This window comes from Amblyomma maculatum, chromosome 6 (assembly GCF_055883805.1).
Source record: "Amblyomma maculatum isolate TAMU_Amacu chromosome 6, ASM5588380v1, whole genome shotgun sequence".
In the NCBI taxonomy this organism is placed as follows: domain Eukaryota; kingdom Metazoa; phylum Arthropoda; class Arachnida; order Ixodida; family Ixodidae; genus Amblyomma; species Amblyomma maculatum.
The window spans coordinates 84,754,097-84,990,582 of NC_139349.1; the positions used below are offsets into that span (position 1 = coordinate 84,754,097).

Consider the following 236,486-nt stretch of genomic DNA (forward strand, 5'->3'; position numbering starts at 1 on the left):
ATTACATTAATAATTTCTGTGATTATCCAAGTAAGCATTAAAAAAAAAAAAAGACATAAAAGTACCATCCCCAACGCTTTCCTCGGCCTCGCCGACTGTTGGCTTCTTTCCTTCATGTATTATAATGAGCACCCTCATTTCCCCTTAATTGATCTGCTTGTAGCGTACGGGGGTCTCGGTTCTGGCAGTCTTGAAGCCATAGGTAACGTAACAGGGTTCTAGCACAGCTTTCGCCCTTGCTCTTGATCACGTTCTATGTGACGCTGGCGGTAACAAAGGATGTTCCACGTCCACCGCTATGGTTGAGGTTGGCGCCGGTGAACACTCTCAAGGTTCGTATACAGAAAACATAAATACCCAAGAAAGTAGCAGGGGGGACAGCGGCCGATGTAGCTCAGTTGGAAGAGCACCGGACGCGATATTCGGAGGTCGTGGGTTCGGTTCCCACCATCGGCACGTTGTTTTTTCTTCTACTTTGTGTTTAATTATCTTTCCCCTAATCAGATTACATTAATAATTTCTGTGATTATCCAAGTAAACATAAAAAAAAAAGACATAAAAGTACCAGCCCCAACGCTTTCCTCGGCCTCGCCGACTGTTGGCTTCTTTCCTTCATATAATTTTGAAGGTCATTTTTCAATGTGTAATTTTTTATAATTATAATCATAAGCAAATCTCTTTCCAGCATAATAATTTTGGAGGCGTTACAAAGAACACACATACCAGCATAGAGCTCCAGATTCTGCCTTAAATTAACAATATAACCTGCGTAATAAACACAGAATGTTTTAGTGCAAATAACGTAACGCATTACGCCAGTATGTAAGGCCGAAAATTAACATTTTTGTAGCGCGTTAGTCCTGAAGCAAAGTTTGCAATTTTTTACTAAATCAACTGAATCAATGAAACAAGCTTTTAATACTTCTTATACAAATAAAAGTTATGTTGATTTGGTGAGTAAAAAAACAATGGATGACAAAATTTTAGTGTGCAAGCAGGAGGCCTCCAAATGTGCAACTTTTTGAGATGACAAAAAACGGTGTTTTCTTTAGTGATAGGCGTTTTTTTTTTCTTTTTTCAGGAAAACTACGCCGCATCTTGCAAACCTAAGGGCCTTTCCTTTATGTCGAGAGATTAGCCCACGACATAGGAAAACTTAATTAAAATAAAATGGTGATGGCACCACGATTACTGTTCGTGTCCGAAGACATGCATATTTGTTTTCATTTCGTCTCTTTAAACAGGCTCGTTTAGGCAATGCGGTGAATAAAAATATCATCGCATATATTAAAGATTTCTGCGCTACACGTTATACCTAAAGCCACCTATATTGTCACAACTGTTATTTGTTATTTGTAGCTGAAACAACATCATAAAAGGAATTCGATCGCAAATTGTTCGCGAGTTAAATAGATGTACAAGATGACACACGTATACTTTGTAGAATGCAATTTAAGAAAGAGCAGTTACAAACTATAGGCAAATAATGCTATGATATGGAGCATATGTATTACTCCGGTTAACAGTAAAAAAGGCGACTTTTAATATATTAATATATTCGACAAACTATTGCATGAACACAATTATGGGGTCATCCACGTATGTAATGTCTATGGGCATTAGATGTGCGGATGACTTCGTTTTAATCCAATTTGTGCGTCACTCAAAATAATTGAACAAGGAAAAATTTAGTGTCTACACAATTTTCAGCGAGTATACCACAAAATATACTAAGGTGCTTCATATACAGTCACATCACATAGCAAGTGAAGTGGGATACCAGAAGTAATCACTCACTCTGATCAGCATTTCGCTTTTGCGTCATCTTTGTAACTTTTTAGGCAGGCTTTTTCACTGATTAACCTCTTCTTTATTCCCCTTCCAACCCCAGGACACAGATCTTTTGGGGGTGCCAAACTGTCTGTTTTCGCGCCAGTCATACAACTCAATCGATTCATTTCTATGTAGAAAACACTCCCGATGCGCATCTAAAAAAAAAAAAAGCATCTATGTATAGGCTAAATCCTTCACATGTGATAAAACAATACGATTTGAACAATGAAATCACATGATCACACCCGGAGCAACAAGAAAGTGGTGGAGATAGAAATTGAAGCAATGAAAGACGATTGCTTACTGAACAAAGCAATAGCAAGAGGTCATGTGTCCATAAGAATAGGCAATAAAATTAAGGCACGTTTAAAGGTGCATGCAGCAGTTACAGTGATGCAGTGTTACCTTTTTTTTTTTCACTGCAGTAGTTGGTATAAATATTACAGCAATCGCTAGGTATCAGAGGTAACCCCATTGAAAACCTCATCCAAGGTACCAAGCAGCAGTGGCACGTTTGTACCTTAAATGAAAGCGACTGAACAGTGGGTGTTGTAAGAGGTGCAGCGTCCCTAGGAATAGGGACCAAAATTAAGTTTGCTTGTAATAACCAAGTACAAAAAGGAGCAAATATGCTTGCAATAATATCATGATGGCCTATGTTTTCATGAACAGCTGTAAGCAACCTGTCACTACCAGTCGGTTCTTTGGATAGAGTTGTCAATGCCAGAGCTTAAAGCTAAGAGCAATATGAGTAATATTTATTGCGGTCACGGCTGTAAAGAATTCTAGCACAACACTTTATTACTGTAACTATTCAACCGTCCATTTGTATACATATTGTTCATTTAAGAACCATGCACATCTTATTAAGTTGCTCTTTTCTACTCCCAAATGGTTTCCTACAGAATTAGAATACGTAGATCGCTGCTTCGGTTTCAAAATTTTTGTACGATGGCTATGATGTGCACTTCATGCATACAGTACGTTCATTATTTCCTATTCTTCTCCCATACTCATTCTATCCTTCTCGGCCGCTCAACTCTCCGCAGCTTTCTTTTTTTTTTTTTTCCCGCAACCACCCTAGCTAGGGACGTTCTAGGTTGGCCTTTGTGAAGCTGTGCCACACTTGAGAGGAAGGGTGTTCGCCACAAATGTTTTTTGTATTTATCTTCATTTTTACCATGTCTTTTACGGCTCGGCTGCCATCGTCTATCGACTTTCGCCAGAGCTAACAAAGGTTCCACACTTGGCTGCACTACAATAGACGCTATCTCCCTTGGTTCATTCGGGGACACGGTGCCCGATTCCCTGCCTTCTAAGTCCTCTCTGTCACTGACCTGAGCCACTCCACCAGAATCTGACACTACCTTGGTTTGCCACTGCCTGGCCCATCGCGAGAGAAAGCTCATTCTTCTTTCGGCTGAGTTCAGCTGCAATTTCGCGGGCTTTCAATCAAGTGAGCGCTTGGACGGCTCGGTCACCGAAGCTACGACCTTCCTCCTGCAGCATCTGCTCTGACCTGTTCGAAAAGAGGTACGGAAACTGCTCTGGCAGGTTCCGTGATACCGCTGCCTCTATTTCCAGAATGCCAAATGGGCCTATTCACGTGCGACCGGCACACATGGGCTATTCTTTACGGGAACCTGTTTAATACATGCACAATCCCCCGTTAAGTCAGCTGCCTTCACGTATGCTGGGTGGATTACGTCCATGATGGCCGCGGAATCTCTCAGAACCCGACAATGCTTCCCATTAACCTGCATCTTTTAGGTATGGCTCTAGCAGGCGCATACTTTTTTCATCTGCATCTGCCAAAGAGAACAAAACCAACTTCCTATGTGTTGGCAAAGTGAACGGGTTCGTTGCATCGGAAACAGACTGATTTTTCTCTCTGTTTCCTTCCCTTTGTCGGCTGTCACTTTAGGGTAGTTACTCGATACTGCCCTGTGGCTTTCGTCTCGCTCCAAGGTGCCGCTTGCTAGGTTTCCAGTCTGGGTTCGCGGAAACTTTTAGTTTGCTTTAGGGTTTCCCCGAGAACGCGATCACTCTGTTTCCCACCTAGCACGAAATTCTTCGGCCAGCTCTGCTGCACGTTCTAAGCTTTTATTTCCCAGCCTGTCTTGCACCCACACACACGTTTCTGCTCCTAGACAGCTATAGAATTGTTCCAGGAAGATCACTTCTATTAAGGAATTGAACGGCGGCACAACACGGAAACGGACACAGACAAGAAGGGGACACCACATGCGCACACTACCAACTATTTATTAAACGGAAAGGTGGCATATTTATACGTCTATCTCAAGCATCAGACTCATCGCCACAGTCCGCTCCAAACCCAACACGTGAATGCCGAGCACCACCAACAGGAAATCAGACAAGATATTTCTGACCTCAGTAGATAAACTATCAAAAACGGGGAAAAAAAAAAAACTTTTTTTTTTTTTTAAACGGAAGGCAGGCCATATCTCATAGCAAATGCAGTGTGGACCGAAAACAGCATAGTAAGACATAAGAAGCGACCAGCCCGAACCCTAACAAATAAAAAATAAAACGATAAAACAATCGTAGCAAAAGCAGAGTCAAAACAGTTAAGCAAAAGCAGTCAGAACCCTAAGCCAACAACAAAAGACGATCGTAGCAAAAGCAGAGTCAAAACAAAAGAAGCAAAAGCAGTAAAAAAAAAAAAAACTAGGCCAACAACAACAAAAGACGATCATAGCAAAAGCCGAGTCAAACAAAGGAAGCAAAAGCAGTCAAAAACCTCAACCAACACCAACATTCGTAGCTCAAGGAGAGTCAAAGAAATGAAGCAATTCTATACCAAAGGCATAGTCAAAAAAAGGGGGAGCAAGAACAGCCAGGAACCTAAAAGCAAATAAAACGATAGTAGCAAAAGCAGAGTCAAAACAAAAGAAACAACAGCGGTCAAACCTAAAACAACAGCCTAAAACAACAATTTCCTGACTGTTTTTGCTCCCCCTTTTTTTGACTTTGGTATACGATTGTGTTTGACTGCTTTTGCTTCATTTCTTTGACTCTGCTTGAGCTACGAATGTTGGTGTTGGTTGAGGATTTTGACCGCTTTTGCTTCCTTTGTTTGACTCGGCTTTTGCTATGATCGTCTTTTGTTGTTGTTGGCCTAGTTTTTTTTTTTGACTGCTTTTGCTTCTTTTGTTTTGACTCTGCTTTTGCTACGATCGTCTTTTGTTGTTGGCTTAGGGTTCTGACTGCTTTTGCTTAACTGCTTTGACTGCTTTTGCTACGATTGTTTTATTGTTTTATTTTTTATTTGTTAAGGTTCGGGCTGGTCGCTTCTCATGTCTTACTCTGCTGTTTTCGGTCCACACTGCATTTGCTATGAGATATGGCCTGCCTTCTGTTTAAAAAAAAAAAATGTTTTTTTTTTTTTTTTTTCCCCCGTTTTTGATAGTTTATCTACTGAGGTTAGAAATATCTTGTCTGATTTCCTGTTGGTGGTGCTCGGCGTTCACGTGTTGGGTTTGGAGCGGACTGTGGCGATGAGTCTGATGCTTGAGATGGACGTATAAATATGCCACCTTTCCGTTTAATAAATAGTTGGTAGTGTGCGCATGTGGTGTCCCCTTCTTGTCTGTGTCCGTTTCCGTGCTGCGCCGCCGTTCAATTCCATCATGCACCAACTCGCCCCCCAGGCCGTTATTCATTTCTATTACTTTGTCATGAGTTCCGAAAGCCTGTTCTCCTCTTTTACCATTCTGTCAGGTCTGCCTTTAGATTGTAAGCGAAATGCGGAAACAACTGATTACGTTGTTACCTGGTTTCCCTGAAACGGCGGCAAAACGCATCTGAGGGATAGGCGGTACTTTTTGAGAAGCGCTGCCTTTGCTTTATAATAGTCGGCTGCTCCTTCTTTTGTCAGCCGAGCAGGCACTTGGGCTGCCTCACATGGGATGGTCAGCAGTTTCTGGGGCCAAAACTCGGATGATAACTCAACATTTTCACACGCCCACTCGAACTTTCCGAGAAAAAGCCCTATGTCTTCTCCTAGTTTGTACGGTAGCAAGAGGTTTTTTGTTTTAACACTTGATGCTTCCTGACTCACAACGGAGTTTGGTGTGTATCTCCCAGTGTATTTTGCCTCTGCTAACTGCAGATCGAGCTGTAATTGCCCTAATCAGTTCTGGTTTTCTGCGGATGGGCCCACAGTCAATGCCCAATTCCCCAAAGATTAAAACCAGCTCCGGTTTGTGCAACTTTTTTCAGTCCATGACTACTGCAGCAATGGCAAGTCCCTGCACTATGTGGTTAGAGGAAACCAATCTGCCTCTAAAACCACCCTTCATTTGCCGAAGCTTACAAATATCTACAAGTTGTAAAACCTGGCAATGTTCCAAGAGAAGGACCGTGCACTTACTGTACCAGAGTCAGGACTGGAGGTGCAGACCATTACACCGCAGCCATCCACTTGATACGATCAGGTTCGGGGCCAAGGTTCTGGGTAGCGTGATCAGGCGGACAAGACATCGGACGGGGAGCAGCAGGTAGAGCTGGCAAAGAAGTTTTATATACATTATTTACATGTCAAAACAGGAAGAAAAACTCAGACGAGGAGAGCAGAGCCGAGCTGAACTCCTTAGCTACCGTGGATAGCTCCACACATTAATAAAGCGTCCGCAATCTCCAGTTCCCTAGCTGGGGAAATGAAGGTCAATTGGGCCAGTCAGGGGGAGTACAATTATGCTATATCCAGCTTTTAACACTAAACAGCATGACGTATGGTAAAACGGTGATGAATGTTTTTGTAACGCATCGCGTGTAAAAAAAAAAAAAAAAAAAAAAAGGTCACAGCTCAGCGGTGCGCTACTACACTGCGATGAAAGCAATGACTTCCTCTTGCTCCTTTAGAAAATTAATATGCTATTCTTTAGAAAATTAATATCTACCCACACTAGCATATTTATTTTCCTTTACTACCCTACCAAGCTTTTACTGAATTGTCTCGATGCGCTCATATATGCACGGATCAGACGAAGTGAGCGTCTGCAGGTTCTTCACTCAAATCGGACTAGGAAAACCAACTTCGCTCACAAAAAAGAAAAAAGAACTAGGACGGAAATTGAGTAGCCCAAAGCCTTCTGCAATTGGCTGCCTAGCGAGCTGCTTCTGGGTGATACGCGAAATTTTCTACAAACCCAGAACCTGAGCGCGACAGCGCGGAGCGGAATGCTTTGGCGGCCCTCGGCCTGTCACGCCTGTCAACGCTCCACTGCACTAAGGGAGCTTTTGTAATAAACGGAAAAGAACTCTCAGGAAAAACTTAACTTTATGATTTTTGAAGGAAGAACTGGGTAATGCTTGCCCGCTTCGCGTTGGCATTCTGCCCGACAAAAGCGTCCTCTAGCTGCTAAACGCATCGCATAAGCCGTTGGTTGCCGCCGCTGCATTCAACTTTGTTGCGGACACCACATATACAACAAAAATCAGTCAACGCTTCGTGAATATGGCGCAACAAAACAGAACCACACAATCACTAAATTGCTCTTGCCGGTATGCACATGCGGAGGGCAGCTGAACGAACCACGCCCAATAAGACCCATCAGCCCCCGTGTGCGATCGGTGCTTACGTGACTGCTCCCAAGGTGAAAAACGGCTGCGTCTGCGGGAATTTCGTATTCGCTCTTTAAACGTGACTGCGTTCAGCACTTAATATAAGAACAAAGCACTCGCTTGGAGCCCCTATCACTTTTCGGTAATGACCTCTGTCTTCGATCTTTGCGGTCGAAATTTCGACATATTCGCATTATGCCCGAAAAATGCTTCGATATAAACTTTTTACTCACATACCTCACAGGCTCCAACTGGAGTATTATGTGAGGGGGGTTACATAAAAACCTGGGGTGCGAAAAGAAGCAAATAGAACACAGTTACTAGAAGATTATTATACAAATAGTTAAAAGCCAACCAGAAAGTTGAATGCAGTTAGAAAAGCTTCAGATCAAGAAATGAGCACCCCAAAAATCAGCCACTCAAATAACACACTAAGCAATGCATCTTTAGCAAATAGTCACTAGCCGCTATTTACAACACTGAAATTAAGAAGTGAAGCTCTCATTTCCTATTTCTGTTGATTTATTTGGCCGTGCAATGCAAAAGAAAATACTCTTGGTAATGATATTTTTACTTCCATGACCACAAGCTATATAAACAGGTAATAAAAGGAAGTGAAGGAAAAGCCCTATGCTTATGTGTAGCAGACTGCACAAAATATCATGCAGTGGAATGTTTACTTCATGTGCCTACACTATGTACAAAGGTACTGTCCATGTCTACCTTCTGGCTTGTTAAGTGTTACGGACAGAAGTCTGCCATCAAGGACAAAATTTACTGGACCACTCCACAGCAGCATATCATGCACACACTCATGGTAACACACCAGGTGACGAGACTGGCTCTAGGACCATGCGTGTCCTTCGTTACCAACAAGCATGCTATTTTTCTGTCACTGAGTAGCTGCTTATTGATTGCCAGGGGCATGCTGCAAGGCACTGTTGCAGCAGTGGCATTCTGCTGACTCACCAGTGCGAGCAGGTGCCTATTGTTCCCTTGCTCGGCCACTTGCACACCATTGTGATAATGCACATCTTCGGTACTGTGCATTAGCATAAATACACTGTCCCATGCAACGCATTCATTACAAAAAGTTCCAGTCTGCACGTCGCTGCTTCTTTATATTTGCACAGGCAGACAAGATGTTGCAAACTTGAGCATGCACTGGGGAGCACCTATACACAATAGCAATGAATCAGTAATATTGTAGATGAAAACAAAATATAGAAAACTAGCTGTGTGGGTATTGCTCATACTTGCTAGAGATATCAATTGCATATGTCCATGAGTTATCACTTATGCAAACACCTGGTGCCGAATTCTCTAAGGTGCTGTATGTTTGGTGACGACCCCTTAACTGATGCAATAAATATACCAACCATTTTCCTTGTTGGTAGATCATTTAATATGTAGCTCTATTGCAAAACTACATTCATGAGAACTGTGGCAGTGTCCATTCATATTGATACGCATGGAGTGTGGTGGCTCATAAAGGCACAACTGCTTTTTGCGACATTTGAATCAAATTAGCAGATAAGGAAGCTTGGGCAAGTTGGTGACAGTATTCTTGGTACCAGTGGCCTAGCCAGAAATATTTTTCGGGGGTGTTATACAACAGAATACAACAGACAAAACAGACCAACCGGAAGGGGAGAGCGGGGAAAGGAATGTGGGTGCAATGTTCAGAGAATTTCTCTATTGTTCTCCTCAACGTTACACTAACTTATGGTTTCTGCTTGTATATAGATCCCAAGTACTAAATCGAGACCACAGTTCTCACCTGGCCCTTAAAATGTAAGGAGACAGTAAATTACCATTTTAGAAATGCGCTGTTTACAGCACTGCATTTGTTGTTTTATTTCCTAATATGGCCTTTTAATAAGATGCGGTTAAAAGTGCTAAAGGCAGCATAATCATAATTGCATAAAAGCTCCCGGGTAAGTGCATGAGACGCGCCTGACCATGCCAATTAGTCAGCGGGGTGCCAGTAGTGCAACAAGAACCTAGAAGCACATTCTTGACGACCAATAAGAAGCAACCCGAAGCATGAAAATTGGCATGCTTTAAGGGAAGGATTGGGCATGCTCCCAACATTGGCCTTGTCACAAGGCGTCTCACTGTTAGAGTATGTGCAGACATCTAATTAATGAGCAGCAAGTCAAGTTTAGGAAAGTAACCAACATCTTCAATTTCTTTTCGACACTGAATATTGCTAAGGACAATGAAGATGAAGCGAGCAGTGGCACAGGCATGAGCACTTGCTCCAGGCCTGCTCCCATTATTAAAAACCATCCCATCCCATCATCGGTCATGCTCTTTCTTCACTAGCTTTCCATCCTGTAACAATGTTTTTCTAATCTTTAGAGACAGGTAAAACTCAACACTGGGGCCCCAAAAGCCCTTCAAAAGAGGTATCCCAGCTGTACAACATCATGGCTTAGCCAGCTGCCAAGCAGCTCATCTTTGGGACTGCTGCAGGTACCACTTCTTACATAACAGCAAAAGCAGAAGGCAATATTCAGATAAACACAGGGGTTTCAATCCTCAGTGCCTTTACCTCTTGCTTCTCCCTGCCCTTCCGCCATGTGCAAGGTGGGTATCCAATTCCATTTCAATATTCTCTGCGAACACATGCAAACAGAAACAAGTCAAGTAGAGTTTGCAACCTCGTTATAGGTAATTAACAAGAAGCTGATGTTTGCCAGCTTACTTCATGCACTGCACTGCATCAATGCCAAACACTTTTTACAAGTGACCAACATTTGACAACTCCTTGCATGTAAGCTACAATGAAAAACATTGTTTACAGCAAAGAGAACGCCTTAAAAGAGCTTCGAAATGCTTGTTAAGCACATTGTTCTGCCTTTTGGTTACGTAGATAGTGACACAATAACTGCTGGTTGTTTTGTGTATTATCCAGCATTTAATGCTTTAAGTTGCTCGCGAAAAATGAGTTAGGGCCACTGAGGGTGCTGGCACACAATGGCCGTTTTTGGCAGCGGATGTGTTATCACTGGGTAGGGGTTTGATGATTGGACAAACAATAAATTCACAGCTAAAAGGGCTCATAAGTAGATATATGTTCTGTCATATTTTTGTATTTTCTACAGTATCTACAAAACCAGCATGTTTGCTTTCGTCAAAGTACTCCAAAGTATTACAAAAAAGTAATTATTGCTACAGGCTCTGGCTATTGTTCTGCCTCGGGGAACTCTGCGTCTCTCTACATAAATGGCTTTGGCAAGTATAGCTACGTTCTATGCACATGCAAACTCTTGCCTAAACAGCTGGTTTCTTGTAGGTGATATCTCGTTGAATTCTGCGCTGCCATGAGAACGAAAACTAGGCAGCACCATGCTACTCGAGCAGCGAAGGCAGTGGAAAAATGTCTTTTTATATATTTCCCTCTCAGAATGAGCGAAAAAAATATGGATGGAAGCTCTTGGCATTCACGAGCCTGACGCGGCGGGTGTGCTCGGCACATTTCACTCGAGCACGCATTCGAAACTCCTGTGAAGGTTCACCAATTCGGCATTCGCTGGCTACAAGCAACGGCAGCAACGATGCGACGCGGTGCTGGCGGTGGCAGGCACTCACACAAAACAATTGAAAAAAGTAACTATCGTGCCCATTAGTTGAGCAGTGAAGGCTCGTTCCGATCGGAGCCTATCCATGTTCATACATAATAGAGTTTGCAATGTTTTCACTGCTGTTCTTTTCTCAAAAACTCACCATCACGAGTAACGTCCCTGGCAGCAGCTCACTGTGCTCTCGCCTGTCGGCTTAGTTTTCAGTCAGATTAACGCGCGTGACCACACTTATTGAGAGCTTACATCCTTCTGAATTATTTATAATATTGCGTTACCATCGGATGCATGGATTGTCAGCGCCAGGTTACAGTGGAACACAGGAAGGTCAGCGAAATTTACCGCAAGTGCACCATTCCTTTTTTTTTTTTTTTTGCTTCATTGTCACTAGGAAAAAATACTGACGTATTTACATCTATGGGACATGCGTTTCCTTTTTTCTTGCCAAAGCGTCTGTTGACGCAACACAGATAAAATGTATTTTCAGCCAATCTTGCTGCTGTTTTTTTTCAATGACTTGAACTAATGCATACCAAATGGAATTGATCAAAAACTAAAATGGGAATTTATCACCTGCGTGCTGGGTGCTTTTTTTTTTTTTTTTGGAATGTGAACCTTTTGATTTTCCCTCGCAGGACGCAAATTCGGAACGCATTCACAGGAGTGAACCAGGCTGTATTCTATTTGAAGCAAGAAGTCTTTTGAATGCATCTTTGCAATAGTTTGATACCTTGCTTGAATTTGAGCAACTGATTTAAGCGTCATCCTCAGCATTACTGGAAATGTCTCACTGCCCTTTGAGGTGTGCAGGCAATTTAAATATTAAGGCCATGAAAGATGAATGTACACAGACAAAGCCTCTATTCACTGAAGATGGCCGCATCAAATGCAAAGCTGGTGGCACATCTGATGATGCCGTGGGCTGTAAATTGTTGGAGACTCCATCCTCCCTCCTTCCCTCCCCCCCCCCCCCCCCCTTTACTGCTGCCTTAGCACAAACCCCGATAGGACATACAGCTGGGCGCCGTGCGCACCGCTCTGAAAAAGTCGCCACAAGCCACCAGCTGACGGCCACTTACCCCCCAGTGCTACGTAACGTACGTCCCGATACATACAACTAGGCGCCGTAAACAGCGAGCCACCAGCTGACGGCTACTTGGCTCTTCCACTAGGGTACCCCGTAACTCAGCTTCCGACAATAAAGTTTTGTTTCTCTAGTGACGCGCAACTGCCGATACTGCTACTGCTAGCCCTACTGCCATTGCAATGAGAAACAGGAATAGGGAAAAGGTACGCCCGTGTAAACATAGTTACAGCACTTACCTGCCAATTCTTCACCATTTCCATGATAAAATTTCTTCTCTTGCGGTCATCTCCTGGCATGCCAACACCAGTAAGCCTGCCTTTCGCAACATTCTTTGTAGTCTGTGGCTTGTATGCTTTCACAAGCGATACGTTCACGAAAGCTTTCCCCCGTCGTCGTATACCGCATAGGCTATTGTGGAGCTTCCATGCCACGCGACAGACTGCTTGCAGGCAGCGACTGGCAGATATGAAACAATGAATACTTGCGTACAACAAGAGCACCGCACACCGTGACCGCGCACAAACACCGCCATTAACGCAGCCTCCCAGACTCCCTTGGCTAGAGGAATGCCTAAAGCTTTGGATGGCTCTGGCTTCGTTCGTTTTGCGACGTGATATCGTCTGCTAGTAAATTATCGTCTTCAGACAGGAAAACCGGTTAGGTCAGATATTTGTCACGTAGTTTTAACAGATAGGAAGCACTTGCTGCTATTTAAAGTAAAGAAAATTACCATTTTATTACTGATGTCCACCGTGGTCATATGGCTAAAGGAAACAAATATACACTCTCATAATCAAGGAGGTTAACATGACCGCGCGTTCACATTACCCCATTTTCTATGCGCTTTGGTGGAGCAGCATAGCAGCATACATACTACCGCGGTATTGTTATATCACGTGATGCAAGTTTTGGGCTATTGGAGATTTTTTTCTTTTTTTTTTTTGTGACCACCACATTACTGCGAAAGGCGCGGTCGCGATTCTACTGTACATTATACCATATATAGTGTATATATCTCTATTTTCTTATTTTTGCCTACCCTGTCCTTTCTCTCTGTCGCTCTTCTTTGATTTCCTCTACCGCTTCCTTACTATCCTTTTATTTTCGCCGCCTCAGCCAGGTGCTGCCGCGGGGATAACAAACATCTTTTCCTTCTTTTTTGAGATCTAATGATAAATAACCACATACTACTGTTTAATTTTTGTGGCACAGTACGTCGATCTAACGTCGTTACCAGCGTAATTTTGCAGTAAATCTAAGTGCCCCAGCATATGTTAAGTTCAGTATCCCTGCATTAAATATACAGTCCAATACCATCACAGCTAAAATCGAAGGGTTGGTCCCCAGCATGGTCTTCAGAATGGCGCAAACTGTAACGAGGCCCGGAGACGAAGTGTTGTCGCGTTTCATGCCTTTAATATATAGCTTTATTTGCATGCAATGCTGCTATGTTCAAGTCCGACTTGCAGACTGCCACTTGATATACGACTTGATTCATACAGCTGCACAAAAATGAAAGTTTGAAGCCATATCAAGCCCTGTATGCCCGATTATATTAGCACACATTTTTTACCATAGGTTTCCTCTGCAATTATAATGACCATCACATTAAATGCTCCTACTTCAATTTTGTCTCATTGCATTAACTCAGGAAAACAAAGTATGCAGTTACTATACGTCCTGTTACTATACTTAATCCCTCCCTCATAACATAACGAGAGAGGTGTCCCTCACAAGGATTAGGGCCCTTACCCCGTCGGTGACGTGCCGACGAGGCTCTGAAGAGGATGCAGTGCACAGCACATGCCCTAATAAGTGTACAAGGCCAACTGCCGAGGTGGATCTTCGCCAGCTTTTATGGACATGCCCAGGAATGCAGCCGTCAAGAATAAGACAACTACAAGAAGTTGGACTGTCGGCTACAAGGGAGGAACATTTACACGCGTGGCTAATGGACAATATTAAGAGCCGGAGCTTGCTCCGGTTTCTTGAAGAAAATAGACTGCATGACTTCCTTTAAAAAACAGCCTCATTCTATGCCACATGGCAAGTCTTTGAATAAAAAAAAAATGAGTGCACTTCTGGGTGACCATTTTCCTACTAGTGAAATGCAGGACATGATTGGGGGGGGGGGGGGGGGGGCATGGTCAAAAATTGTCAAATTTACAACAATTTCTCAACTTTTGGTGTGAAATTTTCTCTTGCAATATTTTCACATCTGTCTTAAACAAGGCAAGGGAGCAAATAATACAAGTTGAAGTTCATATACATATATGTAAACAACACTGTTTTATACAACTCTGTTATCATTATAGTATATACTCCGACACATTATTGACCTGAGATGTACATGCCACTGCCAACCGGTGGCGAGATGTGGCTCTTATTTTACACTGTGCTGTGCTATTCAGGCATCCTTCCCTAACCGAATTTAAAGCATTTCATGCTGTTTGTTGATGCAGTATTCATACTACTTTTAGGAGAGTTGAGTGAAGAACAGCTACAGCATACTGGTAAGTTGAAAAATTTTATTCAGCTATGTTGTTTCAATATTTTAATAGTTCATTCTTTTCTAACAATTATGCATGACATAACAGAGATTAATAAGAAAGATACATATGACATATTTCGAAATGTACAAGGATTGCAATCACTGGCTTCAATTAAACTAAGTGAGAGCTGTAAGTATTGCCATTTACACATTCCTCAGACAAAGCAGTTGCTGGATGTCACAACATAATATGTCAGAACATACGATGTCACAAAATAATAGTAGCTGTTCAAATACTATATAACAGTTGAGCTTGCACTCTTGGTGGATTTGCCCCTCTGCAAAGGATCAGTGGTTAGGGCACTTGATTGCTGTGCCCAAGGATGCAAGTTCAAACACAGGACATGACTGCTGCTTTTCATTGGAGATGAAAAGCAAGGCACCCGTGTACTGCATGACACCAGTGCGCTTTGAAGAACCCCAGGGGGTTGAAATGACCCGGAGCTGTTAACTGGTATATGTCTACCATTGTGGATATTGCGCATTAAATAATGCAGTGCATTTTACAAGGCGTGATTTCAGTTAACAAGGTATCACTTCATTTTAATAGGGATAAAAAATTTGTTAAGCCATGCAGCGTATCAAATTTGATATCTGTCGGACAATTGAACTAACCAGAATCCATGTGAGATTGTGCATGAAGATGCTGATGTATGCTTTATAGTCATATTTTAGCATATAGCTAAAATGAATAATATTTCCCAGGAAAATAAAATGGGCACCCAGTCAAATTCAGCAGATCCTATCACAACAGGCTGAACAAACCCAACTTTCCTGCCTTTGCAATTGTTTTGCTTATTGTACAGAATGTTTTGCCAGTGCTAATACATGCTTTATTTGTTCTTTTCTGTGGTGCAGGTCACTTCCTACAGGAGTTTGTTGGATGAAGACTCTATAACTGGCAAATGATGATATTCAATCTGCATCAATTGCTTCACCTTGTAACAGCTATTAGAAACTTTGGATATCTGTGGGGACATAGTGTTTTTGTTTTTGAGAATGGGAGTGGCAGGCTCGTTAAAATGATAACTGGTGCAAAATGGGTGCCAAATAAGGTGGTGGAGAAGCTAGTAATGCTGCAACAGCTGTAGCTCAACACTTCATTCCTTTGAGAGATAAGTGAAAGACCACATTAATGCCATGCTGGCTAATCCACTGACTGCTACAGCTACACACATATTGATGGAGCATGTCTTCTTGGTCATGCCAACTGCACACCTAGCCTGTCAGCAGAGGCCATCATTTTTATGGTACTAGTACTATATTTTTCTTTGTAAGAAACTGGTTTGCATTGATAGTAGACACAGGCTGCCAGGACACATTACTGAGTACTTTTTGTCTCTTGTGACGGCTCTGTCAATATTGAAATTGAATGATTTGCAGCATCATGCCTTCTCATTGAATTTCCAGCTGATGACACAGCATATATGTATGCGATTTTCCAAACCTTATTGAGCGGGATTAAGATATAATACTTTGCTTGTACTTTCAGTTTGGCTTATAGGGTTTAACATCCCAAAGTGACTTAGTCTATGAGAGATGCTGCCATGATGGGTTATGGCAATGTTCAAACATCGTTGCTCTTAAGAAAAACTGACATAAAGAATGACACGAAACACAAGAGCGCAAACTATCAACTGAAATTTTATTGCGATGAACACACATATATAGCATTACACATACTAACATCACAAAAATCGACAAGTCAGCAAAGTAGCTATCGTCTCAAGGGTGACCGTGATATCTCCATCTCAAAAAAAAAAAAAATATGCACGCTCTCATGCGGTCGTGCATTTGTGGGGCAAACAGGAAGATGCCTTTACGAAAGGCTCAGAGAGCATAGGTACAGCGGTAACCAAATTAGTGTATCTGGAAATCTGGTGCCACACTGCGCTAGATGCAAAGATTGTGCACCATTTTTCAATGAGACGGCGGTTCTTCTGAAATCTAAAGACAAGCTAACAAGGGAACTGTGGGAGGCCCACTGTATCGAATCCGGGAATGGGACATGTGTAAGCGACCCTTCGGTCCCCCTATCGAAAGAAGAAAGGGAATTCTTGGAAAATAAAGAAAAGGAGAGAAATGTTTTTTTTTTCCTTTTTTTTTGTGAAGGAGATATCACATTCACCCTTGAGACAATAGCTACTTTGCTGACTTGTCGATTTTTGTGATGTTGTTATGTGTAATGCTATATATGTATGTTCATCGCAATAAAATTTCAGTTGATAGTTTGCACTTTTGTGTTTCATGTCGTTCTTTACGTCAGTTGTTCTTAAGCGCAACGATGTTTGAACATGTCAGTCACCAACTAGCCCAACTAGAAACCCTCTCGATGGTTATGGCAATTTCAATCGCCTGTGTTTTTTATTTAAATGTGCAGTGGAATTGTACAGTAGACAGGCACCATGCTTTTCACCTCCATTGAAATGCAACCACCGTGGCTAAGATTGAATTCGTCTTTGGGTTTATATCAAGCCCCATAAGAACTGAGCAACCATAGTGAGCATGTGCTTTGTACAGTGCACTCTGACTAGATTATGGTGAAATGTCACTCAGTATGGCCCACAATTTTTAAGACGCAGCTACTGTTAATAAACGTGGGAGTGCAGTGATGGCAAAACTTTGCTGCTAGCGGCTAACAGAATATTTTCAGTGTCTTGCTGTTTTGTATTTAGGTGCATTCAACTACTCTACCGTTCAAGCTGGTTACTGTTTTCTTGAGCATGTTGTAAATCACATTATTGTCATTATACTCTACAGGGTACAGGGTGCTTCTAACTGTGGCTAAATACCAGCTGCTGCTTTCTCTTTAGTTGTACCCAGCAATAAATATGCCATAGATATTTTGAAGTGCCTGCAAAATGAAGCTTATACACTTAGCTAAACAAAACTACACTTAAGCAACTAAATTAGGTCTACTAGAAGAAATAGGGGGCGTGAGGGATTGGCAGGATGCTGGTACACAATGCTATTGCCTTGTGGGATTAGCAAAGATTCACATTGCTTTCCTATTTATGAAGTTATTGTCTGATATCAATGCTATAACTCAAAAAGCAGATGCCTCCAGGTCAATAATAAGCTTTCAAAGGAAGTCATGCAGCACCTTAGCATCAAGTTGTGCCACAGGTAGGATGTATACGTCTGTTTGAAGAACCCCTGGAGCAGGAATATGTGGACGGCTTTCGCAGGGCTTCACAACTAAATAGCAGCCAAGCCAGCTTTGCGATCAAAATATGCTTAAAGTTGCATTTCATCTATCATTAAAGTTGCTGTTTATTCATTGCTCTGTATGTGTTCAGAACCCCCTTCACTTAAGAAAGTTACATTCCTGTTTTATGTAGCCGGACTTGTGTTTTGTGATAACATGCAGAGCCATTCTGACTGTATCAGTGTGAGACAACCTGCCTTCAAACGAGCTTTTCAGAAACTTATGAGCGAGAGATGAAACTGTGAATTGACTTGCAAAAGCTAAAGAACCTGGGGGGCATCAGAGTATTGTTTAAAACAAGATTGACTTTGTTTTTGAAGAATTTTAGCACCTCCAAAATGCAAAATGCTCATCACTCACTTAATCCAGTAAGTTCAGTTCAGTCGTGTCCGACTCTTCGTGACCCTATGGACCATGTCACGCCACGCTTTCCGGTCTCTCACTATCTTCCTAACATCACGTAACTTCATCTGCAGTGCCTCGAGGATGCCATCTAACCATCGCGTTCGCTGCCTACCCCTTCTCCGGCGACCCTCAACATTTCCCAACATCAAATCTTTATCCAGCGACTCCTCTCTTCTCATCAGATGACCAAAGTAGCTGAGCTTTGACTTTAGAATTTTACCCTCCAATGAGCAGTCAGGGTTTATGGTCGACAATATTGACTGATTTGATCTTCTGGCAGTCCAAGGAACTCTCAAGAGTCTTCGCCAGCACCACAATTCAAACGCGTCAATTCTTCGGCGGTCAGCCTTTTTCACAGTCCAACTCTCGCATCCATACATCACAACTGGAAAGACCATAGCACGAGTTATACGGATCTTGGTTGGCAGACTAATGTCTCTGCTCTTTACTAGGCGGTCAAGGCTAACCATTGCTCTCTTCCCCAGAAGCAGGTGTCTCCTAATTTCATGGCTGCAGTCTCCTTCCGAAGTAATCTTGGAGCCCAAGAAGAGAAAATCTGTCAAAGCTTCAACTTCTTGTCCATTGATGCTCCAGGACTTGATAGGGCAAGTTGCCATGATCTTTGTCTTTTTAATGTTCAGTTTAAGCCCAAACTTCTCACTCTCTTCTTGTACGTGCATCAGAAGTCTTTTGAGTTCCACTTCACTTTCTGCCATTAAAGTGGTATCATCCGCATATCTAAGGTTGTTGATACGTTTTCAGCAGTCTTCACTCCAGCTGAAGACTCGTCCAGACCGGCCTTCCTCATGATGCACACTGCATATAGGTTAAATAGGCAGGGCGACAGTATGCAGCCTTGCCTCACTCCTTTCTCAATTGGAAACCAATCAGTAAGACCATGCCCAGTTCTGACTGTGGCCTCTTGTCCTTCATACAGGTTCCTGAGGAGACAGATGAGGTGAATTGGAACTCCCATCTCTTGGAGAGCTTTCCACAATCTGCTGTGATCTACGCAGTCAAACGCTTTCGCATAATCAATAAAGCAGAAGTAGATGGGTTTCTGGAACTCTCTTGCTTTTTCCATGATCCAGCGAAGGTTGGCAATTTGGTCTCTAGTTCCTCTGCCCTTGCAAAACCCAGCTTGCACGTCCGGAAGCTCCCGATCCACGTACTGCTGCAGCCTACCTTGGAGGATTTTCAACATCACTTTGCTAGCATGCGAAATAAGCGCGGTCGTGCGGTAGTTGGAACAATCTTTGGCACTGCCTTTCTTTGGAATGGGGACGTAAACTGACCTCCTCCAATCCTGTGGCCACTGCAGGGTTGCCCAAATCTTCTGACATAATGTATGCAGAATGTTAACAGCGTCATCATGGTTGAGGTTTTGGAGCAACTCAGCTGGAATGCCATCAGTTCCGCTAGTTTTGTTCTTAGCAAGGCTGGCTAAGGCCCATTCAACTTCACTCTTCAGGATGCCCGGCTCGAGATCAGTAATCACAACCGTCTTATGTTGGGTTTGCACATTCGGGTCCTTCTTGTATACAGTTCTTCTGTTATTCCTGCCACCTCTTCTTTATCTCTGAGGCTTCAGTGAGGTCCTTACCTCCAGTAAAGTTGCTACCAAATCATAGCATTGCACGTATTAACGGTTGTACCTTATTAGCACTAAATTCTTCATTTTTCCAGACGCAATATGTGGAACGCCCTGCCAAACACCATCGTATCATGTACTGATTGTAAATCATTCAGGGTAAAACTGAACGACCAACTTTTGTGAAGGCATCGATGGTGACGTCGGCGGAATTGTGGGCGCGGGGGGGGGGGGGGGGGACAAGGGACAGCGCTTACATTGTCTTGCCTTTTTTCGCGTGTTTAATACTTCATGCATATAACATAGATTTGTATAACAGTTTCGGCATCATTTACTTATGGTATGTTGTTATTTTTATTTTTCATATTGTTCCGTTTAACCCGGCCATGCACTATTTCTCTAGTTTCTGTTTTCTTGTTGTTCCAATGTTTTCCCCTTCTTATTCGCATTGCATATTGAGTTTGCTCCCCCTTATGTAATGCCCTCGGGGGAAAATAAATGAAATTAAATTGCAGAAGACGAACCCTTTCAGAAGGCTCATATGCATGCCGATATTCTTGTGAATCTCCTAATAAAACACATGTAGCACTGCTTTCAAATCGCTTCGGTCACTCAGCTTTTCAGGTACAAGCACTCATCACAATTGCGCAGTGTCACCAAAAAAAACGCTTCTAAGCGAAGATCGGCAATGACACAATCACCCGCGAGCGGATTGCGGAGAAGAATGAGTATATGAACATGCTATTTTTTTCTTCCGAAGTTCGCGGTAGTTTTCGGTACATATCTGTGCGTTCAATGAACGCTGATAACATGCAAAGTGATAGCGGCCAAGGCGTGGCGATCGTTCATGTTACCCTAGTAGCACAATATGTTTCTGTAACATTGCAGCAACATTGTCAATGTTGTACAATGTTGCGATAACATTGGACTACATTTATCCAACATAATGCGAAAACTTTCAACATTCGATAACGTTGCTGCAATGTTAACAAGTAACATACTGGCAATGTTGCTCTAAAGTGGTCTTTCCACATTGCAGCAATATTGTCAAATGATGTATAAATGTTGAACCACATACGATGACATTGCTATAACATTTACTTTATTGGCTAACTGTCGTTCTTTCAGACTATTTCTGCAGCCCAAACAGAAAAGCCGGTATTAGGTCACTCCAATGACCTTGTCACTTCCCCGCATGGCAATGTTTGTTTATTTTTTAGTTTGAGTGCAACCTTGCATGTCATGTGCATGCGATGAACAGTACAAGTGTACTGAACTTTGTTACACTTAGATAGAAATATATATATATATATATATATATATATATATATATATATATTTATATGCAATATATTTAGACTGCTGAAATTGCATTATCTTTTAATTAAACATGCGGACTAAAATTATAACTGCTGAAGAAATTTAGTTTTGTTTTCATTAATGCCCCGCAGTCTAATGGTCATGAAGATCGTCGCGAATCCAAGTCAAGTCGAAATCGCGGCCGCACCGAGAGCCATTCCTGCCAAACCGCGTGTAAGCGGCGATCGCGGCAAATTCTTCATGTGCATGGAGCATTTTCCTTCCTTCATGGCTCACGTGTGTTTCCCTTATTCTAGCATAGTTTTCTTGTGGTCGCCGTGTTCTTGCTGCTGTGTTGCATTGCGGCTTCATAAGAATTCAGCTGAAATGACGGAGGCCTGCACAGAGGATAACATCAGTGGTGAGTGGTTCCTAACCTACGTTGTTGAGCTGTGACACGTGTTGCCTGGCACAAAGCCAGTAGCGCATATATGCATGTGTTACCCATGCCCTTCGTGATAGTTTGGTAAAGTGCTACATTCATTGTATCATGAAGAGAGTGAAGTGTTCGCTAAGCGAAGTGTCGATCCGGCAATGACGCCGAAGAATAGCAGAGGCTGTTAACGACGACTAGAAAACTGTTCGGCAGATGTCAGTCCTGATAATGGTCGTGACAGCAGATCATGAAGAGAGTAAAGTGTTCGCTAAGCGAAGTGTCGATCCGGCAACGACGAAGAATAGCAGAGGCTGTTAACGACGAACTAGAAAACTGTTCGGCAGAAGTCAGTCCTGATAATGGTCGTGACAGCTGTCCATGTCTGTATTCATAGAGCAGCGTAAAAATTTTGTAATTAGAGATGTGCCCACCAAGATGCTTAGCTTAGCAATTCGATCTTTTTTTTTTTCAGGGAGGCAGCTTTACTTGTGACAACATCATGATTTGGAAGAGACCCTCATCGTGACCAGCTGGAGGCTACCAGGGCACAAGCATTTTTAGACCTGCTAAATTGTTCCGTCAAATGCTGACAATACTTGTTTGTAGTTTTCCAGTGCAATGGCGCATGTCCAAAGAAGGAAGGATTAAACTAGTCGTAATGACTCTACTGTTCATAATACGTCTGCTTGTTTCTAAATACCGAACTAGGTGGTACTCCTACTTTGTATATTTGTGTCAAGTTTCTGCACAAAATAGTGCTACACTGTGCTTGCGTAAATAGTGTTTGCGTAAATAGTTTACTGAAGTGTTTTATATTTGTAAGCGCAAGTTGGGGGTGAGGGGTGGTGGGTGCATTTTCATGCTATGCTATTGTGCCCAGTAACTGTTCAAAACATTATCTCTGGTTCTTGTTCCTGAGTAGCCTGTGTGTTGTTTTGTAGCTTTGTTGCAAGTTACTTTATAAAGTAATTAAATAAAATAAATCTTGTCTGTGAAATATAGGCCCATGTGGCACATTTTTCAATCTATGCCAATGTGCCTGTGTAAATGTTCAGTATGTTATATATCTGCTTCCTTTTTCTGAATAGGCAGTACTGCTGTTTTATATTTTGTTGCAAGTTTCTGCAATTAATAATTTACTAAAGTGTCATGTTTGTAAAACTCAAGTTGAGGGACATGCACATTTTAAAGCTATGCTGGTGTGCTTAGTAACTGTTGACATTATTTGTGCTTCCTGTTCTTGAGTAGCCAAATCGACTGTGTGCTATGTATGATTGTTGCAAGTTTCTGCATAAAACGATTGTCTTGAAGTAAATGTCTTACATTTGTGAGACTAGCTGCTGTATGTCAAGCTAATGAGTATACTGGAATCAAGCTTGCTGTTAGGTTAATTGAATAAATTCTTGACGTATAAAATACCGCTAAAAAACAAATGATGGTTATTTGTAATGCACATGCATATATATAAATCATTCTAATTGCCAGAATAACCACTTTCAGTGCCATTTTCAGGTCACAGCAGCTTATAGCATCTAAATGAGCACTGGTGCAGAGCTGATGAATATTACATTTAAGGTCTCATTCAGAGCAAGCGGCTTGAAAAGTGGGGAAAAGCTGTGTTGTCCCGTGCAGCCTTTTAGGTATTCATACTCCTCCGCACCGCACTGCCGTGCGGCAACGAGTAATGTTCAGTTGCTCAGTCTTGCGACCTTAAGCTACCATAACCATTGTGGTACGACGATACCATTGCACATGGTTTAGCCTTTCACAAGATAAATTTATTGAACAGCAAGCATCGATAGCTAGTGGCCATCAATGCGGCAGAATATTTCAGTAGCTTGGAATGCTGCCTGAAAGTTTCTGAAACATTACAGTAGCTTTGCAGCAATATTGTACTAACGTTGTCATGGGAATGTTGCATGTGTGCGAATAAAATGTTGTACCAATATTAAGAAAATGTTGCAGCCATGTTGCATTAATATTGTCTTCAGAAGTGGCTTAAACATTGACTAAAGGTTGTTGTAACATTGGTGCAATGTTGCTTCAATGTTGTCTTATGTATGTTGCATCAACATGGCAAAAAGAGGACACTAGCCACGTTAAGGCAATGTTGAAAGCAAACATTGCGGCCACATTGAGGCAACAAAGTGTGCTACTAGGGATACCGCCGCGCGAGCCATTTTTTGGTGCGTCTTAATTGTCACCGCGAGCCATAGTCTTTACATGGCATATACATACGTATGATTCTCTCAATAGATATATAAAAAGTGAGCGAAACACCCTCATTAATTATTTGCAACAACTGCGTTCGGGACGTACGTGGCTCAAGCGAGTAGCTGTGGTGAAGTCCGTTTCTTCCGAATTTGCCGGCCTGTACAGCGAGGTTTCCGCTTACGCGGAACGGAGTATCCGCATTAACCGTACGCACTCCGTAGTTACCGCATCATATCAGTGAGGAATCCGAATGCTCCGCACACATCCGTCCGCAATCGCCGTACAGGCTCCGTACACTCCAAATTAGGACATCCGTATCAATCGCATGACGTCTAAATGTTCTCCGCACACGACCATCCGCATCCGCAGCATGAAATCCGTAAGTTCCGCAAGGACTTCCGGAACGAACGTATGAAATCCGCTCGTTTTCTGTAAGTGTGATGCGGAAAACGTACGGAATCCGTACATTTTCTGTACTGCTGCATACGGAGTCATTTCAATAGGGGCGCTTGTCATGCTCGCAGTCTGCGCGAAAAACTGCCATTTTTTCTTTACGACCGTGTGAAACTAAAATGGCAAACTCGACAGTCTTCCGGCTTTTCATTTTTCAGGGATTGCGTCTAGAAAGTACACACATCGTATTTGGTCCTTTCCCCAGGTAAACATACGATGCTGCGCGTAGTTCCTGCGCGCAGAAAACGGTCATTTATTCGATCAACTTGCGGCAACGTTTTCTTTCTCGGCAATGAAAAAGCTGTCTTCTAATCACTAATTTAATGTCACATGCTCGTGCTATGACCTCGCGGTTTTGTTTTGTGTGCGCGTTCTCACTGACAACTGGATTTGTACAAGAGGTTAAGTAGATCCAGGGAGGTAATCGGCGTCTACTACAGGCATATTGGGTCGTGAGTGCTAGCCGGCTTTCTGGCCAACGTGGCACGCGGCCGACCGTGAGCAGCCAAATGCCCGAGCAACCGTTGCCAAACAGGTCGGCGTTAAGTCGGGGTTACAAGCTCGGGCCATGGATGCTGGCCGACTTCTGCCCTACCTAGTACATGGCCGACCATGGGCCGCCCATTGGCCGAGCTACCGTGGCCGAATCGGTCGGCGTTCAGTCGGGTGCCCGAGCTTGGGCCTTGGTTGATGGCCGACTTCCGTCCTACCTGGTACATGGCCAACCATGGGCCGTCATTCGACCGAGCACCGAATGCCGGCAGGTCGGCTGCCGACCAGCTGCCGCTGACCGGCCATAGGTCGGCAGTCGGCCAATGCTGCCTGGGTAGGTGGTAAAAATTTCCAGTCCTTCACTACGGCATCTCCCATAGTCTAGTCCCTTTAGGAGGCTAAACCGTATAATCTAAACGATGCATGGAGTAGGAAAAAGTGCAAACAAGTATAAAATATGGATACTTAGATAAGCACGGAATAAAACATACTAATTTTAACTTAAAGCCCAGCCCTCCGCCCGAAAGGGCGATCCGTAGGAGTTAAGAATACAATTTTGCGAGCACTTATAGGGTTAAAAAGATGGAATATAATGTAATGATTTTACCTTATAGCTGCGATCATTTTGTATTTTTGCTATACGAAAATGCTCTGTTACGCTGCGGATATTAAGGATGGAAAGAAACGATGAAATACATCATACCTGTCACTCTGCAGGCTCACACGCGTCCACTTAATCGAAGTCTTAAGAGCATCGGTTGAGTGTGTGAGCAAACGCAACTTTTTTTTACAAGCATCATTTTACCGGAGGCCTAAAAGACGTTTAATTGGTGGCAAATGTGTGTCTCAATTCAGCCAACAAACCAAATATAGGATACAGAAGACCAGCACATGTGCAACACTGGATTCGCACGATATCCGAAATATTCGATAAATTGAGGGCATACGCGATTTTTAAACATAATTTTAAGTTTCAACAATTTGATTGGTTTATAATTACCAGTAGGGTATTCGATTCGCAATCCGATATTTTCGTATATTCGTTAAAACTTTAAGTTGGGCTAGTTGGTAATTTCTTGTTGGAATCATTTTGTAGCGGTAAAAACAGGGACACAAAGAACACGAAACACAAAGGACACCCGCTAGTTCGTATATTCACACGCCCGTAATATATAGGCAGGCGTGTAGAGTTATTTATTTCTTTAAATTCGTACTTTACTATCGTCGTGTGTAATATTCGTTTAATTATGGGAGATCTGAAGCGTTAGCTCCAAGTTCGATTGCATTATTGAGGGTGAAAACAGAACATTTAGGAGCAGAATTAGAAACCGATTTAAGAGCTCGCATTATTTAATATGCTTTTATACCTCTCTCTAATTGCTCGTACTTCACTCTGTCGCACTAAGTTCCCACTTCGCTTGGATCAGGTTACGTGGTATACGCGAGACTCAGGTGCTCTGCCTGACCTTTATACAAATACGAGAGAACCCGCCCAGACAACTGTCGACTGAAGGTTCCTATACCCCTATCTATCCACCGTTTTCGCGTACATTTATTCTTGCGAGTTTAAAAAATATTGAACGCTTTCTGCTCATTAATCAGAGGAGAGGGTGTGGAAGCAAGGATATTTGTTACTGCAGTACCTCTTTTGTCTCCTTATGGGCGTCGCCGCTGCAGACACGCTGGAAAGCCCGCAAACTACCGTTCCCTCGCACGCGCCCACTCTTTGAGAGGCTGCCGAGAGGAAGGAGTTATAGACTTACCACTATATGTATAGCACCCCCCGCAGGCCTGTACTAAGCAGAAAGGTGGGCGGTGTCGAAGACAAGTGTTAAATAGGCGAACCTTACATCATTTATCAGAGAGGTCATACTATAGCTCATAGTCTTTCAACCCTATACTTTTACATGCGATGCTACTACACTTTCCTCTGCTTGCTTTCGGTGACATGCGGTAAAATTCTCTATATATTGAATTTCGTGTATGTGACACCTTAAAGGCCTCTACGTATACGGAGATAACCAATAGCAGTAGTTATCCCTGTTTCACTAATTTGTGCAGTACAGTGTAACCTCAAAACATAAGAGTTTGGCGAGCGAGTCTCTGCGAGGATTCGGTGCTTTAGGTAACCCATAGAAACTGTAATCTTCGATACAACTCTGGAGCAGCTTTGCGTCTACACATAATTAAAAGAGACTATGCCCTGGCACCGCGTCTGTTCTGCTGAAAATAAACACTATAATGAAATAGGAACAGGAACTATAACGAAGCTATGCATGAAGCAGAATAGATATACAGAAAACGAAAACGCGCTTGAAGAAAACCTGCAATGACGTAAAGCAGCTCACCAGCAAACTATTTCCATCAATAGGCTGGGGAGGGCTTTGGGTATTATTTCCATACTGATTTCACACGCCTGACTAAGGCTGAGAAAATGCAAGTCACATTGAGCAGCCATTCAACTGACATTTGGCAGGCAGTCAGTTGCAATCCTGAAACCAGCTTTTAATTGGAGCATGTACACATCAAATACTTCCAATTGTAGTCAAACGGAAACACGGAGAAGGGCATATATGCAAAGGTCAAATGCATGAATCGGGTGCTTTACTACGATAAATTTTGCTGTAGGGCGGCTTTTCCTTCTATTTTTTGAAAGGAGAAGAAAGCGCTCTTGTCGCAAAACAATGTTAAGGGACATTGCCTTTCCTACCACGCTTCAAGAAATACAAATGGCATTCAGGATGGTTGATAACGCGGACGTGGACACACAAAAGGAGCATGTATTTCTATACGAGGAAGCCTGTTTTTCGCCGTGGGCACGTGACCTAGTTTCACCACTAGAGGACACTGACACTAACCACTAGCTTAAATTTCTTACCATTTTTTTTTTCATTCGCAAGAACCTCGACTCAGATATGGAAGCACGTGACGCGTCTTTCGCCGTTAGCTCTAGCGACAACTAGTTTTTGTTTCTTGAGCTATTAGCAGCAAACCTCAGGAGGACGTTTCGTTCTGGGCCACTTTGGGACATCGCTGAAGCCTCTGTGCTAACTGAAAGGGTCTGAGCTTTTAGTGAATATGTACATACATTCTTCGCGTGTCTGCGTTAAGCGAAACTGAAAATGGGCCTTTTTAGAGACCTTTTAATTCTAAGTGGGTTAAGAGCGTCCTATACTGGACAAACACGTGTCGGCAAACACTGTGTAGCCCCAGTGTTGCATTAAGCTTCGTTCTTCTTCTCGTCATGGCTTCCTCCAACTGACAGTCACCGTGGACGTGTACACGTTCCGGTATATTCTGTTACGTGTAACTGATTGCTGCCTCGGCATGTTTATCTGTTGATGCCGTATTCACTGCTGTTGCCACCATGGCTCAAGGCGGAAATTTACAGGTAGAAAAATGACTCTGGTCAGCGGCACCGCAACAATAACATCAAATGAAAAAGGAAGATCACATGAGCTCTGATATATTAATAGCCTGGCATTCAAGCGAAATTCAAAAAGTGTTCGCCGGATACTCGATCACCCGACAGTAGACCTAAGCTCGGAGAGCCTGAAATAAAAACGCAAGGAGCAATTTTGGGGGGTGTTTGCCTACGCAGTCTTATGCAGGGATATAAATATAAATGGACGCATGCATGCATGACTGCCATGTGTGGTCTTGAACGCCGTAAACACACCAACCAGCAGTAGTTGCGAGAGGATATGCCATGATCTCGCAACAGTCTGTGTGACACTACCGCACAATTACGCACTCCAAATAAGTCCCATATTAATCCTCATGTGAACAGTCAGCGGATCTGCACACAAGTTCATTTGCTGGAACTGCAAGTCTAAACTATTTCTTAGACCATTGTCTCCAAAGTATAGCCACTATTGTCTATCTAATTCACAATCAGTCTTGTTGATTATATTCAAATATGAAAAATTTTCCCACTTAACATCCCTCAGTAATTTGTACTTTTATTTTTCCGCGTTCCATTGTCTGTTCGTATTGGTCGTCATATACTAAACAACGGCGGGAACTGTTTAGTAGAGCTGGTAAAACAGCACTGAAGAAAATGACGCGGAACAAAAGCAACCCGACCAGACAGAACAAAGGACAGGAGGACAGGACTGGTATCCATTTCTGGCGAACACGCTCACGGTCGCCGAAAACAAAGCGTAATGGCCGCACAGCTCAGGCTCAATGGGGCTCGGATTCCAGTGTCCCAGTATAGAAGTACGCCTAATCAGGCAACCTGCAGAGACGTGGCCACATTGGCATGATTTCTCAGTCGATACGCCAGTCTTGAATGCCGCCGAAGGCAAGCCAATTAGCCGAAAGCATCGCCGTCAAATATATGTACGGAGGACGAGACACAAAAGCCGCCGCTTTCTTTGAACCGCGTGCCACACTGCCTTTTTAAAACCTCGAGGACAGCGAAGCTGTGTGGTAAAGAAGTGTGGGTTTCGCTTCCCAGTCGCCTCACTGTTCGGACATTCGGAATGCGGGCTTAACGACTACCGAGGAGGAAAGCAACTCATTGTCCTCATTCACGGGGACCAAAGAAATAATCAAATAAGAGATAGAAACGCAAGGGCTCCTTCATGAGGTTTGTTTCCTTGGCCAGCCGTTTACCAAAGGCTTCACTGCGAGCAGCTTCCACCGCCGCGGAAAAAAACGAGCCACCGAAATGAGGTTTTCCTAAGAGAAAGAACTGAGTTTGGCGCCTCACTCCCAAGTATGTTTTGACCTCTATTTAGGAAATTTAATTATAAAATGGTCAGGTTGATTTGTTGGAAAACGCTTTTGTACGCCATTACGCTTTTTACGTGTCAAGCTGTTGCCTTCGCGGTAAATTGTTCTAATACATGTTTGAATTGAAACGTTTTTGTTACATGATAAAGAGCTTTAGCTGAAGGCGTCGGTTTATGTTATTCTGTCTGGAAAGTTTTTCATCGCCAAGTCCCGCTAGGGCGAAATGAATAACATTCATGTCCGATAGTATGAAACCAAGGAGCATGCTTTTAATGAATCAGAGAAAAAGGCGTCAAGGATTCCTCAGTAGGTGGACAGTTCTTTCCTGTCCTGCTTCAACAGGTGTATTTGCGGTGCACTTCAATCGTTCGTCCTCTTTGTAAGCAGGCCGGCAGTCTGGTAACGACAGGCCTTTATTGCAAGAAGAAATGAATATTTTTAAGCTATATGCATGCGACATAAACGACACACGTGAATTGTAGTTTGGAGGTATAAGATGATGTGGTTGTCAGGAAATTCTTTGTCTGCCTAGTATCAGGCCAGACTGCTTACCACAAGATGGCGCATAAAAAATTGGGGACGCTAGCAAGAGGACATATTCCTCCTGTCAGGAGCATGATTTCTGGGCATATGCAATTGAACGTGATAGTTTCTTGCATACGGCCAATGCATGACCTTCTTTCTATGACGGCACCCATAACACAACACATATATTACTGCGACAAATTGTCAGTAGGAATTGCCGCTACCTTGTTTATCTTTATGTTCCAACGGAATGATTGCTATGAAACTAAAGCGTCCACTACATCGCCCTCTGTTTCACCTACGGACTGGGCAAAGGACGGCGCCCATTTGTTCTCATCTTTCTCACGTGCTCATTCGTTGTCGATGCACAACTCACATCAAGGGGGCGGCGCAATCTGCATTACCCGCGTGTTACTTGGCTGCAATCATTACTCACCGAAACGGGCGGGGGGCAGAAGGAATCAACTAGACTCGGAGAAAGCGTGCGTGTACACAAGGCGCGCAAGCCGATGGCCGCAGAATCGCACAGAGACGTCGGAGAAGAGCGGGAAGTAATGGGACAACGAATTAGGCAAAAGAAAGGGACGGAACGTGCCTCCCGCACCACCGCCTTTCAGAAGCGAGCGAACCTCGTCGCGATTCTGGAACGTCGTGCGCTGTGCAGATGGTTTGTTGGGAAAGCTACATGCTTCGTGAGCCAGTCGTGACGTGGCATGTATACAGAACGTGGTGTTTTCTCGAGCATCGTGTACGAATGTGGACCAGAAACCGCCCTCCTCTCAATCAGAATCAGTGCACGCAAGACCATACCAGCACATGGCCGGATCGTTTTCTTTGAAGTACAAGGATTTGGAGTTCGCGAGACAATTATTTCCCTTTGTGAACTGAAGCTATCTGCAAGGCGAACGCAGTAATACATTGGTGATAGCGGCATTGACATTTATAGTGCTGGGAACTATGCTCATAGGAGATACACGTGACGTCATCCGGGTATATCGTATACAACGGAGGCCAATGTCGCTGACATCGAGAGGATTAGCAAACAGCGTCGGTTGCCAATGTAGCCTGCATGATACGTCCGTATCAGATGCATATCCAGTGCGACTTGTGAGGCAGAGCAAAGAATTGTCCATGTATTCTGCATGAGCTGATCTGCAATTCTTTGTACTGCCTCATCATTTGCACAACGAAACATTCGCACTGAACCATGAAGACACATAGCCCTGTTTTTGTCATCGGCCCTTGTGCATTATTCCCTCCCAGACCGCCCTGCTACTCGTGCTTCCGCGACAAGCCTGTACGGCCGTGGTGCTTTTTGTGGTACTTCAGCGTGGTCCCTCAGCGGCAGTTGCCGGTCATGTTGGTATGGTACGGTGCAGCTACCCAAAGCTATAACTATCTTGGGCGATGACCGCCTTTTTCGTACCCCTGCGAATTGGCGGGGATCAAACTTGCGGAGAGGTGAAGATAAGGCAACGTCTCTGCTTACACTTGATCTTTCCACAAGTTAGCCTTTTTTCAACGCGCAGAAGCAGAGAAAATGCCGCCGTCGTGCATGCTAGTTAAAGATTTGGGCTGCTGTACGTACGCTGGACAGCTTCCTTGTCAATAGGAGTAGGGAAACTGGCGACGGCTGGGGTCTTGTCGGGGTCGAGACGAACACCGTCAGAGCTTACAACGTAACCCAGAAACTTCAGCTCTTTGTAACCGAAGTGCCATTTCTGGGGCAAAGCGATATCTGCTATGACGGACACCGTAGTGAAGAGCTCTTGCAATTTGGACCACCTGAAATATGATTTTAGATACCACCTATCGATGAAAACTAAATGCAGTGCGTACATAGGCAGAAATTGTGGCTAAATTCTGATAAAGAGTATCTATTTAACATATATTTTTTATATTTAATAAAACTGCGCCGTAATGCATTCGTTCCTTCTTAATATGGACACTTAGCTTCCTGTGGAAAATTGTTCATGAAGCGAATCGTTCAGAGTAATGAACCGTGAAGAAGAGTGTCCAAAAATAAACACACTATATACGGCTAACTTCTGCTACTGTGCTGCTGACATGTTAAGATGGAGTCATTCATAATAGCCACCCTGGTCGCCGTCGGGCTTAAAATAATGTGGTGCAGCTTCACGCGCCTGACAGACAGCCTATGATGCGCTTGACACGTAAGGTGGCTAAGAGACCTGACTCCTAATACGGCAGTTCACATCCCGCAAATCACCACTACATATGAGCGCTCAGTCGGTGACTGAGTGCGGTGTTTTACGCGGCTGTAGAGCGAGTTCCCTTCACTGTCCGATTCATTCACGCAACAAAGAATACCGCAATAATTGGGGGGGGGGGGGGGGGGGGGGGCTTTGTATACTGCAACAGAAAAGGATCGTCGCTCAGACATTTGCACTGCATTCCAGTGGTACCCCGCACTCGGAATGCACAAAATTAATCCTTTCATAAGGACAGTAGAGATTTTGTTTTTATATGATCGTCTATAATAACGCCGCAGATATACATCGACCCCGATGTTCTCCGTGAATTTTCCCCTTCTCCAAAGTCCAGACAGCGAATTTTCATATTAGTGAGGCGTGAATGCACTGAAAAACTTTTGTGCCCACAAATACTGACCACAATTCGAGTCATCAATATTAAGCAGGGTCCTATTAAGAACGCTTGACTGCAATCAAAGTATACCCGCAGCTCGGCAAGCTGCGAATATCTTCTATTTCACCTCCATTGAAACGCTGCCGTCTCAGAAGAGAATGAAGCCACGTCCACGGCTTCCGCAGCTGAGAGCCCTTACCACTAAGCCACTGCGGTGGGAGCTTCAATAATGCGACAACATCACTGCTCCGTGCAACTTAGGAGGAGTGGCCATGCGTTTAACGGAGAAGCTGCGCGAATCGCTGCTATAGTGTATAGTGTACACTGCATAGTAATCAAACGAAGGTGATCAGAGATCAGACCATTTGGCAAGCCGGGCTGCCAATTGAAAACAATCCCGCTTCGAAGAGCGCGTAGCAGGGGCGCAGCGCCGATATCATTCGCATCAACACCAGCAGCAAAAGTATCAGAAGAAAAGGGAACAAAGTCAAGGTGAACGCGCGCCGCACACTATGGGAAATCGCGAGCATGAAAGCTACCGCGGCCTGTGTTATTGGCCTCGAAGCTGGGCGACGTGCTCACTTTCTTAATGCGTGATACATGCGGTAGCGGTGCTAGCTACGAATGAACGAATGAAACTATAGAGGGAAGTAGTCTGCGAAAACGCGACATTGAAGCACGAGATATACGTGAACTGCAAGACGCGAGCGTCGTGCCTCTGGCTAAGACGAATAGTAGCTATATACTGGTACAGCAACCATACAAGAATCTAGAGCACCGATTCGTTATCTTGTCGCTTTTTTAGAACTCGGGGACACCCGATCTTCTCTTGGAGATTCGTCTCCCGACTATGATACAAAAGTAATGCTTCATACAATATTACACGATAGCGCATCAGACTTGTTCCGCTGAAATGCAGTCGCCGTATATCCAGTAGAGTCGGGGACCAGGTACCCATAAACGTGTTAGAAAAAAATGCACAATTCAACAAAACAAATTAGTCGCCATTGCGGTTCCAACCCTGGTTCTCTGCATGAAAAGCGGACAGCAAAACATAGGTCAATGAAAGTTGCACGCGCAGAGGGAACATTTTCTTTGTTGTGACTGACCTGCATTCTTGTCCTCCATAGGCTGTGGATGCTCAGAATGATTATCATGCCTTATGGTACTTCACCTTCATTTTCTATCGGTAGATAGGGAATGCAATGAGGTTGACTGATAAATCTTTGTTCAAGATTATCTGAAGCACGTCTTAGTGGAAAATAGCATCTTAACATTCAATAAAAGCACGCTTTATTGTTACAGGTTTATTGCAGAGGATACATTTGGTTGACCAAGGCGCTTTATTGTTACAGGTTTATTGCAGAGGATGCATTTGGTTGACCAAGGGACAAAGACACCTTTCTCACGAAGCCATGTTTTTATTGAGATGGTGTTTGTGTGCAATTTAAACAAAAAAAAGTGAGAAGGGTTCAACGCTGCTGAAACAAATGTGGAGCGAAAGCATTAGCTGCGGGTGACGATTGTTTTTTTCTTCTTCTTCTTCTTCTTCTTCTTCTTCTTCTTCTTCTTCTTCTTCTTCTTCTTCTTCTTCTTCTTCTTCTTCTTCTTCTTCTTCTTCTTCTTCTTCTTCTTCTTCTTCTTCTTCTTCTTCTTCTTCTCTTCTTCTTCTTCTTCTTCTTCTTCTTCTTCTTCTTCTTCTTCTTCTTCTTCTTCTTCTTCTTCTTCTTCTTCTTCTTCTTCTTCTTCTTCTTCTTCTTCTTCTTCTTCTTCTTCTTCTTCTTCTTCTTTTTAAATAAGACCACGGACACGGCAAGCTGCGATGAGCGGTTAGGCCTGGCGTAGTGTTGCTTTCGCAATAAAAGACTTTAGGGGGTGTTTCACGGGCATTTTCTTCATCCTTTCAAGAACCGTCTTGTCCATGCGTCATCGCTGTAAGACGTCCGGTACAGAGGAACGTTACGGAATCAAGATATCAATTAGGCACTGTGTATTTTTTTCGTTTCATACTGCTTAAATATTCCAAAGTGAAACGTACATATCTTATGCACGCGCAATTACGTAACAATTTTCGACAAATACCCTTTAAAGGCTTCAAGTACAACTCTGCGGCAGGAAACAACGAACTCGGGCAAAGCTAAAATGTGGGTAACAAAGGGCCGCCGGTGCAAAGTTCCAGCGGCACCTTGTGAGCTCGTTTCGACGCGTGTGGCTTATTAACGTGTGTTTGGGATTGTTACCTATGCTACAATAACAAGAATAAAAAAAATAAAAAAACTAGAAATCGCTCAATTAAATGGGGGTGTTAAAGGTGATATCGAATATAGTCTTAATGCGAAGCTTAAGCGTCCGTCTAATTTTGTTTTGTTTTGTTGTTGTTTTTTTCGTTGCTTCGACGGGGATGGAGAGGGGAAGAACAGAATTTGTGTTGGGCATAAAGAGGAAATTTGGCTCTTAGTGTTTACTTCTACTAATGTGGCGGCCAAACGCGGATAATTGAAGGCTGCCGCTAGTATTTCTTGGAGTTCGCTCGCTACGGGTCCCCCTCGACGAAAGTCGGAACAAAAGCAGAGTGAAGATCGCTTTATGCTGAACGAACAGAAAACGTAGAGATGCGGCATAAGTGATATAGCCGCAAACACTTGGGACACTCTCACTGTTATTCGTACATTGTAGTATTACAATGCGAAGAAACAAAAGCCACAATGCAGTAAATATCGTCTAAAAGGTTTGGTTGGTTTGGTAAGATCTGCCTTGACGGATTAGTCGTTCAATATTATTTCAAACTGCGATTCTCAGCTGTCTAGGCAGAGAAAAACTCATAAGGGCGGCGTTTATTTGCAGTGTTTGAGCTGTTTAATCTCCTTTGAGTAATAAACAGGCTGAGTGTTTTTGATGTCAGTCGATTATAGATAAATATTTTACAATATACGTTAATATAACGCACACCCCGGCGCAAAAGGGGAGGGACCACGCGAACCGCTTCGAATGTTTTTTTTTTTTTCGTAGAAAAAGATGGTGCTTGGCAAATTGTTCCGGAATGATGAAAGTACATTTAGGAAAGTACCCTATGGATATCTCAGAAACATCCGCTGCACCGTCAGAGAAAGCTGGCGCACAGTGTTTCCAAAGCGCGTGGTCTCTCTACTTTGGAAAACTTATGAACACACGGGCTCTGCTTTGCGCACTATCAAGCAGACTACGTTAACACTAAATTGTTGCTAACTACTGCCTGGTTGCACTTATATTTATATTTCGTTATATTGTTATATTTTCCTTCCTTTTTGCCCTGTTCCGGGAACCGAAGTTTCAGGGCTCCGTACTCGAAAAATGATGTCAAAGGCGAAATTCCAATTACATCATGAGGAGAGCAACTCAGAGAAAAAAAAAAAAAAAAACACTAAGAAAGAAAAACTTCAAGCCCCCTTGCATTCCCGCATGGTGTCCCACTGATGGTCGCCCACTGATAACACAGCATTAATGACTAGCAGTACTCTATTCACATTAGTCCAAATGCTGTCACCTGTTAGCGGAGGAGCGAGCTGAGTTTTAAATTATTGCGGAAATACTACCGCATTTATAATATTCTGCAACCTCTATATAGCCGTTACACACCGATCATAAAAAAAGGAAATAAATATAAAGAGGACTCTGAAATGCCGCGATAGCTTTCCCGTCTCTCGTCTATTACCGCGCGCGCACCTACGTACTCGGGGCGGACAGCAAACAAGAGGAATGAGAGTGAACTTGTCTCGGCGATTGCCTCGTCGCTCACGGACAAGGCGTACGTTCAGCGAGGCGTGAAGACGGAGGCGCCGATGAGATTGAAGCAACAGCAGAAGCGGGGCGTCGGCGCTTTCTCTCAATGCACGGGACAGCGCACGGGCGCAGGCCAGGCGCTTTCTCCCTTTCTCTGCCCATCCAGCTGTAGAGCGCAAAACCTGGAATTGGTTGCACGGACCCCATAGCGGGAAAAAGATCGGACGGGAGACAAGTGGCACACTTGTGAAACGACGACGGTCAAGATTGGCGAAAGCAACTCGAACCAGCCGTCCAAGGCGGCGGCGGCGAGTTTAGCAAGACATGAATCAGCGCCGTTCCGACCTAACAGCGGCCGCGATGGGGTCCCCGATGAGCAGCGGCCGTGACCAGAGGGAGGCGAGCTGTCCAGCAATGCTGACCTTGGGGTCGTTTTGAGCATGTAGATGGGGTATGCAGCCTCCGCAATCATTTCAGCCGGGGAATTTCTCGGACTGCTTTAGCTCAAGACGATGCTTTACGAAGGAGCGTCCTCCAGGAGTCCGTGCGCACCCAAAACGCCATTATTATCCAATTCAGGCATTGTTCAACGCCAGTACTTCTACAGATTGCTAGTTAGTTATGACTTCTCTGTGAGTAGATTATTGGCTTTGGGATGGCTTTAATTTTTTTAAATTTGAACATATTTCCGCATAAAAATGATGACACCCTAAAGATGTTTCGTTTCTTAAGGGTTCATTTTCAACTTTCAGGATATTATGATCAGTCAGCAATGGCTGTCATGCAGGTTAATGAACTATGCGCGTTACCTTTCAGCGATCTCAATTCTATTTCCGGCCATGCTTCAAATTTGCTTTCCCAAGCATCCGCATACTCTCACTCTGTGGCAGCTGTTGCTGATAACAGTGCTTCAAGCGCAAATTTTAAAGACGTTAAACTGACGTAGTAGTACATAAATCAGAGGTGCCAGGCGCAAAGAAAGAGTATGTTTCATTCCATGGTATCGAAAGATGGCTTCACCACACCGAAAGGGCTAGGCGTCATCACAGAGCACTGGAGATGGTGTCTGCCTTGCATAAACGTGGCTATGCGGGCCTATCAGTGGCACAAAATTGAAAATCAATTTCATATTATCGCTGTCGTACCATTTAATGTAGAGAAAATGTTTTTGGGGCCCTCTTGAACCGTCCCGCGAGCTGCCTATATTTTGATGGCAACGGGAACCGAGTCCAGTCATTTTTTGTCTTTCCTTTTAGAGTCGATAGAATCCAAAATAATGAGAAGCGATGCGAGGCTGTTTTCTGCAATTATCACAGGGACAAGTGGAAGACACTATACCTCTACAAGCTGCGAATTGAAATCGGTCGCACTCTGCAGTATGCCTAACATGAATATGAGTGACGTCATGCTAGGCTATGCAAAAGCTGTACAGTCGGTGTAATATGCAAGCGATCGCTGCACCATCGTTTGTCGGAACAACGTTTCCGCTCAGCATTAAGGAACTTCATTCTTTCGAAACTTGGTTTCGCTGACTTTGAGGTCGTTCTAAAAGGAGTTCCTTCAAAGAGAACGGTAGTCTGGAAGAGCCACATAAATTCTCTTCGTAGGAACCAAATGCTTCGTAAAACAGCAGTCAGTGTGCTTCGAACGAACCATGGGTTTCTAAAACGAAAATGACTTGTTTTTTCCCCTGCAGTTTCACCTATTGCTGCTGCTGCTGCTTGATAGCTACGAGATATGGATGTTGTACAATTATCACTATGATTGAACACCTGGCTGCACTTCGTTAAACAACTTTCGTATTCCCTAAAAAGGCCGCTGTTGGAAACGCTTAGCTCGCACCACAAAATGTAACCGGCATGATTTTCATTCAATGTGACTGGAGTAGTTTGAGCGATTGGATGGTCAGTAACTTTTAATCTTTTGTGAAGTTCATATGATTCATGCTATGTTAACAAACGGGGTATGGCAGAATGTAGCATTCGTTAGCCATCACGTCACATCACCTCGTCTGATTTGCACCTGGCGTTGCACCCGCAACGTTTGCACGCGGCAAACGCACGCATGCGAGCCGTGCGACACAGTGTTCCTTCAGAGCGTACATAGGTGGGCTACGTGCAGTGCGCCCGTTCGGCGCAATCGGTGACCCTCTTTCGCAACCACTTTCCATCGCGGCGATGACGTCGGCCGCTCCGCTCAACAGTGAAACACAGCACGCGCACTCGCGTCCCACACGTGACCACAGACTCGCCCTCCCGTAGCGATCTTTGGTCGCGGCGACTCGGCGCAGAACCAACGACTCGCTGCCGCCCCACGCCGCTGCTTGCCCGCTGGGAACCTGCGCGCTGCGGCTACCGCGCGCATCTTATCGCGGTGCGGCAAATTTAGCCGACCGCAATGCGGGCATGCCCGGGAAGTGCACGTGTCTTACGTCAGCGACAGTTTTGTCGTTCCTTGTGTGCGGCGGCAGTAGCTCGTGACGGAGATTGCGCGCCTCTCCAAACATAGAAGCGTGCAGTGTACAGAACGTGCATCGGGTCACGAGGCGGAAGAAGGCGCGTGCCGCAGTACGCCGAGAGAGCTTCCTGAAGATGTATACGAGAGTGACGTCCACGTGGAAGCTGGCCAGTCAGTGTGTCAGTGGAGGACCACAGTGCGTGATTTCAGTCTTGCAACGCGTATAGGAAATTATTCCAAGTTGACTCAGGCTTATTTTGTCCTAATGGTCGCGGAAGACGAGGCTTCATTTCCCCTGAGAGTGGAAGACAGGCTGCACTAGGTCTCTGGGGTTCACAACACTCGGAAGTCACACAGCAAGAGACTTCGCGTTGCATGGCAGGAAAGATGACATCATTGCTGTTAAATTGCACAAGTCAACGTCATGGAGGACGGGGTGATGGTATCATCTTTAAGAAAGGACAGCAGTTAATTGTTGCCGCAGCATTGTCGAGACTCTCTAATCTGGTTGTTATTTGTGTAGCCACTTCCAAATTATTTAGCAAGCGTTCAGAGTCTACTACAAAGAAGTCTTTCTGTATAAGGCTGCACGAAGCGTCGCGGATTGACTAAGTTCTGGTGCTGTGACACCCGACCTCGCAATGTAGAAAAAAAAAATGCTGAGAATGCTTTACCAGACAAACACATGAAACATGATTGCAAATGTAACGAGTTTTCACATGAACCAACAAGTATGTTTTATTGTGTAGAAAATAGTTATATAGGAGGAGGAGGAAACAACTTTGTTCAACGCACTATTAAGCGCCGAGAATGTTCTGGGCCAGAGCCACCAAGGTCAAATGGTCTTTCAGCTGGTCAGAGGCTGAAGGTGTGGAAAGTGAGGTGACTGTATTGCAACATGGCAAGAAAACATGTAGTGTTCTAAGTTTGCATAGTGTCCCGAACAATTCGGGCATGCAGGGGAATGTGTGATTCGGTATAGAAATGATCGCGCAGGAGTAAGGAGTACATGTAGTTGTATACGTCTAAGTATGTGTATTTTGTACAACTGATCGATTACACAACACGTGAACATTCGCAACAGACATTCTCACGAAGATCCGCAGTGAGTATTTGAGGCGAGATAAGGAATTAAGCCCGTGAGCACTGAGGAATGAGTTATTTCCCGCGGCTCAGATGCGAGTCTAAGGGGATGACTCATTCCCTCGACTCAATGGGAGTCCACACTCACTCATCACTCAGATCCGAATGACATAATGTGAGATGAAGACTTTAACGTTGTATAAAAAGACTGCATCAGGAAGGCACGTCTGCTTCATTCTGGCCTAAACGCCAGGCTGACGGCTGTTGAGCACAGAAATAAACAGGCATTACCACTGTCGCAAGGACTGTTCTCCAAAGAAGAGGAGCTCTTAGAGCAACCACTCAGTTCGCGACGTGGCATATAGACATTCTAACAGAAATTCTGTTTTCCCGAGAATGCGCCATGAAGGCAAAAACTTTCATTTCTTTATGCATTTTCGTCCCGACTAAACCTTTTTGTTTGCTTATCTTGCTTTCTCGAAAACTCCTTCTGTATAGGAAGATCAACCGCAAGTTACTGATGCCCCTATCACAATGGCAGGGCTGAACTCTTCACCGAAGGTAGTCTTTATTTCGAAAAGATATCGAAAAGATCTCGAAAAGAGATGCGTGCCATGTCAGACGGCTGTCGTTTATTAAATTAAGTTCCTAGCGAAAGTAAATCAGTCATCTCCATTGAAGGGTGAAGGTTCCGATGGCCTTAACCTCCGAGTCGTTAAATAAACTTTTTATTCAATAATTTTATTTTTACTTTTATAAATATTAGCTTTTATCGCATAAAATTCCAGCATTCCAGCTCGGTTAGTATGGTTATCACTTGTTATACGACCAAAATGCACCAAAACATGAGTCCGCTGACCACCACTGTAAACAGAATGGCGGAAGATAGTGAACGCCGAGTCGCAAACGCCGCCCATGGTACCCAGAAGAGCGGACAAAACAAGTGCGTTGTTTTTATGAAATGTGTTTTATTTTATAATAATATGTCTAGATAATCGCAATTTGCGAAGAAAAGAGAAGTGTAAAAAGATATAACTCCTTTTTAAAGTTATTTTCATGTGTGTTTGGTCAAAATAAACAGCGCCAAATGGTCCCCTGGCGGCGTCTCAGGGAAGCCACCAGGGGCGTGTGAGACACGGCGACTAATCCTTTGAAGCTTAACTCCCTATGATTCCCTTGCGCTTCTTTAAGCCAAAGAAGTTCAAGGTAGTTCTGAGTCGGCCGTGCGACAGAGATATAATACATTACCCGTTTCCTACTTTCATAGAGTATGAGCCGGTGGCTTATAAATTTCCAACAACTTCCAGATTTGCTTTTTTTTCTATCTTCTGAGAAAACTGCAGTTTGCTGAATCATCAGTGTGTACAGTCTTTGTCAAAAGTTTAGACCCCGCGAGGTTTGCTTCCGAGCCTCACCGTGTGGATTGTAATGCATTCCCAGAGTTCCAGATATCTAGCAGGCAAGAACGTGTTTTGCTCTACCCCCTCCAACGGCAGCCCTTCCACGAATGCTAAAAGAGCGCCACTACACGGCTTAGAAACAGACTCACTGGACTTTTGAGCACTTGACTTGACAAATACTGTGTATACAACCAGTTGCCTCAAGAATCAACTCCGTTACACTACGCAATTGTTAGCTGCACTTTCGCGTTCCAGTGAGCGCAATGTGTGGTTACGAAATCATCTGATAAGAAAGAAAACACGTGCTCAATCACGGGCGCATCTAGAAAGGTGGCGCGAAGTAGATGGTGCCTGTGTGCTCAGAGTAATAAATGCTCTCGGCCTGAATCAGTCTCCGTATTATTTCTCCTTTCTTTGCGTCCGCAGTTGTAGCGTGATTCATAATGGTTCCTCTCCGTAAGCCGGTTTGTTTCTGGGCACGACGTACAGGATGTTGGACAAGTAATACATTATTCTAATTCTGCGGGGTTTGTCCGTGACGAAGTCCAACTTTGAATCGTTTTATTTTACACTTCGTCGTGCACCGCACATCGCGGTCATCTCGACATTGCCAGTAAATTTTAACGAGAGAAAGAAAGTGGAGTTTCCTGAGCAGAATGTTTGCGGTGTGTTGCTTAGCTTTAGGAAGGGGGAAATATGTACCACTGCTTGATTAAAGAAGCGAAGAAAAATGTGGCACAGTTAAACCTGGACGTAGATCATGGCGCCGCAAGGGTTTTCTTCTTTACCAACACGCCAGTTAGGACGACGTCATTTTTATCAGTTCTCCGCGGAACACAATAGCAAAATTTCGGCGTGAACGCTAAAGAGCCCTGGTTTGCTGGAACCAATCTTTCTTTCTTTCTTTCTTTCTTTCTTTCTTTCTTTCTTTCTTTCTTTCTTTCTTTCTTTCTTTCTTTCTTTCTTTCTTTCTTTCTTTCTTTCTTTCTTTCTTTCTTTCTTTCCTTCTTTCTTTCTTTCTTTCTTTCTTTCTTTCTTTCTTTCTTTCTTTCTTTACTTCTTCCCTTTCTTTCTTTCTTTCTTTCTTTCTTTCTTTCTTTCTTTCTTTCTTTCTTTCTTTCTTTCTTTCTTTCTTTCTTTCTTTCTTTCTAAGAAATCTCGAAACCTCCAAAAGGCAGTGGCTTATAACACGCGATATAACGCACATCAAAAACCATCAACAGAGCAGCCCAGAAACCGTAGAGAGATCCTTCTTCGAGAACCAAATAAAACATATCCGAACACAGATAACAACGGCGGACGAAAAAAAAAAAAAAAAAAAAAAAACAAACAGGGTTACTGCTGTTGCATTTTGTTGAAACAGTGCACTCGACATAACTTCAGCGAGGAAGGGAATAGCTTTGGATTTGTTGGTGGTGCTTGCAGATGAGCTTAAAGAGGTGGGTCTTCAACAAGTCACCAGTATATCGGCTAGTCGTGCGTGTCTCGGTTCGCCTATAGAGCATGCGCACACATCGTTTCTTTTGGCGAGTGAACTTGTCTTCTTTAATGCTGTTTTTCTGCATGCAAATTTGGAGGCAGTACCTTCAAAACGCAACAATGTTGAAAGCAGTCGTAACGCCACTGATGTTTTTCGGCGCCCTTTCAACTATTGCACGTGCTTTATTTCAAGAAGCAGAAAAATATTAATAAATCAGTTGTCCAAAATATACTTTCATTGGGTAAACATTGTGCTTTTGTTGTGCCTTAAAACTGTCCCCCCTCTTCATGCTCTCCTTGAGATCATGAGCTCGTTATATTTACAGCGCTCGCGAAAGGTACGCAAGGCGCTCCAGGTAGTTTATCATGTAAAATACTCTGCCTGATGTTCCACGCATTGCTGTTATACAGCGCTCACCATTTTTATATGCCTCAATGTTCCGAAATCATTAGATGAAATGTTCGCGGTATATTATAGCTCATCACCCTCCTTTATATTTCTGTCGGTGATGTGATGGTATACCGTGCACGTGTTGTTACTTGACGAATCTTAAGTGATGTAACACGGATTTTAGCGGTCTAAGCCTAAAATAACTGTTAAAAAAAAAGAAAAAAAAAACAGAGGAAGGGGCTGGGTACGTGAGCTCTTCCTTTAAGAGTATGGCGCGATAATTTTATAGGCTAAATCGAGAAGTAAGAGTTGATCAAACTATTGATCGTGCTTCACTGTGCAACCCTCGGTGCTTGCTGGGCCTTCACATCACAAGGGCCCCGGCATGCCAGGCCAAGTATACGTCAACCAAGCCAACTTCTCCTGAAGGCACTGCGGCTGACAGCTAAGGCCCCACTCGAGCTGCTGGGTGATTGTAACGCGCCGCACACAATGTGAGGTTACCGGAAGGATGAGCCCCGTGGAAGGCGTTTGGCCGAACACATGTCCCAGCTCCAATTTGCACTTCTGACAGACCCACACCTTCCTACTCGCACTGGATCCTCGGTAACTCGCGACACCTGCCCCGACCTCACTTTCACTAAGTCCGTGATGCAATAATCTTAATGATACTCTCGGTAGCGACCACTGCGTCCTCCGACTTACCATCCGCACGCACGCCTCCCGCGTGCGCTGGGGCCTAGCCAAGCTTACCCGCTGACCATAATTTCGGACAACTGCAATTCCTAACATCTTACTCTCTGAGAGATACGATGAATGAGGCAGACAACTCATCGCTCTGCAGCGAAAGCATACACATAAGCTTCCCCTGGCGGACTACCAGCCTGCGGTGGTGCGGTGGATAATTACTTCCTTCGTTTGTGGGATAGCCCGCCGTTGTCTGGTCCGGCAGTGGAAGCGTGCCCACAAGATGAACAAGCGGACCCGGTTGCGCATATGCCAACTTACGACACAGGCTGAGCGGTATGCGTCCCAGCTGATGGATTCCAATTGGATCGCATGATGCGTTAGGGCCGCGGGACAGATTAGCTCCAAGAACACCTGGCAGCTCTTCTCCACGCTTCTCGACCCGGCCAGCACACGCGGTGAAACGCAACGAAATCTAAAACGCGTACCCAAGCACTATCGATCAGCTTGATGACTTGTGCTCCCGCTGCCTCAGTCGCACAGAGGATCCAGGGGGTCTCAGTTCCAGAATGCTGGGCAACCAAACGCGGACATGGGAGCTCCTTTCACGCGTTATGACCTTAAAGCAGCTCTCTCTAAGATGAGGCTCAGTGCGGTTCTCGGCGGAGATTACAGGCGCGCTGTTGGCGAATCTGCTAGATCAGGAGTAAGCCCGACTTCTCGAATACGTTAATCACATCTATGATGGCGTAGGGCCCTTGACGGAGGAATGGAAGACTTCCCGCGTAACTTTCATTCCCAAGCCCGGGAAGGCGGTACACTTCGTTAATCTGCGCCCAATTTTCCTTGTTTTATACAATGGAAAGCTTATGGAGATGGTGGTACGCGACCGTCTCTCACCATAGTTTGAGTATTCTGGCTTTTTCGCCGACACAATGTACGGCTTTAGACCACAAACACATATGTCAGCTCAGGACATCTTGCTTCAACTTCGAGAAGACGTCATCCTCGCCAAGCGTAGGTACAGGGTCTTCGTTACGCTGGATTTGAGGGGAGCGTTCAACAACGTGAAACACGCCTTTATCCTCTCTACCCTCAGAAGAACCAACTGCGGGTCAAGGGCGTTTTCCTGCGTACGGAACTTCCTCTCCCGGTGGCGAATCCTTGTACGGATCGACGATCGGGAGTATGGTCCTTACCGTATAGGAACCAGAAGTACGCCCCAGGGTGCTGTGCGCTCGCCCTTGTTGTTTAGCATCATTCCGTACTCTGAACAGCTTCACCTGGCGGCAAACAGCAGAAATATTGTAAAAAAAAGAAGAGCGTAATTAAAACCCACCTTTCCTTGATCTGTTGAGCAATGGATTAACGCTGCATATTTAGGCATAAAAACATCTGTTCGAATCCACTTTGCGCTATCTTTTTTCTTGCGCGTAGTTTTGCAATTCACAACATTAAAATCAATGTCTAACATATTCCATGAACATGTGCTCCCTTTTACATTGTATTATTTGCTGTTTGTTATTATAAGTAGCCGTTAAACCAGCAATGAACGAGCCGGGAGGCGACAGCAAATGCTAGGGTATGGCAGTGCTCACACTATTTATTTCTGTAATTATTCCCCCCCTTCAGTGGGTGTGTGTCACCAGTAGCTTGCCTTAACAGATACCTCTGAGCCGCAATCACCGTTTAACTCACCGACATACAACCGCTGAGGAGAAAGAAGTTGCGGGACCCTACTGCTAAGAGATCGGAATTACGCAGCTGTTTAATATAGCCATGATGGACTTCCCCAGACTACTGTAGCAGGTGGAGGGAGGGGGGCACCATGCAGCTTATGCCGATGACATCGCCCTCTGGGCCAACACAGGAAGCATCGGCGCCATGGAGAAGAGCCTCCAGCAGGCAGCCACTAGTCGAGATATATGCTAAAGCCTGTGAGCTCATCTGCGTACCCGCAAATCAGAGCTGCGACACATTCGCGCTGTCAAGACCGATCCCACCTCGAAACACGTCTCCCTGCGCAAGGGACCTGCGCCTGAGGTAAATAAGGTCCGGGTCTTGTGCCTCCATATTCACCGTTGGCTGAAAGCAGACACTACAATTGCCAAACTCAAGCGCACCGGGGACATGGTGGGCCGCATGCTGCGGCGGGTATCGAATCGGCGCGGGGATCTGAGGGGATGCGATGGGAACCGTCTTGAGCAGGCCCACTGTACCAACCGCAACCTATATTCTATCCCGCGCCTACACCTCACCGCAGCCAATGTGCGACAACTCGATGTCGTCATTCAGAAAGTGATGCATTAGGAGTGGGACCTCCCGATCATGACTTTCACGTGCAGAATTCTCGGTCTGGTGGTGATTTGCACTTTCATAAAGTTGCTGCAGACCCATACCGTTAGTCAGTACACACGCTTGATGCAGACGCGGCCAGGAAGTCTTTTCAAGCGCCTCAAGATCGCATCGCCATATGCCCCGGAGTACAAAACTTTCCGTACCCCCCAGAGTTGGCGACACAAGCTGTGGGTGGATTCTGTCCCCCGCAGTATGAATCCGAACCTCTCCAAGTCCGTCGCTTAGCTGAAGCGCGGGCGCTGCCCTCCAAACCAGGGGTCTACTACTTCGACGTGGCTGGTCCGGTGCAAGTTATAAGTGAAAGTTATATGCACGGTGAGGTGGACATACTGGCTCACCGCTTGCTATATACAGTGCTGTCCGCGACGTCGAACCCCGGCCTAGAGGCATGTGTGAAAGCCGCTGCCCGCGCGCTTATCTTCAGGCCCCTACCTTCCGATCCCCGGACGACGAGCTAGGCCGACCGCTGCTACGGTTCCGAAAAATTATTGACCGCTGCAAAGCTCGGCACCCTCCAGCAAATGGGCTGTCGAAGGCCGACGAACGCTTTATGCGACAGGTGCAGACCACCACCGTTTGCTACCCGGCCCAGGCTGCTCGCTACGGCCCAAATGTGAAACCCGAATGTCCGCCTCTGAAGAAATCGGTTGGTCTTTATACCATACACTATTGGCAAGCCAATTCAGTCCCCACTTTCCTCCCCATCCTATGGCCCCTGGAGAGGCTTAGGAGGCCTTCTTCCTCGGGTACTCGTCGATCACGAGGCGGCACATGCGGTGGCCCGGACTATGGCTACTGACCAACAAGGACGTCGTTCACCATCGCCATCGACACGCATCCGCTTTGATTATAGGAAATAAAAAGTTTCACTTGCAAGGGCTCAGGTCTGTGGATCCTAATCCGTGTAGTGCACTTTGATATTCGCTTAATCACAGCCTCTTTATTTGTACCTCTGTCATCGCGCACATATTCATTAACACAGGTTGTAGGGTACCAAGTTATGTAAAGACCACCAATCCGGCATAGATAACAATAAAGACCAGCTTTATAGAACATATTTTTCTTCTTGTCCTTGGTGTTATTATTTAGGCTCCATAAAGTTTCGATTCCCCTCTCACCTGCCCGTCTGAAAGAAGCCAGAGTTGGCAGCTCCTGCTATGTCACGTGGTCTTGTGACGTCGCGCAACCCGCCGCCTAATAATTGCCCAACTGTGTCACCTGCTAAAACCATGCTAGTGATTATCCGCTCACAACAACGACAACGTCGGATATTTTGTAAAATGGGGCCTTTAACACTCTCTTTAAAATTAGAGGAATGCACCGCCTATTCACGGCAGGTCACTCTTGGCCTCCAATAGGGGAAGGGAACTTAAACGAACTTAAAACACGTACTTTTTTAAAGGTAACGCAATGCTTATTGATTATACATGGTGCTTGCTCGTCAGGAGGTGGTTGTGATCAAGTTCTCACTAAAACTGTCTACACGCGTACTTCCCTAAGCGCGCAAAGGCGTCGTCTATCGACCGTAACGCTCGCAAGAGGAACTGCCTGTGTGTGGGACGTGTCCGAGCTCGCTGCTCGGTCGCTGATCAGAGACATCCAAAACACTTGTACGTCGCTTCGAAGGGAGCGCAGTAATGCTGGACTCGGACCGTTTGATTTCGAAGGAATGTGTTTCAACGGCGGCGAAACCTCCAATTACTGAGCTAGCAGACCTGGACGACACGGTCAGGCGCGCGCCCAAAAATCAGGACTTCTAAGACGAGCTCAGCAGAGGGGCGAGAACACATTACCCTACAAGACGGGAGCAGCCCCATTTCCACGTTGTCCGCTTAGGCAATGCTGTCGACCGTGAAATAAGCCGTAGATGCGCAAGAGACGTCGTTTCGATGACCTAGGATAGCGCTTCGATTGCACGCTGCAACAAAAGCTGCGTGTCGGTCGATGCTCGATGACAACATGATAGAAGAGAGAGGTAGGGAAAAATAAATAGCTAAGACGGCAAATGAGATAGTTAACCCCTTTTTCGAACACTTTGGCGCGACAACGGTAAAGGTTTCGTTCACATAGAAAATTAGGCGGCAGCGTGGTCGGCATCGGTGTTCTGAGCGAAAAATGACGAGCATGAGCGGGTACTGATTCATAGATGGATTGTGTGACTTAACGAGACCACATGATAGTGAAAGGTGAGAGGAGCTGCCAATTCGGGTTGCCCTTATGAGGTGGCAAGGTGGATTAAGGATCACCTTTCCAGCACTCTTGGATGCCGAGTCAGGCACCCTGCACCTAGGCTACGTACGCGCGTTCATACGGCTTTGGTTTAAGCCGGGCCTTATATGTGGGCTGGTAGTCATACGCTTAAAGACGGAGTTTAAGTGTCCCCTATAATTTTTGTGCTTTGTTCATGTGCCATTAAAAAAAAAAAGCTATAATGTTTTTGAACCCATGTTCTTTTTAATGTTTCTTAAGTGCCTTGGTCAACGAAACATTGATGACGGTCGCAGGCAACATTCTGCCTGGGCAAGGATCTCATGTCCAATGGCAGTGCCATCCCGGCGCCCTTAGCGTTCATAGATGTAAGATGAAGTCGGCGGAATAGAAGACATTTTGTTCTCGGGCGGGGACATTTTATAGGTTTGAATTTTTATTCAAGTGTTATTCACAGGTAAGCATAAACTGACCGACAACAAATCTTTTCGCGCGTGACTGCCACCAGTCGTACTGCATGATCCGGTGTGACTTGCATGCTCACCATGTTTAAAATGTCAACAAATGTTTCGCACCTCGTCAGGCACTGTATACATATGCAGATGACAATTACAGATTATGTTTCCTGCCGTAACTCAGTTTGATAAAGGAAATTGCGAAGTTCTAGCAAGTCGGAGGTCAGATCTTGCTTCACTGGCCGAAAGATATACTTCAAATACATTGACTGTGGTACCTGTCTCGAGTTGTCAGTTATTTCGTCTTGGCTATGCCATCTGCGTAAGGTATGCGACGCAGTAACATGCACTGTATGATCACTGCAGTAGTGTAGTATGTCATGTAATGTAATTGATGTATGTGTGCTGCAGGAGTGTAGTAATTAGTGTATAAGCACTGCAGTGGCATCATATGTCGTGTAGTCTATAGTTTGTGTATCACAAGTGTAGTTGGTGTATGATTATTGTGTTGGAGTATTTTGTGCAGTACAATACTGCGTGTGCACTGCTGCGGAGGTTGCAGGATAAGCCGGTTGGTGTTCCTAGTTGAAAAATGGTTGATGTCAAAAAAGAAAAAAAAAAAGAAAAAGTACAAGGCACTATCGTGTTCCGCTCTTAAGATGGAGCTTAGGCAACCTTCAAGTTTTTTATATTTGCTCCTGCTTATCTCTAATCGAAATCACTGAAAAGCAAGCTCATTAAAGTTAACTATCACGTCGACGTCACCTAACTTGTTGCTCATGAAGGAAATTACACCATGTTAAGCCGGCATCAAGATGATCCTTGGTTCCTTCGGTGTGGCAGGTTACAGCTAGGCTCGCCTATGCCAGATCAGAAAAACAAGCTCTGTCAAAGATAAAGGGTCCGAGCTTCGAATGTCTTATCGCTCTGCTACATAACCCACAAAATAATAAATCAATAAACAAGAACGACTTGATTATGACGAAAGGAAGCGCCCAGCAACGGCCGCATGCTCAGGCTGGATCTCAAGTGTGTTGTGAGGGAAGAGGTTAAAACAGGGAGACGAAGTATTTAGTCTAGGCGCACAGCACACGAGCTCTTAAAACACACAGCACCAGAGGAAACTTTCAGTGGCAGCACAAATGCGATATGTATGTACATTTTTGTTTAGTTTCTCACACACTTGGCAATATTTTGCGAAACGAAAGCGAAAAAATTACAAGACTGTGCTTAAGCCTGCTTTAGAGCGCGAATGACGAAAGTCACTTTACAGGACTGTTTTCGCTATGTCGTTATTTTCATCCCTACTGTCATTATCATCATCGCCGCTACTATCATCATTATCAACTAAATGCATTGCCATTATCATTACCATGTATCTTATCATTATTACTCATTGAAGCGTAATTGTCATCACTAATATAGTCCTTATTATTATCACTAACTGCACCATTTTCATCGCTGCTATAATACTCATGCTAGATAAGGCAATTACGACTAGTTTCTCATTAGCCCGGCGTGGATAATAAAGAAAAAAGAAAGCCCGGCGTGGAGTAGTGGTTAACGTGGTCTGTTGGGTATCAGTTGTTCGATTCCCGATAGAGACAGATGTTCTTTCTTTAAATTTCAGGCGGGGGACGCTACTGGTGGACACTACTGGTATACACTTGCGGCGAACGGACACGACCGTCACCGTTAGCCTAGAGAGGATTTCGCCTTAAATTGTTGTGCCTTTAATGTGAAAAGAGAATGCCGCTGTCGTCCCCAGCTTCTGGATTCTAATGTATTCGTATGGGCCCAGCCAGAAGTGAAGTCTTTGTCATAAATGTACTGATCACTGATTTTTCTGCTGCGCTATTTAGCACGGCTCTTCTTGCATGATGTCCGTTCACGTTTCTTTTCTTGAGGTTGAGAACGACTTTCAGCCTCACTTTAGTCCTCACTCCCACGAAGAAGGCCTCAGTAGAGTGTTCAGAGCTTTATTACACAGCTTAGAATAAGCCCACATAACTGTGTCTATTTTCGACAAAGGCTGCAGTAGAAAGTGGGGCGACTCGCAACGTATATTTTTAAATTATCTTTTTATTTTATAGGCTCGGAAAGCTTGAAAATGCTGCGATCATTTTCTCTGCTTAGAAAAGTCCAATCCCACCGGTCCTGAATTGAGGTTCTGAGTGATAGAAGGAGGAGGGGGGGGGGGGGGTGCAAGTAAAATATTCAGTTAATTTTTTTGCACGTTTAAAGGTCCGAAGCAGGAATCAGGAGAAACCAATACTAAAGTGTTCTATTTTGCCCCTATTTTGGCTCCATACTTTTAAAAGTTCACTGAGGGTAATGCGGTTAAGAGGGGCACGTATTCAACTGACCGATGTGTGAACGCCGTTGGAGAATGGTGGAATGGGGGGGGAGGCAAGGCATATCAGACATTGCATTCATTCGAACACACCACCTACGTCTGAATTGCGGAAGCGTCTTGCGCTGTTTGTACCCTCAGCTAGCTTATGAAGCCTTCGGTAATTGGGACTCTCGATTACGCACTGTAGCTGAAGAGAAGCAAGAAACCAGGAGAACTTTTAACATGCATTTGACTTCCTTTCAAATTCCGCAACAGGGAACCGTAGTTGGTCATGAAAGTGGTGTAACACCCGTTCAGTGGAGTGCAGTCGCCGGCCGTATTACGCGATAGCGTAAGAGTCCCGTGTCGCCAGGAAGTCAGTGTAGGCTCCAGCATTGTTCTGACTGGTCGGTGTGGTCATGACGTCACAGCCACATAACGTCGTGCAAAAATGTCAAACTGGCCACCCCTCTCACGTTAAACGTGATGTCATGTTTCGAATTAAAGTCATTTAAACATCACAAGTAATGCAAATTAAAGGTCTCCCCTGTATCTCAGATAATTTAGGTATATAAAGTAATTGATTCTGCGTGAAGAAATTTTTCGCGGATATTAGGTTTTAGGCGGCATGTTAAACTAAGACCCCTTGTTCGTGTGCCAGACGTGCTGCCGACTACGTTCCGTAATGCACGCTTGTACCGCTTGAGAACAAGCTGATCTCTTCATGTACTACATCGTCTGGCCTTTCACCCAAAGTGATGTCCTACGACTTTTGTCTGACGAGTATGTATGTGATTAGAGATGACCACAGGCCGCTACCATGTCATGTCTCTAATGCGGAACTTAAGAGTCCCCCTATTTTTTCCCTAAAGTATAACACTGAGAACACAGCACACAGTAGATCAATAACACTGCTTTTTTCATCATAGCATGAAGGGGCATAAAAAGCAAACATCGGATGGTGAAAAGGCGGGAACGCCCGTGGGCTCGTGATATTTTCCAAGGTGAACTGCTGGGTGCACTGGCGTAGACGCTTCGTCCGTGAATAAACTGGCGATATACTGCAAATATAGCCTCCTCTGCTTTACGTTTTTGGAGTGAAGGTGTTCTGGATTTTGTAGTCTCTTGTTTTGCTGTATGACGTGGGGGTGGAGGTGGTGATGGAAGTGTTAATGTGCAGGTGGTATTAGCCTTATTAGTCCTGGTTGGTGACTAATCTCAAAGTGGCAGTACCAAGTTCTCAAACACTATAGTTCTTTGATGTCATTTAATCTTTCCACTGTGCCAGCGTTATCCATTTACCAAAGCGAATAGCGCATCGAAGTGAATCGCTGATCGATTCATGTGTGACCAGCCATCCTCAAAACATTGTTCTAGCAGGCATTCTGACGTTTGATTTGAGTGATCACTTGCCTATTTTTTGCTTTTTCCCACGCGTAAAAAAAAAAAAGAGGTAAACAAGCGCAGCCATGTTCTTCCTGTCTTCTATCGAAAAATTAATTCGAACACTATAGCTATTTTCCGGGTCTTGATAGAAGCAGTGCAATGTAACCATGTTTATAACGAGATAAATCCTAGCTTGTCTTAAAACACCTTTTTTCACACATTTAAAAAATGTTACGATAAAGCCATCCATTTGACCCTCTCAGAAAACAGAAATTCCAGAAAGCCATGGGTTAGTCATGAGTTATACGTAAGGTTTAAGGAAACACATTTATCTGCTCAAGAGGAGTTGCCACATTACTGGAGTACAAGAAAGCTCGCAACAAGTTGAACTCTGATCTCAAGGAAGCCAAGACTGAGTTTTATAAAAAAAATTAATTTCAATGTTTAGTAATCCTCGGAAAATCCGGAACGTAGTTAAGAGCCTTATCGGAAACCCTAATCATATGATTTCTAGCACACTAATATTTACCGGCTCTGAGTATTTCAATGCTCCTCTAGCAGAAAACTTCAATGACCATTTCTTGAATGCCGGTGCATCATCACAGTTCTGTGGTACTGGACAAGCATTAGACACGTACATAAGTGCCCAAAGCCATATTTCCATCTTTCTTGATTCTTGCTCGGAAGTTGAAATCTTTTCCTTCCTCACGTCGTTAAAAAAAGCACACCAGCTGGGGTTAACGACCTCAAAGCCGAACCCAATATAGATGTCGCCGATATATTATGTGCTCCCTTGCAACATGTTTGTAATGAGGCCTTAATTTACGGGCATTTTCCTGATGGCATGAAGACAGCAAAAATAGTGATTATGCATAAAGGAGGCCGGTGTGATGACATAGAAAACTACCGACCAATCTCATCTTGCCTCGGTTCTCAAATTTAGAGCATCTCCTGTAAACGCGATTACTCAAGCTCCTCGAAGAAAAGAAAGTATTCGCTCTCATGACAAAAAAAAAAAAAAAATCCACCCAAAAGGCATTACTTAATGTTAAAGGAAACATGCTGAATAATGTTGAGCACAAACGTTTTGCTGTCGAATTGTTTTTTGATTTCAAGAAAGCCTTTGATTCAATTAAGCATCATATTTTGTTCCGGAATCTCACGTTTTATGGCATTCGATGCATAGCGCTCCGGCTTATCTGCATTTATTTATCCTAAAGATTCTCGCATACATGCCTACGTGTTGTCGCTTTCAATGCCATGAGTATTTTCCGTCTTCTTACATGCCAAAAATGTATACATGTGAGAAAACTTATGTAATTGTGTGTTCACGTTTTTATTAGCACTTGTATAACAATTTAATCTATCACTTGCACATGCTGACCTGTGTACGAATGACAGGGCCCTCGTCAAGTAGAGAGCATCTGACTTTTGCTCGGTAGTCCAAGACCAACTGTGTCTGTAAGAATGCCCGAAAGAAAGAATAAATAAATATTGCTTTCTCTGCCTCTACCCTAAGTCAATATTACAAATCCGACAACGCATGAAATATTGTTACACATGTTTTAGTGATGCCGGTCCTAATAGGTAATTTTTTTTTTTTGTAAAAGGGAGGCATAGTGAAGTTAGCGCCAAAACGAACACCACGGGAAGGAGTAAGACATGACACGGTCCGGCTTCCTTTGACCCTCGTTTTTTCGTGGTAACTGTACCATGAATCAGATACAACTCGCCCAACTTCCCACCTTACTAATAGGTAGGTTTCTGCCATATACCGGTATCAGTGACAGTGAAACTCCGAAAAAAAAAGAAGAAAATGTTCGAACCCAGGATCTCGGCATTACAGAAGGGCAAGCAAAGCATAGACCCCGAAAGGCTGCTTTTTGTTTCCTGTTCACAATGAACAATGCAGAATACTAAATCTCAAAGTACAATACCACAAAGATCTCCAGTGAAAAGTAAGGCTGCACTATGTTTCAAGAACGTTGCAGGCTTGGCAGCTTGACCAAAGCGCCATCAATTAAGGTTTTTCACATGGAATATTGTTGTAGCCGCTAGAGACGAGGTAGAGCCAGAATGGTGAGCAACGTAGATTGTTTATTAGTACGCCAGTGCTGAGTCAAAAAGGACATGGAGCGCCTGGCACACAGCGCTTATATAATGATAAGCGACGCGTTCTCAGTGCGACTTCACACGCGCTTCACGTAACACTACAAGCATCACAGATCGTTTCCATGTAAGCCAAACGTGTAATGAAATGCTCCTTGGCTGAGCGAGCATCCAAGTCGGCGTGCCTCACAGCCATTCTCGTTTTCCATACACTGTGGAGGCAAAACTACGTGGATGAGTCGTATAGCACCTCCCTAGGTTATGGACACAGAGGGAACCGTATACTATACGGCGTAATTGTAGGTTCTTAAAGTATTCTACAAGATATCCCTGGGAAATACTGCGTCCCAGCCCTCAAGGAAATATGAAAATATGGTCTATGGTTTCCGGTTTATGTCAAATCAAGCAGTCCCATGGGACAAAGGGTCTTTTCTTTTCAACTATGGTTTAACAGGCAATGCACCACAGTTTAAAATAAAGAAGAGATATTTTGCTGATGATCACACTGGTATCTTTTAATCCTTTTTAATGCAATCATACTTTCCCCTCCACAGTGTAATGAAAAATACAAAGGCATTGGCAACATTACACCAAGCAAGTCCTTGTACAAGTGCCTTTGGGTTACAGCATTTAGGCATTCCAGTGAGAATCTCACTTTCAAAATGTTAAAAGAAGCACAACCCCGCGCAAAAAAAGAAAAAGAACTAGAAGAGAGAAGAACACTGAGTCTTCAGCGTTTGGTACTGCTAGATGACGACGAAATTTCGGATAAGTCATGACGCAGTCCAACTTGAAAAACCGTACGCAGGAAAAGATCGCTTTGATTACGTAAGAAATAACATAAACCTGAACACAATTTGTCGTAAGAATAAATAGACCGAACCAAGTCCTCCAATTTTCACTGAGCGAAACAAATTTGTGGGACTCGTTCTCTCCAAAACCGAACCAAGGACAAAAGCTGCTAGCAATCTGGGAATTTTCTGCACTCTAACCTTAGATATGGACAGCGCTTGCAATACGCATACTGGACTTTCGCAACAATTAACAAAACTGCGTACAGTTGATCGTGTAAACATCGATAAATCAAAGCCATCCCGCTTCGTTGTTTTTCGACTGCACACATTCCCGCTCATAACTCCGGCAATCTTTCATACCCCTTTGTCATGTAGTTTGAGCTCTTACCTAAGAGGGGAAGCTGGGGGTGCTGTTTAGCCACTATCGGCGCACTAAATGTTATGGGCCGGCGTGCTACTTGGTGCGGGACCGTCGATTTTTTTTTCGGGGACACAGAGTGGAGTTATTAGGGTGTCTCGTCACAATCATCATCGGCATCTCGAGGTTACGAGCGTAGAGCTCAAAAGCCATAGTAGTGGCGACGCAAAAGCACATGACGCCATTAAAAGGGCTCTATTTTCCGAAATTCTTCCATGTATGACTGGCCGTCATCTTGCAGTTTGAGGACAACACTGCGAACAGCGAAGCTTTGAAACCGGTGTTCCTCGGTTCCAGTCGGCGGTACGGGATTTCGCAATTGCAGAAACTCGTCGCAAATGCACGCACGAACTAGGAAGAGCCACGTTCGAAATCGGCGAGGGACGCGGATTGCGTGTGAATTGTGGTCGGCGAATGTTTCGGTGTTCATACGGTGTCACGAGCGCGTGCGGAGCTGTCAGACTTGAAGGATATAATAAATACTAGCGAGCTAAGTCTACGTAAGCTCCGCGGAAAGGCAGGATTTACACCGTGGCTTTATTCCTCACGCACGACGTTTACGGACTGATCTTGTGGGCTTTCTGTGCACCGCGCACGTCACAACGTCCTTTTACGATCGTCGTTGTACATTTTCGTCTACGCTACCCAAGATATAGAAAGAAAAATGCAAGTGGAAGAAAAAAAAAGCAAGAGAAGGCTGTCTTGCGCAACTTTCAATGGCCAGAGTGACAAAGGCGGTGGTGTTCTCGTTTGTTGAAAGTGTCAAAGTCCGCCCGTACGGAGAAATCTTGAAGCTCGTGACTATGCTTCTAGCAGCGGCGAGGGCACTCACAGAGCCGTGTGTAATGAATGATTTTCGTTTTTCAGTTGCAATAAAAACGAATTATTGTGCGCGTATTGCCCCCTACCTCTCCATTTGAGATAGAGGACGTCAATACAAAGTTATTAATTTTTCGAGCCATGTATATTCATATCATAACATAAGGAATTTAGAGTAATGAATTCCCAAAGACGCTCTACTTAGGACGTTGTCAATCAATGACAACTATTGGCAACTCAGTTGTGCTAGCGCGCTTCTATTTTTTTTTTTGCACCTGTTATAAATAACTGCGGTTTTTCATGCTTTTTTCAATGTCGCGCCTGCAAGAACCATAGTTTTGACCAAGGCGCTTTTCTCTCATATGAAACAGGCGCGCTCTGAGCTCAGCGATAATGTAGCCCAATTTATTGCGGCGCTTGTAACGTCATATACAAAGTAAAAATGGTTGCCAAGTGTTTTGCGCACGTGCGGAAAGAAAAAGGAAGGGAGAGTACGCTGAAAGCGCACCATGGTCACATTCCATTTGACGGAAATTTGTGGACACCTCGCAGTTGCAATGTAGGCGCAGAGCTCCTAGCTTTTAGAATGAGGGACAAGTGCGCAGTGAAAGGCACGGAGGCAAAGACTATACATTTTTCGAGCGGGATAACTCAGTTGTCATCAAAGAATTTGAGGCTAAATTAAACTCTGCTAGCAGCTGCCCTATCAATGCCCGATCACTAACAGCATTGCGAAAAGGTGAGCCAAGATTTGCGCAGCTCAGCTACGAAGGCAGCGAGCGAAACGTATTTTTCTCGTGACGTGCTTTGAGCTCGCACCTATCTGCAGGACGAAACAAAGCAGCATGGACTCCCTTCTGCATTGGATGAATGCGAAGCTACTGGCTCGCCAACTGGATCGCCAAGGACTGTAGCGTTATGAATCAAAACCACAGCTGCGATTCTGTCGGGGTTTGTTAAGATTCTCACAAAAGGATTATCATGCCCTTAAAACCTAGAGCAGTACGCCAAGCACCTAGCAGTGGTATCTTGAATAGTTGCTACAATCGATGAAAGGATAAGATTGGGAAATCCAGACGCCCAAGCCACAATGCCGCATTTACACATTTCAACAAGAGTTCTGTCGGTATTGAAAACAGTTTAACTGATCAGAAAGTCGTCCAGCTGAACAAAACTCCTTCTAGCTTTGTTTATATGGCATATTTTTCATTATCAAGCGAAAACCACACGGGCGACACCCTCGCTCACGATGGAGACCTCTTCTACGGACACGACTGTTTTCCAGACGCATGACATGACGTAGGGCCGAACATCTCCTTGCCCCGGGCTGCCGCGCGCTGCCGACAGACAGTGAGTGATTACTCCTCTTAAGCACGGCTCAACAAAATGACTTACATTTTCCTGTTCGTGCGTCCTGTAACAACTGGCGCTTTGACCTCTGAGGACACGAAAACACGAGGGTTTCTTGGGAGGTTTTTCAACCGACGCACCAGGCAGTTGTGCGAGCGAACGGGGTTAATCGCGGTGAGATGGTTTGAAAGTCTTTATTCAAACGGTGAACGAAATTGTCCGGCATACTCTCGGCAACGGAAAGAGAAGTTAAAGACAAGGCCTTGCATGGTAGCATCCACAAGGTATACGTCCGATGCGATGTAATGAGATTTTGACAGCTCTCACGCCGTACAAAGGAAGGAAAAGGAAAAGAGCATCTTGGGGTCGTGTTGAACGCGTGTGCTTGCTGTCAGATCTGAATCTTTGTCAGGTGTGTAAGGAAGAAGGCGCGCGGCCGTCTTGGTGAATGATGTAAGACTCGTGGCACACGTCGTTCAAAGGCACTGCAGGAAACGCGAAGCGCTGTATCTGTCTGACGTTGCGGGGGAAGTTGGCGCACGGGCTTAAAGCTTTAAAATGGATGATGACTGCGCGGAGGCGGCATGATGATAATTCGTTCAGGACAAGTTTGCGAGTACGAACTGGTGGCCGCGGACATCAAGGGAAAAGCTAAGGTCATGTCGGAAGTGGTCGGACGTGACCTCTTTTCGGTTGTTCTGGAGTGAGGTTTCATGCTCGTTACTCAATTTATCACTTGACATGTGCTGCGTGGGTGGAATAAAAGTTAGCAGTGAGTGGAGATCATAGTAGTGCCACTGATAACCAGACTGGTAAGGCTTCTGGTGACTCATGTTTGGCACGGATTGTTTCCACCGATGACGTCACTGTGAGCTCCGGTGGGTATGGGTGCCGTGGTTTCACGGTGGAGGCAGATGGGGAGGAGCGTGTTCACTATATCGAGCAGACGTTGTGCATTTACACCTTGTAAGTGTTTGTGGATTCTATGTCTTGGTGTATAAACATATTGCAGAGTCGATTAAAATGTCCTCATTCATTTTTGCTCACTTTTGGCTAAGTTAGTGAATACTAATTTTTTTTTTCCGTGTGTAAAATGGCAAACACTGTACGGCTTTTTGCTGCGTGACCTACTAGTCACGTGCCTTGATAGTTGGCCGCGGTTTGGCGGTTAACTAGGTAGGCAGTTTTCGACAATTAACCTTTCTAGAAAAACTGAAGACGAGGAAAATGAACTGCGTAAATACTTAACTTTAATACATGTTCTTTGAAAGCTTCCAACAGCTACGCGTACTTCGACCATAGCCTCTCTTATGAACACTAGAGCTCTTATGGAAAGCTTATTTGACCGCTCATTACTTCCTTGAAGAGGAACGGTGTACGTTACTTAACAAAGATTGTTCTGTTGCAGATGCGTGCCAAAGTATTCTATGGAATCATCCTGGTGACATTTATCGCCGTCACGGTATCCAACGGCTGCTTGCAGAACAGGAATTTCTACAACTTTTGTCACAAGAGAGAGATGCCGGTGCGAAACTAAGACCTTTATCTCCTTTCGTGACGTAAAACAACACGGCGAGCAACACGTAGAAAGTATTTTTGCTCTGTGTACCTCTTATTTACGTGGTGCAGTGCTGCACTCTCTGCACAACTAACTGCACTCTTTTCGTGCCTATAGCTCACACCTTACAGAAAGCTCCAAAGAAGGTTGTATTGAGATACTGATGCACCCTTTTCATAGGGGCTATGCTGCTTACTGCGTCAATTAATAGGGTTCATCAGACGTATTTAGTTTTATGTAATCAGGGATGCATAATATGAAACAGTCACAGCTTTGGGGTCGCGGCATCAGAATTGATGTCGAGTCTCGTGAAAATGTTTAGGGACACTTAAGCTGCGCCTTTATAAGGACTTGACGCGATAACGTCAACAGCTTAGTCTGCTGATCTCCTTGCGGATAACAGTAGTTCGGGTACATGCACTTTTCTACGGCCTTCATCAGTAGTCTCTCAATTTGCTCTTCTTTATCTCACACGTATTTATTAGCATCCTGTCTTAAGCTATCGCATTATGTGAAAGAGCACACGATGTAGATACAGAGCCCCGCTTGAGCTAAGCCTCAAGAACGTGCCAGCATTGCCTGGGGGTAGAGTATCGACTCAGGACAAAAGGGTTTCGACTCGATTCCGACCTCCCAGGTTATCTCCAGAATAGGAACTTTGAAGCTGTTGCGCTGATATACAGCTAAATGGCTCTTACCTCAGTGCCAGTGTTCTTGAAAGTTCTGTAAGGCGGTATGCTTTTTATTTTATATATTAAGTTAGCCATTTTTGTTCTCATCCATTACACACCATTTTCCCATATCAATTGAGGCCTAACAACCTTTGGATTTACTATTATAGCTGCAGCTGTTATGCTCCCTTTAACTGGGTTGTGCTGCCCAGTGTTGGAGTAACCGGAGTACAGTTATGTGCGTAACAACCGGATAGCAGCGGTTAGCACGAAGATTCGTTAGAGTGGAGCAAGGGTAATAACTTATTGGACAATGATACCTCGGAAGTAGGACAACCTCCATGAAAAGAGGTTATCTTGAAAGGACGAGGGCATGGCGAGAGCGGAGGAACAGGGCACACTCCGTCTGGTGCGGCATACTAGTGGTGCGGCCCTCGTACTTTTCAGTACTGTCTCCTGTACTGTTAGTTAAACTCTTTACTGTTTGGTCATATTGTTATTTTTACAATGAATTTAGGGGCAATACACAATCTATAACTGACCGGCGGTGCATACTAAGAAACTGCACGCAAGGTGAGGCGTGGTTTTCGATTACTTGAACAACATCGTCGTCCCCACAAACAGCACTCACAACAGCTGCATCCTCGTGCACGCCGCGTAAACGATCAGTGGAGAGGAAAGTCGTTAAAATGGTTACTGCTCGGTACAGTGATGCCATGAAACATCCCGTCAGTACCTGCATTTTCACCACGCGCTTCAAAGGCGTACTATCGGTGTCAAATGAAACGTGAACAGCGGAACGAGTGGCGATAGGCCAAACTGGGGCCGCTTGCCTGCCGTTATCAGAGAAAGGCGCGAATTTCCGGTTCGCGGTAGTTTGCTTCTAGTTTCTTTGGTGTTCGTTTTCTTGTTTTACCACTGGAGCGCCCACCGATCGCAACTGCCGCAGCGCGGGTTCTCTGACGACAGAGCCTTGTCAGAAAAAAATTAGCCATTAAAAACGTGACGTAGCGCACCGACCGTTCCCGATCGGCCGCCTGCGCTGTTCGCATCACAACCAGATGCTGATAACATGGGATCGGTGGAAGCACAATCAAAGCGCTGTGCAAAGTGTAATCATGTGCTAAGTATGATTGTGGCGCTCCAGTGGCAAAGCAGAAAACGAAAACAGAAGTAAACTATCGCGAACCAGAAATTCGCGCCTCTCTCTGATAACGACAAGCAAGCAGCCTCAGTTGGATTTATCGCCAGGCGTTCCGCTGTTCGCGTTTCATTCGACGCCGATAGTACGTTTTGAACTTCCCAATGATTAAAAGAAAAGGTTAAAATATGTTTAATACGAACAAAGGTTAAAGAAAATTTTCATTGCACAATAAATAGAGGACACCGCTATTGTTTCCGCGATATTTTCAGCTTTGTGGATTTAGTAACTCTTTCATCGCCAATGTGTGCTTGGATAAAAATCGTTTCAGCCTTTTTTGTGACATGTATTCATAATTAAAAATTGGGTGAAATGGTATTTCAGCCTACTAGGAATGGCTCTACGTAAATTCAGCGAGAGAACTGATAATAGATGAAGAAATAGATATTTAATATTTTAAGCAGATATTGAAAATGTACAAGATAATGGCATTGTAAATGATTTAACATGGGAAAGAAAAAGGGTAAGCTTTTATTCTTACTCATCAAGCATTAAAGATAATAGAATTAGCGGTCAGAACACTTGTCCATTTTGCGCTTACAATCATAATTGCGATTTAGTGTGCGGTAAATACAGCAATACAGTCGTCGTAGAATTCCTGTTGAACGCTGCTAAGTTCTCCAGATCGCCGCAGATCCTTTTGGCTCACATATATATATATATATATATATATATATATATATATATATATTTTTTTTTTTTTTTTTGGGGGGGGGGGGGGATAAACGTTCTTACTTGTCGAATCTTTCTCTGCTGATATTACTTGATCATAGATTTGAGCGTTCGTGAAGTCATTTTCTGGTTGTATGCCAGCGCATCTTCTGGTGCACTCTTGGGATTGAAGTCACAAAGGCTTCTTCTCAGGCGCAAAACGAGGCCGTCGCGGGAGCATTAAAAGCCAAAAGGCACTGAAATGCTGTAGAGATGGTTTCTTACTGTAATAAAAAATTTAAAGGCCCTTAGGATTTTAATGGTGCCATGAGGGCTCCGTTCTGCGGCTTAGACAAAAGTCCTTTGGATTCAAGAATTTTGACCAAGACTGTACCTTTCAGACCGATATACATTGTACAAAAATGCGCTCTTTCGGTCGGCCGCATCTTCAGAGCCCGTTTGCTTGCTTTCAGTGCGCGAACCACACTGACTGCTGCGAAGGCCGGTGCCGACCTTCGCCTATTCCACCGTACAAGCTGAAGTGTTTCTGATATGCCAGGAGACGTCCTCAACAACACCGAACCGAGAATCAGCGACGGTGTTTTTTTTTTTTTTTTCGGGAAATTGGGAATAAAGATTGTTATGAAGCAAACCGAAAAACAGATAAAGAAGGAAAAGCAAGTCTTCTAGGTAGTGCATTCCTGTTACAAAAGTCTCGGCCGCTGATCGCCGGTTAAAAAAAAAAAGAAAAAGACGTGTTCTTGACGGCCCATCCAGGAATCTGCAAGAAATTAAAACAAGGCATCAGAATTCGCCTCCTGCAATGCAGGCTAAAAAAAAAAAAAAAAAAAGAAAAGAAATGATGCCTACTAGGCACTTTGATACGACACAAGTCAATCGCTCCAGAGTACATTCATCTGCTCCGAAAGTTACAAAAGCATCTGATGAAGTTGTCCGTTGCTAGTCTACCGTTTGTTGTCGGCACTTTCTCTCTTCCCTTCCCTACCACACACGCGCGCTGGTGCGTCTAGTTGTAAAATTGACCTGAAAACACCAAAGGAAACGGAAAGTATATGCCGTCTCTATAGTTGTTATTGAAAGCGACTCGTATGGGCCATTGAACGCAAAGGTGGACAGGCCTATTAGAGACCGAATGCGAGTTCAGCGTAGGCCTAAATAGCTATCCGGCGGTGCTTGCCTACATATGGCAGGGTCATGCGACGTGATGGGACGCCGAAAGCATTTTTGCGATGGCTCGGGGGGGGGGGGGGGGGGGGGGGGTTAGCAGTCAGCTGTTTGCGGAAACAGCTTCCTTGATGGCCTCGCCAAACCTTGACAGCGTCATTTTGGCAGGCCGAGTAAGGGCCTTCGAAATGCACCCTCCTCGGTCGGCGAATTCGTTTTCATGATCCGTTAGTCCTTTAAGCACTCAGGAGGATGCGGGATTACCTGAATGCAAGGAAAGGTCAAGAGTCGATAACGCTGCACGTGAGGTTACAAAGATTGCACGTGTCATAGCTTAGGCCTCGGAGCACTGCGTCCACGAGCGATGGATTCGCGACTTCCCATTTTCTTCGTTTGCCCAGTAAACCTTACTCTTGCTCATTTCAAGAAACTACGCACTCCTGTCTTGTTATTAACAGTATGGACTGCATTGCGCCATATTCAGCTTTTCAGCCTTTCGTTACTTCCCGCTGCTATGAATTCGTTTTGTTTGCTTTTTTATATTCTGTATTCCCTATTTATTACGACGGCGGATATTTTCCTCGCGAATGATCCCAAAACTCCCTGCAGTAAGAAAGAAATATCTTTGCTGACAGCGGCTTTCGCGCTACCGGTGGCGGCATTTCAATGAGTCCTTGTAACAAGCGATTTTCTAAGAAAATGAGATACATACATTTGCGTGAACAGCGCGTAACATGACAAAAAACAAATGAAACACCCATCAAAATACAAAGTACTGGATCACGAGATGTTAGCCTACAGCACATATTTTTGCCACATTGCTGACCTTCAACACGCATATTGGGAGTATATATCCTTGCAAAAAAGAGTCACATTGGATTCGTGTTCGTATTTGTTTATTTTCAGAAACGGCAGCGTTGATGTGGCTATGAAAGAAATAGGGTTAGGGAAGAAAAAAAGCAAATATCACAATAGTAACAAAACACACGGGATATCCAAAAACTTACGCATGACGTAATGAACGAATGATTCCAGGAAGTTAATTTCAAAGATCAATGGCTTTAAGAAAAGGTGTATTTGTGCATGTCAATGTGACATAAAAAGGAATAAAGTTACGGTACTGAGACCTTCTAATGGCAGGAGCCTTGTAAAGACAGAGGCTGGGAATTCCCCAATGTGTGTAATTGGCTCTAGTCTATGCGGCTGTGAGGTGAGAGCATTGTGGTTTAGATGCAGTATACTCAGCAAGTTGATTTTACTTGAACTGATTCCTTCTGTTTAATATTAGAATTCACATAAGGGTTTAGGTTACCGCAGCTATGATCAAAAACGACCTGAACAAGCTTTTCGCGCACTAACAGTAAGAGCCGTAGACATGAGACGATTGGATAGTAAGCAGTGTTTGAAAGCTGCCTATAGCATCTGTCCCAAGTACACTTTTGTTAAACAATTGAACAATAAACAACTCATTGTAGGGGATAAGCAGAAGAAGGTGTACGTGAAAATGCAACCTGGATAAAATGCCAGCGATTGTTAGGCCAACTTCAACTGACACCGTTACGATATTGACAGTTGAACTGAAATGAGGGCTGTTTGCCACTCCTCTTTTACGTACTGTTGTTTCTGACACTTCGAAATTCTTATGCTATTAATGGGATGAGTTTTGCAGTGGGATTCCTGGGGCGTCTTTAATTATTCACCACACACAGTTTCCTTTGTCGTTCTGGTGAAGAAACGCTAAAGGGCAGAACCCCACTTAACGGTCGAACATTAGAATAATTAGAATCAGCAGATTACGAACGCGCGATGGCTTAAAAGAGCGCTTACAATAAAAAGAAACACAAAAATAAAAACAATCTGTTTCCGTCCGGGATCAAACCGGGGACCTTGCGCGTGTGAGGCGCACGTGATAACCACTACACTACGGAAACTTACTTTTTTTGGATGGTATTTGTTACACGTGGTTATGTACGGAAAGGGTTATGTACGCAGACAATTTGCAAAGCACTGAGCCGTTGCTGAGATGCACAACAGAAAACAAAACTAAAAGGCAGGCAAAGATAAACATCATGTCACCAGCGGAAACCAATGAAGCTGTAAGTCATTTTCATTATAAATGTCCTTCGGTTGCAGCATCATTTTGCTAAATGGACTCTAGGTGGAACAACAGGTTCAGCGTTGCGATCCAACATGCGTGTCTTTCACAAGCTATGTATTCCAATAAGGAAAAACATGTCATATGGTTCGTAATTAGATTGTGTACAGCAAGATACCGCACACTGTACGAACTTAGAACAAAGTCTTTCTTTAGAGTTCTTTCCAGCACGTCACAAAAGAGAATTGCGTTCTTGCAATTAATGAAACAGTGCTCAATGGTTTCAGGCACGTCACATAGATGGCAGTTTGCAGAAGATAGAAAAATATTTTTCCTACGGAGCCATGAGTTAACAGGTAGAGTTTCGGTGTGTAATTTAAAGAAAAATGTCTTCGTGCAATGAGAAATCTGCATTTTGCGTTCCCACTTGAACGCATCATGACCATTAAGACCAAAGTATAAAAAAAAAAAAAAAAACGATACAGTAGCGGCGGAAAAAGCATTGCTATCAATTCCTTGCATAGACTCTTGCGAGAAACGAAATATAAGTACTCATTCGAGAATCGTACTGTCAAAAACCTCATCGAAGCATAAACTTCCTGCTTTAATCCTACTAGCTGCGGGTGGTCAGTAAAATCTGAAGAAACCGCTAAGTCGGGAAGCAAATTCACGAAATTAACTTGCAGGAATGCTCTAATAATCGGATGTGAGCAATCGCGATAAAAAGAATAAACGGGCTACTAATTGCCTTACATACAGATGTACTAAGCCGAGCCCCCCTGCACAAACAGGTCTGAATAGGTTATCACGCCGAATCGGTTCAAAATTTATTGATCATGTAAAAGTTGCAAATATTCAGTGAAAACGCTATATGTAATGTCTAGCACAGTTGAGGACCTGAAGCACGTAATTAATATGAGGACCTGAAGTGGAGGACCTGAAGCCCTACCGAAGATTGAGAGCCGATAGGAGACACATGTATTAGAACGCTGGACGACTGGAACTCGCTCTTTCCGGTAATTTGCACTTGACTTAAATGCATGCAGTGGAACGCCGAGATATTTAGGGGGCACACATGACCATTCAACTCCTACATATAGGGGCGGGTGGTGAGCCCCACGAACCAAACCAAAGGTCGGAACCCTTGGAGGGATTCATTTGAGCACCAGAAACAATGCCAAATTATTCTATGCTGGATACAACTTTTCTATTCTTGGTTTGTAAGTGCAGAAAAACGCAAGGTCATCCGCATATGCAAGCACTTTAACCTCATTTCCAAGGAGAGAGTAGATATGGATACTACTGTTATGTAAATCACTCAGACGAAGTGGCTCCAAGTAAAGAGCAAAAAGCAGCGGAGACATCGGACAGCTTTGCTTCACAGAAGAGTTGATTGGTATGGGGTTTGATAGGTGGCCATTTACAATTAGGCGAGTCGAACAATTTCTATAGCAAAGTTGCACCCCCTTCAGTACTACAGAACCAACATTCGCTCGCTCCAGAAGAGAAAACAGGAATGAATGACGAACTCGATCAAATGTTTTAGCGGGGTCGACCTGAAGTAAATCAATCTGATCGTGAGAGCAGGAACACGATTCGAGGACTGTGAGCGCAATATGTACATTACTTTGAATGGCACGGCCCCTAAAGCCCCTAAAGCCGCACGTCTGGTGAGGGCCAATGAGAACCGACATTGCGAACTGTAGGCGATTTGATAAAATTTTGGCGAAAATCTTGTAATCCGCATTTGCCAGTGTGGTTGGTCTATAGCCCTCCACTGAGCGTAATTTTTCTTCATCAGCACTCTTTGGAATTAGGACTTTGTGGCATTTTGTAAAAGTCTCGGGAAGGGCTTCTAGATCAAAACTCACCACGTTAGGCATATAGCAGGATAGAAGCAAGAACAGTTTTAAAAGCTTTGTAAAATTCAGGGGAAATGGCATCAGGACCAGGCGTTTTTGAGAGAGGTAATTGATCAATTGCCGCTTCTACCTCTTGCTGCGTGAAAGAGCTACTAATTATAGAACAATCATTTTCTGATATAGGGGCAACAGGGATTTGAAACGCAAGATAATGTCAGAATTTCTCACAGGAGGAATGGCACTAAATAACATCCAGCAATAATCCACCTCATTCGTACTCGTAATTAATGTGCCATTACGCATTAATCCCGGAATCAGCTTTGCAGTCAAATGATGACATTCATCAAGCAAAGCTTGTCGCGTAGGGCGTTCGCAGTGCAAAGCACGCTTGACACGGGATCGAATTAAGGCATCCCTGTATCGTTCCATATCATGCCTTTGTAATTCCTTTTTGACACTAGCAATTTCGTTCTTATATGAGCCAGGGGATTCACATTCTAATTCGTACATGTTACACAAGTGCTCCTGATATTTCCTGTAGAAAGATTTAATTGAGCTAAGTTCAATTGCTATCGCACGTACTTCCTGCTTGAACGTTTCCCAAGCACGGAAACGCGCTTGTCCATATTTATTCATCACACGCAGTTTCCTGTGTCGTTTTGGTGAATAAACGCTAATGGACAGAACCCCTCTTAACGGTCGAACATTAGAATAATTAGAATGAGTAGAAGATTACAAATGAGCGATGGCTTAAAATAGCGCTTACAATAAAAAGAAAGACAAAAATGAAAGCAGTCTGTTTCCGCTCGGGATCGAACCGGGGACCTTGCGCGTGTGAGGCGCACGTGATAACCACTACACCACGGAAACGTGCTTGTTTACGTTTATTCACCACGAACAGTATCCTTTGTCGTTCTGGTAAAGAAACGCTAATGGAAGGAAACCCTCTTAAGGGTAGAACATTAGAATAGTAAGAATTAGTAGAAGATTACGAATGTGCGATGACTTAAAATAGCGCCTACAATAAAAATAAAGACAAAAATAAAAAGTCTGTTTCCGCCCGGGATCGAACCGGGGACCTTGCGCGTGTGAGGCGCACGTGATAACCACTACACCACGGAAACGTGCTTGTTTACGTTTATTCAGCACGAACAGTATCCTTTGTCGTTCTGGTAAAGAAATGCTAATGGAAGGAAACCCTCTTAAGGGTAGAACATTAGAATAGTAAGAATTAGTAGAAGATTACGAATGTGCGATGACTTAAAAGAGCGCTTGCAATAAAAAGAAAGACAAAAATAAAAACGGTCTGTTTCCGCCCGGGATCAAAGAGGGAACATTGCGCGTGTGAGGCGTACGTGATAACCACTACACCACGGAAACTTTTTTTATTTTTTTCTTGTTAACAATGAAATTTACTTTTCCACACCACTACACCACGGAAACGTGCTTCCTCTTTGCTCCCTCTTCACAATGAAATTTCAGGGTGGTAAATGTAAGGCTACGCTGTGTGTGTCTCGTCCTCCCCTTTTTGTCCGTGTTTAGCTTGCGCTGTTTCCCCCTTGCTACACTGTGCCCTAAACACGTTTTAGGTTAGCCAGCTCGAAGAAACTGGCATCCATTGAGGTTTCTCGCTCTGGGCGTTCTATCTAGCTTTGAGATGAGGAATTTCAGTGAAATGCTCCCTTGTTGAGGGAGCATTCACGTCAGCGTGTCGCACAATTATTCTCGTTTTTAATGCATTCTGGAGGCAAAGTAAAGTGATTATATGAAACTCCACCACGGAAAACAGGGTTGCCAGGTTTGGCTATATTGCGTCAAAATGGCTACGTTTGGGCAAGCTTGGCTATAGAAATTTGAACTTAGCAACTTGGTGCTTTTTTTTTTCTAGTTATGAAATCGAAGTCAGTGCTATATAATACAGGCCACATGTTTGGCCAAATATGTTCGACTGCACTTTTGCTTGAGCAAGACAGAATGCGATTTTGTGCACCATTCGTCTACTGCGCCAGCCCTACTTTCGTAAATTTAGGTGTAATGATATCCTGAACTAAAAAAAAAAAAAATTCTTAGTGCTTCTGTGTTCCCCTAATGTTCGCCGGACATGTTCTCTCAGGCGAGACATCGAAATACTCGCTTCGGCAACGCAATGCTGCTATTTGCCATTTTAGAGTCAGCTCTAGGGCATGTGCCATAAATGCAACATAAATGTAACAACCTTGAAAATGATAGAAAAACTTTGCACTCGTCATGGTTTGCAACTTGCACGCTTTGCAAACCATACAACACATCACAGCTCCATAATACAGTACATCACCTGCACAGTCAAGCTTTTATATCCATCGGCGAGTGGTGTGCCATGAGTGATAGTGGCGAAAGAATAATAATCAAAGCTTCCTAACAAAATAATAGTACTACGCATGCACTCTCTAGCACGCATCATCTCAAATATATTCTTGCAAAGAACAGTTACTTTAAAAACTTGTTTTGTGGGAGAAAACGTTCAAAGTGCCGGGACTCAATGCTTGAAATATATTTGCTATGTGGTGCTACAGTTATGAATGAAACATTACTTGAATGTTTAGAAGATCATATTGAAACTGCATTTCTTTGTAACATTACAATAATTCTTTAGTACAATATAAACATTATATAAAATTGTAACAACATTCAAAATTAACATTCGGGTAATGAGCGTTTTTAATGCTCTAATAATGTTATTTTATGTCACGAAATCTTAGACAACTTTGATATCAATTTTATAGCATTATTGTAATGTTCGGTGCTATATGGGTCCGGCAACAGGCGCAGAGACCTAACTTTGCAGACGGTGCGCGAGAATAGGTCGGATACGTTGCGAAAAAACAAAACTTGACCGACCACCTGGCGTAAAAAGGGGTGCCCGAGCTTTAATCCGCCGAAACGGGTTCTTTCTGCTGCAGCGTTCCCGTAATTTTGAAGCCGAAACGAAGAAGGCAAGCTCCCTATGGAACTTGCTAAGAGTGCAATACTTGCGTTACGTACCAAACCTTGCCGATGAAAAAAGGATCGCATACAGTAGCTCTGGTGAAACTCGATATGTTGGCGGTTTTCTAATTCTCTATTCTCTCCCACCGCTTTTTCCTTTGCCCTTTCTAATATTGCTCACTTTGGCGGTAACCGTCCATTTCGACACCTAAGTACTCGGTCCCAGTCTTCGCCCACGTCACATTGGCAAAGCGGCGAGGCTTCAGTGGCCCCCGTCCATGCCAGAGCTCAAGGCACTATGTTCACCCCGCTACTGGTAACTTGAGAGAAATCACGGACACAATGCACAGCCTCAGTTATGTTATCCCTGTCATCCGTAAAAATAGAAACATAGTCTGCTTAGGCCAGCAGCTTCACCTCGTCTGCCTGTAGCCTAAACCCATTACTATTGTCGCTTTTCGTTGTCTTCGTGCAAAACGTGTCGATGTAAATACAAAACAAAAGGTGGCTGAGAAGGCAGCCCTGTTACACTGATCGCTGCAGGCTTACGGGTGCGCCATACACCTGTTTGCAATGAATCCTGTACAGTTTCGATACGCCAGGGCCACGCTCTTATGGAGGACTGAACCGACATTCATATGATCCAAATGAAAAATAAAATTTCGTGGGCTACAAAATCAAATGCTTTTTTCAAAATCAACCTGGAGCATAACCACCCCAACATCCCAGTCATTGCAACACTCAAGACCACTTCGCATCTTATGAATGCAGGAAGCAATCAATTTTTTTTACCACACATCTGGGGGGTCCAACTGTGCTTTTAATCACGGTTTGCAACCTTCTAGCTAGTACCTTCATAAAAAAAAATTGTATTCAATGTTTGTAAGTGCTATGAGTCTGCATGCTATAACTACGTCGTAATTTATTTAAACGATCGGTGTCTCACGAGCCCGGCGTGACGGAATTAGATGATTTACGCCTCACCGAGCTCGTGAGAAACCGATCCTAATATCGGATTCTCCTTGTATAGCGTGAAAATGAGAGTAGCGATGGCAATGACGATGCCGTTAGTGATAATGATAGTGATGATACTAGCACTAGTGATGATGATGATTTTATTTAAGAAAATGGTGATACAGGTGGTGAAAACGGTCCTGCCAATTGGATTTCGCCATTCCCGCTCTTAAGCAGACTTAAGCGCAGTCTTGGAAGTCTTTAATATCAATAAATTGCACATCGTGAAAAGCCTGCTTTTAAACGAAAAAAAAAAATAGCAAAAAAAAAAATCAGGGGAAAATGACTAAAAATTGATCACCAAACCTTTTTTTTTTTTGTTATAGCGCAGTGCAGAATTGTTATGCAAGATAACTGTGCCATGAAGGCCACATTCTATATGGGAACTAGAATTTTATGGCTTTGCCTCAGGAACACAATTTTTCTCTTCCAGCGATGAAAACTGAACCCTTATCATTAAAGATATGCTTTTTACCTCCTTTTAAGAAATTTCTCTTGAGTTTCCGTGCTTTCGTTATACTTATACCCTCTTGTTAATCACAGCCGTGATTTTCCTGTACCTTGCAATAATTAATAATTTCTCGCGACAATGTTGCTTTTGACGGCGCCTTTGTGAAGTCTGTGTGTTTTTCTGACGCCTCGACAGGTCAGCTACTTCTTAGCTACTTTTGCTTTTTTTTTTTTTTTTTTTTTGTTTGTGGCTCCTTGTTTGAGCTTTGGACCTGGCAAGCCTTAGTCGGGAACTACTGGTGGCAGACTCGGAAAACACTTTGCATTGTCTTGGGCTTCTTCATAATCTTTTTTTCCCGGTTGGCTATTCCAATATTTGCCTGTCTTGCTCCAGCACCTACAAACCTATCCATATCATACGTGCCTGCATCTCGAGCACCCATCCCTCTTTTTCCCCACCCCCACCAACAAGGGACCTGGTTCCCTTCCCCTCTCGACACCAAGGGACATGGAAAGAGCAACATGGACACGAAGACGGTTTTGAGAAGTGAGTATCCGAACAGACATGTCGCCAAATAATGTCGTTTTGTATTCATAAAAAAACAGGAAAGTGGTATTTGCTTACTTTTTTCTTCTTCTTGCGAATAGCATGCTACCTGCAGCATTTTGAGCCTGCACTGCGTGGGCCATCGGAAATAAACTTGAATCCTTCAGCTACTCACCTAACTGATACCCGCCCAGAGCGTTTACATCCACCCTAGATGACATTCTGCTGTTGTTGCAACGCCTAAAAACCAGTATAATTGCAACCAATCTGGATTAACTATTGGCTGTGTCATTAGACTTTATAAGCATCCTCGTACTGGGTAGCAGAAAAAGTATAAAATATGACGAGATATAGACATGTAGGATCGGTAACGTTATAGTGTACGCTGAAACATCATTCTCATTTTAAAAATTAACAAATGTTAATATATGTCGAAAGTAAACATTGGGCCATGGGCGGATGACGTTAAGTTTGCAGGGGTCAAAGGGATGCAAGTAGAACATGACCAGATTTATTACAGAAGTATGGGAATAGCATTCTCCTTTCAGTGGATATAGCCCGGCTTATGATGATGATGATGATATATGGCGCCATGAATTTTAGTCTAACAACCAAAATAAACCCGTAATTTTCTGTTAAACGTTATCAATCAATCCTCATGATGTGATTATGTTCAAAATGTGTCTATGTCAACGGGTAACTCTTCCCAGTTCACCGCTATCACTTCTGGAACACCCTTCAATAGAGTCTACATATGCTTTTTTCTCTCCAGTGGTATACGTCCGGAAAAGAATGAGTATTGCTTGCACATTATCGTATACGTTAGGTGTCATCCCCGTTGTTTGTCTTTGCAAAATATTGATTGTGTTCTGTTCCTCCAAACGTTGCTGGTCAGCATGACCTGGCAGGGTTATCTTTACCATTTTTGACAATGTTGCATTTGTACTGTTTAGCGGTTTTATTCAGGTTCAGCCAAAGGTTCTCAACGTTTATATGTAACCTTTCAGAAACTTTTTATATTTGCGCGATGTGCAAACTTTGCCAAAAACAAAAAAGTAACACAGCAACGTTCATAGAGTGTGGGCTCTTTGTTTGAATAGTTTATTTCATAACTGCTGGATTACCCAGCCAGGGAGAAATATTTAATCAGCTTCCTGTACAGCGGGAACGGAGGGCGCATGTTCTAGCCTCACTGGTTTTGGTGCTATCTGTCAAAGCTTAAAGCGTTATTCACGAATGCTCTAGTTTATCCACTCTTGCGTCTCCTCTATTCGCTCATCACCCTTAACGAACTATATCGTTCGTCAGCTTGGAACGATGTTTGTGACTGGAAAGAAAACTCGCGCACTGATCGGACTCTCTGTTATGCAACAAAATAAAGACGACGTTTGTTACCTTCGTTGAATAGTGAAAAATGCTTCAACGTAATATGCCGAGGACCTAGTGCGTTGTCCGAATTGCATGAGCTTGCCTGTACTTTCTGGGGATTTTACAGAAGCAGTGAACAAATGGGGAGGTGCAGGATTTCCTGAGAAAGAAAACTGTGCTGACAGAGAGCCTTCTTAAATGCGCAGCGCATGCGAGCGTGGGTCAGACTGACCTAGTTTTGAAATTTTCGCGGTATATGGTACTTCTCGCGCTCGCGGAAAGACGGCGCCACGTTACCTAGAAAAACGTTGGTTTTCCTCAGGGACAACAAGGACCAACATTCGAAGGAGAAAGGGAACAAACACAAAGCACTGGTTGTAGATTACAAGCCTGTCGAGAGATGGCGGGACCTTTCCGTTGCGTCGTTGCGTCTAGGGTGCCCTAGTAGCATCTCGCAGCGCACGTGTTAGCGCATGGTTGCGCAAATATCAAGGACAAAACATTTCCCGCGTGTACAAAGCACACAGGCCGGTGTGGGCGTGAACTTGTTCAGAGCGGAGTTCCTGGCCAAACAATCGAACACAGTCGTTCAGAAAGGCTGTTTACGCAAGGGCGAACTGCTCCGAAGCTTGAATAGAGATGGCGGCTGTATTTGGGATTCCCGATTGGGTTATTTTGATATTCACGGCGATCTTCTTCATCTACCTGTGAGTACATAAGCGAAACCTTTTTTTGTTTTCTGAGGCAAGTCGCTTAGGATGAACAGGAAGCCTGTTTGTGACTTTTTTTTTTTTTTTGTAACACTCGTCAGTTCAGTTCAGTCGTTCAGTCGTGTTCTACTCTTCGTGACCCTATGGACCATATCACGCCACGCTTTCCGGTCTCTCACTATCTTGCTAACATCACATAACTTCATCTGCAGCGCCTCGAGGATTCCACCTACCCATCGCGTTCGCTGCCTACCCCTTCTCCGGTGACCCTCAACCTTTCCCAACATGAAATCTTTCTCCAGCGACTCCTCTCTTCTCATCAGATGACTAAAGTAGCTGAGCTTTAACTTTAGAATTTGACCCTCCAATGAGCAGTCAGGGTTTATGGTCGACAATATCGATTGATTCGATCTTCTGGCAGTCCAAGGAACTCTCAAGAGTCTCCGCCAACACCACAATTCAAACGCGTCAATTCTTCGGCGGTCAGCCTTCTTCACAGTCCAACTCTCGCATCCATACATCACAACTGGAAAGACCATAGCACGAGTTATACGGATACTCGATACTACGAGTTATACTCATAGAGAGAGAGAAAAAAAAAAGTGTCAGTGGCAAGACATTCGCCAATTCACATTTTCTTTGCAGTCTCTGAAATGTCAATGTAAAGGATAATTTACTTTTGTTTCTTGTGAAAATTCTTGTGCCTGCTCTATTACATAAGTGCTGTCCTATGCCTCTCCCATAGTGGCGAAGTGATCATCCACAAAAAGCGCCATTCCGCAAGCCGCAGCGGTACGGTTTCACTTCACGCCGACTTTGTCGTCGGGTGTAAAGGCGTCAGAAAAATGACTAGAATGACGTCGTTTTCTAGAAAATCCGGCGTCATTGTCGGGTGGAAAACATTTTAATGAAATGCCATTGACAGGTGGTAGTTGGCAGGACATGGCAGTGCACTGATTGGTCGTCGAGTTGTGTGACGTCATGGGACTAAACTACCTGGACGAGATGGCTGGAGCGGTCAATTCGGGTAGCTCCTTTGGGATGGGAGTATGTTAAAGAATCTCAGGATGTCGAAATTACCGGAGCCTTCCATTACGGCGGCTCTCATAGCCTCATCCCTTTCAGGTGCAGTTAGGGTTCAGGTTCAGATTTTTATTGTCATAAATGTATTGCACAAATAAGTCGTTTGGGCAGACAGGCAGGGCTCCTGCCGAAACGTCGAGTAAAGAATAAAAATAAATCCAAAAGTAGTAGTATTAAGCACTGTTTGACCTGTGCAGACATCTAGCAATCAAGTACATTAAACATATGAAAAGTTTTCAAGGCAACTGATTAAACATAATATATATTCAGAGGATTACATAGAAGTACTTAAAACATATTTATTCCGATATTTCGGTTTTTTGACGACCCTTTTCAATGGAATATATATATATATATATATATATATATATATATATATATATATATATATATATATATATATATATATATATATATATATATATATATATATATATATATATATATATATATATATATAAGTATTGCATCTTAAGATGACATTTGAAAGCAAATATAATCGTTTCCTTGGTAGTATTCTTCAAATTGCGAATGTGTGCATGGAAATGAAACGCTGCATGTGGAGTAGAACAAATAATTCGAAATATAAGGGCACCAATCAAGCTCTCAAACTCTGTGCAGGTTAAGGGGCCATCTACATCTTAATACGGATCATTACTGCGCGACCCAACTTCCAGCTAGAATAAATTGGAAGGTTGAATTAAACTAGCCTGAATTAGGGGTACTCACTCCATTGCGTGAGTGGAGTGTCCAATAAAACAAGTGCTTGCCGAGTGCGGTACTGGCAGGTTCCCATCTGTATTGACACATTAACTGCAGACTTTTGCGTCCAAGTTTCCGTGTACGAATAACATTTCTCATCGAAAACACCTCGCTGGACAGGAGCAGCTGGTGGCTGTGGCGAAAACCTACAGCAGCCTGCTAAAAAGATAAAATATAAAAGCTACAGAAAATTTTCTATTGTCCCAACATAATTTCTGTGCAGTTTTTGACCACGGACCTCTAGTAGCCACTGAAATGTCTTGTCTTGTTACCACAGAACATTACTGCAGGACTACTAACCGACGCAGATTACTACAAAAAAACTTCAGAACTGCAAAACTGCACTACACAACAACATTAAAAGTCTGACGCTCCAGCAGAACTGCAGAATATTAAGTCGTATGTTTGAGATTGTTCTGTCGTTTTCTTCGACTGGGAGAATCTCTGAAACAAGACAAGGCTACAGGCTTGTACGCCAAAAATTACGAAACCCCCCTTGTAGCTGCAGCAGATGTGGCCAAGGCTTTTCCACACTATGCCCTGGGATCTATATCATTTGTCATGATTTGTGGGCGCAGTGATGTTTGTTCACTTATTTAGCTTTTTTTTTTTTTTTAACTAAGCCGTGGTTGCGCAACCTTTTCGCTCATTCCACTCTTTTTCGCCTGACTCTACTGGTTCCACAGCACGAATGAAGAGCTGCCGCGTTCATTTGATCACACATTGCGAGCCGTACGCCCTTAGTAACCTTGGGACCAATTTCTCTGCTCTCTCTCTCTCTCTCTCCGACGGCCGTTTACGGCCCTGACCCTGAGCCATGATATCCCAGGCGGAACTGGCGTCTATTCGTTGCTCAATCCCGTAACTTACGCGTTCACCCTGCAAAAACCTATATAGAGACTTGAAATCTATATAGACCGTTGCGCCACACAGCGGTGTGGTCTAAGCAATTTTATTTCTTCCTCTTAATTTCCCAACCTAACAGTTCTCAAAATGCAATTTCTGCCAAAATGTTCGGCCACATTGCTGGCTATAAAGGAAAAATGCAGACAAGCAAAAGTTAAGATAATAGAAACGAGAGCTAATTACAAGTGACCGCTGCTTTTCAAGTTTCATTAAGCATCTACATTGTTGCCTTGATCAAGCAGTACTTGTATCATGTGCAAAGAAAAAAAAAAAAAGCCAGCCCCTCGGCACCTCACAAGCCCCCGTATGCGTAAATCGTCCACTGGCGCTCAATGTATTGTAAAGGCCCAAACGGCCAGCACCAATTTTTAGAGCAGGCGTGTCATCCTGGCTTCAGATGTAGACTGTCACTTAAGGCGCCTTGAATAAGTGGATGCCGCGGTGTTATTCTGCGCTCGTGCCAACAAAGGCAAGAGAAGTCTAAGCAGATTTTTGCATGTGTGTGTGAAGTTGATGTGGATGTCTCTTTGATGTATCTTTGTTCGTTTGATTCCTCAGTCGTGTGTCTCGACATAAAAATCACTGGAAGAATCAAAATGTTCCCCACGAAAGCTATGCCTTCCTATTTGGTCCAATGCTGAAGATAATGCGAAAGGTAAGAAAATGAACCTAGAATTTTTATCCTTTTCTGCACCTCTTTGTAATCAGCTTTGACGCGATATTAACGTGGAAATTTCGTACGAAATTGTTTTGGTAATTATCCATTGCATCGAACTTTCCGGCCGTATTATATTCCGTACTACGAAACCCATGAACCCGAGGGTCGAACCCTGCTGCGGCGGGTGCATTTCGATATAAGCGAGTTGTAAAAGTGCTCTTTCGGCGTGCAGTTTGAGTCCGCGTTAACGAAACTCAGGTGGTCTAAATTGAGTCGGAGTCCACCACTATACGCCGTTCTTCATTGCCCATGTGCAGCCCTGGAAGCGTAGGTTGAGCTCCAAATACAGTATGCCGCATGTTACACAACCGGCAGAACACATCACGCTCACTTGTAATACTTTTAATGCCTAATAAGACCTCGCCTGAACGATTGTTGTATGCACACCTTAAATCGAGAATTAAAAAGCTTGAAGGTGTCGGCGGGAGGAGAGCTTCTTTGACTGCTAGGTCACAAAACGGAACAGGAAAGGCAGAACAGAAAGATGCTGAGAGCGAAGATGGGACGTGATGATGCCATAATACAACGGTGTATTTTGGCCTCTGTGACACTAAAAATTACAGGACTGCGTTTAAGTCTGCTTAGGAGGGGAAATGGCGAAAACTACTTTGCAGATCTGCTGTCACTGTTTGCGTCGTCATTTTCATTCCTACGGGTTTGGTTTGGATTATGGGGTTTCACGTCACAGAGTGACATGGTCTATGAGAGACGACGTAGTGGAGGACTCCGCATATTTCGACCACCGAGAGGTTCTTTAACGTGCACTTTGCTTTCCGCCTCCATCGAAAAGCGGCCGCCGTGGCCGGGACTCGATATCTCATCCTTGGGCACAGCAGTCGAGCACCCTAACCACTGCACTACCACGGTGGGGTTGTCATCCCTACTATGATCATCATCGTTACTATCGTTACTATGATCATTATCAACCAAATGCACTGCCACTGTCATTGCTACTGCCATCATTATCACTATCCCGAGAGTCATTATCATAGCTACTATTATAATTATCATTATCTGTATCATCGTCATCGCTATTATCATCCTCACGAGAATTACGGCTGGTTTCTCACGAGCTCGGCATGGAGTAGTGGTTTGTGCATTCGGCTGGGGATCGCAGGGGCGGCTATTTGATTCCCGGTAGAGACAGATTTTTGCCAGCTTCTGCGGACATTTCCTGCGTATATTTACGCAGTCCATGAGCCAAGAAAGACTTTCGCCAGCCCAAGGCTTTCGCTGATGTTCACGCACTCACCGGCGAGGTTTCGGGGCTTATAAACTCCCGAAAAGAGAGAGAAGAAAAGAAAAAGGTTAAGAATGAAATAATTACTGTTTGGGTTGTGATCATTTGTTTCTTATGTAAAATAAAATGATTTGCCTTTTTCTGCCTTTTTTAACGTGCTTTAGTGTGTGCATATGCATGCGCGTGCAAGCGCGCCACCTGTAGTTGCGGTGACATGGCGACAGCGTATGAACACTATATATTCGGTTGCGTCAGCACTGCCATAAGCTAAAAAGGCTCAATATACACTATTCTATGGTGTACATTAATATATATATATATGTGTGTGTGCGTGCGTGCGTGCGTGCGTGCGTGCGTGCGTGTGTGTGTGTGTGTGTGTGTGTGTGTGTGTGTGTGTGTGTGTGTGTGTGTGTGTGTGTGTGTGTGTGTGTGTGTGTGTGTGTGTGTGTGTGTGTGTGTGTGTGTGTGTGTGTGTGTGTGTGTGTGTGTGTGTGTGTGTGTGTGTGTGTGTGTGTGTGTGTGTGTGTGTGTGTGTGTGTGTGTGTGTGTGTGTGTGTGTGTGTGTGTGTGTGTGTGTGTGTGTGTGTGTGTGTGTGTGTGTGTGTGTGTGTGTGTGTGTGTGTGTGTGTGTGTGTGTGTGTGTGTGTGTGTGTGTGTGTGTGTGTGTGTGTGTGTGTGTGTGTGTGTGTGTGTGTGTGTGTGTGTGTGTGTGTGTGTGTGTGTGTGTGTGTGTGTGTGTGTGTGTGTGTGTGTGTGTGTGTGTGTGTGTGTGTGTGTGTGTGTGTGTGTGTGTGTGTGTGTGTGTGTGTGTGTGTGTGTGTGTGTGTGTGTGTGTGTGTGTGTGTGTGTGTGTGTGTGTGTGTGTGTGTGTGTGTGTGTGTGTGTGTGTGTGTGTGTGTGTGTGTGTGTGTGTGTGTGTGTGTGTGTGTGTGTGTGGTACTTTTAACAAATTAGGACAGACGTAAAAGGAAGTATCCCTTTGCTTGCAGCTACTGCTGTCAAAGGAGCGAGATCGTGGTGTCCGTGTTATTGTACCTTAGTGGCTCGGTTGTGATAAAGCCAGGCCTAAGCCAATGTATGCAGCTCTAATTGTAGGTAAAGTAAAGGCGCTGATTTCTGGTCGCGGATAGCACATTAAGCAGGCGAGCGTGAGGGGCCGGGGCAAGGATATTATTTTGCGTTCACAGGCGGCGTCTAGACCAGCTCAGGAATCAGTAAGTCAGCGGAGCGGCAAACAGTGGGCAATATGGAGCTTCAAACTGTAATCTTTTTCAAAAGCCGCGGAGTAATTAATGAACAATGTTTATTTCTTCGCCCGCAGCCTTTTCATGAACTGGACCAAGAACGTTACAAAAAGTACGGAAGGATTTACGGGTGAGTCTAAGTGACGGATGTCATTGTTCACAGGTGAAAGTCGCTGTATACAGTGGTTCACCAGAGAGTGACAATGTTGCGTTTGCGCATGTAAAACATGCCTTTATTTGGCTGATGCAGTGCCATATTGTTCCAGTTATCGTATGTAGCGCACAAAATAAATGTAGCATAAAGCTATTCTGTGGTTGTGCAAGGAAAAGGAAAAACATGTATGTTACTCGTATGGAATGGATGTGACGGTAGTTGGAGAACTGGCATCGCCGCGCCCAGTGACCATGCCTGTTTGATAGTTTCACCTCCTGCGGCTATCGTTTTGATTGGCGCCGTGACTCAACGAAAGGAAAGATTGGCAAATTGCGGTTCAAGGTTTCTTGATTGTCTCGGAGGAAGTCCGTCCTGTTGTAAGCCTAGTAAACGTAAATTCCGTGGAAAAAAAATCTGGAGTGCCGTGAATTTTTTTTTCGATATTTCTATCTCAAAAAGTGTTAATCATGAAATCAATCCTTTTCTTGCTTTTTTTTTTTTAGAGCAAAGAAGTTAATAAATGCCAGATATTTGACATGGTGGCACTAACCGACTGTACGCGTACATTCCTTTGGTGCAGCATGTTTGAAAGCGGCAAGCCGTCACTATTTGTGGCAGAACCTGAACTGGTGAAGCAAGTGTTAGTAAAGGACTTCCTTATCCTCCCAAACAGACGAGTAAGTAAGGACGTTATGCCTACTGATGCTTATGTTTGCTTCTAAAAAATCAGTTACTTTGCTAAATTCAACTGATATATTTATACTATAAAAGAGCATAAGCAAAATTCTAAATATATGGTTTATAAATTTAAAGTGTTTCGCACTGTGCCCGAGATGGCGAAAATTATCTTTTTGAATTCGAATGTCAAGGCAGCAGACAAAAACCGCAGTGGTGATGCCTGCTGGCTTTCCTTCGAAACTACTGCAGTCTATATGGTTCCACGCCTGATGGAGGCTTTGCTTCTTTTTGCCCTTATTGTGTGAGAAGTTTCCGAGCACGTCTGCTTTTCTTCGTCGTGAGTAAAGCGTTTTCAGTAAAACCAGGTCGGGTTTCGTCTGTGAGCTCATCTCGCCGTCTGCTTCGAGATTTTTCTTTTTTAATGCTTGCAATTATATTTCATGTGCTACCAGCTTTGTCAGGTCACTGAGCAAAAACAAAATGAAAACGTTTCAGACGATACCAAACTGCCCAATTACGACAAAATACCCGACAGACCGCTGTTAAGCTGATGGTACTCGGCTGGCTGCTGTCAGCAATGTTTAGGCCAGCGCATCAAAGTGACTGCTTGTTTAGACATGTATGCAGAAGGCATGAGCAAGGAATGGCAGGATAAAATGCAGTATATATATATATATATATATATATATATATATATATATATATATATATATATATATATATATATCCTTGGTTGAAAAATACTTTCCAGGCGTTTTCAGCTTTCAATGCAGAATGTACCACAACATTTGTTGTCTTGTGCAGGCGCATGGTCCTGTTTTATATTTGACCTATCTGCCGGCCGCTAAGCAGCTTCGCTGTTTAGCATTAAATTGCACGCACTTTCTATTAAATCCGGCCGCGTTTCTTTGCAGCCTTGACATACGCAACTATCTACGTGAATGATACGATGAGCGTAGTTGCACATATACATTTGGCGTTTCGTAAGAAGTTTAAAAGATTTCTCATAATTAGCCGTAATTTAATCTCTCTAGAGTATGGGCTAGGTGAGCGTACTTAATCGCAAATATTTGTTGACATTTCCTACAATTGTCGTAGCACCGAGCTGTTTCTTTTCAACCACAGACGGCTAATTTCTTCGAACCACTGGTCGACAATATGCTGAGTGTGGTGGCGTACCCTCGATGGAAGACGATTCGAGGCTGCTTTTCGCCGGCGTTTACATCAGTAAAACTTCGTAAGGTGAGCACCATACACGTTTTGTCGTCGTATAATTTGTGTCACCATAAAAATTCGCTAATGATTACTTGGCACGCACGTTGGTAGGATTCCTCGTTTAATTGCGCTTAGAATGAATTGTGGATTGAAGGGCTTTAGAACTGGCGTCTTTTCCTCTCTATTCCATGCAGTTTTTGAAGATTGTAACGAGTTCTTAGCTGTTCTTTGATGTAAGTTGATTGATTGATTGATCGATTGATTTTAGGGTTTAACGTCCCAAAGCGACCTAGGCTATGAGAGACGCCGTAGTGGATGACTCCTGAAATTTCGATCACCTGGGGTTCTTTTACGTGTACTGACACCTCACAGCATACAGATGCCTTGCTTTTCGCCTCCATCGAAAAGCGGCTACCGAGGCCGGGATTCGATCCCGCATCTTTGGGCACAGTCTTCGAGCGCCCTAACCACTACGCCACCCCGGCAGGGGGCGCTGTGGTTAGGGTGCTTTAGATTTTAACGAGTTCTTAGCTATTCTCTGATGCAAATTTCAGATATATCTTTTTGGTGGCGAATGCTCCAATATCCAACTTAAGAATAAATCTCTGGAAAGAACGGTATATGCGAAACCCGTGCACGCCACTGGGATTTTTATTTTGCATGAAAGGAGTTTTTTTTTTTACTATTTCTTCTTTCTGCAAAAGCCTATTTCTAGGGTGTTCTAAAACTGGAAATACACCAATGGCGAGAAATGAACATTCGGTGGCAACGTTCATTGCCAACAGCCGGCACGATGAAGAGAGATAATTATACGGTCGTTTTTTTAACTGCAAAATTGCGGCCGGGGTATTAAAAGGGTTCTGTAACATTTTTGAACACCAGTAAACGAGAAAAAAAATACTCCCACTCATTCCTTGGCTCACGGATATCGGAGCCGAAAATGAGTCCTTGGCACACAGAGAAAAAGTAATATAAAGCATTCAAAAAATGTTGCATGTCTCAGTCGTGAAGATGTTTGTTTCATGTCCAATCTGCTTCGTAATTGATACTTTGATGTAAACGCGTAACGTTTCCTTCCCGACTCTGGGCTCCGCGGTTATGTTTGTGAGCAGCCTCTGAAGGGCGTTCCTCCCACTGAATTAATGCGCCCACATCGAGTGTCTCCAACGAATAGATTTTTTTTTTTGTTTTGCAACTCCTGTAGCTTGCCTCTTACACACGCTAAGATGTTTATATAAAATGCTTGGTTTAAGACATACGTACGCAGTGAATAAAAGCTGGTTGGCCACAGCATTTTGGGTCTCAGATGCATAGCAGCCGATAATGGGCAGGGGTTGACTCGCACTTGCTAGAACAGCCTAGCAGAAGGCGCTCACTAAAGCCCTTACCCACGCATGCTTTCTCCTCTCCTCCATCTTCCGGTGCAGCAGCGCCAGGAAGTCGATGCTCCCGCGATACGTTTAAGAAAGTGGTCGACCGTACAAAGCCGACTTCTCCTGCTATTGTTTTTTCCACTTCCTGCATGGACCTGTGTCTAGCCTGGAAAGCTAAGGGCCAGATGGTTCACGTGTAGTATCTTTTTTTTGCTGTTGCTGTGAAGAAATTATTTGATTTCGTTTGATGTAACCTTAACTTACCATTATTTGAAATTGTCAAAAATTCTTAGTGAACCTTCCATTTGCGGTAGCATACATTCTTGTGTGTTTGCCATGTATACTTACGGTACTTATAAAAATGTTTCGCCCTTTAACCAACATATAGGACTGACGACGTTGAAAATAACAAAACAAAACAAGCAGTCGCTTCTTACTTTGCTCTGCTGCCATTCTTGTGCAGATGGAAGACCAGATCGAAGCTTGCACAAAAAACACGGTGGAACATCTTCGCAAGGCAGCTGAGGATGAACGCGACGTCGAATTAGGACAGTATGTAGACGCAGACGTCTAATATGTCAGTTCTTTGTGTGTGTGTGTGTGTGTGCGTGTGTGTGTGTGTGTGTGTGTGTGTGTGTGTGTGCGTGCGTGCGTGCGCGCGCGCGCGCGTGTGTGTGTGTGTGTGTGTGTGTGTGTGTGTGTGTGTGTGTGTGTGTGTGTGTGTGTGTGTGTGTGTGTGTGTGTGTGTGTGTGTGTGTGTGTGTTACAGGATGTCGAAGCTGCAGTAATGAAATTCTTTCAGTGTTCGTGGTCTGGCTTATGGAGTTAAACGCCCCGAACTGACTCAGGCTATGAGGAACACCGTAGCAGGCGGCTGCGGATAATTTCGACCGGCTGAGATAATTTAATGTGCACATGATTCCGCACAGTACAGGGGAGCTCCTTGCATTCCCCCTCCGTCGAAAATCTGCTAGCTGCGGCCAGGATCGAACGCGCGTCCTCGGGATAAGCAGCTGATCGCCGTATAAGTATCCCAGCGGGACGTTTTTATCCCATTCATTTCAGAACGATCTTAGGTAAATTAGCAAAACAACCTTGCAGAATATGACTGCCAAAGGCGCGTTCACTGAAGCCAGCTTCACGTTTACGCCGCTTGCAGAGATAAAAATTTTATATATGTGTATATATATATATATATATATATATATATATATATATATATATATATATATATATATATATATATATATATATATATATATATATATATATATATATATATATATATTTAACTAAGCCGAAAAGTGGGGAGCAACGATAAATGTTTTATTCGACCGCTGACTTGAGTAACAAAAAAAAAATGAACGGCGGAAAAGGAATGCAAAAGCAGAACACACACGAACACCAGTCTCAGAACACACTAAAATCGACGAAAATTCTCAACAACGCACAAAAGCGCTGCTATCGCACACATGTCTAGCAGAAAATTTCCTTGCTCTTAACTATCGCCGGTGCATCCAGTTCCTACACCTTCTTGATTCTAATATCTTCATAGATTTCGCTCTTAAGATTAGTTCATGCGAACAACAATTCTGGCGTTACTAAAAATGAGATGCTGCCAGTGTTGCCAGATTGGATAGGGGCCACGATACCAGAACCACACTGAAATTGCCCTAGATTTTATCCTAAGAATGTCATAAATACATAAAACACTAATATTAATAAATAAAATCAACATCGCTTTGTGTATCTTAGATGTCTGACCGTAACCTGCTTTGTACGTCGTCGGTGTGTAAAGGCTTCTTCTTGGAGTAGTGTTGTGCGAATCCGTAAAATAGCATTTAAAATCTTCAGCAACACCTTTTTTCTGTACTTCGTCTTCAAACCCGTGATTTGAAAGATGACCCCCTACACCGGTGCGTTTGACACGTCATGAAGACAGGCTAGTGCATGCAATGCCCATTCTTTGATGGCTTTTCATATTGAAACCCTCGACTCAGAATGTTGCAAAATACTCCGGATGATTGTTGTCGGAGGCGGCCTCCTTACTACAAAGACGCATAGCAATTATCCATACTGCAGTGCAGTAACGTCCGTGTTTTCTTTAATCACATGATGGAGTGGAAGTTGCAAAGACAGACTTGCAGGCGAGATAAGACTCGGGAAGGGTAAAGCCCACTAATGTTTGGAAAATCTCTCGATGGCAGGAAGACTCTTTCCACTTCCTTTAACAAGTAACTGTAAACGTCTCGGCAGCATTGCCCTCGCTCGCACAGTAGCTTCATTTAGATTAGGTTCCTTGTGCTTTTAACGGAGTTGACTGATGAATTGAGCTCCAAAGGCTGTCATTCACAAGAAAAACCGATGACATTGCTTGGTAAAAATTTTCGATTTCAGCGTTTAACGAAAGTTTGAACATTTTGTCTTGATAAGTGTTCACTGACTAGAAGAGCTAAACTTTTGAATGAAAAGCGCTAGTATAGGCAATGATTTCGACATGCCTGGAGTCGTTTTTCCTTAAAGTCGCGATTTTTTTCTCGTCTAGTTGTTCGAATATTTGGAGACCAGGAGCTCTAAACTTTAACTAGATTTGCGTAATCTTGGGGCCAATTACACCAGATGGCAACGCTGAGTGCTGCGTTTGGATTTTCTGCCATACCGTGGCAAATGTTTCGTTTCATCAGGATTCAGTGATGTGCAGTAGTGTCATAGCCATTCATTGCTACATATTCCGTAAAAACGTTTAGATTGAGTTTTAGAAAGCATTTTATGCTCTTATGTGCGGCAATCCGGGCGCCCAGAGACGATTGCCTTAATGTAACCGTAAGGACGACTTTCACTTCTTATCTCATGGCTACTTCTTGACATTTAGCGAAGAATGACGGATGTAGGTACCACAGCTGGTCTCTTTCTCGACATAACTCATCACATCAACATCACAACAAGTTAATGTATTGACATGTGAACTTCACTGCAGCGCATTACCAAGGCAGAGGCTGGCTAAGTCCCTTTTTTATCATAATTTCTGATTGTATGATGTATAAGGCAACATACCCTTCTCTGCACGAAACTCGAATTTCCAGCAAATGTTGCCATCGTCAAAAAATGTCATAAGTGAATGTGAATAAAACCTGATGCCGCATTCCTGCGACCGTGTGTAAGTGTAGCTCAATTAAGTAGGCAGAAATGTAATTAAAATTGTATTAATAGTAACTGCTGACCGAGTAGGCAGTATATTTAAGCGATAAATTTAAGGTGCATAAAATGTTGTCGACATATTCAAAACCCTCACCAGCCCGAGCATAAGTAAGGTTTTCATCAAGAATCCCTTCACAACTACATAAATGTATGCGGTACAGCACGGGAGCAATACTAAGGCATATAGGAATATACCTTACTTCTGGATAAGGCTCATATTTCGCACTTCATTACAGTAGCTTATAGTAGCATGTCAAAGGTTTAAAAGTGAAAAATGTGTTGCACAGGTCCACTCTAAAGCAGATATCTTCCTGAAGGCCGCGTTAATTATCTGAGCTACTTTGTATTGTGCACGTTCGCTATTGGCCCATAAAGTTTGAATTTCAAACCACCAGATGAGCAAAAGAGCTTCGCATAGTCTCGCTATTTTAATGCAGTAAAGTATTTCCATTTATTACAGCATTAGCTCTACTTCATTAATTTGCGAGTTTCACATTATTTCGTAATTCCTTTACCTAGTACCGCATGCGTTGTATAGATGGCGCCGCGTACTCGTGCGCCGCATGCTATTTAACCTCACGCTGCTCAACAAACATCGCCGCCTTCACCTCGCGCCATGCAATAAACATCGTCGCCCTCATCAAGTTCCAATTGAAAAAAATTAGTTGTGGTTTAACTCTGGTTAACCCTAGTTGAATTGCGATAGCAATGGCGGAAGCTTCTTTTGCTTGCAACATTATTCCCCTATCACGCCCTATCGGTGTATGATGCTACATTATTGGCGATACTTAAGCTCATCCTTAAACAGTATGACGCGAGAGCGTAAGCTACCAGCCCACATATAAATGAGAAGGGTTCAATGCTGCTGAACCCGAGCGTTCTCGCGGCTGTTCAAGGTCAAACGTGGCCCTTCCCGGGACGACGCGATAGGCCGAAACCTGGCGCAGTATTGCTATCGCAATAAAACACTCTCGCGCTGTGCATTGAGCATCGCAGTCTTCATGAAGTTACATCTGCACCGCTCCTTCATTTATGCCATGCACATTAGCTATCTCACTGAAGACGAAGACCGCAGTCGTGCCAGACAGGCTGCCAAGACCATCGAACAACAAGAAGCCAGAATAGCTCGTTGCCGAGCAACTCACCGAACGCGAAAGCGAGCCAATATCTAAGCGACAGCAGCGATTGCGGCTGCGGCCGACGGCGAACTTTCGTGAAACTTGGTTCAAGGAAATTTAACCTCTTCCATTGTTTGCATTGTGCGCATGTATTTTGATGGGTTTTGTTTGCTGCTTCCGGGACATGCAAGTGCCATTTTATAGCGACGAGATGAATCTAGCTGTTTTCTCTTAACTTCACTTCCGTCAAATCTTTACTGAGAAGAAGAGCTGTGGATTCATCTGGCTCGCATATTGGAATATAGCCTGGTGATGAACAATGCTCGCTTACAGGTTCTTCGGAAACTTTTCGCTGGATTTGATCGCACGCTGCGCCTTCGGAACACGTATCGATTCCCACTCTGAGCAGAGCAACGATTTTGTCGCTTACGCTAAGAAAGCATTCGGCACGGACATCTCGATCGGCCTTGTCATACACTGTAAGTTCGGCAACTGCATCTAGTAGGGTTTCCCACGGCTCTAGTAAACTTAGGTACTCTCATTTTATTACCCCTCATTTCATCTTTAGTGGAATAGAAATAACCATGCCCTTTTCTATGCCTTCGCTTGCATAGTCTTGGAATACGCCTTGTTTAGTCTTGGAAGAAGTCTTAGAAAGTACTACGTGTTCGCGCAGATTTGCGGCCTTGCGTAGCCTGCAGTGCAGAAATTAGTTTGAAATTGTGTATGTAATTCATGCCATCATTTGAAGTGCTTCAGCGTTGGCCTGTTCTCGGATGTGTCAAGTAAGTGCATTGTCGGCTATTAGGCGTGCATAGATAAATGCAGCCCTGTAAATGAGAGTAAATGCGTGAAACAGTCCTTTTTATAACGCGTGCTTTGTTTGCATATTGAACCTGGTTCTTTTTATGTTTTCTAACTATGTGTTATACGATAACGCAACTTATTACTCACGTCGAGCGTATTGCATTCCAGTAGCACTGATGCTTACGGTACACCACAACTGAAACACTCAGTAGCAGAGCAAATGTTTGGCCAAGTCGATGAACATTCATTGTAAAAAAAGGCGCACAATTAGACACAATACAGAGCACAAGAAGGCAGACACCACTCGGCTCTAATGTTTTACCACTGACTTGATGTTACGGGCTGTCGGTTTTTTTGACATGTAAAAGAAAAAAGCTTTACCATTTCAGGTGCAAGGCATTAACTGTTGTCAAAATGTCGGCTTTCCCGATTAAGAAAAAGTCCAAAGTTAGCGACCTGTCTGAAATACAGATCATTTCGTTTTTCACTGCCACAGTCCTCCTTCCGGGAGTGGCAAAATTTTTTAGGCTGAAGTTTTTCAACGAAGGAACTGTTCGTTACTTCAAGAGCCTGAGCCAGAGTGCAATTAAGGGTCGCTTTGACTCCAAAACGGTAAGTATTCACTGCAGTTGAGCTTGTAGCAACATCAGCGCTTTACTACGAGTCTATAACTAGAATGTGCATTGGATAATGACTGTTGTCTTTCGGGCCCATATCCAGAAGAATGCATGGCTAACTGAAACTCATGACTATTGCTCACTGTGGGAAAGTTTTCACTGCTTCGTCTCCGGAGAGGAAAAAAATGTCGATTTTGTGGTAATGTATGCATGACAAATAAGATGTACTGATGTTCTTGAATGCATATCAATATAAAACTTTTCAGTGAGCTGCACTGCAGATGGCTATTTTAATTTTGCACTCTCATCCAGTTGCAGTCTAATTGAGAAAGCAAATCTGCAAGCTCAGTACCAATGCAGCCCATCATACACCAGAAGTATGTGGAGACACTTTTCTGTCGTTTGCGGCTATTCTTTCTTTTATGAATTGGGCTTATTACAATGATCACTACTCTTAATAATGTGAATTGTGCCAAGTGCCTTAGCAACCTCATAACTAAGATTCCCTTAACAATTCCTCTCTCTTCTCACCTGATCCTTATTTTACAGAGACAAGATGATTTTCTGCAGATTCTTATCGACTCTCAGAAAGGCACTGATGTGAGCGATACTTCAAAAGAAATTGTAGAGTCAAGCGAAAAGATCTTTGATGTGGACTCGAAATTCACGGATTCAGAGAGAATCTCATCAAAAGGTGAGCATTATTTAAGCTTTGCCGAGATAAACAAAATAAAACAGAAAGAAGCGATGTGGCCTGCCTGGCACTAAAACGCTGGCGTATGCCATACATCATTGCGTTAGCAATGTTCAGCACGATGTGTCGTACATAAAAATTAGTAGCGCATCACTGGGCGTCGCTCAGTACTAGATGAACACGAATAATAAAGACGAATAGTCGTTATAAAGACTCCGCCTCTCTTGCAGCATGGCGTATCTTAACAACGATTAATACAGCGAAGAGAATGCCTGTGCAACAGCCGTTGTGACGTTTAATAAACTAACATGGATCAGAGCTTTGCTTTGAATTGTGAAATACGCTTAACGGCATTTGCTAACAGATTACAGAGGTGAGCTCGCCTGTCTAGAGCAATCGAACCGGGCTTTGGACAAGAAAGAAACTGAATTTAAAAAGCAGGTACCGAGTTACAGAGCTGCAAGTTGTATTCAAGCGTAGCCGTGAAGATATAAAACCACATAGGAACAAGGACTTTGTCCCAAGCGAAACATTGGCGTTAACATTTCAGTTGAGGTCTCGTCAAACCTGGAAAAGGCGCTCGGTTACAGAAAAAAAGGCGATTCAATATGCATTTCTTCGATATTAAATTAACATTCCCTGTTGAGAAACCCCGTATCAATTTCATATCGGATTCAGTATACCGGTTTATTGACCAGGCGGAACCAACATGAAACCAGACGGAGCTGTGATTTCGAAATTTATTTTATGAGTCGGTGGTCCTCGTTTCTAAAACAATAAAAAGCGGCACCGAGGCGAGTACAGAGCTGTAAAATAATACGACCACATTTCAAAAGGAAAAAAAAAAAAAGGAAGACTAAGACATTCAGCGCACACACTAGGATTCGGACGACGATCCTTCCGTACAACTGCAGAGTAATTTACCCGCTACTCTAAGGCGATTTCCTTTTTCCAGCATGGTATTTATTACACGCGTTTAAATGAATCAAATAATTATATACATTGTTTACAATGTAATCAGCCTGTAGCCAAACAATTTCAATAAAAATGTACAACTCCACACTAATAAAACATGTCATAACACAACTCCACTAAAACGGTGGCAAAGAAAGATAACACATCAATAATAGGAGCCGGTCCGGTTGATAGTCACCGTCTTCGTGTCTCTCAGCTGGTGCACCATCTGGCTGAAATGAGTACTGGGGAAAACTAGAGGCTCAGCATTCCGGTCTAACATGCGCGTTTTCCAGAGGCTGTGCAGTCCAAGGAGGAAAATTATGTCAAAGGGTTCATAGTCATTGTTGGGTGACCATTAGATAACGCACACCGTGAGAATATAAAACAGTTTTTCTTATATGTTTTTTGCAGAACGTCCCAAGATAATATTAACAGAAGAAACAAGAATTTTTTTTTGTGTGAAGCCACATTTTAACTGGCAGAACATAGGCATGAAGTATAAAAATAAAGTTTTAGTACAAAGCGAAATCTGCATTTTACGTACTCTTTGTAACACAGCATGCTCCATACAATTAGAGTAGAGAGAATGATATAATGAAGGCGGGAACAGCATAGACATCATCAAATCTCTGTATAAAGTTTTACATTAAACAAAGAATAAGTACTCATAAGAAAAGATAACTGCCAGAAAACGCACTGAATCGTAAACTTTTTTCATAAAGCCAAATAATAAGGACAAATAAGTAAAATTGGAAGAGACCACTGAGTTGGGAAGAAGATTCATAAAGTTAATTTGCAGGGATGCTCTTATGATTGGATGGGAGCTATTACGTAAAAAGAAGAAACGAGCAACTGTTTGTCTCATATAACGAGAAGTGTCAAACCACGGCCAGTCTAGAGGGAGAGCGCGCGCTCTTCCTCGAGACCGGCCGTGGTCAAACCTAGTCCGGCAGCAGAAACAGGCCTGAATAGGTTATCGTGCCGCATCGTCTCGAAACTGGAGCACCATTTGACGTTGCAAACGTTTGGTGAAATCTTTGAATGTAGTGCCCCACGCAATGAAGTGCCTGCAAAACTTAACTTTTTTTTTTTTTTTTTTTTTGACAGAAACATGTTGCATGTCTGCACCGAATATTGATAGGTGATGCGGAACAAAAGTCTAAGCATAAATTTGAAGGGCCGTGACCCGCTCTCTCCAGTAACGCCCACTACACTCGAATGCATAATGGGAAACTTCAAGGTATTTTGGGGGTAATGAGACTATTCAACAGTATAATGAGCCGGCATTGATCCCCATAAACCGAACTACAGACCCGAACATTTAGAGCTATTCATTTTAGCGCCAGAGACAATGCCAAACTGCTGAATAATGGTTGTATTTTGGTCAATACTGGGTTTATCAATTCAGAAAAACGCCAAATCAACGGCTACCGCAAGCACTTTGGCTTCATTGCTGAAGACAACAAAACCGCGGGTATTCCTGTTTCGCAGCACACTGAAAGTGGCTCTAGGTAGAGTGCAAAGAGAAGCGGTCACATAGGACAGCCTTGCTTCACGGATGATCGAATTGGTATAGGCTCTTAGAGGTGACCGTTAAAATTCAAGCGAGTGGAACGGTTGTGGTAGCAACGCTGCACCCCTTTAAGTACGGTTTATTCAACATTGGTACGCTCTAGAAGAGAAAATAGAAACGAATGCCGGACATGATCAAATGCCTTCGCAAGGTCAATATTGAGTAGAGTAAGCTGCTCATAAGACCCGGAGCAAGATTCGGGAATTGTACGTCGAATATGTGTATTACTTTTGTATAGAGCGGCACCTCAAACCACACGTCTGATAAGGACATATGAGAACCGACATCGCATTTCATAGACGATTGCATATAACTTTCTCGAAAATTGTATGGTACACATTTGCCAACATTTGCTGATTTTTTATCATATTGCCTTCAAAGCGAGATAATACAATGTAACAGACACAATACAATAGAAAAACTATTGAACTCTTAACAATGCAGTTGAATATAATGCAATAAACATGCATTTCACAAAATTTCGGAAGCCTTAGATAGCAGTGACTACTCTAATTCCTTCATTTGATTTAGTTTTCCTAACAGGACGGCAGTTTCTTCACTGCAGTATCTGTGAATCATCACCTCGTGGACTTTCGCCACGTTCTTCACAAAATGGGCGACCCTAGATGGCGGCTACTTTAAGGCCAACCGTAGGTCACGTGACGCCACCAAAAATACTCCAGATGGTTCAGCTTCATCGAACGACCTAGTTGGAGTTGAAATACGGAATTAATAAGTCCGGTATGAGCCGGATACAAGACGCATTCGTCCCGTTTGTGTTCCGAACCGGACATGGCCTGGCGGTATATGAGCTCTATACTGGACCTGGCCGTCCGGTTTCAGATCCATACTGTACAGGCATGTCCGGTTTGAGATGTATACCTGACATGGTCTGTCCGGTTTGGGTGCCATACCAAAAATGTTACTTTTCTGTACAGTATACACTCCATTTTGGACCCGTCCATCCGGTTTAAGATCATACCGGACATGTTCTCTCCGCTATAAGCTCCATGTCGGATTGGTTTGTCCAGTTCGAGCGTTATACCGGTCCGGTAAAATCTGTTTAAACATTATACAGGACAGATCACACCGGTATGTGATGTATATTGGGCCGTACAGGTCCATAAAAACCGGTTTGACAATGTACGGAACTTTTCAATAGGCCTCTCTGCCTTATTTGGAACTAACAGAACTTAACGTCGTCGCGCTGAATTTAAAGTCCTTGCACACGTTACCTCTCCCCACATGTGGGTCACTTAGAAGATAATTAAAGCTTTTGAGCCACAATTATGAGTAGAATATTATGGTCTAAATACTTCATCTTTTAGTTCTCGAACTGACGTGCTGAAATGTAGTTTCATTTCGGCGCAGTATAGAAATTGGCGCTCCTTGCCTGGCCACATTTGTGATTTGCCTTTTAGAAGTTTTTCTATCCTAGTATGTGTAGCTGACGTGTTCCCATTATGCACTTCTTGCACTTTCATAATATGTCAAATCCTTGTTTGTTACTATTCTGCTCGTGGAGTGTTTTATCCCCTCCTGCCATAAACTCATCTTAGGCTGCAGTATGTGACAATGATATAAAATATCAAATGCTTCATTTTTCTGGAGTTCTGATCGCAATGTTTTTTATTACATTCCTTTTCACCAGCTCTCAGTGAAGATGAAGCAATGGCCCAGTGCTTTATGTTTCTCCTGGCGGGACAAGGGACGACATCGTCTCTAGTTGCCTTCACGTTGTACATGCTGGCCCTAAACCCTCAATACCAGGACAAGCTGAGGGAAGAGATTGACCTCTGCGTTAAAAAACATGTAAGTGCGCAGTTTTCACGTAGTGGTAGATCAATTTTACGTTTGTTTTGGCTGGTCTAAAACAACGTCACATCCGAAGGAGCGAGACTGATTGAAAACATCTTTATTCACAGAATCTTGTAGACCATGTGGGTGGGCCGCCTAGTCCGGCAGTCCACAAGATATTACTGCCGCGCTAGCCCTCCCCACCAGCCAATGCTGACGGTCAGGATCATCGCTGAGCAGAAAAGCCTCCTTCTGCTTTTCTGATGGATTTGGAATGGGGTTTATTATGGGATTGAATTAGCATGCCCACACCATGTTGTAGAGGTTAGCTACCTCTTCACAGTGTGGGCTTTTCGGAGAGTATAGTGTAGGGTACCAGTGGTGTCACCTAGAAGGAGTGAGAAACATCGACGATGTAGTGCAGTCGCTGGGGTGTTGGTCTAGGGAAGTAATGGGGAAGAAATGAGGAGACCGGCGTCGGAGAACATGTTTGAGGAAGACAGGTAGCTAACAGGCGAGACCACTCAAGGGCGAAGCGCTGTGGTGAAAGTGCTAGGAGATAGGATCAGTGGAGTTTTGTCATATTTTATGTGGTATTGAGGCAGTCGCGTTGCGGGTGCTGGCGCGCAGGGAAACTTAGGAGGCGATACTTGAGCTCGGCGCGTGGGAAACGGGTTTATAGACGTCGGATTGCACTGGTATGTTGAGACATAAGTCAAAGAGAGGCCAAAGTAATAGTGCGGCTGCTTGATTTCGGTTGTTTCTCGGGTACCCGGGCGGCTAATGAAATGTCAGTTGCTGCTGTAAAAGTATTGGCAATTAGCTGAGGAATCAAGACCAGGGGCTAACGAGAGTTTTAGGGACATATTTGAGCAGGAGCAAGCGGACAGCTAGGCCTTTCGGATGACTTGTTTGAAGCCGCGATTGCAACGAACGGTGTAACCGGATTTGTGAAACGGCATGTTAAAAGACGTGGCGTGGAGCAGTGCGCTCAGCCAATGGATTTCTGTGCAGCGGAAGTCAAGACTAGGTGGGCTGATCACCCTGTGAACATTGATCGGAGAGGTGAACCTCTTTTTGGGGTGGCTGACGACACATGGAGACTACTGTAACACGAGACAGAGGAGGACGGAACGATGAGAACGAGGCTTCGAAATGCCGTAAAAGCAGGCCCACAATATTTAAGCGGAACGTCACTAACGGCAGGGTCAGCTGCGTCAGCTCCACGTTCAGCGGCGTATACCGTCGCTTGCAAACACGTCTGTCGGGCTGTTGGCGATGTGAGAAAGGTCGGGCGAGCTAACGACAGTCATGGTAGACGTCGGCGAAACAGAGTGAACACGTGTTCGGAGTGGGGATTATATCGGGGCTGCGGCGAGGACAGAACCAGCGCCGGTGGTGCTGAATTTAGAAATAACATGCTTATTGTGCCACTCGCACTGCATGCAGTTCGCAGAGGTTCCGACGTAATCGTCTACGACAAGCGTTGTGCCCTATAGAAAAAACGTTGCAATGGCTTAGCTCAACTATGCTAGGATATACGTAGCGAAAGTTAAGGTTTGACTTGGTTATCCGATATGTTAGGTTGCACCGGTTAAGCAATTAAGACGCTGTTTCGGTTTTACACATTCATTCAGTGTTAGGCTTTACAGACACGACTGGTATCTGGCGCCGCATAGTGGCTAGCTTAAATGGCGTGTAAAAAAGCGCAGAAAGTACGCTCACTATGGGCAAGTATAGGCCGCGCGTCGCAGGTGTCTTCAGCGCTTGATCTCTGTAGCCAACACTTTCCTCTAACGTTTTCAGCTTTGTTTTTTTTTTCCTTTTACAATTTTGGGACATGTTCTGATTAAGTTAACTTTGATTTTTCTTTTGGAATGTAAAAAGGGAGTAACTGTATCCTTCACACCCCCCTATATATAATCCCATCGGCTGATATCAACTTGGCGTATACAACCTGTCAGATAACTTCGGTAAAAACGAAGAGATTTCGTGTTTTTTTTTTTTTTTTTGCTGACTGCGCCCGTCACTCAAGAATCAGCGAGTTTCGTAATTGGATAATAGAGGTCCGTGTTACGGGTTGTCTGCTGTAAATAGAAAAGAGAAAATATTTAATTAAGTAAAGCAGAAATAGGCGCGGCGCTGTAATTTGGAAACGAATTTTTCGTAATGAAATAACAGAGTCCGAAATACTGTTTCTACGTTATTTCGAAGATGTCCGTTAATAAATTGCAGAAACAGCTCGGAAATAAATTGCCTCCATGTTTCTTCGTAAACTAGGTAAATATCTGCTTACAGTGCAGGTGGTGACAGCCATACCTTGCAACCATTTCTAAGGGTAAAAGGGTGTGAGTTATAGACACAAAATGCACCCTTAAGGGGGCATTTTTGCAGTGTGTGGCGAGAGAGCACAACAACCACATTATAGAAACCTTTCTCCACCTCGTCCTCATAAGAAGAGAAGAGGAAAAAGGACAAAATGGGGGTCTGCATGTTTAGCGTTTTACTATGGTTAAAGCGTTTTGCGGACATGCCGGCGAGCCCTTTGTTGCCATGTCGGTTGCCTCGATTTACAAATGTGCATATTTCAGCTATCTATAAACCTTATAGTTCTGTGGAATGCGACTTGTGGAATGCAATATTCGCAACGCGGCATCATTTTGCGACGTACGGAGAAAAGTAACGGTGAAAAAAATTTCGGGAAGCCTTTAACTTCCACATCTGAGGGATCACGTGACGGCGTTAGTGACGTCGTTTGCCACAGCTCTTGCTGCTTTTCGTTCACGTGCGTGTACTCTGCCGCTTGATTAATCACTAATCCCCTAATTTATATCTCTATTATACTCACATAATAACCATAACATAGAGTATTAAACTACATTATATGAATGACCATGTTTACCTAGTTTAACCCTACTTGTGGCGCCATCTGAAAACCGCCGCTTCAAACGTCGGGTGCTTAGCCGTACTTAAACCTAGTTATAATGAGCGAAATCACTCAGCGCGGTGACTGATTGGTTAAGGCTCTCGGCTGCTGAACCCGATTCTTTAGTGTGAAAGAAACTTGATGGGGCCTTTAACGTTGTCGCGCCAGAAGGTCCAGCACCCCTTTAAGCATTTTCACCGCACAGTTACAAGCAGGTATATGTAATAGGCGATTTTCTGACTGTTCTCGTATGACCAAACTTGGCTTTGGTTTGCTTTGTGCAGGGTGAATATCCATCGATGGAGGTCGTGTCAAAGTTGGAATACCTCCACGGAGTAGTATCGGAGACGCTGAGGATGTTCCCGCCAGCCTCAAGGTGAGGAAGCTTCAGGACTAATGTAAAAACGAGATTGGAAAATAAGCGCTGAAATGGTCAGCAATGGCAGTTTCAAGTTAGGCCACAGGACACAGGACGATGGTAGATTAGCGGCTGTTCTCGGCCCTTCCGCCTTTCTCCTGAGCGGAAACGACGTTTCGCGTTTACCCCGGATCGCTGAAGAGCGTTGCATGACTTCTACGCAGCGACATTGTTGTGTGACAAATCTGCCTCGTGCCCTCACCGAGCATATTTTGAGAGCAGGCAGTAATATTTGCTACTACTGCTTTTTTTCTTATGCCATTTCAATCAAAAGTGTAATTCAAGAAATGTCGCTAAGTATGCATTTAAAGTTCGCAGTTTCTATAAAACAGAGAGTTATTGTCACGTAAGTTGTCAGATCGTTTATTAAATCGACATAATTAAAGGGCCCGCTCTAAAAAAAATCCCGTGTCGTTGCTCGGCATTCTCTACTTTGGGCGAAAAATCACAATGCCCCAGAGAGGTAGTAGCTGGCAGGTGACATGGCAGGAAACTTATTGGTTGGTGTTTGGTGTGACGTCATGGTAGCGCATGACATGGTCGAGTTTGCAGGAGCCATGACAACTCGGGTAGTTTCTTTGAAATGGGAGCTTGAGACAGCGGTAGAACCTATCTAAACACTTGAGTCCCGAGTCAGAAACGCTACCCATAGGCCACGCAGGCACGTCTGTAGCGCTAGGTTAAAACGCGCCTTTATTGTTTTAGTCAATATTACGACGAAAGCCTTTCTTAACTCATATGGGCTGCGGAAGAGTCCGCAGGAAGGGTCCGCAGAACATTTTCGCTGTATAGGTTCTCACAAACTGACATTTAAGAAAATCTGTCTCCACCGGGATATCCATCCGATCACCTCAGCCTAGCGCGCTAACTACTACTCTCGCCGGACTCGCGAGAAGCCGATCATAATTCTGCTTGTATAGCATGGGGATAATAGTAGCATTAACAATGACCATGCAGTTAAGTGCTAATAATGAGTACCGCTAGGTGCTGTATCTTAATACAAAGTGGCACGGATGTGTTCCTTTATCAAAACGTTTGCTGCAAATTTTCTCGACAGACTCGAGAGAGAAGCGAGTCAAGATTACGTCCTTGGCGACACTGGCATCAGAGTTCCGAAGGACTGCGTGGTTGCTGTGCCCGTGTATGCGATGCACCATGACCCCGAATACTTTCCCGACCCTTACGTTTTCCGTCCAGAGAGGTGAGCACCCTGTTTGTGCGTGCACTTTCTGGAAGCGCAAATATGATCTGAATTAACAATGGCTGAGGCGTGGGGGACTGCCAGTATATTTGCAGGGCAACAAGTACAATGACCTCAATGCATACTGTTTGCCCAGGTTCACAAGCGCGAACGCCATTAGCATCCAGCCTTACACGTACTTGCCATTTGGGGCCGGTCCTAGAAATTGCGTGGGCACGAGGCTTGGTCTACACGCTGCTAAGATGGCCGTCTTCCATTCGGTTCGAAACGCCCAATTTGTGCGCACAGACAAGACGAAGGTACAATTTTTCGCTGAAATTCGTTAGTGTACCAATGAATAATGTATTTTTCAAGAAAAAACAACAACTGTGTTTTACGAAGTACTATGCAGAAGATTAGAACAAGGTAGGATATGAGTCAAGTGGGTATATTTAGTCAAAATATTCTACTCCTGTCGGAGACCTTTTCTAGCAAGTGTGACAAGAAGTGTCAGCAAAACGAGCAAGACTTCTTATTTGGATTTTGAATATCGTTCCCATTACAGAACCAGTGCGTGTGTCGATGTAAAACTGATATCTATTTATGATCATTCACAGATTTCAGTAGAACACACTTGTCTTCAGTTTCCAGGCTGTTTATATCATTGAAAATTCTTCACTGCACTTTACACACTCCTGCTAGCTCTGTTCAGTATTCTCGTTTTCATATATATACATTTTCTATTTTCTTGACCTAGTACATAAAATAGATTTTATGTACTAAAACCATAGAACTGAAAGGAGATTTACAACATGTTTCTGGGGGCTTAGCAGAGCACCTTCGGGGCTGCAGAAATAAACAAAGGCTACTCTTTTTCAGGTACCTCTGGACTTTTTCAAAGGCTTTGGTGTGATGTCGTCGTCGGACATAACAGTCGGCGTGCGGAAACGTGCTTCTTCAGGCAACTGAAGCTCGTGTGCGCCACGTCCATGATGTTAATTCTTGCGTTACTCGGGCATACGCTCAGAGTGAAGTCTGAGTGACACGTGGAGGCCGACTGTTCCACCGACATTCTTTTTTTTTTTTTTTTTTCAACTTCTCGGAATACGGGTCTACTCACTGAGTGTAGATGTAGAACTGAAAATACCACGAAAAAAATGCGAAGGCATTCAAGATACATTTGCTGTGCGATTAAGCTAACCTTCGATGTTTCAGACTTCTGTTATTCATGCAGAAGATATGAGTAACGACTGCAGAACGCTTCGCAGCTGTGGTGACATGACTGAAAGGGTCAGACGGTACAGGTATCGGGTCAGTACAGAATAAAAGATGATAAATTGCGCTAAACAGGGGTGATAAATAACGAGTTCCCTTGGAATACGCTCGTAACGACGGTCGTACGCAGTGAGTGAGGTAGAGGTTATTAGACGCACACAGTAAATATGAGACTTGGATTTATAGCACAGCGACACCCAGGTGATTCGTGTCCTGAGGGATAGGCCTAAGTTCTGAGGAAAGTAAGTCTTCCGCTGTTTCCACCTGCCTTCTGCGCAAACACAGATCTTTGAGAAAAAAAACGTGCTTCTCGCACGATCTGTGTCCAAGGCTATGGAAGATGAGAATGGAGCCACATGTCCTGGTATTGCCTGTTCACCTCACGAGAACGGTGCGAGAGTAAACCTCGTAGTTCCCCCTTCACTGCTTGAAACCTCACCAGAGGCACTTTATGGCATGTACACTGTGGCGTTACTGCTCGAAATAATAAGATAATCGTCCGTTGTGCTGCGCCAGCATTGTTTCCTTACATTCGCACCTTAGTTCTGGAACGAGCTGAAAAGAAGCAAGAAGGTCTCGTCTCTTTGCTCACTGAGACGTTAGATACTTTGGAATTTTAGGTTTGCTTTTGTTAATCAAGTCCAAATATTTGCGCGCCAACTTGTGGGCACAGGGAAGTAAGTTCCGTAACTACATATATGTGCCCCAAAAGTACAGGTAAAACGGAACACGCTAAAGGACAATTTTTTTTTTCCGTGGCGTGCTGTATCAGCGGATGACCATGTACACAGCTTCGACGCCTTTGGGATATCCGAATGATCATGCCACCCTTTCGATGTTTGCCTCATCACGAGCCCGGGCGAAGCAATGCAGTTTGTTGACAGATCTGTGCTCAGTTTTACTTTTGGGGCCACCTGTACCGAGCACATGCGAGAGCATTTTGGTAATGGCGTTCCTCACAAATGCGTGATCAAAATAAATATACATGTGAAGCATGTTTTGAGTGCGAAGATACGCGTCATTGTCAAAAGCAAGCAGGCAACGGGATTTCCTCTTACCCGTGTGGGGCGGAGCCCTTACGGTACCCTCAAAAGATCAAACGGTATCGCGAGAAAAAGGGTCCTCTTTTGTTGTAGGCGTATATTTTAATGAGAGTCGCACGTGCTGCACTAGATGACTAGAAAATATGGAGGAAGGAAAAAACTGAGAGGCTCCATGTATCCCAGATGCATTGCGAAAAACGTGCCGGAAGTCACGTGCTTTTTTTTAGCCTAGATATGGGGCAAATAGCAACAGCGTTAGCGTTGCTATGGGGCAGCATGACTATCGGCATCGGCGTCGGCGTCGGATGGCACGGAGATGCGATCAGACGGGGAAGAGCCCACAGAGGAGTGCGAGGGGAAAAGCTGCCCCATGTGTAGGTGGCGCCACAGCATTTCCCGGTCGCGGGCCGGCGTCGCGAAAAGTGACGTCCCCGCCTCTTCTCAGTGTTTTCCTTCCTCCATGCCAGAAAACAAACCAAGTGGTGCTGTCGCTTATAGACATATTAATACGGCACATCGCTACATGTGCGCACTCTGAGAACTACACATTCAGACAGAACTTTGTGTATGGCTGCTAATAACTTTAGTAAGTTCTGAGAAAATTTCTCCAGTCAACGAAAATTTTTTTGCAGTGAAAATACACCTAAATTTGTTTCTACGTACACTCATGATGGTGGAACTCGATCTACAACGTTTCTCGATCTTCGTACCCAACTACTAGTTTCCCCTGACGTTGTGTCGTGTTACTGTAGCAAGTTTAGCCAACTGGAAACTAGGGACGAATGCGGAAAACGAAAGCGCGAGGGGGATTTGTGTTGACTATTGGTTTACCCGCTTGCCCAGAAATTCCGGACAAGCGTATTTTTCGATGAGGTCTTGCTAACGAACGGGGGAGGAGGGGGCATGTCGGATCTGCAGAATTGGAACTCCTCCTTGAATAGTATAGCCGAGGAAAATTTCATAAATAAATTTGTTGCGCGTGGTGCGAAGCGGACGTAGTCGGATTGACTTAGTAATGCGCCCTACATAGATCGTTCCTCCCAGCGCTTTGCTTTACAGTGTCGGCGTCACATGAGTCCCAGGCAGGCGCGCTGTGGTACATTGCGTTGGCCGTCGGTTTGCTCACCGCCTCGTCACTTTGATCCCGGATTTGAAGCGCCGTGGCTGCGCGCAATTGATACCGGCGCAGTGGAAATGAGCGAGGCAGGCGCAGAACTGTATGGGACCACTTCAGGCTTTTGTTTACTATCCATAGACTCCCAGCATTTTTGCGTATCAATAACCCATCCTAAAATAGCCTTCCGAATTGAGGACCCATACTTTGTTGCGTCTCATGGACACACGGCTTCAAAGTCCCGTTATGAAACTAACCACCAAACTGTGATAATTAAAAAGTTAATTATTTGATTTAACTTTATCATTAAAGGGGTGTTACTGCATATTGCGTCCACAGCGGCAGAAATTTTGTTGCTGGAAATATTTCTCTCTTTTTGAGCCCACTATATCTAAATCTGAAAATCTTCCTTGAAACTCCCTGCATATGCTGTGGTCATATCTCCACTAAATAAATTATGGATAGCTGCTCTCGTTTCTTCTTCTGTGTTCGTTTCTTTTGTCGCTCTAAATTAGAATATTATAATGGTGGCTCCTGCGGTTGTCGAGCCATTGTGTCGCAGTTATTGTGCATTTAATTACTTCTGGTTATTCACTATCGATGTTGTAGTTACTATGACACCTCTCCCACATATATAGCCCTGCCAAAGTAGCTCAGTAGTTAGTGAGCTTTACTAAATCATTAGTCGCGGGATATTCAAAACGATCTCACAAGACACAAGAACAGTTTTAAATGCTTAAATTTAAACGCATGCGTAGCAATAAATTGTCTTATTCATAAAGTTGTACTAAACAACTCAGCAAGGTTGCTTACACATATGAAATAATGGGCATCTCTTTTCTAGAAAGAATATATATTTTTGTAGGAAGCGGCACGTAAAAGCGAAATGTAAGCGGACATGATATAGTTCAGGTACTGTTTCAGCTTGATGCGAGTGGCAGGAACAAAGTGACACCGTTCTTGCGGCGTTTCGTTGCGGTGAAGCAGAAGAGTTATAACCCTCTCGAAGGTTTGACATAAATGTGTGCTCAGAGGCACGAATGCAGAAAGAGGTTTAATTGTCTGTGCTGTTCACGCCTAGTGTGATAATTAATGTTGTGTGAATGCGTGCTAATTTCCCGTCCACAATAAGAGCTGTATACGATAGATATCCGGCACTTAAATGCATAACATTAGTAAGCACAATGGTAGGCACCTATTAGGCAAGCCTTACGTTCGCTTCCTAAAGCGTTGTGAAGTCTATATACCTGCACTAATTACAGTAGACTAAAGCGTGACAGAATATTTTATTTCACAATATAGACATCTTTTATAATGTTGACTGTGTTTAGAACCATGAGAGGACATTAAGATAAATTTTGTTTGCTAAAAACGTTCGTGATGTTCCTTTATTCCTATGCTGTAACGTCCATTTTATCAATATTGATACGACCAGAGCACATACAAGCTATTGGTGTTTATCAGCTGCATCGCAGTGTATTGGACGACACGTGGAGACCTTCCTATCTGTCGATCAAAAGCGCGCGTGCCAACCTCGCCATGTGCGTGCTAAAGATGCCGCCATCAGCCACTAAACACTCTCAACACGAAAATTCTGACTCAGGACAAGCATCTAGACCGAGATAGACGGCTTGGAGCCGCTATTTTTCGTTACTTGTTTATGAGCTTAACCTTGACTTTTTTCTCAGCTATATAAGTGCGCGGTACACGTGTCGCCAAGCCAGACGCAACAGAAGAGACATTGTGGTTCACAGAGGGGGATGCGTTTGAGTAACGGCCCATATGCATGGGCGAGCACAAAAGTGGCATTTCCTTTTCCGAACACGTGCAGGAAAAAGCCTACAAGTTCCAGCTACAATTAAGCCTTATGCGCATCGACGAGCTATGGTACGTGTTGCTTCTTCCTTTACAGGAGAAATCAATTACTAAAAAAAAAAAAAAACCGAACCGAATGCAGGCAGCAGCTCAGAATAACAGATTCTGGGGCTATAGTCGGTGCGTACCTAGGAACGGCGACTCAGTAAAGTCGCAGGACAGAACATATTTTCTAAAATTTTACTAATGCCCTCTCTGTTTCCTACTCATAACTCCAAACAATCCAATCAAGCCAATAATCTGTTAAAAGGACCCTTGAGACGTCAAGTGATCAAATGTGAAATAAAGTTTGCATGTCGTAAAGGCGGTGGTACGCAGGCACTTTGCAGCAATGTTGCCAGAATGTTGTATACGCTGCAAATTTCATATGCTAAATGAGCTATAAGAGTGAATAAACAGGGAAGTATGACGAGCTGGAAGGTAGTCCATAATCCTCCCAGAAGAAACAACCGAGTAAGCTACATGCACGCAATTGACTGCGTGCATATAGCTCACAATTATTGACTGCGAAACGGCCATCACGCTCTCCTTTTCGGCCTACAGAAGTCATAGTTTGAGTCTAAGGGAGAGAAAGATTTTTCGCAATTTTCTTAGCAGCAAATGTGCCTTTTATCGCCGAACAACGTCTATAAAGACACCCAGAAAGATCCACATTCTACAACGGTGTTCCCAGGGGCCTGTGACCTTTCGGCACAAAGCACGTGCCACATGTTATAAATTAAATGGATATTTTGCATCGTAACATTGGAAAACAAATGACAGCTAAGAAATGTCAGCGGTATACTTATGGAATTTCTTATATAATATTCGTTTTCCGTGGAAGTGGTATAGGCAACTTTCACTGCCTAGGTGTCGCTGCAATTGTTTTACAGCGTGCCTTAAAAATGCTGCTATTGGCCGCTTGGCTCGCGTTAAACGACCGAGCATATTCAGCACCATCATAGATACACGTGTGACAGTTAACGTCCTTGCCCAGGCGCTTCAGATGTAGTCCAGTTATCTGACACACGCCGTGCAATCTGATTCCTGTAAATTCATGCAGGCGGCGCGAAAACGCCTCAAAAGTATTTGCTCTTTTCGCTAGGATATGTGTTACGGCGCGGCGATCGACAAAGTTATCAGAATCTGCGTGTCATGACAACTGCGTTCAAGTTACCACTAGGCTCAATAAAACGGAGAGTTGAGCTAGTTGGTACATTTAAAGGAATAACAGCGCGGAGACGAAGGACAAGGACGAAGACAACACCTGCATGTGTTGTCTTCTTCCTTGTCCTTCGTCTCCGCGCTGTTATTCCTTACCCCTAGGCCACGCAGGGACATTCATACGGCTTGGTTAGAGCAGGTCTTTACAAGTGGGCTGGTAACCTACGCTATGACTCCATATCATTAAAGACGGAGCCTAAATGTGCCCAATAACATTTTGTCGACGGCGTCAGTAACCAAGGCAACACACGTTGGCGGGTCCGCGCTGCAGGACGCATGGTTCAAGCCGCGGGGAGAAAAGAAAGATTTGGTGGAGCAATTCACTGTCAACAGCGCAGTTCTGCCTTTGGCGATAGGCACCACAGCACGAGGAACGAAGACATTTTTCTTGCTGCAGGTAAGGTGCATCAAATCTGAAGTCATCTCAAGCATTTTGAAAGTGCTGTTGCGGCTGGAGACCTGAACACACACAGCCGAAAAAAGAAGCGAAGCGGTATCTTCGGAAACACAAACCACAGTCACCTCAATACACGAGCCGTCCTTCAGGCCACGTGTAACGCACTTGCCACCAGCTGACGTTGACGCTATACATCTTCAAAAACTGGATCCTAAGGATGACGTTATGCGTTGATCGGGCGAGCACCTCTATTTCCGCAAGAAACCTTGAACCACCCAAGGAAACTTGAACACATGGACACCCCGATTACAGGCTATGATTCACCAGCCACACCACAAAATCGACCCCTCTTATCCCCCCTGAAATACAACTTTCCTTCCCAGCCGAGACCTAAAAGCAGCACTCATTACGGCTATGGCGGCGCCGGTATCAACCAAAGCCATGACAGGTACACCAACAACTAACACGTGCACTTTGTTCCGTAACACTAACATGCACTGGGGTATGTCTTCAAGCAGCGGACGTCCATCGGTCGCGCAGAGTAGTTTTCCGAAAGAGGTGAACGGTGCTGGACCGATGGAGGGCGGCGTGGTGGGAAGCTGGGGGTGATGTCACGCTCCTGGTCGATGTCGGTGTAAGATCTCGGAAAGGCGTAAGCCACGGTTCCTCAGAATCAGGGGTGTACGTAGCGCGAATGGCAAGGAGAGCCAATGCTATAATCTTGCGCGGAGGATAGTTTGTAGAGCCGCAAGTGATGTTTGACGGCGGGGGCATGATTGCGAGATGTGGCCGAAGTGGTCGCAGCGAGCACAGAAGCAGGTCGAAGAACAGGAGGCGCGGGCAAGTAGTCGCCACAAAAAACATCGCATCGATCGGTGTCATACGTGATTGGCTCAGGCTGGTAGTAGCGAATCCTTTACCTCTTGGTGCTCTCGTCAAATTGCTTTGCCGCAGCTGCTGCTATCCCTCCTGTATTTCTAAATGTCCACCGCATTAACGACGGCTGCAGGAGGCGGACGCGGCGAATACAAGGAAGGGATCACTGAAGAGCCCTAAGCTAATTCCAGTGACCAGGTCACTTCTTCACAAAAGATCTCACAGGTCGCGGAGGACAGATCGCCAAACGATGTTATGTCAGCATAATGAAAAACAGTCATTGACGCCACGCTAGCCGGACGTCCGAACTTGGGCTTGATTCGGCGCATTTTCATCGTCTCGAATGTGCAGTAGTGCTTAATTATGTCAGCCACGCAGACGTAAGGCTTAATGTCCTGATATAGAATACGTAAACGTCTTCGGCAAACCCTTTGAGAAGATGGCCATACGCCATGCGAGGGCAGACAAGCTTTCACAGATTCAAGACTTCCTCGACACACTTCGTGCATGCTTCACCAGGAAGCTGACAGCGTGTTAAGCTCACTTCTCGCATCAGAGTCTCAACAGCACTTCTTTATCTTTACTATATGAAGCGATCTCATGTCATGAAAGTGTCGTCCTGTTCGTCGTACCTCGTTAGGGCCTTGTCAATAAGCGGGAAGACCACAGCGGTCAACAGGGCGGAAGAGTCCCACTTATTTTAACTACTCACCCGATGATAAGACCACACGTTCACATATGATACACTGTTGTGCGAGAAATTAATCTCGCTATCTCGCTGCATTCGAGAGCTCACTTCATGGCGCTTCGGTCGCGCCCACATCACTTGTAGTAAGCGCTGTCAGTGATTCAAACTGCACGGGCTGACGATATGTGGGTTATTGTTCCTTTAATTGCCTCCTAGCTAATGAAACTTCAATGTTGATGAGATAAATCTACAGTCGATCAAATTGTTTTCATGAACTGCTCGCTAGCACTGAGGTAAAGAGCCCTAAGCCTTTCTTATCACACCCTTGCATTTCGCTTTGTTTTCAATATACGCACAGTCATGAGAAATATGAAACGAAACAAATTTGGCACAAAATTGCGACTATTTCCATATTTCTCTTTATTGTGAAGACGCCCTATGGGTATTATTTATTCAGAGAAAAGGTTCAAGAACTGAAAAAGAAAGCGTGCTTGTCACACATAAATATGGAGCAATCAGTATATGTATGCTCAAACTTTGTTCAATCACTTTTGATCATGACTGCACTATCTCTCTCGGAAGCCCCAAGAACAAGAACAAAATGAAATATCTAGAATAGCAATGACATTAGTTGCTAAACATCGCACATGAGCGAGGAGCTCGAGTCCTGCCCGCAAGAATGAAAATTTATTGCAGCTGGCAGCGTGGCAGAGTAGTGTGCCGACGACAGCGAGATAAGGTTCCGCATAAAGAAGAACGGGCATCAATTGTGATAAAACCAGCTTTTATTACAGGATGCTTCTGCGAGCATTGGTTGCTGCCTTACTGTCTGTTCTTAGCTTCACGAGTGTATACGAACCTCTCTCATTTAGCCAATTATGTCAATTAATTTCTGCATGAACGAAATAGAAGTCGAAAATTCGCTACCAATCGCAAAGCACATTTGCTGACAGACAGAACAAACGAATGTGCTAACCTGAACATAATTTCAACGTAATATATTTAGGACTAACATTTTTTTTATAAATGACTCCAAAATTATTAAAAAAGGGTAGAAATGCATGATTATAGTCAGCGACTTTGCACCTATGTCCTACAGCGTCATTGTCAGGAGGACAGAGGGTAAACAGCTTGTGACTTTTCACAGTGCCTCACGTGCGAAAGGGTGAGATTGATTTCTTGGTCAAAAATCAGCCGCAAACTATGGCACATTCACCGTACACGTAAGCAAGTTGCTCATGTGAGTTACCGTTTTAATAGTGTGCCTAACTTCGTGACAACACAAAAGAACCTACTGGCATGTATTCTCTCTAAGAAGCAATAAAATCACTCTTTATTAATCAGATTCAGCAGATATTAGAATTTAACGAAGCCAAAAAGTTCCGACAGGACATAGAACCAGCGGTCTGGCTTCACGCTGACGAAAACACAGGAGAGTGTGCTGTGTTAAGTGGAGCGGCTGGAAACAGTTTCTGATTTTAGTGAATTAAAGAACTGGTGGAATTCCAAGGCCTGCAACTTGTACAAAAGAAGGAAAGAAAGTAGAGCGGTAAGCTGGGCTAGTTGGTTAACGTTGATCTTTCCCACGAAGGGGTTACTGCGCTAAAATATACACGGAGAAAACTATGACACACTATGGCAAGCCGCTCAAACTTGGTTTTTTCGCCCTAGATCCATAAAAACGCCCTTGAGCTTTTCTTCGGGGCATTCATAAACAGTAAAGCATGACATTGTTTTTTCCAGCTTTGGTGCTGCCCTACAGAAATCTTGCGACCATGCAGTGGTGGAGAGCGTTGGACATCAAATAACTAGATTCAATAGTGCTGGTTATCAGAGCTCTGTGATTGCGGCAGCATACGAGAAATTGATTAGAAAGGTTAAATGTAGTTTTAATCCCTGTCCTGAAAACTTTGACAGGAAGAAATTGGCGGTGATACCGTACCAGCACAAGGCGGCCCACAATTTAAAGTGTGTGGCGCAGCGTTATGGGGTCAATGCTGTGTTTTCTGCGCCCTTGAAAATGAGTCGTTTATGTGCACGTGTGATGCGAAGAATTGAAAGCAAGCCGATTCTTAGTCCATTTGTCTGCCATGTAAACCACAAGTCATGTTTGTGCCCTGCGTGTGCGCTGTGGTGCACGAAATTCCTTTTTACAGTGGGCGTGTGTATATGTTGGGCAGACGGGAAGTTGTAATAATATGCGTTTACAGGAACATTCTAACAACCGGTCATCTGATGTGCATTCCAACGTGGCAAAACATTTTGGGGCCTGCAAAGAAGAGACAAAGAAGGTATGCCTCCCGCTTCTAGAGAAGACGAGGGTTTTGTACCGTCATAGGGACCGCCGCACACGAGAGCTTTTCGAGGCGTAGACTATCAAGAAGAGAGCACGTGGGTGTATTAATGATCATCGGTCGCACTTTCATATTGTGAAATGAAGTATTTGGACGTAAACATGTGACGACAGCGCTATATTTGCGGTTTGATGGGCGAACAGCATGATGTTGTCCTTTTGTACCGTGTATATAAGCCATCTTTCATCCATAAAAATTCAGTTTTGAGTCTACGCACGTCTTGCCCACTTCTTCTTTTGTCCGCGTATTTTTGAGGGCAGTAACCCCTTCGTGGAAAAGATGAAGGAAAGAAAGTTTCCTCTCGGAGCGGTAATTTAAAGCCTGGAGAAACGCTTTAGGCTTTGTACGTTCAAATGAAAAATGCGGCTGAAGTCTTGCGGAAGCTTCCAGAAGTACACGTATTTGGTATTTTGTCTCACTAAGTTTACCTGAAACAAATTCATAAGAAGCTTGCGACTCGGTGAACTAAGCGTGAATGCCAGCTTCGGGCGCAAGCAAATTCAGTCATAAATGACATTTGAGCAACATTTTCAGTGTAGACAATGTGGTTCGCGCAAGCATTATGGGTTATTATATTGCCGCGAGCCGTTACCATATTTATTTGTTGTTTTTCAACAGTCGCCGGTATGCGGACGAAATCATGCGGCATATGATTGTAGCTGACTAAACGATTTTGTGTTCTTGGTTTGTTCATGCTCGCTGACACGAGACGGGGCTTTATTATTTCCTACGTCGCGCAATATGCGCCGATGTCTATCAAGAATGATTCCAGGCACTCGCGTCCGTTTCCAAGATGTTTCAGGTTGCTGTGCTGATATGTTGCGTCTTCATCTACATGCGTGTTTGCAGACTTTAAATTGAGCAATGACGAGTGGACGACCATTCGTAGATTACTGCTTTCGACGTCGCCGGGTTTATTTTTTTGCAAGCGCAATACAGCCTATATAAGAGTTAAGTTTAGTGCAACACCGGTCTCTTCGGTTGCTGCTTTCCACCTTTTCACCATCACGTGACAATACGCATGTTAAAAAGTGTCGATCAAATTAACAAGCAAGAGAGGGGCAAATAATTGAATTTGGGACCGGTATCAATGCAAGTTGCTGAATTTGTAACAAAAAGCAGAAGCTGTACTTTCATTCCGCATGAACGAAATTTATTTTCAATTTACCGTTAAGCGTCTTTACGCACTGAACGCATTTATTTGTGGGAGTGTCTTGTTTGGTGTACGGAGCTTTTTTGTGTGTATTCGATAAGCCACTTGGTCAAAATTTTATTAGAACATTTGTTTTTTCAGTCAGCATTCTTAGCCAAACACTAGCCAAGCCAAGTGCGCAGTTCGCGCCGCCCGGATTATTAGTGGTGCCTGAACGGTACGCCAACTGCCCCTTCAATTACCGTTACATATATATATATATATATATATATATATATATATATATATATATATATATATATATATATATATATATATATATATATATATATATATATGTATATATATATATATATATATATATATATATATATATATATATATATATATATATATATATATATATATGCAAACACATTAGGAGGACCTGAACAGTACACGTGGAATATATATCCGGATTTTTGTTTTATTCAGCAACGTTTCTTTATTTCGACAGAATAACTTTTCACTGGTTCACAACTGAATATTTTATTTGCTCATTCATATTGCTCACTGCAGCCCAGCAGGGGGAAACTTGCAGTGACCGGAATGAAAGCTGGCTGCAATTTCAATCCCAGGGTAATCAAGGCTTACAGCAGTTATGAACTAAGCGCAAGCAGCAATGTAATCAAAGTCAATAGCAATTAGTAACACACCAGTAAGATTAAGCACAGTATGTTGTCAGAACTCATTCGCAGTTAAGTACTGTTCCTGTATGTCGGAAAAATATGAAGTATGTTATAATTGTTTTGTTCTGACAACGCCCTTGCCAAAGGCAAGCACTCTTTGAGGTAGTAAAAACCATAAGTTCTGTATATAAAAATTTCAAAAAAATTATGTAGCTAGTTATTAAAGCTGAAGATTAATTTTCGTGAATTTTCGTTTTCTGCATAAAAAGTTAGTCTGCTCCACTCGTGATGCAAATGCCTATATAAAGCTTGGGTTTGAGAAAAACGGTGCAGTTGCAGTTATTTTGCGAAATATTGTCGTGTATCGTATATGATACACCATGCAGTTAAGGGTATTTTTGCGAAAATAGAAAATATCTCTGAAGCAGCTCTAGCTCAATGCGATTTACATAACTGATCAACAAACGGCAATTTTATGGCAAAAAAAACTTTTTTTTAGAGTTCCAAAGAGACCGGATCTAAAAAGTTATGACTATAGCACATGGCGCCCATCTACAACTGTGGTATTTCTTACAAAGCTTTCTCAACGAAAGACCTTCGCGACGTTTTCCTTCCTCCTACTAACTAGAGAATGTTGTCTTTTTCCTTGGCAGTCAGCGCGCTGTATAGAGATCTCTAGCGCACTTTCACTGTGACTATCACAGGATGTCCGATGAGCACAGGACCCAGCTTTCAGGTCTGTTATACGCTGTAATACTCCTACTTTGACTGCAATCAGTGTCTAGTAAGGAAGGGGAAGTAATCTGAACTCGAAAAAGTATGTAAAATCATTCGAGTGCAGTGAATTTATTTCTTACTTATGAAATTATAAAACACCATAAAGTGACAAAAATTACCCCTAACTGCATGGTGTATTATATCTGATACAATAGTAAATAGCCTTGTCACAATGTAGTCTAAATAATTATTGCGCAGATGATGCTGTTACCAGACAAAGTAAATCCCAGTGATATCCAAATAAATTTCTGGGAGCGCTGCTTCTATTCAGAATGAAAAAAGAAATGTTCCCTCAACCTATTGAATTTCTGCAAGAAATAAAAAATGCCACCTTGTTGCACATTTGGAAATAAAATAAAAAATAATTAAGTCTGGAGATTCAGTTCCTGTACACAGGAATTCCAGACAGTACACACTGTGGTACTAAATAATCAAAATTTCTTTTCTTGCTGTTCAAAACAATTTAGCACACAGGTAATTAACCGTATCATATATGACACACTATGCGGTAAGGGGTTAAAAGAGGTAGTTGGAAAGGAGGTCAGAGCTTTCTGTCAAAACTGTGACATGAAACAACTTTTTCTTCAGTAACTCTATGCTCCTCATATCAGTCGTAATATTCTGTAGATTCCATCAATGCACTCAACTATCTGTCAGAATCGAGTTTTAAATCTTAGAAATTTAGTGTCATGCTATACTGAACGTGGGGGCCCGCTGAAAATAGGCAAGACTAGTTAATAATTTCGAACGAAAGGTGAATGCTCCACAGGGCTTTTCGGAGGAAGCTAATGGGAGTGGTTATGGACCTCCGGGGCGTAAAAGACAGGTATGTGGACCAAGCAACAGTAGTAGCAAATGGTGGACTAGCTGCTCCTCGGCCTCACGCCAACGATGAAATCCTTCGGAAGCAGCATACCATATCCAGGCCAATATTCGAGAGGAACCTGTGGAATAAGAATGCAGAGTTCATTAAAGTAGCTGAATTTGCTAGTACTCGTAACAAAATGGACCGTATCTTTTAAAATTAGAAAAAATTCAAACACACAGAAACGAAAGACACAGGGACAATGGATGTTAGATCAACTAGCCCGGCAACATGCTTTATTCAAAATGGACACTTAGGCATGACACGATCATTATCATTACCGTTAATTTCAGCGCTTTTAATGCTTCCCTGATGGCGTTGCATAACGATAGGAGGGAGGAGAATATTTCTTCAGCCATCATAGATAGAAAAATGAATTGATTACTGTAACAGAAATACAATTAAAAAGGCTAAAGTATGTATAGAATATCTAGCTTTCCAAGAAGGAAGCATCATAGATTAAAAAATCAGCGGGTCAGCAATAGAAATTGTATTGTAATAAAATAGTATTGTAAGGTATGCAAGGAATGCGCGCAAAGTAAAATTTGCTTTGATTACTACCAGATAAAAAAATTATTAGTTGCTTAAGTTCGCAAGGATTACTCCGATAGGCAGCATGTTTTGGGCGATGTCGTTCATTTTTGCTATACTGGAAAACAAAGTTCTATTAAATACATCTGGGTCAGGCAAGGTATGCTTTCGCATAGAGCTATATACCAAGAAAGTCTGACCAAACTGCGGAGAGCTGTTTATGAAGTAAATTTTTTCACACATCAGAAAACTTCACCATATAACGATCAGTATATCCGCAGGCTATAAAAATATATCAGGAGGCACGTAGCCATATGTATAATCGTTGCAGGCATCGCGCTGAAGTTGTTTTCTCTAGTAGCCTTGGCTACCCACAGGAAGCACAGGACAAACTTTAAAAGGAAGATTTCCTTTAGGAGCATTAAGCCATTCTCAGCAACATATTTATAACAGTATTTAAAATATCCCCCAGTTGTTTCACAAATATAAGTGGCGTCCAGAACGTGAGACCTGAATAATAGGCTGCAAGGTGGTTGTAAACGGACGTCGAAATGAAACCCTTTCTCATGGACTGACGTACGAACACATTTTGCGCATAATACGAAGAACTGAAGTGTACATTTGTTGAGTGCATAAATATGTGTCCGAATCAGGTACTTCTGTTTAGAAGAGCGCATCTCTGCTCACCTTCAAACGAGACACTCGTTGTTTAATACATTAAATATTGAGACTGCACCCTATAGAAAAACACCGTGTTTACAAACAAAGAGGGCGCTCGCGGCGCCGCAGCCGACTGGGGGTGAAAAATAGGGTTAGCGTCCATAGGAATACATGGAATCGAAATATTCCAAAACAGTTTTCTTATTTCACGGGGCACCTGCGATGCTGTTATTCGGTACAAAGCAACTATGAACATCCTAGAACAGATCTTAAAAATATGAAATCTCATTACCGCGGCGAAGTATATTTAAAATACCGCGAAACACGTTGGGGTGCGAGTTGGAAGGGCGACTCGTAGAAATACATGCAAACACAATTTACCGGAACATTTTTCCTCATTTCGCAGAGCATCAGAAGTGGTGGCCGGTCGTTAAACGTTGACCAGTGCTTTGAAGAAGTGTGTGATAAAGTATGCATGGTGCGTCATTATGGATGCAGTCTACTTTTAAAACTCCCCAAATAACCTGTGTTATGAATCCAGACACCGCCAAAAGGCAAGCTGGGTGTAGCGAATCGCGCAGTTTTGCTTACAGTCTGATATGCTGCCGCATAGGGTAAATAAGCTTGATAATACTGTCGCTCCAGTGATGCGTCCTAGACAGAATTACATTTAAACAGCAATTGTCAAACGCCATACGACAATATGGACCGAACGAGATTCGCGCATTGCAGCAGACGACAGCGTAGCTGGCGATACCCACCGCGGCCGCCTCCAGCTCCGGAGCGTCTGCTAGCGACAGCGGGTGGTGCATGGTCGTCTGCAACTGTGCGCGGTAAGTTTATCGTGCTTTGAGCAGTCCCACAAGTCGTCAGACTTGCATTACTTACAAGAGAATCTAGTGTGTCATGAAACATGACGTCGGGGCGTCGTAAAAGACGCTCACCAAAACATGAGAATGGTTCGACGCTGCTGCACCGAGCAAAACGTTGCGGTAAGTTGTGTTTACATATAGGTATTTCTATGGGCCGCCCTCTCAACTCGCACCCCGATACGTTTCGCGGCGTTTTAAAAATACTTCGCCTCGGTAATGAGATTTCACACTTCCACGATCTATTCCAGGGCGTTCATGGTAGCTCTGTACCGAATAACGACATCACAGATGACTAGTGAAATTAGAAAACTGCTTTGGAATATTTCGCTTCCATGTATTCCTATGGGCGCTAAGTCTATTTTTCACCCCAGTCGGCCCATGCTGGCGACAGGAGCGCCACCGCATGGTGCTTACATCACAGATCGATGTTGGTATATAGAAACTTGGAAAGGAGCTGCCAAATATTTTTGATGCATGAAGAACACATACATACGTACAACTATGAGTTACAAGCTGTAAAGTTCAACACTTTTGAAAAAAAATGTGTCTTTTTTTTTTATTACTCATAGTACATATACCGTACGCTAAAATAGAGAAGAACTTGTCGACTTGTCTATAGTAGACAGTTAATGAAATTGAGTTTTCAAGCAACCAAACAAGATCGTTCTTTTCGGGCACAATAACAAGTAGGCATATTTCGTAGCTATTGTACCATTTCATTGATCATATTTAGCCATCCTACCTTTGTTCTGGGACTCCTCACAAACTCTACTTGGTGGACGGCATGAAGCAGGCAAGTCTTCACAAGCTGAATAGCGAATCGCATTCCTACGCAGTTTCTGGGACCAGCACCAAATGGGAGAAAAGTGTACGGACGGATGGACTTGACGTTCTCTTCGCTGAACCTGCATACCAGAAAAAACAAAAACAAAAAATTGATGGTAGTGAAAACAGCCAGACTTAAGCGGAGGTTGTCGCTTTTAAAAATGAGACTTTACATTTTGTGAAAGCGCGTAAAGCATTTATACTTATTAGTGTATTTTTAAAGAAAACTGATAAAAAATTGATATATTCCAGCAAATGCAGAACGGAGACATTATAGGTCATTAAAGAACCTAGGCGCCTGAAGAGAGTTTATTGGGCCTTCTGTCTGAAGAACACAGTTACTTTTATGGCTATGAAAACAGCAGCCCTTAGCCGAAATTATTTCTTCACCTGAGCGCTGTCATCTGCACGTCCCCTTTTCTACCTGATTTCCTCATCACTACTTCATCGTTGATCTGTCAAAATCATAAATGTGTCAAATGCCCTATTATTTGAATTTCTTTCCTAATCCTCATATTTCTTTTTTTAGCCCTCTCCCGCACTCAAATTTACTAAAAATTTGTTTATCGTCCCTCGTCCTCATCCTTATCCTCTCAATCTACAGTTTTAACATTTTTTTTTTCTGCGTTCCGATGGTATGCCGACTCAGCCGAACTGGGCCCAAACTATTTTCAGTGCGTCCGATTTAACCTTTAATTATCAAGCTGCACGGCGAGGATCCTCTAAGCCGAGCACTGCGAGTACTCGACTCTAACAAAGGACAAAAGAAACAATACAGATGCTGAGCTTTAATACAACAAATATCCGCGTATATAAGTCTGCAACATTCTCCCGACAGCCAATGGGATGAACTGCGCTTTAGTAGATAAGATTATTCTCTCGGCGGCCTAAGTAGCCCATCGGAGATAACTGCCAAGTAAATATCAGCCGTAAATATCTTCTGGCTGCCGGTAAAATAGGCACTGCCCTAATTAACAGGACGAACCTGCCTACCGCTAGACGTTGCGTAGGTTAGAATGGGGCGGAGCGAGAAATTGCTCCTGGGCGTATGTAGAAGACGAAGATTCGGACTGCCGACCGACGATAGACCGATGGCATGAGCTGTATACAAATTGTAATGGACAACGAAGCACAGTACTCTGACTGAAATTGTTATAAAATGACCATGCGAAAATCTTAATAGCAACAACGCGATCACCAAGAGCAGACGAATTGAAGCGTACAGCATTGCGGAATTAAGGCTACATAAATAAGACAACACACAGCGGGTTAAATTTACACCCAGCGACCTTGGGTTCTCTCTTCAGATGCGGTGTTCATTCTAGCTCCATTTCATCCTAAAACACAAAGCTGTCTAAACATTTCTGCGCACAACCAAGCGTAGCTGAAGTCATCTGGTGTGGTTTTAGCGTCAGCTGGTGTGAGAGTGACAACTTCTATAAGGCGGTCAAATGTTACTTCAAGAAAAAAATTAGCTGTGGCTTAGCTAAGGTTAAGCCTGGATATCTCGAAGGGAAAAGCCGCTCGTCTGGCCTTGCGTTTTTCATATCGTCTCTGCTGTTTAGCCTACTCCCAAGCTACCACTTCTGGATCGGTGTTTCTGCGACGTCCGACCGTTGCCTCTTCTTCTAGACGAGTCTCTGCGCCTGTTCGATGAGCAAGAGCTCCTTACATACCCCCTCCCCCCCCCCCCTCCTCCTCACTTTCCTTACAAATGCGCACTGCGCACAGCTGCGGCAAAAGGTAAAACGGTAGCGAGGAGGAGAAGCAGCGGCGCACATGCGCAGTAGCGCGCGGCGACGGTGAAAAGTCAGGCTATAGTCAGGCGACGTCATGCATGGCGGCCACCTGCGCCATGCATGACGTCACTCGGTTTCATGCATAAGGAGAAGTGGCAAATCTAGAGCTCCGGTTCACGCAAAGCGCGGTGTTGACGAGCCTAGTGAAGCTTTTCGCTTCAAAAGACAGCAATATGATATACGTCTCAAGGTTTGCGCAGGTTAGGACAAAGATAACGCTGGCACTTTCATGACAATAGATATAGGTAGCCGTTTTTTTTTCGTTGCCTTAGTTCGGTTGTGTGAGCTCACATTCAGGGCCCAAAGGCGTGGCATTTACGGCAGCACCTCTTCATAGTAGCAGGTTGAGAGGATAGCAAAGGAATAAATTTTGCGCACAAGTCCTATATAGTGCATTCTTACTAGTGAAAGGGAAGCGCTCGTTCAATTATAAATCACCTGCGGTATTCACAGCCGCAAGGGGGATATAGTGCGGTTCTGCGTGCGCTGTAAATTGACACTTGCCTTTCAGGGTTGAAAACATGCGGCTCAGGGTGGAACTCGGGGTCGTTGTGTATTGCATGGAGGGGTATCACAATAAGGCCATCACGAGGAACTGTTATTCCCGTATCTCCGACCACGCAATCTTCATTAGGTGCCCTTTCAATTCTGTCAGAAAAATACACACTTTAGAATTAGGTCGTGATTGAGTACATGTTTTATGCAAAAATTGTTTTTCACGTCGCAAAAGCATTACAAAATTGCTTTGTGCGTTACCTTTGCGCTGGTGACATCATTCTCAGGGTTTCGTTTACGACGCCGTTTAGATAGGGCAGCTTCTGAACTTCGTCGTAAGACGGTGAGGGTCCCTGCGATCACGAGAAGAAGAATTTGTGAAATAGTAAAATTCATCACGTCAAGGTCATATTGCTTGTTTTAATGAGAAAAGTGATATGTTTAGATCAAACGATACGATAGAAACGGCAATTATAGCCCCACCGCATATGGTGTGGAATGTTTATTCGTACCATTTGAGCATGAATAACACACATTAAAATGATGAGATCAAATGTAAAAAAGTGCTGTACGCACTAATCAAATTAAATTTTTATTCTCTTTCTAAAAAAGAAAGTGGTGACGGCTGAAAGACGTTTGAGAGCGGCTACACGAGGTATGCCCGCGTACACGTGCATTTAGGCTGCAAATAGTAGAAAGATAAGATTGTAATACAATATCTCACACATAACGGCACAGCACAAAATTGAGAAAACGAATAACTTGCAAAACTAAGCCTCTGTGCGGAGTTTTGCGCCAGTAGAAATTGTAAGAAATCATTGCGGGGAAAGAATAAAAGATGCAACAGAAGTACCTTCAAAAACAACCCCGTAAAAGTATACAACTAACCCCTGTATAAAAAACACAGCGTGGCCCATTGCCTGAAAGCCAAACTATAGACCTCAGAATAAAAAGCTAAAAATGCTTAGGAGCAATGCCGCAAATGGCAGCAAAACCATTACTTCCATTACTTTTACTGGTACGTTTAATATAATGAATCACTTTTCTTGCCTAGGTTTGGTAATGTAATGAATAATGAAATACTTTAGGTCAATGATTCTGCAGCAAAAGATTTATTTCCTTTCGAAATTACTTTTATTAAAGTAAATTTGCTCTTTTTATGGACAAGACTAGATACGCCTGGTAGGCTCCCTCGAAAGCAGGAACGAAGCGCGGCAAGCCTGGGCCAGCGTAACTGATCTGCAAAAAGGGACAGAAGTGTGTAAAACTGTGCGTCTGACACAGCCGGCGTCTTGTGTAGCCGGGTCACTTATTGCGGATTTACTACTGGTAATCGCTGCCATTCCCCAAGCAGAAAATCAATGTAGAGCACGGAGATGAGGCTCCGCCGAACGGCATATGGCAAAGAAGATAGGCTTACTGGCCATTGATGCGTTCACATCTATAGTTTAGTGAAATTTTATTGTGATTGTGTACGCGTACGTGGTGTGAGACGCCCGTAGAGAGGTACAATTTCTTCAGATTTTGACTGACAACATTTTTATCATAATAAGCACGGTGCTTGGCCAGGCTAATCAGAAAACATAGGCGTCTTTCATTTAAATGAAAATAAAGAACACACCTCTGTCGACTAGTCTCGCATTACAAATGAAACAAAGACGCCTATTTTGGATAATTTCTGATATGCCACTGGTCCTAACAAAAACCTTCCTTGGTGTTTTCTGCACTGCAAGTGGACTGGCTTGTATGCTTGCTAGACATGCACCGTATTGTCAAGCTAAATGGATCATTTCCTTCAGGTTTAATTTTTATATAATTTCACTTGAGACATATCTTCTACCTATAGATCTCTGAACATGTGATAGACTCCTTACCTTGGCGTCCTTTCTTTCCTTTTTCTCCCTTTGTCTCCCTCTCCAAGTGTAGAGTAGCCTACTGGGCACCACCTGGTTAACCTCCCTGCCTGTATATTCTATTTGCTCTCTCTCTTTCTCTCTTGTAGTATGCGCTCTTCGTTCTTCATTCGAAGTCCCCGTTGACACAGCGTTTTTTCCTCGAAATGATCCTTATCCGAGAAGCCTAGCTTTCAATCCTATTGGAATAAATTAGCGCCCTCCCTTTTAATTCGTGGGTCCCTTGATTGACCAATCACCGAAAAAGTTAGGCCTATGTTCATGGGTTCAATGTATTTTTGAAGTAAAGACAAGAATAAAACTTTTTGTTGGGCTAGTTGGTCCATAACGATATGAAAATACGTCAGCGCAAATGCAATAATTCCGGGCATGCCTGATTCATTTTTTTACGTTTTTTACTGCCTCAGGGCATAATCAAAAATGTTAAAAAATTTAAAGGGTATTACATGAAAGAAAAAATGTTGGTTGTTCTAATAAAGTTCAAGAGAGAGCGGTGATAAGGCCGTTGCGTCCAAGCGATGTACGAAGATAAGTTATTCGGCGAAAGGCCCACTGCCGCTAGGTGCCAAATTCTCGTCGGCTTCAGTGCCGGGCAAACCCACAAGTACTGAATATCTGCCTCATTACCTTGAGACTTGCAGACAGGACATTCTGGACGTTGATATAAATATTGTCACGTAGGGGTGACAAGGTCGACGACACAAATGAAGGGGGTCGATGATTGCACTGAAGAAACTTTTTATTGGGCTGACTTGCGCCCGCAAAAGAACTAAGCAACTCGGCGGCGGCGATAGCAGCAAACGTGCTCGTCGGTCGTCGGACAAAGAATGCCCGTCACACTCGTCAACGATCAATTTAAAGGCTGCACAGAACAATCTAGATAACGTCGCAAACAGCTACCAGCACGGACTGGAACATTGTGGAAAGACACACGAGTGGCCGGAACCTTCGAGATAGATCTCGGTGCATCTTGCGCTACAACGAAACTGATAAAGCTGTGACTTGCGACATCGAGCATTAAACAAAGATTACGGAACTAATACGCGATCCAGAATCAGAGTGATAAGCCTGTACGCCGGCGGCTGTTGAAAAACAACAAATACACTTTGAAGGTTTCGCGGCATTACTCCCCCCTTAAAAAAAAACATCGCCTCGATGTTCCAAAACAAAGCAACTTAAACATAAACACTGCGAAATTTAAACACCACAGATTCTTTAACGCGCGTAATAAGGCTTCAGTCGTACAACATGTACAATTTCTGGGCGTGGGCGTCGCCGTTGTGATGCTGAAGTTCCGTCGGGAATGACTTCATAGTCCAGTGGTCCGACGCGGCGAAGGATTTTGTACGGCCCAAAGTATCGACGCAACAACTTTTCACTTAATCCGCGACGGCGAATTGGTGTCCAAACCCACACTTGGTCTCCTGGATTGTACTCTGCGTGGCGGCGTCTTAAGTTGTATCGTCGGCTGTCGGTGCGCTGTTGGTCTTTAATGCGCAGCCGTGCGAGTCGTCGGGCTTCCTGAACTGGGAGGCTAACGATCCACTGATGACTGAATAGTCAGCTCCGGTGTCTACTAGGGCAATGACTCTGCGACCGTCAACATCAACTTAAAGGTCACTTGTTCGCGTCCTCGCATTTCAGGTGGGCCTTAGTGTTCGATCTCGGCTCCGTCGTTTCTTCAGGTCATGGCCGGGGCATACCGTTGTTACTTCGCTGGACGGCGGTGTCTGCTTGCACTCTGGTCGTGTTGTCGTCGATGTCGTCGTGTGGAGCGGCGATGAAATGGCTGTGTCGTCGTTAGCGGTCGTTGGCGGCGGAGGATCTTCGTCTTTTCGCCGTTGAGCAACCTCACCTCCAAAGGTTGCTGCCTTTAGTTTTCCCTACGGGGGCTAGGAGACCATCCTTGCACGTAACCGCGGCCCGGCGACGCAAATCGGGCATTGTACGGTGATGGGGAGCGCGACAGACGCCTTGGCGACGAGTGCTCTCCGCTGCGCAGGATGTCGTTGATTTCCTGTGGTCGCTCGCCAGGACGGAGTCGTGGGGCGTCGACAGCGAAACCACGGAGGCCGATCCGCCTGTACGGGCAGTGACGGAGGATGTGTCCTGCCTCACCACAATGGAAACAGAGCGGTCGGTTGTCAGATGTCCTCCAGGCGTCGCACTTCCTGGGGCTTGTTGGTCGTTGGTAGGCTTGGCGGGCGGCGGTCAAGGGGCGGTTTTCAGGAACAGGACGGTAGCGGCAAGGGCTCGGAAAGTCATCAGGTCGGGGCGGAGGGCGACGTAATGCACCAGCGTAGTTCATTACTGTTGCCTCGTGTGCTGGAACAGTCGCAGCCGTCGCTTGAAGAACGCCCAGCGCCTGTTGGACTTCTTCACGGACGACGTCCGCGAGCGTCGCCACCTACGGTTGTTGCGATGATGGCTGCATTCGACGGAACTCCTCTCGCGCGATCTCCCGGATGAGGTCCCGAAGGTTCTCTCCGCTTGCAGATGCGCTGGGGTAGTGGCTTGAGTAGTCGGGCTGAAGGGGTCACTCATAGTGGCGCATCCGGGTGTACAACGTCTTCTCGATGGCAGACGCTTCTGTTTCAAATTCCGCCACGGTTTTTGGCGGATTTCGGACAAGATTTGCAAAAAGCGATACTTTGACGCCTCGCATTAAAAATTTGACTCTCTCACCTTCAGTCATGTTAGGGTCGGCGTGGCGAAAGAGGCGCTTCATCTCTTCAACGTACGCAAGGACAGGCTCATTAGGAAGTTGAAGACTTGACTGAAGGAGTGCCTGGGCTCTTTCCTTTCGGACGACGCTTGAAAAGGCAGTCAAGAACGCTTCCTTGAAAATGTCCCAATCTTTCATAGCTGCCTCATGATTTTCGAACCAAACTCGAGCATGTCCTTGAAGAACAAAGTAGACCTGCTTGAGTTTCGCAGGGTCGTTCCAGCCGTTGAAGTCTGCCACACGGTCGAAAGGGTCCATCCAGTCTCCAGCATCTTCATCCGGTCGTCCATGGAAGCAAGGGGGGCTCACGGGGTTGGACGAAAACAATCGGTGCTGTAGGCTGGGCCATTGTCAGCGTCGATGCCTTCCGAGATCGAATGGGGTCAGGCAGCAGACCGTGTTCGGGTTGTAGGCCTTGTTCCTGCGACAGAGTCAGACACCAATAATTTCGAAAACTACGTTGTATCGGTGTCCCCAGCATCCCCCATCCCCCCCCCCCCCCCCACACACACACGTTTATGGAAGTCGGCGGCTGGCTCGGGGACCTGTAGGCTGGTCTTCCAGGGCGACAGGAACACGGCTTGGGTCTTCGCTTGAAGGATCAAAGGCAGCACCTCCACCAGATGTCACGCAGTGGTGACAAGACCGTACACGCCAAAAGAAGACGCAGGGGTGATGGTACTGAAATAACTCTTTATTGGGGCTGACTTGCGCCCGCAAAAGAACTAAGCAACTCGGCGGCGGCGATAGAAACAAACGTGCTCGTCGGTCGTCGAACACGGAATGCTCGTCACACTCGTCAACGCTCAATTTAAAGGCTGCACAGAACAATCTAGATAACGTCGCAAACAGCTACCAGCACGGGCTGGAACATTGTGGAAAGACACCCGAGTGGTCGGAACCTTCGAGACAGATCTCGGTACATCTTGCGCTACAACAAAACTGATAAAGATGTGACTCGCGACATCGAGCATTAACAAACAAACATTACAGAACTGATACGCGGTCCAGAATCAGAGTGATAAGCCTGTATGCCAGCGGCTGTTAAAAAACAACAAATACTGTTGCGGCATTATTTCATATTACTTTTGGGTAGCCTGACCATAATATATGTCTTTCGCGCCTTCCCCTTCCTGCGACAGAGTCAGACACCAATAATTTCGAAAACTACGTTGTATCGGTGTCCCCAGCATCCCCCCCTCCCCCCCACACACACACGTTTATGGAAGATCAACCGCAATGTACAGCCTCTGTTAGCAGCGACTCAAGATCGAGCAGGAGCACACCAATTTTGTGAGCTTGGTCGCTTGCTTTGGAAGAAAAATTTTTCTTCTACGGTCCTCTGCTTCCTCCTGGTGGTTTCAAAGATCCTATTATATCCCGTTTTGCAGGTCATGCACGTGGTCGTCACAGAAATCGTGCGGGATAAATTTCGGCACGCCATGTCATTGTCTGCCTCACATTCCGAGTGTGGCGACTATACACGGAAGCTGTTCCCGAACCATATCAGAAACAGCAACCCTCAAGCAGCTGCCGTTCTAGAACCACGAGCCATTGTCCGCCTACGCAGCAGCCAGCCGTCCGTCGCCCGCCCATGCCGAGTTCCCAAATTCACCAGGATACGCGTTTTTCCCAGTGGGAACTTTCCAGGCACTCCCAGTCGGGCAGAAGCGCCCTGCGGCGCTCCTTAGATCACCGACCTTTGTGGCTTTGCTGCGGGCAATCGGCCACGTTTATCGACACTGCCGTTACACGCGAAGAGAGTCACGACTTCCCCTCAACTACGCCTTGGCGCCATTTAAAGCGCGTTAAAGGCCTATTCCCCCCCCCCCCCCCCTTACCCTCCCCACACACATACACACACAAAAAAATTAAACTCCACCTTTAAGGGTATGACGCGTAGCGTAGGCTACCAGCCCAGAAATAAACACCCGTTTGAGCAAAGCCGTGTGAACGTGAACGAAAACGTAAGAAGTGAACATACAGGTACTGGCAGGCTGAGTCTGATACCGCCCTCCCATATGAAAGAGAGACCCGAGTTGGCAGCTTCTGCCAAACGTAACGTTAGGGAGCCTTACGTCCAGTTAGTGCTCTGCCATGTCAGCTGCCAGCTATCGCTTGCCATCGTCATGCTCGTGGTTTTTCGCTCACAACGCCAACGCCTGCGGACGAATTGCCGACGCCGGCCGCCGACGCCGGATTTTCGATGGACGTTGCTTTTAACGCTATTGCGTTCAAACAAGAAGGGATGAAGGACATAGAAAAGATGTCGTATGATTCGTGAAGAAATATTACTACGACTGCCAGGATGAAGGAACAGTTTCTTCTCTTGTGAGGCGATAACAGCCTTGCATTCGCAAGCAGGGGTATTATTGCCGGGCTGTACAGCGGCGCGTATACACTTCAAGCCTTCGCGATGGCATAGCTTAGACACTAGACCACGGAGGAAGCTTAAACAGTGGACGAGGCTTCGATTGAGTCTAGCGTGGATTCTTTGGCTCCAGCCTGAGCGACGGCGCTAAAGAAACACATTAAGAAACTGTCGCGTATACTTGTGTTCAATGGCAACGCATGATAAGAAAAAAATGTAGAGGTTCATCTCTCCCTGATTCCACTCAAGAGGGTTAGCTAAAAGCCGGCGCCCCATTCGCTGCTTCCGCTTCAGCATTGGCTCCTTTCCGTGCTTGGTAAGCTTCTCGGCAACGGGCTTTTCTGGCTTCTGGCTTTTCGACAGTATCGGCAGACTGCGTGGCACGGATACAGTCCCTGTCTTTAGGGAGAGTGGTTTCATTTACTCCATGGCGCCTGTTTTCGTCATGCCGCATGGTTGATTCGCTCGACGCATGTCGAAAATTCAAGAGTAGTTCATGAAAGTAGCACATAGATAACCCCTATTTTAAACCGCGAAGTATCGTGTCCATGAATGCTTCGAAGGTGACAGGTGCATAGCAAAGGCTGTATGACATCATATCAAATTCGTAAGGGCCATCGGGTGCAAAAACAACGTTTTCTATTTGCGGGATGGATGGACAGGAATTTGCCAGTAGCCCGATCTAAGGGGCACGGCAGAAAAGTATGAGGCCAAAAAAAAAAACGCAGTCGATGTCATTGTCTATACAGGTAAGGGGGTATAACTCGTTTTTAATGACCGTATTTAGACGGCGGTAGTAAACGCAAAAACGCCACGCACCGTCCTTCTTCTGGACAAGAATCGCTGGGGCAGCCGAAGGACTCGACGACACTTGAATGGCACCCTTAGTTAACATCATTTTCACTTGTTCATTTCACTTGGCCGTAGGCCGGCGTCAGCGTTGTAAACGAAAAATCACGAGCATCGCGCTAGCAGGCGGTAGCTGGCAGCTGTCACGGCCGAGCGCTCACTGGACGTAGGGTTGTTTGACATTCATTCGGCAGAAGCTCCTTTCATATGGGAAAGTGATATCAGCATCAGCGTGTCATGACCGTTGCATTAACGTTACCCCTAAGCCACGCAGGCCCGCTCATCCGGCTTGGTTAGAACAGGTCTTTAGAAGTGGGCTGGTAGCCTACGCTATAGCGCCATACCCTTAAAGATGGAGCTTAAGTTTGCCCTATAGCATTTTGTCAACAGCGCAGGTAACCGGCTCAAGCATAGACGGCAACATACTTAAAAATCCGCTCTGTTTCGTTGTCCAGGTTCTTCTTGGATTGCTCTACGCTGCGTATGACGGTTCCCGGCCGATCACATGTGTGCAGTACATTTCTATGGATGACACAGCAGCACCGGCCATGACCAACATCACCACCAGCCCAGACGCCTTCATCATGTTGCCGATAACAATTACGACATCCCACGTGGTTCATTCGTCGCCTATAAAAGACCCATCGATTCGATTCTTCACCAGTGGGCTCGGTTGCAGCATAGACGGCAACATGCTTAGAAATCCGCCCTGTTTCTCTGTTCAGGTCAGTAACTACTTGCCTGCGTATTGCTATCGAAGCGACAACCGTTTTCTTGTGTTGCTGCCCTGCCTACTATGAGTTAAAAGGTTTTTGAATTGTGTTTTGCCGCCCACAAATTATTTGTTATCGTGTATTGACATTGAAGCCAACTCTGTGCCATCTGAAACGGAAATGCTATCTGAATTGTTAGAAGGATAAAAAAGGATCAGTTTGACAGTTGAGGAGATACCGTGCGCGCAGAGAGAAATAGAAAAAAAAACCTGATAAAGATAACTGAGCGTGTTTATGGCTTCGATGAGCAGCTGAAAAGGTTGAATGCTCTTGACATGAAAGTCGAGAATGTGGGGTCATCAGTGTCGAAACTTGAATCGCAGGTGTCAGCGCTTCGGGATCAAATTGACGTGTTGGAGAATAGAGGGCGCAGAAATAATTTAGCCATTTATGGCCTTGATGAGCCAATTGATGAATCGAACGATGAACTAGTAAAAAAAGTATAAGAAGACATTTTTGTTAAATATGTCGGCAAGGAGATAGATGGCATTGAAAGATGCCATAGGATAGGAAAAAAAGAACCAAGTAAGTCACGTCCTGTTATTTTAAAAGTTCTCGACTATTGTGAAAAAACGTCTCTCTTCAGATCAGCTCATAAGCTAAAGGGCTCTAACATATCCTTATCCGAAGTCTTCTCCAAACGTATTCGCGACATAAGACAGAACTTGTGGAAAAACTGTGCAGAGAGAAGAAACAACGCAAAAGTTAAACTGGTTTATGATAAGCTTAGTATGAATGGTGACTTCTTCAGTTGAGACGAAAAGAATAATTCACGGTTCCAACTAAGCAAGACAGGGTTTGACTGACATCACAACTTTAACGCCCGGTCAATAAAGTTAATTAACATGAATTGTAGGAGCATAATAAGCAAGGTCGCCGAGTTGGAGGCTCTTATCCTCTTGTAAGATTCTGCTCTCGCAGTACTGACAGAAGCCTGGCTAAATGACTCCATATATGACAGTGAGTTTCTTCCAACGGGTTACAGGACATATAGGAAAGATCGAGACGGTAGAGGCGGAAGTGTCTGTATTCGTTTCAAATCATCACCTAATGTCCTGAAAATGCCCGATATACACAATGTTTAAGGCATTTTTTGTAAAGTATACTCTAATGGGATTAAATAAATTATAGGAGTAATATACAGGCAAACCAACTCTCCTGATTCTGTGTTCAAAGAGCTGGCGAAATATTTATATCGAATATTACAACTAATGACCGAATAATCCTTTCAGGTGACTTTAATTTGCACAATATACGCTGGCCAACTTTCTCGCTCATAAAACACGATCTTGCTGGTGAAGCAATGCTGAACATTCCATTTTCATATGGTTGCTACAAATAGTTGAAGACTATACCAGAATTCAGGGATCTTCTAAATCTGTTCTGGACTTGTTTGTCGCCAGTGGATCCATCAAGGCTCAGACGGGGTGCGAAATACTTGCAGCAATTTCGTACCACCTTGCGGTGGTACTAACCCTCAGAATTACTTCATTACACAGAAATATAGAGAGTTTATCTTTCCCTGCTTTCACTCGGGCAGATGATGTTTCAAATATTGACAAGTTTGCATTCAAATTTGATGAGTTTGTTAACAGCAGATGCGATGTAAATGAGCTTTGGGTCCGTTTTAAAAATATAGTACATGACTGCAATAGTTATTTTGTACAGCGAATCACGAAGAAGAAGAAACACAGAAGCCCTTGGATTTCTCGTGAAACACTCAGGTTAAAATCTGCTTAAAGGATTGAAGAAAAAATCCAACCTCAAAACTCTGATCACCTCAAAAAAGAAATCTCTGAATTAACTTCAAAGCCTAAAGATTAAGTATGCTGAGACCGGCAGCGCTATTATGGTGACCTATTGCCACGTTAAATTGCATCGGCACCAGAGAAATGTTGGATAAGCATTAGCCCCATATCAGAACAGTTTGAGGTGTTTGATGTGAATGGCACGATGTTTCATGACAGCAAAGATTAATGCACACTTTAAGTCTGTATTTACTCAAGATAATGGCAGTTTACCTTGGTACGACGAAACATGCCTGCCTCCTATACCTGATATTAAGATAACTGAAGAGGACATTTTCAATATGTTCTTCAACCTCGGCATCTGAAAATCTTGCGGCCAAGATGATATCCCGAATGGATTTCTTAAACGCTATGCGGAACTTAGTCTCAAAATATTTACATGTTTTGTATCTAGAATCCTGCGCCTTGGTCAGGTGCCGGGCGACTGGAGGACCGCTCGAGTGAAGTCAATCCACAAGACAGGAAATGAGCAGCACAATCAGAACTACCGCCCTATTTCATTGACCTCATCTGCTTTTTAAATCTTGGAGCACATAATTCACAAACATATTTTGGTATTTTGTAAGGAACATCATTATCTAACAACTGACCAGCATAGATTTCGGAAAGGCTACTCAACAATAACTCAATTGGTTCAAATAATACACGATTTCGCAAATACCATAAACAACGGTGAACAAGACGACATTTTTATAACGTTTTTGAAAGCTTTCAACAAAGTCTGTTACTATAAACTACTGCATAAATTAAACAAAATTCTTAAAACTCCTCAGCTCATTAACTGGATATCGGTTTACCTTATTGGACGCAAGCAGTTCGTTTTAAAACTCAAGACTCTGAAAAACTTTCCGTTGACTTCGGCGTTCGCCAGGGCTCGGTTCTTGGGCTTTTTCTTTTTCTCCTTTACATCAGCGATATTGTCAAAGATGTTCCTGCAGAGTATATGCAGACGACTGTGTCCTGCACTCAGAAATAGAAGGCCCCTCGCATCAAGCATTTTTAAATAATACATTTCAGAAGGTTGTTGCTTGGTACAAGGATTGGCAAATGGCGGTACATTTTGAAAAAAAAAAAAAAAAAAAACAGTTTATACGTGTGTCACTCACAAAAACAGTGAGCTTAGTTTCAATTACTCAGCTAAAAATATGTTTCTTTCTGAAGTAACAGAATACAAATACCTTGGGCTGTGGATAACCACCAACCTCAAATGGAATCTCCACATTGATAAAGTAACCGCTAACTCCTGGAGTTAATTGTTTTTTCTTCGAAGAGCTTTAAAACTGTCCACAAGCAATGTCCGTGTACTAGCATATAACACAATTATACTTTCGATGCTTGATTACGCAGCAGTTATCTGGGGCCCTTTAACACAAACTAACGTCAAAAAGCTCGAACTTGTGCAGGAAAAGGCGGCCAGCTTTATATACAATAATTTTTCTTGTAGGACTTCCGTCACAGAACCTTTATAACCAGCCAACTTGCCGACTAACACAGCGTAATCGAGTTTTCAGACTAAAATTTATGTATCAGACTGTAAATGGACACTACAACGTTAATATCTTTGATATAATTACACTTTCTTCTGGATATGCCACCAGGCAGAGGCATCAGCTAAAAATGACACCATTCCGTGTAAATAACGGTTGCTTTAAATATTCATTTTTTCCTAGAAATGTAAATGACTAGAATAGCTTAACTAACATAACAGTAACTCAACCTTCTTTGTCTTTCTGATGACGTAAAATCTCAAATATGCTTTTTCATTTTATGCTTTCTTTTGTTTTCAAGCAGTGCATTGTGTTTAAAAGTGGCGCTAGTTGTATTTACCTGACAGTGCATTTTTCCTTCTTCATATTGTGTATTCATACAGCAGTGCATTTTTGCTTCAGTTTGTTTTGTTGCTTACGATTATTGTTTTCCCGCAATGTTATACTCCCACCCTGCTAAAATTCCTCGTAGATTGCAGTATTTGTAAACAAACAAATAAATAAAATAAGTTTGCCCTATAACATTTTGTCAATGGCGCAGGTAACCAGAGCAACGGACATTGACGAGTCGCCGTTGCAGGACGCAAGTTTCAAGCCGTGGGGAGGAGACAGAGATTCGGTGGAGCAATTACCTGTCCACAGCGCGCAGTACGGCCTTTAGCGACAGACACCATAGCATGAGGAATCAATACATTTGTGTTGACTCAGGTGAGGTGCATCGAATCTAAAGTGGCCTCTTGAAACCTGAACTCATACAGTAGAAGATAGAGGCACAGCCGCCGCAGCGGTATTTTCGGAAACAGAAAACAGAGTCACCCCACTATACGAGCCTTCCTTTCGACCAGGTTTAACGCATTTCCAACGCTAAGCTCACGAGTGTGGCAGTCGACGTTGACGCCACGCAACTTCAAACAGGAGAGCCCAAGGATGACGTCGTGCGCTGCTCAGGTGAACACCGCCATTTCCGCAAGAAACTATTAGCCACCAAAGGAAACTTGAACACATGAACACCCTGATTACAGGTAATGGTTCACCCCTCACACCACAAAGCTGGGCCCTTTTATCCCCCTGAAATACCACATTTCTTCCTAGGCGAGGCCTAAAGGCAGCACTCATTATGGTTTGGCGGCGCCGGCATCAACCAAAGCCATGGCAGGTACACCATCACCTAACACGTGAACTTTGCTCCATAACATTAGCACACACTGGGACATCTCTTCAAGCAGCGGACATCCATCGGTCATGCAGACTAGTGTTTTGACGGAGGGGAGCGATGCCGGGGCGATGGAGAGCGGCGCGTAGAGAAAGCTGGAGGTGGTATCACACCTGTTTGATTCTTGTGAAATATTCCAGAACGGCGCAAGCCACGGTTTCCCGGAATCAGGAGTGGGGCGCGAACGCCAAGGAGAGCCAATGCTATAATCTTGCGGCGGAGGATATCTCGTGGAGCCGTAAATGATGTTTGGAGGCGAGGGCAGGATTGCGAGATGGGGCCGGAGTGACCGCAGCGAGCACAGAATGATTTCGAAGAATAGGCAACGCGGGGAAGTAGTCGCCACACAACATATCGCGTCAACTGGTCTCAAACGTGATGGTTCCGTCTGGAAGCAGTGAATCCGTTGCCTCGAGATGCTCTCGTCGAATTGCACTGCCGCAGCTCTGCGATACTTGGTATTCCTAAAGGTCCGCTGGTTTAACGGGGGCTGCCGGAGGCGGACGCGGCGAATACACGGGAGAGAGCGCTGGAGAGCGCCGAAGAGCGCTAGCCCGAAGCTAACTCCAGTGACCGAGTCACTTCTTCACAAAACTATCTGACAGATCGTGGAGAACAGATCACCAAACGATGTTTCAGCATCTCGAGCGTGTGGTACTGCTGGATTATATCAGACACGGAGACATGAAGCTCGATTTCCCGAAATAGAAATTGTCAATGTCTTTGGTAAGATGGATAGTGTATTTATTGAAAAGAAAGGCAGGGAGGTAGGCCGGAGTGATTAAAATCTGGTCTGCTACTGTACACTGGGAAAGAGGAAGGAGAGAAGACAGATGATAATAATAAGTAACGATATGGGAGAAGGCATATGAAAAATATACAGGCACGGCACTTTGCTTTACAAGCGCGAATCAAGTCCGCTGGCGCACAGAAAACGGCAAAGAGCCCGCACTGCCTAGACACCCCTCCTCTTGTCCTGCCAAGCGCCCATCAGCAGTTCCTCCGACAGAGGCCTCTTGTCCAATTATGCTTCAACGAAAGGGCTAGCACATTTATTTCACGCGCATACACAGGGCACGCCAATATATATTGTCCACAGTGTCGGGGATACAACATACCGGGGAATCCACCTGTCCAAAAAATTACAAGTATCTGCGCGTGAAAGCCACGTTCAAGCGCGGAATTTCACTCGGAACATACAATATCAATGTTCGATCGAGCCTTCTTAGACGAACGTGTCTGGCGCTTCACTGGGCCCAGTAAGCTGCCGTAGCATTCTTCATACAGTTCATTAGAAGACACGTCGTCACCGCTCTTGAAGAAGGCACAGCTGTTTGGAGGCCATTACTGAGGGCCATTTTTGCTTCAACATCTGCCTGTTCACTTCCATGGAGCCCGCAGTGGGCAGGGATTCATTGAACCATTATCCTGTGGCCTTGCAGTCGGCCAGATGTAAGGAGCTCTATAATGCTTAGTGCCAGATACTGGCAGGCGATGTGGCGTAAGATATTTTCCAAACTTTGCAATGCGGTTTTTGATTCGCATGAATACGCACCTTTTTAAAGGTGGTTCCACACATATGTAGCAAATAGATTCCCGAAGGCCTACAAGTTCAGCAGCGGTCGACGTAGAAGTATGTCCCAAAAGGAAATGTACAGTTGTTTTCTGAGCGGGTATGACAACAACTGCAGCGGATGTCTGTGCTTACACAAATTTGTCAGTGTATAGATGATTATGATTAAGATATTCTGGTTAGATGTGCGCCAGAGTAAGTCGTTTTGAGCCCACTAAGGGGCATCATTGATTTATTTAGTATCCCGAGAACACGAAGGTGCACCAAAGGGTTATTCATCACCCAAAGTGGTTGGAGGGACGATATGGGAGGGCATATCCTTTTGGTACTTACGACTGATGGCAGCGGAGTGCACACTTGTAAAACTGCAGTCCGTCGCTCGTCCAGAATCTTGCTTAGTGGGTGAAAACGGTCTCATGTAAGTACTCGTAAATATACATGACAAGTATATGGATGTTGGGTGAGCATGTGCCTCTTCCATTGTGCCTTTGTTAGACGCGCATCTGGGCAGTCCAAGGCATATTTTCAGTGCCTCAGCTTGCACGCTCTCTAAAGTCCTCAAGCAGAAAATGCTCATATTAGAGAGCACTGGGAGACTGTACTGGATTTTGCCAACAAACAAAGTCTCGTAAAGCTTTAGTACGGAGCGCTGAGTTGGACCACATTTAATCCCAGATATGAAACGAAGAACATGACAAAAATTGATTAGCCTGTTCTTCACCATATAAATATGTTTCGACCAAGATAGCCTGCGGTCAATAATTACTCCCAAGAATCTGCGATTGGATAAGTACGGTATCACAACTCCATGAAGAGTAATCGGGTAACGGCTAACACATTTTCCCGTATATGCGATCACTGCACATTTTTTGCCGCTAAAAGCAAACCTTGACGCCGTAGGTACATCGAAGTCGATGACACAGCTCGTTTCAATCTAGCACGTAGTTGTGGGTGCGTCGAACCAGAAGCCCAGATGAAGATGTCGTCAGCATATGCACTTATGTGGATATTAGGTGGCAGTTAACTCGTCAGGCCAATTAGCGCAATGTCAAATAAAGTTGAGCTGAGAACTCTTCCCTGTGGAACTCCACAACCGACCTGATAGCGGGTATTATCTCCATCAGGTGTAGTCATGTAAACAGAGCGGCCGTTAAGATAGCTCACAATCTACATGTAAAGCCGGCCGCCAACTCCCGAGTCGTCACGTCCACCAAGAAAAGCATAATGAAGGATGTTGTCGTAAGCCCCCTATATATCTAAAAAGACAGCAGCTACTAGTCAACGGTGACGCTTTTCGTCTTCTACTGTCGCAACAAAGTCGATGACGCTGTCGGTCTTCGGCAAGCCTTTTAAGGAGGTGGCCATATTTGTCACCTTCCGTCATGCGATACCGACAAGCTTTCTCAGTTTCAAGACATCCTCGATATACGTCGTGCATGTTTTCTCAGAAAGCTAGCCACCCGTTTAGCTAGGTTCTTCGCATCAGAGTCTCCGAATCGCTTCTTTAACTTTATTACGAAGCAATCGTATGTCATGAAAGTGTCCTCGTGTTCATTGTGCCACGTTAGGGCCTTGTCAGTAAGCTCGAAGAACACATTGGTCAATCGGGCGGAAGAGTCCCATTTATTGTAACGACTGGTCAAATGGTAAGGCCACCCACCCACGATTAAAACATTATTCTGCGAGAATTAACCTCGTTATCTTGCTGAATTCGAGATGCTTTCTGGCGCTCCGGCCGCGCCCACATCACTTGTAGCAAGGACTGCCAGTAATTCAAACTGCCCGTGCGGACGATATGCGGTTTATTTTTTATTTCCTTGCCTCTCACCTAATGGAAGATAGGTTGATGAGATGAATGTACAGTCGGTCACACTGCTTTCATGAACTGCTCGCTAGCACTGAGGTAAAGCTACCAAAGCCTGTCTTATCACGTCCTTGCAGTTTCGCTTTGTTTTCAATGTACGCACAGTCATGAGAAATATGAGATGGAACAAACGTTTTACACAAAACTGCGACCATTTCGATATTTTTCGGTTCAGTGTGAGGACGTACAATAGGAATTATGCACCCAGAGTGGAAGTGGTTAAAATACCTAAAAAAAGAAGCTTACAAAAGAAAAATTAAATAACACATAATTATGAAGTAATCGATGAATGCATGCTCAAACTTTCTTCAATCATTTTTTTCTCATGACTGTACTATCTCTTTAGAAAGCCGCAGGAACAAGAACAAAATTAAACATGTCAAATAGCAATGGCATTAGGTGCTCAATATCGCCCATGAGCGAGAAGCTTGAGTCCTTCTCGAAACACTGGAAATTTATTGCATATTTCAACGTGGCAAAGAAGTGTGCCAAGCCAACGACAGCGAGACAAGGCTGCGGAGAAAGAAGCACGTGCAATATTAGTGATCAAAACCAGGCTTTATTACAGGATGCTTCTGCGAAAATTGATTATTGCCTTATTGTCTGTTCTAAGCTTCACAGGTGAAAACAGGGTTATATCCTTGTGCCAATTATTTCGATTGGTTTCTGAATGAACGAAACAGGTGTCGAAAATTCGCAATGAATCGCAAAGCACATTTGCTGGCCGACAGAACAAACGAATGTGCTAACCTGGACAGACTTTGAACGTAATAATTTTAGGACTAACATTCTCTTCATAAACGACTCCGAAAATTCATAAAAAAGAGTAGAAACGTATTATTCTAGTCCGCGACTTCGTCCCTATGTCCTATAGCGTCATTCTTAGAGGGACAGTGTGTGAAATGCATGTGACTTTGTACAGTGCCTCATGTGCGAAAGCATGAGATTGATTTCTTGGTCGAAAAGCAGCCTCAAACTATGGCACATTCGCCGTACATGTAAACAAGTTGCTCACGCGAGTCACCATTTTAGCAGCGTGCTTAACTTCGTGACAACACAGATGAGCCTACTGATACATTTTCTCTTCAAGAAGCAATAAAATCACTCGTTATTGATCAGATACAGCAGATATTGGAACTTAACGAAGCCAAAAAGTTTCGACAGGGCATAAAACCCGCGGTCTGGCTTCACGCAGTTCAATACAAAGGAGAGTGTGCTGTGTGAAGTGAGTGGCGGGAAGCAGTTTCTAAAGTTATGAATTAAAGAACTGGTGGGATTCCAAGGCTATCAACTTGCTTAAAAGGAGGAAAGAATGTTTTCGTTTGGAGTGGTAATTTAAAGCCTGGGGAAACGCTTTAAGCTTTGTAAGTTGAAATGAAAAATACGGCTAAAGTTTTGCGGGAGCTTCCAGAAGTGCACGTATTTCGTATTTCGGTCTCATTAACGTTTAACTAAAACTAATTCAGAAGAAGTTTGCGACTAGGGAACTAAGATTAAGATGCCAGCTTCGGGCACAAGCAAACTCAGTCATAAATGAAATTGGAGAAACGTTTTCAGTGCAGGCAATGTCATTTTCGCAAGCATTACAGGTTATTAAATATTGCCGCGAGCCATTAACATTTTTATTTGTTGTTTTTCAACAGTCGCCGGCATGCGGACGGAATCATGCGGCATATGATTTTAGCGGACGGAACGATTTTGTGCTCTTTGTTCATGCTTGCTGACACCAGACGTGGCTTTATCATTTCCTTTGTCGCGCAATATGCGACGATGTCTATCTAGAATGATTCCAGGCACTCGCATCCGCTTCCAAAATGTTCCAGGTTGCTCTGCGCATATTTTGCGTCTATATTTATATCCGTGTTTGCAGACTATAAATTGAGCGCTGACTCGTGGAACGACCATTCTTAGACTGCTGCTTTTGACGCCGCCGCGTTTATTCTTTTGCGGGTACAAAACAGCCTAATAAAGAGTTAAGTTTAATGCAACACCAGTCTCTTCGGTTGCTGCTTTCGACCTTGTCATCACCACGTGACAATACGTATATTAAAGGGTCGATCAAAAAAAAACAAGCAAGAGAGGGACAATTCATTGAAGAGAGGACCGGTATCAATACAAGTTTCTGAATTTGTAAAAAGAAATGAGAAGCTGTACTTTCATTTCGCATGAACGAAATTGATTTTCAATTTACCGTTAAGTGTCTCGATGCACTGAACAAATTTTATTTCAGGGAATTAATGTTTTGTTTGGAGATTTTTTGTGTGTATTCGATAAGACACTTGCTTAAAAATTTTAATAGAACATTGTTTTTTCAGTCTGGATTCTTAGCCACACTAGCCAAGCCAAGTGTGAAGTTCGCACCTTCCGGCTTATTAGTGGTGCCTGAACGGTACTCCGACTGCCCCTCCAGTTACCGTTATATATATAAAGCGATTTATGCGCTAGCCATGGAAACAAATTAAGAGGACCTGTACAATGCACGTGGGATATATCCGCCTTTTTGTTTTATTCAGCAACGTTTCTTTATTTCGACGGATTAACTTTTCACTGGTTCACAATTGAATATTTTATTTGTTCTTTCATATTGCCCATTGCAACCCAGCAGGGGGAAACTTGCAGTGACTGTAATGAAAGCTGGCTAAAATTTTATTCCCAGGGTAATCAAGGCTGACAGCAGTTATACGCTAAGCGCAAGCAGCAATGTAATCAAACTCAATAGCAATTAGTGACACACGAATACGATTGTGCGCAGTAAGTTGTCAGAACTTATTCGTGATGGAGGACTGTTCCTGTAGGTGGGAAAAATATGATGTACGTTATAACTGTTTCTTCTGACAACGCCCTTGCCAAAGGTAAGCACTCTTTCGAGGTAGTAAAAACCATAAGCTTGGTATGTAGAGATTTCAAAAATTTTATGTAGCTAGCTAATAAAGCTGATGCTTAAAAAGAGGTAGTTGGAAAGGAGGTGTGAGCTTTGAGTCAAAACTGTGACATGAAATAATTTTTTCTACAGTAACTCAATGCTCCTCATATAAGTCGTATTTTTATGTGTATTCCATCAATGGACTCAAGTATCTGTCAGATTAGAGTTTTAAATCTTAGAAATTTAGTGCCAAGCTATTCTGAACGTGGGGACCGCATAAAATAGGTAAGCCTAGTTAATAATATCGCACTAGAGGTGAATGCTGGACAGGCCTTTTCGCAGGAAGCTAATGGGAGGATTTATGGACCTCCGTGGCGTAAAAGACAGGTATGCGGACCAAGCAACAGTTAGTAGCAGATGGTGGACTAGCTGCTCCTCTGCCTCACACCCACGATGAGATCCTTGGGCTGCAGGATACCAAATCCTGGCAAATATTCAAGAGGCACCTGCGGAATCAGAATACAGAGTTCATGAAAGTAGCTGAATTTCCTAGTGCCCGCATCAAAATTAACAGTACTTAGGCATGAAACGCTTATTATCATCACGGTTCATTTCTGTGCGTTTAAAGCTCCCCTGAAGGCATTGCATAACATTAGAAGGGAGGAGAACATTCTTCAGCCATCATACATAGAAAAATGGATTGATTACTGTAACAAAAATACAATTAAAAAGGCTGGAGTATGAATAGAAAATCTAGCTTTCCAAGAAGGGTGCAGCACAGGCTAAAAAAATCAGCGGGTCAGCAATATAAATTAGTTCAGAATAGCATTATAAGGTATGTAAGGAATTTGCCTTGATTACTACCGGATAAGATAATTAGTAGTTGCCTAACTTCGCAAGGTTTATTCCGATAGGCAGCATAGTTTGGGTGATGCCGTTCTTTTTTGCTATACTGGAAAACAAATTTCTGTTAAATACATCTGGGCCAGGCAAGGTTTGCGTTCTCATAGAGCTATATACTAAGAATGTCTGACCAAACTGCGGAGAGCTGTTTATGAAGTTAATTTTTTCACACATCAAAAAACTGCACCATAACGATCAGTATATCCGCAGGCTATATAAATATATCAGGAGGCATGTAGTTATATGTATAATCGTTGCAGACATCACGCTCAAGTTGTTTTCCCTAGTAGCCTTGGCTATTCACAGGCAGCACAAGACAAAGTTTAAAGCAAAATTTCCTTCAGGAGCATTAAGCCATTCTCAGCAACATATTCATACCAGTATTTAAAATATCCCACAGTTGCTTCACAAATAAAAGTGGCGCCCAGAACGCGAGATCTGAATAATAGGCTGCAAGGTGGTTGTAAACGAACGTCAAAAGGACGCCCTTTTTCGTGAACTGACGTCGAAATATATTTTGTGCATAATACAAAAAATTGAAGTGTACATTTGCGGAGTGCATAGATATGGGTCCGAATTAGGCGCCTATGTCCAGAAGAGCGCATCTCTACTCACCTTCAAACGTGACACTCAATTAGTGCATTAAATTTTGAGACTACAAAATATAGAAACTTTGAAAAGAGCTGTCAGTGCATGAAGAACACATACATACATACATACATACATACATACATACATACATACATACAAACAAACAAACAAACAAACATACAAACATACAAACATACATACATACATACATACATACATACATACATACATACATACATACATACATACATACATACATACATACATACATACATACATACATACATACATACATACATACATACATACATACATACATACATACATACATACATACATACATACATACATACATACAAACAAACATACATACATACATACATACATACATACATACATACATACATACATACATACATACATACATACATACATACATACATACATACATACATACATACATACATACATACATGCATACATACATACATGCATACATACATACATGCATACATACATACATGCATACATACATACATACATACATACATACATACATACATACATACATACATACATACATACATACATACATACATACATACATACATACATACAAATATGGGTTACAAGCTATAAAGCTAAACACTTTTGAAAAATGTTTTCTTTTTTGCTCGTACACATACCGTACACTGAAGCACAGAAGAACTTGTCGACTTGTCTAACGTAGACGGTTTATGAAGCTCAGTTTTGAAGCAACCAAACAAGCTCGTTCTTTTCGGGCACAATAAATAGTTGTGAGGACAAGTAGGCATATTTCGTAGCTAATGCGCCTTTTCATTGATAATATGTTAGCCATACTATACCTTTGTTCTGGGACTCCTCACAAACTCTACTTGGTGGATGGCATGAAGTAGGCAAGTTTTCACAAGCTGAATAGCGAATCGCATTCCTATGCAGTTTCTGGGACCAGCACCAAATGGGAGGAAGGTGTACGGACGGATGGACTTGACATTCTCTTCGTTGAACCTGCGTATAAGAAAAACAAACAAACCATGACATTGAAAACAGCCCGTTAACCATCGTTGATTGACGGGAAGTTTTCGCCCTCAACCCCATTTGAAATTTGCTTTTTGTCCATCGTTCTCACTCTTATCTTCTCTATCTGCAGTTTTTACATTCGTTATTTTTTCTGACTGCCGATGTATGCCGACTTAGCCGAACTGGGCCCAAACTATTTTCATTACGTCCGATTTCCCCTTTAATTATTAAGAGGCATGACCTGGATCCTCTAAGCTGAGCAATCCGAGCTCTCCACTCTAACAGAGGACAAAAAACAAAACAATAGAGAGGCTGCGCTGTAGTCGACCAAAGACGTGTGTCAGTCTGGAACGTTCTCCCGACCGTCACTGAGATTAACAGCGCTTGAAAGACTGTGAATAGCAGATATCTCTGTGGAGGCCTATATTTCCCACTGGAGGGAACTGCTTGAAGCATATCAGCCAAAAATATCTTCTGGCTACCGGTAGAATAGACACTGCGTTAATTAACAAGGCGAACTTGTCCAGCCATAAAAACGCTGCTTAGGTTAGAATGGGGTGGAGCGAGAAATTGCTCCTGGGTGCATATAGAAGAAGAAGGTTTTGTCTGCTGACCGACGATAGACCGAAGACATGGGGTATACAAGTTGTAAGGGACAACAAAGCACAGTACTCTGACTCAAATCGCGATAAATTCCTGTCATGAGCAAACCTTAATGGCATCAACGTGCAAGTGCACAAGAAAAACGTAAACAGCATTGCAATTTCCGGGCACCTCGCCATGCACTGCAAAAAGTGTAAACATAACGATGATGATCAGGACAAAACCTGTTACCCACATTTCAATCGCTGCGCAATTCTTGCTAGAGGACGGGATAGGATATCCAGGGAAATCGCAGAAGCGTTCGAAATTCACAGCGCAAATGAGCAAAGTGTGAGTGCACCCTCCCTGTGCTTGTCGCAAAAAGAATTGCATTTTCTCAGAGGCAGGGTAAATGTTTAACTTTTTTCTTGAATGCCCCTCTCCGCTACTTTTGTTAATCACCTTGTGCCACGATTTTAGTCCCGTGCTTTTTGTTTTTACCGTTATATTTTAATGCTTTTACTTGCCTTTTGGCTATGTATATATCTGTTTTACCGGTTTTACTTTCCGTCCCGGCCTCCTACACCCTGGTTTTTATCGCTTTTAGTCTTTTCGGCTTTTCACCTTTTTATCGTATTTTACTCTTGGACATGACTACACTGTTTTGGTGATTGTGCAGGATCGCATTTGGCCACACCCCCCTCTTTGTACAGGGTCGTCCACTTCTAGCTAGAACACGGTCACTGCTTTTAAAGCAACATTGTATCTGACGCAGGCAGATATCGATGCAAAGCGATGCAAGCACACAGAGACACGGATGTGCTGCTTCACATGGCCAGCCACTTTAGATTACTGCGTGGCCGGGTCGGATGCAATTACACCTTGAAAGCAGTGACCGTGTTATAGCTAGAAGTGGACGAGGCTGTACCTTATATATGTGTCCTGCTTCGGAATAAAATTTCAGTTGTTAGTCAGCGCCTGTGTCTTTGTCTCCCTTTCTACGTGTTTCGTCCCGTTCGTTGCGCTGTTTTATTTCATTGTGCTTACCAAGAGGCAACAAATTGAAGCGCACAGTAATAAGCAAATAAGGCTACGTAAATAACACTACATACAGTTTGAGTTAAATGTGCAGTCGTGAGTAAAAGTGGTAAACAACACTTAAGCAGTGGTGGAGCTCAAGAAACCTCGATCGAAAAGCCACCTAGCGACAGCGACAGGCACAACGAAAACGACACATGCATGTCGATGAAATGGGGCAGCACCACGATTGTCTCTACCCCAGATAGTTATTTGTATCTGACGTTGCAAGACACTTTTATCGAGTTCCTCACCGGCTGAGTGTTGTATACCACTTTTGCTCACGACTTTACGTCCAGCGACTTTGGGTTGTCGTTTCAGAGGTTCTAGCTCCCCTCCAAACTAAAACGTAGAGATGTCTAAGCATGTCTGCGCGCAACCAAGCGAAGCTGCAGTCATCTGGTGTGATTTTATTACATCGCACGTCCTGATGACTAATCAGCGCACAGCCATGTCACGCAACTTTATTACGTGATCATTTCGACGAATAAAAATTGAGTAGCACCTCTCTATCAATCAGGTTATATCCTTCTACCACCATGTTTTCCTCCTTGTGTGGGCTCAAATGCTGTGTAAAATAAAATGCGCACGAATGCACACAACGTCAAGCAATTGACCGAATCATCATCAACAGCAACAAAATACTAGATAGGGAAATTGAGCCCTATAGACAAAGGAGGAGTTCGAGAGAGTATACTGAAAGCGGTGGAATGTGTTTGTACTCTTGCCCTCATATTATATTTATTTATAATATAAATAATTGATTACAATGCTACTTAACTGATTTCATTTCGTCGCTGACGTGTGTTTATTGAATTGGGCGCGCCCAAGATGGGAAACTTAATGAAAGGCGAAGCGGATACGAGCCTTGTGACGTGCTTTGTGACGTGCATGCACCCTTGTCCCCCTCACCCTGAGCTCGCGTACTCAGCCATTCCTCGCCGTAAATTTTCACAAAATTTCGGTACCAATTCTCCATCATTCGTACCACACCGATTCAATTCCTTGGAAGATGAGGGAGGGGGACCCATTCATCAGGGCTCGCTGTCGTGAAGGTGCCCATGTCCGGTCAAAATATATCACCTGGGTTTCGGTATGTTTTTCAAAGGGTGACAACTTTCAAAAAGAAATCGACTATTACTTTATGAGAAAAAAAGAAAGGATGCTATTCGCTTCAAAGTTTGCGCAGGCTAAAACAAGAGTAAATGCTTTTTTTTTTTTTTTTTTTAAGACTTTCAGGTCTTGGAAGGAGACAACTGGTTAAGACAAAGATAGCGCTGGCTCTTTCATGACACCAGTTATTGGTAGAACTTATCGCAGAAATTTTGTCGCATAATATCATGTTGCCAGAGCCTTAATTCGGCTTTATACGCTCACATGCAGAGCCCAAAGACGTGGCATTTACGGCAGCACCTCTTCGTAGTAGCAGGCTGCGAGCAATGCAATGAAGTAAATTTCCGCACCAGTCTTACAGCGTATGCTTACTAGTGAAAGGGAGGCCCTCGTTCGATTATAAATCGTCTGCGGTAAGATATACATAGCCGCAAGGGTGAGCCAGTGCGGTCTTGCGTGCGTTGTAAGCGAACACTTGCCTCTCAGGGTTGAAAACATGTGGCTCAGGGTGGAACTCGGGGTCATTGTGTATTGCTTGGATGGGTATGACAATCACGCAGTCACGAGGAACTTTTATTCCCGTTCCTCCGATCACGTAATCCTGAGTAGGTGCCCTTTCAATTCTGCAAGGAGAATACAAACTTAAGAATTATGTCGTGGCGGAGCATGTGTTTCGTGCAAAAAAAGTTGTCGTTGACGGCGCAAAAAGCTGAGAAAATTGCTTTGTTACTTTACCTTGGCGCTGGTGACATCATTCTCAGGGTTTCATTTATGACGCAGTCTAGATACGGTAGCTTCTGAACTTCGTCGTAAGACGGCGAAGGCCCCTGAAATCACGAGGAGAGGAAATTGCGGAATAGTGAAATTCATCACGTCAAGGTGATAGGGCTTATATAAAAACAAAATTGATAGGTTTCGATCAAACGATAGAAACTGCAGTTGTAACCACACCATATATGGTGTGAAAGTTTTATGTGTACCGTTGGAGCCCGAATAACATACAATAAAATGAAATACCAGATCGAAGGCAAAAAATTCTACAAGTACTAATCAAATCAAATTTTTATTTTTTTTTTTCTCAGAGAGAAAGAGGTGACGACGGTATGCCACGAGGTATGCTCTCGTATATATACACTTCGGCTGTAAATAGAAAGATAAGGGTCTCGTGCAATATCCCGTACATAAAGGCATAAAATGGAGAAACAAATAACTAGCGAACTTTAAGCTTCTGTGTAGATTCCTACGCCAATAGAATTTGTCGCTCACAGATCATTGCACGGAATGACGAAAAGATGCAACAGAAGTACCTTCAAAAACAACACCGTAAAAGTAAACAACAAAGCCCCGCATAAAAACATGGCATGACTAGTTGCATGAAAGCCAAACGGGGCCCCAGTATAAAAAGTTAAAAAGACATAGGAGCAGTGCCGCATATGGCAGCAAAGCCATTACTGTTTCTGTTACTTTGTAATGTAATAAATTACTTTTCTTATCTAGGTTTTGTAATGTAGCGAATAATGAATTACTTTAGGGCAGTAGTTCCGCAGTAAGAGTAATTACTTCTTTTAGAAATTACTTTTACTAAACTGCATCTTTGTTCTTTTTAGTGAAGGAACTAGGTACGCCCGGTGTATATAGGGTGTCTCGAAAGCAGAATTGAAGCATGGCAAGCTTAGACTAACATAGATCATCACAAAAAAAAAAAAAAAAGTCGTCATAATTGAGTAAAACTGCGTCTGAGACAGCCCGTATCCTGCTTAATCGGCTCACTTATTGTGCGTTTACTACGAATAGTCGCTACCATTCCCCAAGCAGCAGCAAATCAATGTAGGGCACGGCGATGAGCGACCGCCGAATGGCATATGACACAGAAGACAGGGTTACAGGCAGTTGATGTCTTCACATCCAGTTTAATTAAATTTTCTTGTGATCGTGTACGTGTACGGGATGTGCGACGCCCATAGAGACGTACAATTTCTTCAAATTTTGACTGACAGCCATTAAGGCGGAAGCCCTTAATGGCTCAACTGTCGTGGACAAAATGTGTCCCGCTTTTGCTTCGGCTCTGATTGGCCGAGACAGGATGATGTCATGGAGGTCTTGACCAATCACAGAGCACCACCATAGTATGCGTGAATGCGTGTCTTATAAGGTCATATGCTAATCAATGATCAACCACTTATCAATGACTAATTAATCAATTTATTGAATAATTACTAATTATATAATAACTAAGTAATTAACTACTAATTGATTGCTTACTTGACTACATAATGACTAACTGTTTAACTATGCAGTAACTAATTAATTATTGAATTAGTAATTAGTGACAGTTGCGTAGCAGAATGCGGCAATCACGCTTTCGCCTTTCACTACTTTAGTCGCTAAAGTCCCTTGTAATTTTTATCAATCATCGCGGTGTTTTGCCACGTACGTGAAGAAGAGTAGGCGTCTTTTATCTAAATGAAAAAAAAAACACCTCCGTCGACCGGCCTTTCATTACAAATGATACAAATATTTGTTTCTTAGATAACTGCTGATATGCCACAGGTCGTAGCAAAAAGCTCCCTGTGTGTTTTTTACACTGCACGTCGACTAGCTCGTATGCTTGCTAGACATGCACCGCATTATTGTGTCCTTTCCTCCGTTGGCACATGTGTTTTAGAGCGCAGCTCTTTGGCGCCCGTTCCTGGGTTTCGCGTCGGCTACAGGATGTCATCTACGTCGACGCCGCAGAAGACACGGAAGACCCTAACAAATATTCGATATGTGGAGTCACACAGCCCAACACTAACCCAGCGAGACTCGTTATGGCGGAGACTGTTTCCACATTCAGACCCCCTAGTGGCGGAGGAGGCCGCCACAGCCGCGGCCATCGCTTTTACTAATGCAACAACCATAGACTCCAAACTGGCAATCAGTAACTTTGCTAGAGGTAGAGTCTCCAAACCCGCCTCACAAATACCCAGTGAAATGAGAGAATCTCCTCTCGAGAGAGATATCGAATTAATATGGACCCCAGCTCATGCGAGGAATCCGGGAACTGAGGCTGCCCACCAATTGCTCGAGAATTAGCCGGCCGAGCAGTGGCGCAAAATCAGGAACCGGAACCCTTCGGTGAGTCAGCCGTATCATACCACGAACTCACTGCACATTACAAAGCAATGAGAACACTCCCACCACCCCATAAAACACTGACCGGACAACAAGTAATATGGAGACAGCTACAGACGGGGACCCTCCCCAATCCAAATTACATATCAAAATTCATAAATAGGGATATGAATTCCTTCTGCCGGTTTTGCGGGGAGAAAGACAACTTCGAGCATATGATCTGGGCGTGCAAAGCCCATAAGCCTCCCTCAGAACTCTTGCCTGATCCCTCTAAAGAAGCTTGGGACAAGCTAAGGTCCAGCGATGACCCTGGCATTCAGTTCAAGGCCGTCGAATGGGCCGGCGTTGCCAAAAGTCTCCACGGCCTGCGGCACGCTAGTTGACTTCCCACTTACTGTGAATAAAGTTTTATCAGCCTCAGGGCCGGCCGCGTCGGCCTCGTAACCAGCTCCGATATTTGCTCATGTTTTGAAGATTTCGTCTTCGTGCCGAGCGCGTCTCGTCAGGCCTAGCTCACCAAGGGCTCATACATTTGCCGGTCAGGCCTAGCGCCGCCGTCTGCTCATCGCCCAAACTCCTTTACTGCTTCATCTTTCAAGATGGAAGTTGGTGTAGAAGGAGAAGATATTTCACCAGAGGAATTTCATAGCGATCCTCGTTGGACCCGTGCGGTGCGGGCCCGGAACAAGCTCTACCCCAACCTGAAGCAAGCCTCGGACAGCGGCGCGTCCGCGTCTGCTGGAGCCTCGACAAGTTCGGACAACCTTGCTTCCGCGCCGAAAGGCAAGACATCCACTCTCAAGCTGAAGAGGCATGCTCCTCTTCCCCGGTTGCCGACATCGGACTACAAGGTTGTTTTCCGACCGGGCGGGGATTTGGATCTTCGCCTAATAAATGGAGGTGCACTTCTGCCTCTGATCTGTGCTGAAGCAGTAGTCGACTACCACGAAGCGAGAATCAACGACAAGTTGCACATCAACCCGCACAACAACTCTTTCACGGTGAGCACACCTTCTGAAGCTCGAATGAAACAGTTTGTCCGCATGCAAGGTCTTCGCCTCAACGACCAGATGTACCCCCTGAAAGCTTATGTCGCGGCCCCCGACAACGCCGTAAGAGGCATTATTTACAAAGCCGTCTACAATCAGACGCAAGATGAAATCTTCCAAGACCTTGTGGCCCTTACTCAGAGCAAGCACTTCACCATCGCCGACGCCCGGCAGCTCGGCAGGACCAAGTCAATTTTAGTCACGTTTATCGACACCGCGGAGGTACCGCGTCAACTGAACTTCTACGGCACTATTTATTCTTGCTACCCATTCAAGGCAAAAGTTGAAGCTTGCTTCAACTGTCGGAAGCCTGGACACCGTGCCGACGTCTGTCCCAAGGAGAAGACTGACCTGTGTTCCCGCTGCGGCGTTGCCCATCCACCCAAGCAAACGCCGGACTGCGCGCCCAGGTGTATCTTATGCGGTGAAGCCCACTTCACGGGGACCAAACGCTGCAAAGTGCGCTTCGAACGCTCAGGAAACTCCTCCAAAAAATCCACACCGCCGATAAGGCTTTCGGACGCTCGACCTCCTGAGACAACTCTCAAGTCATCTAGACCATCAAGAAGCCGGTTTCGATCGTCTTCGAAGTCGCGCAGCCGCTCGAAGACGGGATCCCGCCATCGCCACAGCAGAAGCCGCTCGAGGTCCTTCCCGCCACTCCCGGACCAAACAGTCCAGGAATCCACGAAACAGGTGAGCTGGAGGCCGCAGTCTTTTCCCGCTCGAGCGAGAGAACGCGGAACTTAAAGCTCACTTAAAAACACAGTCTGAAGAAATTGCCGAGCTTAAACGGCAGCTGCAACTCCTTTTAAGGCGAGAGCAGTCCCCTGCAGTATTGCAAACCCAAGCACCTCTCACCATTTCCAAAACTCCTTCAAACTCTCCCCCCTCCGCGTCCTCTTCGCGCGCTACGTCGCCTGCTCGTGGCGTTCCCGCAAAACGCAAGATAGCCACTGGGGTAGTTCCTTCCGAGCCATCAATGCCAGACCAGACTGCCCTCCTTATGACGGCAATGCAGTCCCTGGAACGCTCGGTACAATCTTTCCGCGCCGAAACCCAGAACTGGATGACGAACGCCGCAAAACGACTAGAGGCTATTGAGAAGCGTCAAAGTGCTCAAGAGGCCTCGTTTTCTCAAATCCAAACCCAAGTTTGTGAGCTTCTCCTCAGAGGTTGCACTGTACTACCCATCCCTTTAGCTATTACTGATAGCACCCAACATGGCGGCACACCCCAACAGAATTAGCGTGTGGCAGTGGAACTGCAGAGGTTTCCGCACAAAGCGGAATAATCTGCAACTTCACTTATCTACCCTATCCCCTAGCGAGATACCGGCAGTGATAGCGCTGCAGGAGACGCTTGTTTCGGTTAAGCTCCGCGACTATACTACTTACGAGCCCTCCACCCAGCCTCAATTCAGGGTAGCGTCGTTAGTGCACCGCAACTTTACCGCGGTCGAACACCCTCTTGAGGTGGATGACGTGGATGGTCTCTTGCTGGAACTCCTACCCCACACACGAAATGCACACACCCTTTTTGTTCTCAACCTCTATAGCCCGCCCAAGAGCCCTCCTGCCCCCCTCATTGGCGCAATCAAGAAAGCCCTCACAGTTAGCGCGGGAGGATCCCTACTAGTGGTTGGCGACTTCAATGCTAGCCATACCAGCTGGGGTTACCGAAAAAACTGCCGTAAGGGTACGGCAATTTTGTCCTTCGTTCAGGACGAAGGGCTTTCTATTCTCAACGACACCTCCTATCCCACCCGAATCGGATCTAGCGTTCAGCACGACACAAGCCCAGACTTGACTCTCTCAAAAGGCGTTCGAGAAAGCCGCTGGACTAATACCACTCACTCATTAGGCAGTGATCACTACATTTTATGCACTGAGCTCTCCATCTCTTCCCTCACCCCACCCAAACGCAATCGGGCCTGCGTGGTCGATTGGGATCGATTTCGCCGCATCCGGCAAAACGCACCGGACACCATTGTGGACTTGGAGGCCTGGGTGGCTTCTCTCACACAGGATGTGGAGTCGGCGACATCCACTATCCCGGAACCAGAGGACACTTCGGCTGCGGATAGTCGTCTTCTCCACATGTGGGAGGCACACGCCAGCCTTGAGAAACGCTGGCTGTCCCAAAAGCATAATCGCACCCTCAAACGGCGAATTTCCCGCCTTGTGAAAGCAATTGAAGCTTATACAAGGGACCTCGCTCGCCAGCAGTGGGGGCAGGTCTGTGACCGCATGAGCGGTAATCTAGGCCTTAAAGACACCTGGTCGCTTTTACGCTACCTCCTTGATCCTGGGCACACCAAGGCCACGCAGCGTAAGAATATTACCCGCATTATTCATCAGCTTCCCCTAGACGATGACGCCCTCCTTCAGACCTTAAAAGATCAGTACGTCACTACAACCCCCTATACCCCCCTCCCTTCTTACACCGGTTCCCCCAACCCTACCCCTGATGAGGAAATCTCTTCAGCTGAAGTCAGGGCGGCGATGCACCGCCTCAGGACGACATCAGCTCCGGGGATGGACCGAGTCACAAATAAGATGCTTCGTAACTTGGATGACCCGTCTGTCGATGCGGTCACGGACCTCTTCAACCAATGCTGGCGCACGGGAACCCTTCCGGCCCAGTGGACACACGCCCGTATCACATTTATCCCTAAACCCGGCAAACCACTCGACATCAAGAATCTCCGACCCATATCTCTAACTTCCTGTCTTGGAAAACTCTTTGAACATGTTGTGCTGGCACGCCTCCAGAACCACATAGATGACCACAACCTCTTCCCTGACACAATGGTCGGCTTCCGGCCACATCTCTCCACGCAGGATGTTATGCTGCAACTGTCAGAAGATGTCCTTCACCCCCGCCACGCAAAGCGCACCCGAGCAATTCTCACCCTAGATCTCATAAAGGCCTTTGATAATATCCGTCACGCAGCCATTTTAGATGCTCTCTCATCGCTTCAAGTCGGCTCGCGTGTCCACCAGTACATATCCGCCTTTCTTAGTCATCGCACAGCAGAAATCACCATCGGCTCGCTCTAATCTCCATCTTTCAAACTCGGTAGCATTGGCACCCCACAGGGTTCTGTCCTCTCTCCACTGCTTTTTAATATTACCCTTATCCCCATGGCACACGCCCTCAACCAAATCCCTGCCCTGTCCCACTCATTATACGCCGATGATATTACACTGTGGACCACCACAGGTAGCATTGGCACCATGGAAGATACATTACAGGCCGGAGCAGACATTGTAGTATCTTTTGCCGCAAATGTCGGCTTGGCTTGTTCCCCTACCAAATCGGAGCTTCTCATACTCCGACCTCCTAGGTGTCGTACAGACAAAGGCCCTCCTCCCCCCATCTTCTTGACAATTGACAACACCCGGATACCAGAAGGGGACAACATCAGGATTCTTGGTATTCTGATACAAAACAATGGCAAGAATACCGCAACCATCACTAAGCTGACGGTGATGGTTCATCAAACAATCCGCCTCATTCACCGCATAGCCAATCGCCATCGCGGCATGCGCGAGCATGACCTCAGACGCCTGGTACAGGCATTTGTCCTGAGCCGTGTTGTGTACTCGCTCCCCTACCTTTTCCTCACGCGGGTGGAGGAAGACAAGGTTAACGCCCTTATCCGACAGGCGTACAAGGCCGCCCTCAACTTACCCCGCTACACTTCCAATGAACGCCTTCTTCACATGGGCATCCATAACTCCCTAGCTGAGCTCACAGAAGCCCACCGCTCAGCCCAGTTGGAGCGATTATCATCTACCCTCACCGGGCGGAACATCCTTGCTCGCATCCATCTCTCACCTCCCGGTCACTGCTCTACACAACATACACTTCCCCCTGCGATACACCGCGTTCCTAAGGTGCATCCCCTGCCAAAGAATATGCACCCAGAGCACCATGTCGATCGCCACAAGGCACGCGCAGAAGCTCTTCACAAAAACTATGGCTTCCAGCCAGAGACCGTTTACGTAGACGCTGCCTCATACCCCTCCCGCCCAGCGTTCGCCCTCAGCGCTGTTTCCAACTCTTTGCAACTGGTCGCGGCCGGTACAACTTTTGCCTCCACTTCCCTGGAGGCGGAGGAGGCGGCGGTTGCCCTCGCCATAGCTACCACCCGAGCCACAACCATCTTTAGCGATTCTAAATCCGCCGTACGGAACTTCGCCCGCGGTCGGATCTCTACCCCAGCCTTCCGGTTCCTCGCCTCCCTCTCCCCACCCGAACACCCTATTCAACTAATATGGGTGCCCGCTTACACGGGTCACCCAGGCAACGAAGCAGCTCACTCTTTTGCTCGAGGATACGTCAGCCGAGCAGGGACTGCCACTGCCTGGGGAGATGCTCGCGAGCGCATGGTATCCTATCACGAAATCTCTCTCCATTACCGTGATCAACGAACCATCTACCCTCCTCCTCATAAATCTATGACTAAGCTACAACAGGTGACGTGGCGCCAGCTTCAGTCCCGTACATTCCCATCCCCCGCTTTCTTATCTTTGATCCATCCAGGACTGTTCTCGCCGCAGTGCACCCTGTGTGGGGCACCTAAAGCTCATTTTGAGCATATTATGATCAAATGCTCGGAATTCCACCCTCCAGCCACTTGGCAACTCTCCGACCTCGAGCGATGGGAGGCTGCGGTGTCCAGCTCTGACCCGACCGTTCAAAAGCGGCTGACAGACTAGGCTTTGGGTGTCGCTGTGAAGCACCAGCTTTCGGCCACAACACGCAGCCAAGAGCCGACCCGTCATTATAATGTAATCCCTTAAGGCTCCCAAATATAAAGTTTTTCACCACCACCACCACCCCCCTTTTACCCCCCCCCCCCTCCCAGTTCGAGCCGGCGCTTCGGCCACTGGAGCCTCGCAGGAAGAGGGGGAGTACACTCAGCGGCGAACGATGGGGGCACGAGCGAGCGCAGCAACCAGAGACACGAGGAAAGGAAGGGGGGGGGGGGGAGGGGTTGCCGGAGGCAGCGCTAGCAGCGACTGACTGATGCCGCTGCCGCCGCTAGCCTGTCAAGACAACGTGACAGCGTAGAAGGTCTGATTGATTTATAAGAAGGGAAAGGGCGCGGTAACTGTCTCCCTTGTTTTTGTGGACACCTCAGCCGCGCCGTAAGGGAAGGAAGGTGGGAGTAAAAGTGGAAAGAGAGAAAGAGGAGCCATAGTGGAGGGCTGCGGAGTAAGTTTGACCACCTGGGGATCTTTAACGTGCGCTGATTGCTGTGGCTGTAGGAAGAAGGAAAAGAAAATGCACGGGCTTACTACTGGCTCTGTAGCTGAGCGATCTCCGCTGCCTGCCTGATTGATTTATAGGAAGGGAAAGGCGAAGTAACTGTCTCACTTGTTTTCTGTGGACACCGCAACCGCGCCGCAAGGGAAGGGAGGAAGGTGGGAGTGAAAGTGGACAGAGAGAAAGAGGAGCCGTAGTGGAGGGCTACGGAGTAATTTCGACCACCTGGGGATCTTTAACGTGCGCTGACATCGCACAGCACACGGACGCCTATTCGTTTCGCCTCCATAGAAACCTCCGCTGCCTCGTGCGGACAGAAAAGAGCAAGTAGAAAAGAAAGAAAAAGAAGAGGGAGAGAAAGATGCGCGCCGCAACAACAGCCGTCGTCCACCATCGAAGCGGTGGCGGGTGCAACGACGGCCCACAACAGATAAAAATTCGGTGGCAGGCCAGCCCCCGCCGCAAGTGGCGGTGACCTGCCTGCCCCAGCGCCATCAGGGGAACGTGCGCTGAAAAAAAACTGATACATTTATAGGAAGGTAACTGTCTCGCTTGTTTTCTGTGGAGACCGCAACCGCGCCGTAAGGGAAGGGAGGAAGGTGGGAGTGAAAGTGGAAAGAGAGAAAGAGGAGCCGTAGTGGAGGGCTACGGAGTAATTTCGACCACCTGGGGATCTTTAACGTAATCTTTGACGTGCGCCGATATGGAGGGGACGGAGTGTGGCTCGTACCGGGCCTGATGGGGCTGAGTAACACCCTCTTGACTAAGGCCCTTCCACGGAAGCCATGACGTGACGCCAGTTGTCCTCGCCACCCTGGACGCTGCTTTAGGCCGCCTGGCGTTCACGTTGAATCTCTCGCGGCTGCTTGCCCAGGTGCGCGTTTGTTGCAGATTTTTGCGTTCGGTAATTATTAAGGGAGCTTGACTAACACTCGAGTTTATTTTTTTCGCACCACCGAGGCATGCACCGCCAATGTCAAAGGTAGCTTTTAGACTAGTAAACAGCGTTCTGAAATAGAGTCGCAAATGCTTTTACAGAAATAGTTTTATTGCCTGGAAGGGTCGGAAGCGGCCAATTTCATTTCTTGCTTGACGTCTTCATTTTTCTGTCCGCAGCTTTTTTTTGCGCTGCACCTTGAATATGATCGTTTCTCGTTTTACAAAAGTTGTTCAAAGTAACGTTTGTTGCGGCACGCACTACATGCCGCACTAGAGTTTCTGGTGTGTGACCATTTTTACAGGTTTCCAAGGCGGTATCTCGCAGAAATGAAATGCCTATACGGGGCTAGCCAGCCACCGGATTTGTATCTTGTAGGCCGTAGTTTCACCCGCCACCGCTTCGGTGGTGGACAACGGTATTGCCCTCCGGGGCTGGGACTGGTTCAAGTAAGCTGTGCAGTTCGGGTAAATAGGTGGTACGGCAATGGACACCAGATGAAACCTGTCACTGTCAACTGTCAAAGACTGTCCTGTTGCTGCATCAATGTGTGATAGCCTCTTCATTAGGTCTTTCTCTTGGAAGTGAAGTTCACAAACTTGCGCAATGAAAAATATGTAGTCACTTATTGCCGGTATATCGATACACTATTACATAATTTGCGTGTTATTAGGGAGTCCAGAACAGTACTGCATACTTCTGTTCATTATCCCTGGCCTGGTCAAATTCACTGACTGCCAGTCTTTTCACGTCAAACATTATTTAAGCACTACATGACCTTCTGGTCGAGCACGTGGGACATGGGGAGTACGGCATAAACTTCAGTTTCTCACCATTTAATGCACGCTGGGTGTGAAATACTTCCGCGGGATGGCTCTAATCCACGATTCATTTCTTGGAAGAAGGCAGTGGAGAAGGTAACAACACACAACATAAGAAGCACACACAAACACGAGGACATTATTTTATTCCTGCTGGCATCCTTTGGAAACGCGAGAACACGCACCTTGGGACCAGTGTCATAGTTCCCGCGACACACAGGAAGCCAACACCACCCCATGTTACGCCACGTCAAATGTAGTCTTTTTCGCATCGCCATATCCTCGTTTCAAGCACCGGTGAGGCTGCTCACACTTCCATATTTTGCACTTACTGACTGATACATGCAAAAATACATGCACACGATTGAAAGCACACTTGAGCTTAAGTAGCGTGAACGCGGAGTTGTGCAGCACCAAACCTAATGAAGAGAGTAGGCAGCGACGACTAAAAAGCTGATATTCATTTGCTCAAACATTTTCGCTCGAACCTGTTTCTGGGATCGTTCGGAGAAAGCCTTTATGGGCTCATACTGTCGTCGAACAAAGCTATCCGGGCGAGCGGCGCACCTGGTTGGTGGACAGAGAGGTGACATCACCAGCCACCAAAATCGAAGCGACCAACCAGAAGTCTCATTTTGTCTAGCGTTCCTGCCATCTGCAATCCCACACGAACGCACGCCAAAGAACGCCACGCGACAGGAGCGATGGTGTACCGTCCAAACGCCAAAGGTGTTGGCAGAAAAGGACAACTAGCGTGACGTAGACGCTGGGGAGAGGAGGATGTGAGCAGGCCTTGTAAAGGTCGAGGTGTTGGGCTAAGATAGGTAGGTCAACGTTGCTTGCGGCGGGGGTATAGTGCCTAGAATATATATTCTAGGCACTACAGCGGGGGCTAGCCTGCCACCGCATGTTTCATTGTACCCACCACCGCTTAGGTGGTGGACGGCGGCTGTTGCGGCGCGTGTCTTTCTCTCTCTCTTCTTTTTAACGCGGTAGCGTTAAGGAGCTCGTGTCGCAGAAAAGCCGGTGTCGTCGGCGTCCAGTGAGCGATAAATCCCGGCATGCACTTCATAAATAAAAAGCAAGTTGGAAAGCTGGGTGGAAATCGAACCAGGGTCTCCGGAGTGTAAGACGAAGACGCTACCACTCAGCCACGAGTTTTTTTTTTTTTCTTTATTACACTCAGCCACGAGTTCGATGCTTGAAAGCGGTACAAAAAAAAGCTTCTAGTGAATGCGGTGTTGCCTTAGAAACATGCCGTAGAACGTTATACTGCAGTGTATATCGGTAATTATGAGCATGTTACTTACAGAAGTCGCAGTTACACGAGTAGCGAAGTACGTTTCCGCTACATTTCTTCTGCGCTCTGCGCACATGCAGAGCCATCTTGCGGCAAACACAGAAGAACCCCTCCTCGCAATGTGCGGCGCTGCCCCGACACGTGGCGCGCCACTCGCCCCTGACGTTTCGCCGTGCACCCTCACAGGTTGTAGAATCAAGCGTCTTTCCTTTCTTTAGATCACTATCTTCGCTCACCCGCTTCTCCCCTTCGGGCCGCGCGAGTACCGGTGCGAGGATGCCCCAATACCCTTGCGTTTAGTAAGTTTTCTCGACGAGGTGCAATAACGCTATCGCGTTCCACTCTTGAAGGCGAAGCTTAAGCGTCCTCCAAATTTTGGTTTCTGGGGTTTAACGTCCCAAAGCAACTCAGGCTATGAGAGACGCCGTAGTGGAGGGCTCCGGTAATTTCGACCACCTGGGGTTCTTTAACGTGCACTGACATCGCACAGCACACGGGCGCTTTGCCTTTCGCCTCCATCGAAAAGCTGCCGCCGAGGCCGGGATTCGATCCCGCGAAGCAATACTACTTTAGCTACCACCTCAGCCCGTCAAAAGGCGCGGCGGTGGCAGCCATGCTTTACCTTTAGTGGGACCTGGCTGTGTGACGTCATACCATCTGTGTAAGAGTGGGGGCTCAACTCGCGCCGTCGCCTTGCGCAGTGGCAGCTACGGCCTGACTCCGTTCCTCTTACTAGTGGCACTGCGCGCTGCGTGACGTCATACCATCTGTGTAAGAGCGGGGCTCACCTCCCTTGCGCGGTGGCAGTTACCGCCTGACTTCTGCTCCTTTCACCATGTGGCGCTGCGCGCTTCGTGACGTCATACCATCTGTGTAAGAGCGGGGGCTCACCGTCGCCTGGCGCGGTGGCAGTTACGGCCTGACTCCGCTCCTTTCGTCAAGCCATGAGATGCCGCCTACAGTCAAAGCGCTTAGGCAGGCTGCAAAGAGGAAGCAAAAGCGAGCCACCGAGACAGAAGAGCGAGAATAACGGCTTTCCAAGCGACGAGCGCAAGAAACAGCTAGGCGGAAAAGGCGGTCAATGTCTTCGGTAGCAGAATCGACGACAGAAGCAACTAATCACACACATTCTGTCTGTGTTTGTTTAGCTATGTAAAACCATAGCTAAACATAATAAAGTCAAGCGTCACCATAGCCATAACAGCAAACATAACCGGAGCATCACCATGGTGAATATAGCACAGCCAAGCATCATCACAAGCGGTACAATAGTAATACCACGTATTGCTTCGCAATCACCAGGCTTAACCAAGGTAAGCCACAGCCAATATTTTTTTTTTCTTCTCTACTTTCTCTCTTCTGCCTCACGAGGCAGGGGAGGTGGCTCAGCTAAAGATCCACTAGCAGGCCTGCGCATTTTCTGTTCCTTCTTCCTACAGCCACAACGTCAACAAGAACGCCGACGTCGCACAGCACATGGATGCCTCTTCGTTTCGCCTCCATCGAAACGCAGCAGCCGCGATTGGGTTCGAACGCGGGTACTCGGGCACAGTAGTCGGGCGTCTTACCACTGCACCACCCCGGCGGGGCAAAACCAATGTACAATATATAAGAAAAAATATGAAAACATGACCTTGGCCTGGTTAGGTGTAGGTGTCTACAATTCAGTGGAGTCCACTAAAACGTATAAGGCTCCTTTCAGTCCCTAAAACCTAATTTTCATAAAAATAATTAAAAAAATTCAGTGGATTTAAAAGCGAGTGTTAAAGAAGCTATCACTACAACATTTACAGCTTTCGCTCTACCACTAGGTTGTAGCCATGCTTAACCCCCCCCCCCCCCCCCAATGTTTTTGCTCCATCACCCATTTCCAATCAATTTCACCCCAGAAGAACCAAACACCAGGGTGGGTGGCTAGGAAGGGGGGGGGGGGAGGGGGGAGCTTATGCCCATTGAAAACAGGTGGGTACCCGACGGCACTGGGGATCGAACCTGGTATCTCTCAGGTGTGAGGCGGATTATTACCCCAAGGCCATCGCTTTGGTCGGCTTTCACTTGCTACACCTTAGATATTCCAGATCATTGCGAAACAAACGCGCAGCTCACTGAAGAACAGAGAGGGGGGCAGTGAAGAGAATCGAGGTGTTACAACTCACGTGTTTGCGGAAACAGTCGTCAACTTCCGCTCGAAGCTTGTCTTGGGCGTGCGGGTTGACAGCCAACAGGTAGGATGCAAACGAAGCGGTCGTGGAGGCCGTGTCCTGACCCGCCAGGAAGAACAGCACGCATTGAGCCAGCGCCTCTTCTTCGCTCAGGTCTTCATAGGTGAAGCACGTTGGCAAAATAAGATGAGAGCAAGCCAAATGGTTTTAGTAAACTGCCTAAGCTGCATTTTTTTTTTACGCATTAGTCCTGCGCCAATGCACGAAAACATGAATAGAAAGAGCATGATTGCGATGTGCAAGCCGAAATTGAACGCAATGCTACGGATGGTTGTCGTGTACAGTCGAACACAGTGGCCGTCTCACGTGTAATTCTACAGAGCAGGCATAGCTGTCGAACGACATTAAACGTGCGTAATTGCTGTTTTAGACCTAGACAAATTATTGAAGATTAACTCTCTACACCCAGCTAAATGGTACCTGAGCGAAACAACGTCATTTCTGTACGCGGTTTGGTCGATTCTGTGGTGCGTACGTAACTGCCACATCCATTAGTGATTAGCCAAGAAATTCGGAGAAAATTCGGAGGTCTTGTGCTCAGTTCCCACCGGTGGCATGCCGTTGTTTTTCTTCTACTATCAAATCAATTACGTCCTCATTTAAATAATTACTTCGCCCTAGTAAACATAACAAAAGTCCCATTCTTTAATTTATGTCAGAGGCTTCTCTCTTGTGCAACGGTAGTCAGTAGCATGTAAAACATTACACAAACCGTGCATAGCGCATAAATAAATGCAACTGCACTCACTTTTAACTTCCTTCTGCTTGATTGGCTCTCTTTCAGGCTCAGGACTAAAAATTGATCGGTCTTCCTCTGTTTTTCCTTCTTTTGACGCTTCTTGGGCATTCATCATCATTTGCAGAAAGTCCTCGTGCCGCTACAGGTTGGGACATAATATCAGACAAAAACAAACAAACAAGCAAGAATGACGGGGCGCCAACCCCGTTTCCAGGTTTGGCCCAGTCGTATCGTAAAATTTGTTACAATCTCGCACATTCATGAAGGATCTCGCTCAACAGCCCTGGGCTAGAAAACGTCGTGCAACAAACCCCTGTCTACTTCACGGGTATCAGATCATGAAATTTACATGTCACGGTTGCGCTTTCACAGCAAGCATTCTCTTCTGGGAGGTAAGGTTAGCAGTTTAGAGGAAAAATATACTTACAACGTTATTTTCTGTGCGTTTTTTTATTATATCCACAGTTGCATCTTTGTAGAAGTTGAAAGCCTTTTCATTGAAGATAGATTTGTGGAACGTATCGCTTAGCTTCTGGATGAATGCTGCAAGAAAGAGCGTACAAAATTTTAAATTTTCAGCATGAGCAATGGCCGACGAGAGGCAGTTGAATATTCTTGTGAAAAGTCAGCCATATGAAATTTTCAATATAAAGTTTGTGCAGTGCGATTAAAAAATATAAAGCGTATGGCCCCGCAAAACTTGGTTGTCTTCTCTAAAACAATGTTTCACAACATCAGCTCTTGCATTGCTGCTATTGATGCGACAGCCAGCCATTCCTCCTATTGCGGTGTGTTTGGAACTCGGCAAGCTACTGTGACGGCAGCCACTGCCGAGCCACAGAAATGATGAGTGGGATCACGGCATGCACAAAATATACCTCTGCGGCGGATCTCTCTACCCTACCCATCCTTGAGGGTCATTTAATTGTTTTCACGACCTCAAAATTATGGTGTCTAGAATCAAAATCGTGAAGCAATGATGTACCCCGAACTGTATGTCGTGTAACAGAGACGTTTAACACATTGTCAAACTCTACGCCACTCTATCAATGCTAAACAGCCAAGCAACACCGTCAGGCGGATTCTAAGTATAGTAAAAATATGGCTATGTGAAAAGGACTGAAGAGGAAGCGTGAGAGGCAGGAGATGGTACGAGCTGCTGTCACACAAGAAGAACAGGTACCGTGACAGGAAGCTGACCGCAATCAAAGGGATGTTAAATGCACTGTTCGCCCGGTACATCGTAGAGCTTCCGCACGACCATTTGTTTAACTATACTTTACTTGCTTAACTTTTTTTTTATGGGAAAGCAGTACCAGAGTCGCAATGCGAAGGAAATGATGGTGGATGCTGAGATGGTCAAATGCAATGAAGAGGGTCATTAGAATGCTTTTTTACGATAATGTGTTTCCCTTCTGCCGCATCCCATAGTGTGAACGTGGACCAGTTAATTGCGCTGATTTGTGGCTTTAACTGTTACGACCCGGAAATAATAATTTGCTTTACATTTGCTACACTTATACCTTGTTTTATTTCGGCAGGCTTTCTGGCTTCCTAGTGATTTGGAATGTTTTTACAGTTCTTAAATTTATACTCAAGTCTCGTACACGAGCCACGCTAGTTCACTTGTCGGTATGCTACTAACAGTTTCTTCGACGACTGAGAAGCCAAGTGTCGCGGTTTCCTAGATGTTTGCCGAGACAGGGCGGCGGGCCTTTCTCGCGTATGGCGAGAACTACAATGGCAGCGGACGCTGAAGGGCCATCCGAGCAACTTTGTGAGATAAACCTGCCATGCTTACGCATTTCTGTCGGAAGGACCCCTCGATTGCCATCGTATTTTTCCCCTTCCCGCATCTCTTTGTGCCTATTTCTGGCGTTCGGCTCGCGCTGAGCCCAAAGACGCAGCCGGAGGCTTCAATCGGGGGCCACACAAGGACCCACACTCATGTGTTTGCCTATCACCCGCGCTTACTTTCTGTATGATCTCTTAAATAACCACGCACTACTTCCGTGAATTTTTCTTCCTTCAAATTTCAGCGAAATCGAGAACAAATCCTTCCAAGACCTGCTCAGTGATGACCGATGTTTTATTTTTTATTTATTTTACTGAGATCACTGTTAAAGGCCCGTTCCCCGCGTTTCGCCTCCTGCAGACAAATGGGAAGGATGGAGATGTGAATACAGAGTAAAAAATGCTTAACCAGAGTTGTTTGCTTGGTTGGTCGGCTTACAAGGTTTATCGTAACAGGATTCAAATCATGGATGTTGCAGTGAAGGACTCCGGAAAGGTTCGGCTACCTCGTGTACTTTAGCGAGCACCTACATCGAGCAGGAAACGGAGGCATTTTGTTTTGCCTACATCGAAAAGCAGCCATTATTCATCATGCTTCCACCGGAACGCCTCTCCAGTTTCGGATTCTTACACACTCGTCATACCAACAAGTTGTTATGGCTACCAAGCTCCGGGTGCCTGTCGAGTTTAGGATTCTTACACACTCGTCCTACTACCCCGTTTTGTGGTTACCAACCTTCGAGTGGGTCCTGTAGTAACTGTGAAAGGAGCGTGGTGGGACGAGTGTGTAAGAATCCGAAACTGGAAAAGTGCCCCGGTAGATACATGACGCGCAGTATTATCAGGGATGAAGGATTGTATGTTGAGCGCGCACGTGTGGGCGAACACAGGGCAGTTGCCATGGAAAACATCAAGATGATAGGAGCTTCGGCAGAGACAAGGTGTATCAAGAACTAGCTAATGCGTGGTCACTGTATGGAGGTGTGCGCACTGTATTCACTCGCACCTATCCGTCCAGAACCACCCACGTTATGTGTCGGAAAGAGGTTTTCGTCTTCGTGTGGTTGTGCTTACTCGCTCTAGCTCTTGCGCTCACAAGTTTCACGCCGTGAAGAAGAGGGTTGGGAAGCAGCCCAGTCCTACTGTTGTGAATAAGAGTGAAGGTTATCCGTTGAAGGAGGTAAGAGTGGAGAGAACAGAGGAATAGCGTTCGGCGAGAAATAAGGACGGTGTGGCAAGTGAGCTAAATGCGCAGCCGGAGTAGATCTGCACCGGGAACCATTCGCCGACTGGCAGAAGGTTCATAGTTCTCGGGGTTTAACGTCTCAAAACGACTGAGACTATGAGAGACGCCGTGGTGGAGGGCTGCGGTTATTTCGACCACCTGGGATTCTTTAACGTCCGCTGACATTTTCCCAGCACACGACTGGTAAGAGAGAATGGTATATGCGTAATAATACGCAACAGGGAACATCACCACAGGGTACACCGAAAGAGTCATTAGCGTGGAAGGATGTGCTAAGAGCGAAGAGCGCGCAACCGGAGGGCATCTGCTGCAGGAACCATCTCCTGCTGAAAGAGTGAAAGGGGAGACTAAGGCTAGAGCGCGGCAATGCGAAATCGGAAAGGGTTTGACGTAGAAGCCACCTTGCGTGACAAGCAAGCATCTTTTTTGGGCATCTAGGTTGTCTAGTTTCAACGACCACCCGGCTGAACCGTTTTAGCGCAGATGTTGGACTTTGTGAGAAACTTGTGCGCTTCGGAGAGACAGCAGCTCACAGGATGCTTGTTTGGGGTATGTCCGGCTTCACTTCACGCACACATTTATCGTGCCATTTTAAAAATATCGTCTTTAAATGCTAATATATAGTTTGTCGCAGTGTTCTTCAAGATACGCGACAACTGTGAACGTATGGCTGCCAGCATGAGTACAAGGTTTGGATTGATTTATGGAGTTTAACGTCCCAAGGAGACTAAAGCTATGAGAGATGTAGGGGAGGGCTTCGGAAATTTCGACCACCTGGATTTCTGTAACGTGCACTGGCATGACACAACACACGGGCATCTTGCTTTCGTCTCCATCTAAAAGCGACCACAGCAGCCAGAATTCGATCCTACATTCTTGGGCGCATACGTCGAGCTCCCCAACCACTGCATCACCACGGCGGAGGCATGAGTACAAAGCGAAACGAGAAAAAAACATTAGGTTTGTTTTTGTGGGTCACTCCCGTGCTGTACCAGTGACAGTGCGACTCCCACGTGCACGTATCGCGATATTCTTTAAATGCACTGCCTTTAAAATGACGTTTCATATTTTCGCAATCCGTTTTAGGGCGTATTCGGTTTTTCTTCACGAAAGAACAACACCATGGCTGCACAGTGAAATCACCAAAATTCGTTTAAAACTCCCGTCTACATGTATTCCTATGGAGTGCATTCCCACTCCAGACACAGAAGTGGCCACTGGTGGGGCGCACGTCGGCTGGAGTTAGTTATGCATGGAGCCTACACCACGGTGTTTCTACTCCGGCTACTGGAAAACATGTCAGGCTAGCGCCTCTAGCGGTGTAGTGGAGAGGAACATGAGTCGACGATGGAGTGCGGTGAAAAATAAAACAGTGTGCTCTATTTACTATAGCTATACATACGCGCCTGTTTTTCTCGAATTTTATTTCGGTATTAGGGAAATGAAAATGCCTAGAAAACACTGGTTGGACATAGCAATGTGTAGTCGTAACCCTTATGTGATTTTTTCTTCTTATTGCAAATGAACTCCAATGCAAAGAGCTCATAAGGACTGCCAAATTCTCATCCCAAGTCTCCTGAGCCAGCTTACGCTTTTCAACACGGCTGCTTCAAAAAAAAAAAAAAAAAAAAAACGTAAAACACAAAACATTATCCTGGGGCCTTTGAGGTGTATACTAAATAAATAAATAAATAACATCTCTCTACCCGACACAAGGAGGAGAAAAAAAAAATCTCGGCTGGAGTTAAGCACCAGTAAATTGATAAGACGTACGAAAAAATTGTTTGCAATGGTTTGGGTCCGTTTCGCTTCGCGCTTTCGCATTGAGAGACATGCTCAGAGTTTGGCAAAGTGTTGAACGTCCGTAGTTGGGTTTGTTTGGGGGGAAAGAAAATACGTGGGTTTGAACCCCTGTCCCAAACTAGTCTCCATCTTGACTAGCATACGGATGACAAATGAAAAAAAAAATCGTATGACACCGCCTTGAATGCTGCGCAAAGAATAGTTGCTTCGCAACTTTCATATCAATTACGTGATATTTTTGGTAAATGCTTCAACTCGCGCCGCTTATGAAACAATCAAGGCTTTTGTCTAATAGTGGCTGAAAAACATTGCTATAGTTTCTTTAATTAGAGCAAAGGAATGACCTGTTGACATTCAGTCCGTAGATTTACCGTGCCATCGCCAGTAAAGGTTATAGTCTGCGGTAAGATGCATTTCATTGCGAAATAAAAGAAGGTTCGTGACATTACTGAATGCTCCTCTGTACTACTCGGCATTGCAAGTAGGAAAGACTCTCTCACCTTTAAGCACAACTGATGGCGTCACATATGCAAAGAAGGCGTTCCTCGCGCTGCTAACAAAGGCCCCTCCCTCCGGGGACTGGGCCGAAATCTTGGCTCCAAAGGCGCAACTTGCGACCGCATCCAATGTAAATATGCCGTAGAATCTTGAAAGAAAAATGACAGCACAAAATAAATAGAAGCCTTTGAAGCACGCAAATTAGTATTTATCTACACCTTTTGATATCAACTTGATTTTAAGTTTCCATGTAACGCCTAGTTTCTCTCTCAAATCACAGATAAAGCAAAGCGACTTGTCCTTGATGCTAGTCAATGCTTGCCCACGAGCACATATCCCGATGAACCGCCAGCTCATACTCCAAACATTAAGAAAACGCTGTTTGCTCGACTCGTTTCCATTGGCTTTGAAGTCACTGCAAGGATTCAAAAGGTAATGTATCTTTCGTCGGTATGTAACCTCAAGCGTGAGGATCTGAGCTAACATTCATTACGTTTCTGTGCGTATATTTCACGAATCAAGGAAAGCTCCTGAATTTTACAAATGAAGATTCCGTATCCCAGCATACAAAACGATGCGATTTCAAGGTAGCCATTTTATAAAATTTATCACCGTAAGACCGCATAGCGTATGTCTACAGGCATGACACATTCTGCCTAAAGCGTCTCCAGTGTTGTTGAGGGAAGTTTTAGGGCCGAACGAGATGCGAAACTTTCACACGCCTGCTCCTTCTGCTCTGGGCCTTCATTTTTACTGGAGAGTAAGTGACTATCGCACTAAATGTTTATCCGTCCGTTAACCGCAATTGAAGTGGTTATCTATGTACTGATCGCAACAGAAATTACGAGCTGCCAAATGAATGAATGAATGAATGAATGAATGAATGAATGAATGAATGAATGAATGAATGAATGAATGAATGAATGAATGAATTTTATTCTGTACTCTTTGGCAGTGCATATCTGCCATCTTAGAGGGCGCAAGGAGTCCTTGACTGTGAGCAGCCTCTCCGGCTAATTGGAATGACTTCACCGTAATTCACAGGTTTGAGATGAGCAGACTCGTTTTATCCCTTTCTATCCCGTTCTATCCTCTAATTCTATCCCTTTTATTCTTTGCATGCTGACGGCACATGTCCCAGGCCTGCTATTGCTTGGCATTTTTTACATCTTCTGTTCTACTGTTCCGGATACCATCTGAAACCGTACAGTCCAACTGATTAAATCGAACAAGAGGTTACTCAGGTTCCGACACAAGCGGCGTTTACATGGACCTGACAGGAGCGGGCTGAGTTGAGTTATCGAGACGAAAACCGGTTATAGTGTTCTTGTAAACGCTGTCGGGTTGAGTAGAGAAGTCGAGGGGCTGAGTTGAGTAAACTCCGGTGCAGGGTGCTGCAGGAAACATGTAAACGCTGTTGAGTTGAGTCGGAACACATCGAGAGAGGAGAAGAGTACGGAAAACGCTAGAGATGCGCGAGGGAAAAAGCGGAAGCGGGTACCGTCTGCTAAATCTTCACTTCGACGCGAGGTGCCGCCGTAATCGCCGCTCGCTCAGAGCCGGTTCTGCGCTCGTCGGGTCGGGATCATGTAAACTCTGTAGATTCGAGTCCATTCAACTCAACTCCTCAACTCGACCCCATTTGTCGAGTCCATGTAAACAGGGCTACTACAACCAAGTAAAGATTACCTCCCTGCATGAAGCTCCAAATGGCCTGTTCTATAAGTGATTTTAATTTCATTCATGCCCTCGGGGACCCTTTCACAGCTCAGTGTGACCATCATCTTACCCTTTCATGTCGACGTCTTCTGACATTTTGGCGATGTCTTGCAGGCGCTGCGACGTTATTGCAGCGCACCTGTCCACAATCACTTGCATCTGGGAAAAGAACAAAACGGGGAGAACATATTGATGAGTTCTATGGCATTAATTATCACTATGGTTCTGCAACTGCAAATGAAAGCGTAAAATGAGTAGAAGCAATCACGAACATTCTTTTCTCTTCCAAACAATGATACATCATAGACAGGTAGCTTACCTTCCGCAATTTACCCGTCGTAAAGGCTGGCGACGTCGCACTACGGATCTTCTTCCACTGCTCTGGCTCAGTGTTGATCATTATGTTATCTAAGATAGGATCGTCGAACTTTGAATTCTGGAAGTGCATGAAATCGAAGATAGTATCCCTATATATTGTGCACAGTGTCAATAAAAGCGCTAAAAGAAAGCAGACATATATTTTCTAATTTGGCACTCAACTAAAATCTGCGGGTTTCACGCTGTTTTATCGTTGATTAACATAATTATCACAAAATAAAGGCACGAAAATACCGAAAATACATTTTAAAGGGGGAGAAATTCTCGATAACTGATTGCAAAAATATACGGCATGTGAAATAAAAGGCGCACACAATTTTTTTCAGCTGCCCGTAATGCATCGCGAGAGCACTAAAGTTATATTTAAATGATCACTAAAGCTAGCACTTGTAAGAAACTATAGTTGTCCATGTACACTGAGTAAAAAAGTTATTTTTTTTTGCGCCTCTTTGGTTCCTTCATCTTTGTCCTGGCGGCCGCTTTTCGATGGAGGCGAAAAGCAAGGCGCCCGTGTGCTGTGCGATGTCAGTGCACGTTAAAGAACCCCAGGTGGTCGAAATTTCTGGAGTCCTCCCTCCACTGCGGCGTCTCTCATAGCCTGAGTCGCTTTGGGACGTCAAACCCCACGAACCAAACCAAACCAAACCAAACCATCTTTGTCCTGCACTGCGTGTGCACGCGTGTGTGTGCGCTTGTGCAACTATTACAATGCTTCAAACGTGCCACATATAAACAGCAGGTCTTTCTTGCACGGAGATGTCTCTAGGTTATTCTGAATGTCCTCTTTGCAGTGTCTATACAGAAGTGTGAAAGTAATTTCAGAATCCTGTAGCTTGTTGCTCGAAATAAAATGCATGCGCCAACTGTGCACTACGTCTCAAGATGATGACGACAATGCTGTGGATGATGATACCGTGGAAGCCAGTAGCGGGAGGGCGCATGCGTAGCGCTCTTGCGGCGGAGATTGAAGGGAATGTAAGAAATGAAAAAGATACAAAGAAAAAAAAAAGAAAGGCAAAATGTGAAACTAGTAAAGGGTTATAGTAGTGCGGGAATTAAGTAATCATTTAGAAAATGCACTCGCTCACCTTTCTTTGAGTCATCGCGGCCTCTTTAACCAGAACCACCCTGAGAACATCCGGGTCACCGACGTAGAGTACAGGTTTTCCATCTTCGAAAGATCTGTATCAAAAGGGGAAGAATTTCGAACGAATACAAAGCGGTCGCTGCATTTCGCGCTCCTGCATATTCTGACTTATGCCACGAGAGAGTGTATTAACTCCATGGTTACCCGAAAAGCCGGCCGTGCTTCTTGTAAAGCTCTTCTTCTACAACGTGCAAAGGCTGAAAAAAAAAAAAAAGTACAGGTTCTCATTGTGGAACGCGAGAAGAGCGAAAAATACGCGAAACTTTGCTCACCTTGAACAACTGTTTCCACTGTGCGCCGAAAAAAAGGGAAAATTTCTCGTACGGGATGTTCTGGTTCTTCCAATAGTTGCGGTAGCGGGTAGCTCGGCTGCAAACCAGAAGGAAACTAAGATCCTTTTCAAAAACAAATTGCAGGCACATTTCAATTTCAGGGCAGGTATCGGCTTAGCTAGCGCTATAAGTGCTTCTGCAAATAGAAATGAAAATTTCAAGTTAATTTACGGCGTTTCTAGGCAGCGCCGACAACCAGTCTATGACCGGCCGTGTCACCTGCCTGCTACCATATACCAGAGGCGTGCTTGTGGGTTTTCGCTCACAGCGTCGATATCTGGCCTACTCCTGAGCCAGAGGAGAAGTATATGTGGAGGGCTTTGAGCAACAAGAGCAAGTGTAGTGCGAACAAAAGGTTGACTGCCACGCAAGGTCCCAATTGAAATCAGCAAGGTTTGGATTATGGAGATAGGGGAGTAGTGGGGTGCGAGTGCGCATGCGCTGTCCTCCTTGAGCGCGCCAGATGGCGCCAAGTGCCCGTCACATACCGCCGTGCATGGGACAATCAGAGCGCGCCGCGCTAACGGCGCGATGTCGCTGTATACGGTAGCAGTATAGTGCTATGCTGAAAGTGTATACTAAGGCTTTCGCATCACGCCGCCAAGGGCAAGGCTTACTTGTTTCCCGATTTTCTTCGCGGAGTGTGTGAACTGCAGTGATAGGCCTTTCGTACTAGTCATTCCCGCATATATCTAACTATTGATTATATCGAACTGTCATAATAATGTTCTGAACCCCTATGCGAAAGCATGGGAGAGGTTCACCTTTACCGAACTGTTGTTCAGTGGAACATTAGATATATCGAACTACGAACCGAGCCCCTGCAAGAACGCATCATCTGTTTTCGTGCGCGGAGCCGGGTCGGCTGCGCTTCCTCGGCGGCATGCAGGCAGTAGTAATGTTTTAAAACCGCTTCACGGGCTCAACATCGAGTCCGCATGAAAGTGGCTTTCGGTATGGTTGTTTTCAACGTGACACTGCTGCCATGGGGGGAAGCTGGGGTTTGGTGCAATAGTTGTCCTGCGCTTAAACCAGCCTTGCCGACCGAAGGCTTGAGGCCACTCTCGTGCGGCCGGCTACGAGAAGAAACAGAACTAGGCTGTAACAGAACTGTAACAGAACTAGATCGCTTATGATCAGCAGTGGCTTTTTACGAAGCGCTGTCTACAGCAGCTTTGATGAGACCCCTAACCCCAGAGGCACTGGTGCCCCGCGGGGCAAGATACGAGCCCTGACAGCCGAGGACGCGTGATCGCGCCCACGGAGCGGAACATACAGGCCTCTTTTCAATGCCTGGCGCGTAGTGGCGTGGGTACGCGCGTGGGCTCCTCGCTAAAAGCCGCAGTCGCGGCGAGCGGTCTGTTCCTACGTGTATCTAAGCAGGAAGCGCACCGCTAGCTTGAAAGCCCCGTATGCACATTTCTACCTTACAGAGAAGCTCGTCTATTTGATCGTTCTATATGTCGAATTACGATATATCAAACTATTTCTTCGCTCCTTCGCGTTCGATATATCAAGGATCGGCTGTGTACAGCTGCTCGGATTAAGTCGCGTCCACCTGTTTTGCCGGAACAAAAAAAGTTGTTCTAATCTTTTTAAATACCTTTGTAGCTGGCCGCATTGTAATATCCAGAACCCAGAACTTTGTGCATGTATAAGGATTTCTATGAAAGTAGAAAAGCCTGACAACTCACAAAACTACAATTATAGTCTTTTCTTCTGGCCTGAGATGAAAATAAAGGCTTAATATTATTATCGATATCATTAGAAGCCTTATTGGCAGACAATCCGGCGTTCTTGGCGTTGTGAGCGAAACGTAGTCTGGTACTGTTGGCCAGCGAGTAGAGCGATGACAGGGCGGGAGCTGCGAGCTCGAGCTTCGGAGGATCAGGTGGGAATCGAACCTCGGCCAAGACTTTGAGGCGAGGAGTAAGACACGCTTCTTTTAGGCCTGGCATGCGTGTAAAACTTTATTGTTAACAATGTTGGGTGGCTTTTTAGATAATTCGATAGCTTTGGACTGCATTATAATGAATGTGTGCGGGATGACGAAGACACAAATTAAGGCATTACTAATCGGCCGAGTATCCAGTGCATATAGGCGAACGAAGGTCCCCGAAAATACCAGCAGATGCGAACCATTAACCCTACCGCGTTGCACACTTAAAGACAGAGCTTTTCTCATCGATTTCTTTCGATTAACTCGAATTTTACCTCTGTAGTGATAAAATAGTAGATTCCAAAGGCATTTAGGTGAAATTTCGGCTGTTAAATACATAGAATTCGAATGTTAGAAAGCGGCCACCATCTTCCCTAGCACCACCTTACACGTTATTGTTGATCAATGTTGGTTTTTATTTTCGATCAGTAAAGAACAGAAGACATGCCCCTGAAGCTTCACGGAACCAGTCTCCCAGCAGTGGCGTTATTTGGTGCTCGATAAAAGTGGAGTACACCCATAAGGGGTCCTGCATCGCTCGGTGATCTTAGCCATTTGAGATAACACTGTTCTTTTGTTGTAGGAGATGGTGCAATTGAAGCTGCAGCAACACGACACAAAGGAAAATGTCGTCATAGACATCTACCGTAATTCAGCGAATCTAAGCCCCCCGTTCTTCGTAAGGAAGAGCGCTAAAGAGGTCGCCAAGCACATTTGATCACTCTCGTCGAGTCGGAGTTGTCAGAGGTGTTCATGTGTTTCGACATTGCAGGAGATATGGCGGCACAGAACACCGAAATCCAGCCGAACGTCACCTCGATAACTCCACCAGTGTTTTTTCATGTGGGTCTAGTATTATAGCCACGCCGAAAACCGGCCGAAAGCCACCCTGATAATTTTTATCAGCGTGTTGTCACGTGGGCCTGGCATCTTTTCACGGGCATCTCGGGAGCGCGTATCTTGGTTTGATGTCAGTTGTTTCAGAAGCGTAACGGTAACAGTATTGCAAATAAAAAAATTGGCAAAGGAAGCCCGAAAACCTGCTAAAAACCGCTAAATTCGATATTTCCACCACAATGCCTAATATTTACGCATTTTGTTCCGTTATTTGTCCAATAAGAATATAAACAAAAGTTTAAATAAGTTGAAAGCACTTTTGCCTCTTGACTACAAAATTCGGACGAGTGCTTTCATTCTCAGGAATATCGCGCCTGCCATGTGTTGGTTTAAATTAAAGCCGCAAAATTACGGCTTTCTTTTCTGACAACAGACCATGTCTGAAGTTACTTTTATTCCCGAAAAGACGTCGTCTTCATCATCTTGATCTGCTGGGCATTCTGTGGACGATTGTCCGCTCGTATACCGCAACTTCTAGACGGGATTCCGGCACTGCTGCCAACGTATACATTAATATTGCGGTGATGTATTTTGGACTGCATTAGAGAGCATTTCGTAGTCTGAGTAGCGTTTAATCTGCCTTCGGTGTCCGGCTCGAGTAATTAAGCTGGGATTTTGTAATCTTTGCGCACATTATGTTATCTGTTAACATTTGATAATGTACAGTTGACTGAACAGGCGTCCAGCCTCTTTCTGCGTTCTGCCAGAGCAGCAGCAGCATGGAGAGCAAACTCGGTCAGCTCAAAGAAGGGATTTCTGCGATTTCTGCCTGAAACATTCCTGTACTGCTACTTCACCTCACAACTCAGTCGTGCTCCTAAAAATGTCGTGCTCCTAAAGAGTTGGCTTCTTTAATTGCAGTTGAACGACAGCGATTTTTTTTTTACTCAAAACTTGGTGGTTCTACAGCCACTCTTCTCAAAACTTCTGCACATACTTGAAAGGTGGCAGTCAGCCTAACCTCCCGCCCGGCATCGACGGACTTTATAATTGGATTAAAACCGCCTTAGAAATCAATTCTAGGCGGATTGGACGCGTTGGGATATTCGGTACCTTGACAATTTCATGCGTTCATAACGATTTTCATTTGCAGAAATTAATGTAATTTCAAAGAACTTGCACTATTGGAAACAAAAATTGTAGGACCACAAAACCCTCAATAAAAGCATGCTGGACTTGAAACCGCTAAACAAACATCGCCTTCCGCAATACAGCATTTTTACCCTCTAAACTGTGTAAACACCCGCTAAATTTAGCTAGAAAACCGCTAACTTGGCTAACACTGAACGCCAACCCTGAACGGAAGTCATGAGTTTCTAGAGGGCTGCCTACAGCTTTATGTTTAAGAGAATTGTAATCACGTTTGCCGAAGATGCTTGCCAAGTTGTTTTCCAAACAGATTGTTTTTTGCGCCATGCTCGTCGAGATATCGCCGCGAAAAGAAGGGGAGGGATACATGCATTTTAGATTTTTCGAATCTAAGTACCCGCTCTCCCTCCTTTCTCTCTCTCTCTCTCTTTGGTCATCGTGGTCGGGAAAATGGGTGTTTCGAATGGATGGCTTGGTTTATGGGGTGTAATGTCCCAATACAACTCAGGCTATGAGAGACGCCGTAACGGAGGGCTCCGAAAATTGAGCCCCCTGGGATCTTTAACGTGACTGACATCGCACAGCCCACGGGGGCTTTGCTTTTTGCCTCCGCCGAAAAGCGGTAAACGCGGCCGGGATTCGATTCCTCATCCTAGGCACACAGTTGAGCGCCGTAACCAGTGTACCACAATGGCGGGGAGTTTAGAATGGAGTAAATACGGTAAATCGACAGTTACACACTAGAGCGTTAACTAAGTAGATCCTCGCACATTTTATTCGCTATGTGTGTGACTGGATGCTAATCGCTGGCTTCGCTCGCTCTACTCTGCGTGGCACGTTAGCTCAGTGTTTGCCCCAGTCCCCATGCGCTCTTGCGAGCCCTTTGCGAGAACCTGTACAGGCTGTCGCAGATGAAAAGGAAACGTGCAAGAGTAAGATAGCAATGTGCGAATAGGCAGCGACAGTATATCATTCAGGAAGTAACAAAAATGCATAGCAGAATATCATGGCGACAGCCTTTTAATCTAGGAAATGTAATAGCGCAAAAGCAGGCAACCACAAGACAAGAGGACGCGACCTATGGCACGAGCGCTGACTTTTGAACTTAACTTTATTGCTTTAAGCCAGACACCTTATATGAGGCGAGAATAAGAGGAATTAAAAGAAAAAAGAAGTGAATCAATCAGGGATTATACCAACCGGCACGAAGGACGCATGCGCAAACAAGTAACATGAGGACTGTAAAACGAAAGCAGGACAAACAAATAATTCGTTGGCCTCATCTAAATATGCTCCAAGTAACTTAACTCCAAGTAAAACTTAGCTCCCGATTGTGATGAGAAGGTAATGAATCGACTGCCGTATTACATGATGAGAAGGTAATGAATCGACTGCCGTATTACTTTATGCGATAGGCTTCCAAATAGGTATGCGTTGCCTTGTAAGTTGTAAGACAGCATGTATCAGTTTTGAATCACTACTTATTTTAATCGCGGACGCTACCTGGGGAGCTCAAGACACTACGCCTTCTGTATCCGCAAGAGGCTAACTCCGCAAGAAGCAAGTGCTTTCCACGGCCCTGTAAACCCACTCTGGGGACATGTCAAAAAGAGTATGCAAGTTAATGCCGTCGGAACTTTCAAGATTGAATTTACGGAAGAAACCACCTGCTCAAATAACAGTATCACTGGAGAAGCCTCTTGAATCTTCTGCCTTCATAGTTTACTTTAACTTACGGAGTTTAACGTCCCAAAGCGACTCAGGCTATGAGAGACGCCGTAGTGGAGGACTCCGCATATTTTGACCACCTGAGGTTATTTAACACGCACTGACATCGCACAGCACACGGGCGGCTTTTAGCCTCCATCGAAAAGCGGCCGCTGCGGTCGGGATTCGGTCCCGCATCCTTAGGCACAATAGTCGAGCGCCGTAATCACTGCGCCACCGCGGCAGGGCTGTTGCTTTGTTTACGTAGCAAGCAGATGATAGAGAGAAAAAGAAGTGCAATCTTCGTTTGATGTGTTTTTCTGCCTAAAAACGATATCTTCTGCAGAAAGGTCCAAAATATGGTGTGCAGTCTAATGTTCCAGCACATGAACTGATTGGTGTGAACGCAAAAAATGGAGAGGACCGAGACTAATATCTCTATGAAGGTGTGGACTGTTTGCGGAAGCCTACACTGAAAATTCAAGGCCAGCAGATAACAGATCGTAAAAGCAAAAATAGCCTTATGCTTTTTCCAACAGCTTCAGTTTTGCACAAGAAAGTTTACAATCCGAAAGTGTATGAAGCTGTCGATAAGAATTTTGTGCCGGCTGAAAAAACATTTCATACATTTAGGACCAAGTTCGTCAACATCTGCAAGAAATTAAACCTTGATACTCTTGCCCGAAATGTCATTAAGGGCAGAGGTAGTAGTTTAAATAATTTCTTTACAACCAAGACCCATATGCCAGAAATCCCTTCTGGTATATTGTTAGTCAAGGAGGTTCCTGGCAGAAAAGTTTCTTACGGCACTTGTTTTGATGACCCTTTCCTTACAGAAAGTTTGAGGTCACACAGTTTGCTGAAAGTACTGATGATATTGACTTTGGGTTTTCTGTGGAGGTAAACCTGTTTTATTTCGTACCTCAAGATCAGCTTCTGTTGGCTGTTAAAGTATGAATAGAAGTAAATAGACGCATGCTGTTCCAGAATTCAATAGACTTGTCAGTTGACCATTTCATCGCCTTATTGCAGTTCTACCCCAGTGCTATTCTTATTGTTTTTGACTACCATCCCCTTCTGCAGCGACTCTGTATTTGCATTGTGCCCTGCACAGCCCCTATACTTATTGATAATTTTAACGAACGTAGATAAACATTTGGATAGACATTTTTATGTGAGGTGTGTGTGTGTGTGGGGGGGGGGGGGGGAGGGGAGGGTCAAATTATATTAAATGTGCTTACGATTCGCAAGTGCTTTGAAAAAACAGACTGCCATCCCCTGCATTTCTACAAAGGTAAGTTCTAAAACATATTGATATGCATGGGCTTGTCCCCGTGAATCACCTGACGCGGGTTCCTTGCAGTTTTTTTTTTTTTTTTTAGATTTAAAACCAACCTTCTGTAAAAGCCCCACCGTGGTGGTGCAGTTGTTAGAGCGCTCAACTGCTGCGGCCAGGGATGCGAGATCGAATCTCGGCCGCTGTGGCCGCTTTTCGTTAGAGCCGAAAAGCAAGACGCCCGTGTGCTTTGGCATGTCGTGCACGTTAAGGAACCCCTGGTGGTCAAATCTTCCGGAGCCCTTCACTACGGTGTCTCTCGTATAACTAGTCGCTTTACCCGTTAAACCAACCAACCTTTTGTGAAAAACACGTTTGTTAGGGTTATTACCCTCGAGTAAGATAAAAAAAGATTTGTTGCAGTTTGATTCAGCGCATTCGATGAGGTGAAAAAAGCTATAGTGTCGCACTGTATGGAAGCTTGTCTAAAAAAAATCGTGGTCACGACACATGTAAAATAGTTTTCAAAATCTGACAAGCCGGCTTTTGGTAGCACGGCTCCTCTTTTCGGCCTTAGCTACTGTTTCCGATATCCTTCTTCAGAAACCGAAGTTTGTAACACAAAGAAAACCTGCTGATAACTGGGTGGGAAGAAAGCCTTGGGCTTTGCCATGCTTTTACAATACTTTGCACAACCTCAAGAAAGCGACCAGCACAGGCATGGTGTGCCTACGGGGTTTTTGGCTGTCAACAAGCTGGGTTAGTTGTGTCCACAAATCTGCAGCGTGGAAGAACGCGGATGCTATGTAAAGTATGCCACTCCGTTTGTCAGCTGTTCCACTGCAGCAGTCTGTATGCTATTTTCATGACACGTGGAAAGCTTTATGTCGGCCAAACTCGCTGCTGCAGCAACGGACACTGATGTCCGAAATTTAAAGGACCAATACGCTCATTTGGTTGCACACATTAATAGTTGCAACATATGCGTGGATCAAGTGAAAGAAGCAGGTTCTCTGTAAGAGCACCGATAAGACGGCACATTATCAGTTTGGAGGTCTACGACATAAAGAAATACCGCATTTAAAGCATTATTTTGCGTCATTATCGCTATTTGATGTTGAGCATGAGATTTTGGTTTTATATTCCTGCTGTTAATTGTTTACTCGTGAGTCCTTTGTGCATGTTGTTCTAATCCTCGTTTGATTCATTCTCTTCCGTTTTAATTTTTTTTCGTCTTAGATAACCTATCTGGCTTGCAGCAAAAAAATTCAGCGTAAAGCCAGCACTCGTTTGTTCTCATGTGGTTGCATGATATTGCAATACTACATTTATTATATTCATAATGCACAATGATCGTAAAGAAGGTTTAATGAACGGCCTTTTAATACATTTTTAATGCTCATTCTGGACTGCTTCCCGGTATATATTTGTGATGCATGTTTGTTTGGTTTGTTTGTAGGATTTAACGTCCCAAAACGACTCAGGTTATGAGAGACGCCGTAGTGGAGGACTCAAGACATTTTGACCACATGGGGTTCTTTAACCCGTACTGACATCGCCCTGCACACCGGCATCTAGCTTTTCGCCTCCACCGAAAAGCGGCCGTCGAGGCCAGGATTCGATCCCGCATCCTTGAACACAGTAGTCGAGCGCCTTTAAAAAAAAAAACAAGAAAAAAAAAAAACAAGCTGCACCACCAAGGGCATTTCAGATGCATGTAACATCAATGTTACTTGACAGATTAGATTTCGTGGACCGATTCAGTGTGTCAGATTGCAATTAAAATACTCAAGCGGCCACCAAAACTGCAGCCGCCGTATTCACATTGGGTAATGAATGTGAAGTAAGGGCAGACTATAAAATAACAAATGCTTCGCTTAAAACTTAACTGAGTCTACCCAAGGAATTACACAGAATTGCTGATACAATTCCATTCATAAGCTTGCTCCATCCGATGTCATAACGGATTGTAGTATAATTATTCAGTGAGTAATTGGAACAACGACACGGTAATGCTGGTACGCGTTTAACGGTTTTACCTGAGGAAGTTCCTGTTTTGTGTGCGTGGCAGAACTTAGTACTTGGCGCACAACGTATCAGTGCAAAAAAAAAAAAAATTGTGGGCAACAATTAAACTCAGCCTTGGCAGCGAGATAAAATAGCGTTAATTGCCCTAGGATATGTTTTTTTTTTTCTTCTTGGCGTTCACTGCGTACTGCTTGTCATGAGATCGACTCACAGAGCAAATTGCTTTGCTCTGTATATTCCTCTTCTTTTTCATTCACAGCAGCATTCGTTTTCGATGCAAACGCCCATTTGTAGGTGATTACTAACTTCTAATTAACAAACTCTCTATTACAGTGAAAATAAGTGTATAGATCAACACACGCCATTAAGGTGAAGCCCGCAAAGCATTCATTAGGTTCCTTTCTAACGCGCCTAAACGAACGAGCCTTCGTGACCAATTTGTGGCATGTTGATCTCGCAGCCGAAGGGGCTGGATGCGACCCCCCGCACCTGCCCTAATTAACCCGAATTTATTTTTCGATATTCCTTTTATGTATACTACGTGAACCTGACCACCAATATTGGCTTCATTCTGGTAGTTCCGCTAATTGGCCTGTCTGTATTTTTGTTTCTCTAAGGTTCCTCGGAATACTTGGCGAAGAACGACGCCGCAAACGCTGATGACGTCTATGATGAAGGTGGGTCTTATATTATATATTTTAAATAACGGCATTCAATGCAGCCATTACTCGATTTTCGTTCAGCTAAGCGAAACAGGAAAGGGTTTCACTCATCTTCCTAAAGCATGCGAAAGTTTACAGCAAAGAACCCTGCCAAGCTAAACATCGACATATTTCTCCGTTCTGCGCACAAAGAAACACTGTTATTCGTTTTACGTGAGCTATGCTTCCTGTTTGCAGTATATTTAGCCTGGCATCTTACGCTTGTCTTGTAAGCTTGTCAGCAAATTATTAAAGCTTTGTATTGCTCGGCGCATTACGTCTGGTGCCAACTGCATGCATACTAACTGCTTTCTGTCTACGGCGACGAATGTATGTCATGTCCTCCAAGTGCTGTGCAAACTGCACATCCAAACATATTAACCGAAATTAAAGTCGTCGTGTCGACTGCGGGCGATGCAGAAAGCAGTAAGGAAGGTCACCAACTGCCACAGCTAACTCTACTGGCAAATAAACTAAAATGTCAACGGCCGTCACTACATCAGTGGGCGGTGAACTGTTCTTGAATTTTGCTGCTTAGAGATGTGTACATGTGGGACAGAGTGTTGTCATACTTCTGACTTGTACAAATTGTTCTAATTTAGTCACTTTATTCAATAGGCATTTCATTTTCCCGCTAATTCGGCCACATTTTCGGTTGTAATATAAAGGTCGGTTACGGCGAAATACTGGAAACTCTCTAATCGCACAATTTGATTAACCGGTAAGATGTTTACCCGTTTAAATGCGTAAAACTATACTCGTTCCGAACAACCCCGGTTTGCAATATCACAGTGAGCTACTCACCAGTACAGCAAAAACCCGATGGCAGTGATCAGAAATACCCAGTCGTAGAAAACGAAGAAGCTCAGTAAAGACATGTCCACCGGCGTCCCACGCTACCTTTGTGTTGGTCAGAGTCCAACAGCGTCAACAGCTCCACGGGTTCCTTCCCTTATTGCGTTCTTTTTTCTTTTTCTTTTGTTAACCTTGGCAGCGATTGGTTGGTGATAGTATGGTGAAATATCCTCACATGTTGATGCTGCGGCAGCTCAGACAACTGGGCCAGTATTATCTCTGGTAGGCTTCAAGCCGAGCCACGCAGCAGAGCAATACGCACTTGCGCACATGGGCTATCGTTCTTGCTTCACCACCAGATAGCGACTCTGTCCTTCTTCTTTGTCCAGCTTATCTATCTTATCTATCAGTCGGAGAATTTTCGAGTGTTTATGGCAATGGGGAACTAGATATAAAAAATAAGCTAGATCAATCAAGGCACGGCCGGATTTCAATACAAAAAAGGGTCTGCTCGAAATGCCCTGAAACTTACGGCAGTGAGGACGGCGCGGCCCCCTAAGGGCACGTCACGCGATAGCCGTAAGCAGCCGCGACCCTTTGTACGCTTCTGCGTGCTTGGCAGATACCAGCGATACTTTTTGTATGAAGGATGATTGTATTTCAAGATCAAACGTACCCAACACGAGGTGCAAGTAAAGTTATTGCTCCGCACTGCAGTTTTGCATCCATGCAAGCACTAGTGCACCGTCCGTAGTCATAGAATCAAATTAAAGACGTTATGTTAGGTACAGCGTCACGAAACTGCACCTGAGGGCCATGAGATACGCACTAATAGGAGAAAGCTAGGTTAAAATCTACCGTGCGGCTCAACACTGACCAAGCAATGTATGATGAGCTGATACGTTACGATGGGCTGATACGATGGGCTGATGTGCTACTCCGGGGCACGGCACTATCGCTTGTCACGACATCCTCTCCACCTGCCAACGGTAACGATGCATGGGGGCGATGCTGCTGTCTCACGACAGCACACGAAAACTTTTTCCGGCGTTGCGTTGCAGTCACAATTAGCGAACGTTCCGGGAAGATTGGGCTCCTTCAAGCTGCTATGCTGCACATGTATGTATGCACATGTACTATAGCCACTCGGCGAATTACCGCGAATGACGGAAAGGGTGGCTTGTACTGCTGTCAGCGCCGCAAAGTGAGTCATTGGGTGCCAGATAATCTCTCATTTCGCCCACGGCGGCTGTCGGTAGCTGGTGCGCAGCTCGTTTTGACAGCTTTTTCGACGGTGTCCGATCGCCGCGTGGACAGCATATGCTCCTTACGTAAGCGTTTATCCTCGCTTTACTCGATGATGTGGCCTTGTACTCTTAGGAAACGCGTTGAAGTTTTATATTCATGAAAATCCGAACTTGCGAGCTAAACTGTCGCACCTCACACGCCTGGCGAGTTTCGTCCGAACGCTGTGGATCTAAAAAAGTAAATGTTAAGAACAGCGCGGTGCGCTTCGAGGTTAACCGATATATGTCGACACTTCACGCGATGCTTAAAGGCCCACTGTCCACCCTCCGGTCGAAAATATTTTCTTCCCCGGTGACTGTGAGACTTCGCCCCTAGAACGCAAGGCCGCAAAATGTTTTTCAAAAGAGTAACTAATAACGCAGTTACAGCCACCGCAATCACCCGATTCTTCAGCATGTGCGGGTATGCGAATGCCGAAAGTATCCAGTATATGTCATCCTGTTTGCGTGCCAGCCAACCGAAGGTACTGTGTGTACCGATGTGCCTCTATAAGTTCTTGTATATTGTTGTGCATTCCTAGTTTTAAGAGCCTGTCCGTGCTAGTGGTCTTCGGTAGGTTGAGCGCTGCTTTGGTAGCCATGCGGATTAAGGCCCCACACATGCTGAAGAGTTAAACCCTCTCCCTCAGGCCATGCATTCAGCGCTTATACTCAAACCTCTTCCTAAGAACGTCCACCCAGAACACCATCAATCCCGCCGAGTCGCGCGAGCCAAAGCTCTCCATAAACACTATGGGACTGCAGAGGATGTCCGCTGGGTGGACGCCGCATGTGGTTCAGACCGTTCGGTAGCTGTGGCCTACAATCCAGCAGCCCCCCCACTCACTCACTTCATAGACCCTCCCTGTAACTCGGAAGAAGCAGAGGAAGTGTCTATAGCCTTAGCAATCACCCAAACAGATGCGGCTTACATACTTAGCGACTCCAAAACAGCCATACTTAACTTTGCCCGCGGACGCGTCCATCCTCCCGCGTGGCAAATATTGAGAATGTGCACCCTGAATTCTGACAGGCGTATTGAGCTTATATGGGTGCCGGCTCACTCTGGCAATCCCGGAAATGAGGCCGCCGATAACATAGCCCGAGGACCTATTTGCCGGGCAAATGGCGACCCATGCCGGGATTTCTCGAGGGAGCGGGCACATACATTTTCTGAGCTCACACAGCAAACACGCCTTGCCCGTCGACTCTACCCCCCTCCCCACCCCCAGCTGTCTCACTCCCAACAAATCCTCTGGAGGCGTCTTCAAACCCGAACGCTTCTCACCCCTCAACGCCTATCCTACTACCGACCCGTTTCCCCTGAGTGCACTCTCTGTGGAGAGTTGCACGCCACCTTGGACCACATTCTTTTCGGCTGCCCTGCCGATCCTCCCCCGCAGGGACAGCCCGCCATCGGATCATGGGAGGAATGGGAGGCCCTCCTTACGTCGCAGGACCTGGACATACAACTTCGCTGTGTGGACCGGGGTGCCAGTGCCATGGCTCTACGTGACCTGGACACATGCGCGTAACGTGAGGGCCGTGCGGTGGCCCTGGGCCCTTGAAGGGTCCAAACTCGCTCGTTTAATAAAGTTTTTTCCTCCTCCTCCTCCTCCTCCTCCTCCTCCTCCTCCTCCTCCTCCTCCTCCTCTCGATTCTGTCATGCTTCTCTCCTTCCGTTCCCTCGCAAAGGTTTTTCACTCTCCTGCCCGAGGTCGTCTAGCCTCCGCAAGACAAATCCCCCTTCCTCCTCCGCGTTGGGCGGGAGGTGGGGCGTGGCATTCCGCGAGCACGAAAAAAAAAAAAAAAAACGGCCGAGGGAGCGCGCGCCGCTGGATCCAGTCTGGCCGTGGCGAGGGAAAAGCGCGCAGCGAGCGGTAGGCACCCATCCTTCTCCCGTCAGTCAGCGAGACGGACCAATGGACGTCGTTCGCGGTAGGTACGTCATTACTGTGGCCCGTCGGGCCAGCGCAGTACAGCGCAGGAAACGGGGAAGCTGGCTTCCCACAGGAGAGCATGAGAGAGCTTTGAATTGTATTTTCGATGCTTTTCGGCGCGCGTGTCACTGTAGCATTTTGCACAGACTATCTCCGGTACCTGATTGAAACACTGGGCTCCTTTGCTTAAAAGGGCCTTCCTTGGACAGTGGCCCTTTAAAATCAGATGTTTTCGGTAGGAAGTCATTGCTGCGCTTCAGAACTCCGAATCATCTTTACTGAGGGAAATAGTTTTGCCGACAGCCTTCTTTTAAAGGGACATTGAGGCGGTTTTCCAGTGTTGTAATACGATAGGTTTTTGAAGTATAATATTTGTTGATCACGTCTGTAAATTAATTTTATCGATTATGTATAAAACACCGACGCAATTGCCGAATGAAAATGGGCAGTGAAATCTCCCGCGTCCCAAGCAAAGGCTGCAAAGGAGGACATCGGATAGAGAAATAACAACAACAATAATAATAATGATAATAATAATAATAATAATAATAATAATAATAATAATAATAATAATAATAATAATAATAATAATAATAATAATAATAATAATAATAATAGAATTAATCATAATAATATTAATAAGTGGTTCAAAAGAAAGGCACAGCATCTGCCACACTTGTTCCGATGACTGCGCCATATGCAGGAAGGGAGGAAAGAGGGCATGAAAGCGGAAAGAGAGAAGAGGAGCTGTAGTGGAGGGTTGGTGAGTAATTTTGACCATGTGAGGGTCTCTAACGTGCACTGCATCGCACAGCACACGATGATGGTGGTAAAAATATTTTAATGAAAATGTTTAGGAGGTTGTATAGCGGCAGCTGCAGTCCTCAGTCCGGAACCGCATTGGCGTAGGCTGCTGTCCGCTCTCTTTTGACGAGTTCTTTTACGACTCCTTGAGTCCCAACTGGTCAGAGCTGCCTCCCACCCCTCCTGCGTTGGCTGGTTATTAATAGCGATGGTCTGATTTCGCTGGCATGCCCATATCATACGGTACAGGTGCGCCTTCTCCCCGCAGAATTTGAATTGCAGAATTTGAATTGCGAGTCAAATGAAGCCCCGCCGGGGTGGTGCAGTGGTAAGACGCCCGACTACTGTGCCGGAGTACTCGGGTTCGAGCCCGACCTCGGCGGCTGCGTTTCAATGGAAGCGAAACGAAGAGGCGTCCGTGTGCTGTGCGATGTCAGCGCACGTTAAAGATCCCCAGGTGGCCGAAATTACTCCGCAGTCTTCCACTACGGCTCCTCTCTCTCTCTCTCTCTCTCTCTCTCTCTCTCTTTCCACTTTCACTTCCACCCTCCTTCCTTCCCATACGGCGTGGTTCAAGTGTCCATAGAAACAAGTGTGACAGATACTGCGCCTTTCCCTTCCTGTGAACCAACCAACCAACCAAGTCAAATGACTCTGGATCTATTGCGTGTAGTCTTTGTGGGTTGTTAGAAGTGTTGGTCTGTAGCTTGCGGAGGTGTACCTCCTCCCCTTTGTCTAGTGGCTTTGCCGCTGAAGGGTAGACCCGGCGAGATAATCTTACGTGCTGAAGTATTTCAGTGTAAGAATGGGGCAGAAGGTTCCATGAGATCCGTATTGGGTGCCCGGGGAGGGGGGGGGGGGGGGGGAATCTCGGGCTGAGGTGTGTGCGCTCTCGTTCCCTGGGGTGTTCTGGTGACCTGATACCCATGCTAATTGTTTATGTGTGGGTTCGTAGCCCAGGGTGTAACTATCTTGCAGGATTTTAGTGGCTAGTGGTGCAATCCTGCCTCTGGGGTAATTGCGATATGCTGTCTGTGAATCTGTAAGAATATATTCTGAGGTAGTGTGTGTTGACAGCTAGGGCAATCGCCACTTCTTCTGCAGCCAGTCATGTCTGGGCAATATTAGTCCGCCCACTGTTTGATTTTGGTGCACTACCGCAACGGCCCGCATGCCCCGTTCAGGACCCGCGGCATCGACATAGAACACGCCCTCGCGCCCGCCGTAGTGCCTTTTTATAGCTTCCGCTCGTGCTTGTCGTCTTGGCTGAGGAAAATCGGGGTGCATATTCCTCGGCAATGGAGTTTTCTTGAATTGTCCTCTCCATGAGGCTGGGGATCTAGCTGTCGGGGGAAATTGATGTTCAAGTCATTCAAGATTTGTCGGCCAGTCATAGTCGTGGAGAGTCGTACCACCTGCACCATGAGGTGTGCCTCTATCAGCTCATATATCGTGTTGTGGACGCCAAGTCGTAAAAGCCGGTCCGTTGATGTCATAAGAGAGAGGCCCAGGGCATTCTTGTAGGCAGTTCTGATTATGACGTCGAGGTTCTTGGCGTCAAACTTCTTGAGATGGAGGTAGGGTGCCGCATAGACGACGCGGCTCACGACGAAAGCCTGCACCAGTCGGAGAGTATCTTCTCGCATTCCTGATTTCCGCGTCGTTATTCTGGCGATTATCCTAGCTACTTGCTCGCTCACGAGGCGGAGTTTTTGGATAGCGAGGTGGTTGTTGCCCTTGTTATTGATGTACAGATCCAGTGTCTTGACGGTGTGAACTTCCTTGATGGGTGACTTGTCAACCTGGACGTCGATCGTGGCCTGAGTTTTGTGCTGGCGGAAGACTAGGAGTTCACATTTTTCTGGAGAATAGGTTAGCCCACACGCTCGTGCATAATTCTGAACTGCTGTTGCCGCTGTTTGTAGTTTGTCCAATAATTCCCATACTACCCGTAGTGGTCCAGATGGTTATTAATTCGTCAGCGTACAGAGCTTGTCGCATATCTTGTATCTGATTTAGAAGGGGTGGGAAATTTCGAAGTGCAATGTTGAACAGAAGTGGGGATAATACTGCCTCTTGCGGAGTGCCTCTCGTGCCCATCTTCAGTTGCGTGGTTTGTTTTGTGGCGATGCTGATGTTGACGCTTCTGTCTTTAAGGAAATCGTAGACGTATGAATAGACTCGCTGGCTACAGTTCGTGCTCTGGAGGTTCTGGAGGATTGTGGAGTGTTTGAATGTCAAACGCTCCTTTGAGGTCGAGAGATAGAAGTGCTCGGTCACTGTTTCTGCGTGTTGGATCAATGACTTCGCGTTTGAGTTGCAGAAGCACATCATGGGTGGACCGACGGGCTTTGAATTCAAACATCGTGTGTAGCAGTAGCTCGTTGTTCTCTGATAGTTGGAGAGACGCGTGTGGACTGCCTTTTCCGTGAGTTTGCCTGCGCACGACGTGAGGGATATGGGGCGTAGGTTTTCAATGCTGATTTTCTACCGGGTTTGGGGATAAAGTGCACATTAGCTGTTTTCCATGCCTGAAGAATGGTGCCGATGCGCCAGCATTCGTTAACGTAACCCGTAAGTTGCTGCAGTACCTCCGTGCCGAGGTTGGTTACAAGTCCAACCGTACAAAGGGAGTAATTACTCATTGCATCCACCCAAGGGCAATGGTGGATGCGCTTGGGTGGATGCAATGCGTAATTACTCCCTTATTACAATTCTACTCCACCTTGGGAGATTCCCCTAAATATTTGACCAAGTCCAACCGTAATTTTGTCTTGTCCCGAAGCTGTGCCTCGGCGCACATCTGCTAGGGCTGCTATGATTTCTTCTAAAGTGAAGTCTTTATCTAGGACTTCGTTCGGTTCCCCCCGGTATTCTGGATTTGAGGGTTCTGCGTCTCTTGAAGTGTAGATATAGCGACGCGTGAGTTCATCCACGAGTTCGTCATCCGTGCCTTGAAAAGTTTTGTAAGGCTAGATGCAAATTCCTATGTTGTTCATTCTTCGATTTCGATGCATCAGTTAGGCACTGGAGAATTTTCACGTAGTCTTGACGTCTAGGTGACCCTTGAGGGATTCGCTCCTTTTTAGCCAGTTGATGCTAGCGAGGTCCCAGATGCCTTTTTTTTGACGTGCACCGACATCGCATATCACACGGAGGGAAAACATCAGAGAAAGAAAGTAGGGCAATTTGGTTTACATGAATGGTTGAAAAAACCGCATACTCTTACGCAACTGACACAACTCATTTAAAGTAGTATATACCATGGATAGTAATAAACGAAAACATCGTCAAGGTATTTGGAATTTTAGAGGTCGCCCTAAAAAGGTTGGGGAAATCAAAACAAAAATATTATAAGTCAAGCTACATTCCTGGGCGTTCTTGATACAGGAACATAATCGGTTGTGTCCAACCACTGGGTGCATAGGGTACCAGTGCCCTTTCATTCCTGATGAAAGAGCAAGAGCCGAGACGGAAACTCTAGGAAAAGCTGCCGTATCACATTAGGTCTAGAATTCTTTAAGTACCACTTGACTTGAGCAAGGGGTGTAATACGAAGCAGGAAGTAGTTGCGGTACTCACGCGCCCATACAAAACGCCCTTGATACTAGTGTCCGTGTACGCTCGTCCCATAAACAGAGTAATTAATATTGCGTGGGTTACACATATTCGACCTTTATACCCTGTAACTGCGATACTAATAGGCGGAGACTTTAATGCTCCGCATACAGCTTGGGGATATGATTCCAAGAGGGGAGGTCAAGTGCACACTGCCTTCACAGAAATGGAGTTTACACTGCTAAATCATCCAGGAATCACTACACTTCCTGCAACACGAACACACTCACCAACCAGACTTGACGTGGTGGAGGCCCTGCTGCACCCTATTGGTAGGCCGAATTAGATGAGTGGGGTAGTGATCATACCCCCATTAGCATAGGTTTTAATTTGTGACGCATGATGATGATGATGATGATGAAAACGTTGATTGAAAGCGACATTGGCTTAGATTAAGGGAAGGCTGATCGGGTCCCTAGCCCGGAACACCGTTGGTAAAAGCCGCTGCCCGTGCTCTTTCGCATGAAGAAAATTCGAAGGAAAGTTCCAGTATACATTGGAATTATGTAGGACAGGAAACTAGAACTCATGTGGTTAGCCTGAATTCACTTGTGGCTATCCGCTATCCTTCAAATGGTACTTAAGGATCACACAATTACGAGAGTGAATGAGTACCAGCCAGCTCCCGACCTACACCTTCTACAACTCTGAGCATGCCGAAAATAGGTCAAAATAAAGGCTGCTCGGCATCCTGAAGACTTGTAAATAAACATTGAAGTGAACTGAGTGACGGCCCAGGCACGCCGTTATGAAAAGCAGCTGGCTCATAAAAGGTGGAACTACTGGTGTAGTCGTTGGGGCTCAGGGGCGACCAACAGGACATTCTGGATGACTTTTTGTAGCATGGAAAAGGGACGACAGATCAAAGATCACGCAGAAAGCTTTAGAATAGCATTGCAACTCACACCAAAGGAATTTGCAGATCAAGCTGCAGTTCTTTTCTTCCACCGACGAAGGACGTGGTTGATAAAACGGGGATAACGTCATCATTTACCAAATTGGAGTTACTGAGTGCTATCGAAGAAGCACGTGGCAAAACTGTGTCTGGACATGATAATGTTCCTTATGAGATAGTTAAGAATTTAGAAGGAGGCGCATTTGACAGCCTGCTGTATGTGATAAATGAGGTATGGCAAGGAGGGGAAATTCCAGCCGGCTGGAAACACTCGGTGGTGGTCCTAATACCAAAGACTGAAACCCTCCTACAAGTTGTCGTGACGCTGGGACTACGTCGACCCGGCCTTCACTTGGTAGCGTGCAGAGACTCGGGGTTGAAGTAGGATTGAATCTTCGAAGTTGGTGAAATATGTACAAGCAGGTTTAATGACACTTTGAGAAACTTATTTACAAGATTATTTACACGAAAAAGAAGGGTACATCAGCAAAATGGCAAGCGTTAAGAGTTCATAGCGAGAAGCGACTGGATGAGCCGTTTACCCAGGGCTCAGAGCGACATTTCGTGCTCTGCAGCGCCCTTAAAAACCCCCTATGTCCAGCCCCTCTCTGAAGATGCTGACCAACCAAATCCAGGGCACGCCCCTCAGGTATCGGCATCCAATCGAACACATCACTGCACTGATGGTCTGAAGCACTGACTGGTCCGGCATTCATTCGTTGGGCGTGATCACTTGTTGGCGGGAAAAGCTTGGGAACGGCGAGGAGAGGAGGTACATTTCTATTCTTCAGCAAAGAAACCACAGGCTGGTTCTGACAAGGGGTTTTACTTCTCAGAAACCCGAGTGCACGTGGCGCCGCATAGGGCTCCCAACATTGTCCCTTTTCGACAATTGCAAATCTTTCCTGCATTCCCGGGAAATCACTTAATGGCCGTATGAGTCATGCTCCTTTCTTGTCCTGCACGTCAGCGGACATGTCACTCTGTCGTCTCCTTTGGATAGGAGGCATTCATCACTGGAGGATAGCACTTCTCGACTGGAAGGGTGAACAAAAGAAAGAAAGCACTTCCTGCTATTTCCCGCAGGGGGACGTTTCTTTGTGTTTTTCCAGATGTTCTCTTGACAGGGTCAATTTGGCATTTGCAGGTTGTCCACAAAGCAAAACATGCTTACAAAACAGGATTCCTGGAAACAGGCTCACTTAGAGCCATTGGACCATCACCACATATTCACAAAACTTATCCATGCCCACAGGCGAACAATAGAGCGCGCAAATGCGGATGTTTGGTCGTAACAGCCTCCTCCCCCGCCAGAAGAGACTCGGAGGGCAGCAGCCGCAGCTGCTGCATGAAGAGACGACTTAATGGCCTGCACGTGAACGCTTGAAGCTCGCTGTTGCTTGTCGCGTTGTCTTGATTGTTGTAGGCCAAATTGCTCGAGCTGTCTGAAACTCAACCACATGTCTAAACAAGCACTCGGCTCCCGTCTGAAGAGACCAGGTTAAAAGAAAACTGCCATTGTTGTTCGAGAAAAGCCCACTCTCAAGACGTTCAGGACCCACGTATGCCTAGAAAACCAAACGTGCTGCTTTACATAGTCACACATATACAAGCGCACGGAAAAAAAAAAAAAACCTGATTATCAATTTCGATACATGGTGAGGAACATCTCGGACCGCTTAGAAAGAGCGGCTAAGCGCGTCCGCATTCCCATTTAACTTCCCCTTTTTGTATCTTATTTCAAAATTGTACTGCTGTAAAATCAAGCTCCACCTAAGAAGGCGACTGTTCTTCGATGTCGCAGTTTGCAGCCAAGCCAGGGGACAATGGTCCGTCTCTACGGTGAATTTGGCCCCTCCAAGATAACACTGCAATTTTTGAATGGCCCATACAATGCAAGCGCACTCTTTCTCTGACGCGCAATAAGCCCTCTCTCTAGAACTCAGTTTTCTGCTCAAGTAGAGCACGGGGTGCTCATTACCGTCGTCATCTCTCTGGCAGAGAACAGCACCTAACCCTCGATCGCTGGCATCACACTGGACCGTGAATTCTCGGTCATAGTCTGGAGCTCGCAATACCGGACGGCTAATCAGCACAGCCTTCAGGTTTACGAAGGAGGCTTCCTTTTGTTCGTCCCAGACTACATTTGTCGGTTCTGTCCTGCGGAGAGCGTCGGTCAGAGGGCTAGCCAAAGCTGAATAGTTAGGGATGTAGTGATTGTAGTACCCAGTCAGACCCAGGAATGCTCGAATTTCCGTCTTCGTGCTCGGCCGCGGGTAGTCTGCTACCGCAGAAATCTTAATCTCGCTGGGTTTCCTGAAACCTTGACCTACATTGTGACCCAAGTAGTCCACGGTCGCCCTTGCCAGGCAACATTTCTCGGCCTTTACGGTTAGTCCAGCTTGACGCAAAAGGCTCAGTACAGCTCTTAGATGTACCATATGGTCCGCCCATGAGTCGGAAAAAACCGCAATGTCGTCTAAATAAGGCACCGCGAATGTTTCACACCCCTTTAAAACCCTATCCATGAGTCGGGAAAAACAAAATGGAGCATTTTTGAGCCCGAAACTCATCATTGTTGGCTGGTAGCTGCCCGTCGGAGTGACGAAAGCCGCGTATCTGCTGGCGCGTTCAGTGAGCGGTACTTGCCAGTATCCTCGAGTAAGGTCCAGCGTAGTCACATATGCCGCTCTACTGACCTGTTCTACTCTCTCCTCAATATTCGGAATAGGATACACTTGATCCCTGGTGAGAGAATTTAGCTTTCGGTAGTCTACCACAGGCCTAGGGTCTTTACCTGGAGCTTCTACTAAGATCATAGGCGAAGCATAATCGCTTTCCGAGGGTTTTATTACTCCCAATTCCAGCATGCGAGTTACTTCCCTATCCAGAATTTCTCTTTGCCTTGGAGAAAATCGGTAGCACCTTGATCGCACTGGCACGTCTGAAGTCAGCTCAATATCGTGCTCAGTCAAATCAGTCCTGCCTGGCCTGTCCACGAAGCAGGCCTCAAACTCTGTTATTATTTCGCCCAGATCGGACAGCTGGGATTTCTTTAGTTCTCCTCTCTGCTCCGTCTTTCTGAGAAGCTCCTGAGCGTTGCTTCCTTTTCCGCTGAGGCAAATCAAGTTGTCCCCCATCTCCTCGGGAAGGTTTAACGTTAGATTTACCACGGCTTCCCTCTGCACATAAGGCTTCATAAGATTGCAATGATAAATGCGCACTTCTTTACGCCTACCGGGAATTTTCACTGCGTAGTTAGTGTTAGAAAGCTTTGCAACGACTTCAGCCGGTCCTTCCCACTGTACTTCGAGCTTATTCTGCCTTGAACTTCTCAGCAACATCACCTGGTCCCCGATACAAAACGTCCTTTGACGGGCTGTCTTATCATAGTACACCTTGGAACGAGCCTGGGCTGACTTTATGCTGGCCTCAACGAGTTCCTTAGTGTTATGTAAGCGATTCAAGAGGTTCAGAATGAATTCTACTACTGTTGGGTCTTCTCCGCGCCCCTCCCAGGCTTCGCGCACCATTCGCAAAGGTGAGCGCAGTGACCTTCCGTACACCAACTCGGCTGGGCTAAATCCAGTGGATTCGTGCGGCACTGACCGCAAAGCGAAAAGCGCTGCAGGCAGGCAGGTATCCCATTCGCGCTTGTTTTCATAGCACAGTCCCCTCAGGACTCGTTTGAGAACAGAGTGCCATCTTTCTACGCTGTTGCTCTGCGGATGATGGATCGAGCTATGCACTACCTTAATGCCGCATCGCTCGAGAAATGAGGTGGTGAAGACACTCGTGAAAACGCTACCCTGATCACTTTGGACCTCGGAAGGGAATCCAACTCGTGCAAACACTGACAGCAGCGAATCCACTACACTCTCGGACGTCACCTCGCGCAGCGGAACAGCCTCTGGAAACTTTGTGGCTGGGCATAACATAGTGAGGATATAACGGTACCCTGACTCTGTCACAGGAAGTGGCCCAACTACATCTATTACTAACCGGTGAAACGGCTCGGTAATGATTGGTACTAACACCATCGGAGCTTTCCACTTATCTTGCGCCTTTCCAACCCGCTGGCACGTGTCGCATGACCGTACAAAATTTTCCGTGTCCTTAAAACATCCAGGCCAATAGTATTCTTGCAACAGCCTCTGCTTTGTTTTCTTTATTCCAAGGTGACATGACCACGAGCTGCCATGGGAAAGTCGCAGTAAGTCTCCGCGATACTTTTGGGGAACGACTAATTGGTCCCGCTCTACTCCGCGCTTATCCTTGAATAAGCGATACAGCACTCCCTTTCTCATCTCAAAAGAAATGTTCTTTGCTGTCTTAGTGGCGCGGTGGCGCTCCCTTATCTCCTGTATCTTGGGATCATTGGCTTGCTCTATAGCTAAGTCCTCTCGGGTTCCACTTAAAAGTCTCGTGAGATTACTAGACACTGGCGGCAAGAGGTTACTCTCAAGAACGTCCTCATTCCGCGTCTCATCAAGCTCCCTTTCAAGTTGACATATCTGAGATGCCTCGCTCTCAAAGTTTTCTGACCTGCTATCTTCCGCATTTACCACTGTTTTAACTGCCGTTTCCTCCGCTGTGGATTTTTCTGGAATGAGCAGTGTAGCTAGTTCTCGCGCCTTTGAACGTGTTAAGGCTTGCACAACTCTGTCTCCGAAAAGGATGCCCCTCTTTCGCAGCAGCATGTCCGATTTGTTGGAGAACAAATACGGATAGCACTTAGGAAGCTTTCCTGAAACGGCAGCCTCGGTTGTTAATTCGCCGAAAGGGCCCTCGATGACCACGTTCGCGATCGGCAAGCACACACTCTGTTCCTCAACTACCTGTCGGATCCATGCACACTGTCCTGTATAGTCGAAAGGCGATACATACGCCGGATGGACAACATCCATCGTTGCGGCCGAATCGCGCAGTACCTTGCAAGGCTTCCCGTTGACTACTAGGTCATGCAGGTAGGGTTCTAAAAGCTGCATATTTTCATCGCAGTCCCTGACATACGAGAAAGCAATCTTTTCTTTCCGGCAGTTGACGGCAATGTGACCCTGCTCATTACACCTAAAGCATGTGAGCGGCTTCCTAGCCTCAAGCTTATTCTTTGTGTTCTGCACGTTGGTCACTTCCCCACTTTTCTCACTGCCGTCCTTTCTAGGGAATTTGCCTGAAGAAACCTTCATTTCTTCGTTTCCAACTCTAGCAAAGTGCCTTTCCTGACGGTTTTTCACACTGAACTTGGGATTGCGGGGCCTATCCACTGCTGGGTTGCTGAATTGTCGGCGCGAAGCATACTCCTCAATAAGTTCGGCAGCTTCAGTTGCCGACTTAATTTCGCCTCGGTCCTGTAACCAATTTCTTTCTTTTTCTGGGAGGCAGTTATAAAACTGCTCCAAAAGAATTCGCTCGACTACAGCGTCCCTATCACTGTAGGAATCTGTGCTCTTTAGCCACTCGCCCAAATTTACTCTTAAATTGTACAGGAATTCAGGGTAACTCTCGTCTCTGGACTTAGTAGCGTTCCGAAAACGTTGTCTGAACGCCTCGGCGCTAAGCCTATACTTTCTCAGAAGGCAAGCTTTGACCTTCTCGTAGTTGTCCGCGTCCTCCTTGCTTAGCCGCGCGACAACCTCCGCTGCCTCGCAGGGCAGAACCGTCAATAATCTCTGAGACCACGTGTCTCGCTGGAAGGACAGTTTTTCGCAAGTTCGCTCAAAGTTAGCCAGATACAGACCGATATCCCCTGATATCACATATGGCTGCATGTACTTTGACATCTTGAAATCTGCCTCCTTGTTGAGACGAGGTACCGCTAGCTGGGGACAATCGCCCGACCTCTTGCTCAACTCTAGTTCTAATTTCCGGAGCTCAATTTCTAGCTCCAGCTTTTTTGCTTCTCTTTCAATTTCACGCTCTTTCTGCTGTCTGAGCTGTTCCTTTTTTTGACCGATGAGGTTCCATGCTTCACTGAGCTCCTCATCATCGGTTCCCAGATCAGTGATTGCCTTTATAATCAAGGGTTTTCGTGCCAAACCACTTGTATCAATTCCCAATTCCTCACACAATAGCAACAGGTCCGGTTTCTGCAGCTTTTGTAGGTCCATGATCGCTCCGAGTGTCGGCTACTTCCAAAACAACTGTGCAAACTACCAACCTAAAGGCGTTTCCACACTCTCTTTACCAGTTCTAAAATCTAACCCTGTTCTAGAACCTGGTCCACATCAGAAGAAAAGCCAAGCACTCACCCACACATGCGATCGATGTTCCGAGCTGCCCTCTTGGCCGATTGTTGCTCCTGCTTGTTGCTTGAGATGCCACCTCCGATCACAAGGTGTTGTGGCTTGTAGCTTCAGATCCACCTCCAATCACCAGATGTTGTAGCTTGTAGATCCAGATCCCACCTCCAGTCATCAGATGTTGTGGCTTGTAGATTCAGATCCCAACGCTGGTCACCAGTGTTGGGGCTTTACCCCACCGCTGCCACCAGTTGTCGTGACGCTGGGACTACGTCGACCCGGCCTTCACTTGGTAGCGTGCAGAGACTCGGGGTTGAAGTAGGATTGAATCTTCGAAGTTGGTGAAATATGTACAAGCAGGTTTAATGACACTTTGAGAAACTTATTTACAAGATTATTTACACGAAAAAGAAGGGTACATCAGCAAAACGGCAAGCGTTAAGAGTTCATAGCGAGAAGCGACTGGATGAGCCGTTTACCCAGGGCTCAGAGCGACATTTCGTGCTCTGCAGCGCCCTTAAAAACCCCCTATGTCCAGCCCCTCTCTGAAGATGCTGACCAACCAAATCCAGGGCACGCCCCTCAGGTATCGGCATCCAATCGAACACATCACTGCACTGATGGTCTGAAGCACTGACTGGTCCGGCATTCATTCGTTGGGCGTGATCACTTGTTGGCGGGAAAAGCTTGGGAACGGCGAGGAGAGGAGGTACATTTCTATTCTTCAGCAAAGAAACCACAGGCTGGTTCTGACAAGGGGTTTTACTTCTCAGAAACCCGAGTGCACGTGGCGCCGCATAGGGCTCCCAACATTGTCCCTTTTCGACAATTGCAAATCTTTCCTGCATTCCCGGGAAATCACTTAATGGCCGTATGAGTCATGCTCCTTTCTTGTCCTGCACGTCAGCGGACATGTCACTCTGTCGTCTCCTTTGGATAGGAGGCATTCATCACTGGAGGATAGCACTTCTCGACTGGAAGGGTGAACAAAAGAAAGAAAGCACTTCCTGCTATTTCCCGCAGGGGGACGTTTCTTTGTGTTTTTCCAGATGTTCTCTTGACAGGGTCAATTTGGCATTTGCAGGTTGTCCACAAAGCAAAACATGCTTACAAAACAGGATTCCTGGAAACAGGCTCACTTAGAGCCATTGGACCATCACCACATATTCACAAAACTTATCCATGCCCACAGGCGAACAATAGAGCGCGCAAATGCGGATGTTTGGTCGTAACAAAGCTTACAAGTTTTGCGGCCAATATCACTAACGCCCACAATTGCAAGATTTATGAAAAAATGATAGCCACCCGTTTGTCATGGTGGTTGGAAAGTCAACAAAAATACCATGCCCGGCAAATTGGATTCCGTACAAGCCTTGGCGCAGAATCTGAGTTGGCTATACTAGCCGAAGAGGTCGTACATGTGTAGCCTCATAGCCACCGTGTACACACGTGGTGGCTATGGACGTGGCGAAGGCATGCGATAACGTGTTACATGCCAAGATATTTAACAACATGGAAAGTATCGGCATTCCATTACAGATCATAAAAGCGGTGCATAACCTGCTTTAAGGACAGGACGTTTTCTGTCCGGATTAATTGACAACCAATCGGCAATTACACATCAAACAGAGGCCTACCGCAAGGGTTAGTCTTAGTACTTTTGTTATTTATTGTCGCATTCATCCCTTTGGCGTGGAAATTAGTTGAAATACCAGAGACGCAGTTCATTATTTACGCAGAAGATGTCACAATATGGTCTACTCATAAACGCCTTGAGGCACAAAATCTTTATGTGCAAGAGGATCTAAATAAACTAGATGAGTGCGTCCGCGATGCCGGTCTGGAGCTGTCACCCCTAAACTACAGTTATATTTATGTTGCTAATACAAATGCGAGAGAGCAATTGGCAAAGAAAACAGTTACTCTACAGATTGGAAATCAGGCATTACAAGAGGTGGGCGAGGTGAGGGTTCTTGGCCTAGATATTCATAAATCTGGCAAAGGAACACAATGGCTTCATAGGATGAAAAAAGTAGCTGCGATTTAATTGCACTTGATAAACACGTATTTCGTCAAGGGGAGGTGGAGCCCGAACGGAGATGATGAGACGTCTTGTACAATAGGTGCTTCAGCCCAGTCTACTATACTTGGCTCAGTTTCAAAGATTCACGAAGCGATAGTGGGCAGAGTTGGAAACAATAGATATTAACTCAATGCGTGCAATCACTGCCTTACCAAAACTTACCCACACCCCTATTCTTCAGGAATATGCGCAGCTCAACACACTGACAGAACTCAGTGAACAACGGCGAGCAACAAGGAATATGAAACGAAAATATGTTACACCCATGGCATCCTCGACCAATGCGGTGATAAGGCAAACACCGACAATGGTTGACCTCCCTTCATGGGAGTTCATAATTATTATGACGAATAAAACGACTAAACTACGTCGTAAAGATAAGCCAGTGTCACGGCTCCGGAAGGGGTGCGAAACACCTTCTCGAACCGAGGCAAAGGTAGTTGGAACTTTGACGCCCAGCGTTAGCCGGTTATGTTCAGCGTTGCGAATGAGAACAGAGCCACGAAGTCAATGATGGAAAAACAACTATATATTCTCAGTATTATACACAGGATGATACGACGAAAGCATTTACAAGCATTTAAAACAACACAGTTAAGGTAGCATACAAAAAAAACTAGCAGTTACAAATACATCAGTCAAAATTCTCACTATCAAGATACATGCAAATTGAACACAGATGTTTAAAACAAGATAAGACGAGCGTAGAGAAAGTTCAGAAGAAAATAGGAAACGGGCATATTGTCCGACGAGCGCGGCGGCACTCCACTCGTAAAGATGGCGCAGATGGGGAGCTCTCGAAGGCGATGGTCCTTCCGGAGCCCTGGGGCGAAGTCTTCGTGGTGCGATGCGGCGGCGGTTCGGGGAGCCCGGAGTGCTTGGAGACGAGAGGCGCACTGCCGTTGGGTTGGGGTCGGCTTCTTTTCTAGCCTTCGGTTGACAATGCGTAAGACACGCCCACACAACAGTTCCCTCCCCAAGTCAGGGCCCGTAGAAACAACACGCACAAGTGCACACGCAGGAAGGGGCACGTAGGCCCCGCAAATTCCACACTGCATGGCCGCCATGTTGCGGATGAAAAAACGTAAGGAACAACCAAAACAACCAAAAGCGGATGCACGTACGCCAACAACTTCGGCACTGCTAGGGGTCACTTTGCAAAACAAGCTGGAGGACACCCCCGCTCGCGCACTGCGAGGGGATTTGTCTAACTGCACGGGAACTACCCCGCGACGAGAACGCGCACGTACGCATGCTCTTGACATTACCGACAAGGCAGAGGCAAACAGAATACACTGAAATATATCAATCAACTCTTCTAGAATACTACATATGGTTAATTGCCATATTATGAAATATAAATGCGGCCACTTTTGTGACAGCCAGCGTCTCGTCCTTTAGTTGATGTACTCTCAGAAACCTGTATTGCATGTGCAGACGCGTCGAATATGGAAAATGGCAGCAGAACAGCAGGTACCAGCCCGACTCACGAAGAGCTAAACGCACATAATGAATACGACACAGAACATCTGGACCCACTTGTGATGAAACTTTAGGCAATCCGCGTTGCAATAAAGGTTATAAACAAGATAGAGTCCGTAACAAAAGCCCACATTTATACCAACTCCTTAGCTGCCATAAAACAACTAAAAAGAATGGCAAAGACACTATGTGTAACACAGGAGATCCATGCACCTAATAAAGAAACAAAGATACTCTTCCAGATACACTGGACACAAGATAATGCTGATAATGCTGGACAGAGAAAGACGGACAACCTCACACACCGAATTCCAAACACTAATGCAACACCCCCCAAGCTACCTTTTGATGCCCGCTCCGCTGTCCCCATCCTAGCATCCTCTCTGCGGAAAAGTACAAATGCACTCATCCCGCCGTGCACCTACCCCCTTCCTAATAACCTAACTAGACTGGAGGAGGTATCTTTTAGAAGTATATGGGCTGGGGCGGCCCTTACCCCGTCGGTCAAGTGTCAATGAGGCTCCTCCAAGACCTAGAATCGACCACCTGCCCGAAATATTCTACACCGCGCGGCTGCAGAGGTGGATGTTCGCCACCTGCTGTGGACTTGTGCAGGGACGAGGGCGTCAAGGACACGGATTCTCCGGGAAGTACGGCTGTCGGCAACGAGGGAGGAAGATTTCTCTAAGTAGATACTGGACAACGCTAAAAGCAAAAGCCTCCTCCAGTTTCTGGCAGAAAACGATTTGCATGACTTTCTGTAGTATGCCTTTGGGCAAGTTAGCGAAATAAAAGAAAACACAAGGACGAAAGAAGGAACGATAGGGACACGCGCTAACTAACAATTAAGGTTTATTAGAGAATGGCATATGAATAAGTAGGAACAGAAAGGTACAAAAGAAAACGAAACACACACAAGGCGCTATCTTCATCTGTCACCCACGTGAAAGAACCGAAAGTACAACAGGTTATCTTTCAAGCCCAAGTGCTGCGGTTAAATAGTGAAATTCTCTATCAATCAAACAAACGGAAGTATGACTGAGGCAGTTTTCAGTGTTAAAAGGCATATAAAAAGCTTCCGTGAGCTCTCAAACAAACTGTTCATAGTGCATAAAAAGAATTGCAGTTCTTCTAAATAGCGGTGTGCACTGTATCTTTTTCCTTGCCATTAGTGTTACAAATGCGGCAATGTTTGCAATGCGGCAATGGTTGTTAAGTTGTTAAGGCAGTCCCCACCTAATAATCCTTTTTGTTCTCATTATATTTTGGTAATACACCGTCCGGTCTGACCTATGCATAGCAGCATAAGGCACTACATGACAACAGCAGCCTGTAGACAACTGAAACGTCACGTGAAACGTGCGGAACTTTGTGTTTGATGGTGCACTGCTTTTTTTTATTGCTTTAGCAATACTGCGGCAAATTTTGAGCCGTCGCGTATCCCCGGCGGACGCCGTCTTTGACCTTGAGCCGCAGCTGCGTCAACACCTGAACCGCGCCGTAAGGGAAGAGAGGAAGGGGGGAGTGTTGGCATTAGAACGAAAGCTGACGCACCCTCACTCCCATCCTCACGCACTTCGCAGTCCTTGCGTTCCCGGATCGCACTCTCTCACCGCATGCGATTCGAGCAAGGTCCGATGTTGCATGCGCACGTCGAAATCCTGGCACGTGCGCCAAAGCGGTGGTCGGGACGCACTACTCAGTGTCCAAGGGGCGGACGGCCGCCGCCCAGGGTAAGGAATTGTGCAGTAAGAAAAAGACGACCGCTAACAGGAGCATACGTTGAAAGAGAGAAATAGGAATTCGCGATAGGAGCTCGCGTCGGGGTAAATCAGTTGCTGTGCAGTCTTACGAGGAGAGACATCGGTGATGCGCTGAAGCCAGAAAACGGCAACGGGCTCAAGAGACTGCTGAAGAACGTGAACAACGGCTAGCAAAACGGCGAGCGCAAGACGCTGCTAGACGAGCACGTCGTGCACCTCTAGACACTTGTACGTCTGGTGGTGATCCTGCATGGAGTCTTCAGGATGTCTTGGACAGTGATGACTCGTCATCAAGAACAGGACGAGAAGAATCCCACGCTAAACACGTCAAGCTACACTACATGCCGAACCTTAAGCGCAACCATTGCAGTATTGCTTGCCCAACTTACCAGGTGTAACCAGAGCTCAACTACTGCCAACTGTTTTTTTCTTTTTCTGCATTCACTGAATGTGAGCTCGGCGCAAAGCCGGAAAAACGCTTTCTTATACTGTCGCGTGACGCAGCACTGCCCGCATGCATCGCTACCGTTGTCAGATGGGGAGGGAATCTTGACACCCGAAAGTGCCATGCCCCGGAGTCACAGATAACTCATCAGCACACCATGCATCGCTTCGTCAGTTTTAAGTAGATGTTAATCCCTCGCTCACCAATAGTACGTTTCTCATGGCCTCCAGGTGCAGCTTCGAGACGTTAAGCCTTCCATACCCCCTTTAATTTTATCTCATCACCACGGACGATGCCACTGTTGGGCTTACATGGATGCAAAACTGCACTGCGGAGCGGAAACTTCACTTTCGTTGGGTACGTTTGGCTTTCAAAGACAATCGTCCTTCCTGTGGAAAGTGTCGCTGACATCTTCTAAGCACTCAGCAGCGAACCAAGAATTCCGACTGCTTACCTTTATCGCATAACGCGTGCTTAGGAGACCACGGCATCGCCACTGCCATAATTTCGAGAGAATTTTGTGCAGACCCTTTTTTGTACCAAAATCCTTTTGTGGCTTGATTAATCCAGCTTATTTGATGTCTCTAGGTCTCCATTGCCATAAACACTCGAAAGTTCTCCTATCCATAGATATGTTGGGACAAAGGCGAAGGTTAAGATTCGCTATCTGGCGGTGAAGCAAGAATGATAGCCATGTACGCATTTATTTGCTGCGTGACTCAGCTTGAAGCTACCAATAATACTGGCCCAGTTTTTCGTGCTGCCGCATCGCATTATCTCCAACCAATCGCTGCAAGTTTACCACAATAAAAAAAAAAAAAAAAAAAAAAAAACTAACGATGAGCGCGATATAAGGAAATAAGCCTGTGGAGCTGTTGGCACTGAGGGACCGATAGAAAGGTCGCCTGGGACGCCGGTGGACATGTCTTTACTTAGCGTTCTCGTTTTCTACGACTGGGTATTTCTGATCACTGCCATCGGGTTTTTGCTGTACTGGTGGTGAGTAGCACATTGTGATATTGCACCCCGGGGCTGTTAGCAACAGTTATAGTGTAACGCATTGGGTAAACATCTTTTCGGTCAATCAAATTGACCGAACAAATAATTTCTAGTATTTCGCAATAACCGACCCAAAAATTACAACCGAAAACGTGGCTGAATAAGCTTGAAAATAAAATTACCTATTGGATAAAGTGATAAATCAGAACAGCTTGTAGAAGTCAGAAGTATGACAACACACTGCACATATACACTCGGGGCAAGCATTACCCTCTCGAGGTAATTACGCACTCGGGGGCAAGTAAAAGTCAAAAACAGTTCACCGCCCGCTGATGTAGTGCGCTACGGCCGTTGACATTGTAGTTGGTTTACCAGTAGAGTTAACTTTGGCAGTGGGTGCCCTTCCTGAATTCTTTATGCATCTCCTGAAGCCGACACTTGGACTTTAACTTCAAAATTGGATGCGTAGTTAGTATGCATGCAGTCAGCAGCAAACATAATGCGCCGGGCAATACATAGCTTTAATAATTTGGCGACAAGGTTACAAGAGAAGCGTACTATGTCAAGCTTGATGTACTGCAGATAGGCAGCAGAGCGCACGTAAAACGAAAAACAGTGTTTATTTGTGCGCAGAATGGAGAAATGTGTCTAATTTTGGCCGTATTAATTATTGACAGAGTTATTTACTGTAAGTGCCCGCATGCTGCACGAGCGTCACGTTTTCTGGCTAAGTGAAACCACTTTCTACTGCGCTTAGCTGAATGAAAACCGAGGGGCGGCTGCATTAAAAGCCGTTATTTAAAAGGTATATTATAAAAACCCACAGTCGTCATAGACGTCATCAGTGTTCACGGCCTAGTTCTTGACCGACTATTCCAAGGAACCCTAAAGAAAAAAATACAAAAATTCAGGGCCACTGCCAGAATGAAGCCAAAATTTACGGCGGGGTTCATCTAGTATACCGACAAAGATGAATATCGAAAAATTAATAGGGTTAATTAGGCACGTGCTAGGGTCGCATACAGGCTCTCCGGCTGCGAGACGAGGATGCTACACATTGGCTACAAAGGCTCATTGGTTCAGGCGTGTTCGAAAAGAACCTAGTGAATGCATTGTGGTCTTTGCCTTAGTGGCGTATGTTAGGACATGCACTGATGCTCCCTGTAATCGAGAGTATGCTAATTAGAAGTTAGTAATCACGTACAAATGGGTGTTTACATCGAAAGCGAATGCTGCCGTGAATCAAATAGAACAGGAATGTTCAGAGCAAGACAGGTTACTATCTGAGTTAATCGCATGACAAGCAGGTCATAGCGAACAGGAAGAAAAATGAAAGACGACGGCAATTTTTGAGTATTTCCGTTTGAGTATTTTCCTTGCGATCCGAGAAACGGAATCTGTCAAGAAAGTTAATGTCAAGTAACATTGACTTTACACGTATTTAAAATCGACCAGGAGGCAGCTCGGAATGAGTATTAAATATAGATTGAAAGGCCGTTTATTAAAACGTCTTTTTGGGCACGTTTGTGCATGATGAACCAAGAAAATGTAATATCGCAAAAGCATGCAACCACATGAGAACACGACGTGAAACAAGCGCTGGCTTACACTGAATGTTATTGCTGGAAGCCAGACAGCGTACAAGTAGCGAGAAAAAAAAAAATGAAAGGGAGTTAATCAAATGGGGGTTATAACGTGGGCGAAGGACGCACGCGCGAACAGACAAGAGTAGAAATATAAAACAAGACAGGAAACACAGATAATTCTGTGGCCGTGTCTAAAAACTAATTCTAAGCAAGAAATAGCGGCACTTACGGGAAGCTAAGGCTTCAAATACCGCACTCCTTTTTAGCTTTTTAGGGCAGATTTCCAAACCGACAACGCGCCGCCTTATCGGTGCTTTTATTCAGACTATGGAATACATATTGCAACCGCGCGAAGCGACAGGGACGAAGAGAACAGAGCACAGGACAAAAACGCGGATGCAATATGCAATATGCATTCCATAGGTAACCTCCACTGCATAGGTAGCGCTGCAATTGTCCCTCAGCGTGACTTAAAAATGCTACTTTTATCCACTTGGTTCGCGATAAACGACCGAGCACATTCAGCACCATTATAGATACGCGTGTGACAGATAACGTCCTTGCCTAGGCGCTCTCAATGTAACCCAGTTATGTGGCACACGCCATGCAAAGATTCGACAGAGCGTGCAATCTGATTTCTGCTAGCGCATGCAGGTGGCGTGAAAACGCCATAAAAAGCCACCTCAGAAGTATTTGCTCTTCTCGCTAGGATATGTGTTACGAAGCGGCGATCGACACAGCAAACCTCATTGCAGGTTGCCTATAGTCAACCACCCACTAGACCGCCTTCGTCGTTACTTGCGCTACTTTTACCCAGACTCTGTTTGTTTGAACTGATCCATGCATCCTTTGCAACAATTAACGTGCGCAACCAAATGTGCGCATTGTTCCTTAAACTTTAAATTTTGGACATGGTCCTGAAGCGTTCGTTAATGCAGCAGCGATTTTTGTCGATTAAAGCTTTCTACATATCATAGGAAGACCATATAGACCGCTGCAGGGGAACACCTGACAAAAAGAGTGGCATGCTTTATATGAAGCATCCACGTTCTTCTGAGCTGAAGTCTGCGGGCACAACTGATGACATCGTCAAGGTGACGAATATCGCAACACGTCTAATACACCTATAAAAAGCCAAAACGCATCAGCTCACTGCGCAGCAGCATATAGCCCCTTGATAAATTACGCGGATCTTGCCATAAAATATTATATCATTACAAAAATGAATATTTTGTTATTACATCAATATTGTACTGCAATATAGGCCAGTGCAACGTTAGTGTAAGGCATGTTAAAACCAGTAGACGACATCGATGACGATGGCGATGGCAGTGTGCAAACGATGGCTGCGCCATCTTCCGGGATTCTCCCGAATCGTATTTCGGTTGCTGCTGCTGTTTCTACCGTCGGTTTCTGTGCACTTTTGCAATGGGCCTGTTTCGGCAACGTACGTAGCGCGTGATATTCATTAGCCGCGAATATACGCTCACTTAGACCTTAAGTACAGTGTAACGGAAGACATTTTTACGTCACTGGAGGCTCGGAAGCCATTATTTCAAGTAAAGGCGAAACTGAAACCAACATCGCGCCTGAGGCCGGATGTGCCAGAACTACATGGTGTAACACCATGACGAAAGCTCCGCCCCCGTAGTCTTGGTTCCATAGCCACAAAAAATTTGTCCGCGAGTATGAGGCATTTTGAATGCAATCATCGAGTCTGTTGTTGCCGGGCATGCGGTTTGTCTGCCTGGGACCTTTCAACTATGAGCAGAAATTGATGGAAGAGCTGCTGCAGGACGTTCAGTTTCGAGAAAAAGTAGCTGTCATTAATTTGCAATGAAAGAAGCTCACTCTCGTCAGCTGGCACATGTTTGGGAGCGTAGCTGCATTGTACCGTGAAGTACTAGTACAGGAATGCTTTCGACAAAAATCCCTTCTTCGAGATGGCCTAGTTTGCTCTCTCCATGTTGACTCTGCTCTGGCGGAACGCAGAGTTTGGACGCATGTTCAGTCAAGTGAACATTATCAAGCATAAACTGAGAACTTAATGTACGCAGAAATTACAAGTCACAGTTTAATTACTCGAGCCAGACTCCGTAGATACAGTAAGACTACGGAATGCATGTAAATGTAATATAGAAGATCGGCGCTATATGAATGTGTACGTTGGCATTAGGGCTGCAATACCACCTAGAACTAGCAGTACGAGTGGACAATCGTCCTCAGTGTGCTCAGCAGATCAGATGAAGCAGACGTCATTTCTGCGGGCAGCGTTTGTTGTCAGTTAATCCAAAGACGTAATTTTGCAGCTTCAATATAAACAAACACATGCCAAGCGGGATATTCCTCCCAATGAAAGCTTTCGTAGTCCGAAGTTTGTAGCCAAAAGGGACAAAAGTGTTTTGTAATTTAAATGTGCAAGTTCTCAGAAATGAGGCCTCTAGAACGTAGAGGCCTATTCCTCATTTCCCAATTCTGTTGGGAGGGAATAAGCCACAGCCGTTGTGACCACTAGATAGCGATGATTACACAAAACCTTTGTGATTAAGCTTATTAACACCGCGTAATAGTGCTTCCAATTGTGTCTACGTCAATGCTACTTACAGCGCAGGATTATTTACAACAGGTTAAGTAGACTAGCATGGAATTTTCAGGCAGTGGTCTTTGAAGGGAATAAGAAAGGTTTTTTTTTTTTTTTTTTTTTTTTTTTGATATGAGTGGCGTTCCGAGTTGGCGTGGCCTAGAAATATTTGTTATGCACAATAAATAACTAAAAATGTTCATTTTTATTTACGGAAGGACTTTTAACGCGAACTAAGCCGAAACTTGACTGGGAATTGAAATGTGCCCGCAATTTTATTTGAGAACAACCTTTGCTTTCTTCTCTTCTGCAGTCGAGCAACTCGCTACCGCAACTATTGGAAAAACCAGAATATCCCGTACGAAAAGCTTTCCCTTTTTTTCGGCGCACAGTGGAAGCAGCTATTCAAGGTGAGCGAAATTTCGTGCATTTCCCGCTCTCGTTACTTTCCGCAATGAGAACGTGCTCTTTTTTCTTTTTTTTTTTTTCAGCCTTTGTACGTTGCAGATGAGGAGCTTTACAAAAAACACGGCCGGCTTTTCGGGTAATGACGTGTTAACATACTTTCTCGTGGTATAAGTCAGATTAGCAAGGAGTGCGAAATGCAGCGACCGCCTTGTAATTGTTCGAAATTCTTCCCATTTGGATACAGGTCTTTCGAAGATGGAAAACCGGTACTCTACGTCGGTGATCCGGATGTCCTCAAAGTTGTTATGGTTAAAGATGCGGCGATGACTCAAAGAAAGGTGAGCGAGTGCTTTTTCTATATGGTTACTTAACCGGCACTTCTATACTTCTTTACTATAGTTCCACATTTTGCCTTTTTTTTCCTTTGGTATGTTTTTCCGGTTTTACATTCCCTTCAAGCTCCGCCACAAGAGCACTAAGCATGCGCCTTCCCGCTACTGGCTTCCAAAGTATCGTCATCATCATCCAAAACGTTGTCAATATAATCATCATCTTGAGAAGGAGAGCACAGTTGGCGTATGCATTTGATTGCGAGCCACAAGCAACAGGCTTTCTAAATTACCTTCCCCGTTAGGTACAGACACTGAAAAAAGGGTATTCAGAACATCCTGGAGATCTAGCCGCGCATGAAACACCTGATGCTTATGTTTGGCACGTTTGAAATTTTGTAGTAGTTGCACACACGCGCGCATATGCACACACACACGCGTACACAAACAGATTCAGTACTAAGATGAGTTGAACGAAGAGGCGGAAAATAAGATTTTGTTTTCTCTCAGTGTACATAGACAAGTGATGTTTCTTATATGTGATTGCTTAACAAGCCGGTATAATCACCATTTGAAAAATAATAATGGATAGTAATGAGCAATTTTTTTTTTTTTTTCATCAGTGATAGAGGAAGTTGTTGGCAAAAGCTGCCCGAAAAAGCGGAAGCTTGACAAGAGCTCACAGCCCCTCGTGCAATGCGACAGCGAACACAAAAATGAAAACATATATAACACATTGTTTACAGCTCTGAGCCATACATACACATATTTAGATATTTACATCCGCAATTATTAAGTAACTTGGAGTGAAGTTACAAGCATACAGGTAATTATTAAAGGTCAGCGCATAAAACAAATACAGAAGTCAATGAGACGGTTTTGGCAGGAATGCGTAATGCTGGCGTATATCGTGTTCAGCTTATTTTAGAAGGTCGATGCCGGTTTTGCCGTAATGATTTAGAAGTGTTGGTATGGTGCACGACAATTTTTTCATGAGGTTATTTGTGCGTCGTGTTATAACAATTCATTTTCCATTGTGGCGGGTAGTTTATGCTAGTGCTCTCTTCTAACGATGATAATTATCGTAGAAACGTTTGTTTGCCCATTAATTCGCGTTTGAAGGCGACTACTTATTTATACTTATAAAGATTTTGTACTTGCACTCTGGTTTTTTTAAAAGACTCTGTATATGGCTGTTATATGGCAAGTCATAAAGGATAATAAGCAATCATTTTTTTGAAGAAGGAATATTTTTTCCAGATTTATATGCGTGGTTATTTCCAAAACTAGAGGACAGTTTTTTAGATGTGAATAAAAAGGCAGTTATAAAGAAGCATCTTTACTTGAAATGGCAAATATGTTTCAGGACGTGATATGAAGCCAAAGAAACGAGATAACAGCGTTACAACATAGTCAACACGGTCATGCCACAACATGTTCTAAGAGAAACTTACTCCTAGGTTTTTGGTCTTATCAGCTATTTGAAGTTCTTCCTCTCGATACTTCACTTCAATCCTAAACGGATGGATGCCTGATTGTTCAGAATATGGCCTAAATAATGCTTATTTTGTTTTATTCACACTAGTTCTTAGTTGGTTTGCTACTAACCACTTTTTAAAGAAAGATTTCACTTCATTTTCAATTGCATTATAATAAGGAGCGGACAAAAGTGTTGGCGTCATACGCACAAAGCACCTATTTTGGCTCAATGGAAATTCTTGTAAGATCATTAATACATACATTAAATAATGTATGTCTGCTTTTTTATCGCGTTTATTAACACTGTACATAATATATAAGTATACCATGTCCGATTTCATCTACTTCCAGAATTCGAAGTTCGATGACCCTATCTTAGATAACATAATGTCCAACACGGAACCAGAGCAGTGGAAGAAGCTCCGCAGCGCGACGTCGCCAGCCTTTACGACGGGAAAATTGCGGAAGGTAAGCTACCTATTATGTAATATTGTGTGCTGTGCAATGTCAGCGCACGTTAAAGATCCCCAGGTGGTCGAAATTACTCCGTAGCCCTCCACTACGACTCCTCTTTCTCTCTTTCTACTTTCACTCCCACCTTCCTCTCTTCCCTTACGGCGCGGATGAGGTGTCCACAGAAAATAAGTGAGACAGTTACTGCGCCTTTCCCTTCCTATAAATAAATCAGTTTATTATGTATTATTGTTTGGAAGAGAAAAGAATGTGCGTGGTTGCTTCTATCCATTTTGCGCTTTCTTTTGGGGTTGCAGAGCCATAGTGATAAAGAATGCCGTAGAACTCATCGATATGTTGTCTCCGTTTTGTTCTGTTCACAGATGCAATCGATAGTGGACAGATGTGCTGCAATAACGTCGCAGCGCCTACAAGACGCCGCTAAAATGTCAGAAGACATCGACATGAAAGGGTAAGCCGATGGTCACATCGAGCTTTGAAAAGGGCCCCGAGTGCATGAATGGAATAAAAAACACTTACAGAATAGGCCATTCGGAGCTTCATGCAGGGGGGTAACCTTGACTTGGTTGTTATGTCAGAACCTGAGTAACCTCTTGTTAGACTTCATCAGTGGGGCTCTACGGTATCAGATGGCATTCTGAGCAGTACAACGGAAGACGTAAAAATTCCAAAAAACAGCAGACCTGGGACACATGTCATCAACATGCAAAGAATAAAAGGGAGAGAATTAGATAAAGGCGAAAGAGAGACGAGTCCGCTTGTCTGAAACCTCTAAAATCCGGTGAAGTTAATCCAACTAGTCGAAGATCGAGGCCTCTGGCAGTCAAGGACTCCTTGCCGCCCTCTAAGATGGCAGATATACGCACTGTCAAAGAGTAGAGATTAAAGTTCGTTCGTTCGTTCGTTCGTTCGTTCGTTCGTTCGTTCGCTCGTTCGCTCGTTCGCTCGTTCGCTCGTTCGTTCGTTCGTTCGTTCGTTCGTTCGTTCGTTCGTTCGTTCGTTCGTTCGTTCGTTCGTTCGTTCGTTCGTTCGTTCGTTCGTTCGTTCGTTCATTCGTTCGTTCGTTCGTAATTTTTGCAGTGCAGAGATAACCACTTATGTTTCGGTTAAACCAACGGATAAGCATTTGGTGGCATAGTCACTTACTCTCCAGTAAAAATGAAGGCTCAGAGCAAAAGGAGCAGGCAGCGTGTGAAAGTTCCGCATCTCTTTCGGTACTAAATCTTCTCTCAACAGCACTGGGGAGGATTTAGACAAAGTGTGTTATGCCTGTAGACATACGCTACGCGGTTTCAGGGTAGTAATTTACAAAACAACTACCTTGAAATCGCATCGTGTTGTACGCTGATATACTGAATCTTCATTTGTGAAATTCAAGAGCTTTCCTTGGTAAAACTTAAGTACAAAAACGTAATGAACGTCAACTCAGATCAGCTCGCTTCAGGTTACATACCGACGTAAGATGCAATACCGTTGAAGCCTTGAAACGACTTCAAAGCCTCTGGAAACGAGTTTGGCAAACAGTGTTTCCTGAGCGTTTGCAGTATGAGCTGGCAGTGCATTGCGATACAGCTCGTGGGAAAGCATTGGATAGCATCAAGGCCAACCCACTTCGCTTCATTTGTGATTTCCGAGAGTAACTAGCGGCTACATAAAAACTTAAACGTCAACTTGATATCAAGAGGCATACAGGACGTATAATTATTGATTTGCGTGCTTAAAAGGTTTCTGTTATTTTTGTGCTCTTATTTTTCTTTCAAGATTCTACGGAATATTTACATTGGATGCCGTCGCAAGCTGTTCCTTTGGAGCCAAGATTTCGCCGCAGTCCCCGGAGGAAGAGGCATTTGTTAGCAGCGCGAGGAACCCTTTCTTTGCATATGTGACGCCATCAGTAGTGCTCAAAGGTGAGAAAGTCTATCCTACTTGCCATGCCGAGTAGCACGGAGACGCATGCAGTAATTTTATGTATATTCATTTATTTCGCAATAAAATGCCTCTTTCCGCAGACAACCCTTCCCAGCCGATGGCACGGTAAATCTACGTACTAAATATCAGCGTCATTTCTTTACTCGGCTGAAAGCAACTATATCAAAGTTCTTGAGCCAATATTAATAGGAAATCCTTACTAGCCCCATGAGCGCGCGAGCAGAAGTATTTACGAAAAATATCACGTAATTTATAACAAAGTTGCGATGCAACTCTCCTTTTTGCAGCGTTCAAGGCGGTTTTAAAGGATTTCTGTTTTCATTTAGTATTCATCTGCTAGTTAAGATGGAGACTAGTTGCACTGAGATGTGAGACAGAATATAGACCTCGACGTCCATCGCCCTTCACTATTTTTGATACGAAAGAGAGGAAATCTAGCGCCACGTTAAGGTCCGTTAGTGATGTCTTGCAAGCAATTAAACGGCCCGCAAGGAGGAGTAGGTTACAATGTACCTGCCGGAGAGGGTTAATTTGTGCATGCCGTCGTCCCACTCATCGCTTCTGTGGCTCGGCAGCGGCTATCGCCACATTTGCTATGGCAGTTGTGGCCGAGCTCCGATCACGCACCTCGAGCAGAGGCACATTAATAGAAGAAATGCAAGAGACGCAGTGAAATATTGTTTTCAAGAAGGCAACAATATTTACTGTAGTTTTTATTCCTCTTTGTAGTTTTTATTCCTACCATACAAGCTTTTATTTAAGAACTTCCCAGCGTTAAGTTTTAACAAGCATATTCCACTGCCTGTTTTTTTCCCTCATTAGCATCATACGCTGGTCATTGGTCATGCTGAACATTTAGAATTTTGTACGCTCTTTCTTGCAGCATTCCTCCAGAAGTTAAGCGAAACGTTCCGCAAAACCGCCTTCAATGAAAACGCTTTCAGTTTCTACAAAGATGCAACTGTGGATATAATAAAGAAACGCACAAAAAACAACGTTGTAAGTATATTATTCTTCTGAACTGCTAACCTTACCTCCCAAGAGAGAATGCTTGCTGTGAAAGCGCAACCGTGACATCTTGTAAATTTCATGATCTGGTACCCTTGAAGTCGCCAGGGGGTTGTTGCATTACTTTTGCGAGCCTAGGGCTATTGAGCGAGGTCCTTCATGAACCAACGAGATTATGACAACTTTTTACGATACGACTGTGCCATCATTTGTTTTGCGCTGTTGTCTGATATTATGGTCCAACCTGTAGCGGCACGAGGACTTTCTGCAAATGATGATGAATGCCCAAGAAGCGTCAAAAGAAGCAAAAACAGAGGAAGGCCGATCAATTTTTAGTCCTGAGCCTGAAAATGAGCCAATCAAGCAGAAAGCAGTTGAAAGTGAGTGCTGTTAAATTTATTTACGTGCAATGCATGGTGTGGTGGTAATGTTCTTCTGCATGCTACTGACTTCTGTTACTCAAGAAAGAAGCCACTGACACAAGTTAAAGAATGGAGACTTGTTAAGTTTACTAGTGGAAACTAATTCTTTAAATGAGGAGATAATTGATTGGGTAGTAGAAGAAAAAGAACCGCATGCCACCGGTGGGATCCGAGCACAAGACCACCGAAGTTTCCCCGTATTTCTTGGCTAATCACTGGTGGATGTGGCAGTTACGTACGCACCACAGAACCGACAGAACCGCGTATAGAAACGACGTTGTTCCGTTTGGATAGTATTTAGTTGGGTGTAGAGATTTGATCTTCAATAATTTGTCTAGGCCTAAAACACCAGTACAATTACGCAAGTTTTATGTCGTATCGACAACTATACCTGCTCTGTAGAAGCACATGAGACAATCGCTGCGAACAACCCAATGCAAAATTATCCGAGTTTCATTTCGATTGGAGTGTAGATTTATTTATTTATCTATTTATTTATTTATATATATATTTATATATTTACTAATTCGTTTATTTATTTGAAATGCCCTAAAGGCACAATAGGGCAGTACATAGAGGAGATTCGGAAACAAATCACGGTAGAACAAAAACAGGATAACAGACAATGTTTTCGTAGCATGTGAGCGAAGTAAATAGAGCTAGTCAAGTAATCTTTATACAAAACTAGGAAAACATAGTCCGGAAAGCAATGTTTCAACACAATAACAGAACTGTAAAAAAGAGAAACATGTACAGTGATTTCAGAAAAAGAGAGAAACATGCGCATCCCGCATAACAGACACTACAAAGCTGACCGTGAATACAGAAACTATAACCGCAATAAGATGATAAAAGAAACATTTGCGATCTCACCGACTCAGATACACAGATGGCACCGAAAGAATCAAGGAAAAGAAATTCTATACAGGGAACGACAAAAACCACATAAACTGACTGCGGTACGCTTATGAAGCTATCAATGTTTCTTGAAGCACTGATAAATCTGTCAAAACAGCGATATTAGACAGCAACTGATTCCATTCTTTTATTGCTAAGGAGAGTGGTAAATATTGCTTTTTTTTTTTGTCCGCGAGAAAATTGGGAGGATTTTGTTTGCATGGTGAAGGCGGGATAAGACGGGAAGAGCAGGAAGAAAATGGGAACAAGCTGATCCCGTATTGCCGGAGTATAATGTGTGAAAAAACGATAATCGTGCAAAGTTCCTTATGGAAGCGAGCTATGGTAGATTTAAATATTCTTTCATTGATGATACGCTCTGAAATCTTGAGTAGGACTGAATCTTGTCTCTTTGTTCTGGACGCATTCAAGAAGATTGGAAAGTGAGTCCTGGTGAGGATGCCATATGACGGAAGCATAATCTAATGTTGGTCTTGTGTCTTTTGTTGTAATTTGCGAGGTGTAAATGGCGCCTTAGCATGCCAAGTTTTCTAAAAGCTTTGCTGGTGCTGTGGTCTGTGTGAGCATTCCGAGAGAGAATACAATGCAAGTTAACACCCAGATATTTTATAGAAGAAACAGATTCAACATCCGGAGAATTGCGCTCAATTTCGGCTTGTACATTACATCGTGCTCTTTCTATTCATGCTTGCGTGCATTGGCGCATGACTAAAGCGTAAAAAAAAAAGAAGCTTCGGCAACTTACTAAAGTCATTTTAATCACTCTCGCTTTGTTTTGCAAACGTGCGCCACTTATGAAGACCTGAGCGAAGAAGAGGCGCTGGCTCAATGCGTGCTGTTCTTCCTGGCGGGTCAGGACACAGCCTCCACGACAGCTTCGTTTGCATCCTACCTGTTGGCTGTCAACCCGCACGCCCAAGACAAGCTTCGAGCGGAAGTTGACGAATGTTTCCGCAAACACGTGAGTTGTCGTAGTCTGTAACACCTCGCATCTCATCCCTGCCCCCCTTTTTGTACTTGAGTGAGCTGTGGGTTTGCTTCACATATTTCACACTGACTTGGAATATTTCAGTTTTAACAGGTGAAAGCAGACGTTCACGGCCGGCAAACGGCCTGGCGAACTTGTAAATATGCATATATGTACTGTATATATTGTAGCTATGTATATTTCATCATCATCATCATCATCATCACCAGCCTGATTATACCCACTGCAGGGCGAAGGCCTCTCCTATATTTCTCCACTTATCCCGGTTCTGTGCTAGCTGCATCCACTTGACCCCTGCGAACTTCTTAATCTCATCCGCCCACCTAACTTTCTGCCGCCCCCTGCTACGCTTTCCTTCCCTTGGAATCCAGTTTGTTACACTCAGCGACCATCGGTTATCCTCTCTTCGCACTACATGTCCTGCCCATGTCCATTTCTTCTTCTTAATTTCCACTAGAATGTCGGTAACTTGAGTTATTTCTCTGACCCACTCTGCACGCTTTCTATCTCTTAATGTTACCCCTACCATTTTTCGTTCCATAGCCCTCTGGGTTGTCCTCAACTTAAGTAGAACTCTCTTGGTTAGCCTCCACGTTTCAGCCCCATAGGTGAGTACAGGCAAGATGCAACTGTTGTATATTTAGCAATAAAGAAAAAAAAATGAAGCGATGGCGTTGTGGTAGAGATCCGCCTCCTATCTGAGAGATACCACGTTCGATCCCCAATGCCGTCGGGTACCCACCTGTTTTCAAAGGGCATAAGAATTCCCCGGCCTAGTCCTCGGATGTTCAGTGGTGAAAATGCTTGGAAAAGGAGTCATGGACCTAAAATTTGTGCGGGTTTAGGCATGACTTGAACCTAGCGATAGAGCCAAAGCTTTTAGTGTTGCAGCAATAGCTTCTAGAACGGGAAGGAAGTGGCGTCCACAATTCAGTGAACGCCACTGAATTGTGGACACCTACACATAACCATGCCACGATCATGTTTTCATATATTTTGCTTGTATATTTTACATTGGTTTATAAGAAAGAAAAAACGCAGTATCTGTCTTTGACCTTCAATGTTAAAGGTGAAAACTCCTGTGACACTGACGGCCCGTAAATTATGCTTTCGGGATAGTAAAGACCCTCCTACTTTTGAGTGGACGCCACGAAATTGTGGACACCTACACCTAATCAGGTCACGATCATGTTTTCATTTTTTTTTCTTGTATATTCTACAATGGTTTAAAGGAAAGGAAAGGCGCAGTATCTGTCTTTCACCTCCAAGGTTGTTCAAAGTGACATCGCACAACTCAGAGCTGCCTCCCTAATAATAATAATAATAATAATAATAATAATAATAATAATAATAATAATAATAATAATAATAATAATAATAATAATAATAATAATAATAATAATAATAATAATAATAATAATAATAATAATCATTGGGTCACAGGAAAGGTAAAGCGCCGTATCTGTAACACTTGCTCTGTAAAACCTGAACCGCGCCGTAAGGGAAGGAAAGATAAATTAGGATTAGGAGGGGGGGGGGGGGGAGGCGCAGTATTAATTCGGGTGAACGCCAAAAAATTGTGGACGGTCACACTTAGGTCAAGGTCATTTGAAGGGCAAATTTAGGGCCGGACGAAGACCTGCTATACATAGCGTAGTGCAGGTTTCGCTTCCATTGTAAATTGGTATTACAAAGCACAAGCAGCACTGCTCCTATGCATTTTTTTTTTACTTTTTATTATCTGGCCTCTTTTGGCTTTGAAACAACGAATCATGGTATGTTTTTTTTTTTTTTTTTTTTTTTTTTTTTTTACGGAGTATTTTGTGCCCTTTCAAGGCGTTGTTTTTGAAGGTACTTCGATCTGTTGCATCATTTTATCACTCCGTGCAGTAATTTATGAGCGACAAATTTTATTGGCTCAGGACTCCGCGCAGAAGCTGTTTTGCCAGTTATTCGTTTTCTCTCTTTTACGCTGTACTTTTGTGTGTGAGATATTGCACTAGACCCTTATCTTTCTACTATTTGCAGCCGAACTGTACATATGCGGGGGATCGTCGTCTAGCCGCTCTTAAACGGCTTTCAGCCCCAGCACTTTTTCTTTGAGACGAAGAATGAACATTTGATTTGATTAGTACCTGCAGAATATTTTGCCTTTGATCTCGTACTTCATTTTAATGCGTGTTCGTGTTCCAACGTTACGAATAAATATTTTGCCCCATATACGGTGCGGCAGCAACTGCAGTTTGTATCGTTTGGTCAAAACTATTAATTTTATTTTTAAAACAAGCACTATCACCTTGACGTGATGGATTTCACTATTCCACAACTTCTCGCGATCGCAGGGGGCCTCGCCGTCTTACGACGAAGTTCAGAAGCTACCTTATCTCGACTGCGTCGTAAATGAAACCCTGAGAATCATGTCACCAGTGCAAAGGTAACGCACAAAGCGATTTTTTAGGGTTTTTAAAACGTGCAAAACAATTTTTGCATAAAACAAATACTCAGCTACGACCTAATTATAAAGTTCGTGCTTTTCTTACAGGATTGAAAGGGCACCTACTCGGGATTACGTGGTCGGAGAGACGGGAATAAAAGTTCCCCGTGATTGCGTCATTGTGATACCCGTCCAAGCAATACACAACGACTCCGAGTTCCACCCTGAGCCGCATGTTTTCAACCCTGAGAGGCAAGTGTCAATTTACAGCGCACTAGGACCGCACTGTCCTAACCTTGCGGCTACGGATATCTTACTGCAGGCGATTTATGATCGAACGAGTGCCTCCGTTTCACAAGTAGTCATACACTATAAGACTGGTGCGGAAAATAATTTCTTTGCATTCTTCGCAGCCTGCTACGGTGAAAAGGTGCTGCCGTAAATACCATGCCTTTGGGCCGTGAATGTGAGCGCATAGAACCGAATTAACGGAAAGAAAAAAACAATACTACCAATACCTGGTTCCAGGAAAGTGTCAGCACTATCTTTGTCCTAACATATGCGAACACCTGAGAGTCTCAGAAATCATTTCCTCTTTTATTAGCCTAACGCTGCGCAAACCTTGATTTAAATATCGTGTTTTTTTTTTTTTGTTTCCATAAAGCAACACACAACTGTCTTATGCAAATAGTCCCTCCTTGGAAAAAAAAAATACCGAGCACCAGATTTTATATTTTTGACCTGATATGGGTACCTTCACGAGAGCGAGCCTTTTGAGTGTGTCCTCCTCCCTCACCTCCCTAGGAATTAAATCGGTGAGATGAGGATGAGGGAGGATTGGCACCGAAATATTTGTGAGGATTTTGGGGGAGGGAGGGCTCGTTGGCAAGTCGCAAGACTCGCGCCTGTTTCGCCGTTTATGAAGTTTGCCATCTTGGGCCCGCCCAGTTCAATAGACGCACGTTAGCGACTAAATGAAAGCAAGTAATTAACATTGCATTTCATTACTTGAAACATAACTAAATATATTATAAAGTCAATGACACAAACACATTCCAATGATTTCAGTTGCTCTCTGCAGCTTTTTCTTCGCCTGTATAGCTCAATCTCCCTATCCAGTCTTTTATTGTTGTTCTTGACTGGTAAGATGGCTTGATTTTTGTGCGTTCATGCGTATTTTAATTGACACAGTATTTGAGTCCACGATATTGAGTCTACCTTTAATTACCAAGCTGCGTGGCATACGCCACGCAGCTTTACCACGAAGCTTGGTAATTAAAGGTGAAATCGGACATAATGAAAATAGTCTGGGCCTAGTTCGGCTACGTCGGCATACATCGGCAGTAAGAAAAAAATAACGAATGTTAAAACTGCAGATTTAGAGGATGAGGATGAGGACAAGAGATGACAAGCAAATTTTAAGCGGGGTTAAGGGAGAGGGATGACTAAGAACTGAATTGTGAAGGTGATGAAAGAAATGCATGTATGAGACCGGTGTTTGCACGTCCATGATTTTGGCAGATCGACGATGAAGTACACAGGAGGGAAACAGGGTTAAAAGGTGACGTACAGATCGCAGTGCTGAGTTGAAATAAAAGATTTTGGCTAACGGCTGCTATTTTCATAGCCATAACAGCAACTGAGGCGCCTGCGCTCAGTTGCTGTTTTCGCATGTATTCGCATTCATCTGAATATATCAATTGTTCTTCGATGATAGTATAAATACAGAAACACTCTGCGCGCTTTTAACTAAATATGAAGCAGCATCTTTAAAAGCGATAACTTCCAAGCAAGTCGGCAAAGCTGATATGCGACGAGTACATGTTCCTTTTTTCTGATGTCATAAGGCGAATCCTTTAAAAGCACCTTTATAATTTTTTTACTCCCTGGAACAATATTATAGCCTGATTTACCTCCGAATAGCTTTGTTAGCTTCATGTAGATGTTGAAAATGTTCTGAGCGTTGACCTCCTTGTATGATGATGATCAACGATGATTGACAGGCTATTTTCATGCCATTCTTGTTTTAATGACATGAAGGTTCAATGAAGAGAATGTCAAGTCCATCCGTCCGTATACTTTCCTCCCATTTGGTGCTGGTCCAAGAAACTGCATAGGGATGCGATTCGCTATTCAGCTTGTGAAGACTTGCCTACTTCATGCCGTCCACCAAGTAGAGTTTGCGAGGTGTCCCAAAACAAAGGTAGGATGTCTAAAATATAACCAATGAAACGATACATTAGCTACGAAGTATGCCTACTCTTCCTTGCACCTCTTGATTGTGCCCGAAAAGAACGTTCTTGTTTGGTACCGTTAAAACTCACCTGCATAAACTGCCTACTAGACAAGTCTACAAGCTCTTGTGTCTTTCAGCGTATGCACGGTACGAGCTAACAAAGGCGTTTTTTAGAAGTGTTGAACTTTACCTCTTGCAATTCATAGTTGTACATATCTATGCATTCTTCATGCATCCTAATTTTTCTGCAGCTCCTTTCAAAATTTCAAAGGGTGTAGTTTCAAATACACTGAACAACGAGTGTCCTTCGTTATATGCGCAAAAATATTTTTGGATGTCAGTCGTCCTTTTGACATTCGTTTACACTACCTTGCAGCCTATAATTAAGGTCTCGCCTTTTGGACTCCACTTCTATTTGTGAAGCAACTGTAGGATATTGCAAAATACTGTTATGAATATGTTGCTGAGAATGGCTTATTGCTCCTACGCGCAGAAAAATCTTGCTTTTAAAGTTTGTCCTGTTCTTCCTGCGAGTAGCCAAGGCTACTAGGTAAACCCACTTGAGTGCGATGTCTACAATGATTATACATGTAAGACATAATATATTGATATGGCCTGCGGATATACTTATCATTATGTGGACTTTTTGCGAAGTGTTGAAAGATGCTTTCATGAATAGAACCCCGAAATTTGGTCACACATTCTTGGTATATAGCTAGATGAGCACGCGAAATTTTCATTTGTTAGATATCTTTAACAGACCTTTGTTTTCCAGTATACAGAACAAATAAACGACACCACCCAAAACATGCTGACTATAGGAGTGACCCTTGCGAAATTAAGCAACTACTAACTATATGTTGTAGCAGTCAAATCAAATTTTACTTTTTTTTTTTACGCATTCCTTACATACCTTATATCATTATTCCGGACTAACCTCTATTGTTGACTCGCTGACTTTTTAGCATATACTGCTGCACGCTTCTTTGTATGTTCAGCTTGGAAAGCTACATTTTGTACTCATACTTCAGTCTTCCAATTGTATTTTTGTTACAGTAATAAATTCATTTTTCTGTTTATAATGGCTGAAGAAATCCCCCCCTCCCCCCCCCCCTCCCTCCAGTTGTTCAATGTCATCAGGGGAGCTTTAAATGCGCACAAATTAATGGGGATGATAAGGATGTCTATTTTTACGCAAGTAGCAAATTCAGCTGCTTTAATTAACTCTGCATTCTGATTCCATAGGTGCCTCTCGAATATCTGCCAGGATATGGCCTCCTGCATCCCAAGGATCTCATCGTGGGTGTGAGGCAGAGGAGCAGCTAATCCACCATCGGCTACTTACTGTTGCTTGGTTCACAAACCACTATTTTACGTCCCGAAAGTCCATAACAACTCCCATCAGCTGTCTCTGAAAAGCCATGTAGAGCATTCACCTTCCGTGCAAAATTACTAACTAGACTTGCCTATCTTAAGCGTACCCTACGTTTACAATAGCGTAGCGCTAAATTTCTGAGATTTAGAACTCTAATCCGACAGATGCTTGAGACCATTTATGGAATCCACACAAGATTAGGACTGATATTAGAAGCATGCGATTAGTGTAGATAAAAGTTGTTTCACGCCCCACTTTTGACAGAGTTCTCATCTCCTTTCCGACTACCTGTTCTACATAGCATTTATGAAATATCTACTTACCAAGCTTATGCTTTTTGCTACCTCAAAAGAGCACTTACCTTTGGCAAGGGTGTTTTCAGAACAAAACAGTTATTACATACTTCATATTTTTTCCCACTACAGGAACAGTCCTTCACTACGAATAAGTTCAGACAACTTACTTCGCGGAGTCTTATTGGTCTGCCACTGATTGTTATTGACCTTGATTACATTGCTGCTTTCGCTTATCTCATAGCTCCTGTCGAAATTTTCAGCCAGCTTTCATTTCGGCCACTGCAAAACAATTCCCTTGCTGGGGTGCAATTGGCAATATCAATGAACAAATAAAATATTCAGTTGTGAACCAGTGAAAAGGTATTCCGTCTGAAATACACGCAACGAAATACACGAAATAATATCTCACTGAATAAAAAAAAAATATCACAGGTGTACTCTACAGGTCCTTCTTGTGTGTTTGTATGGTTAATGTATTAGTGGTTTTATATATATAAAAGTAACTGGAGAGATAGCCGGCGTTTCTATAAGCTGGGAGGTGCGAACTTCGCACTTGGCTTGGCTAGATTTTGTCTAAGAATGCAGACTGAAAAACAAATGTCTATTTTATTAAAAATTTCAAGCAAGTGTTTGCCGAATACATAAAAAATCAACGAACTCCAAACAAAACATTCCTTGAAAGAGGATGTGTTTAATACTTCAAAAGCTTAGTGGTAAATTCAAAATGAATTTCGTTCATCTGAAATGTAAGTACAGCTTGTGTTCTTTTTTTTCTTTCCTTTTTAAATTAAAGAAATGTGCATGGATATTAATCCTGATTTAAATTAACTACCACTCTGTTGCTTGCTGTTTTGAATAACACTTTTTATATACGTTGTGGGCGATTCCTCTGCCCGAGGGATACGAAAGACTAACACACAGCGGGCCGTGTAAGAAACATCTTTGCCTTTGTCAGATGGGGAGGGGGATTGACACCCGAAAGTGCCGTGCCCCAGAGTCACACATAACTCATCAGCCCATCATCATCCATTCAACACCTCCGGCAAAGTCCCCCCCAGGGCCAAGTGGGATCTGGGAGAGTTTTTTTGTTCGAGGTTCACTCCAGAAAGTCCATGGCGGTGCGGGAGATCAGCGGGGTCGTCGTCTGGGAGGGCAGGCAGCGAGCAGCCAGCGGGTTATCTCGGAGCGAAGAGAGCGAGGCGACGGCGTGCGACTCTCTTTATAGCCCCCGCCCGGGACCGGTTATCCCGGAATGAGCGGGGAGAGGGAAGGGGTAAAGCGGCGGCGCATCGGTAGCCGCGGGAAAAGGGCTCCCTTTAAAGGTGGCGGGCGCGGTCCCCACAGCGTATTGTCACATGGTGATGACAAGTTTGAAAACAGCAGCCGAAGAGGTTGCACATTAGGCTCACTTGCGCCCACAAAAGGGTAAAGAAACACGCATGGTGGCGTCGAAAGCAGCAGTCGTGTTCGTCGGTCGTCGATGTACGAATGGTCGTCGCGCTCGTCAGTGCTCAGTTTAAAGTCTGCAAACAAACATCTAGATGAAGACGCAAAATATGAGCAGAGCAACCTGGAGAATTGCGAGAACGTCTAGATAGATCTCAGCGCATTTGCGCGACCACGAAAATGATAAAACCGCGTATCGCATCAACGAGCATGACCACAGAGTGCAAAATTGTTCCGTCGCTACAATCACGGTGACAAGGACGCATGCTAACGACTGTTAAAAACAAACAAAAAAAATGTTAAATTTTAGTCACACAAAATACCAAATTCGTGCACTTCTGGAAACTCCCGCAAGACTTAAGCCATCTTTTTCATTTGAATTTACAAAGCTGAAATCATCGCTTTCTCCGTGCATTGAATTACCGCTTCGAGAGTACACTTACTTTCCCCCTTTTTTTATGCCCCCCGTTGTCCGTGGAACCAAAGCAGTTCTTTCATTCCAATTTCCCAAAGCACACTTTCTTTTGTCGGGGTGAAGCCAGACTGTGCACTCTATGCACTGCCGGTACTTTTTAGATTTGTTAGGTTCCAACCTCTGGTGTGTCGTATGAATAACTTTGAGACATTATTCCAGTACACGAAAAAACACACGCACGAAGGTAAAGAAGACACCACGGCATTGTTTTTTTTTTTTTTTTTTTTTTTGTGCGCTGGGATAATGTCTCACAATTGTGCCAGAAATCAACTAGCCCAGCTTTCTAAACTTAATTATATATTTTCTAGTACAATGGGCCCCGACATACCCCCTTTTATTTGCGTGCGAAGCTCGTCAACCTTCTAGTCGGGACTGCTTGTCGTGCAAGGGAACTCTCCTTTAATTTCGATTTCCTGTTTTTTCGAGTGCTGAAATAATATATCACACTTGTACAAGACATCAACTAGCCCAGCTTTCTACGCTTAGTGATGAATAACGAGTAATTTTACTGCTTCTCGAAGTGCTAGAAGAAAAGTACCAGTACGTTCATGAGTGTTGTCAGGAAGGTAGGCACGTTGTTAAGACGGCAAGTCATGGGAGAAACTTGTTTAAGTGCAAGGCGGATGTGCCATAGTTTGTGCAGCTTTTCGATCACCAAAAAATCAATCTAACTTTTTTATACGTGCGGCAGCGTACAAAAGTACATGCTGTGCACCATATGTCCCCCTGCTGTCCACCTGTTCACCTGCGCTCTAGTACAAATGACGGCGCAGAATAGAGGTGCGATGTCGCTGACTAGATGAATATTTGGAGGCTTAATTTTACGAGAAAAGTCCTTCAAATTCTGTCAGGTTAGCACATTGCTTGGCGCTGCTTGTCAGCAAATGTCGATTCGTACCGCATTTCCAACGCCTTTTTCTTTCATGAAGAAATTATTCAAGAGATCCTCGCTTGAACTTGTGAAGCTTAGGACAGACAGTAATTAGGCAACAACCAATGATCGCAGAAGCATCCTGTGATAAAACTGGTTTTGAGCACTATTGATGCCCGTGCTTCTTGCTCCATAGCCTTGTCTGGTTGTCGTCGGCACACTTCCCCGCCACGTTGCAAGCTGTAATAAATTCGTAGTGTTGCGAGCACGGCTCAAGCTCCTCGCGCATGTGCGATGTTTAGCCACTAACGTCATTGCTATTTGACATATTTCATTTCGTTTTTATTCTTGCGGCTTTCTGAATAGGTAGTACACACGAGCAAAAATGATTGAGCGAAGTTTGAGCATGCATTTATTGTTTACTCCATAATTATGTCTGACAACCACAGTTATTTCTTTTTCAGCTTTTTAACAAGTTTTACTATGGTCGCAATTTTGAGCTAAAAGTTTGTTCCGTTTCGTATTTCTCATGATTGTGAGTACACTGAAAACAAAGCGAAACTGCAAGGGCGTGATAAGACAGGCTTAGGTGGCTTTACCTCAGTAGTAGCAAGCAGTTCATGAAAATACTGGGACCAACTGTACATACATCCCATCAAAATTAATTTTTTATTAGCTGAGAGGAAATAAAATGGAAAACAAAAATTAACTGGGGCTTAGCTTTAGTTAAGCCCAGTAGGTTACGAAAGCAATAATAGCATGGCTATGCTATAGTTCAGCTCGTGGTGTAGCCAGTTGTGGTGTACCATGTTGACCGTACTATTAACACAGGGCACATTCCTGAACACATTCTTCGGTTTCCTGAACGCGTCATTGCCGCCTATGTTCTTGACTGCTGAGTGAGCACGTCGACAAAGAGTCTTCACTGTTCAAAGTGTCCATTACATTCCATTCGGAGTCGTCACCGGTTGAAGACGATTCAAGTTAAGCGTGACGCGCTCGTTTAGCTGCATCTTGAGCGCGCCGTCGAGCGAGACGCTCTTCGCGTTAATCTGCCTCTGTAGCCCGCTGTCGTTTCCTGGCTTCATCGAGACGGCGTGACTTTTTTATCTGTTTATCAGGATTCATAGCGAGTGCCTCAGCCGAGCAAGCGCGAGCATTTATATAACCATCGTTTTCCTCCTCCTCGTCTCAACTACAAGAAAAGACTGACAGCAGCGCCTCCACTCGATAGCAGCGCGGCTCCAGCTGCAGCGCGCCGTGCCTGCCGACCGCCGCCACCCGACGACTCGACTTGGTAGCCCATCTCTCGCAGCTGGTATGACGTCACATCCAACTGGGGTCCTTAAAGGTCAAACGTGCATACCGACTCTGGCTACGCGAAGGGCTGAAAATGGGATTAGTATTGCTTTCGCAATAAAATAACCAGCATACCGTCCGCAAGTAGAGTTTGAATCACTGGCAACCCTTGGCTACAAGGGGCGTTGGCGTGGTCGGAGCATCAGAAAGCGGAATCTCAAATGCAGCGAGATAACGAGATTAATTTCTCGCAGAACAATATTTCAAATGTGGATGAGTGGCCTTATCATTAGTTGAGTAGTTACAATAAGTGGAACTCTTCCACCCGGTTGGCCAATATTTTCTTCTCGCTTATTTACAATGCCTTAACGTGGTACGACGAACACGAGTACACTTTCATGACATGAGATCGTTCGTAATAAAGACACAACAGTGCTTCGGAGACTCTGATGCGAGCAGCTAAATACGCGGTCAGCTTCCTGGTGAAACATATGCACGAAGTACATCGAAGAAGTCTTGAATCTGTGAAAGCTTGTCTGTCCTCGCATGACGGAAGATGACAAATATGGTCATCTGCTGAAAGGGTTTGTCGAAGAGGTTCAGCGGCTACGTGTCTCCTTCAATGACCGACCGTCGCGTGCAGACTGCTTCTCCCCCGGGAAAGGCGGCGATATATGTTGAAACGAGTATTCCTCATGTACGCCTTTCTCTCGAAAACTGGTGCACATCATACCAAGAGGTAGTAGCAGTTGCTGCGAAATTTCTGAAAGGAACCGTTGTTCTTGTTTCTTATTACGTTAGACCAGCTGGAGGCGCTTCTTCCCGTATTAATCTTGGCTGGTTATTAAGTGTTCGTCGGCAATACCCCGGGTGTCCAATTTTAGTCGGAGGCGACTTTAACGCCCCTCACCCAGATTGGGGGTATCCGACTGCAAGCCCTCGTGGTAGGCGTGTGCGGGACGCCTTCACTGATGCCCTGTTTGTTCTGCTTAATCACCCTGGGACAGCAACACGGCCTGTGCGTCACATACATAGTGCTGCCTATGCTCCAGACTTGACGTGGTGGTTGGGCGCAGGAACTCCCTCATGGCACATGGAGCCGGACTGCTGGGGAAGTGATCACCACCCTATCCTCATCGGTCTCCATCCCTCCCGCCTCCGCCCTTTACGCCGCAAATGTTCTGTGATAAACTGGGACAGCTTTCGCTCATGTCTCGACAGTATGTCTTCAGATTCGCCGTCACTCCTTGTTGACCGTATACAGAGAGCACTAAACAGCGCTACGACTACTACCTGGATTGATGTAGGTCGACCGGCACCAGATCTCGGCCTGCTTAACTTGTGGGCAGCCCGCCGTCAAGCTGAGCTGGCTGCTACGCGAGACCCTACTTCGGGGCAGGCACGTACACGACTGAATTATCTTACCGCGAAGGCTCGGAGATATGAACGCGATCTATCGCGACGCCAGTGGCATGCATGGTGTGAACAATTTTCTGATAAATCATCGAATGCCTCACTATGGCGAACGTTTCGTGCAATGGAACATGGTCGTCGTTCTACTGACGCAGCAGCAACAGCATGCTTTGCGGCTAATCTGTCGCCGGGTGATTTCGCCAAAGAAGCTGCTCGAAAATTTCTCCCAAAATACGATATACTGCCTCCTTCAGCTGTAAACCTTAATTTGGCAGGTATCCCTGCAGACGCATGGAAATTACCAGCTGCTGCCGACACAGATGGAATTGCGAGCCCCTTTTCGATGTGCGAGCTGCTGGCTGCAATTGACGATGCGAAACGGAAAACAGCGCCCGGCCTGGACAAAATTCAGTATGAGGTTTACAAAAACCTCAGTACTGCTGCACTTCCTCAAATACTAGACACCATAAACAAAGTGTGGCTTGATGGTGTCGTACCCGAGAGCTGGAAAACCGCTGTCGTGATCCCTATTCCCGAACCTGGGAAGCCTCCAACGGACCTCGCCAACTTGCGACCAATCTCCTTAACATCAACGCTTTGCAAGCTCGCAGAGAAAATGCTAGCCACACGACTTTCTTGGTGGCTTGAACAGCACGGTTTTTATCACCCTGCTCAAATTGGATTTCGTCCATACATAGGTACAGAGGACGGGTTGGCTGTCTTGGCCTCAGCAGTTCTGTCATCTACCCGCAGCCGCGATGTACGTACCATATTAGCAATGGATGTTGAAAAGGCATATGACAACATCAGTCATGCTGCAATCCTGAATGCCATTGACATGCTCCATCTCCCTCCGAGAGTACGCACTTTTGTCGCATCATTTTTGGACGGACGAAAATTTGCAATACGCCTCAGCGGTGACACTGTTGGTTCATTCGTTTCACTACGTGGCGTGCCCCAGGGATCAGTATTGTCTCCGACGTTATTCAATATTACTTTCATCCCATTGGCGTGGCGCTTACATGATATCCCTGAAATCAAGTTTTTGCAGTACGCAGATGATATCACGGTATGGAGCACTCACCATGATCTTCTCACTCAAGAGGCCGCCCTTCAGTCAGCATTAGACGTAACCTCTGATTACGCATCCTCCATTGGCCTTCAACTTTCTGTGTGTAAAACTTCATACACGTCAGTCGCCAACCGCTGGGGACGCCGTAAACTTGCCTCAAATCCAATTCGTCTCTCTCTATCAGGCACCCCAATACAAGAAAGTTCGAGCCTGAAAATTCTGGGCTTAACAATTCACCAATCAGGATCAGCGACTGCTTGGCTCTCTCAGGCAAAAAAGCAAGCACTTCAAACTATAAGTTTAATAAGAAGAATTGCACCTAAAACGGGTGGCGCTGGCTCGTCTGTTGCACGCCAGTTAGTGAGGGCGGTTCTGCAGCCCCGTATTGTTTATCAGGCCCAGTTCCAGCATCTTACAAGGGCACAATGGGATCGCCTTGAAGCCGTAAATCGAGAAGCTATGAGGACCATAACATGCCTTCCACGAATCACACCGGTCGTAGCTTTACAGGAGAATGCGCAGCTCAACACCATCGATGAACTGGTGCAGCAGCGCCGAGATGCTCGCAGACTCAAGGCCACTTTGTCACATTCAACGCAAGCACTGAAAGCGTATGCAACGTCACACATTATTCTTCAGCCACCTGCGCCAGTTCTCCCTCCCTGGAAATTTATACAGTTAGGAGACAACAAGCCAACTGACATCCGCAGACCGACGTCTGCCAACTCTGCATCGTTGCTACGCCAGAGATTTGAAGAGCAAGATACTAACCTGCCTCAAGATTCCATAGTAGTGTACGTAGATGGAAGCCTGCAAGGCTGTGAAGCCAAAACGGCAATCCACTGTCCACGGAGACCTATCCTGAATCAGACAACTACGTTTCAGCTTTCAGAACCACTTACATCTTTCTGCGTTGAGCTTGTGGCAGTTCAAGAGGCACTCTGCTCCTTGACTTCTATAACCATGCTCCCTACAGCCCACATTGTCATCCGCACTGACGCACTACATGCAGTACGTCAGCTCCGACGTGTCAGCCGCTGCCCTAAAATTTGCCAGGACATCCACCAGCTTGCGGCGCGCATCCCACAGTCAATACGCATTGAGTGGGTCCCACGGGATCTGCTGCCTTCCCAAAGTCAAGCTGATTTTGCAGCCCGCCTCGTGAACCAAGACGCATCAATCCCACGGCGTCTCGAAGTCGACGACGCTACCCTCCTTTTGTCAAGAAAGGAGCACCTCCGGTGCCGCACACGTGCACTTATCCCTCCGTGTGCGATATCCCTTCCCCGCGGTCTCACCCGTGCAGAGGAGGTTGCGCTTAGGAGGATCCGGGTCGGTGTTGCCCTTACACCAGCTGTAACTAGGACGTGGTCATACTTCCAACACTTATATCCACGCCCAGGATGCCCGATCTGTAACAACGAAGATGTCGAGGCCGACATCCACCACTTGCTGTGGGACTGCCCAGCACTCAAGCCAACACGAATCCGGCACCTGAGAATAGCTGGCCTTTCAGCAACCAATCCTGCCTCATACGTCACTTGGACGCAGGGACCTCATCATCGCTCACTTCTGGACTTCATAAAATCAGCCAACCTATTTCCATTCATTTAATCATTTATTCATCCTTCATCTCATAACCTACTGATGCCCTGAGGCAATAAATATCGACTTTAAAAAAAAAAGAAAAAAAAAAGAGGTTTAGAATTTATATTTCGGGAAATCAAGCCTTATGTCTCCGTGGCTGACATAAATCAGCCCTGCCGCACGTTCACGACGCTGAAACAGCGTCGATCGAATCATGCCAAGTTCGGACGTCCGGCTAGCGTGACGTCAGTAGCTGCTATTCCTTATGCTGAAGTAACATCGTCTGGACATCTGTCTTAGACGATCTGTCAGACCTTTTGTGAAGAAGTAACTCGGTCACTGAAATTAGTTTAGGGCTCTTCAGCACTCCCTTCCTTTTATTCGCCGCGTTCGCCTCCGGCAGCCGCCGGTAATTCAGTGGTCATTTAGAAATACAAGGGGGTCGCAGCACCTGCGGCAGAGCAATTTGACGAGAGCACCGCGAAGCAAAGGATTCACTACTATAGGAGCCGAAACCAATCACGTATGATACCGGTTGACGTGAGGTTTTGCGTGGCGACTACTTGCCCGCGCCGCCTGTTCTTCGACATCCTTCTGTGCTGGCCGCGGCCACTCAGGCCACACACATATCGCAATCATGCCTTCATCACTCCTTAGCATCACTTACGGCTCCACGATGTATTCTCCGCGGAATGATTATAATAGGGTCTCTCTTTGGAGCTCGCGCTACGCCCCTGATTCCGCGGGGACTTGAGCTTGTCTTGAGCCATTCCGGGATCTTACACCGGCATCGAACAGGAGCGTGACACCATCTTCAGCTTCCCGCACTCGCCGCTCACCCTCGCCTCGGCACCACTCCCCTCTGTCGGGAAACTGCTCTGCGCGACCGAGGGACGTCCGCTGCTTGAAGGGATACCCAGTGTGTGCTAATGTTACGGAACAAAGTACAAGTTTTAGGTGGTGGTGTATCTGTCATGGCTTTGGTTGATACCGGAGTCGCCATAGCCGTAATGAGTGCTGCTTTAAGGCCTCGCCTAAAGAAAAGTGGTATTTCCGGGGGGGGGGGGGGGGGGGAGGGGGTAAAAGGGCAGTGTTTTGGCGTGATGGAGTAAACCACTGCATGTGATCTGCTCCATGTGTTCCAAGTTTCCTTGCGTGGTTAACAGTTTCTTGCGTAAATGGCGGTGCTCGCCCGATCAACGCATGACGTCATAATTGGGCTCCCCTTTTTGAAGATTTGTGGCGGAAATGTCGACGTCCACACTCGTGAGCTTAGCGTTGGCAAATACACCTGGTCTGAAGGAAGGCTCGTGTAGTGGTATGACTGTGTTTTGTGTTTCCGAAAATAACGCCGCGCCTCTATCTTCGGCTGTATGTGCTCAGGTTTCTAGCCGCGGTAGCATCCTCGAAATGCTTGAGGCGACTTTAGATTCGATGCACCTCAGCTGCATCAAGAAAATTGTATTGATTTTTCATGCTATTGTGTCTGTCGCCAAAAGCCGTACTGCGCTGTGGACAGTTAATTGGGATCTCTTTTTCCTCCACACTGCTTAAAACTTGAGTCCTGCAGCACCAACCCGCCTAGATTTGTTGCCTTGGGTACAGATGTTGTCGACAAAAAATAATAGGGCACACTTAAGATCCGCCTTTAAGAGCATGGCGCCATAGCATACTGTCGCAGCCCACTTGTAAAGACCTGCTCTAATCAAGCCGTATGAATGTGCCTGCGTGGCCTACGGGTAGCGTTATTACTACGGTTATGACACGCAGATTCCATATGAAAGGAGCGACCCGAGTTGGCAGCTTCTGCCAAACCTAATGCCAGGCAACCCTACGCCCAGTTAGAGCTCGTACATGTCAGCTGCCAGCTACCGTCTGCCAGCGCCATGCTCGGGATTTTTCGCCCCCAAAGGCCGACGCATACGGACGGCCAACTGAAATGGAAAGTGAAGGATATGTTAACGTGGGCTGCTATTATTCAAAAGTCACCGAGCCCTTCGACTGCCCTAGCGATTCTTGTCCGGTAGAAGGACGGTATATGAAGTGTTTGTGTTTGCTACCGCCGTCTAAATACGGTCGTCTGCCCCCTTACTCGTATAGAGAACATCGACTGCGTTTATATCATTTTTGTTTTAGAGGGGAAGGGGATCTTACTTTTCTGCCGTGCACCTCAGATCGGTCTATTGCAAAGTTCCTGTCCATCCAGCCGGCAAAGTGAAAACGTTTTTTTTTTTTTTTTTTACGCCAGATGACCTTTATAAATTTCATGTGATGCCGTACTACCTTTGAAATGCACCCTCCACATTCGAGGTATTCATTAGAGAGATTTAGCACGCCGTTATCCGCGATCCGCTACCGTGATCCGCCACCGCGTGTTCCATTGCGCCACGGCCGGTCTCGAGGGAGAGGGCGCGCGCTCTTTCTTACGGCCTTCTCAAACGCTGCGGGAACAATGGGAACTTTTCTCCTTGAGCTACGCTCTCCGCCACCGCAAGGGGCGCGACCTGCTCACTGTTCGCTCCGCGTCTGCTTCAGCGGCGGCGGGTGGTTTTTGCCTGGTTTCGTGTTGTCGCTCGCGAGTTTCATGGTGAGTGCAGCCCCGAAATTAAAAAGCACAGAAGGTAGATGCTGCAGCGGCATGTCGTCAACGTACCACACGTGAACGGATATAAAAAACACTGTCGTTCAGCAAACGTTCGACAAGCATGGCATACATTGCGGCATGGTAGCTACTTTTGTTCATTTTAATCCGAATTTTTCCCAAGCCCGTACACGAATGGGAACAAAAAGAAAACTGAATGAGCAGTGATCACATCGAAGCTTCTTCAAGGCTAACATGACAGCAACTCGTCTGCAACAGCAAAACCGTCTTTCAGCGCTAGATGCGAAACCATTCAGGTAGCACCGAAGATGAAAATAATTTCATAAAAAATGTAATGTAAATTGCAAAGTGCTTGCATGATATAAAGTATTAGTATAACAGTCAAAGTAAACGTTGTAGGGTTGAGTTTTAAGTGTTATTACAATTCATATACTTGGCAATGTGTGGTATTATAAACATTATTTTAATTTTGCAAATAAACATTGTTTTAATGAACTTTTTACATGATATTATTCTTAATATGAAAACAAAAAATGGTTGATATTCATGACACCACTTGTGCTCGAAGTGGTAAAAAAAGGCCAATAAATTATGGTGATACTCAATGCAGTGACTTACAAATGAGTTCCCCTGCTATATCGAAAGTATGCAAGAAGCTTCTAAAGCGTTAAAGAAGGACACTCTCACTGAAGACTCATGTCAAGCCTTATATAGCGACACCATTGAGGCTCTCTTCGGGAAAGTAAGGTTAATGTGCGGAAGGGAATGACATATGCCAGATGCGAGGGCCGTAACAGCTGGCGGCACATGACTATACATGACTACATTGTCAAGACGGACGTTTCATCTGAGAGCAAAATCAAGGCACGGAAGGAAGTGATGGCATCTCCTACCATCCCATTTTCCACTGTCACATATTCCGGTTCACCTTACGTCGCTGGATATATCGCTTAGTTAATAAACTTCGGGTCTGACGCTTGCGCTATTCTTCTTGAAACTAGCGAAAGCAGCAGCCCCATGTAGTACGCTCTTCTACGAGGACAATGTTCTAGTGGACTGCATTATCCGAAACCAGAGCTTGTTGCCCTATTGGACAAACCTTTTTTTTTTTCGAAAAAGCTGCCGTGCACCTACTACACACAAATGTTCTCGAAGTACTTAAGATCCTGATTCAGTCAGCATTTCAGAACTCAACAATGAGTTGCCAGAAAGGAATTGACAACAGCTATGTTATTAGGTCCGTTTCTTTGATATTTGAAAAATTTCTCAGAATTCTTCTCAATTAATTATACCAGGAAAGTGACAGAGAAGACCGAAAGGCCAACTCCTTATGTGCACAAACCGTGCAAGAAGATTTTGAGCCTGAATTTTCTAGACTCAGGTCGCATTTTGATGAATTGATGAATATATAGTGCAATGTGTAACTTTGAAGGAATTTTTTTTTATTTTTTGCTGCTTTTTTCGATTCTGCTTAACTGTTTATGCCCATTTCATGGATTAAAAGTAGTCGCGAGACTACATATACATCTTCGGTCTTTCAACCGACTGATACGTTTTGAACGAAGCTAGAACAGCCCAGTCCACTAGACAAGTGAAATTTTTACTATATGGGTAAATTTTTGTTATTTACTCTGAATCTGGGACGCGCCATGAATTTTTGCCGGTGACTTCTGATCTAAACGAAAACGGTAGCGGTTGACAGAATCTCCACCCAACAGTTCACCATGCACTCACGTCAGGTTGCGCTGCACCTGCTTAAAACATTCAAAGGCAGATTGCATAGCCTGGTAAATTTATTTTTGTACAAAACTTAGAGGTAAAAAATGTTAAAGTGTACCCGGAGCTTCATTCGACCGTGCACGGACGCACTGACGAAGGAGCGCGCGCGTGAGCGGATTGTTGACTATTTTATTCCTCGTACACGATAAATGTTCGATGTTGATGACGGACCTTGTATAAACCATAAGGGGCGAAATGTCAGGACCTGCCAGTTGCAAATGACGCGGGCGAATCTAAAAGCGAGCGCGCGTTTCCCTTGCGCGTGAACGGCTGTAGCGGAGGAGCAGCAGTGGGGCGGTGGCGACCCCACCGAGGCGCGGCGGGCGGTTGAAACAGACCCCATTGGAGAGGCCGTAAGAGAAGAGAAGCGCTCTCTCCCTCGAGACCGGCCGTGATTGCGCATGCCCAGATCACTTCGATGCCGATAGATGGCGCCACATACTTGATGTCGGCACATTGACCTGCCGCATTGGAACCAATCAGCTTGTGCGCCCCGCCCACGAGCGGTAGGGGGTCGCGGTGGCGGATCGCAGATCACGGTATGCTAAATCTCTCTTTTGGCACGAAGTTCGCGGTTTAAAATGGATACTTGCATGTACTTTTAAATTTTCGGGAAGACGCGTCGAGCGAATCCATCAGGCGGCGTGGCGTAGAGGACGTCACTCTTGCTAAAGACAGAGACTGCATCCTTGCCACGCAGGCTGCCGATACCATCGAACAGCCAGAAACCATACTGCCATCCGCCGCCAAGTAACAGAAATGCTCCAGGACGACGTTATCCAACCGTCGACGAGCCCCTGGTCTTCGCCTGTTGTCCTCGTCGCAAAGAAGGATGGAACCTTGAGGTTTTACGTGGATTACAGACGCCTCAACAACGTCACGAAAAAGGATGTGTACCCCCTACCACGCATAGACGATTCCCTCGATCGCCTTCGCCATGCCACTTACTTTTCGTCCCTTGACCTCCACAGTGGATATTGGCAAATAGAGGTTGACGAGCGAGACCGTGAGAAGGCCGCTTTTATTACTCCGGACGGTTTGTATGAATTTAAAGGGCTCCCGTTTGGCCTGTGTTCGGCCCCTGCCACATTTCAGCGAATGATGGACACTGTACTCTCTGGTCTGAAGTGGCAGTCATGCCTCGTATATCTCGACGACGTTGTGATTTTCTCGGACACGTTCGACGAGCACCTGAAACGTTTGCGCGCTGTCTTCGAGGCCATCCGATCTGCCGGTCTCTCTCTAAAACCCGAAAAATGCCACTTTGCTTTTAACGAGCTGAAATTTCTCGGCCACATTGTCAGCGCTCGAGGTGTTAGCCCAGACCCAGAGAAGACGGCCGCTGTCTCTTCATTCCCCAAACCAGCGGATAAACGAAGCTTGCGTCGATTTCTCGGCCTGTGCGCGTACTATCGTCGCTTTGTTAACAATTTCTCCAAGATCGCTGAGCCTCTGACCCGCCTGACAAAAGACGCCGAGCCGTTCTTTTGGGGCCTCGACCAGGAAAACGCTTTCACGGAACTCAAGTCCCGTCTCCAATCTATGCCAATACTTGGCCACTTCGACGAAGAGGCCGACACGGAACTGTACACGGATGCCACTAACGTTGGCCTCGGTGCGGTCCTTGTTCAGTGGCAGGACGGTGCAGAACGTGTCATTGCTTACGCCAGTCGCACTTTGTCCCGTTCCGAAGTTAATTATTCAACTACCGAAAAGGAGTGCCTCGCTGTTGTGTGGGCAGTCATGAAATTTCGTCCGTATTTGTACGGTCGTCCGTTTCGTGTCGTGAGCGACCATCACTCTCTGCGTTGGCTGGCAAACCTGAAAGATCCATCGGATCGGCTTGCTCGATGGAGCCTTCGGTTGCAAGAATTTGACGTTACAATCGTGCACAAGTCCGGTAAAAAACGCAGTGATGCTGACTGTCTGTCCCGCGCCCCTACTCCCTGCCACGCGGACGGCTCCGACGACGATTCCGTTTTCCTCGGTGTTATTGCGACGTCCACCTTATCCCGAAAGCAGCGGGCTGACTCTGAACTTTTGCCCCTCATTGAATACCTCGAAGGAACCGTGTCATCTCCTCCTCAGCTCTTCAGGCGCGGACTGTCGTCATTTTGCCTGCGTGATGGTGTGTTCTACAAGAAGAACTACGGTCCAACAGAAACTGCTTATCTGCTTGTAGTACCCACCACGCTACATGACGAAGTTCTTCGTGCGTGCCACGATGACCTTTCTTCCGGCCATCTCGGGTTTTCTCGCACATTGGCACGGATACGAAGAAAGTACTACTGGCCCAGGCTAGCTGCCGTTGTGCACCGCTACGTCCGTACCTGCCGTGAGGGCCAGCGGCGGAAAACACCACCCATTAAACCAGCTGGGCTCTTACAGCCTATCGATCCCCCGAAATTCCCATTTCAACAGGTCCGCATGGACTTACTGGGCCCATTTCCGAAGTCCTCCATGGGTAACAGGTATATAGCGGTTGCCACTGACTACCTTAGCCGCTACTGTGAGACCAAGGCCATTCCCCGTGGTACCGCAGATGAAGTTGCGCATTTCTTCATTCACAGCATTGTACTCCGTTATGGTGCGCCAACAGTCGTCTTAACTGACAGAGGAACCTCGTTTACGTCGACACTCACGAGTGAAGTGCTTCGACTCAGTGGCACCACCCACCGCAAGACAACAGCCTATCATCCTCAAACTAATGGACTGACTGAGCGGCTTAACAAGACAATTGCCGATATGATTTCTATGTATGTAGACGATGATCATGGGAACTGGGACCGAATTCTGCCGTACATCACGTTCGCATACAACACTGCACTACAGGAAACAACACGCTTCACTCCATTTCATTTGGTTCATGGACGCGAACCCTTGACTATGCTAGATGCCATGCTTCTTCCAGATTCTGCTCCCTCCACTGTCGTGGGGGCTGACCAATTTATTCGTGACGCAGAAGCTGCACGCTAGCTTGCCCGACAGCGAATTCGGCACCAACAAGTACACGACGCCCAGCGCTACAACCTGCGACACCGAGAGGTGACTTACACGCCCGGCGACCAAGTCTGGGTATGGAGCCCGATACGGTTGCGAGGGCGCTCTGAAAAGCTTCTGCGGCGATACTTTGGACCTTACGAGGTGCTCCGCCGCCTCAGCGCGGTGAACTACGAGGTGCTACCACAAGACACTGTACGCTCCTCTCGGCAGCCGAAATCTGAAATAGTTCACGTTGCCAGAATGAAGCCATATTACAATCGTTAAACCATTTCAGGGTCCAAACCAGAGCCAGAGACTTTCCCGTATAACTTGCCCCGCTTTTCGACTATTCCCCTACGCTTGCTGTATCGGGTCGATGCCCCTTGGAAGGGGGGCAATGCCACACCGCTGACCATCTTCTGGCGCCACCAAGTGGCCGAATGTCTTGGCACGTGGCTAAGCGTCAACCTCGTCTCTCTCGAGTTTTCGCTTGATTAAAAAGGGCCAGCTCGGTTGTTGTGCTGCTTGCTACGTGTGTTGATGACAATACTAGCCCTTTGCCTATAGAAGCTTGCCAAGGGCGGAATCGAATCAAGGTCGAAGCAGAAGCGGCGAATGAGGCGCCAGCTGATGGCTAACCCTCCTGACTTGGGTCAGGGATGGATGAACCTACAATTTTTGTTATCATGCTGAACATCGAGCGTTTTCATTAAACACAAGTCCACAAAAAATCAACGCTGTATAGATTCAAGCGAAGCTTCATTCACCATTTAAGCTTCCTCCGTCGTCAAGTGTCCAAGCTATGAAATCATGAAGGCTTGGAGTGCTTACACGCCGAAAGCCCAGTAATAACTCCCTTGCTTGCGAAGACAAGGCTGTTATCGCCTGCCCGTGGCAGAAGCTGTTCCTTCGCCTTCGCATTCGGAGTGATATTTATAGATGAACTGCACATCTTTTCTATGTCCTTGATTCCTTGTTCTTGCTTTATCGCAATAGCGTTAAAGGCTGCGTCCACCGAAAATCCGGCGTCGTCGCCCGGCGTTAGCGTTGTGAGCGAAAAATCATGAATATGACGATTCAACACGGTAGCTGGCAGTTAACATGGCTGAGCACTAACTGGACGTGGAGTTGTCGGACATTACATTTTCTCTTCTTTCATAGATAGGGGAGGGTGATATCAGAATAAACATGTAAGGACCCTTGAATTCACGTTACCCCTGCAGGCCACGCATGAACGTTGCTTAAAGCTTGGTTGAAGCCGGGCTTTATATGTGGGCTCGTAGAGTACGCTATCGCTTCATACCCTTAAAGGAGGAGTTTAAGAATCCCCTATATTTTTTTCCACTATGAATTTTCCACTATCGATCATATGCATACTATCAATCAGGTGATAGAAAAATGCTCGGAATATAACCAGCCCTTATACACAGAATTCATTGATTACGAAAAAGCATTTGACTCAGTTGAAACCTCGGCGGTGATACAGACATTGCGAAATCAGGGGGTAGACGAACCGTACGTGAAAGTGCTAGACGACATGTTTCTTTGTTATGTATAGTGCCCTACCTGCTTGGACCTAACCACGGTCCGCAGTATGTCTGTAAATAAAAATAAATAAATAAATATTTAACGTCTGCACAGCAACCATAGTTCTGCATAAAGAAAGTAACAAAATTCCCATAAAGAAAGGTGTTAGGCAAGGAGACACAATCTCCCCAGTAATATTCACAGCTTGCTTAGAGGAAATATTCAGAGACTTGAAATGGGAGCAGTTAGCGATAAGGGTAGATGGAGAATACCTCAGTAATCGGCGACTTGCTGATGACATTGCCTTGCTAAGCAACTCAGGGGATGAACTGCAAATAATGATTGAAGACCTAGACAAGAAAAGTAGAAAGGTAGGCTTGAAAATCAATATGCAGAAGACTAAGGTAATGTTCAATAGCCTAGGGAAGGAACAGCAGTTTACATTAGGTAGCGAAGTACTGGAAGTAGTAGGCGAATATGTCTACTTAGTACAGGTAGTAACTGCAGATCCGGGCCATGAAAAGGAAATAACAAGAAGAATAAGATTGGGATGGGTGCATTTGGCAAGCACTCGCAGATTATGACTATCAGCTTACCGGTATCGCTCAAGAGGAAAGTATACAACAGTTGCATCTTACCTGTGCTTACCTATGGAGCTGAAACGTGGAAGCTAACAAAGAGGGTTCTACTTAAGTTGAGGACAACGCAGAGGGCTATGGAACGAAAAATGGTAGGGATAACATTAAGAGATAGGAAGCGTGCAGAATGGGTCAGAAAAATAACTCAAGTTACCGACATTCTAGTGGAAATTAAGAAGAAATGGGCATGGGCAGGACAGTTAGTGCGAAGAGAGGATACCCGATGGTCGCTTAGGGTACAAACTGGATTCCAAGGGAAGAAAAGCGTAGCAGGGGGCGGCAGAAAGTTAGGTGGGCGAATGAGGTTAAGGAGTTCGCGGGGGTCAAGTGGATGCAGCTAGCACAGAACCGAGTTAATTGGAGAAATATGGGAGCGGCCTTTGCCCTACAGAGGGTTTAGTCAGGCTGATGATGATGATGATGATGATGATGATGATGATGCTCTTTCAATAAACTTCAGTCAGCGCCTGTCTCGTTCGTCTTTCTGTGTGTTCCAACATTTAGCGCTGTTTTTTCCTTTGGTTAAACATATCGCAATCTTTGCAGGGTATCTTACAGACGACTCCGGGGTAATATGAATGCTCCACATGATCTTTCACGTAGGAGAGTTCTTGTTTCAACTTGCTGGACTGCACGTCGCAATGCGCATGTCGTATTCCGCAAATGTACGCGCAAGAGCTTCACTTTCTTGACGTTCTCGTTTTCCGTACAC

The 236,486-nt window shown here is 45.0% G+C and overlaps 4 protein-coding genes, 1 long non-coding RNA gene and 3 other non-coding genes across 8 annotated transcripts; 3 read left to right on the top strand and 5 right to left on the bottom strand.

Moving 5' to 3' along the window:
• Window positions 1-21,229: 21,229 nt before the first annotated feature.
• On the top strand, window positions 21,230-23,543 carry LOC146186173 (uncharacterized). Its single transcript, XR_014708092.1, has 2 exons — window positions 21,230-21,571; window positions 22,059-23,543. It is a non-coding gene; the product is annotated as an uncharacterized LOC146186173 (long non-coding RNA).
• A 41,686-nt stretch (window positions 23,544-65,229) lies between these two features.
• TRNAV-CAC (transfer RNA valine (anticodon CAC)) lies at window positions 65,230-65,302 on the bottom strand. The gene has a single exon. It is a non-coding gene; the product is annotated as a tRNA-Val (tRNA).
• A 2,823-nt stretch (window positions 65,303-68,125) lies between these two features.
• Window positions 68,126-68,198, bottom strand: TRNAV-CAC (transfer RNA valine (anticodon CAC)). Its single transcript has one exon. It is a non-coding gene; the product is annotated as a tRNA-Val (tRNA).
• A 181-nt stretch (window positions 68,199-68,379) lies between these two features.
• On the bottom strand, window positions 68,380-68,452 carry TRNAV-CAC (transfer RNA valine (anticodon CAC)). The gene has a single exon. It is a non-coding gene; the product is annotated as a tRNA-Val (tRNA).
• A 5,815-nt stretch (window positions 68,453-74,267) lies between these two features.
• On the top strand, window positions 74,268-100,809 carry LOC146186177 (cytochrome P450 3A24-like). The gene is made up of 14 exons (XM_084607994.1): window positions 74,268-74,378; window positions 77,691-77,787; window positions 80,412-80,464; window positions 81,069-81,165; window positions 82,292-82,408; window positions 84,218-84,306; window positions 88,404-88,549; window positions 89,374-89,489; window positions 90,044-90,188; window positions 94,370-94,530; window positions 97,726-97,817; window positions 98,917-99,060; window positions 99,197-99,359; window positions 100,600-100,809. Exons 1-14 carry the CDS (start codon window positions 74,311-74,313, stop codon window positions 100,807-100,809), a joined length of 1,698 nt encoding a protein of 565 aa, XP_084464120.1. The 5' UTR covers window positions 74,268-74,310.
• Window positions 100,810-113,325: 12,516 nt separating this feature from the next.
• LOC146186178 (cytochrome P450 3A19-like) lies at window positions 113,326-126,953 on the bottom strand. Its single transcript, XM_084607995.1, has 5 exons — window positions 126,873-126,953; window positions 118,771-118,862; window positions 118,519-118,662; window positions 116,133-116,295; window positions 113,326-113,406 (listed from the first exon to the last, which is right to left on the bottom strand). Exons 1-5 carry the CDS (start codon window positions 126,951-126,953, stop codon window positions 113,326-113,328), a joined length of 561 nt encoding a protein of 186 aa, XP_084464121.1.
• Window positions 126,954-137,636: 10,683 nt separating this feature from the next.
• LOC146186179 (cytochrome P450 3A24-like) lies at window positions 137,637-178,551 on the bottom strand. The gene is made up of 14 exons (XM_084607074.1): window positions 178,073-178,551; window positions 167,572-167,668; window positions 167,444-167,496; window positions 167,241-167,334; window positions 166,094-166,210; window positions 165,845-165,933; window positions 164,058-164,203; window positions 159,142-159,257; window positions 158,724-158,853; window positions 157,910-158,070; window positions 143,991-144,082; window positions 143,735-143,878; window positions 140,309-140,471; window positions 137,637-138,454 (listed from the first exon to the last, which is right to left on the bottom strand). The coding sequence occupies exons 1-14, from the start codon at window positions 178,144-178,146 to the stop codon at window positions 138,374-138,376; spliced, it is 1,557 nt and encodes a 518-aa protein (XP_084463200.1). The 5' UTR covers window positions 178,147-178,551; the 3' UTR covers window positions 137,637-138,373.
• Window positions 178,552-199,514: 20,963 nt separating this feature from the next.
• LOC146186180 (cytochrome P450 3A24-like) lies at window positions 199,515-218,510 on the top strand. Its single transcript, XM_084607075.1, has 14 exons — window positions 199,515-199,617; window positions 204,101-204,197; window positions 204,279-204,331; window positions 204,440-204,533; window positions 206,355-206,471; window positions 206,840-206,928; window positions 208,239-208,384; window positions 209,290-209,405; window positions 209,665-209,794; window positions 211,555-211,715; window positions 214,085-214,176; window positions 214,285-214,428; window positions 216,217-216,379; window positions 217,658-218,510. Exons 1-14 carry the CDS (start codon window positions 199,544-199,546, stop codon window positions 217,736-217,738), a joined length of 1,557 nt encoding a protein of 518 aa, XP_084463201.1. The 5' UTR covers window positions 199,515-199,543; the 3' UTR covers window positions 217,739-218,510.
• The last annotated feature ends 17,976 nt before the right edge of the window (window positions 218,511-236,486 follow it).

Excerpts from the sequence above, each read along its gene's own strand:
- LOC146186177 (XM_084607994.1), top strand. The coding sequence starts at position 74,311 with ATGGCGGCTGTATTTGGGATTCCCGATTGGGTTATTTTGATATTCACG. Across the intron at positions 84,307-88,403 it reads CGCGACGTCGAATTAGGACA|GTTCTTCGGAAACTTTTCGC; the intron begins GTATGTAGACGC and ends GCTCGCTTACAG. Across the intron at positions 99,360-100,599 it reads TGCGCACAGACAAGACGAAG|ATCTTTGAGAAAAAAAACGT; the intron begins GTACAATTTTTC and ends GCGCAAACACAG.
- LOC146186178 (XM_084607995.1), bottom strand. The coding sequence starts at position 126,953 with ATGATGAAGGCGTCTGGGCTGGTGGTGATGTTGGTCATGGCCGGTGCT. Across the intron at positions 118,663-118,770 it reads ATGATGTCACCAGCGCAAAG|AATTGAAAGGGCACCTAATG; the intron begins GTAACGCACAAA and ends TTTTTCTGACAG. Across the intron at positions 113,407-116,132 it reads TGAGGAGTCCCAGAACAAAG|GTTCCTCTCGAATATTGGCC; the intron begins GTAGGATGGCTA and ends CTTATTCCACAG.
- LOC146186179 (XM_084607074.1), bottom strand. The coding sequence starts at position 178,146 with ATGTCTTTACTGAGCTTCTTCGTTTTCTACGACTGGGTATTTCTGATC. Across the intron at positions 159,258-164,057 it reads GCCATCAGTTGTGCTTAAAG|CATTCATCCAGAAGCTAAGC; the intron begins GTGAGAGAGTCT and ends TCTTTCTTGCAG. Across the intron at positions 138,455-140,308 it reads TGAGGAGTCCCAGAACAAAG|GTGCCTCTTGAATATTTGCC; the intron begins GTATAGTATGGC and ends CTGATTCCGCAG.
- LOC146186180 (XM_084607075.1), top strand. The coding sequence starts at position 199,544 with ATGTCTTTACTTAGCGTTCTCGTTTTCTACGACTGGGTATTTCTGATC. Across the intron at positions 214,177-214,284 it reads ATCATGTCACCAGTGCAAAG|GATTGAAAGGGCACCTACTC; the intron begins GTAACGCACAAA and ends CTTTTCTTACAG. Across the intron at positions 214,429-216,216 it reads CATGTTTTCAACCCTGAGAG|GTTCAATGAAGAGAATGTCA; the intron begins GCAAGTGTCAAT and ends AATGACATGAAG.